Source organism: Hemitrygon akajei, chromosome 8, assembly GCF_048418815.1.
Source record: "Hemitrygon akajei chromosome 8, sHemAka1.3, whole genome shotgun sequence".
In the NCBI taxonomy this organism is placed as follows: domain Eukaryota; kingdom Metazoa; phylum Chordata; class Chondrichthyes; order Myliobatiformes; family Dasyatidae; genus Hemitrygon; species Hemitrygon akajei.
In genome coordinates this window covers 77,813,452-78,101,809 of record NC_133131.1, presented here as the reverse complement: position 1 = coordinate 78,101,809, position 288,358 = coordinate 77,813,452, and the positions used below count along the sequence as shown (strand labels likewise).

At 41.2% G+C, this 288,358-nt stretch overlaps 1 protein-coding gene across 2 annotated transcripts; it reads left to right on the top strand.

The window, feature by feature from the left end:
- The first annotated feature begins 83,183 nt into the window (after nucleotides 1-83,183).
- Nucleotides 83,184-282,388, top strand: trim33 (tripartite motif containing 33). Of its 2 annotated transcripts, XM_073054071.1 has the most exons (20): nucleotides 83,184-83,927; nucleotides 161,312-161,430; nucleotides 178,248-178,395; nucleotides 185,885-186,017; nucleotides 228,012-228,128; nucleotides 230,137-230,251; nucleotides 230,348-230,494; nucleotides 239,754-239,871; nucleotides 241,206-241,453; nucleotides 242,012-242,191; nucleotides 244,261-244,461; nucleotides 246,431-246,575; nucleotides 247,188-247,263; nucleotides 250,160-250,328; nucleotides 263,630-263,982; nucleotides 265,916-266,039; nucleotides 267,404-267,478; nucleotides 272,111-272,263; nucleotides 275,066-275,140; nucleotides 278,656-282,388. In XM_073054071.1, exons 1-20 carry the CDS (start codon nucleotides 83,201-83,203, stop codon nucleotides 278,869-278,871), a joined length of 3,639 nt encoding a protein of 1,212 aa, XP_072910172.1. In that variant the 5' UTR covers nucleotides 83,184-83,200; the 3' UTR covers nucleotides 278,872-282,388. The 2 variants fall into 2 exon arrangements, with proteins under 2 accessions (XP_072910172.1, XP_072910173.1); XM_073054072.1 differs by lacking the exon at nucleotides 275,066-275,140 and having other exon boundaries at nucleotides 83,185-83,927.
- The last annotated feature ends 5,970 nt before the right edge of the window (nucleotides 282,389-288,358 follow it).

The window sequence follows — 288,358 nt, the reverse complement described above, 5'->3', positions numbered from 1 at the left end:
ACCTCCACCTTAAATATACTCAATAACTTGTCCTGCACAGCTGTCTGTGGCAATGAATTTCACAGATTCACCACTATCTGGCTGAAGAAATTCCTCCTCATCTCTGTTCTAAATGGATGTCCCTCAATTCTGAGTTTGTACCCTCCGGTCCTAAGCTTCTCCACTATTGGAACCATCCTCTCCACATCCACTCTCTTGAGCCTTTCAATATTCGATAGGTTTCAATGAGATCCCTCTTCATTCTTCTAAATCCCAGTGAGTACAGGCCCGGAACAATTAAACGCTTCTCATATGTTAGCTGTTTAAATCCCAGGATCATTCTCCTTTGGGCCCTCTCCAATGCTAGCATATCTTTTCTCAGATACGGCCCCCAAAACTGCTCACAATACTCCAAGTGTGGTATGACCAATGCTTTATAAAGCCTGGTATGGAGAGGGGGGCACTGCACAGGATTGAATTAAACTGCAGAAGTTGTAAACTCAGTCAGCCCCGTCATGGGCACTAGACTCTCCAGCATTCATGGCATGTACAAGGACAGATGCCTCAAGAAGGTAGCATCCATCCTTAAGGACTTCCATCAGCCAGGCCATGCTCTCTCATTGCTGCCATCAGGGAGGAGGTACAGAAGCATGAAGACACACACTTAATGATTCAGGATCAGCTTCTTGCCCCCTGCCATCTGATTTCTGAATGGACATTGGGCCCATGAACACTACCTCACTAATTTTTTAGATGACTTTTTAAAAATGTAACATATATATATATATATATATATATATATATACTTCCTACTGTAATTCACGGGTTTTGTTATTATATATTGCATTGTACTGCTGCCAGTAAGTTAACAAATTTCCTGACCTATGCCAGTGATATTATTCTTCTCAGCGTTATATCCTTGCTTTTATTTTCTAGTCCTCTCAAAATGAATAATATCATTTGCCTTCCTTACCACCGATTCATCCTGCAAATTAGCCTTAAGGGAACCCTGCACAATGACTCCCAAGTCCCTTTGCACCTCTGATTTTTGAATTTTTTCCCCATCGAAAGAATAGTCTATGCCTTTTTCCAATGTGCATGAACAGGCACTTCCTTACACCCTATTCTATCTGCCACTTCTTTGCCCACTCTCTCAATCTATCGAAGTCCTACCAGGTATGATGTGCAGAGGGCTATATCAAGGGCAAAGAGACAATTCCAAGTGAGGTTGGAGGCAACATCAGATACATCTCAACTCAGGCAGGGTTTGCTTCCTACAAAGTGAAACCCAATAGCATGAATGGCAGTGATGTTTCACTACCAGATGAGCTCAATGCCTTCTGTGCCTGCTTTGAAAGGGAAAATACAACTACAGCTGTGAAGATTCCTGCTGTACCTGGTGACCCAGCAATCTCTGTCTTGGAGGCCGATGTTAGGCTGTCTATAAAGAGGGTGAACCCTTGCAAGACAGAAGGCCCCAACAGAGTACCTGGTAAGGCTCTGAAAACCTGTGCCAACCAGCTGGCGGGAGTATTCAAGGGTATCTTCAACCTCTCATTGCTATGGCTGGAAGTTCCCACCTGCTTCAAAAAGGCAACAATTATACCAGTGCCTAAGAAGAATAATGTGGGCTGCCTTAATAACTACCATCCAGTTCACCCACATCTCCGGTGATGAAATTATTTGAGAGGTTGGTCAGGACTAGACTGAATTCCTGCCTCAGCAAGGACCTGGACCCATTGCAATTTGCCTACTTCCACAAAATGTCAACAGCAGATGCAATCTCACTGTCTCTTCACGTGGCCATAGACCATCTGGACAATACAAACACCTACATCACGATTCTGTTCATTGACTAAAGCTCAGCATTTAACATAATCATTCCTACAATCCTGATTGATGTTACAGAACCTGCGCCTCTGCACCTTCCTCTGTAATTGGATCCTCGACTTCCTAACCAGAAGTCCACTATCTGTATGGATTGGTGATTATATATTCTCCTCGCTGACGATCAGCACTGGCACACCACAGGGGTGTGTGCTTAGCCCACTGCTCTACTCTCTCTATACCCATGACTGTGTGGCCAGGCATAGCTCAAATACCATCTGTAAATCTGCTGATGACACAACCATTGTTGGTAGAATCTCAGATGGTGATGAGAGGGCGTACAGGAGCAAGATATACCAGCTAGTTGTGTGGTGTCGCAGCAACAACCTTGCACTCAATGTCAGTAAGATGAAAGAGCTGATAGCAGATTTCAGGAAGGGCAAGATGAGGGAACACTAACCAATCTTTATAGAGGGATCAGAAGTGGAGAGAGTGACAGTTTCAAGTTCCTGGGTGTCAAGATCTCTGAGCATCTGACCTGGTCCCAACATATCGATGCAACTATAAAGAAGTTAAGGCAGCGGCTATATTTCAGTCGGAGTTTGAAGAGATTTAGTTTGTCAACTAAACCACTCAAAAACTTCTATAGTACCCCATCACCCAGAGCATGCCCTCTTCTCATTGTTACCATATCTGTATTTACTCTGTAGATGACCAATGTATCAGGTTGACCATGGTGAAATGACAAAAAAATGTATCGATTGACACATCCAATCCAAATAGACTCTTATCACTGACCAAAGCACTTCTTGTTTGCCTGTCTTCCACTCCACTCCTTTTGCGATGGTGTTGTTGAGCGAGGTAAGAACCCATGGTATTACAGGGGAGAATCTAGCATGGATAGAAGATTGGCTGACTGGCAAGAGCAAAGAGTAGGAGTAAAGGGAGCCTTTTCTGGTTGGCTGCTGGTGACTAGAGGTGTCCCGCAGGGATTAGTGAAGGAACTGCTTCTTTTTAATTTAAATGTCAATTATCTGAATGCTGGAATTGCTGGCTTTGTGGCCAAGTTGCTGATGATATGAAGATAGGTGGAGATGCTGAGGAAACAGCGAGGCTGCAGAAGGACTTAGGCAGATGAGGAAAATTGGCAAAGAAGTGGCAGAAAGAATATCGTGTAGAAAAGTACATGGTCATTCACTTTGGCAGAAGGAATATTTTCTAAACGGGGAGAAAAACCAGAAATGCGAAGGGAGCTGGGAGTCCTTGTGCAGGATTCCCTAAAGGTTAATTTGCAGGCTGAGTCGGTGGTGAGTGAGATAATTGCAATGTTAGCATTCATTTCGAGAGGATTGGAATATAACAAGGCAAGGTCTAATACTAAGGCTTTATAAGACATTGGTCAGAGTATTGTGAATAGCTTTGGGCTCCTTATCTAAGCAAGGGTGTGCTGGCATTGGAGAGGGTCCAAAGGAGGGTCACAAGGATTATTCTGGGAATGAAAGAGTTAATTTATGAGGAACAATTGATGGCTCTGAGCCTGTACTTGCTGAAGTTTGGAAGAATGAGGGGGGGGGAATCTCATTTAAACCTTTCAAATGTTGAAAGATAGATTGGATGTGGAGAGGACGTTTTCTATCATGGGGAGTCTAAGACCAGAGGGAACAGCTTTAGAGTACAAGGATGTCCCTTTGGAACAGAGATGAGGAGGAATATCTTTAGCCAGATGGTGGAGAATCTGTGGAATTCATTGCCACAGTCTGCTGTGGAGGCCAAGTCATTGGATATATTTTAAGTGGAGGTTGATAGATTTTTGATTAGACTGGGCATAAAGGGATACATGGAGAAGGCAGGAAAGTGGGGTTGAGAGGGATAATAAATCAGCCATGATGAAATGGCATAGTAGACTTGATGGGTTGAATGGCCTAAATCTGTTCTTCGTGTCTGAGAGTTGAGAGAACACGGAAGCCCAGCTCAAGTCCCAGGAAGAGCACAGCAGGTCATAAATTACCCTCATGTCCTGTGGGAGAAGGCAGTTCCCATGTTGGCTGCATCAGCTAACACAGAGCCCACAAAACCAAAGTGGAATCAAGTGAATAGGGAAATTCTGAACACCAAAGTGACAAAGTTCAATTCCTAGGTCCCAACCTCTTCGTTTGGGGTGATAAGTATCTGATTATATTTAATAACATTAAATTATTAAAAATAATAATCAGTCTCTAAATGACCACAGAATTGGCAACAGATCATCCTCTACCACAAGGAATTGCTGAAAAAGTAAAAGAAGAATTATCGAAAGGATAATTTTATTTTGGAGATTAAAAGTCCTTATAAACCAGGGACCATTCCACAGTCTCCAGTCACCAAGCTGCCAGTTTGCTGTTTGTGCAGAGAATGGAAGGCAGAACCAGTTTAATACATGTGCTGTCAACGAGTGACAGGCTGTAGGAGATACTATCAGTTCCTTTGTTTAAACCTTCAGTTTGGGTTGTATATTATGCAAGCTGCTGCCAGCAGGAAGAAGGTACAGGAGCCTCAGCACTCACACCACCAGGTTCAAGAAGAGTTATTACCCCTCAACCATCAGGCTCTTGAACCAAAGGGGATAACCTCTTTCAACTTCATAGGCTTCATCACTGAACTGTTCCCACACCTATGGACTCACTTTCAAGAACTTTTCATCCCATGTTCTCAACAGTTATTATTTATTATCATTATTTCTTTTTTTCTTCCTCTTTGTACTTACACAATTTGCACAATGTTGGCCCATTCCATTCATTGATTCTATTATGGTTATTGGATTTATTGAGTATGCCTATAAGAAGATGAAACTCAGGGTTGTATATGGTGACATATATGTACTTTGATAATACATGTGCTTTGAACTTGAATAATTAATAGATTGCCTAATGCCCCATTTCTGTTTGTTTTTGCCTGTACATAAATCAATGGAGCACGTTTTGATCTCAAATACAAGAGCCCTGTGATGCAGTCATCCACATCTGCAGAGCTAATGGGGCAGCAACTTGGCTTCCAACCATCAATGTAGTGAATGATTTCATGTAGTTCTGGATTAGCGAGTAACTATAGTCTTTTAAAAGTAAACAAACTGACCAGTTTTAGCTCCTAGGAGACTTAAATGGACCCTGGAAACTAGAAATAACATTAGTCAATCAGTGATTTCAATAAATCTTCCAGCCAGTGCACTTGCTACTGCTAGGTGTCCCTTGGAAAGATGCCAATAAACACTTGAATTTACACACGGTGGCCACTAAGTGAATGCTTGTGGTCTCCTGCGGCTCCACTTCACGGTTCAATGTGTTCGAAGATGCTCTTCTACACACCACTGTTGCAACACGTAGTCCACTTACCGTCAGCTTAAACCATTCTAGCCATTTACTTCTGACCGCTCTCATTAACAAGGTGTTTTCGCCCACAGAACTGCTGCTCACTGGACTTCTTTTTTGTTTTTCGGACCATTCTCTGTAAACTCCAGACTGTTGTGTGTGAAAATCCCACCAGGTCGGTGGTTTCTGAGATACTAAAACCACCCTGTCTGGCATCAAGAATCGTTCCATTGTCAAAGTTACTTAGATCATATTTCTTCTCCATTCTCATGCTTGGCCTGAACAACAACTAAATCTCTTGACCGTGTCTCAAAGCTTTTATCCATAGACTAGCTGCCACATGATTGGTTGATTAGATCTTTGCAGTAACAAGCAGGTGTACAGGTGTACCTAATAAAGTGGCCACTGAGTGTACACTCAAATATTGTCAGACAAAATTGTGAATCTGCTCCGTCGGTCAGAGTCGACCATGGATGTTGCATCTTAGCTATCTAGATACGCAAGCCAGGATAGTACGATATGGAGGGCAAGCTGTTGCCCATGTAGCAGGCTCCCCCTCTCCATGCATCTGATGAACCCAAAGGAATGGCAGAGACTGATATGATTTGACACCAGTAGTGTCTCAGGATGTGCCAGTCAGCGTTGAACTCAATGTAGAACTGCCTTAGGGACCCCAGCTCTGGACTTTTCCCTTGGGGTTTACTCCTGAAGCCTTCTTCATGAGTGGGTATAGCCACAAGGCAGAGGAGGTTTGAGATCAGAGTTTTCCTTCTCCTAGGTGAGCTGCCAACCATGACTGATGAGCCCCGTCTGTCCGAAGCCATTAAGAGAATATTAGGATAGATAAGTTAATGAGGCGGTTTAAATTTGCACGTTAAACAAGGCACGGGTGAGGATTTCAGTAGGAGATAACCCCGAGGAGGAGGTGGAGACAGGTGGTGTTACCGAGTTGGAAGTGGACAGTTTCAGTGATGCAACAGATATATGATATATGAGAGTCAAACTGGCTTTGTAGGCTTCCTCCCCTTCTAGAGGCAGTGACAAGTACCTTGGTGAGGGCTTCTGTAGAGACAGCCAGAAGCTGAGGGATTATATAACCCTGGGAGAGTAGGACTGATAACAGGTATTAGAGGGCTGGAACCTTTTGAGGGGAGATTGCACATCGAACGTGAGAAGGTTAATGCAGGGAAGAATAGAAAGAATAGATGAAAAAGACAAATAAAAGTAATATCCTTTAGATCAAGGCCTATTCAATGGATTGAGCACTGAGGTATGCAATTACATTAAGCTATTACTTCCAGTGGCTGTAATGAAACAACTGTTTTGGTACTTACAGATGAAAACAAACTATTGGTACTTGTGAACTTATACATTGATATACAGTATAATATATAAAAGTCACAGCAACGGAGCGTCATTCTCCAACTAACCATCAGATAATCAAGAGTGGCTGGTGAAATGCTTCGAAGTTCAAAGTTAAATTTATTTTCAAGGCATTTGTATGTTACCATATACCACCTTTCTTCCAAACATCTACAGCATATATGTCAAACTCAAGGCCCGCGGGCCAAATCCGGCCCGCGGTGGAATTATCTTTGGCCCGCGAGATAATATCTAATTACTATTAAAGCTGGCCCCAGTAATCGAAGCGCCTATGGCGTATGATATGGCTAATGCTGAGTTTATTCAGGTACCAGGTTTTCAGGGTTTTTAGTGTTTATTTGGCAGTCTTCTTCATAAGAAACGGAATTTGTAAAGTGAAACAGTTTGTAGTTATAGCAGAGACTGAGACACATGAGAGCAGGCTGAAAAAACGGAGGCAACGAAAGCTACGTTCGCACGCGTCCGACTGATCCGGCCCACATGAAGCTGCATTTTGCTCAATCCGGCCCGTGACATAAAATGAGTTTGACACCCCTGATCTACAGGAAAAAAGAAACCGAAGTGTTTGGAAATGATACGTAAACAAAGATGAACAAACAACCAATGTGCAAAATAGAACAAACTGTGTAAATAAAAATACTGAGAACATGAGCTGTAAAGAGTCCTTGAAAGTAAGTTTGTATCAGTAGGTCAGAGTAGCAGTGAATGAAGTTATCCGCAGGAGCCTTATGGTTGTAGAGTAACAACTGTTGCTGAACCTGGTGCTGTGGGACCTCCTGCCCATTGATAGTAGTGAGAAGAGAGCATGGCCTGAGTGGGGGGCAGGGGTCTTTACTGATAGATGCTGCTTTCTTTATGATGGTATTTCAAGTAAATGTACTCAATGGGGGGGATAGAGGTTTGCCAGAGATTTTGGTGACATGCAGGATCTATGCAAGCAGAGAGTCTGCCCTGTCTTCTTTGTGATGACACTTATGTGTTGGTCAGACATGTCAACGCCAAGGAATCTAAAGCTACTGAGGACTGGCTCATGGATGTATGGCTCCTTCCTCCTGTAGTTGATTTTGCTGATATTGAGAGAGATTGCCGTTGCGGCCCCATTCCGCAAGATCTTCAGTCTCCCTCCTAAATGCTGATTCATCACTGCCTTTGGTTCAGCCAAGAGCAGCTTGACAATTGTTTGCCAATTTCCTATTAATTCTCAATTACTTTTGCATATCAGTATTGTATAGGTTAAATGCTATAGATTGTAGACTAACACCTTAAGTGTCAAGGCTGATCAAAAGCTTCAGCAAAAAGCCACTCTTCAACAAACTCAGCAAAGATTAGGGATCAGATTTTTGCTAATCCTTGTATCTGGTCTAGGGCTAGTACTTTTATCTCTGGACCACCAAAGGAATGCTCCAAAAACTCATATTAATATCATGTGTAAGTTACCAAGCGGTAATTAAAATGGGAATAAAAGAATGTTAGTTACAGATGATATCTGAAAAGTAATGGGGAGAGGAGAGAGCACCAGGGTTGATCTATGAGTAAGGGGGAAATGAAGGATCAATTGGCTAATTCCTATCCCAAAATTTCTTCAAGAGGAGTCTGAGGATTTAGAGAAAGATTTAAAGGACAGTGGAGCCAAATTAACAAAGAGCTATTACAACACTAAACAGGAAGTCAAGTTTTCAAAAGAATGGTGTGAAAATACTGATCAAGAAGGCACAACCAGTTAGGAAAGATCAGTAGTCCCTTCATAAAGCCAGATCTCTCTGAGCTCATTTCGGTGGAAGTTGTGAAGCAGTGGGAGGTTGGTAACAGGAGGCCTTGGTGATAAATTGCTATTGAAATGAAAACGTCTGGACAAATTAGAGGTGCACAAGTTTGGTTGCAGCTATTAATTATACAAGTTCTAATTAATAAGAAAAAGGAGGTGTCGCCGAATAGAGACATCCACAGAGCCAGCAGATGTGTATTTTTCAGCTTGTAGGTTTGAAGAATGCTTAAGGCATGTGGGAGAGTCTGCAATGAAGAGAAGTAGTGTCTCACTAAGAAATATCTTGTTAGTTGAAGCTGTGGGATGCAGGAAATAAAAAACGTAATACAGTAAGTTGTATTTTCTGAAAGAATATCAGCAGGTTTTCTACATGTTTCCTATATTTTCTGTGCAAACAAGGCATCCCCAAGGTTACCATCAGCTAATCTTAGTGTTTTTCAAGAAAGCCTTCCAGCAGCAGAGTCTTTCAAAGAACTGTACTGCAGAGGAACAGGCACGTCAGCCCACAATAAACATGTCGAACATGAAGCTGAATGAAAATTTATCTCTTTTGCACATATGTATGGAGGGATATGTACTGTGTGTGTATATATATATCTCTCCCTCCCTTCCCTGCATGTTCATGTGACTGTCTAACAGCTATCGAACCTGTTTCCACACTCCATCGTCAGCCTGTTCTGGGCACCAGTAACTCGCTATGTAAAAAAATCTCGCCCCACATGCCTCCCGAAGATGCATTCCCCTCACCTTAAATGCCTGTCCTTTAGTCCTTAACATCCTTATCCTCAGGAAGAGACTTGGACCCTATTCTATCTCGTAATTTTATAAACTTTGATCAGGCATCCACTCAGCCTCAGAGGTTTGTCCAAATTCTCCTTTTAGCACATGTCCTCTAATCCAGGCAGCACCCTGGTAAGCCTCTTCTGCACTCTCTCCAATGCCTCGGCATCCTTCCTGTATTGGGGGGAGGGGGACCAGAACTTCATATCCTCCTCCAAGTGAAGTCTAACCGAAGATTTGTATAGCTACAGTATGACTTCCTCACTCTTAAACTCAAAGCCTGGACCAGTGAAGGCACTTTGAACTGTGAATAGAACCTACTAAGAGAACAGGTAGGCCACTTGGCTCATCCTGCTGTTCAATATGACCAGGACTTGTTTCTTCTGCACCAGTTTTCTGTCCTCCTTAGTTCCCAAATCTTTCAAAGCTCTAATTGAGATAGAGCTTGGAACAGGCCCTTCTGGCTCTTCGAGCTGCCCCACCCATCAATCCCCCAATTTAATCCTAGCCTGATGACAGGACAAATTACCATGACCAATTAACCTACCAACCGGTATGTCTTTGGATTGTGGGTGGGAAACCGACACACCCGGAGGAAATCCATGTGGTCATGGGGAGAACGTACAAACTCCCTACAGGTGGGAATTGCACCAAAATACTTCCTTCAGTCACTCGTTCACACTTTTCCAGGTTAGTTAATCCCAGTGATTCACCACTTTCTCCCAGAAATTGTACCTAGTTATCTCAGTTTTAAATGGCAGTCCTTCTTAATCTTGTAATCTTGTCCTATCATTTGAGATCCTCCCACAAGTTGAAAAGTGAAAAGCTTGAAAAACAGAACACAGAAGAGATTCAATGGCAAACGCATATAGATCGTTAAAATGCAACAGACCAGTACAGAAAATAATCCAAATGACTAACAACTCTGGCTATGAGATCAGAAGGGTTGCATAATGGAGCACAGAAGGGAAGCTATAGACGCCCAAAACCTAGATAGACCACACCTGGATTACTCTGATAGGCTCTGGGGAGATTTGAGTAAAGGATTTACACTCAGGAGAATTAACAAAGTCGGTAGTAGGAACAATTTGGAGAGACTTGAGTGAAAGTTTCACATGAAGGGAAATTAACAAGGTTGGTAGAGGGGACAAATTGGAGAGATTTGAGGGAAGGTTTTACAGTAAGCAAAATTAACAATGTTGGTAGTGGGAACAATTTCTACCAGTTGTTCTGCAGGACGAGGGAAGAGAGCCAGACCTCTCAGGTGGAGGAATAGAGAACACTCTGCACAACGTTTGGTGTGGGGGGAGTTTAGACTGACACAACACTTCTCCACACAATGGGTGGGTGGGGGAGTTTAGACTGACACAACACTTCTCCACACAATGGGTGTGTGGGGGGAGTTTAGACTGACACTACATTTCTCCACACGATGGGTAGGGTGGGGGAATTTAGACTATTAGAACATTTGGTCCTGAGGGGGACCATTATTCTTGCAGGTAATTTACTAAAGCTGTTGGGAGTGGTTTAAACTAATATGGGAGGGGGATGGGAACCAGTATGATGGAGCTGAGCATGAGCCAACAGGTTTACAAGTAGATGATGGGTGTAACATGAATGTAAGGAAGGACTTAGTAATAGCAATAGCTATTACTCAATGATTGAGTACAAATGCAGACAGAGCAAAGAGTTAAATTGCACCACAGAGGCAGAATTCAAAAGGGCACAGAATGCACGACTGAAGGTGCTGTATTTAAATGTGTGTAGCATTTAGAATAAAGTGGACCAACTCGTGGTGTAATTAGAGATTGGTCAGTATGACATTGTGGGCATCACTGAGTCGTGGCTGAAAGAAGGCCATAGCTGGGAGCTTAACATCAAAGGATTTACTTTGTATCGAAAGAACGGGCAGGAAGGCATAGGCGGTGGTGTGGCTCTGTTGGTAAGCGATGAAATTACATCTTTAGAAAGAGGTGACATAGAGTCAGAGAATGTTGAATCTTTGTGGGTGGAGTAAAGAAATTTCAAGGGTTAAAAAGACATTATGGGAATCATATATAGGCATCCAAATAGTAGCCAAGATGTGGGGTTAAGATTGCAAAGGGAGCTGGAAAAGGCATGTAATAGGGACAATTACACAATTATAATAGGGTCTTCAAAAATGCAAGGGGATTGGGAAAATCAGGTTGGTGTTGATACGCAAGAGAGGGAATTTATTGAATGCCTATAAAATGGCTTTTTAGAACAGCTTGTATTTGAACCTACCCAGGGAAAGGCTATCTTAGACTGGGTGTGATGTAATAACCCAGATCTTATTAGCAAGCTTAATGTAAAGGAACTCGTAGGAGGAAGTGATCATAATATGATTGAATTTAAAACGTAACTTAAGAGAGAGAAACATAACTCACATTGCAGTGGAATAAAGGGAATTACAGGGGCATGAGAGATGAGCTTTCCCAGGTGGATTGGAGTAGGATACTGGTGGGGATGATGGCAGAGCAGAGATGGCTGATGTTTCTGGGAATAGTTCATAAGGCGCAAGGTAGATATGTCCAACAGAGGAAGAAGTTCTCAAATAGCAGGGGTAGGAAACCATGGCTGACAAAGGAAGTTAAGGATTGCCTAAAAGCCAAGGAAAGAGCACATGAGGCAGCAAAAATGAGTGGGAAGTTGGATGATTGGGAAGTTTTTAAAATTCAACAAATGGCAACTAACAAAGCTATAAGAAGAGAAAAAATGAAATATGAGGGCAGACTGGCCAATAACATAAAGCAGGATACCAAATGTTTTTTACAGTTATATAAGAAGTAAAAGGAAGGTAAGAATTGATATTGGATCACTGGAAAATGATGCTGGTGAGGTAGTAATTGGGGACAAAGAAATGGCAGATGAACTGAATGTGTACTTTACATCTGTCTTCACTCTGGAAGGCACGAGCAGTATGCCTGATATCTGTGAGTGTCTGGGAGCAGGAGTGAGTGCCATTGCTATTACTAAGGAAACAGTGCTAGGGAAACTCAAAGGTCTTCAGGTGGATAAATCACCTGGACCAGATGTACGACATCCCAGAGCCCCGAGAAAGGTTGTTGCAGAGATAGCAAATGCATTGGTCATGATCTTTCAAGAATCACTTGATTCTGGTATGGTCCCAGAAGACTACAAGACTGCAAATGTCTCTCCACTCTTTAAGAAGGGAGGAAGGCAAAAGAAAGGAAATTATAGGTTGATTAACCTAACCTCAGTGGTCGGGAAAGTGTTGGAGTCTATCATTAAGGATGAGGTTTCAAGTTCCTTGGAGACTAATGATAAAATAAGTCAAAGTCAGTATGGTTTCTGTGAAGGGAAATCTTGCCTGAAATGTTAGTGTTCTCGGATTTTCAGAAGGCATTTGATAAGGTGCCGCACATGAGGCTGTTTAACAATGTAACATCCTGTGGTGTTACAGGAAAGATACTGGCATGATAGCAGAATGGTTGACAGGCAGGAGGCAGTGAGTGGGAATAAAAGGGGCCTTTTCTGATTGGCTGCCAGTGACTAGTGGTGTTCCTCAGGGGTCAGTATTGGGACTGCTACTTTTCACATTGTTTGTCATGATTTGGATAATGCAATTGATGGCTTTGTGGCAAAGTTTGCGGATGATACAAAGATAGGTGGAAGGGTAGGTAGTGCTGAGGAAGCAATGCAATTACAGCAGGACTTAGAGAAATTGGAAGAATGGGCAAAAAGGTGGCAGATGGAATACAGTGTTGGGAAATGTATGATAATGCATTTTGGTAAAAGGAACAATAGTGCAGACTATTATCTAAATGGGGAGAAGGTTCAAACCTCAGAGTTGCAGAGGGACTTAGGAGACTTTGTGCATGACTCCTAGAAGGTTCATTTACAGGTTGAGTCTGTGGTAAAGAAGGCACATGCATTGTTGGCATTTATTTCAAGGGGAATAGAATGTAAAACAAGGAGATAATGCTGAGCCTTTATAAGACACTAGTCAGGCTGCACTTGGAGTATTGTCTACAGTTTTGGGCCCCATATCTCAGAAAGGATGTGTTGTCATTGGAGAGCGTCCAGAGGAGGTTCATGAGGATAATCCTGGGAATGAATGGGTATTAACATATGAGAACGTTTGGCAGCTTTGGGCCAGTACTCACAGGAATTTGGAATCTCATTGAAACCTACCGAATATTGAAACGACTAGACAGGGTGGATGTGGAGAGGATGTTTCCCATGTTGCAGGTATCCAGAACCAATGAGCATAGCCTCAAAACTAAGGGGCAACCCTTTAGATCAGAGGTAAGGAGGAAATTTTTTTCGCCAGAGTAGTAAATCTGTAGAATCCTCTGTCACAGGCTGTGGTGGAGGCCAGGTCCATGGGTAAACTTAAGGCAGATCATTTCCTGATCGGTTAGGGCATCAAAGGATATGGTGAGAAGGTAGGTGTGTAGGGTTGAGTGGGATCCGGCATCAGCCATGATGGAATGGCACAGCAGAGTCGATGGGCTGAATGGACTAACTCTGTTCCTATTTTTTATCCTCTTATGGCCTTAACACTTCACACAATGGGTGTGTGGGGGGAGTTTAGACTGACACAACACTTCTCCACACAATGGGTGGGTGGGGGAGTTTAGACTGACACAACACTTCTCCACACAATGGGTGGGTGGGGGGAGTTTAGACTGACTCAACACTTCTCCACACAATAGGTGTGTGGGGGGAGTTTAGACTGACACAACACTTCTCCACACAATGGGTGGGTGGGGGAGTTTAGACTGACACAACACTTCTCCACACAATGGGTGGGTGGGGGAGTTTAGACTGACACAACACTTCTCCACACAATGGGTGGGTGGGGGAGTTTAGACTGACACAACACTTCTCCACACAATGGGTGTGTGGGGGGAGTTTAGACTGACTCAACACTTCTCCACACAATGGGTGTGTGGGGGGAGTTTAGACTGACACAACACTTCTCCACACAATGGGTGGGTGGGGGAGTTTAGACTGACTCAACACTTCTCCACACAATGGGTGTGTGGGGGGTGTTTAGACTGACTCAACACTTCTCCACACAATGGGTGTGTGGGGGGAGTTTAGACTGACACAACACTTCTCCACACAATGGGTGGGCGGGGGAGTTTAGACTGACTCTCAAAAAGGGCAATGACAATGGAACGTTAACCTTCCATATATGACTGATAGGTCTTTGTTAACCTAGAGATTGAGGAACATGGGAAGGAATGGGGGTGGAACAAGTTCATGGATGAACCTTGATCACATGGAATAGCAGAACAGGCTGGAGGGACTAAAATATCTTGCTCCTGTTCCTAGTTTCTGGAATTCATTCCATAACTTTTGACTTTACTCATAGAGGTGTAAAAAAGAAGAGCTTTCTCACTGCAATTTCCCAGCAGGAAATCCTCCAGTAAAGCATGCATGTTATGTGGGTGCAGGGGGTGTAGCTTACCTGCCGGATGAAAGCCACTTCCATTGATTAGCCAGTTTGAAGGATGTTGTGTGTTCCACAACATCAGTGTCCTGTTCCCGGCACCTCAGGGGTATAAGAGTAACACATGCGGGAGGCTTGGTCTCTTTCCTTTGTTCCTAGGGCACGCTTCATACTGAGATCGCGACCAGTGCTGAGGAACCGTTGGGAAAGAATGCTCCAGACTTAGAAGGCCCGTGTGCACTTTTCACCCAGTATCTGGTTGTTGAAATCATTAGTTTTGTAGTTGGTGTAACCTGGGCGGGAGGGGAGTGGGGGACTTTGATGCTTGGTTGAATCTTTTGCTGTTTTTAAATAAATGATGAATATGGTTATTCATAATCAGTGTCTTCTGTCCCGCTCACCAAACCCGTGATCTACTTCTACGTTACGCTGCGGTAGTTAAACTGGTGAGAATCAGCATCTGCATGCACCATCCAAATGAGTGTGAGGGACAGAGGTAAATTTTAACTCATTTACATTGGTTTAACTAAATGTTTGCAATTATTTTCAAGTTGATTGAATTGTCTTATTTTTAAAATGTTTTATAGATGAGATAACTTTCAATTATTTCTGAATTTCTGAATGTCACGGATATTCTTCTGCCCTGTCAGTGCCAAACTTTCTCCCTCCATTGTTAGCATCTCCATTTGACATACAGGAATTCAGATTCTATGATTTCTCCTGTTTCCTTGCAGCTTAATAACAAAAGATGATGTGTGTAGTCTCGCAGTGGAAGGGTATATTTTTTTTTCCGTGAACAATGTTTGATGCTCTGATATTAAACAATACAGTCACTTGTAACACTTGCAAATTTCTACAGATGTACCATGGCGAGCATTGTCGGGCTGCATCGCTGTCTGGTATGGTGGCGGGAGGCGGGGGGGGGGGGCACTTCACAAGATAAAAAATCATTGCAGGGAGTTGTAAACTCAGCCAGCTCCATCATGGGCACTAGCCTCCCCAGTGTGGAGGGCACCCGCAAGGAGCAATGCCTCATAAAAGTGCCATCCATCATTGAGGACCCCAATGCCCAGGACATGCCCTCTTCTCATTGCTACCATCAGGAAGGAGGTACAGAAGCCTGAAGGCACACAGTCAATGATTCAAGAACATTAAGAGGAATAGACAGAGTGGACAGCCAGAGCCTCTTCCCCAGGGCACCACTGCTCAGTACAAGAGGACATGGCTTTAAGGTAAGGGGAGGAAAGTTCAAGGGGGATATTAGAGGAAGGTTTTTCACTCAGAGAGTGGTTGGTGCGTGGAATGCACTGCCTGAGTCAGTGGTAAAGGCAGATACACTAGTGAAGTTTAAGAGATTACTAGACAGGTATATGGAGGAATTTAAGGTGGGGGGTTATTTGGAAGGCAGGCTTTGAGGGTCGGCACAACATTGTGGGCCGAAGGGCCTGTAATGTGCTGTACTATTCTATGTTCTATATCTTCTTCCCCTCCACCATCAGATTTCTGAATGGATAATGAACCCATGAACACTATCTCATCACTTTTTCCCCTCTTTTTTTGCACTACTTATTTAATTTTACATATATATTGATAATTTTTACTGTAATTTAGTTTTTATTAGTATGTATTGTAACGTACTGCTGCAACTAACAACAAATTTCACCACCTATGCCAGTGATATTAAACCTGCTTCTGATCCTGAAGTTAACTCTATGCTTCTCTTTTAGAGTAGGTACAACCCCTTAACAGAGAGAAGTGTTGGGGAGGGGTGGGTCGGTGGGTGGACCATGTGGGAGTGAAGTCCTGGAAGTGGGTGCGATGCAAATGCCCAAAAATTTGCATCTAGGCTTACAACTTTTATTGTTTTCAGTGTCATTTGGTATCAATAAGCAACAGGATAATTATCAGATGCTTCTATCCCAATATTAACTCATGTTAATAACACAGATGTGTCCTAAATCAGAAGAATAAATATCAGAACACGAACCCCAATATTAAACACATCTTTCATATAAAATATCCTTTTATAAAAATTTATTTCAATGAAACTCGAAGCCTCTACACAGAACTCCCTGGAATGGGACAAGAGGTCCAACAACTCAGGCAGAAGTTATAGCTGGAAACTCGCACCCCACCTTTGTCATGTCTGTCAAGCCTCTGGACCACAGTCCCACCTGAGATCGGGTGCCTCAGCACTGATTACAGATGCCAGTGAGAACTGGCCATTTCATGCTCCTGGTTGCTTACGTATTTCCAAGCAGCAGCATTGCTCTTTACTTAAATGCATTTTACGGGAGTTTCTAGGAGATGCGTCTAGAGGAAAAGTCAAAGGCCAAGTGGAGTGACTATCATACTGTATTGCCCAGGTACACTTATACACAGGGGCATTAAAAACATACATGCCGCAGCATCAGAGACACGTAGCATCAGATTCACAACACTCCCCAGAAAATATAAATTAAACTAAAATCGTACACAATTTTTACAAGAAAGAAAAACAACTGGAACAAAAAAAAGCAAAGAACATGCTGGGTTAAACAGAGGTGGCATTCTAAGGTTGTTCTGGACCCAAATAAATGCTAAGCCTCGACACAGAACTCCCTGGAATGGGCACAGGGGGTTCAACGGTTACTGCTGGAAACACGCACACCACCACAGTCCCACCTGAGATCGGCGCCCCCACACTGACAACCATTACTAGTGAGCATTTCCCATTCTGAGGGGCATGGTAACTCAGCCCACAGACCACAGAGTCATTAAGGCTGAGGAGAGAATTTCTTAAAAAATGCAGTATTATTAAAGGGCATAATTAGGGTAGGTAGCAAGAAGCTTTCTCCTTGGTAGAGGTGTCTATAGCCAGAGGGCACAGGTTAATGGTAAGACTAGGAACTTACACAGGTCCTGAGAAAGGATTTTCTACCTAGAGTGTGGTTGGAATCTGGAACGTATTGCCTGAGACAAGTATTTTCACATGTCTTAGGTATTTAGATGAACACTTGAAAAGCCATGGCATAATACCCTGTTTCGGTGTCGGACAGTTCAGTGATGCTCTGCCCCTCCATTAAAAATATTTAAAAAACCCAAAAAAACAGAAAACACTGGAACCACTTGTGAAGAGCGAAATAGTCAATAATAAGTTGTAAGTTACAGATAACCTGGGGAAAGTGAGGGGTGGGTAGAAGAAAAGGGAGGAAAGCAGTAAAGATTACCGTAAATGATGAAAACAATTAAGATGTTAGACATAAGGGAATGAAGTAGGAGAAAATAAAGGACTTTTAAGAAAAGTTGTTTGGGGGACAGAAAGGTCATGAATTAAGACACACCTTTTCAACCTTAGGGTTTCTCAAAGCATTTACAGATAATGAAGTGTTTATGAAGCATAGTCCTTGTTGGGCTGGATATGAAACAGCTGCATACAATGCTGTGTGAATAACATTAATCTGTGCACCCTCCATTGAATGACTGCAGTTGCTCCCAGCAATTTATCAGCCCAGTGAATTGACAGAACTTTGGAAAAAAAATATTTGATGAGAGGGATACCTGAACCTTTGCTTTTGAACCGATACAATTCCAGTGAGGATGAGTTAAAGAGAAGCATTTGCAACAACATTCAGCTCTGTTTGGGAGAAATAAATAATAAATGCCAATAGCTTCCATTATGGAGGCAACTTGTCCACACACACACACACACACACACACACACACACACACACACACACACACACACACACACACACACACACACACACACACACACACACACACACACACACACACACACACACACACACACACACACACACAATCCTGGAAATATTTAAAGCCAATGCCTACTGGAAATATGCAAAGTTTAAGTAAACCATGACATCAAACACCATGAATCCTGATTTAATACCAACACTGTGAAGTTTAATGACAACAGTACAATTAATGCACAGCATGGTAAAGTTAAGATTGCTGAACTTTTAGCCAGCAGCAAGATCAATCTATCCCACGCTGATATCATTATGTGCTCTGTTGTATGACATGGGCGATCATGGTCTCCTCATTACTATGATTGTTCTGACAAATTTTTCTACAGAAGTGGTTTGTCATTGCCTTCTTCTGGACAGTGTCTTTACAAAACAAGTGACTCCAGCCATCATCAATACTTTTCAGAGATTGTCTGCCTGGCGTCAGGGGTCGCATAACCAGGTGTTGTGGTATGTACCAGTTGCTCATACAACCATCCACCACCTGCTCCCATGGCTTCACATACCTTGATCCGGGGGCTAAGCAGGTACTACACTTTGCCCAAGGGTGACCTGCAGACTAGTGCAGGGAAGGAGCACCTTACACCCACTTTGGTAGAGATGATTCTCCATCCTGCCACCCAATCCCACACTGTACCAGTTCTATTTAAATACATCTTCAGCTACCTGGAGCTTAGTTGCTGATGGTTTTCTTTTGAGTAATGTTTTGGTTACATCAGCATTTAGCACATTTGAGTTCTATAGAAAGTGGTGCAGCTGGAGCTGGTGGAATTTGCTTTGAATTTAAGATTTTTATAATAACCAGGCTTTAGTAGTCACACATCTTGGATTGCAATGTGATGGGAGAATGATCAGAGGGTGTGTAAAGTGGGATAAACTGTATAAAGATGGAGGGGGAAGAGGGGAGAGCAACTTCACATAGTGATCAAAGAGAAGTGCCAAGTGCGTTTTATTCCACCTGAGCTCTAGTGAAGGACAACACACTATCTGTGCTTCTGAAGAGCATTGTCTGTGAGATCCATCCACTGATTCTTGAGAACTTGGATAAAGCAAGTTTTAATTTTGAAAAGAAAAAAATTTAAATGTTAAGAAATCTAAACTTATGTTTATAGAACAAGGTTTCAGCAATCAAGCAGTATTTCGGTGCAACCTCCTGATTTTGTAATTTTTTTCATAAAGTATGTGTTTTTCCTGTCATTAATTAGTTTTTGTCAATGCAGACACAATAAAAAGCTAATTATTCCTATTTATTTAGTCTTTTATAGATTTAGAGCTTTTACATCATTGTGTCTACACCATAGGTACACATATATGCTGTTAAATGTTGAATATACACTTTTCTGCATTTTTTACACTATTTCACATGTACTCCTTTAAAAACTCTTACATCATGCAACTTTTATCATTAGTATTAAATATACAAAATAACAATTTTGCACATGAAAAGAGACATTTTTAATTTTAAAGAGAATTACTTTAATAAATCAACTGTTTTGGAGGAATAGATAGTAAGCATATTATTTTAAAACAAAGAAATCTTCATCTGACGATGGTGGCTGAGGCCTGACGGTGGTGACTGAGACCTGACGGTGGTGGCTGAGGCCTGACGGTGGTGACTGAGGTCTGACGGTGGTGACTGACACCTGACATTGGTGGCAGTGGCCTAATTACAACAAACAATTCTAACCTTTTCACCACTCAAGTCAATGCTTCCCTGCTTAACAACTTTATTTAACTATTTGGTGCAACAATTAACAATTTGTCATGTACATTTTATCCTTCTGTAATCATTAACAACAATGGTAAATAGCAAAATAAAAACTACAGTACAACTGCAATGTTTAAGCATTAAAAAAATTCCATCCATTTCTGGGCTTGAAAATCTTTGAAAACGTTCAGTCAGCTTTAGCGGGAAGTAGACGATTAATATGCTCCTCCTCTATGAAGTCCATGACTTCAGCAGACAGGTGGTAGATCTCCCTTGTCCTGCTTGCACGGCCCGGTGATGATGGCTCCATCAGTCTGACCAGAATATCTTCAGCAGGTACGAAGCACATATCCTTTCCACCCGGTTTTGGATGGAAGCGTGTGTTGGGCCCATGAGGGTGGAAAAACTCCACTTGAACATCTTGATGAGCATCCACAGTGACAGCCTTTGCTGACCACCAATTTTGGTCATAAATGACTGCAAGCCAATCTCCACAATTAATGACACCAGCAGATATATCTGTCGTAGTCCAGTCAGAACCATGCTGGGGTTCCTGCTCCATTTCCTCCACCAGCATTGCCAAAGGCCCTCTGTTCTTTCCCATTGCGGTAGGGCCGTCATTCTCCTCAGCCTGTACCCTGGCACATGTATTTTCAGTCAGCTGAAATGTTGTTGGTCTGAAACACTGGCACACTTGTGGCTCCCTGCAGAAGCATGACAATGATCTGCAATGGATGCTCTTTCCGTAAGGTGTGACCCAATGGATTTTCCTCATTACTGGTACAGGTTTCAGTGGTTGAGAAAGGACTGCATCATATGTCTGCATGTCACCTTCAGCAATGTGATAGAACTGAGTACTGCAATGGCTTCTCCTAACCATCTCATGGAACATTTTGCTTCCCTGTAGCATCTGCTCTGGTTTTTTCTCTTGGTGATTCTTGTGTTTTTTAATTTCTAGTTTGCTCTCGTCGCCAACGCTTCTTCAGTTTGTTCCTATCTTTTATTATGCCAACGCTTCTTCAGTTTGTTCCTATCTTTTATTATTTCTTAAAGTTTATTTTTCAAAGCTTTCATCTCTCTCAAGAACCTTGCTCTTGTTTCCTGTCTTTCCCATTCCTCTGCTATAGACTGCCGACTGCGAGCTGGCTCCCGTATTGTCTGACCCAGTGGACTATCTGGGGGAGTTTCTGGGCCCTTTCTCTTACGCTCTCTTGACTCTTGCTGTCTACATTTCCACGCCTTTTGTGGTGAACTACATACACCTGTCTGGACACGCCCCCTGCTGACTGCTCCTGTGGCTCCTCCCACCGACCCCTGTATAAAGGCGATTGAGGTCTGAGCCCGGCCTCTCTGTCTCCAGGATGTAGTATGGTGGTCAACCACTGCTTGTTCCTTCTTCCAGTCAATAAAAGCCGATACCTCGTCTTTACGTCTCAGAGTGAGTTATTGATGGAGCATCACCTTTCTTTTCCCTTTCATTCAAATCACTGATAGTTTTTGTCTTCCCACCCTCTACTCCCTTCTTCCATCTTTGTTTTTCCTTTCTCGGGTATTCCTCCTTTAACTCCGGCTCACTACATATTTTCTCTCTCCACTTCTTTTGGTATCCCCCGTTTCTTCTCCTTTGCTCCTCCACTGATAGCTGCTGCCTAGCCAGAACTTCCTAAAATACATAAAAGGAAGGTCAGAATTTAATGGAATTACTATGAAATTGTGCAAAATTACTATGAATTTAATTATGTTTAATTTGGTGAAATTTTATAAAATAATTATGAAATGGTGCAACTAAATTCATTTATGGTTTTATTCATTGGGGATACATATAGTAAGGAAATATTGTAAGCCTGTGTGTGGAAGAAATAAAGGGGAAATTATGTATATTATGAATAAAGAGGTTAATGAAACATTACAAGCCATATTACTATTTATTGTGATCATAAATTATATTCAAGCTTCCACTGGGGACGATTTGGATGTTTTTTGTCAACACCATCAAACTATGTGTCACCACCGTCAGGACAGAAAACCTGACGGTGTTGACGTCTGACAGTGGTGACAAAAACACACCTCTTTACATGACATGCATGGGTTGTATGCAGGAGCTATCTTGTTTTCCCTCTGTTGCTAGCTGCCTCTGGCCTTTACTTAAAGTGAATAAATTTATGTCATAATTCAAAATAATTCTTTCTATACATAAGAGAAAGTGTTGACACGTCATCAATAAATTTGTAAAAATTATTGAAAAAATAGCAAACTTACAGGAGCCTTGTTTGACCTTGTTGCATTTAGCAGATGCAGAGGGTGGAAAGGGGGTCCTCGAGAATATAGTTGAACATGTGGTTGCCTGATTTTATTGCTTTTTTTAATAAATATCTGACGGTGTTGACAAGAAATTGGGACACATTTTGAAGAACCACAAAATAAGAGTAAACATTGTTGAAAATTCACAGCTTTTAGTTTTAAAGAGGTTTTTCACTCTACTTTCATCTGGCATATATATTATACATTTTAAATGATTTTTCCACACTTTTTTATCAAACTGAAATGATAATCTCTTGTCTGAGGACAACTGATTTTGTGGCTGTCATATAATTTATAAAATTAAAAACAAACATGTGAAAAAATGTTACATTTGTGCAAAAGACCGTCAGATGATCAACCCTGATTATTTTAAATAAGAAAATGTTATTTATTTTCAACGGAATTAGCACTTTCCTTAGTGGGACATGTTTTCACCGAAGTCTCAAGTGTCAGTGCATCACCTCCTGCATTCTCAGTGAAGTGCAAGCACTAGTTCTTTAGTATTCATGGTTCTTTTACACATTAAGCTCCTTCCAGGCTGGAGCTGGAAGTGTTTCCAATATACCCAAGTGCTTTTCCCAGATTTGCATGGAGGAGGATGTGTGTGTTTGGAAGGAGCTGAAGTTGCATCAGCTGCTTTGCATAGCATAGGCAAGATGAGCAAGCAGGGAATCACATCTTTGCTTGCGGTACTGAGTGCCATCTATTCCTTGCAGATTCCTTACAGCTCGGAAAACTGGTCCAAGTAGAGGAGCAGCATGGTAGCATAGCGGTTAGTGTAAGGGTTTATAGCGTCAGTGATCAGACGATTAGAGGTTCAATTCCTGCTGCTGTGAGAAAGGAGTTTGTACGTTCTCCCGTGTCCGTGTGGGTTTCTCCACATTGCACGGATGTACTTTAGAGTTCGGGTTAGTAAGTGGAGGGCATGCTATGTTGGTGCTGGAAGCGTGGTGACACTTGCAGACAGCCCCCAGCACGTCCTCAGACTGCATTAGACATTGACACAAATGATGCATTTCATTGTAAGTGACAAGTAAAGATAATCTTTACTCTCCCTTTGGATTTCCTTTCTCGGTGCCCAGCTGGCTGCAGATGTGATGCCTTCAACCTGTGGCAATCAGCTGTACCACTTATACTGGAGCCTTGGCAACAAGCAGATCGCTGAGCAATAAGAGCTGTCCATTAACAACGCAGCTCCTGGCGAAAATGAGGGCACCGCCACAGAAGGGCCACATGCACCCGAGCTATATATATGTGCCTAAGACTTCTGCGCAGTATTGTTCATAGGTTACATATCACAGGAAGAGTATCACCTTAAAAATTGTGGCATATAGCCATGATTTCTGCATATATACAACAGTGTTTAGGGAGAAGGAAAAATTCTACTTCTTTGTAAACTAGCTTCTTGCCTGTCAAGGTGTAGTTGTCTCACAAAAGGGAAGAAGTATGAGTTGTTTTGTTTGAGAAAGCAAGTATTAGTTTACATTTACAATGTTCCTCCAGCATCTCAAGACCAACACCACAGCAGATTATTTCCAATACAGATAATAATTTCAATGTCTGTGTCTCTTTGGAGGAGCTTTGCAGTATCTAAAAGAACGGTCTCGAAATTCTTGGTCATCCACCAAATACTGAACCACCTCACAATGTTGTGAGCTCACTAGAGCTACAAAGTGAGCAGATGTGGGGGAGGAGGATGAGAAGCTGGAAGGTCAGGAAGAGGATAAAAAACAGATGGCAGGAGAGGGAATTCTGGACAGTCTAGCTTTGCAGCTGCTCATCAGATCATACTTGGTGTTGGACAGCACGAGGAAAAAGCCGATAAGAGTTTGTTTCAACTTCACCGCTGTTCCAGTATCTAATTACTTCCAGGTGTAAGGACATTTAGTCAGCTAAGATTACACCATGAGCAGAGGCCACGTAGAGTAAGATAAGTTGTTGAAAGAGGGAAAAGGAAGACGGGAGCATAGTTTTCCGTGGTTGCTTAAGAGGAAAGGGAAGGGGGATTTCTTTTACCTGAACCTTAGTGAGGAACAACAAAAATGCATCTATGTTTCTGAAGAGCATATTGTGTGAGATAACTCCAGTTTCAGTGAAAAAAAATAATCAATCTGTTGGAGGAATACAGTGCTTTAAGCACCATCTGTGGGAGGAAAGAAATTGCCAACACCTTGAGTTCATTGGGTTTCTACCCAAAATGTTAACAATTCCATATGTCTCACAGATGCTGCTCAGCCCATTGAGCTCCACCAGTAGACTGGGTGCTGCTCCAGATTCCAGCATCTGCAGTCTCTTGAGTCTCATTCACCCACATTTAGTTTTTCACCTTCACTCTATTGCTGACCATCGCAATGACCTCTTGACCACAATGTTAAACTAAAAGTGATGCTGAAATTAACATTCAAAGCCAAGTCACAGCTTCCCACTGTTTTCTGTCTGTTAATCAACCCTCTGTCCATACCAGTGTATTATTCCCGACACTGTAAACTTTAATATTCGGCCTTCTTTTCTCCTAGTTATTATCTGCTTTGCCATCTTTTGCATGCCAGCTTCTTCCTCAGAAGGCTAAGGAAATTTGGCATGTTCCTGATGACTCTCACCAATCTTCACAGATGGCTCAGAGAGGGATAATAAGTCAGCCATGATGGAATGGCGGAGCATCTTGCCTGGATGTATCGCAGCTCAATATGGCAACTACTCTGCCCAGGACTGGAGAAAATTGCAGAGTTGTGAATGCAGCCTGGACAATCACACAAACCAGCTTTTCCCTTCATTGACTCTATCTGCACTCCTTGCTGCCATGGGGACTTCTCCTAACCCAGTCATTCTCTCTCCTGTCCCCTCCCAGTGGGCAGAGAGTACAACACATTCAGCACACCGTTATCAGAGTCTTGAACGGGCATCATTTGCTAGAGATGAACTCACCATGGCACTTACATATTATTTCTCTACCTGCACGGCACTTTCTCTGTAACTGAAACACTATATTTTGCATTTTGTTTTCCCTTTTTGTACTACCTCGATGAACCTATTTATGGTTGGCAGTCACCGTATCTCAGTACAAGTGACAATGCTAAAGCAGGTACCAGCTGTTCCATCAGGAAGAGGGAAACACGCAGGTGTGTAGACAACAATATGTTTGGTTGATGTATCTACACCTGCTGCAATTACAAATTACCTCCCCTTTAAGGGGTACAAGTTTGTAACATGGACCATGAAACAATTACTTCCCATTTCTCATAGGTGTCCCAGATCCTGTGTGGGCGTTTCTAGGGAAACTGGTGAGTTCCTTTTCCATTGTTTTCAACAGAACACTTTAAAGAACCTAAACAATGTCTGCTGCATTCACAATACGTTGGAGCTGACTTCCACTCATGACCCAGTACGTAATCAAATGATCAACGCAGTGTAAAGAGGCATGTTGTTTCAGTACAGCAGCTTGTACAAACTATAATCTTTGGCAGCATGGACGCAAAAGTTCCCGAGTTATCCTAATACTGTGGATTCCGGTTAATTGGGACACATCGGGAACAGTGCATTTTGGCCCAATTAAGTGGCTGTACCAATTAGCCCAAGTTTCACGGAAATGGTTAAAAAAGTACGCAAAAGCCAAACTAATGTTTAAATGAAATACAGAACAAATTAGAACACCACCAAAACTATTGCAGTACTATAAAACGGTGTTTCAATTCCTAATAATTATCGATGCACGCTGCCGTATTCTTTTGATTGACTGTGAATAAACAAAATTAGCGTAGACAGCTTATGCAATTAATGGACTGCCTTCAAACAATGATTTCAACGATTGCATCCTCCAACTCTTCATTTTCATTGTAACATTCAAGGTGATTGCTGATACCATCAGATTCTTCATAGTCCCTAACTTGTTAAACCAGTGAAATCACTTCACTTTCATCCCCAGCTGTTTCTGGCATCTCTAAGCCTGAATACTTGATACTGCGGTGAGCAAAACAGTTCTGAATTGTCTTATTACTCATTACTCGTCAACTATCAGTGACAAAAATCACAGCTTTTTAAACACACACATGCAACTGACACTATTTAAAACTGTTCACTCTGAGCATTCTTACACACACACAATCCAGTTGATGTGTGTTCTTACACGTACAGTCCAATTGATGTGGATTCTTACACACACACACACACACACACACACACACACACACACACACACACACACACACACACACACACACACACACACACACACACACACACACACACACACACACACACACACACACACACACACACACACACACTCCAGTACTCCAGTTTACTCTGGGTATGGTGCAGAATGTAATGGCCACATGCCGTGCACATGACTGATGCTAGTTAGAAATGTCAACTGTTTACTCTTTTCCACAGATGCTGCCTGGCCTGCTGAGTTCCTCCTGCATTTTGTTTGTGTTGTTTTGGATTTCCAGCATCTGCAGATTGTCTAGTGTTTGGTTAGAAACTGTTTAGTAACAGTCTCCTGTCCCAACTAAGTGGCATAGCGTCCCAAATAAACAAAAAGCGAATCCCAGCTTATTTTCTTGATTAGCTTTTGTTTTCTAAGAGTTGTCCCAAATAATTGGCTGCTCCATTAACAGATGGCCCAATTAACTGGAGTCCACTGTATTTGTATTTCTTGTCTCTTTGCACAAATCCTTCCTGATTTAAATTGAGTGCGGAGATCAATGGTTACTTTACACATTTATCATCTATATTCTCTTTGGTCCTTGTGCTGCACTGGCCTGATGATTAAACTGTCTATCCAGGGCTTGGTTCTCATCTCTATTTTATTTTATTATTATTATTTGGGGTGCACAGGGTGTCCTGGGAGGGGTAGCACCTCTGGTGAAGGGGCTTGTCTTGTCCATTCAGGGGCAGCTCACTCACCTTTGGTCTCACCTGTGGCAGCATGCGACAGCAGCCACACTCCGGTACACCGCTTCGACAGGTGAGCTAAACCAGGTGAGGGTAGCCAGTGGCTTCATACACTGATGAGATATGGACATGCCCGTCCTAGGATGTAAACTCAGCTCCAGCGGACTGGGCGGATGAGTTCTACAGTGAGATCCACGGGCCAGGAAGGCCGTTCTGCAACGCCCTGTGGAGAGCGAAGGGTGTGACAAGACACAGAAGACGTCATGGCCACCCACTGCAACCAAGGAAGACCCCAGTTTGAGACACTTGTTCGTATGGCTGGACCCGGACTGCCGAGATTGAGAGAGCGGAGCTGCCCCAGTGCAACAGTTTTTCCACATTAAAAACGCTCCTGTATAGATTTCCTGTCATCATCAGACACGATGGACAACCACCGTTATTATTTGGAGATACAGCACAGTAATAGGCCCTTCTGGCACAATGAGCTCAACTTCACCCATGTGACCAATTAACCTATAGCTGATGGATAGCTGTATCAGATTGTGTGCTTTTTCCCCTGATGTCTTGTTTTTCACAGAGTCTGTCTTCCCCGTGTGGTGTAATTTATATATAATTTATGTTCTGTGTGTTGTCTGAACCTATGCTCCTGCGATGCTGCTGCAAGCAAGCTTTACACTTCACCGTATTTCCACATATGACAAGAAACTTCATTTCAGTCACAGGGAGCTGTTCTACGGTTCTTCACCTCCATGTTAGTAAAGACGATTGTTCCTACGTGTTGCATATTACGATGTTGTGTAACTCGTAATACTGCGTTAAGAAATAGATGTTAAAAATGTTTATTGATTCATTTTTTCAGATAAATTTCTTAGGAACAAATCTTTATTCCTTATCCCAGATTTTTGTAGTGACCTGTGAGTTTTATTAGGGGATGTAGCTTTATCTGTTATTTGACCTGTCCTAATGCAGGGAATCCTAGTGTGCCTGATCCACTTTGTTCCTTTTTTTTTGTGCAGGAGGAAGGATTTGGGGGTCAATGTGCCTGATCCATTTTGCTCGGTTTTTGTGTGGGAGGAGGGATTTTGGGTGGGGGGGGGGGTCGATGTACCTGATCCATTTTACTCGGTTTTTGTGTGGGAGGAGGGATTTTGGGTGGGGAGGGTCAATGTGCCTGATCCATTTTGCTCAGTTTTTGTGTGGGAGGAGGGATTTGGGGTGTGGGGGGGGGGTGTCGATGTGCCTGATCCATTTTGCTCAGTTTTTGTGTGGGAGGAGGGATTTGGGGTGTGGGGGGGGGGTGTCAATGTGCCTGATCCATTTTGCTCAGTTTTTGTGCGGGAGGAGGGATTTGGGGTGGGGGGGGATCGATGTGCCCAATCCATTTTGCTCGGTTTTTGTGTGGGAGGAGGGATTTTGGTGGGGAGGGTCAATGTGCCTGATCCATTTTGCTCAGTTTTTGTGTGGGAGGAGGGATTTGGGGTGTGGGGGGGGGGGGTGTCGATGTGCCTGATCCATTTTGCTTGGTTTTTGTGCAGGAGGAGGGGTTTGGGGTGGCAGGGGGATCGATGTGCCTAATCCATTTTGCTGGATTTTTGTGTGGGAGGAGGGATTTGAGGTGGGGGGGGGGTTGATGTGCCTGATCCATTTTGCTTGTTTTTTTGTACTGGGGTAGGGAGGATGTGCCTGATCCATTTTTGTTTGTTTTGCTTTGCGAGGAGGTGCGATTTGGGGGGGTTGATGATCTTGCTGCCTTTTGTTTCTTTCTTGGGTTCATGGCTACCCAGTGAACTCAAAAATTTCAGAGCAGTTTAATAAATGAATCTTTGAACTCCCGTTTGTGTGTGCCATTGTGCACCAACAGTAGTGCCACCACTTCTCTTTATCCGACACTTTAATGTTAATGTTCACGAGTGCAGCTTGCCATAATGTATGCTCCTCAGGACAACGGCCCTACTGCTAATGCAGTAAGCTCATTAACAATTAGCACAGCATGACTGTTGATGTCATTATAAACAGGAGTTTAATATGAAAATTAATATATTACCTGCAGTGATTCAATTAGGCAGACAAATTCACTTTATTATTCAGAGATACAGCACGATAACAGACCCTTCCCGGCAATGAGCCCGCACTGCTCAATTACACACATGTGACTGATTAATCTTTTAACCCGCATTTGTTTGGAACTTGTGAGGAAACGAGAGCACGTGGGGGAAACTCACAAGGTCACGGGGAGAATGCACAAATTGCTGACAGACAGCAGCAGAACTTCACCCGGGTCACTGGTGCTGTAATAGTGTTACACTAGTTGCTACGCCACTTTACCACCCTTCAAATGATCATCCTGATTCAACTATATTTAATTTAGAGCAACACACACAAAATATTGGAGGAACTCTGGTGCCCTGTACCAAATGGATGGCAGAAACAACAGAAAAATAAGCTCCCCATCAAAAGGAGAACCTTCAACTTGTGGTAGCTCTCGAGTCAAGGTAGCCATCATTTAGCTAGTCCAGCATCAGCAAGGTAGATCACGAGCCATCGAACAGCCTCTTTGGAAATATAGTTTCTCTTCCCTGTGTGCTCACTTACTCACTGTATTTGAAAGAGAAAGTCTGCAGCTGCTGGAAATCCCAGCAACACAGAGTTGTTGGATATCAATCAGGATGTGAAGTTTAACACAGGGTTCCTGCAACATTTTGTGTGTGCTGCTCACCTTATTAGAGTTGTCACCGCTAGCGGAGCAGCTGCTCAGGATCCTTCTTCCCACCTTCAATCTCACATCGAGGTCAACAATAAATGCTGACCTTCTATTAAGAGGCATCATCCACGAGTGACTGTGACAAAAAGAAGCCTGAATATCCCCATCATGTCATCTCTCAGTTACTTATAAGCTTAGTGTGCTGTCCTTCCTAAATGGGGAAAACCCAGAATGAAGCAGAACAGCATAACGCAGCACAGACCCTTCTGCCAACAATGTTGTACCAGCCTTTTAACCTACTCCAAGGTCAATCCATCCCTCCCACATAGCTTACACAGTATATATATATAAAATTTACAGTCGTGTTTTTATGTATTGTACTGCACTGCTGCCACAAAACAACAAATTTCATGACATACTATATGCCAGCGATATGAAACTTGCTTTATCAGGTTTGTCCCTTTCCCCCGCCCCCTCAGAAAGGGCACGCTAAGTAGAATGCAGCAATCACGATATGAAGTTTGATTCGGAGTGCACCCCCGTGCATTTCCCAAAGCGGCGAAGGGAACCTAATCCAATCACAAACGAGAAAATCCACAGATGCTGCAAGTCCAAGCAACACACACAAGATGGGAATCTCTTTTCTCCAGTCCTGATGAAGGGTCTCGGCCCAGAATGTTGACTGTTTACTCTTTTCTATAGATGCTGCCTGACCTGCTGAGATTTCCCAGCATTTTACGTGTGTTGCTTAAAGGGAACGTAATCGCAAACTGAGCAGGCTAATCTGTTTCTCTCCCGTTAGGATCCTGGTGCTGCCAGGGTTTTCCTTGCTGCTCTGCTCACCTGGATGTGCTGGGGTTTGGACAGGAAGCAATGTCATGTGAAAGTGATTGGTTTGTGATTGCTTATCAAAACTCACACATTGGGGCAGTGTTACATAACTACTGCTGAGAAAACACTAGAAGATGTTGCTTTGTGAATGACCTACAATATACATGTAGCACTCACAGAAACCCTCCTGCCCATTCTCTAATCTGGGATCAGCAAGTGAATCGTATCTGCTAACTAGTCAGCTGGGATTCGACCAAGCTTTTCCAGATATACTCGGCTCACAATCTATCCTTCCTTTTTTGTATGAAGCAAATATTCAATATGTTTTTGAATAAAAATACTCACTTAGCATTCTTCTATCTCCTTCCCTTATTTAATCACCTATTTTCCTTTCTGAGGTGTCATCCATGGCCATTCAGTACAATTCTCTCCTCCAAAACAGCTGGAAGTTATTCAATAAATGAAACTTTCTGAATTATGAACGATAGACTTTCCGTGGGTATTATCGGTGTGTGTGTGTGTGTGTGTGTGTGTGTGTGTGTGTGTGTGTGTGTGTGTGTGTGTGTGTGTGTGTGTGTGTGTGTGTGTGTGTGTGTGTGTGTGTGTGTGTGTGTGTGTGTGTGTAATTGCCAGCAGCTGCTAAGACCTTTTGAAAATGATGTCTAATAGAACTGGTATGATATTACACCAGTGTCTTTTTTAACCTTACTGTGAAACATTACAATAATTTTAGAGCCTTTTTAAAAAACATATTAGGAGACATACAACACTGCTTTAACTTTTAAAAAATTGCAATGAAAGATTTCATAGACAAAGGGAGACAAGAAAGGGAGAGGGGAGAGAGGAGAGAAGGAGTGAGAGTGTAGGAGAGAAAGAGGGGGAGAGGGAGAGAGAAAGAGAGAGAGGCGGAGGAGAGAGAGGGGGGAGGGAGAGAGAAAAGCAAAAATAGAAAAATAAAGACGATCTCACAGGCTCTGTCAAAGTGCAAACTCCTCCTGATAAGTGGAGCCTATTACTAAGACAACTGGAGGGAGTTTCCAAATTGTCCAGCCAGTGGAAAGAAACCATTCAGGAAGGCAGATGAGTTAGTTTCCAAAGAATTGCTGATCCCAATGTGATGTCAGTTCCCTTTCACCTAACTTCGTCTGTGAGGGATAGTTTTGAAAGTCTTCACTTTACACTTCTTTATTTTAAGAGGATGGTTTTGTCAGGAGCAGGAGTTACACTTACAGATATGAACACCTAAGCACAGTGTGGACATATGCAGAGACACGCACTCACAAACTGGCATATAGACATAACGCATACACATAGATACCGGCTGCTGCTCTGCACCCTATGCAGACATGACTGTGTGGCTAAGTATAGCTCCAATGTCAAGAACAAATTCACTGACAAATCATTGGTGGTGATGAGTCAGCTCACTGGAACGAGATAGGACATCTGGCTGCATGGTGCCGCAATAACCACCTCTTGCTCAACATCAATAAATCTAAAGAACTGTTTATTGGATTCAGGAAGGGGAAGGAGAGTCTACTTTAGGGGATTGGCAGTGGAGAGAGTCACAACTTTAAATCCCTGGGTGTTAACATATTGGATGACCTGTCCTGGGCCCAGCACATAAATGCAATCACAAGGAAACCACACCAGCATCTTCACTTTCACAGAAGGTTAAAAAGGTTTACCTTGTCACTGACCCCTCTAATAAACTTCTGCAGGTGTACTGTTGAAAGGATCCTGACTGGTTGCATCAGGATCTGGTAGAGTAGTGCATTCAAGGGCACGTCTTTCCGTACTATTGACAGTATCTATATGAAACACTGCCTCAGGAAGGCAACTTCCATGCCCAAAGAGCCCCATCACCTGGGCTGTGCCATCTTCTTGCAGAAGGTATGGATCCTGAAGTCCCACACCATTAGCTTCAGGAACAATAACTTCCTCTCAACCATTTGGTACCTGAACCACCCTGCATAAACTTAATCACGACCCTGGTGTAGAATTCATTCATTTATTTATTTATATTGAGATTCAGCCTGGAATGGGGCCTTCCGGCCCTTCGAGCCACTCCATCAAGCAATCCTCTGGTTGATCCCAGCCTAACTATACCATGACCAACTAACCTACACATCTTTGGACTGTGGGAGGAAACCGAAGCACCCGGGGGAAACCCATGTAGTCACGGGGAGACCGTAGTAATTGCTTAGAGGCAGTGGTGGGAATTGAACCCAGGTCACTGGTACTGGAAAGCGTTGTGTGAACCACTACACTACTGTGCCACAATATTTTGTCTGCCTAGTTCACTTTCTGCTACAATGGACTTTATTTCTGCTCGAACTGTGTTTTTTTTCTTGAACATTTGTCTATGGTTATAAGTAACGTTTGTGAACGCAGCTTATCTGAACCAGGGCCTGAGACGCTGCTGCAAGTCATCTGTGCATACATGGACTTGTGAATATAATCAACTTTGCCACAAATATGCAAAAAGACACAGAATTGCGGTACAGAGTGCAGATACAAATTTCCTAAGGAGAAAACAGCCGGTAATAAATAGTTATCACTTTGCAGCTCAGACAAGACAATGGAATAGTCACACACAGGCTCACTGTACACAATACAATCAGACCATTAAGTTGGACACAGGTATGTTTAATGGCATCCATTGCACACATGGGAAAAGTGAATCTTGTTGCTTGAAGAAGCAATTATAAAAATGCCCATAGGTATGGTGGTAAATTTGCCTGTTGTTATAGATTTATTGTCTGTAGATTTATCCTAAAAACCACAACCATGTTCTAGTGATGAGGAACAAAACAATGCTGGAAGTACATACAGAAGGAAAATCGTTAAGTTGAAACCAAATGAATAAACTGGTGAAGTGTTCATATACACATATGTAGTCCAGTTGATGTGTGTTCACACACACACACACACACACACACACACACACACACACACACACACACACACACACACACACACACACACACACACACACACACACACACACACACACACACACACACACACACACACACACACACACACACACACACTCCAGCACTCCAGTTGATGTGTGTTCTTACTCAAACAGTCCAGTTGTGTGTTCATACAGACTCATACAAAATAAAAAGGAGATGACAGTGGATACGGGACCGCTACAAAATGAGGCAGGAGAAATAGTAATGGGAGACAAGGAAATGGCAGATGAACTAAGTGAGTATTTTGCGTTAGGCTTCACAGTGGAAGACACTAGCAGTGTGCCAGATGTTGAAGGGTGTGAGAGAAGAGAAATGAGTACAGTTACTATTACAGGGGAGAAGGTGCTTAAAAAGCTGAAAGACCCAAGAGTACATAAGTCACATGGACTAGAGGAACAGCACCCTAGTTTTGAAAAGAGAAAGCAGTAGAGATTGTGGAGGCATTAGAAACATAGAAAACCTACAGCACCATACAGGCCCTACAGCCCACAAAGCTATGACGAACATGTCCTTACTTGAGAAATTATGCAGGGTTACCCATAGCCCTCTATTTTTCTGAGCTCCATATACCTGTCCAGGAGTCTCTTCAAAGACCCTTTCATATCCACCTCCACCACTGTTGCTGGCAGCCCATTCCATGCACTCACCACTCTCTGCGTGAAAATCACCCCTGACAGCTCCTCTGTACCTACTTTCAAGCACCTTAAACCTGTGACCTCTCATGTTAGCCATTTCAGCCCTGGGAAAAAGCCTCTGACTATCCACACTATCAATGCCTCTCATCATCTTATACACCTCTATCAGGTCACCTCTCATCCTCCGTCGCTCCAAGGAGAAAAGGCCAAGTTCACTCAACCTATTCTCATAAGGCATGCTCCCCAATCCAGGCAACATCCTTGTAAATCTCCTCTGCACCCTTTCTATGGTTTCCACATCCTCCTGTAGTGAGGCGACCAGAATTGAGCACAGTAATCCAAGTGGGGTCTGACCAGGGTCCTATATAGCTGCAACATTACCTCTCGGCTCTTAAATTCAATCCTACAATTGATGAAGGCCAATACACCGTATGCCTCCTTAACCACAGATTCAACCTGTGCAGCAGCTTTGAGTGTCCTATGGACTCAGACTCCAAGATCCCTGTGACCCTCCACACTGCCAAGAGTCTTACCATTAATACTATATTCTGCCATCATATTTGACCTACCAAAATGAACAACCTCACACTTATCTGGGTTGAACTCCACCTGCCACTTCTCAGCCCAGTTTTGCATCCTATCAATGTCCCACTGTAACCTCTGACAGCCCTTCACACTATTCACAACACCCCCAACCTTTGTGTCATCAGCAAACTTACGAATCCATCCCTCCACTTCCTCATCCAGGTCATTTTTAAAAATCACGAAGAGTAGGGGTCACAGAACAGATTCCTGAGGCACACTACTGGTCACCGACCTCCATGCAGAATATGACCTGTCTACAACCACTCTTTTCCTTCTGTGGGCAAGCCAGTTTTGGATCCACAAAACAATGTCCCCTTGGATTCCATGCCTCCTTACTTTCTCAATAAGCCTTGCATGGGGTACCATATCAAATGCCTTGCTGAAATCCATATACGCTACATCTAAGTGTTTAGTCACATTCTCAAAAAATTCAATCAGGCTCGTAAGGCACGACCTGCCTTTGACAAAGCCATGCTGACTATTCCTAATCATATTATGCCTTTCCAAATGTTCATAAATCCCGCCTCTCAGGATCTTCTCCATCAACTTACCAACCACTGAAGTTAGACTCACTGGTCTGTAATTTCCTGGGCTATCTCTACTTCCTTTCTTGAATAAGGGAACAACATCTGCAAACCTCCAAACCTCCGGAACCTCTACCATCCTAACTGATGATGCAAAGATCATCACCAGAGGCTCAGCAATCTCCTCCCTCGCTTCCCACAGTAGCCTGGGGTACATCCCGTCTGGTCCTGGTGACTTATCCAACTTGATGCTTTCGAAAAGATCCAGCACACCAATTTCTACATTCTCAAGCTTTTCAGTCTGCTGCAAGTCATCCCTACAATCACCAGGATCCTTTTCCATAGTGAATACTGAGCAAAGTATTCATTAAGTACCTCTGCTGTCTCCTCTGGTTCTATACACACTTTTCCACTGTCACACTTGATTGGTCCCATTCTCTCACGTCTTATCCTCTTGCTCTTCACATACTTGTAGAATGCCTTGGGGGTTGTCCTTAATCCTGTCCACCAAGGCCTTCTCATGGCCCCTCCTGGCTCTCCTAATTTCATTCTTAAGCTCCTTCCTGCTACATTATCTAGTTTTTTGAACCTTTCTTAAGTTCTTCTTTTCTTCTTGACTAGATTTACAACAACCTTTGTACACCACGGTTCCTGTACCCTACCATGTTTTCCCTGTCTCATTGGAACGAATCTACTCAAAACCCCACACAAATATCCCCAGAACATTTGCCATATTTCTTCCGTATGTTTTCCTGAAAACATCTGTTTCCAATTTATGCTTCCAAGTTCCTGCCTGATAGCCTCATATTTCCCCTTACTCCAATTAAACATTTCCCTAACTAGTCTCTCCAATGCTATGGTAAAGGAGATAGAATTGTGATCACTATCTCCAAAATGCTCTCCAACTGAGATGCCTGATGCCTGACCAGGTTCATTTCCCAGAGCAAGTACAGCTTCTTCTCTTGTAGGCTTATCTACATATTGTGCCAAGAAATCTTCCTGAATACATCTAACAAATTCCACCCCATCTGAATCCCTCTTTCTAGGGAGATGCCAACCAATATTTAGGAAATTAAAATCTCCCACCCCAACAACCCTGTTATTATTACTCCTTTCCAGAATCTGTCTCCCTATCTGCTCCTCAATGTCCCTGTTCCTATTGGGTGGTCTATAAAAAACACCCAGTAGAGTTATTGACTCCTTCCTATTCCTAACTTCCACCTACAGAGTCAGTAGACTCCGTAGACAACCCCTCCATGACTGCCTCCTTTGCTGCAGACATGACACTATCTCTCATCAACAGTGCCACACCCCCAACTCTTTTGCCTCCCTCCCTGTCCTTTCTGAAACATTTAAAGCCTGGTACTTGAAGTAGCCATTCCTGTCCCTGCACCATGCAAATCTCTGTAATGACCACAACATCATAGCTCCAAGTGCTGATCCACGCTCTAAGCTCATATCATAGCTCACATCATATCTAGTAATGATCTTTAAAAAAATCATTGGACTCTGGCATGGTGCCAGAGCACTGGAAAATTGCAAATGTCACTCCACTCTTTAAGAAAGGAGGAAGGCAGCAGAAAGGAAATTATAGACCAGTTAGCCTGACCTCAAGGGTTGGGAAGATGTTGGAGTTAATTGTTAAGGATGAGGTAATGGAGTACTTGAATTGACTTTATTTTTTACATCCTTCATATACATGAGGAGTAAATGTCTTTACATTACATCGCCATCTAAATGTGCAAGGTTTAATCATAGTAATTTATAATAATTTATAATAAATAGACCAGTCATGCTCAATTCAGCATGAGTTAATCAGTCAGATGGCCTAGTGGAAGAAGCTGTCCTGGAGCCTGTTGGTGCTGGCTTTTATGCTGTGGTACCGTTTCCCAAATGGTAGCAGCTAGAATAGATTGTGGTTGGGGTGACTCAGGTTCCCAATGATTCTTTGGGCTCTTTTACACACCTGTCTTTGTAAATGTCCTGAATCTTGGGAAGTTCATAACTACAGATGTACTGGACAGTCCGCACCACTCTCTGCAGAATCCTGTGATTAAGGGAGATACTATTCCCATACCAGTCAGGATACTCTCAATTGTGCCGCTGTAAAAAGTTCTTAGGATTTGAGGGCCCATACCAAGCTTCCTCAACCGTCTGAGGTGAAAGAGGCACAGCTGTATGAGGTCCATGGTGATGTGGATGGCGAGGAACTTAAAGTTGTTTACCCTCTCAACCCCAGATCCATTGATGTCAATAGGGGTTAGCCTATCTCCATTCCTCCTGTAGTCCACAACCAGCTCCTTTGTTTTTGCAACATTGAAGGAGGGGTTGTTTTCTTGACTCCACTGTGTCAGAGAGATGACTTCTTCCCTGTAGGCCACCACGTTATTGTTTGACATTAGGCCAATCAATGGAGTGTTGTCAGCAAATTTAGTTAGCAGATTAGAGCTGTGGATGGCGGCACATTCATGGGTATACAGGGAGTAAAGGAGAGGACTCAGTATGCAGCCCTGAGGGGCTCCTGTGTTGAGAGTCAGAGGGGTGGAGGTGAGGGAGCCTACATTCACCACCTGCTGGCAGTCTGACAGGAAGTCCAGGATCCAGCTGCAGAAGGCAGGTTCAAGGCCAAGGTCTCTGAGCTTCCTGTTGAGCCTGGATGGAATTATGGTGTTGAATGCTGAACTGTAGTTGAAGACCAGCAATAAGATAGAACAAGTCAGCATGGTTTCCTTAAGGGAAAATCTTGCCTGACAAACCTGTTGGAATTCCTTGGGAAGATTACAAGTAAGATAGATAAAGGGGATGCAAAGGATGTTATATATTTGGACTTTTAGAAGGCCTTTGACAAGATGCCACACTGGTGTGGTTAGAGCATTGGCTGGTTGGTAGGAGGTAGCGAGTGGAAATAAAAGTATTCTTGTCTGGTTGGCAGCCAGTGACTAGTGGTGTTCTACAGGGCTCGGTGTTGGGGCCACTTTGTATTATGCTGTTGTTACATACCCATGACACGTGACAGTGGTGTACTTGTCACGTGACAGATGTTGAAGCTATACTGGACTTGAGGTAATGGTCTTGTGATGGTGGAATGACATCATTTTCCCGCCAGTAGAGGTCATGTGACAGGTTTTTTTTACAGGGTATAAAAGGAGGACCCCTCCCTGTGAGGAGGGGCAGTTCGTGGCTGGATTTGCCATGTTGACTTCATGCCACTGCGTGATTTAATGTTATGACGCAGTTTAGTTGAAAGATGGAGTTTTATCTAATGCCTAAAGTTTAAAAGGTCATTGCCAGCAGTTTCTTTATAATACTGCTAGTTGAGAATCAGTGGAGAGTGAAGATCGGAGTTCAGGAGTTAAAAGATCAAGGAGAATCAATTTCGACGGTGAAACGGGTTCGACCTTTTTTGATCCTCATTTGGAAGGAATTCGTTGACTGTCCCCGCAGAAAGGATTAGGAACAGTTTTGTAAAGGAAAGGTCAGTGCCTTTAAGCCGTTTCATTTTCCATCTCCATAACTTCTTCGTGGGAAAAGTGTGGTTCGACTGGGAACTGCAACAACATGACGTGAAAGAGAATTTAAATCATCTTAAAAAGTCTCTCCCTTAAATGGACTGTAAGCATTTTGAACTTTTGCAATACTACTTTGAAGAACTGTTTTTGCAACATCGCTTTAAGAACTGTTTAAGCTTCATTGCTTTAAGAACTGTTTAAGCTGCCGCACAGCAGCTGATTTCCGGTTACGTTAGTGATTTGTTTACTTTTGGGGGGGTTTGTTTTTCAGTGTTTACTAAATGTTTTGTTTGTTATAAAAACCCCTGCCTCACTCATATATTTATTGTTGCTTTAATCCATAACATAAATATGGGGGCTGCGTCCGAGATGGATCATTTGAGTTTAAATGCTTGTTAAATTTTGAATCGGTGTTTTGGAAATTGATTCTTTTGTTTGATTGGCTTGTGAGTGGTATTCGGCAACAATGAATATTGATGAGTTTCTGGCTTCGCCAGACGCGGAGCTGTTAGCGAAGTTGAAAAAAACTGAGGTGTCTGAGATAGCTAGTAGATTGCAACTTAAAGGTATTTTGAAGACTACATCAAAGGCTGTAATACAGAGAAAAATTGCATCACACTATGTGGATTCGGGTGATTTTGATGAATCGATTTTAGAGTCGTTTCCCATAAGTAATGTAGAGATGCAGTTGCAAATCGAACAAATGAAGTTGGAACAAAGTAAAGCAGAATTGGAGCATTGTAGGTTAGAAGCTGATAAGAAAAAAAGGGAATTTGAATATGCGATGATGGAATTAAGGTCTGGGAATCAGTCTTCTGGTTCTAGAAAACTGTTTGTTTCTAGTCAAGAAATTAAATTGGTCCCTCCATTTAGTGAAACAGAAGTGGAAAGATATTTCCAACATTTTGAAACGATTGCTCAGATTTCAGAGTGGCCGAAAGATAAATGGTCAGTGTTGTTACAAAGTGTAATTAAAGGTAAAGCACAACAAGTTTACACAGCTTTAACTGCTGTGCAAGCACTTGATTATGATATTGTGAAAAAGCATATTTTAAAAGCATATGAATTGGTCCCAGAAACGTATAGAGAAAGATTCAGAAGTTTGAAGAAGTCTGTGGAAAAAACTTATGTGGAATTTACCTATGAATAAGCTGTGTGTTTTGAGAGATGGGTTTCTTCAAAAAATGTAAATGGGGACTATGATACATTGAAAGAGCTGATTTTAATGGAGGAATTTAAAAGAAGCATCCCTGTTGAAGTAAGGACCTACTTAAATGAGAGGGATACTGATACATTGCAGGACTCTGCCAGATTAGCTGATGAGTATGTTTTAATCCATAAGAATAAATTTCCTCAAGGCAGAATTTTTAAGAGGAAAAATAACATGGAGACTCAAGGTAGATCAGAAATTAAATCAGAAGTTAATGAGAAAGGTAAGGAGGAAGGAAAACCTGTGAAGGAAAGACAGTTTGGTCTTATTTGTAACTATTGTAAGAAACTTGGCCATGTAATAGCTAACTGTTTCAGATTGAAAAAGAAAGAGAAGGAAGCAGCTCCAGATGCTTGTGTGCAACATACTGAAGCACCTGTAAAATTACAGGGTTTGATAAACACAAATGAAGTTTTGTTAGAGTCTGACCAAGTTAAAAAGGGATATGATCATTTTATAACTGAAGGGTTTGTATCCTTGAAAGAAGGATCTACTCTGGTGCCAATAAAAATCCTTAGGGATACTGGAGCTTATCAATCACTGATGTTAGACAGTGTATTGAAGTTTAATGAAGAGTCTGATACTGGTGAGGTAAGTTATATAAGAGGTGTTGGGAGTGATTTTATGCCTGTACATTTACATAAAGTAAATTTAAAGTCAGGGTTAGTTACAGGATTTGTTAAAGTAGGATTACAGCCTAGCTTACCTGTGAAGGATATTTCTTTATTGTTAGGTAATGACTTGGCAGGTGGACAAGTTTTTCCTGAAGTGCATTTGACAATGGAGTCAGAGGAACCAGAGATGAATTCTAACACAGATTCTTCCTGTGTTGTGACTAGAGCTATGGCTAAAAAGATTGATGCGCAGAATGAGGTTGTTACTCATGACTGTTCAACTCAGGATTCTAGTTTTGAGGATGTGTCAGAGACTTTCTTACCTTCGTTGTTTGAACAAGATTCTTGGAGTAAGTCTGACTATGAAGATTTATCTCTGTCTCAGAAGGAGATGATAGCAGAGCAGAATAGAGACCCTGAGATTATAAAATTAAGAGAACAAGCTCTACTAGATAGTGAAATTGAGAAGGTGCCAGTAGGATATTACTTGGAAAAAGGAGTGCTGATGAGGAAGTGGAGATCACCTACAATTCCTGCAAGTGAGGAATGGAATATTGTTTACCAGGTAGTTGTCCCTAAAGTTTATCGAAATGAGATTTTGACTTTAGCTCATAGTGTGCCTTTAGGTGGACATCAAGGAGTAAGAAAAACTGTGGACAAGATTTAAAAACATTTTTACTGGCCTGGTCTAAGAAAAGATGTGGCGATGTTTTGTAAAACGTGCCGTACTTGTCAAATTGTGGGTAAACCAAATCAAGTTACACCAGTGGCTCCATTACAACCTATTCCAGCATTTGGTGAACCGTTTTCTAAAGTTATTGTAGATTGTGTTGGTCCATTACCAAAGACAAAAACTGGTTATCAGTACTTGTTGACTATCATGTGTACTTCGTCTAGGTTTCCAGAGGCAGTACCCCGTAGGAATATAACAGCTGAAACTGTGACAAAGGCTCTTATAAAATTCTTTACTTATTTTGGATTACCTAAGGAAATACAAACTGATCAAGGCAGTAATTTTATGTCTGGATTGTTTCAACAGAGTGTTTATAAATTGGGAGCTAAACAAATCATTTCGTCTGCATACCATCCAGAATCACAAGATAGATAGATAGATAGATAGATAGATAGATACTTTATTCATCCCCATGGGGAAAAAAAGGTGCCTTGGAGAGGTTTCATTCTACCCTCAAGAATATGATTAGGACATATTGTGTGGAAAATGAAAGTGATTGGGATGAGGATATAAACTTGCTTTTATTTGCAGTAAGGGAATCGGTACAAGAATCTTTAGGTTTCAGTCCATTTGAACTTGTATTTGGGCATAGAGTTAGAGGACCTTTAGCTTTATTAAAAGAACAGTGGATTAGTAAGGAAATACACACTAATTTGTTGGACTATGTTTTGAAATTTAAGGACAAGTTACATAAAGCTTGTAGCTTAGCCAAGGAAAATTTAAAATTGGCTCAGGAGAAAATGAAAATTTGGTATGATAGAGAAGCTAAGATGAGGATGTTTAAGCCTGGAGATAAGGTGTTGGTTCTTTTCCCAGTGCAAACGGATCCTTTACAAGCTAGATTTCATGGTCCTTATGAAATTGTGTCTAAAATCAATGATGTGGATTACGTGATAAAAACTCCAGATCGTAGAAGGTCAACACAACTTTGCCATATAAGTATGATAAAACCATATTTTGAGAAACAATCTGATACTGTGACTGTTGTGGTTAGTGAGAATGAGTTTGATTTAACTAGGAACATGATAGATGATTCATCTGAATTTCATTCTAAATCCAACATTGTTTCTGTCAGGTTACCAAATTCAACCATTCTGGAAAATATTGATGAGAAATTAGCACATTTACAGCTAGAGCAGAAACAGCAGATGAAGGAATTAATTTTTAAATATAAGGATTTGTTTCCAGATGTTCTGAGAAGGACTACTATAGCTTTACATGATGTAGATGTTGGAGATGCCACACCTATTAAACAACACCCATATAAGATGAACATAGAAAAATGTGAACTTGCTGAGAAAGAAATTAAATATATGTTAGAGAATAATATTATTAGACCTTCTAACTCGAATTGGAGTTCACCCTGTGTTATGGTGCCAAAACCAGATGGTAGTATTAGGTTTTGTATGGACTATAGGAAGGTGAATGCTGTAACGAAAACAGATGCATATCCAATTGCTAGAGTAGATGATTGTGTAGATAAAGTTGGAAAAGCAAAGTTCCTTACAAAGATTGATTTATTGAAAGGGTATTGGTGTGTTCCATTAACGGACAGAGGTAGAGATATTTCTGCATTTGTAACTCCATCTAGGCTATATGAATATAATGTTCTTCCATTTGGGATGAAGAATGCCCCAGGTACTTTCCAGAGGATGATTAACTCTGTGATTCAGGGATTGAAAGATACTGATGCTTATATTGATGATTTAGTGACAGGAAATGATACTTGGGAAGCACACATTATTGCGGTGGAGAAATTGTTTGAAAGACTTTCAAAAGCTAACTTAACTATTAATTTAGCTAAGAGTGAATTTGGACATGCCATTGTGACTTACCTTGGTTATGTTGTGGGTCAAGGTAAGGTAGCTCCTGTTCAGGCAAAAGTTCGGGCAATTTTAGAGATTCCCACTCCAACGGGGAAAAAAACTCTCAGAAGATTCTTGGGAATGGTAGGATATTATCGGAAATTTTGTAAGAATTTTGCTAATGTTGCCCTTCCATTAACTAACCTTTTGCAGAAGAATGTGAAGTTTGTGTGGACAGTGCTTTGTCAAGAAGCATTTGAAAAATTGAAAACAATGATATGTCAACAACCTGTGCTCAAGGCACCTGACTTTGAAAAACCTTTTTCATTAGCTGTAGATGCTAGCGATGAGGCTGCAGGAGCAGTATTAATGCAAAGGAATGAGGGTGATGAGGTTGATCATCCAGTAGCTTACTTTTCTAAGAAATTTAATAAGCATCAAAGAAACTATTTGACAATAGAGAAGGAATTGTTATCTCTTGTTTTAGTTTTAGAATATTTGAGGTATATATTGGTACAACTCAAAACCACTTATTGTTTACACTGATCATAATCCGTTAGTTTTTCTGAGTAAGATGAAAAACAAAAACCGAAGGTTATTAAATTGGAGTTTGATGTTACAAGAGTACAATATTGTGATAACTCATATTAAAGGTAAAGATAATGTGGTTGCTGATTGTCTATCTCGATGTTGAATGTACAATGTAATTTCTTTTATGGAGTGGTTTTTTTACAATTGTAACACTCCTACTGTATTGTGAGTTGTAAGATGTTATATGATGGTACTGTATTGTATATTGTGTATGTTATAAAATTTATACATTTGTTTTTCTTGTAAATAATTGTTAAAATTTTTGTTCTTGACAGACCAAAAAATTTTTTTTTGGAGGGAGGTGTTACGTACCCGTGACACGTGACAGTGGTGTACTTGTCACGTGACAGGTGTTGAAGCTATACTGGATTTGAGGTAATGGTCTTGTGATGGTGGAATGACATCATTTTCCCGCCAGTAGAGGTCATGTGACAGGTTTTTTTACAGGGTATAAAAGGAGGACCCCTCCCTGTGAGGAGGGGCAGTTCGTGGCTGGATTTGCCATGTTGACTTCATGCCACTGCGTGATTTAATGTTATGACGCAGTTTAGTTGAAAGATGGAGTTTTATTTAATGCCTAAAGTTTAAAAGGTCATTGCCAGCAGTTTCTTTATAATACTGCTAGTTGAGAATCAGTGGAGAGTGAAGATCGGAGTTCGTGAGTTAAAAGATCGAGGAGAATCAATTTCGACGGTGAAACGGGTTCGACCTTGTTTGATCCTCATTTGGAAGGAATTCGTTGACTGTCCCCGTGTTAATCCCTGTGAATAGCAGAAAGGATTGGGAACAGTTTTGTAAAGGAAAGGTCAGTGCCTTTAAGCCGTTTCATTTTCCATCTCCGTAAATTCTTCGTGGGAAAAGTGTGGTTCGACTGGGAACTGCAACAACACGACGTGAAAGAGAATTTAAGTCATCTTAAAAAGTCTCTCCCTTAAGTGGACTGTAAGCATTTTGAACTTTTGCAATACTACTTTGAAGAACTGTTTTTGCAACATCGCTTTAAGAACTGTTTAAGCTTCATTGCTTTAAGAACTGTTTAAGCTGCCGCACAGCAGCTGATTTCCGGTTACGTTAGTGATTTGTTTACTTTTGGGGGGGTTTGTTTTTCAGTGTTTAATAAACGTTTTGGTTGTTATAAAAACCCCTGCCTTTACTCATGTATTTATTGTTGCTTGAATCCGTAACACTGTATATAAATGATTTAGATGGTGGAATAGATGGCTTTGTTGCTAAGTTTGCAGATTATACAAAGATTAGTGGAGGGGCAGGTAGTGTTGAGGAAACAGGTAAACTCCAGAAGTACTTAAACAGATTAGGAGAATGGACAAGAAAGTGGCAAATGGCAAGGAGATGGTGGTGGACTTTAGGAGATCTAGGCCTCATATGGAGCCAGTGATCATTAATGGAGAATGTGTGGAGCAGGTTAAGACCTACAAGTATCTGGGAGTACAGTTAGACGAGAAGCTAGACTGGACTGCCAACACAGATGCCTTGTGCAGGAAGGCACAGAGTCGACTGTACTTCCTAAGAAGGTTGGCGTCTGTAGTGAGATGCTGAAAATGTTCTATAGGTCAGTTGTGGAGAGCGCCCTCTTCTTTGTGGTGGCGTGTTGGGGAGGAAGCATTAAGAAGAGGGACGCCTCACGTCTTAATAAGCTGGTAAGGAAGGCGGGCTCTGTCGTGGGCAAAGTACTGGAGAGTTTAACATCGGTAGCTGAGCGAAGGGCGCTGAGTAGGCTACGGTCAATTATGGATAACTCTGAACATCCTCTACATAGCACCATCCAGAGACAGAGAAGCAGTTTCAGCGACAGGTTACTATCGATGCAATGCTCCTCAGACAGGATGAAGAGGTCAATACTCCCCAATGCCATTAGGCTTTACAATTCTACCGCCAGGACTTAAGAACTTTTTAAAAGCTATTATTAATGCTTTTTGAGATAGTGATTTAGATGTATATCATATTTTTTACTGAGTTAAGTATTGTATGTAATTAGTTTTGCTACAACAAGTGTATGGGACATTGGAAAAAAGTTGAATTTCCCCATGGGGATGAATAAAGTATCTATCTATCTATCTATCTATCTATCTAAATTAAATACAATGTTGGAAAATGCATAATCATGCACTTTGCTAGAAAAAAATAAAAGTGCAGACTATTTTCTAAATGGGGAGAAAATCCAAAAAAACCTGAGATACAAAGAGACTTGGGAGTCCTTGTGCAGAACCCCCTAAAGGTTAACTTGCACGATGAGTCAGTGGTGAGGAAGGTAAATGCAAAGTTCACATTCATTTCAAGAGGTTATGAATATAAGAGAAGAGATGAGATGTGGGGGCTTTATAAGGCACTGGTGAGGCCTCACCTTGAGTAGTGTGAACAGTTTTGGGCCTCTCATCTTAGAAAGGATGTGCTGGCATTGGAAAGGATTCAGAGGAGGTTCACAAGGATAATTCCAGGAATGAAATGGTTATCATATGAGGAATGTTTGATGGCTCTGGGTGTACTCACTGGATGTTAGAAGGATGAGGGGGGGATCTCATTGAAACATTTCAAATGTTGAAAGGCCTAGACAGGGTAGATGTGAATAGGATTCTTCCCATGGTGGGGGAGTCTAGGACAAGAGGTACAGATACTGCTTTACATTGATAGCAAGGTATAGGAGAGATCTTCTTGGTTACAGAAGGGCCAGTGGAGACAGCCATGAATTGAGAAGCAGACTAACAAACAGATTAACAAGCTGCTTAGGGGGAGATATTCAAAAATAAGTAGTCAGAGTCATATTTATCACTTCAACAGTGACTTAATAATTACACTAGTCAGCAATACTTGGGTGTATAAAGGGAGGACGGGAGGATGAATGCAGGGCCCTGGTGGAGGACTTTGTCAAATGGTGCAAGCTGAATCATCTGCAGCTCAACATCAGTAAGACAAAGGAAATGGTGATGGACTTTAGGAAGACTAAGCCTGCACTGCTCCCTGTTACTATTAATGGTGAGGATGTGGATGTGGTGAGGACCTACAAGCACCATGGTGTGTACCTAGATGGCAGACTTGAGTGGGGCACCAACACAGAGGCTGTGTACGAGAAGGGCTAGAGTCACCTCTACTTCCTGAGGAGACTGAAGTCCTTTGGAGTATGCAGGCTTCTCCTTCACATGTTCTACCGGTCTGTTGTCACCAGTACAATCTTCTATGCAGTGGTGTGCTGGGGCAATGGCAGCTTAACGGGTGATGCCAACAGGCTCAATAAACTGATTAGAAAGGCTGGCTCTGTTATTGGAGTTAAACTGGACACACTGGAGGATGTGGTAGATCAATGAACCCTATGGAAAACCCTGGCAATCTGGATGTTTCTCACCCTCTGCATGCCACCTTGGCTGAACAGAGGAGCACTTTTAGTAATAGACTAAGACAACTGCACTGCTCCAAAGAGTGCTATATGAGGTCATTCATACCCTTGGCAATTAGGATCTATAATGAGTCAACTTATAGCTGGGAAAGTGAGTACCCCCTCCTGTTAGATTTTTTAAGATAACATATTTATTCTTCTTACTTCTCTTCTAATATTTATATCTGTGAACCTGTAATGCTACTGTGACACTGTCAATTCCCTTTGGGATCTATAAAGTATCTATCTGTCTACCTATCTATCTAACCCTTGAAGACAAGTAGTTTAGAAGAGTTTGCAATCTGTTTGAACAAAATACGAGAGCTATCCTGGATTAGAGTGTGAATTGTTATTTTTGTAATTTGTTTCTTGTAGTTTAACTTTCCTATGTTTGCTTAAAAAGACCAACACTCAATGTGCAAGAACCCAATTAAAAAAAAGACCAACACTCAATGCGCAGAAGCCCAATTAAAAAAAGACCAACACTCAATGCACAGCGAAAGAGAAAAGAAACACAAATCATGTCAACAATAAAAGCAAGCAGCAGTTTTCAGAACCGAGTTGAGTCCATAGACTCAGAGGAGCTGGATTAGGCCCGTAGCCTCGGTCTCAGTTCACCACACAGCGGAGCAAGTCACTGTGAAGCTGACAGAAACAAAAATGTATGGCAGCCGGAGCAGTGTCACAGCCTCAGTGCCATGGAGAGAGGAGTAAATGTCATGGAAGAGCAAGCAGAATCATCCTGACCCTCACCTCTGTCCTACCACCTTGCCTTTTCAGTCTACCGCTGCAGCTATATGCTTTGGGCCTGGACTCTGCTGCCCAGTCTGAGGCTGCTCTCGATCTTTCCAAATTGGCTTGGCGCTTAGATAAATCCAACCTTACTCTCAGTTTAGTTTGACGGGCTCTGTAACTTTTCCACATCGACTCCATATTGATTTGCTCTGACTCCGACACCATCTCAACCATGCCTCAACCTCATTTCTCCTCGAACTTGCCATGCTTTGACCTTGCATCGCACCTGCATGGCTTGACCCCATAACTACCAGGTTTTATACCTCATTCTTGACTTCTGGAGAACCTCTGGATCACAATAGCAGCAGATCCATGGAAATTTTTGAACAATGGCGATGTCACTGCAGAGACTCACAAGAAAGCTGTGAAGTGAAATGTTCAGTTGGAGTCTGTATTAGGCAAAATTCTCTGCTGATACTAACACAAAATTTGGAATTGTGTGAATTTTGGGAATGAGAATATCTACAATATTCCTGCTGTTTACAGAATTACTGATTGGACTGAATCAAGTCCAGACTGAGAACACAACCTTCACAATCACCATCAACAATAGTATACCACAAGACTGCGTGCTTAGCCTCCATCTCTACTCAGTTTGAACTTAAGACAGTGAGGCTAAGTACAGCTCCAATGCCGTATTTAAGATTGCTGACAACACCACTGAGGTTGGCTGAATCAAAGGTGGTGATGAATCGGCATAGAGGAAGGAGATTATAAATCGGGTGTATGGTGCCATGACAGCAACCTGTCATTAGCAAAACCAAGGAGATGGTTATGGGCTACGGGAGGAAAGAACCAATGGTCCATGAGCCAGTCGTCATTAGGGGATCGGAGGTGGAGGGGGTCGATATCTTTAACTTGCTTGGTATTAGCGTCTGTCCTGGGACCGGCACATAAATGCCATTACAAAGAAAGCATGGTGGTGCTTCTACTTTCTTAGAAGTTCGCACGGATTTGGCTCGTCATCCAAAACTATGACAAACCTCTGCAGATGCACAGTGAGAGTATCCTGACTGGTTGCATCATGGCCTGGTACAGAAACACCAACGCTTAGGTCCATCACAGGAAAAGCCCTCCCCACCACTGAGCATTGGCACAAGAAAGCAGCATCCATCATCAAGGACCCCCACCATCCAGGCCATGCTCCCTTCTCACTGCTGAGGTACAGGAAGGAGGTACAGGGACTTTAGGTCCCACACCACCAGGTTCAGTAACAGTTATTACCCGTCAACCATCAATCTCCTGAACCAGAGGGGATAACTTCACTCACCCCAGCACTGAACTGATTCCACAATCTGTGGACTCACTTTCAAGGACCCTACAACTCATGTTCTCAGTCTTATTTATGTATATATCTGCACAGTTTGCCTTCTTTAACACATCAGTTGTTTGTCCATCTTTGTTTATGTGTATTTTTGATTCTTTGTTCTACTGTGAGTGCCTGCAAAATTGGGTCTCAGGGTAGTACATGGTTGCATATACATGCTTTGATGATAAATACACTTTGAACTTTTGAAGTTTGGGTTGGAGGCTTTAAAAGGGGACTGGATCGCAATATGGAGGCTGTTCAGATGCCCTTATGAGTCTCACAGCTAGTATGGACTTATAATGTCAGCCCAATATAGTGCACAGAAAGAATGACAAGGTAGATTGAGAACAGGCATTGTTGTGACTTTAAATGAAACACAGGGAAATTAGAACGGTAGATGTAATGCTCTCCATTTGGAACAACAAACAGATGCACAGAAGAATCTCCTGGGAGCACCTTTCAGAAGAATCTCCTTAAGTACGTTGAGAAGTTAAAATCTGTAAACATGGAGAAAACAGCAGTGATTAAAAACTGTTCCAATAGTTCCAATTATATAGTTTACGTCCATGTTATCAGTGTACATAAGTGGTTCCAGAGAATTCTATACTTACAACTGGAGTGCACCTCAAATGAAAAGATCACATGATCAATGCCCTCCCCGAACTTCCATCAGCCACTGAGACCAGTGAAGCTAGTTATCCAACATGTAGTTACCCCCACAGGTCCCCTCAGGACAGTGTGTCTGACCGGGGCCCAACAATTCAGCTCCTGCTTCTGGCCAGCCTTTTGTTCCCTCCTCCACACCTCGGTGAATTTGTCCTCTGGCTATCATCTGCAGACCAATGGTCAGTCAGGAAGAGACAATCAGCAAGTGGAGATTCTGTGATGCTTTGCGACACTTCCACTTGGAAAAAGTATCTGCTCTGGGTCAAAATGTCTCACAGGCTACACACCTCCTTTGCCACGGGTATGTCAGCCTTTAAGTACTTCATGGCTACCAACTCCTGTTGTTCCCACGGAAAAGCCAACAGTAGAGGTCCCATCCACCAGGGCCCTGGTTTGGCTCTGCTGAAATGCTTGTAGGAGGGCATGGAGAGCTGTCCTAGCTGCCAACCGTGCTTACCGCTGCCAGACCAACTGCCAGTGGTGCCCAGCCAGAGTACTCTGGCCTGGGAACCACATCTGGCTGTCCACCCTGAACACTGACTCCCTCAAGCTCTTGTCCCAGTTCATTGGACCCTTCAAGATAACCCACCACATCAATTCATCACTTGGGCTCACACTTAATTTCCACATATCCTGCCTTGAGCCTGCTGTCGACGGTCGGCTCACTACACCTGGCCCCGCGCCTCCTGAACCTAGGGTGGTGGAAGGTGGTCCAGTGTACACAGATTGCTGTTAGATGGATTCACGTTGTTGTGGACGGGGTGTGTAGAACCTGGTTGACTGGAAAGGGTACTGCCTGGTGGAGAGGTCTTGGGGTGCCGTCCAGTTACATCATGGATCCATCACTCATCGAGAAATTCCACCAAACCCATCCACACATCCTGGGCCATAGGCTGGGGGGAGTGGGGGGGGGGGGGCTTTCAGGCATGTACAAGCAGGCACCTGCCAGTCTCCACCCAGCTATGAGGAGTCACCTGCCACTCATTTCCAGCTCATCACATGCAGCCTATTTAAACCCAGTCTCATCTCGTCCACAGTCCTTGTTCACCCATTGAACCAGCCAGCCTCAGCTGATTGCTCCTAGCCTTCAGGTACCTTGTTGCCCAGTCTTGTTCAGTATCTGTTGTCTCTTGTTTGTGGCCCCTTGTGGCTTGGTATTCTGCAGTTTCTCACGGAAGTTATCATCCACCATTGAATTGTGTCTGCTACCTGGCGTTTGGGCCAAGCCTCCTCTACATTTGCTGACAAATACAGTGGGTGATGCAAAGATTGCATTGCAGCATCTTCTCCCTGGTCAATGTCTCCAGTAATAATGACCTTGAAGCCATTCAGTCAGACCCATTCACCAGGCTACTCCTCTCGCTGACTCTAACAGTACCTCCCAAACCTGTGACCATTCCCTTCAAGACAGACAAGAACAACTGATACCGGGGATGCCACCGTATGCAGTAAACTCCTCACTGTGTCGTACACCATTCTGACTCAAATATACAGTGTATTACTGCTCTTTCATTGTTGCTGGGTTGAAAGCATTGAGCTCCATGGACAGCAGTACAGAGGGAATAACTTCACAGAAAACAATGCCATGGTTCACAAATCACTATCTTCTCAATTATGGATGGAGAATTATTACTGGCCTTGACATGACATCCAGACCCCAAAAAATAATATAGATAAAAAACTAATGTACAAGATGCTGGATACCTGGAGCAACACACACAAAATACTGGAGGAACTCAGCAGGTTAAGGAATGTTATATTCACATTTACACACTTTGCTTTATTTTCCAAGGTGACTTTCTACTCCAAAAAGCTAACCTAGTTATTATACTTGAAAAAGGTGCTGGTGGTAGTGGTAGTGGTGGTGGTGGTGGTGGGGGGGAGGTGACGGTGTAAGTTTTTGTGACATGACCTTTTATTTGAAGTAACAATACTGTAAGCACTGTCACATTTATTCATATTGTACAGACTAGCAGGATGTGTGGATCAATGCTCACATAATTTTTTTTTCAGTTTGCCTCATCTCAAATAATAGAATTTTATATTGAAGAAGAAAATCATTTGATCTGTCTTGATGGTACTGGCATTTGGAAGAATTACTTAATTTATTCCACATCCTACCCATTTTCCCCCAAGGTCCTTAAAAATTAGTTCTCTTCAAAATCATATTCCCTTTCAAATCTGAAGTCACCTCCCTATCCGGGGGTTCAGTTCAGATCTCAATAGCCTTTGCATCTAATAATGTATTGTTCAAACGCTATCACTTCTGCCAGTTTTCTTAAATGAATGATTTCTGGTTAATTATCCAATTGCAAGAGAATAGACTTTCTTTCATCATTATTTTTTTTAATCCCTTGTTTCTTCAAAACACAATCCCAGCTTCCCCACTCTTTTCAGATATATTATCCTTCATTCCAAGTAAGATCCTGGTCGACCTCCTCTATATCCCTTCTAAAAAAAAAAACAACTTCTTCCTAGTTCGTCCTATCTAGAATATTATTGAATATTGTAGCTGCCTATTTTCGGTCAAGCATGATTTCCTTATTTTTGTCTTCATTGCCAACATTTACAAAACCAAACACTTTGTATCGAGTACTTATCATACCTGTCATATTAACATGCTGTGTAATCTTCAGAGACTTGTGACTGTGTATGCTCAAGTCCCTCAGATTTCACACCAATCAGAATAGCTCAATTTAAATGAAATGTTCATTTATGTATGTGGTTGCTCCTAACTAAATTGAATCTCTAATGTAAATTACCATTTCTTTAGTCCATTTACATCCACTTAAGGCCTGCTTCCTGCCTCTTTACTGGCTGAAATTATGCTCTTTAAGCTTAGGTGCAGATTACTTACAGTACTGTACTGAAGTCACATACTGTACCTATAGCGAGGGTGCCTAAGACTTTTGCATAGTACTGTATTAATTTTATGTAATGCACTGCACTGCTGCTGCTGCTGCTACAGCAAAAAAAAAACAAATTTCATGACGTACATGAGTGATGATAGACCTGCTTCTGATACGGGTCTCTATGTGGACTGAGAGTGGGAAGGGGGCAGGGAGAGGGGAATCATGGTTGGGAAAAGGAGAAGGGAGAGGGGAGGTACTGGAGAGACATTCTGTAATGATCAATAAACCAATTGTTTGGAATCAAATGACCTTGCCTGGTGTGTCAGGGCTGGGTTTGTCTGCACTCGCACTACCCCCTGACCTGGCACTCCTTCTCTGCCACCTGTCCCACACCCCTCCCTCCACGCTCCACCCTCGCCATTCTCAACATTCTATGCTCCTGCCAAATTTACAACCTTGCTCTCTGTGCCCCGTTGACAAATACAGTACTGTGGAAAAGTACTAGGCACCCTAGCCATATATATGTGGCTAAGACTTTTGCACAGTATTGTATATACCACAAGAAAAGCACCTTTTCTAACATGTGGGGACATTACTTCATACTTTCCTAAAGTCTGAAAAGCACTCTATTCACTACTTTTCTTTCTCCATTCCCTTTGTCAATTGTTTATTCAAATTATCATCACCTCTTTAATCACTTGATAGTGAGCTTGTTTCTGGAATCTCAGATATGTGACTGTTTTAGAGCTAGCTACAGCTTTAAACCCATTCAGGATCTCTGTTCTGTACTAAGTGCAACTTTCCACTTAGTGGTATCTTACCTGGCCCCCAATCTCTGTTGATTGATCTGATTTAAACAAAGGCATTGTAGATGCTGAGGATCAGAATCAAAAATTGAAAATACTGGAAAGGATCAGCAAGTCAGACGGCATCTGCGGAAAAAAACAATAACTCTGTTTGTCATTCAATAGAAAGCTTCTTGGAACTGCTGACAGCCTCCAGCATTCTCTGTTTTTGTTTCCGAACTTCTTCAGCTGCAGAGTTTTATTTTACATACGATAATAACCTTCTTTCCTGAAGGTGCGAATTTGACTGGGACTCCACTCAAAACAAAAACCGGGCTTAGCTAGGTAATTCCACAATTAAGTTGTTGAGAATATGCCAATGGTTGGAAATTTGCCTGAATCCGAACTCCAGATGTGAACACGCAATCCATTCTGAAATTCTAGCATGGTTTTGAAGAAATGCTGGTCTATTGGAGGTACCATCTGTTCAATTTCATGTTAAACCAGCTCCCTAAATAGGTCACAAAAATTATTTATAGAGGAGTCATTCATGACATCTTTGGCAATATCAAGAGTAATACACCTGGTTTAAGACCAGGCTTTTTTATTTTGGGTATTTTATACTCTGCAGATTTTCTCAAAATGCAATGTGTTCCTTTAATTACGTTATACAATTCAGTATTTCAGCTGATTGTTAAGTTAGGCTTGTTGAATTAACCAATAGGATTTGTCTTGTTGACATCTGGCCAATAAGATGCTAGGAGATATTTGATCAGGAGGGGGGTGGAGGGGAGGGAGGAGGTTCTAGGAAATGTTACGTCGAGGGATCGGCATTTGAACGAATCAGTTGGGAAATATTTTGTTCTAGTCCAGATCTCCAGTGGTGTGATTGAACTCACTTTGCCTGATGTGAGAGGAATACCTGGAGAGGAAGGACCATGATCAGTTCATGTGTTTAGAATTGCACAGAATAGGACTCCAGATGCTGCGGAGGGTGAAGATTTTCACTTCAAGTTGCTCTTTTCTAAGGAATGAAGGGAAAACTCTGACTGGTGTTAGAAATCTACTAAGTCCTTCAGCTCTAAATTCTGAGTTAGTTTCTGCTATTACATCACTGGTCAATAAATGCCAAAATGTCAAGCCCACACCCGGTGGAGGAGAAAAGTATGAAGCTTGGGCTGAGCATACATCTCATTTTCTAGATGAATGGCAGTGTTCAGACAAAATGAAGAAGCAGAAACTTGAAGAGAGTTTAATGGGTGCTGCTGCTGACGTAGAGAAGTTCCTAAAGGCAGGATACCCTTCAGCCACATCAGCTAACTATATGCAGGCTCTGGAAAATGCTTTTGGCACAACTGAAAGGTCAGCTGATCTCATGGTGAAGTTCAGGCAGACATTCCACAAGGAGGGAGAGAAGCTCTCTGCCTAAGTTTTCAGTTTAGAGAAACAGCTTTGTTTGTACCACCAAGGGGCATTCAACCGTCCGACAGAAATTGCTTAAGAGTGGAGCAAGTTGTGAAGGGTGCACTGTCATGAGATATATACTCGAATGACCAATGAGATGTGTGATCCCCCATCTTTTACTGAGTTACTCAGAGAAGTTAGAGAAGAGGAAAATATAATTGAGGAGTGAAATGTTTTCAAAAGCCAAGTAATGTCTTCAGTGGTAGCCTCTATTGCTAAAGTGACCCCTGATGCCACAGAAATAGAGTTTTTCAGAAATGAGGTGAAATACATTTGGGATGAGATGACTTGGTTGATGCCCATTAATACAGCAGCTTAGTGTGACATGTCCACTGGAAAACCCAACCCACCTGTGAAAACCACAAAGCAGAGGAATGCCATGGGGGGGGGGGGAGGAGGAGGAGGAGATGGAGATGGACAATAAACATGAGTGAAGAACATGGTGAAATTCTCACAGAAACCATTTGGAAGGAGAGATACTACTGTCGGAAAATCCTCATGTAGACAATGGTCTCACGGAGAATGTTCAGATGACTTTTAAATAGCTAGTTATCACATGACCTTGGAGAACATTCGACACCTTGTCCTTGGAATTGGCATGGATACCTATCTGTTCCACTTAGACTGTGTTTTCATGCAGAATTGTTTGATACCATGGGTAAATGAAGTGAAGCAAACCAAACTGATTATGCAACAATGGGCTCCAATGATTATGTGCACACTATAGGCTCATTAATATATGTGTAGTTGTCCTGTTTCTTTATTTTGTTTATCATAGCTTAAAATATTTTGTCAATACAATTTTAATTTAGCTTTATAGTCACCTGAGTTAAATTGTTGCTACCTGGCAAACAGTAAATTTGCATGGGTGTGTCAGTGTTCACACAATTAAAAGTCCTACTTTCTCTTAAAGGAACATTTCAATCTTTTATGTGTTTGTGTCTACCCGAATCATATTTACCTTAGACGTGCTTATTTACTGAAAATGGCTTTTCCATCATTATTTCCAATGCATTGTAGAGTTATGTTACTGTTAGTTTGCATTCACAGTCCAGTTAACTCATTAAGAGCCTACGGTGAGAGAGTTACATGAGATAATATTGAAATAATTCCGAGTGAAGGGCCTTGGCCCAAAACGTTTGACTGTTCATTTCAATTGATGCTGCCTGGCTATTGAGTTCTTCTACCTTTTTGTGTGTTTAATCAATATTAATCACTTTTGGTTTCCTGCCCTGTGTTGCCCAATGTACTCAACTCAGTTCCTGGTATCTTCAGAGGGTAGCATCACCTGATACACATCTGATGGAAAGGACCTGATAAAATTTTGGGAGTAATTCTATGCTGGAAATAGTTCTCATTGCATTAATTCTTGGACGTGTAGATCTCCAATGGACTGGAATAGAACTCACTGGTGCTACACAGCTGAATTTCTAGCCTTGTGTATCCAATTCCTGTGATATCCACCCCACCTTACATCAACCAACCCCATTCATCCCCTAACGTCCTGTTTCTTTCTCCTTCTCCACCTACTCTATCTTCCCATCACCTGCACGCTCCTCCCACTGTGTCTCCTCCCCCACTATTCACATCTGCTCAACATATCTCTCTGATCTGTTTCCACGCTCCACCTTCTTTTCCTCTCATATTCCATCATTAGGGACACTTTGTTGCTTCCACCTCTTTCTTCCCCGCCCTTGTCCCTGTTTCCACTCTTCCCTCCTCCATCTGCCTATATGCCCTCCTCACCTGGATCCACATATCACTTGCCAGCTCTTGCTCCACCCATTTCCCTCAACCTCTTTATAGAGGCCGTCTCCTCTGTTACTTTCAGTCCAAATGAAGGACCTTGATCAGAAACATATGTTCATTTCCTCCACAGATGCTGTCTGACCCCTTTGTTCCTCTAGTGCAGGGGGTCCCAAACTTTTTTATGCCATTATGCCTAATCATTAAATAAGGGGTCTGTGAACTCTAAGTTGGGAAGTGTTTGCTTATTTGTTTCTAGTTAATCACCTGGACATAATCCTGTCGGTGTATCTTACACCTTGTGCAGAAAATGACTATTGTCTTTGCTGTGATGTGAGGCTGCCTGTCTTTCGGAAGTATGTCACTGACTACAAAGCACTGGGATTTTTCTCTTTGAAAATGTCAGGCACTGACAACTGAAAGCATTCCTTTGTTATGTAGAGAAAGGAAAAAAAATCTGCTTCAGAAAAAGTTGGGAGAGCAAAAGGAGACGGTGAACTAAATCAAAGGGTCTCGGCCAGTTAATGCTACAGCAGGTGGAGGTGGAGGACCTACACCCAGAGGTGTCTGTGCTACTGACCAAAGATCATATGTTTTACTATTAATACGATTCAGACTCGTTCTTCTTATCTACACAGATGCAAAAGTACAAGTGACGAGGATGAAAATAGAAGATAGAGAGAGGGGGGAACCATATGATCAGCGAACATCAATTGGTGCTGTGTATCATAAACAAACCACAAATAAGTGTATTTATATGTCATCTTAAAGGCTTGAAATTCCCAGTTATTAATTTCACTGATGAGTCTAACACTTGAAGTTATTCAATCACATTACTAATAACAACAAATGTGATTGACTAGTAGTCTACATACATTTGGTGGCCATTTTATTAAGTAGCTTCTGTATGTTCATGTTCTACTGCTGCTGAAGTTTATCCACTTCAAGGTGTGATGTATTGTGCATTCAGAGATGCACTTCTGCACACCGCTGTTGTAACACGTGGTTACTTGAGTTACTGTTGCTTTCCTGTCAGCTTGAACAAGTCTGGCCATTCTCCTCTGACCTCTCTCATTAACAAGGCGTTTTCACCCACAGAACTACTGCTCGCTGGATATTTTCTGCTTTGGGCATTGTTCTCTGAAAACTCTGCAGACAATTGTACGTAAAATCCCCAGATCAGCAGTTTCTGAGATACTCAAACTACCTCACCTGTCACCAACAATCATTCCACAGTCAAAGCCACTTGGATTACATTTCTTCCCCATTCTAATGTCTGGTTTGAACAACAACTGGACTTCTTGACCACACCTGCATGTTTTCATGCATTAAGTTGCTGCCAAGTGATTGGCTAGTTAGATATTTACATTAATGAGCAGATGTACAGGTGTACCTAATAAAGTGGTCACAGACTGTACAACATCTACAACTAGTAAAAACAAAATGTATCTGTGATATTACATAAAATATTTCCCATGCACTTGAACAATTCCAGTGCAATTCAAGGTCACGAAAGGAAAAACACAAAGGTTGGTTAGGTTTGAAAGAATGTTTTAAAGAAGGAGTGGGAAGGATTTAATGGGGCTGAGATCTGAAGAAGGAATTCCAGGGCTTAGTTTCAATACAGTGACACAATGGGATTCTAGGACATAGAAGAAGTATTGAGATGTTGGGGAGTTATGGGTTGATGGAAATTGAATCTGGTGCGTTTGTCATTCTCGTGATGGTCCATGGTCTAGGTGAGAAAATGGACACAAATTAACGTACATGAGGATGAGATATGGGGCAAAGAGTGAAATGTAGAGTTCCCAGTCAGGCGGGCGGGCACCGCCTGCTAATCTCACACTCACGCTGAACCTCGGGGAAAAGATCAGGAAATGTTAACTCTGTGTAAGGCGGCCAACAAAATGTCAGCCAATGCCCTAACGCCCAATTATTCGAGACCTTAATAGATCAAGATGAGTTGATCATCATATGCACAAGTACTTGCTTGCAGCAGCATCACCGGCATAATATCTTATACGTAGCATTCACAAGAGGAGAAGTGTAATTTGATTTTTGTGCAAAGTGATCAAAGTGGACATAGCAATGTTTTGACAGCCGGTTCAAAAACCGAATGATTGAAGGGAAGTTCAAAGTTAAAGTGCAAAAGATCAAAGTAAATGTATTATGAAAGTGCATATATGCTACTGTATACAGCATTGAGATTCATTTCCTTGCAAGCATTCGTGAAAAACAAATGGGATTTTATGAAAAGCCTACATAAACAGGCCAAGACTGAGAAACACCAAATAAGAGAATAAAAATAAGAGAAATTATGCAAATAAAAATACGACTGAGAACATGAGTTGTAACGTGTGCTTGAAAGTGAGACTGTCGGTTATGGAATCAGTTCGGTGAAATTATCCATGCCGATTCCGGGGCCTGATGGGACCCACGTCTTCTGTAGCTCCTGCATACTTAATGAATTTTTGAGCCAACTGTCATGTGTTTGAGAGGCTGAGAAGTTTCTGGAACTTTCAGCACTGTGCTAGTTTTGCAGCACACACTTGAGTCAAGCATCAGTCATATCCTTGACCTTTGCCCTTGAACAGCTGGCTACATAAAAACTCTTTGTTGCAGCTCCCTCCCTTTGCACATATTGACTCAAGTGTCCATCACAATCAGACTCTGGACTCAAGCTACAGCTGTTTTGATGGGTTGGTAAGATCGTGCAGCTTCTAAAAGGAGGTACACTGAGTTGGTTGTCAGATACTGACATTATTGATTTAGGTACAACTTCATTTGTTCATACATGTACATTGAAACACACAGTGAAATGTATCATTTACATTAACAACCAACACAACCTGAGGATGTGCTGGGCCGCCACACATTCTGGTGTCAACACTGCACACGCCTGCAATGTTCAACAGAACAGTAGTGGATAGTTTCAAACTGTACCCAGATTATCTAAAGCAAACTATAGCAACAGTTCTTCTAAAGTTGTTGAATTCAGTGAGGCAAAGGCCTTAACATCACAATGTCTAGTTGACACTTTGGAAGTTGTCTGAATCTACTTGCCAGCTAGCACAGTGGCCCCCAACTTCACCATGTCTGTCCTCTTGCTTATTTAATGTACCCATGGCCAAAGCAGATGGGCAGCTGATTAGTTTTTATTTACATTTTATTCATTGGGGTACAGCGTGGAGTAGGCCGTTCCGGCCCTTTGAGCCGCACAACCCAGCAACCCCCGATTAAACCTAGCCTAATCACGGGACAACTTCCATTGACCAGTCTCTGGGCTGTGGGGGGAAACAATTACACTCGGAGTAAGCCCATGCGGTCACAGGGAGAGCTTACAAACTCCTCACAAGCAGCGGTGGGAACTGAACCTGGATCGTTGGTACTGTAAAACATTGTGCTAACCACTATGCCAATCTCCTTTCCTTTTCTCCACCCCTTTTCCGCTGGAAGGAAAACACAAATGGTGTAAAAGAATGCCTGTTCTGATCAAGTACTCCCAGACTTCCTCAGGAACCTGGGTACGCTTTCTGATTTGACCGCAAACCTCTACGGTAATAGATAAATCTATGGGAAGCATTCTGAAGAGTGGACAGAAGAGAAAGTCAACATAATCAGGCTGCCTGTTATTGACCCAAAGGGCTCCATGTTAATTCATCTCCATCGATGGCTTTTAAACTTATGAAATTTTTAAATAATAATAATCCTTTGCAGTCTGAATCCAGCCCGGAAGTCACTATATCCAAACTGTCAGACAGATAGAGACGGCTGTGATCAGAAACAGAGTTATGTGAATATAGCAGATATTCATTCAAACAAGAACCAGTCTTCAAGTTTTATTATAAATTGCAATCAGTAAATTGAAGTTGGAGGCACAGGCTGGTCCATAGAGTGACAGATTGCATATGCATCCACCAGATGTTAAGGGTTGTGTTAATTGCCTTGCATCAGCTGTGGGTTTAAGAACCTGCACCATTGTAAATGTAAATAAGTTCCCAGCCAAGGTATTTGAACATTCAGAGGTGTTTCACACAAAATGGAAAAGAGTAAACCGTTGATGTTGGTCTCAGCCCGAAACATCGACGGTTTACTCTTTTCCACAGACGCTGCCTGGCCTGCTGAGTTCCTCCAGCATTTCGTGTGTGTTGCTTTGGATTTCCATCATCCGCAGATTTTCTCTTGTTTGTGATTTAGAGGTGTTTCCCACTGTAGATATGTGTAAGGCAGCATTGTCAACCCAAGGTATTGAAGAAATTGTGTTGTATCAGCTACTGTTACCTTTGATCTTAAAAGTATAAAAATGTGATGTTTTTTGGATTTGTGAGTCTATCAAGTGTCTCCATGAGAATGCCTGCTTGTTGTGCTGAATAGACTTCTATATCACCAGCTTCAGTGTCTCTGTAGTGACTTTTGCACAGTCTTAACCTGCAATCCCCTTTCCCGTTCCTTCTCAATTTTTGAAAGGCTGATTTGCTGGCCCAAAGAATCCTAGGACTGAGTGACAAAGGCTCATGGCTCAAAGTCAGGGCATTGAGGGATTTAATCAGTAATAAACTCTGCCCACAAAACCCCTCTAGAAGCCAGTAATGAATGCCCTATCCCCCACTTTACTGAACTTCAAAGCAGTCAAAGGTTTTCAATTTTTTTAATGTCTCTGAACTCAAAAATATTTAAAAACAATTAAACCTTAAATAGCATTTTTTAACTTAAAAATGTATGAATAAACTAAAAACATCAAATATAATGCAATACACTATAAATAGCTTTAAAAGTAAATTTATTTTTAATCTTATTTTCTTCATGGCCTTACAATTCCCAGTCAGATGAATGGGCTCACAGACCCTGCATTGGGTCTCAGAAACTGATGTCCCAGCTCTAAAGGCCACTGCTCCTCTGCTACTTCCTCTGGTCTCAGAAATCACCTATGGAACTCAGCCATGGAGCTTTATGCCAAAAAAAATGTGTGGGAGTCATGAAACTTATCAGTACTTGAGCTAAGAATGCTAGTAGATCTTTGTGGAACTGTGGCTGGATTTCCGCACAAATTGAATAGAAGTAAAACACTCTTACATCTTTCCTCTGCATATTATAGTGCGGAGAAAAGGACTCTGATAAAGTTGACAAATGTCATCCATTGCAGACCAGGTCTTGCATTAATACATGTATTTCACTCAAGTTGTAGGGTTCATGTACATTGTGGTAAGGATTTTAGTTACTGCCAGGTACTTCATGATAATTATCTCAGGGGTTTCTGCTTACTGTGTTATGAATGCAGCAGCAATGAATATGAAACTGAGACAGGGTTTATAAACAAATCCTGAGATTTACTAATCTCTGCTCAAACCTTAGAAAAGTAAACTAACGGCTAATTTAACCAGAAGTTAACATTTGGACGGCAATATCTAACAGACAGTCAAACGTAGAAACTGTTCTTAACGAGTTCTCATCCAAGCACAAACTTAGAGTGATAAATTCAAAAGTCCATGTGATTTATACAGTCATTAAGGAGAAACTTCCCCGAAACGATTCCTTTGAAGTAACGACGAATCTGCCGATCCCACAGCCGAGAGATGCCTTGTTCGAAGAAATCACGAGGAAATAAAAGGAACTGACCTTTTGACTGGAGGCTGGTCACTGCACAAACCTTCCCCACCTTGCAGGGGTTTAATTCAAATGTGCATGCTGCAATTCCTGAACGAAGTCACAAATGTCTATCATTCCCCAAGACGCTGAACGACATTAACTTTATCCAATCCTTTCAACTCGGATAACTCCGGTAATCCGGAGTTACTCTCCGATACTGGACTGTAAGGGAAAAATAAACGTGCAACAAACAAAACCAGTGGAGCCTCCACACCTCCGATCGGCAACAACAACGTTGCACAAAAATAAAAATGAGAACTGCGTCACAGACCGTGGGCTTTGTTTAAATACCGTTTGGAACATGCCATCACGTGACATAACATCACACCATGGTTATGAGACAATTACATCATCCCACTCACAAGACTATTACATCATCCCACTGTCCCATGACCAAACTGTGAGCATGTAACACATCACCCAAAAAAGGGGAATTTTGGTCTATTATGAGCAAAATTTTAACTACCATTTACAAAAAATATACAAATGTATAAAACACACAAATTATACATATAATTATTATACAGCATCTCAAAAATTAATATACAGTAGGATTGTTACAAATATGAAAATTCCACTCCATAAAAAAATTTACATTGTAAATTCAACATCTGGACAGACAATCGCCAATCACATTACCTTTGCCTTTAATATGCGTTATTAAAATATCATATCACTATAAAATTAAGTTTTGTTCTAACGGTAAATTGGAGTTTAATTAACCATTTCCATTTTAACCAGTTGGAATGAAAACATCAGGAATTGCCTGCATTTTTTCCACATTAAATGGCGGAACCAATTTAACTCCCTGACTAGTAACGAATGGTTTCCTAAAACCAGAAGACTGTTTCTTGGACCTTAACTTCACTATTGCTAGCTCAAAATCGCTTTGTTTTTCTTGCAGCTTCTAATCGACTTCATTTCAAGTCAGCTTCTGCTCTAAGCTTTCCGAATGCTACCTGTTCCAGGTGCAATTGCATCACCTCCTTACTGACAGGGAACTTATCTAACACTGCTTCAGCAAATTCTCCCAAATTTCTACAACGTTCCGTGATTGTTCTCTGAATTACTGGCTTAGTTGTAATTGTCGGTATTCCTGTAAGCTTCAGATCTTTAGCAATTTCCCCCACCTCACCCGTTACTGCACACACTAATGGCGCAGGGGTTGGTGATGTCAGAAATTCGTCAATATTCATTGCTGCTGAATTCCACCCACACCAATCAAACAAAAGGAATCGAGTATCTCCCTTTTCCAAATTAGATCAATAATTAAACAAGCAATTAAGCTCAAAATGGGTTCAAATTTGGATGAGCCCCCACATTTGTTACGAATGTAGCAGCAATGAATATGAAACTGAGACAAGGTTTATAAGCAAATCCTGAGATTTATTAACCTCTGCTCAAACCTTAGAAAAGTAAACAAACGACTAACTTAACCAGAAGTTAACAGTTAGGCGGCAATATCTAACAAACAGTCAAATATAGAAACTGTTCTTAACGAGTTCTCATCCAAGCACAGACTTAAAGAGATAAATTCAAAAGTCCATGTGACTTATACAGTCATTAAGGAGAGATTTCCCCGACACAACGATTCCTTTGAAGTAACAACGAATCTGCCGATCCCACAGCCGAGAGATGCCTTGTTCGAAGAAATCACGAGGAAATAAAAGGAACTGACCTTTTGACTGGAGGCTGGTCACTGCACAAACCTTCCCCACCTTGCAGGGGTTTAATTCAAATGTGCATGCTGCAATTCCTGAACGAAGTCACAAATGTCTATCATTCCCCAAGACGCTGAACGACATTAACTTTATCCAATCCTTTCAACTTGGATAACTCCGGTAATGCCTTCACTCTCCGATACTGGACTGTAAGGGAAAAATAAACGTGCAACAAACAAAACCAGTGGAGCCTCCACACCTCCGATCGGCAACAACAACGTTGCACAAAAATAAAAATGAGAACTGCGTCACAGACCCTGGGCTTTGTTTAAATACCGTTTGGAACATGCCATCACGTGACATAACATCACACCATGGTTATGAGACAATTACATCATCCCACTCACAAGACCATTACATCATCCCACTGTCCTGTGACCAAACTGTGAGCATGTAACAACTGCCACTCTCTTCAATCTCTATAGCAGTGACTTTGCACCAAGAGCATAACGTCAATTTATTTATCTTGATAATGCTGGGTCAGCTATACTTGTGATTCTTTTGAGACAAATATAAGTTCTCAAAAAAGATCTGTACCTCTTAGAAGCTTTCTCCCAATTTGGCTATTTCAAAGGTTCAGTTATTATCAACGTACTTATGCAATATACAACGGTGAGATTCGTCTTCTCCAGATAGCCACGAAACACAGGAAACCATGGCAGTCAGTTCAGAGGAACAGAAAATTCATCCCCCCCGCACAAAAAAACCTAATAAAACAGAACAAGATTATTGACCCCCCCAAACCCCCCTCCCCTGCATTAAAAAACTAAGAAAACTGAACAAGAATATTGACCGCTCCCCCACCAAACCTCCCCAGCACAAAAATCTAACAAATGTAGCAAGAACATTGACACCCCCCAAATCCTCCTCCCCCTCACGACAAAAATTAACAAAATGGAACAAGAAAATCAACCCAAACTCCCCTCCCCCAGCAAACTAAAAACCGTGAAAGAACAGAATATAAAAACCATAAGATAGAAGAAGTCCATTGTTCATAGTCCAAATCCATAACCACAGAACCTCGGTAATATCCTGTGACATCATTGACAGAGAGACTCTGCTCAAACGCAGAGGCCTTACCCTAGGCACAGCAAGCCACCACACAGCGACAGGCTACACAGGTTCCTTCTTCTGCAGCAGAGATATCCCCTCAGGTGGTCGGCGCTGAGCCTTCTGCATTCGCCTTGATGTTTCAATCTTCCTTGATGCTTCAATCGGCGAGGGTTCGAGCTCGAGCCCACTTCCCGGAATCTCCTCGGAGACAGCAAAGTGCTGGATCGCTCAGACAATCTCCAAACCATAAATCCAAGGCTCTAGCAGTTCCAGAAACACATTTGAGATGAAAAACAGACGTAAAAGAAGTGAAATAAGCAGTTTTGTAGTAATTACTTCTGGAAAGTAGTGACAGGGTGAATGGAATTTGGCAGCACAGTGACCTACAGAAGCAACGTTCTTGCTCCTCATCAGTCACCTCAGGATCTGGTGCTCCCTCTGGCTGAGCTCGCTGCTTCCAAGTCTTCAATCCAACTTGCTGAGTCAGCACTACGGAGCTGTCTGTATAAACAAATATTTTATCCACTGCACTGAAAAAAGATTCTGACATATTTTAAGAGGACATAAGGGTAATAACTGATTCTTAATTCCCACTGAATTAAGCGACTTTTCACCAAAGAATAGGGTTAAGCCCAAGATATTTTGCTTACACATAATCTACCTTTCTCATAATGCTCTAGAAACTGAGACCTGCAGGCATGGAATTTGATCGACAGAAAATGCTGAAGGAACTAAGCACATCAGGCAATGCTTCCTACAAGATGGGAGAGCGCTCGGAAGCAGTGGCCTGTACAGAGCTGACCAAAGGTGTTATTGTCTTTTTAAAGTGTCCTTTTCACTATCACGAGCCACTGCTGGACATTCAGAACTTCAAGTACTGCAGACCTACCTCACCAGCAAGTTGTTCGTTGGCGGAGGAGCTGGACTTGATGCAGACCGTGTTGCTGCCCGCTACAGAGAGACACTGGAGTCGGTGTGCGCAGGCCGTGAGAGTTTTAAAGCGAGTGATTGCCTTGGTCATTCTTCTTGTGATTGCAAGATCCTGTTGGACATCGGTAATGTAGATACTGCAAGTTTGGTTCACTGGTTTGTTGGTGAGACTGGCGGCCGGGAGCTGTGTGGCCTCATTTGTAGCACGGACAAGGCCTCATGCTGCAGTGTCGCCTGTTTGCAGGAGAGGGGTGTCAGAGTCAGTGCCCAGAAGTGGTGTGGTAAAAGCATCGATGCTGGCCTCGGTGCTGCCCTCCAGTGTTCACTCTGTGGAAGACAAGCTAGATTGCGTTCATCTGCATTCTGCTGCGGGCTTGCTCTTGCCAACAACATTCATGGACTCAGGGACTTGAGCTATATTATATTTTTCGTGTGACTATATGTTTACTGCTATCTAGGATATGTGCCTTGCACTATGTATGACTATTGTTATTGTGTTTTGCACCTTGGCCCTGGAGGAATGCTATTTCGTTTGGCTGTGTTCATGGGTATTTATGTATGGTTGGACACCATTTTTTTCCATTGCTTATTCTGACCATATGAAGAAAGAAGAAAAAAATAAAATGGAAAAGTCACACAGTAGTCTGCTGAAATAAAGCTAGATCTCTGAAATAAGAACAAAAAAATTATTTTTATAAGTGTCCTTCCAAAGTAAAAATGCAGACTACCTAACGGAATATACTAGTCAATTTTGGTAGTAGCCTGCTTTGACCATTGGTCTTGGTTTAGGTTTTCAGACCGTTTGGCAAAAATGATAAAATTGGTACATCATTTAAATCACTACCCCTAAGCTAGCATATCTTACACCTTACCTCAGTGAAAAATTTCATCTGAAAACTCACCTGACAATGTAGTTTTACCCAGTAAAGCTGTGGAGTGCAAGTTTAGATCTGTTTTGGAGACGAAAATCATCTGGACTATAGAAGAAACAAAGAAAGGAAGCTTAGAGGAACACATACTAATTAAATCAGTAACATACGCAGGTTTGATTGTGGTAGAAGTAGAGGTAGAGGTGCTTAATAATGGGCATTTTTTTGTAATAATTTGTAACAGGTAAAACATTAAGCAGACACCATCCATAGTAGGAAAACACAAAAAAATCACTTCAGTGTTGATAACAGCGGATTCTCTCTAGCATATTAACTCAATAAGAAGAAAAGGAGAGAAAAATGAAGAGATTTGAAAATCTAAAAAACTGAAAATCTGACATAAAAAAACAGAAAGTGCTAGAAAAACCCAGCAGAGTCAGGTTAGTTGGACGGATCAGGTCAGCTGACCAGAGTTGTTCCAACTTTTTCTGTTTTTATAGGAATAGAGTGAACCGACATTTCCCAATTCAACAGTGCTAACTGTCTTTGCGTTTATAAAAAGCTGAAGGGCGGGAATGCACATAATTTTGTACTGAGCTTTCTGAAAGCAATGGGACAACTGCACGGAGTAAGAGGGGCTGCCTCAGTCGCAGTTGCACACTACCTGTGTGGAAGTGAGGAAAGCAGGCACGAAGGGGAAGGTGGTAACTGTACCGGCTGGAGGCAACCGTAACAGGAAGTGGTTAGCTGAAGTTGTTCCCCTAATAACTAGCGAAAGCACACACAGAACGATAGAGGAACTCAGCAAGACAGGCAGCATCAGTGGAAAAGAATAAACACACTGTTGGCGTTTCGAGCCGAGACCCTTCTCCAGGACGGGAAAGGAAGAGGGAAGATGCCAGAATAAAAAGGTGCGGAAGGAGGATAGCTGGAAAATGATAGGTGAAACAAGGTGAGTGGGAAAGGTCAAGGGCTGGGAAGGGAAGAATCTGATAGGGGAGGAGAGTGGATCATAGGAGAAAGGGAAGGAAGATGGGATATCCAGTGACAGGTAAGATGAGGTAAGAGGCCAGACTGGGGAATAGAAGAAGAGAGGAGGGGGAGGGAAAAACCTACTGGAAGGAGAAATGGATATTCACGCCATCAGGTTTGAGGATGCCCAGAATGAATGTAAGGTGTTGCTCCTCCACCCCGAGGGTGATCTCATCTTGGCACACATGGAGGCCATGAACCGACGTGTCAGAACAGGAATGGGAAAGGGAGTTAAAATGTCTGGCCAGCGGGAAGTTCCACTTTTGGCGGATGGAGCGGAGGTGCACGGTGAAGCTGTTGTCTACACCATAATGTAGAGGAGGTCGCAACGGGAGCACCAGACACAACAGACAATTCCAGCACTCAGCAGATTCACGGGTAAAGTGCTGTCTCACCCGGAAGGACTGTTTGGGGTCCTGAATGAAGGTGAGGGATGGCAGGTGTATCATGTAGGCTGTTTGCAGGGATTTCCTGGGACAGAGATTAGTGGGGAGGGACGAGAGGACAAGAGAATCATGGAGGAAGTGATTGCTGTGGAGAGCGGAGGGGGGGACAGGTAAAGGTATATTTAGTGGTAGGATCCCTTTGGATATTGCGGAAATTGCAGAGGATGGTGGGTTGGACGCGGAAGTGGTAGGTAAGGACAAGGCGAACTCTATCACTGTTAAGGCGGCAGGAAGACGGGGAGAGTGCGGATGTATGGGAAATGGAGGCGAGGGGGGGGTGAGGGTAGCAACAATAGTGGAGGGAGGGATACCCATTCTTTGAACACAAAATACTCTGCAGATGCTGGGGTCAAAGCAACACACACAGCACGCTGGAGGAACTCAGCTTGTCGGGCAGCATCCGTGGAAACGAACAGTCAATGTTTCAGGCCGAAACCCTTCATCAGGACTGAAGGGGCCCTATAAAGAAGGTGGGGGGAGGGTAGGAAGGAGAAGGCTGGTAGGTGCCAGGTGAAAAGCCAGTAAGGGGAAGACTGTCCACTGACATCTTCTGTAAACCCAGTGACTCTCATAACTACCTCGACTATACCTCTTCCCACATGCAAAAATGCTATTCCCTATTCCCAGTTCCTCTGTCTCCGCCACATCTGCTCCCAGGATGAGGCTTTCCATTCCAGAACATCTCAAATGTCCTCTTTCTTTAAGAATTGTGGTTTCCCTTCTGCCGTCATCAATGATGTCCTCACCCGCATCTCCTCCATTTCCTGCACTTCAGCCCTCACCCCATCCTCCCATCACCACGACAAGGACAGAGTTCCTCTTATCCTCACCTACTACCCCACCAGCCTCCGGATCCAGCATATTATCCTCCGCAACTTCCGCTACCTTCAACAGGGCCCCATCACTAAGCACATCTTTCCCTCTCTACCACTCTCCGCTTTCCACAGGGATCGTTGTCTCCGCAACTGCCTGGTCCATACATCCTTCCCCACAGATCCCCCACCTGGCACTTATCCTTGCAAGCGTAAGTGCTACACCTGTCCCTACACCTCCTCTCTTACCACCATTCAGGACCCCAAACAGTCCTTCCATGTGAGGCAACACTTCACTTGTGAGTCTGTTGGGGTCATCTATTGCATCCGGTGCTCCTGGTGTGGCCTCCTCTACATTGGCGAGACCCGACGCAGATTGGGGGACCGCTTCGTCGAGCACCTCCGCTCCATCTGCCACAACAGACAGGATCTCCCGGTTGCCACCCACTTCAACTCTGCTTCACATTCCCATTCGGATATGTCCATACATGCCTCCTCTACTGCCATGATGAGGTCAAACTTTGGATGGAGGAACAACACCTCATATACCATCTGGGTAAATCCAGCCCCTTGGCATGAACGTTGAATTCTCCAGCTTCCAGTAATTCCCTCCCTCTCCCTTCCCCCATCCCAGTTTCACTCAGCCTCCTCTTCCAGCTGCCAATCACCTCCCTCATGCTTCCGCCTCCTTCTGCTACCCACAGTGCTTTCCCCTTACATTCCCTCTTCACCTCTCCTGCCTATCCCCTCCCTGCTTCCCCGACCCACTCCTTGATCTTTCCCCTTACTGGTTTTCCAGTCTTCTCCTTCCCACCCTCCCCCCCCACCTTCTTTATAGGGCCCCTGCCCCCTCCCTCTTCAGTCCTGATGAAGGGACTCGGCCCAAACTGTTGACTGTTCGTTTCCACGGATGCTGCCTGACCTGCTGAGTTCCTGCAGCGTGTTGTACCCATTCTTTGAAGAAGGAGGACATTTCTGATGTGTTGAAAGGAAAGCCTCATCCTTGGAACAGATGTGATGGAGGTGAAGGAAGTGAGAAACAGGGAAAAGCACTTTTACAGGAGACAGGGTGGGAGGAGGTATAATCGAGATAACCATGTGAGTCGGTAGGTGTACAAAATGAGCCACAAAGGCCTGGTATTGAGTCAGGTTTGTAATATGTTAGCTCAGCTCAGCAGCTGGGATAAAAGGCAATGTTTTCATTTATATTATCTGTTTCTCAAGCCCAGCATGACACAGACTATTTAGGACAATAAACTCAACTTGAATGGTTCAATTTAATATCAGAGTATGTATAGAGTATACAACCCAAAATTCTTACTCTTCGCTGACATGCATGAAACAAGAAACACGAAATAATGAATGATAGCAACATCAGAACCCAGAGCCCCCTCCCCCTCCCACACACAAGCAGCAGAAACATCGACCCTCCCCCTCTCCACCACCCCCCCCCCCACTTGCACCAGAAGCATTTGCACTTATTCTCAATTCCTTTTTCATTAGAACCGTTTGATGTTTTGAAAGTCAGCACTTTCTTCAGTACTGCGCGCTGGAGTATCATCCTAAATCTGTGTTCAGGTCTCTAGAGTGAGAATTGAACCCATGACTTTCTGAACCAGGTGCAAGAGTGCTGGCAGAGATCACAGCTGCAAGAGGTTTAATGTCTCTGGGTTAAGGGAGAGCAAAGTACTTGCCGGCCACTCCTCCTCACATGATCCTGTTGAGGGAGAGTACGGTATCTCCTTCAAAGATAAAGAGATGAAGTTCGTCAGTTGTCAGAATTTTAGGCTGTCATAGATCACATGCTGCTGCTCAAATAAGAGGCGGAAGAATAGGTCATTCAGGCTGCTGGCCTCACTAGTACACACTGGTGCCACTAGCAATGCTCACATGAGCATCACACTGTTAGTGAGTATCACAAGGTAAAGTTCACCAAACTAGGGCTTTTTCTCTTTGGAATGGAGGAGGAAGAGAAGCGACTTGATAGAGGTGTACAAGATGATAAGAGGCATAGAGAATGGACAGCTACAGACTTTCTCCCAGGGCAGAAATGGCTAGTATTAGGTGATAGGTGGAAGTACAGAGGGGTGTCAGAGGTAAACACACAAAATGCTGGAGGAACCCAGCAGGCCAGGCAGCATCCGTGCAAAAGAGTACAGTCACCATTTCGGCAGGACTGGAAAAAAAAGCTGACGAGTAGACTTAAAAGGAAGGCGGAGGGGTGAGAGAATCACCAGGTGATAGGTGAAACGGAGGGGGAGGGAAGAAGTAAAGAGCTGGGAGGTTGATTAGTGAGAGACAGAAGACCATGGAAGAAAGAAAAAGGGGGGAGGAGCTACAGAAGGAGGCCATGGGCGGGCAAGGGGATAAGGTGTGGGAGGGAAAAGGGGATGGGAAATGGTGAAGTGGGGGGGGGGCCCTACCCTGAAGAAGTTTAAATCTCCCCTTAGATGGGAGTTCAGTGGACTCTCTCACGGGTCTCCCACTGTGATCCCTGCTGCTCTCCCAACTTACCCAGATCTGCTGCTACAGCCATATCTGGGGAGATTGCCAGCTTACACCATGTGGTTTCCAGATTCGTTCCCCCCTTCACCATTTCCCATCCCCTTTTTCCCTCCCTTGGTAAATCCATGCTGGCTCGGCCCAATCCTATCACTGCTATCTAGATATGCCACTATTTCATCCTTAATAATGGACTCTAGCATCTTTCCCACCACCGATGTCAGGCTGACAGGTCGATAGTTCTCTGTTTTCTCCCTCCCTCCTTTCTAAAAAGTGGGATAACATTAGCCATTCTCCAATCCTCAGGAACTGATCCTGAATCTAAGGAACATTGGAAAATGATTACCAATGCATCCGCAATTTCCAGGGCTACCTCCATTAGTACCCTAGGGTGCAGACCATCTGGACCTGGGGATTTGTCAGCCTTCAGTCCCATCAGTCTTCTCATCACTGTTTCCTTCCGAATGTCAATCTGTTTCATTTCCTCTGTTACCCTATGTCCTTGGCCCGTCCATACATCTGGGAGATTGCTTGTGTCTTCCTTAGTGAAAACAGATCTAAAGTACTCATTAAATTCTTCTGCCATTTCTCTGTTTCCCATAACAATTTCACCCAATTCATTCTTCAAGGGCCCAACATTGTTCTTAACTATCTTCTTTCTCTTCACATACCTAAAAAAGCTTTTGCTATCTTCCTTTATATTCCTGGCTAGCTTGCGTTCGTACCTCATTTTTTCTCCCCGTATTGTCTTCTTAGTTAAGTTCTGTTGTTCCTTAAAAATTTCCCAATCATCTGTCCTCCCACTCACCTTAGCTCTGTCATACTTCCTTTTTTTTAATGCTATGCAATCTCTGACTTCCTTTGGCAACCACTGAGGCCCCTTTCCCCCCTTTGAATTCTTCCTTCTCTGGGGGATGAACTGATTTTGCACCTTGTGCATTATTCCCAAGAATACCTGCCATTGCTGTTCCACTGTCTTTTCTGCTAGGCTATCCGTCCAGTCAACTTTGACCAGCTCCTCCCTCATGGCTCCATAGTTTCCCCTGTTCATCTGCAACACTGACACCTCCGAGCTGCCCTTATCCTTCTCAAATTGCAGATAAAAGCTTATCATATTGTGATCACTACCTCCTAATGGCTCCTTTACTGTGAGATCGCTTATCAAATCCTGTTCATTACATAACACTAAATCCAGAATAGTCTTGTCCCTGGTCGGCTCTCATAATGCAGGAATGCATCCCGTAGGCACTCTACAAACTCCCTATCCTGTGATCCAGCACCAACCTGATTCTCCCAGTTCACCTGCATGTTGAAATCCCCCATAACTACTGCGACATTACCTTTGCCACATGCCAATGTTAACTCCCTATTCAACTTGCACCCAATATCCATGCTACTGTTTGGTGGCCTGTAGACAACACCCATTTGGGTCCTTTTGCCCTTACTGTTCCTCAGTTCTATCCACACAGACTCTACTTCTCCTGATCCTATGTCTCCCCTTGCAAAGGACTGAATCTCATTCCTCACCAACAGGGCCACCCCACCCCCTCTGCCCACATTTCTGTCCCTACAATAGCACGTATACCCTTGTACATTCATTTCCCAGGTCTGATCTCCCTGCAGCCATGTCTCCGTTATCCCAACAACATCATAGTTACCCATTCACACCTGGGCTTCAAGCTCATCCGCCTTATTCCTGACACTTGGTGCATTCAGATATAGAATTTTTAACCCATTTCTCCTCTCTTTGTTTGAATCGCTGCCTATTGTGCTTAACCCAGCTCCCTGAACTCCCATCGGGCTATACGCCCCTAGAATTTTGTTGTCCTTCCTACATTTACTTATTCTTTCAACACATTTAACTACCAAGTGGACCAATCACAGTTGTTGCGGTATGCATTGCCGCGACACGTGAGTTACTTTTTTGGGGAGGTGTGTATCACCCTACGGCGTAGGGTATGCGGTATCTATGGCGTAGATGTGACACACAAGTATAAATCAGCTATAAGGCATTTTTCTTCCCCACATTTACTTAGACCCAGAATTTAAGTGACGGGTGAGAACGCACAAACTTCTTACAAGCAGTAGTGGGAACTGAATACTGGCCTCCTGTACTGTAAAGCATTGTTCTTTATGCATTATTTCTTGCAACTGAAATTATTTCACTAATTTGATGAAAAAAATATATAAAACCAACTATTAAAATCGGGCTGTTTCTCAGATACTAAAACTAAAAATCTGTCTTAGAATGATTTTGTTGCCTTCTAAATGTGTTCAGATATGAACCAAACATATTGCTGGGACAATGAATAGCTAATGAGCATTAACAATAAAGGAACAATGAGAATGACTTATCAAGCTAAATAGTGGATTCCAAACAGTAAGAAATCTAAAATATAATAAAGTTATAAATTAAATGATAGTTTTTGTTCCTCACAGAATTGTAGATTCAAAATATCATGGCACAAAGCAGGCCATTCGATTCTTTGTTAGTGTCATCTCTTCTCTGTAATCACTGGATAAGTGTGGTAAGTGTGACAATAAACCAATACAGTACCAATACCAATACCAATTCAATTGTTCTCCCTTTCTCCAAATCACTGCAAACCTCTCTTCTATATTTGTCAAATGACCCCTCCCTTGAATCTGAACATGTGGCATCAGAAATTGTAAGAGCTTTTTATATTCTGCAAGCACAAATTTGAAAGCCAAACACAGATCAAACTTAAAGTAAAGGATGTATAATTATGTCTAGACAGGAGGTAAGTCAGAAGATTGAGGTGGAGCGGAGTAATGATAGCACTAAACAGCGACTCCTTTGCTTGCATCTTCGGAAACAGCTCTATTTCCATCCTTAATATCTCTATTTTTCCCTTTCAGGGTTCTTTTGAAGACCCTGACCTGGAATTACACGCTGACTATGGATCTTTGCTGGAACGGGACCCGCTCTTGGGGTTCCTTAACTGGCCGTTGTTGTTTGGCACTTCAAGGGCTCAGCCTAAGAGTCCGGCTTGGATTTGGAAGCCTAGAATCTCGGGGCTCTGGAGACGGGCGGATCGAGGGTCGGTGTCATGGCAGGAGACCCGTGTGTCGTTGGGGGAGTCAGAATATCTATGGCTGTGTGCCCGGAAACCCGAGATCTTTGAGATCTTTGGGCAAAGAGCTCAAAAAAAGCAATGAAATGGACTTTTAACTTCATAGACCAGTGAGTTGTTTGTTATGACTCCCTGCTCGCTGGGAAAATGGAGAAAAGGAGTGTGGTGAACTAGATATACCTGTCTGACTGCCCCTGTGGCTCCTCCCACAGACCCCTGTATAAAGGCGACTGTGGCCTGCTGCTCTCCCTCATTTTCCCAGGATGTAGTGTTGTTCTTCAGTCAATAAAAGCCGATATCTCACTTCCTAAGTCTCAGCGTGAGTTATTGATGGTGCATCAAGGAGTGATTAGTGAGAGGGAGAGGGAGAGGGAGAGAGAGAGAGAGAGAGAGAGAGAGAGAGAGAGAGGAGAGAGAGAGAGAGAGAGAGAGAGAGAGAGAGGAGAGAGAGAGAGAGAGAGAGAGTGTGCCTGTGGTATGTTGTATACCGGTTGAAACGTGGAGTCTTTGGGGTAACTGCAAGTCTGTGTCTCTGCTATTGCTTCGCTCATGCCGATAGGGCTAGGGGGGGATTGTTGCTTGCTGCTGCTTACATGTGGGAGGGAGGGGAGCTGGGGGGGTAGACTTTGGGGTTCTAACATTTAACAGTTGCTCATTCTTTGGAGGCACTCCTCTGTTTTCGTGGATTGTTGTGAGAAAAAGCATTTCAGAATATATATTGAATACATTTCTCTGACATTAAATTGGACCTTTGAACCTTTTAAGAATAAAAAGTACAACAAAAATGAAAAAAGACTAAAGAATTTGTCCAGCACAAAGCTAACCAGAACCATGAAAATGCATAGTAAGATTTTGTATAGAAATTTTAAGAAGAAAGGGATCGTTGATTTTAAACAACATGAGTCTGGGAAATTAGCAATGGAAAGTAAGAAACTGGCACAGATAAATGAAACAAGTATTTTGCTCCTGTCTTCATTTTACAACGTAAAAGTAATATCCAAGAGTATCAGGAAATTGAAGGGATGGAAACACTTACACTCACAGGGGAAATGGGCAGAACAAGGGCATAGTGGTTAGCACAATGCTTTACAGTACAGGAGGCCAGAGTTCAGTTCCCACGAGTGCCTGTAAGGAGTTTGTACTTTCTCCCCGTGACTATGTGGGTTTCCTCTAGGTGCTCTGGTTTCCTCCCACAATCCAAAGACCTACAGGCTGGTAGGTTAATTGGTCAAAGTATATTGTTCTGTGATTAGGCTGGGGATTGCTAGACAGCATGGTTCAAAGGGCCGAAAGGCCTTCACACTGAATTTCAATAAATAAATAAATGATTCCAAACAAATTGTTGAAGTTACAGATTGATAAATTGAGGTTACAATCTGATCAGCCAAGATTTTATTGAATGTTTGAATAGGCTTCAGGAGCCATGTGGCTTCAAATTTATATTTTTGAATGTAAATGTTGTTTTCTGCACTCAGGCTGATCTTTCCTTGATCCTGTTATAGTCACTATTCCATAGATTTGCTGAGTCTGCCCCCAAGTAAATGAATCTCGGGACTGTATATGCTGACGTACAATATATATACTTCAATAATAAAGTTTACTTTGAACTTTGAAATCCTGTTTGATAAACAGTCAACAGTGGTAAGTCTCAAAATTACTCCTTATTTTCAGGCCTCTCACACACAAATGTACGGACTAGGCACACATAGGCTGAACTCTGGGGGCAGATACAAGATACCCATTGCATTGTTCTTAAAGAAGCAAATTCGTTCACTTCTGCCTTTCAGGGAAGGACATTTCCAGTCCTTAATTGTTTTTGCCTAATAGGTGACTCCAGACTCACTAATGGTGGGTCTCAGAAGAAGCACTGGTATATTATTCATTACAACACAGAGAAGGTCTTCCAGCTCATGTCAGCTCAGTCCCAATCCATGGCAACCCGTTTGCTCTCACATACCCAACAACAACTACTTCAGTGGGTTAATTTCTGCAACCCTATTAATCTACCAGCACACGTGAGAGGAAATTGGAGCAGCTGGTGGAATGGTCCATGGGGAGAAAGTGCAAAGTCATGGGGCCAGGACCAAAACGAGATCCCCGGGTCATTGCTGTGTCCTGACGAAAGATTTGCCTCACAATATTGTAAGGAAGTTAAATCCTGAATCTCACATCTTGTAAAATCATTGAAGGAATTTAAATTGGAACATGAAATATTGGCTAATGAATGTTTTCTACCGATGTCGACAAATGATAGTGCAGAGAGTACCAGAAGCAGAAATTCTGTCGCTGTTTAAGATACAGTTGGGTGCTGGTCCTGGGTGGTGTATGCAATTTATTTTTGTTATTGATTAGTGGGGCTGAATGGGTTTCCTCATCTATATCTAGTTGATTATTTGTGATCTTGCAAAGCAATGGCATCTCCTTGTGGTGACCATTGCAATGGTCAGATTTCTCAAAAACTCATGCTCAGGTTTTCAAGTAACAAAAGGAGACCGTGGCATGTCATATGCAAAAATATTAGCATTTTTTCCCTGCATTCTCTTTATTTCTTTAGAGCAGAGGTTCACTGCCTTCTTTTAATGTCGTGTACCAACACAATTAAGCAAGGGGGTCTGTGGACCCAGGATGGGAACCCTGCTTTAGAGTGAGACCTAGTCCACATTTTTGCAAAATGTCATTGCTATTCAGAAGAATGAAAACACATGACAGTTATCGGTAGGTTAGGGGGGAGGGGGTTTGTGGGGAAAAGATGGTTACATAAACCATTATGAATTGGTCTACACTGAATTTCATGTCAGCTTTTCTTTCAAAGAGTGCTCAAATACTATCTTTCAGTATTCACGTCCTTACAGCTGTCAGTCCTGCAGAATACAACAATGCTCAGCAGGAACTGGATCAAAATCAATGTAAGAGCTCTGGATTGCAGAACAGAAGAGCGACTTTCATTCAGGACCTCTGAGATTCAATGCTTTGACATTTCTAGTGCAATTTTGGTGAATATCTTCATTAAAATGTTCTCCCAGATTTTTTTTTTAATTTACTAGGACGTTGGTTGAAAATACATAAATTTGCAACATGTGTTGCTATTGGAAATGTGTTGGGAGTTGGGATGGGGAGACTTGCAGCATGAACTTCTTGGCTTGCACATGGAGTATAAAGGCAGTCTTCTCATTGTCACTGTATCAAAATCCCTCCACTGCCTACTTCACTGTGCAGAATGAGTACAGTACTGCACAAAAATCTTAGGCACATACATATAGCTAGGTGCATAAGACATTTGCACAGTACTGACATTATTTTATGTGTTGAACTGCACTGCTGTCACAAAAACAAAACAAATTTCATGACATATGCAAGCGATGATAAACCTTATTCTGATAGGGGGCTCAATTGTGGACTGAGAGTGGGAAAATGGCAGGGAGAGGGGAATCATGGTTGGGAAAAGTGGGAGGGAGTGGAAGAACCAGAGAGACATTCTGTAATGACTAATAAACCAATTGTTTGGAATCAAATGACCTTGCCTGACAACTCAGGGCTGGATGTGTCTGCACCCGCATCAACCTGCCCTGGTTCTGCTTCTCTGCCACCTGTCCCACATGTCCAGCGGAGCTCCATCCTTGCCATTCCCAACAGTCTTTACTCCCATCAGATATACAAACTTGCTCTCTGCACCATTTTGATAAATATGGTACTGTACAAAAGTCTTAGCGACTATGTGTGTGTGTGTGTGTGTGTGTGTGTGTATGTGTGTGTGTGTGTGTGTGTGTGTGTGTGTGTGTGTGTGTGTGTGTGTGCGCGCAGCGCGCGAACCTAAGACTTTCGCTCAGTACTATACTTTGCATGGGCTGCCAAGGTTCGAGAAAATTGCTCATAAGCACCTTCTTAAGGACAACAAAAGAAAGTGCTGGATGATGAGGTTTCAAAAATAAATAAAATAAAAAGCCCCCAAAACAGTAATGTGGAGATCACTGTCTAGGGATAACATTACATGAAGGCTGAAGTACTCCTGACTTGTTTGGAGGGCTCAAATCAAATTTGTATTCCAAAGCCACGTTATGTCCAGTATGAGATAAAGTAAATGGCAATGAATTTGTGAACTATTTCACCATTATTCTTAAAAAAAAAAGGAACAAGTATGGGAGGAAGTTTTAGATAAGCCCCTAGAATGTTTTGCACTTTCTAATCTTTCTAGTCCTTTGAAATAGATTAGAGAAACTTAGACTAACTTAGAGCTGATACGTATCCTACAATGGACATGCTACAAAAGATAGGAGCAATCTAGAATGTTGGAACTCTCTCAATCAAAAACAAGACACATGAAAATGACAAAAATCTGATTGATAGATGTCCATCACCTATCAATATTAAAGACCAGGTATCAGAGATGTTGGTACATGCCATCTGAGATCTAAATGAAGCTGAATGCACAGTCTTCTCCTGTTACTAAGTCATCTCTTGCCAACGTTGACTGAATTTTGACCATAGACATTCAGCTTGAAGGATGGCAAATATTGCTAGTTTTCAATTTCCATCATCAGCAGTTCCTTGGTTTTTTTTATTGCTAATTTCAGAAATGCTTTGAAGATGTTCTGGAAAGTCACCTATCCAAAGGGATACGTAAGGAGTTTATATAGCGTATGTATGTTTTTACAAAGTTGGATACACTCGGGAACACTTAGGTAGGATGAGTGCAGCTACTCTGAAGGCAGCAACTAGTGGAGTTGCTGCCTTAGCTACAGCAAGCAGGATTCAAACCTGAGCTCTGGTGCTGTGTATGTGTGGAGTTTGCATGTTCTCCCTGTGACCACGTGGGCTTCTTCTGTGGCCTTGTTGCTTCTGTTTCCTTCCACAACCCAGATAGCAGGTTGGTAGGATAATTGACCAAACTAAATTGCTCCTTAGGTGAAATAAACGTTTGTTCGTTATGCATCTTGTCATATGACATGGGCAATCATGGTTTTTCCATGACCATGATGGTTCTTGGCAAATATTTCCACAAAAGTGGTTTGCCATTGCCTTCTTCTGGGTGGTGTCTTTACAAGATGGGTGACCCCAGTCATTATTAGTACTTTTCATAGATCATCTGCCTGGTGCCAGTAGTCGCTTAAACAGGACCTGTGATATGCATCAGCTGCTCATACGATCATCCACCACCTGGTCTCATGGCCTCATCTGATCGGGATACCAAGTGGGTGCTACACCTTGCCTAAGGGTAACCTGCAGGCTGGCGGAGGGAAGGAGCTCCTTACAGCTCCTTTGGTGGAGATGTACCTCCACCCACCACTCGGTGAAGTGGTAGAATCTGGGAATGTGGGGAGAGTAAAATGGGATTAGTGTTAATATGTGTTTGATGTTCAGCATGTGCTTAGTGGGCTGAAGAGCTTCTTGCTGTGCCGTATAACCAAAAAAACTGATGGTTATATTTCCTCACTGTCTTGATTCAATCATGAAATTCCAAAATTCAACATGTCTCTGACTAGCCAACCGCACAACCTCATGAAGGCCTCTTACTCAATGCCCAGTTCTTTCTTTGTGAGTACCCTGGACAGTAGCAATACCAAAGCTATAATTTGAACGAATCTCATTGTTGTATAAAATACTTCGATAATATATATACCTTGAACTTAGGACTTTGACATTATTCTGAGCAACAATTCTCAGTCTTGTATTGACTTTAGGCTGGTTCAAAACATTTCTTTGAATTGCGCCAGACGGAATGACAAAACAGTTCTTGAATTTTGTTTTTCTATTCCTCAGGATATTCCATTATGGACTCTGTGTTTTACGAGTTCATTGCTTTTCATGGAGAGGTGTTAAAAAGGCAGAAGAACCTTTCTGTAAGCATCTGTGATGATTATAGACATCTTGGAATATATAAATAATAATGCAGGAAATGAAATCTGGAGTTTGTCGACCTTCATAAAGCAAAACAATCATAACATTTCCATGCGCCTTCTTTAGAAAAATTGGTTTTTGAACTGAATATCTGTATGATCTTTGTAGAAAAGTACCGGTAGCTCTACCACATTCTGACTGTGGTTATCCAGAATGTGTGTATGTATTTGTGCATGCATGTATTTACATAGTGTGTGTATGTATGTAGTTATGTTGTGTGTGTGTGTGTGTGTGTGTGTGTGTGTGTGTGTGTGTGTGTGTGTGTGTGTATATATTATGTGTTGGGGGTGGTCAAAAAAGAGAAGAATGTAAGAGGGTTTCTTCATCCCACTTTTAGTTCATTTTAAATCCATTAGCCTCAATTGCTCCCAATGGGAGGTGTGACTTTTTATCAACTGTCTACATCCTTCAAGATTTTAAACACCTCAGATCCCTAACAGCCTCCTTTGTTCCAAGGGGAATTACCCAGACCTCCAAGTCGTCCACATGACTAATATTCCTGGAATATTAACATCTCTTCTGCACTCTGGCTAAAATATTGACATTTTCCCAAAGTGTGGAGCACAAAACCTGATGCAAAATTACACGCACTTCAATAACATTTTCTTTTCCTATGTCTCCATAATGTGCAAATAAGACCATATGATATAGGAGCAGAATTAGGCCATTTAGCCCATTGAGTTTGCTCTGACATTTCACCATGGCTGATCCATTTCCCTCTCAGCTACAATCTCCTGCCTTCACCCCATATCCCTTCACGCCCAGACTAATCAATAAATCTATCAACCTCTGTCTAAATACCCAATCTCTTGGCCTCCACAGCTGCCTTGGCAATGAATTCCACAGGTTCACCGCTCTCTGGCTAAAAAAATTCCTCTTCATCTCTGTCCTTTTATTCTGAGGCTGTGACCTCAGGTCTTTGACTCACCCACCATATCACTCTACCAAGGCCTTTCAACATTCAAAAGGTTTCAATGAGATTTAAAAAAAAATTAAAAAATATATTTTCTCTGTGCCCCTGAATTTGGCTTAGAAAATGCATGACTCAATTTAATAAAATTCAATGTCTTCGCAGCAACCTATGGTCAAACAGCAGTAGCTTTGTCCAAGTAAATCAGTTAGTGATTTTTTTAAAAGAAGAAAAGCAATTTTGTTTGTTGAAAATCTGAAATGAAAACAGGAAATGCTGAAAACACTCAGCAGTTCAGGTAATGTTTGTTGAAAGAAAAATGGGCAACGTTACTGGTTGAAGACTTTGATTATCAGTTAAAGCACAAAAATCTAGGCTTGTTCTCCACCTTACCACACAAGCAGTTTTGAATTGCTAAAGCGTGACTCTTCCCTGTCCTCTAAAATGAAACAATTTACATTACTGTATTTTGAAGATCAATTATCCATAGTATCCTGTCCTGCTCAAATTTGTCCCATAAAGAAAATAACCCCGTCATCGTCACAATGTTGTATGCAGTAACATTTTGGGGAAATGAGAGGAAAATGGAATCTCTGAGGAAACCCATGTGTTCAGAAGAAGAAATGCAAGTTCCTCACATACAGTACTAGAGGCCATGATTGAATCCGTGTCTGAGGCAGCAACTTTAACTGTGCTACCCTCTATTGGTGAACTGTTGGCATGCAAGGTGATTTATGGCTTGAAAAATATACATTTTCTATCCACACGCAGAGAGGGCAATTGAAATTGGTCACAGGTATTCAAATAGAATGAAAAGCTTGTTTTGTATACTGTTGCATATTGGCCAATATTTATCACATAATTTGGTCAACAAAACCTAAGTCGAGTTACACATTTCATTGCATACAATATGCGCGTGCAATGAAAATAATATCATCACGATGCTGTTTGTATGTGGCAACAAACTAGACACAGCATTCCCCATGTTGCAAAACATCTTCCAAATACTAGATTTGGAGGAAAAAATACATAAATACGGGGCTTTACGTATACGATTGCCGATTACCTTCAGCAGACGTGTGAACTAGTGGATACATTGTGCATTCATGAGATTAATCGCAGTGGAATAAAGTGGCCCAGTGCCAATATTTTTAATGGCAGTAGGCGAAACATCCATCCACGTGATTCGAATCCCGCGCGTGACCGCCATTTGCAACCCATAGGAGCGTTAAACCCTGGAGTCAGCCAACCAATAGAAGGCGGCCTCGGCTTCCTGTGGCTTCGACGACCTTGTTCCTCCTGGTTCGAGCCTGCTTCCCGGTAGCCAATCGCCAGTAGGTTTAGATGAGACGCCGAGGCGGCGAGGCGCCTGGCCAATGGGCGCCGCTGTTTCATGCGGCCGCTGGGTCTCGGAGAGCCCGAGAGGGTTTTGAATGTGAGCGTGCGCTGTCCGAGGGAGAGAGGAAGGGGAAAGATGGCGGAAAACAAAGGTGGAACTAGTATCGAGGCAAACGGCGTCAGTGAGGAAAAGAGCGGCCTGCCCGACAAAGACGGGGAGGCCCGGGAGAAGCCGGAGCTGGAGGCGGGCGCGATGCTGGCGGCTGTGGTAACGGTAACGACATCAACGCCGACAGCAGCGGTGACGACACCGACGACGACGACACCATCGCCAACGGCCGCGCCGGTCACCGTCTTCGAGGTGCCGGGGCCTGGAGCCAGTCCGGTTCTCAGCCCGGGGGCGTGCCTCAGCTCGGTGCCGATTCAGGCACCGATCTCTGCTACATCCGCTCCCCCTCCAGGTCCGAGCCCAGGACCAGGACCAGGACCGAGCCCGGGTTCCGGACCGAGTCCGGCGCCAGGACCTAGTCCGGGAGTGGGCCCAGAAAAAGCAGCAGCAGCGGCCGCGGCGACCGCCTCCTTGGAGGTGAACCTGAACCTATTGGACGAGTGCGCCGTGTGCCGAGATACTCTACAGGGAAAGGAGCCCAAGCTGCTCCCATGCCTTCACTCTTTCTGCAAACGTTGCTTGCCGGAACCCGAGCGGCAGCTGAGTATTCCCATTCCCGCCGGGGGCAACAATACTGCAGGAAATAACGGGGAATCGCCAGCTATTCAGCAGGGTAAGTACCACTCAGCAGACTAACTGCAGGGGATCCACCCGTACACTGCGGACTTTACTTAAACTTTCATGTTGTGAACGTCTGCCCCGTTAACATAACCGTATAGTCGAGATTTTCTGAAGCTTTTTAGAAACTGATTTCACTGTGTGTAGCAAATATCGAGAAGTGTCCATAACAGCGCTGTTCAACCTGTTAAGGCAAACAAATTTGCATGAAATGGTAAAGGGTGCAGCCAAAACCATATGTCCTAACGAGTTGTTTTGAAGTTGAAAGATTTTCAGAGCAACTAGCCTTGAATTATTCTGAATTTTTTTACCCATTTGAAATTTAATGTTGATTGTTGGGAAAGCTCTTGTTTTAGTTTTGAAATAATCAGGATTTAACCTTGTTGTTAGGGGACATAATCGGACGTATTTAAAACAACTTTTTCCATTTCATTTTTTTTGGTGTTTAGTTCAAGTTTGTGTGTTTGAAAGAACTTGTGGTTTTGCCTGCCCTTTATACTGAAGAAATGGAAACCATTGCTTGAAATATTTGAATTATTGATTAGAATTTATATTTGTTCAAATTTAAATTCAAGCTCTACTGCCGTGGCTTGAACTGATTGAATATGGTAGAGCCACATTATCGTGACAAAGTTGAATGACCTAAGCCAGGAGTGAAAAGACATATCTTAAACATATAGTAATATGAAGTCCCATAGAAGTGCTGTTTAATCATTTTTAGAATCTTTACATGTTCTGACAATATCTTGGAAAATATATTTAAAGTTTTTAAAAATCTACAATGTTGTTGAAATTGTAATAATATCTGGTACTAATTTGTTACTTCCCTCTATTGAGGTTGAAATCAAGACTGGTTTATTTCAAAATCCACCGTGAAAAAATGGAATGCAATTAGTTGTTACTACCTTGTCAATGCGTTTCTCTCCCCCCTCCAAGAAAAAGAAACGTGCTTTTTCCAAAACTGCATTTTAATTGGTGCATATGCTGCTAGTTTCTTTTTTTATAAGCTGGCATTATGACTTCCTGTAATGCCCACCCCCTCCATTCCGCATTCCCATTTCCCTTTCTCACCCTTCCCTTTCTTCCATGACATTATGTGTTCTCCTATCAGATTTCCCCCTTCTCCAGCCGTTATCTCTTCCACCAGTCGACTTCCCAGCTTTTTAGTTCACCCTCTCCTGGGTTTCAACTATCACCTACCATCTAGTAGTTCTTCTCCTCCCCCTCTTCTTAATCTGACTTAATAGACAATAGACAGTAGGTGCAGGGGTAGGCTATTTGGGCCTTCTAGCCAGCACAGCCATTCACTGTGATCATGGCTGATCATACACAATCAGTACCCCATTCCTGCCCTCTCCCTATATCCCTTGACCCTGCTATCTATAAGAGCTCTATCTAACTCTCTCTTGAATGCATCCTGAGACTTGGCCTCCACTGCCTTCCGGGGCAGGGCATTCCACAAATCCACCACTCTGGGTGAAAAGGTTTTTCCGCATCTCTGTTCTAAATGGCCTACCCCTTATTCTTAAACTGTGGCTTCTAGTTCTGGACTCACCCATCAGAGGGAACATGCTTCCTGCCTCCAGCGTGTCCAATCCTTTAATAATCTTATACGTTTCAATCAAATCTCCTCTCATCCTTCTAAATTCCAGTGTATACAAGCCCAGTCGCTCCAATCTTTCAACATATGACAGTCCTGCCATTCCGGGCATTAACCTTGTGAACCTACGCTGCACTCCCTCAATAGCAAGAATGTCCTTCCTCAAATTTGGAGACCAAAACTGCACACAGTACTCCAGGTGGGGTCTCACCAGGGCCCTGTACAGCTGCAGAAGGACCTCTTTACTCGTATACTCAATTCCTCTTGTTATAAAGGCCAACATGCCATTAGCTTTCTTCACTGCCTGCTGTACCTCCATGCTTGCTTTCATTGACTGATGTACAAGAACACCTAGATCTCGTTGTACTTCCCCTTTTCCTAACTTGACTCCATTTAGATAGTAATCTGCCTTCCTGTTCTTGCCACCAAAGTGGATAACCTCACATTTAACCACATTAAACTGCATCTGCCATACATTTGCCCACTCACCCAACCTGTCCAAGTCACCCTGCATTCTCATAACATCCTCCTGACATTTCACACTGCCACCCAGCTTTGTGTCATTGGCAAATTTGCTAATGTTACTTTTAAACCCTTCATCTAAATCATTAATGTATATTGTAAACAGCTGCGGTCCCAGCACCAAATCTTGCAATACCCAACTTGTCACAGCCTGCCATTTCGAAAGGGACCCGTTAATCGCTACTTTGTTTCCTGTCAGCCAGCCAATTTTCAATCCATGTCAGTACTCTGCCCCCAATACCATGTGCCCTAATTTTGCCCACTAATCTCCTATGTGAGACTTTATCAAAAGCTTTCAGTAGTGGTCCAGGTACACTAGATCCACTGGCTCTCCCTTGTCCATTTTCATAGTTACATCCTCAAAACTCCAGAAGATTAGTCAAGCATGATTTTCCCTTCACAACTCCATGCTGACTCGGACTGATCCTTCTACTGCTATCCAAATGTGTCGTAATTTCCTCTTTTATAATTGACTCCAGCATCTTTCCCACCACTGACGTCAGGCTATAATTCCCTGTTTTTTCATCTTTTTTCTCCAGTTCTGATGAAGGGTCTCAGCCTGAAACAATAATTGTACTTTTTTCCATAGATGCTACCTGGCCTGCTTGGTTCCTCCAGCATTTTGTGTGTGCTGCTTGGATTTCCAGCATTTGCAGACTTACTCTAGTAGGTTTGAGAAGCATTTAGACTGTGTAGCTTGGTAATTGGAAAGAAAACAAGTAACTGGCATTTGATTCCTGTTATGAAGCCAAGTGAATTTCTTTAATGGCTGAATTGTGGGGTCACTCATTGCATTCTAATTTTTTCCAACTCCCCCTTCCTCTTTTTCCCCCCTGCCCCGTTTGCCCCCCCATGAATCACATGTCATTCCATGAGACAGGAGTGCCATTTGGCCCATTAAGTTTGCTTTACCATTAAATTATGGCTGATTTATTATCCCCCCCCCCAACTCCATTCTCCTGCCTTCTCACTGATACTTTTGACCCCCCTTATTAATCAAGAACCCATCAACCTCTGCTTTAAATATACACAAGGCCTTGGCCTCTACAACTGTAGCAATAAATTCCACAGATTCACCACTCACTGTCTAAAGAAATAACTTCTCATGGCTATTCTAAAGGGATGTGCTTCTTTTGAGGGTCTGTCCGCTGGTCCTAGACTCCCACTATTGGAAACATCCATTCCATGTCTACACTTACTAGGCCTTTTATTATGTGGTAGGTTTCAATGAGTTCTCCCCTCATTCTTCTAGACTCCAATAAATATGGGCTCAGTGCCATCTAATGCTCCTCTTATGTTAATCATTTCATTCCCTAATCAATCTCGTAAGCCTTTTCTGGAATAACATTTACAAAATTCTAGAGGAGCTCAGTCAGCAGTCAGGCAGCATCTGGAGAGGAATAAAGAGCTAATATTTCGGGCCGAAAACCTTCATCAGTACTCACCAGATGAAGGGTCTCGGCCTGAAACATCAGCTCTTTTATTCCTCTCCATAGATGCTGCTTGACGCGAGTTTCTCCAGAATTTTGAATGTTAATCTGGATTTGCACAATCTGCAGAATCTCTTGCAATTATAACCTTCTCTGGACACACTCTAATGTCAGCATATCCTTTCTTGGGTGTGGGGCCTGAGACTGCTTTCTATTCTCTAAATACAGTCTGACCAATTCCTTATAAAGCCTCAGCATTACATCCTTGCTTTTGTATTCTAGTCATCTAGAAATGAATGCTAACATTGTATTTGCCTTCCTTACTACCGACTCAGCCTGCAAGTTAATCTTTAGGGAATCTTGCACTGGGACTCCCAAGTCCCTTTGCATATCCAATTTCTGAAGCTTCTTCCCATTTTGAAAATAGTCTGTTTATTCCTTCTACAAAAGTGCATAACCATACTTTATTCCATCAGCATAATGTTTGACATAGTATTTTCTCAACAACAGTTCTGCCTAAAAGTATGATTAATAAAGGAGGGAGAATTTGATTTGGGAATGATATATTTCAAAGTTTGAAAAGGCTGCAATACCCAATAGTGATTATGAAGTAGAAAATTGTAAGTGGAATGCTTTATTAGCTGAGAACTAAATTTCTTATGATTTGAGTATTGGAACTGACAGAAACTGGTCTGGCAGAGGAAAAGAAATATTCGTAACTGTTTCTGACACAATGGGTACCACAAAATTCTCACTGTGGGGTTATATAGGTGGATTTAGTAGTATAGTAGTAAAATGGATTCAACAGTGGCTGGATGGGAGATGCCAGAGAGTATGGTGGATAACTGTTTGTCAGGTTGGAGGCCGGTGACTAGTGGTGTGCCCCAGGGATCTGTACTGGGTCCAATGTTGTTTGTCATATACATTAATGATCTGCATGATGGGGTGGTAAATTGGATTAGTAAGTATGCAGATGATACTAAGGTAGGATCTGCGTTGTGGATAATGAAGTAGGTTTTCAAAGCTTGCAGAGAGATTTAGGCCAGTTAGAAGAGTGGGCTGAACAATGGCAGATGGAGTTTACTGATAAGTGTGAGGTGCTACATTTTAGTAGGAATAATCCAAATAGGACATACATGGTAAATGGTAGGGCATTGAAGAATGCAGTAGAACAGAGTGATCTAGGAATAATGGTACATAGTTCCCTGAAGGTGGAATCTCATGTGGATAGGGTGGTGAAGAATGCTTTTGGTATGCTAGCCTTTATAAATCAGAGCATTGAGTATAGGAGTTAGGATGTAATGTTAAAATTTTACAAGGCATTGGTGAGGCCAAATTTGGAGCATTGTGTATAGTTCTGGTCACCGAATTATAGGAAAGATGTCAACAAAATAGAGAGAGTACAGAGAAAATTTACTAGAATGTTACCTGGATTTCAGCACCTAAGTTACAGGGAAACGTTGAACAAGTTAGGCCTTTATTCTTTGGAGTGTAGAAGGTTGAGGGGGAACTTGATAGAGGTATTTAAAATTATGAGGGGGATTGATCGAGTTGATGTGGATAGGCTTTTTCCATTGATAGTAGGGGAGATTCAAACAAGAGGACATGAGTTGAGAGTTGGGGGCAAAAGTTTAGGGGCAACACGAGGGGGAATTTCTTTACTCAGAGAGTGGTAGCTGTGTGGAACGAGCTTCCAGTAGAAGTGGTAGAGGCAGGTTCGATATTGTCATTTAAAGTAAAATTGGATAGGTACCGTAGATTCCGGACTACAGAGCGCACCTGATTAAAAGCCGCTGGCTCTAATTTTAGAAATAAAATCAATTTTTTAATTGTACAGGCCGCATCGGATTTTAGGCCGCACCGAATTTCCGGCGGACCGGATTTCCGGCGCACTGGATTTCCGGCGGACCGGATTTCCGGCGCACCGGATTTCCGGCGGACCGGATTTCCGGCGGACCGGATTTCCGGCGGACCGGATTTCCGGCCGCTTGTAATATGAGATATTTACACAGAAAGATATTACACGTGTTGGGCTTCAAATTCTGCCCTGTGTTCGTTTTGGAAGAGAGACAACCAACACCGGATTACAGTGCAGCGTGGCTTTATTGCAGAACGCGTTTTGCCTTCCCCTTACATTCTGCTCTTATTTATACTCCTTTTTCCCCCAAACCAAACCCTCGCTACACATATTTGGTAAGGCTAAACTTTGTTATACCTACCGGTATTTGGTAACATCGGACACTTGTGTCCTTATTGGCCCGATACCATTCACACACGAGTTTTACTGTTTTTTTGTTTACTGAATCGCTAGCAGTTTCGGTGCAGCGGAATCCTCAGTTTTGCTCCCTCCCTCCCTTGTACTGCTGTCTAATATCACGTGAGCCATTCCTGACCTGAAGCGGCAGTCCCAAATTAAATCTCCACCGTCTCACCATCGATTCATGTATGCCAAGATTACGCGCAGCAGCTCGATTTCCTTGTTCAACCGCCAGATTGATTGCCTTTAACTTAAAAGCTGCATCATATGCTTTTCTTCGAGTGTTTTCCATGTTGATGAGGGTGAGTACAAATGGCTGATTTACAATAATTTGTGAAGTGCGCTTGATTTATCGTACAATTTCATTGGACCTCTGTGAACTACTCATCAATTTTATTGGTCTACTGTTACGAGGCAAAATGTTTTGGCGGCATGGGAAAAAACCTTCTATTAGCCGCACCTTATTATAAGCCGCTATGTTCAATGCTGTTCAAAGCATGGGAAAAAAGTAGCGGCTTATAATCCGACATCTACGGTATATGGACAGGAAAGGGGTGGAGGGTTATGGGCTGACTGCAGGTCGGTGGGACTAAGTGAGAGTAAGCGTTCGGCACGTACTAGAAGGGCTGAGATGGCCTGTTTCCGTGCTGTAATGGTTATATGGCTATTTAGGTATATTTTGCACATCTTAATCAAGTTCTGTGCATTTTTGTAAGTTACGACTACAGTTCATCTATCAAACAAAAGGGGAAGGAGATCAAATCGATGTACAATACTTAGCCAACTGTTCTCAAACTGATGAATGACATTTGGGCCCTATTATAGGAAATTGTTACTGAAACTGTCAGCATACAAGTCATTAGTTGCATGTTGTGTTTTCAATTCTGTAAGGAATACTGAATATCACCTAACTGATAATTGAGGCAGAGGATGTTGGGACATTGAGACAAGGTAATAGGGTAAGAGTGGAAGGGAAAGTGAATAACAACAACACACACAAAATGCTGGTGGAACACAGCAGGTCAGGCAGCATCTATAAGGAGAAGCACTGTCAATGTTTCGGGCTGAGACCCTTCGTCAGGGAAAGTGAATAATAGCTTTATGGAGTTTTCCAAATATTTGCATTGTGATTTAACTTTGATTGGGGGGAAAAAAAGGTAATTTTGTGTATATATTTATTCAAGCTCATATGACTGGATGTTTCAATCCGTTGATAAGCAGAGCCTAACTCGGGTCATAGCATAGAGATCTTGAGTTGGGACTTGGTGGGTGGCAGATGCTTCCAGGGGTTATCAGGTGGGCACCCTCCTTCTTAGATGCTTCATCAATTTAAGCCCACTACATCAACTAGTGGCTGTTCTGCTTGGCTGCCCCGAGTTCTTTTGTAGCTTACCACTGTCTTTGGCCTCGGACTCTCAGTCCCTTCAGCAATCTAATCATGGAAGTAGCCACAAATTCTCTGTGGCCAACCTATACTGGGAAAATCGGCACCTTCCATCCACGGTGCTTAGCATCTGCGGCCAGCTCAGCGTAACTTAATGCTTCCACTCGTACGCCTTGCAGATTACATCTTCCCAGGGTTATAATCTCTGAGACTACTACAGTGTTCAGACTGCTGGACCACCTGACCAAGTCTGGTCTGAGGCTGCTAATGGCTATCTCCGGGGAAAATATTAGCATTTTGTCAAGGTAGACAGCCATGTTCCAGTCATGAGCAGACTCCAGTATGCTTGACACCAACCGTGTCACTGTGGTGGCACTGTCTGTCCTTGCTGGACAAAGGGGATGATGGTTCTTCCAGACATATGGGGCCTGGAGTTGTTATTCAGCCTTTGCTTCTCCACAGTGGATTTCAAACATCTGAGGACCTGGTTGTGCCTCCATGTATATCTTCCTTGAGTGAGGCTTACTCTGCAAGATGAGAGGATATACTTGAGGTTCACCCTTCTTTGACAGAATGGACAAGCTGGGTCTTCACTGAGCCACTGGTTCAGATTTTTGGGAGTTGGAAGAACATCATAAACTGCTCTTATAAGGAATCTAATCTTTCTTTCTTCCTTTTCCCATAAGTATTTCCGGCTGACTTTTCTTTTCTCAATGTTTTCCCACCTTTTCCACTGTCCCTGTTTTTCCTGAGACACTGCTTTTGCATGCCTCACCTGCTCCTTTTGCTGTATTTCCTCCACCACCATAGCTCGCCTTTGCTTTTGTGTTGTCACCTTTTGCCAAATGGGCTTATTTGAGCCTGTACCAAGACCTCCTCTTGCAGATTGCACCTGGCTCACCATGTCTGCAAATCTGAGTGCTGATTTTGCTTGTTTTACTGACTGCTGGATATCACTTTGTCCCTGTTAGGGTCCTGGGTGCAGTATCCTGGACAACACTGTCACGAGATTCAGAAAGAGTCATCTCAAGCCTCACCTTGGCATACTTGGAACTCCTGTGACAGGGAACTCCAGAGCTCCTTTGCTATACGGGTAGATGTTATTTGGCGATCTTGGTAGGCCCATCTACTTAATGAAGGAGCTAACTTGTTCTCTCCAGCTTTTCAACAGGAGTGATGGGGATTTGATACAGAGTCAGTGGCCACAACACACGAGGAAGCAGTCTAAACTGAAGACACCAGAGCTTGAGGTTTTCTGCCAGTAAGGTCTTATCGATGGCTTTAAGCCCTTTGGTTTCTTCTCTCAGTAATTTCATTTGATTTGTATTACTGAGGTTTACATCGTACCAACACCTCAAGCTTTTAACTGGCATTTTTGACACTGTGGGAATTACTTTTTCATCCACATGGGACTTGTAGTTGACCAGCCTTCCCTTGACCATAGAAATGCTCCTAGACTACTTTGTTTTAATTATCATTTGGGCCCATTTGATGTTTGAATGGAGCATTTCAAGCACTGTTTGTTCCACGGGATGGTAGTTGCCAGGATGGTTAAATCATTTGTAAATGTCCGATTGGTGGTAGGCATAGTCCTGACTTCAGTCGTTCTCCTCCTACTACCCATTTAGAAGCTCTAATCATACTTGCATTGCCATGGTAAAGGCCAGTGGAAAGATGGTGCAACTGCCATTATGCCTATCTCCACAGGCCACCAGGCTGTGTTGTACTCTGCGGTTATCAATGAGAAATGGAGATCTCAAAAGTAGGCTTTGACCAGGGCTGTAACACATTCTGATACACAGAAGAATTCAAATGAAGGAGGTTATTTGAGACCAACCCAAAGGCATTGGCTAGGTCCAAGAACAAGACATGGAGGTCTCTTCTTTCCCTTTTAGCAGTTTGTATTTGATGCCAAATTATACTTGTGTGTTTCAAGCGGCCAGAAGAAACCGGTATCCCTGCCTTCTGCACGTGTGTTGATGAAATTGTTTTTCTCCAAGTGAGTAGATAGCTGTTGTGCTACAACACTGAAAAATATTTAGATTTATTTGCAGAAACTGTCCAATTTCTGAGGAATCTTTTACTTTAGGAATTAGAATTTCTCCTGTTCGCCGACTTGCTTTAAAAATAAGCTTATACTTCCAGACCACCTTCACCTGTTTCCATAAGAGTTTCAGGACTCTTGGTGCATTTTTGTTGAGTTTGTACAGAACTCCATTTGGCTCTGGCACTGAAGCAGTCCTCGCCCGCTTTACTACTTTTATTATGACTGATGTCAAACTGCTGATGTGGAGGGTGGATGGGTGGTATATCTGAAGGTATTAAGGTATGTTCGGCTCTCAGGCTGTCTGAGTACAGGTGGCCTCCGTTTTCCGAATGTTCGCTTTACGACACTTCGCTGTTACGAAAGACCTACGTTAGTTACCTGTTTTCGTTAACAGAAGGTGATTTAACTGTTACGAAAAAAGGCAGCGTGTGCCCCGAGCAGCCACGCTCTTCCCCGGGAACTGCATTCTAGCCGCCATTGCTTAAACAAGTGCCTGTGAGCATCTGTGCTTTATGTCGATTTTTGTGCATCCGTTAGCAAGATGAGTTCTAAGGTATCGGAAAAGCCTAAAAGAGCTTGTAAGGGTGTTACACTTGGTGTAAAAATAGACGTAATTAAGCGTTTCGATTGTGGTGAATGAAGTAAGGACATTGTGCGTTGAACCATTTGTACTATCTACATGCAGAGACAAAGAATCTTTAAAGCTGCCGATATTACTTTTGGTTCTGCTTGTAGCAAAGTGGTCTCTCTTAGTCGGCATCCAATAATGGATAAAATAGAAAGTCTGTTGCTTGAGTGGATTGACGGGTGTACAAAGTGTGGTGTTCCGTTGTTATACTTAAGGAGAAATCAGTCAGTCTTTTTAATAAGCTGAAACAGAAAGCAATGGACAATGGTGATGAAAGTGGTGTGAAAGTGGAATTTAAAGGTGCTCATGGGTGGTTTGATCGGTTTCTGAGGCGGGCAGCTTCATAGCTTAAAGTTTACTGCAGAGAGTGCTTCGGCTGATACTGAAGCTGCCAAAAATTTCCCAGCAGAACTGAAGAAAATAATTACAGAAGGTGGTTATTTGTATAAGCAAGTGTTTAACTGTGACAAAAATGCAATTTATTGGAAAAAAATTGCTGAGCACCACAACCTCCAACTCGGCCTAACACACCATCATCAGTGTGCTCGCTGTCTTCCTGATTCCGGTAAGTGAAACTACACTGTACATAGATTATTTCTACTTTATATAGGCTGTGTATTTTTGTGTTATTTGGTCTGATTTGGCAGCTTCATAGCTTAAAGGTTACTGGAGAGACTGCTTCCGCTATGTAGTGAGATTATATGCTACGTGGCGAGATTATAAGCTACGCTAGACAGTGCTGCACTGATTGCAGAAAAGTATTTATACTTTTATATAGGCTGTGTTTTTATCATATCATTCTTTTACTATGTTACTGTTATTTTAGGTTTTATGTGTTATTTGGCATGATTTTATAGGTTATTTTTTGGGTCTGGGAATGTTCACAAATTTTTCCCATATAAATAAATGATAATTGCTTATTCACTTTATGACATTCCGGCTTACGAACCGTTTCATAGGAACGCTCTACCTTCGGATAGCGGGGGAAACCTGTATGTCAACTTAAGCTGATCTTCTAACTCTTCCTTTGACATCTTCAGAATCCCATTCTTCAGCTTTGTGAAAATGCTTTTCACGAACTTGTAGGGGTCCTTATAGAATTGTGTGTGTATATACAATGTACTGCAATGTACTTTGTGATGTATATAATCATCCCAAAGAATATTGCAGGACCATTTGCGATAATGCAGAAATGGGTATAGAAGATTCATTTAATATTTATCCTTTGACAGTGCTGTAGGTAAGAATTGTGTATTATGACATTATTTTCAGTTTTAAGTGAAGATTTGATGGAATCGTTTATTCATGGGAAAACTAAATGGGCATCAAGTTATCGAATTACATTATGCTGTTTAGATCTGGTGTGATTTTTATTGCTTTGAGCACAATGGTAATTTTGTCAACAATTTCTTTGGAAGGAGAATTGATGCCTTTGAAAAATATTCACCTGGTAGTTTGTAACCAGTTTAACTTTGTTTTTCAACGAAGATTGCTGTGTAGGACAGTGGTCCCCAAGCATGTGCTACTGGGCCGCGAGGAAACGATATGAGTCAGCTGCACCTTTCCTCATTCCCTGTCACGCCCACTGTTAAACTTGAACGCATGCGAGGTCGTTACGCACACGAAGTCATTACCCACGCGAGGTCATCAGTCGCCTAAATGCAGTGATACCCTAGTGCCAGGGATCACTGGTTGGTCTTGAGTAACTGACCGCCTTGTGCGGCCTGTGAGAGGTGCTATCGCTACTGGCCTGGAGCGTGGACAGATGGGCGTCGCCTCTAAACCAGTTCAGCACATTGAATGTTCGTGGGGAACCCGGTGCTAAAATATTCGCAGATGACTTAATTCGAGTTCAGGGTTTCGTAAGTAGCAGAGCAGCTACCTCGCTGCAATCTACTGAAAGTCATCCCTCGAGCCAAACTTTTATTGGCCGATAGATCCTACCTACAAGTGTTGTAAACTTCTTTCGATCTACCTGATGCAAAGACACCACGTACTACAGTGAAAGTAACTTTAACTCTTTATTAGTAAGTTACTTGAGAGAACCCTCGGAGGCTGCTTCGAGGGTCTCTGTCTCCTGAAGCAAATACAGTTCTTTTTATATCATGCAGTCACGTACACAGATACATGTGGGTCCCCCCGCCCCCCCCCCAGTTTCTGTACGGATGAGTATTGTTAACTTTATCAGTCATGAATTGTTTGTATAACAATTTTAATTGCTACTATGTATGGATGCAGACAGGCACAGGCTTACCATCCAAAGCCTCCTGCCCTTGGAAATAGCTGCTTTTTTATGCTCATCTTGCAGGTGCCATGAGGAATAGAAGGCACAGTATGTTTCTCACAGCAATAGACAGTAGGTGCAGGAGTACGCCTATCGGTCCTTCTAGCCAGCACCGCCATTCACTGTCATCATGGCTGATCATACACAATCAGTACCCCATATTGTTCCTGCCCTCTCCCCATATCCCTTGACCCCGCTATCTATAAGAGCTGTATCTAACTCTCTCTTGAATGCATCCAGAGACTTGGCCTCCACTGCCTTCCGGGGCAGGGCATTCCACATATCCACCACTCTGGGTGAAAAAGTTTTTCCGCATCTCTGTTCTAAATGGCCTACCCCTTATTCTTAAACTATGGCTTCTAGTTCTGGACTCGCCCATCAGAGGGAACATGCTTCCTGCCTCCAGCGTGTCCAATCCTTTAATAATCTTATATGTTTCAATCAAATCTCCTCTCATCCTTCTAAATTCCAGTGTATACAAGCCCAGTCGCTCCAATCTTTCAACATACGACAGTCCCGCCATTTCAGGAATTAACCTTGTGAACCTACGCTGCACTCCCTCAATAGCAAGAATGTCCTTCCTCAAATTTGGAGACCAAAACTGCACACAGTACTCCAGGTGGGGTCTCACCAGGGCCCTGTACAGCTGCAGAAGGACCTCTTTACTCGTATACTCAATTCCTCTTGTTATAAAGGCCAACATGCCATTAGCTTTCTTCACTGCCTGCTGTACCTCCATGCTTGCTTTCATTGACTGATGTACAAGAACACCTAGATCTCGTTGTACTTCCCCTTTTCCTAACTTGACTCCATTTAGATAGTAATCTGCCTTCCTGTTCTTGCCACCAAAGTGGATAACCTCACATTTAACCACATTAAACTGCATCTGCCATACATTTGCCCACTCACCCAACCTGTCCAAGTCACCCTGCATTCTCATAACATCCTCCTGACATTTCACACTGCCACCCAGCTTTGTGTCATTGGCAAATTTGCTAATGTTACTTTTAAACCCTTCATCTAAATCATTAATGTATATTGTAAACAGCTGCGGTCCCAGCACCAAATCTTGCAATACCCAACTTGTCACAGCCTGCCATTTCGAAAGGGACCCGTTAATCGCTACTCTTTGTTTCCTGTCAGCCATCCAATTTTCAATCCATGTCAGTACTCTGCCCCCAATACCATGTGCCCTAATTTTGCCCACTAATCTCCTATGTGGGACTTTATCAAAAGCTTTCAGTAGTGGTCCAGGTACACTACATCCACTGGCTCTCCCTTGTCCATTTTCATAGTTACATCCTCAAAAAACTCCAGAAGATTAGTCAAGCATGATTTTCCCTTCACAACTCCATGCTGACTCGGACTGATCCTTCTACTGCTATCCAAATGTGTCGTAATTTCCTCCTTTATAATTGACTCCAGCATCTTTCCCACCACTGACGTCAGGCTAACCGGTCTATAATTCCCTGCTTTCTCTCTCCCTCCTTTCTTGAAAAGTGGGACAACATTAGCCACCCTCCAATCAGCAGGAACTGTTCCTGAATCTATAGAACACTGGAAAATCATTACCATTAAATGATTACGATTTCTAGAGCCACCTCTTTTAAGTACCCTGGGATGCAGCCCATCAGGTCCCGGGGACTTATCAGCCTTCAGACTCAACAATCTATCCAACACCGTTTCTTGCCTAATATAAATTTCCTTTAGTTCATCCTTTACCCTAGTTCCTTTGGCCATTATTACATCTGGGAGATTGTTTGTGTCTTCCCTAGAGAAGACGGATTTAAAGTACCTGTTCAACTCATCTGCCATTTCCTTGTTCCCCATAATAAATTCACTCATTTCTGTCTTCAATGGCCCAACTGTTTTTTTGCTATTCACATACCTAAAGAAGCTTTTACTATCCTCCTTTATATTCTTGGCTAGTTTATCTTCGTACCTCATTTTTTCTTGGCGTATTGCCTTTTTTGTTATCTTCTGTTGCTCTTTAAAAGCTTCCCAGTCCTCCGGCTTCCCGCTCATCTTTGCTTTGTTATACTCTTTTATTTTTATACTGCCTTTTACTTTCCTCGTCAGCCACGACCGCCCCTTACTCCCCTTGGGATCTTTCTTCCTCTTTGGAATGAACCGATCCTGCACCTTCTGCATTATTCCCAGAAATACCTGCCATTGTTGTACCACTGTCTTCCCTGCTAGGGTATTGTTCCGTTTGAACTTTGACCAGCTCCTCCCTCATAGCTCCATAGTTCCCTTTGTTCAACTGTAATACAATAATACAAGTTACCCTAAGCAAAACTGAAGTTAAGCACAGATCGCATACCAAGGATGCTGTCACCAGCTCAGCTTATGGGAAAGCATTTGTGTGTCTATACTCTTTTTCGCAAGCTCATAGCTGCTATGACCCTTTTTAAAAAAATCGCCAGGGTCACAAGCAGCCTATGAGATGCTAACTTAATATTACACGCGCGTCTTGTCGCACTCCTCGATTGGTTGGTTGCTCTCTCCAGACTGCGACTGCCGCGGCCCCGGTACAGGGACCTCCAGCCCTTACCTTGTCCTCTCACTGGTGTGTTGCAATGATTTTATATGTTCATACGAGGAAAATAATGCGCTGTGTTTAAGATCCAAACATTACTTAAAATGTTATGATGCTACTTATTTATAAGTGAGTTATAATTGACTTATCACTATATTCATGCGAGGGAAAATAAGCACTGTGTTTAATATTAAATTTGTTAGATAAACCCTTTTAGAAACAAAATTGAGTGTATTAGCCAGTTATAAGTAACTTAAAGTTGACTTATCACCTATATTCTGGTCGTGATTAAACCCTCCCCCCCCCCCCCCCGTCGGCTGGTCCACAAGAATACTAAACTAGTCCGCGATGCAATAAAGGTTGGTGACCCCTGGTGTAGGAAATCCAACTTGGAATTGTGAGTAACTGATGAGAAAATAGTTACATTGAGGTACAAGTTTCTGTAATATTTGTAGTTGCTATCTTATTAATAGAATTTAATTTTAAATTGATAATGTGTAACTGCAAACAGTACTTTGGTCCAGGTAAAGAGGGGTTGCTGGGCAAACGGAGACAGCAACAGAGTTTGATAAGTGGAGACAGGGAAAAAGCTGTATCATCGTGGAATCTGAGACTGGAAGATGGTAGGGTACTGTACAACTGTGAGCATCAGGAGGGTGATAGGGGACCTACTGGTTGTGTAAGGAGATGGAACCACGTGGGAGAGGTAAAAGAACAGGGTAACCAGGGGCAGGGGTGGGTAGGGTTGACGGTTGTAAAAGAGGAGGCATGTCAGAAGAGGGAAAGTCTGGGATGTGGATTACTGTACAGTCAGCCCTCCTTATTCGCGTGGAATTGGTTCTGGGACCCCCCGTGGATACAAAAAACGTGGATGCTCAAGTCCCTTATTTAACCTGTCTCAGTGTGGTGGTCATTAGGACTCGGCGCAGCTCTGAATCTGCAGTGTTTCTGTTCACGATTGAAAATAAAGTGGAAGTAATAAAGAGATTGGAAAGAGGTGAAATGCCATCAGCAATTGGAAAAGCGTTAGGCTACAGTTGGTCAACAATCAGAAAAATTTTAACGGATAATATGAAAGGTCCTGCCCTGATGAAAGCTCAGTTATTACTAAGCAATGCAGTGGTTTGATTATTAAAATACATACGTTTCTTAAGTGTTTTATATGCATAGAAAGGTAAAATATATACTATATACTAAGACAAACGTTTGACTAACTGACGCTAAATAATGCTGGATATACCTGTTCCGACTTCAAATCCGTTTTAAAGACAGACTCGGGAACGGAACCCCTTCATAACCTGGGGACTGCCTGTACTTTTAAATCATCTCTAGATTACTTATAATACCTATTACAATGTAAATGTGATGTAAATAGTTGGTATACTGTATTGTTTAGGGAATAACTACAAGAAAAAACATGTACAGACTCGTTTGAGTCTGTACATGCTCAAACGAGTGCTGGAGAGAGAACTTCCAGGCTTTCCTGATCCATGGTTGGTTGAACCCGCGGATAAGGAGGGCTGACTGTGCTTGAAACTAGGTGATTTATTGTTCATATTATTATTTACTCTCTGGTAATCTGCATACCATTGCTCTTATTTGATTCATGCAGGTCCTCCTTTCCCTCCCCTCCCCCGACTAGTTCCATCTGCTAATCACTCAAACCTACGTGATTCTCTGACCTCTTTTTCCCTGCCCCATTCTATCTTTCACCATCTTTCCTTTGGTTGCACTGCCTTCCTGCCTTAACATGTTTTCTACAGCCCTGTTATCTCCACTTACCACCTTCCCCACTCTTTCAGTAACTTCACCATTCTGTCCCAAAACCTGGCTCCATTTGCCCGTCAGTCTTTATTTGGCTTCATCTACTGCATCCCAGCTACTTCCTTGCCCTCTCACCTTTAAACTGCCTACTCTGTCCTGTGCAGTACATCAACCCAAAATGTTGACCCTGTTTGTCTCCACTGTTGCTGCTTGTTGCACTGTTCTTCTAGCAGTTTGCAATAGGCTCTCTGCTGGGATAATTGACGCAAATCAGCTTCCGGACACAAATGTTATGAAGCTTCAGTTTGAGCTAGTGATGAATATTTTCATGAGGCACAAAGCAGGACTGTGCTGAAACAACATCAGGATTAATTTGGTAAAATACTTCAAACTGGTTCGTGGTGGTTATTGCATTAAAATTGGTGATTAAAGTAGTTTCTAAATATTCTGGTTTTGAGTAGGCATAATATTAAAGGTAAATTTAATGTAAGAGCATTGATTAAACATTTAGAAAATTGCATTAATCTTTACTACACTAGGTATATTTCCTATCAACAATTATGTTAATGTTTCAGGCATTAAGCCAAGCACCACACATGGCAGCTGTGTCTCATAAGTCCTACAACTTACGTTCCCCTTCCAATGGCACCAGGAAAATTGAATGCCTTTGACAGGATGTATATAGTGAGGTTATTGCTTTTGTATCTTGTAAGACAGTGGAGGTTGTATTACAAATAAAATGTAACTAGGCATTGACATGCAGAACTCTGAATTTTCCTGTGAAATATTGATGTCCTGCTCAGAATTTCTAGTGCTTTGCAATGTGGCTGTGTTAGGCCTCCTGCATAGCGTTAATCATGCTGGAGGAATGCAATTTTAGATTAACCTGATGCAGGTTCTTGATTCAGCAGTGATCTACAGAGAAAATACAACATTGGATTGTAATTGTTATTTGTCTGATTTAATTTTTTAAATTAAGATGTGTAGTAATTTGGGAGGTTTTAAAAATCCTGACTGTTTAGATGGTTACCGAAGCTGGTTGGTTGCAGGGCTTTGCGAGAGGTTAAATAATACATGAGTTCTCTTGGAGGAGTTTATTTGTCCATTGCTTGTCACTCCCTGCTGTTACTCAGCTGGAGGAGAGGGAGTGCTTCAAGTAAGCAGGATGGGGCTCCTAGATAGTATTTGTAAGAAAGTGAGTGATTGCAGGCCAGTGACATGAAATCAGGGTCATTATTCATCAAGTCTTTACAATGATTTTATCTAGCACCAACGCAATGAACTTTTCAACTTGGATTGGCTTTGGAAATGTGATGCTGTCACCACTTGCTTCCACCCCTGTTATTGCTTGTTCTGCGCAATATACTTGTTAGAACTTGAAGGATGGGTAGGTGGCTTGAGGCTGGTGGCAGCAGAAAGAATGTTTGCCATATTTTGAGTTGGTCTTGTACTGCTGTATGAAATGTAGAATTCTGTAAATGCGTTAACTGGTTGTTCTGTTATTCACAGCAAAGGACCCTTATAAGCCAAGTAGTGTTCTCAGATGATGGCTTTGTGCTCATTTGCAGAATCCATTGATACTTTCTATAAAATATGTTGAAGCATTGCTATGAAAAGTGTTTGTGTTAGAAGGGCTATAATTGGCTGCGGAGTCTATAGCTGCTTTGTTGATGTATGTTGAATATCGTCCACATCTGTAATTACAACAAAGTCAATAGAAAACTGATTCTTAGCTCTATAGCAATGATTTATTGCGGTAAAATTGCAAATGTTCAGAAATCCCAATGTCTGCACCACATGTTTGCCAAGCTCCTTTCCCACTCTGCTGGGCCCTGGTTTCTGTGAATTCTTTTCAAGCTTACCTTGTTTGCTGGTAAACTTGTTATAGGAATGTGTGCCATTTTAATATGAACTAAGTCTTTTGCAGTATTAATGACATCCAGATATCTACCAATTTGGCATGATAAAAATCCCAAATGTGCTGAGTGATCAGTTTTGTTGTATTGAAAGAATTTAAGTGACTTTGTGCATTTATGAGATTTTTCTAAATCCTAAAGCATGCCTAAAAACTTTTAATTTGTGCTCTTAGGGCAAACCATATCATTGTCGTGAAATCAATTAGTCTGTTCCATAAAACAGAGGTATTATTGAAAGCTTTGCTTGCAGAATTTAATTTTGGAGAGGTCTGTCCTTTGCAAAGTAAATACAACAACCAAGGAGTGTAGTTACTATTCATTGAAATTCATGTTTGTGGTTGCCTGTTTTGTTCTGACTTTTAGTCTGTCCATTAAGTTCTTGATCAGACTAACAGCTGCTATTTACTGTAGATTTCGCACTACAGAGCGCACCTGATTAAAAGCCGCTGGCTCTAATTTTAGAAAGAAAATCAATTTTGTACTTGTACAAGCCGCACCGGATTTTAGGCCGCACCGGATTTTCGGCTGCAGGTGTCCCACGTTGTAATATGAGATATTTACACAGAAAGATATTACACGTGAGGATTTTTTAACTTTTAATTAAATCCATATGGTAACATAAACAAATACATATTGCAAATGCTTTTTTTCGAACCGTGCCTGTAACGCGGCTACTTTTAAATATACATACGTATCGGTAACACACAAATTACGTTGCATATACTTTTTTACTGAACAACATTCCAATATCTCCTAACGACTGGTAAAAAATATATATACTGCAGCCTACCAGGAAAAGTTATTGATCGCCTTTAACTTAAAAGCAGCATTTTCGCTCGGGTAATGTGCTCGGCTAATGTGCTCCCCCCCACCTTCCCGTTTATCACAAACCGGTATTTCCCACAAGACGCGGCGAAACCGGGTGTGACGTCATAGCATCCCGGGATGTAGTACAGAAAACAAATATAGTTAAAACACTTCTAACTTTAACTAGAAAATGAATTACTAAGCGAAAATATTATAAACTAAATAACTGCCATAAAGGCAGCACAATGCTTTTCTTCGAGTGTTTTCCATGTTGATGAGGGTGAGTACAAATGACTGATTTACAATAATTTAATTGTGAAAGTGCGCTTGATTTATCGTACAATTTCATTGGACCTCTGTGAACTACTCATCAATTTTATTGGTCTACTGTTACGAGGCAAAATGTTTTTGGCGGCATGAAAAAAAACCATGCATTAGCCGCACCGTAGTAAAGGCCGCAGTGTTCAAAGCTGTTCAAAATGTGGGAAAAAAGTAACGGCTTATAATCCGACATCTACGGTAATTAAAATTGGAGTATTTGTTTTGTTTTCTAATAGTGATTTAAGTTTATTGATCCTAGTCTATAAACTGTTCTGGTGGAATAAACAGTTACCTTGAATTTTTAATAGATTGCTCCCTGTAAGGTTTCCATTCACTTGTCCCACAATTCATGCAATGTACATTTTAAAGTTTATGCAGCAAATTTTGTACTGAGAAGTGGATGGAGGTTATGTAAAATTTAACAAAGATTCCTGTTAGTGAGCTAATAAGCATTTTGAAAACTTACTTATTGAGTTACAGTGCAGAATAGGCCCTTGCAGACACACCACCCAGCAATTTGCTGATTTAATCCTAGCCTAATCATGGGACAGTTTGTAATGACAAATTAACCTACCATCTAGTATGTCTTGGAACTGTGGGAGGAAATCAGAGGACTTGGAGGAAACCCATGCAGTCACAGGGAGAATGTGCACACTCCTTGCAGGCAGTGGTGGGAATTCCAACCCTATGCTACTGTAATGAACCTGCATTGGGATCCCCCTCTTCCCCCCCCCCCCCCCCCCAGGTACATATATGGGCTGTCATAGGCTGAATCAAAGGTGATGATGAATCAGCATATAGGAGGGAGATTGAAAATCTGGCTGAGTGGTGCCATAACAATAACCTCTTACTCAATCTCAATAAGACCAACAAGTTGATTATTGACTTCAGGAGAAGAAAACCAGAGGTCCTTGAGCCAGTTCTAATCAGAGGGTCAGCAACTTTAAATTCCTAGGCGTTATGATTTCAGAAGACCTGTCCTGGGCCCAGCACATAAGTGCAATTACAAAGAAAGCTCAGCAGTACCTTTACTTTGGAGTTTGCGAAAATCTGGCATGACATTTAAAACTTTGACAAACCTGTATAGATGTGTAGTGGACAGTTTATTGACTTGACTTTATCACAGCCTGGTATGGAAAGACCAATGCCCTTGAATAGGAAATCTTACAAAAAGTAGTGGACACAGCCTGGGTAAAGTATTCCCTACCATTGAACACATCTGCACAAGGTATTCTTGCATCAATGCAGCATCTATCATCAGGGCCTCCCACCACAGAAGTCATCCTCTCTTGCTGCTGCCATCAGAAAGGAGTTACAGGAGCCTCAAGGACCTACATATAATCAGGTTTAGGAACAGTTATTACCCCTTAACAATCAAACTCTTGAACCAAAGATAACTTCACTCAACTTCATTTGCCCCTTTACTGAAATGTTCCCACAATCAATGGACTTGCTTTCAAGGACTATTCATCTCATGTTCTTGATATTTATTGTTTATTATTATTTCTTTTGTATTTGCATTTTATCTTTTGCACACAGATTGAATGGCCAAGTTGCTGCGACCTTTCATTGATTCTATTATGCTCATTATTTTATTATGGATTTATTGAATATCCCTGCAAGAAAATCTCGGTTGTAAATGGTGACAGCTATGTACTTTGGTAATAAACTTACTTTTGATCTTTATGGACTTAAGTTGTCAGATCAACAAAAAACCTGATGGGCATCTTGATATTTTAGAATTACAACTCTTGATGTTTGTAGGCAACTTTAGCGGAGCTCTTCATACTTTCTGCCATGCTAAAGTACCACAGTGGTTCTTAACCAAATCATAAATCCACAGAATTAGTTGAAGAGCAATGTGTTTTAGTTGAGGTGAATAAGAAAATCCTGTTAAGACAGGATGGTGTGACAAAGTGTTAGTATCGTTTTGGGGAGGGTATTAGTGGTTTTGCAATAGTGGTCATGAAGGTATTTGCCTTCATGTTTACTTTGCTTCTCAACTGGCATACTAGAATAACAATATTTGTGTTGAATGTACTTGTTCTTTTTATTCCTACTACCAATGCTTATAACCTTTCATAATTTTCTCTAACTACTGTTCTTGCTAATTTCCCCCATTGTCTTGTAGTTCTTACAGATCTTTGGAACCTTTCAACTTTTCAGTTCAGAGGGAGCAGATGCCTATAAAAACAGATGTCCATATGAACAATTAAATGATATTTTCAGGAAAGCAAGAGTTTATGCAAGGGTACTATGGAGAAAAGTGAGATTAATGTAGAAGTTAAACCATCTTATTGAAGAGACTTGCATTTGATCTTCATCTTTAATTCTGACCCCATCTCCTTTTATACAAAACTGGTAATTTGACTATCTGCTGTGGAATAGCTGTTATATCTTTTCCATGTCTAAACCTATTCATTGCTCTTCTGATTTGATTCTGTAGCATTCTCCTTTTTTCAGTGATTGGGACACATCAGGAACAGTATATTTTGGCCCAATTAAGTTGCTGCTCCAATTAGCTAAAGTTTCATGAAAACAGCTAAAATGGTATTTTAAAAAAGGCCAACTATTGTTTAACTGAGTAACAGATTGTGTGTTTAATGAAATATGGAACAAACGAGAACACTATCAATACTACTACAGTACTATAAAACTATTACTTCCTAATTGTTATCAACAAAGGAATTGATCTACTGCAAAAGAACAAAATCGGCACGGACACCTAATGTAGGTAATGGACTGCCTTCAGTGTTTTCAATGACTGCATCCTCTAAATCTTTTTAGTTGTAATGTTCAAGATGATTGTGGATGCCTTAATTGTAGTTCCTAACTTGCTGAAGTTGTGAAATGGTGTAGCGATGTGCTACACACAGCGCTGAAATAACGACACACAGTCGGTAAGTCGTTTCGAGACTAGTTTATTCAAACTTCGCGGCGCTGGCATTTAAATCCCTAGCGCCCGCCCTCTCCGGGCGGAAATAACGTCAGAGGTGCATTACCGAAGTCTCACCCCCCCCCCCCCCCCCCCCCCGCGCTGGCTATTTGTGAGCTGGTTCACCTGTGCAGAAAGTGGGTCGCCACAATGGTTTCATTTTCCCATTGTGTCTCGCATTACCAGGCCTGAATGCTTGAAACCTTAGTGAACAAAGCAGTTCTGAATTGTCTTACTGCTTATTTCTTATCAACTATAGTGACAAAAATGACTGTTTTTAATACAAACATGTGCAACTGGCACTATTTAAAATGTTTGCCCTAGCCACAGTGTAGTGTCATCACACAAGGGCATGTGTCTGATGCCAGTTAAAACTTTGGCAACAGTTTCCTGCCCCAATTAAGCGGTATGGTATCCCAAATAAGCAGAGGGAATCCGGGCTATTTTCTAGATTAGTTTTGTTCTTTAAGTTGTCCCAAATAAGCGGTTGTCCCAAATAAGCGGCTGTCCCATTTAACTGATTAACTAGAATCTGCTTGCTTATTTTCAGTGAAATACTTTAAATCATCTTGTTCTGCTATCACCATCTATATTGTCTACATGATTGGTAATAATTCAAACATAAATTTCAATTTTATTTAAATCTGTTTGCAGTCTTGCTGTTTCATACATATTTTTCCCAAAGCTGGATTGGTGGGATAATTTTGAACTCTCTTTCGAGCAGACTGCTGTAATGCCGTACTCTTCACCTGTATCCTCTTCCCACCTCCTACCACCACATCTCTTCTTCTGCAGAAAAGTTTGTGTCCTCTACGATAGTGCAATCCAGCATAACAAAGTTAAAATACGAGTAGCCAAGTTGCTTGAACCATCTGATACAATAATCATAGAATCTAGTCCAGTTAATTTTATTTTTGAGTTCGAGGAATAGATGACAATCCAAGCCATTTTAAAAAAAGGAGCTTGCATGATCTCATTTGTAGTCCTAAAGACTTGTGCTCCAGAATTGGCTTGATCCTTAAACTGTTTCAGAAGAATTCCAACACCAGAATATACTCCTGACCATACACAAAAATAAAGCTAATTATACTCATTAATCATCACAAAGTGTTGAAAGGTATTGGTGATGATTAATGAGGTAGTACCTGTATTAGCCAATGACCATCTCTAACTGGTCAGTTTTACCTTACCTCTGACATGGTCATTGAGAAGTACAGCACAGAAACAGGCTCTTCAGCCCATCTAGTTCATGCCACAAACTATTTAAACAGCCTACTCTCAATGACCTTCTCTGGGATCATGCCCTCCATATCCCTATTATATATGTACCTGTCCAAACTTGTCTTAAACGTTGAAATTGAGCTCGCGTGCACCACTTGTACTGACAGCTTATTCCACACTCTCACGACCCTCTGAGTGAAGGAGCTTCCCCTCATGTTCCCCTTAAACTTCTCACCTTTTCAGCCTTAACCCATGATTGCTGAACTCTGGTTGTAGTCCCACCCAACCTCAGTGGGAAAAGCCTGCTTGCATTTACCCTATTTATACCCCTCATAATTTTGTACACCTCAATCACATCTCTCAATCTTTAACATTCTAAAGAATACAGTCCTAACCTATTCAATCTTACTTTATAACTGAGATCCTTCAGACAGACAACTTCCTTGTAAATTTTCTCTGCACTCTTTCAACCTCGTTTACATCATTTCTTTAGGTAAGTGACCAAAACTGTACACAGTACTCCAATTTAGGTCTCACCAATATCTTAAAACTTAAACATAACATCCCATCTTCTGTACTCGGAACATAGATTTATGAAGGCTAATGTGCTAAAAGCTTTCTTTATAACACTATCTACCTGTGGTGCCATTTTTTAAAATGAATTATGTAAATTTATTCCCAGATCTTTGTTCTGCCACACCCCCCAGGATCCTACCGTTCACTGTGTAAGACCTATCCTGATTGGTCCTACTGAAGTGCAAAACCTTGTCTCTATTACATTCCATCTGCCATGCATCTAAGAATATTACAGCTGTTGTCTTCCCATCCATATCCATTAGCCTTTTTGCTGTCACTGTTGACACACAATTCAATTTGCCACAAATGTTTTGCTATGAAAATGAATCGGTGTCTAAATACTGAAACTGTACTAAGAAAAAGCTTATTGCAATGATCCAAAAAGGCATCTCGCCACCGAGTTATCTCATCGGGGTGTGAATTGCATGTCTTAGTTAAATTTTTAAAGTGTTCCATCATGGTTGGCTATTTAGATTAGTCTTTGACACTAGAAAGGCAAAATGATAATTTATAGGTACTTCTATAGGCCTGAGTGACCATCTCTTAATCAAGTAAATGTACTCTACAGTTGAATATACAAATGTTACTTGATAAAGTGAACCTCAGTAAGTGAAGCACAGTTGATTATGGTTGTTGATTTCTATTACTGTTTCATTTGTTACTGTTGCTAAAAAGCCATTAATTTGTTAAATAGGGATGTAGATGTTGCATTATTTGTATAACTGGGATCCCAGAGTTTTCTCTAGGCATTGACCAAATTTGCATGATTGTTTTGCTTGTTGTGGCCTGTTGGGTTATGTGCTACTAAGCAAATGTGACAATATACATGTTGGAGCATTTAATTTTTTAATTAGTGATATTAATACATTTTGTATTGATGGACATTAATCCAGATTTTATTGGAAATGAGCTTCTGGTTTGGAGCAAGATAAAGAACTCATTGATTAACTTGTCAGTGATTCATCACAACCTCATTCAGTTTTTCTACATCTGATGGGTTCTGGATACTTTGTCCTATTGAGGCAGGGAGGGATGGTAGGGTGGAGGATCCATGGTTGACAAGAGGAATACCTAGTCAAGAGGAAGACAGAAGATTTAGAAAACAAATGTCAGACAGGCCTCTAGAGTTGCAAGGTAGTCAGGGAGGAGCTGAAGAATAGACTTACGAGAGCTAGATGGGTGCATGAGAAGGCCTTAGTGAGTAGAATTATGGAAAGCCCCAATATATTCTACATGTATGTGAAGAATAGGATGATGAGTGAGGGTGGGAGAGAACAGGAAATGTGTCTGGAGTCAGGGGATGGGGGAGGTCCTTAATGAATACTTTGCTTCAGGATTCACCATTCAGAGAGAGCTTGACATTTGAGGACCATTTAAAGCAGGTTGATATGCTAGAATATGTCAATGTTTTAAAAAGAGGATGAGCTGGAACTTTTCAAAAGCATTAGGATAGATAAGTCCCTGGGACCAAACCCTAGATTGCCACTCTATGTGAGGGAAGTGATTATTATGCCTTTGGCAATTATCTTGCCATTCTCACTGGCCACAGGAGTTGTCCAGATGATTGGTAGGTGGCAAATGGTATTCCTTTGTTCAAGACAAGGGAATAAGGATGACCCTGCGAGTGATTGATCAGTGAGTTTTACTTCAGTGGCAGGCAGATTATTGGAAAATATTCTTGGAGGATTTATGAGCATTGGCGAAGCATGGTCTGATGAGGCATAATTAGCATGGCTTTGACTTGCAAGTCTGATTGAATTCTTTTAGGATGTGACAAACCACATTGATAAAGGTAGAGCTGTGGATGAGGTGTATATAGATTTTAGTGAGGTGTTTGATAAGTCTCCCTATGGTAGGCTCATTCAGAAAGTCAGGAGATATGGGATCCAGGGAAGTGTGGCTGTGTGGATACAGAATTGTTTTACCTATAAAAGGCAGAGCGTGGTTGTAGATGGAGCATAGTTTTTCTGGAGATTTGTGACAAGCAGTGTTCTGTAGGGATCTGTTCTGCGCACCTCTGATTTTTCAGAGTGGCTTGGATGAAGAACTGGAAGGGTGAGTTTGTAAGTTTGGAGATGACATGAAGGTTGGTAGAGTTTGGATTCTGAAGAAGATTGTCATAGGTTACAATGGGACATTGTTGTGCTATAGAGAAGTTGAAGAAGTTCAACCGGGTAAAATAAGTGATTCACTTTGGAAGGTTGAATTTCAAGGCAGAGTTGGAGTGTCGGCTTTCATTAGTCAGTGGATTTGTTGCTGATAACTGGACTCAGATTATACACACACTTATTCCTCAATCATACTTTATTGTACTTGAGTATAAGGCTCTTATCTTTTGATGCAAAATTAAAATTCAGTTATGGAGATTGATCATTTGGTAAACTATCTTTGGATTTTTTACTTCCAGGATCAATCAACATTCACAACAGTGGTGTTAAGTCAGTGGAGACGGCAAGCTGACAACCGATGATACTTTAAGTCAGTAAAATAATTGCCCCTTAGTTGTTGGGTGTGGTTTGTTTCTTCTCTTATATTCTTACCACATCTGTCTCTAGCACCCCCTACTGTAAAAAGAGGCTATGTTCAAATACTTTTCTAGATAAGGTCTCACTTCAGAGGCCCCACTTGTTTGGGGGGGGGGGGGGGGAGGGGGTAGACCACAACTAGTCGGCTCCTCTTACCTGGATGTTGTCTTTAACCCTTGCCTTACTGCAACTTCCACAGATTGAGTTCAAGACCGTGACGTAATGTTGCAGCTCTATAAAACTGTGGTTAACCCACACTTGACATATTGTGTAAGTTCCGATCACATTATAGGAAAGATGTGGAATCTATAGAGAAGTTGCAGAGGAGAATTACCAGGATGCAGCCTGGTTTAGAGATCATGTCCTCTGATTAGGTCTTAGGCAATCTAGTCCTTTTCTCTCTGGAACAAAGGAGGATGAGAAGCGAATTGATGGATTAAACAGGATGACAATTTGAGTAAATAGCCAGAGTCTTTCCTGGGATGGAAATGGCTAATATGAGGGTGTATAATTTTAAGTTAATTGGAGGGAAGTGTTGGTGGGGGTGCAGTCAGAGGTAAGTATTTTGGGCAGAGTGGCAAGTGTTTGGAATGTGCTGCTAGAGGTGATGGTAGAGGCAGATACATTAAGGGGATTAAGAAACTTTTAGACATAAGAATGATAGAAAAATGAAGGCCTGTATAGGAGGTAAGGGTTAGATTAATCTTAGAGTATGTTAAAAGTTTGGCAAAACATCAACTGAAGGGTCTGTGCTAGGCTGTAATGTTCTATGAAAATATAGGTATGTGTTAAATCTTAATGTCTTAATGTTTACCTCAAGTGCTCTATTCCAGCTATAGATCTACCATTACTTGGTTAGTTGAGACCTGTTCCAGAATAGTCAGTGTGGTTTTGTGCATTTGAGGTCATGTCTGACTAATCTTTTGGAGTTTTTAGAGTTAATTAAGGGTAGGAAAGTGGATGTTGACCATGTGGACCTTAGTAAGGCTTTTTTTTGTAATTTTTTTAAATTGAAGTTTATCATCAAACAAACATTTCCATAAGATGTATTTCAGATACTGTACATATGTATCATATAATCATATTTGTCACAAATCTCCACATAGTAATTATCTGAGGTATACACTTCTACAGAGGAGAGAAAGAACAATCGAAATTAAAAAAAAACTATGTACAAAGTAGGGAATGATATCTTTTACAACATTTATTATGAGAATAAAATCAGGCCAATGAGGTGTTACGTAGTTAAGCCATTTTTTCCCAGTATGAATCAAATTGTTCCAACTTATGTTTAACAGATGCTGTTATCTTCTTTTTTAAATGTCCATTGTAATTTCCATCCATTCATTTAAAGTTGGGCTCTCCTGTGATAACCATTTCCTGGTAAGGGCCCTTTTACCAGCCACCAGCAGTAACTAAATAATTATCTCTTTTCAACCACTCTTGCGCTATTACCCAAAATATATGCTCTTACTCTCTAAGGGTATTGCACATTTAAAGATGTCTTGTAGGGCATTATGTATCCCATTCCAATAGCCTTTGATAACATGGCATTCTCAGAAAGTATGATAATGGTTTACATTTTGATTTCCACAACTTGTCCAGCAAACAAGGATGTTACTATCATAACGGGATTTCTGAGAGGGTGTAATAAAATATCAAGTTTTTCCACCCAAACTCTCTCCATTTCTGTGAACTTGTACACTTCCATTTATACCCCCATATTGTCTATTCTTCCTCATATCCCTCCTTCCTTCTCCCATTTTGTTTTAATGTATGAAGTCAAATGTGTTTTAATATTTGACAAACCCTTATACACGCTTGAAATGATTCTACTACCATTGTCTGAATTATGCTTTTCTAAATAGCTTTATCAGACATGTACTTGCCTTGGTTACATTTTTAACCATCCTATTAACATACTGTTGCATCTGTAAATATCGATAAAAGTCTTGTTTTTCTCACAAGTGTTTCTCTGAGCATTTCAAAACTGAGCAGTGTTCCTTTCATTAGATTGCAAACAGCTGTTATTCCTTTAGTCCTTAAATCTAGCATCCAGTTTATTTAGCGTAAAATCGGAATCATATGCACACCATTTAAGAATTGCAATGTCTCTCTCTATTCTTTTATAATTTCCATATTTTAAGAGTCCATTTCACCCACGGGTTATCATTAGTATTTATGTAACTTTGTAGGTTACTATCAGCCAAAATTGCCTGTATGGTGATGGAAAGTATCTTCTCAATGTTTTTCCATTGAGTGTCATATGATGGGTTACAGCAGCATATCACAGCTCTCACAGGTTGATAGGATAGTTAAGAAGGCCTATGGGATGCTAGGTTTCATTAATAGGGGGATTGAGTTCAACAGTAACCATATAACCATATAACAATCACAGCACGGAAACAGGCCATTCCGGCCCTCCTAGTCCGTGCCGAACTCTTAATCTCACCTAGTCCCACCTACCCGCACTCAGCCCATAACCCTCCACTCCTTTCCTGTCCATATACCTATCCAATTTTACCTTAAATGACACAACTGAACTGGCCTCTGCTACTTCTACAGGAAGCTCATTCCACACAGCTATCACTCTCTGAGTAAAGAAATACCCCCTCGTGTTTCCCTTAAACTTTTGCCCCCTAACTCTCAAATCATGTCCTCTCGTTTGAATCTCCCCTACTCTCAATGGAAACAGCCTATTCACGTCAACTCTATCTATCCCTCTCAAAATTAAATACCTCGATCAAATCCCCCCTCAACCTTCTACGCTCCAATGAATAGAAAACCTTTCTCTGTAACTTAAGTGCTGAAACCCAGGTAACATCCTAGTAAATCGTCTTTGCACTCTCTCTAATTTATTGATATCTTTCCTATAATTCGGTGACCAGAACTGTACACAATATTCCAAATTTGGCCTTACCAATGCCTTATACAATTTTAACATTACATCCCAACTTCTGTACTCAATGCTCTGATTTATAAAGGCCAGCGTTCCAAAAGCCTTCTTCACCACCCTATCTACTTGAGACTTCACCTTCAGGGAACTATGCACTGTTATTCCTAGATCTCTCTGTTCCACTGCATTCCTCAATGCCCTACCATTTACCCTGTATGTTCTATTTGGATTATTCCTGCCAAAATGTAGAACCTCACATTTCTCAGCATTAAACTCCATTTGCCAACGTTCAGCCCATTTTTCTAACCGGTATAAATCTCCCTGCAAGCTTTGAAAACCCACCTCATTATCCACAACACCTCCTACCTTAGTATCATCGGCATACTTACTAATCCAATTTACCACCCCATCATCCAGATCATTTATGTATATTACAAACAAGATTGGGCCCAAAACAGATCCCTGAGGCACGTCGCTAGTCACCGGCCTCCATCCCGATAAAACAATTATCCACCACCACTCTCTGGCATCTCCCATCTAGCCACTGTTGAATCCATTTTATTACTCCAGCATTAATACCTAACGACTGAACCTTCTTAACTAACCTTCCATGTGGAACTTAGTCAAAGGCCTTGCTGAAGTCCATATAGACTACATCCACTGCCTTACCCTCGTCAACATTCCTCGTAACTTCTTCAAAAAATTCAATAAGGTTTGTCAAACATGACCTTCCACGCACAAATCCATGCTGGCTACTCCTAATCAGATCCTGTCTATCCAGATAATTATAAATACTATCTCTAAGAATACTTTCCATTAATTTACCCACCACTGATGTCAAACTGACAGGTCTATAATTGCCAGGCTTACTTCTAGAACCCTTTTTACCCTTGTAGAGAGTTCATGTTGCAACTCTCCAAATCTCTGATGAGAGCACACTTAGAGTATTGTGTTCAGTTCTGGTCACCTCATTATAGGAAGGATGTGGAAGCTATGGAGCGGGTGCAGAGCAGATTTACCGGGATGTTGCCTGGACTGGAAAACAGAGCTGTGACTTTTCTCTTTGGAGTGTAGAAGGATGAGAGGGGACTTGATGGAGGTATGCAGGATTATGAGAGGATTAGATAGGATGGATAGCCAGTACCTGTTTCCCAGGGCATGAATAGCAAATACCAGAGGGCATATGTATAAAGTTAAGGGAGGGAAGTTTAGGGGAGACATCAGGGTAGAAATTTTAGAGGTTGTGGGTTGTGGGTGCCTGGAATGACTTGCCAGGGATGGTGTGGAGGCTAAAACATTAGGGGTATTTAAGAGCCTCTTGGACAGGCACATGGATGAAAGAAAAATAGAGGGTTATGGGGTAGTGTGGGTTTAGTACTTTTTTAAAGGAATATATGGGTCAGCATAACATCGAGGGCTGAAGGGCCTGTACTGTGCTGTAGTGTTCTAGTGTTCAACTGTGCTGCAAAATAATAATCTCTAAGAGAAGGTGGGTCCCATCCCCCGCCCCCCCTTGGCTAATTGCAAAGCTTTAAGATGAACTTTAGGCCTTTTACCTTGCAATTTGTATCTTGATAGCATCTTGTTCCATTCATTAAATTGATTTTGGTGAATTTCTATTGGTAGGGTCTGAAAGAGATATAGTAGTCTGGGCAGTATATTCATTTTAATAGATTCAGTCCTTGAACTGAGACCAAGAAAAAGGAATTGGGTTCCATCTTGTTATATCTTCCTTAATTTTCTTATATATAGGCTGATAATTGCATTCTGATAATTTTGCCAAATCTTTTGGTATAATGATGCCCAAATATTTGACACTGTTTGCCATGCAAAGGGGTATCTACTTTCAATTTCTCTTGGTGGGCTATAGTTATATGAAAGTAGTTGGATTTTATCTATGTTGACCTTGATCCTGATAATTGGCCATATTGTTCAAAGGATTGCATCAATGTAGGTAAAGAGTATGTTGGTTGCCCTGGATAGATCAAAATGTCACCTGTGTTACAGGCCAATTTATGCTCTATCCCTATAATAGTAATTCCCCTGATATCTTCATTTTGTCTGATGTATTGAGCTAATGGTTCCAGATATAATGCAAAGAGTAGCGGTGACCATGCACAACCCTGTCTCGTGGGGTAAAAACTATTTCTGGGGTAAAACTATTAAATAAAAATCCATCGATTTTAATCCTAGCAGTAGGATTGTCATATAGTGCCTGTATAATTGTAATAATTGTCATGTAGACCAAATCTATATAAAACTCTAAAGAAAATTCCAATTAACCAAATCAAATGCCTTTTCAGCGTCCACGCTTATCACTATTGCTTCATAGTAAGGCTATTTTCAAGGTCCTGCATGGCAGTCAAGGTTAGGTTACACCACTTGGAACAAGAGAGATGGATTCAGAATTGGAAGCAGAGGGTGATGGTTGAAGGTTGATTTTCTGATTGGGCTGCCCCAGGAGTCAAGGTTGGAACCTTTGTTATTCGTTATACATGTAAATGATTTCAGTGTGAATCTTTTTGGCATGATTACTAAGTTTGCTGATAATGCTAAATTAGGGGTACTTGGTGATTGCAGAGCAGTTTTATAATGAATTTCAAAGAGATCCTGATCGGTTAAGGGCATGGGCTTGGAAATGGCAAATAGATTTCAACTTGGTTAAGTACGAGGTGATGCATTTGGACATTTGAACCAGGTTAGGATTTGTCATTACCCTGCCACTCACTGTGCATGTGTTGTGGAACAAAAGGATCTGGAAATGCAAGTGCACTCTTTGCTGAAATTGGCTGCACAAGACTGGGTGGTGGTGAAGGTATTTGGCATGCTGGCATTCAGACAATGCATTCCTTCAGGAATAAGGGCATTGTTACTGATATAGAAGTTGATGAGACTACATAGAAAATTGTGTGCTGTTTTGGTCACTATAGATACTGTTAAGCTGGACAGGGTGCAGAAGAGATTGGAGGATGCTGACTAAACTAGGTCTGAGTTGTAGGGAGAGAAAGGTGCTGGATCTTGTTTCCTTGGACCATAGAAGAATGAGAAATGACCTTAGTTAATAAGATCATGAAGGGTATGGATAAAGTGGAAAGACTTTTCCAAAACTAGAGGGAGAGATTTTAAAGACCTGAGGTAACTTTTTACACAATAGAATGAGCTGCCAGGGGGTTCTGGTGACGTCATCGTCGAGAATGACAGCTTTGGTCACTAGCTCCTCCGGAAAAACGCGTATTAAGCCCTGTTATCCCATCAAATATATTTTTCGAAAAATATTTGAACTGAAAAGAGGGGCAAGAATGGGGAAAAGGAATGGAAATTTAAAAAAAAAAGCGACACTGCGGAGCCTGCGTCTGAGAGGAGTGCAGCGAGCGGCTCTCCTACCCGACCGCGTGCTAGCGAGGCAGCTGCTGGGCCTCGTTCAGGCAAAGCGGCGAATATCTTCGAAATCCTGAAATAAATAATGGAGGTCCAGAAAGATATAAAGCAGCAGCTCCGTGATATTAAGTCAGAGCTTGCCGGCGTCAATCAAAAAAATAGTGGTGGCAGAGACTCGAATTGAGAAGGTGGAAGATCGCGTTCAAAACGTGGAAGGGATACTGAGTAAGATGATACAAATATTACATCACCAAGAAGGTATACTGATTGACCTGGAGAGAAGATCACGGTGGAAAAATATCAGAATCTACAAAATTCCCGAAGGAGCGGAGGGCTCGTCTATGACGGAGTTTGTCGGAAAGTTACTGCGGGACACGCTGGATCTTCCCCCGGCTATGAAGCTGGAAGTCGAAAGAGCCCACCGCAAGTTAGTCCCAAAACCTACCCAGGATAGAAAGCCACGCTCAATAATAATAATAAAATTCCTTCGGTACAGCACCGAGGCGGAGATTCTACGAAGGGCCTGGGGTAAGAAGAGAGTGTTTTTTGATGATAAATTAATATATCTCGACCAAGATTATCCCCCTGCAGTCCTCCAGAAACGCAAAGAATACTCTGAAGTAAAGTGAGTACTAAAGCAAAAAAAGATTAGATTTCAAACTCCGTACCCTGCTAAGCTTAGTGTTTTATGAAGACGGGACGCGGTTGTACCAGACAGTGGAAGAGGCGACTACAGACATGAAGGCCAGAGGGTTGCCCATCAGCATGACCAAAATGAGAGAAAGCCTGACTGAGGAATTATCCCGCTCCGCTTGGGAAATAGTGCGAGAATTGAGAAGGGAAACGGGAGGAGGCCGAGAGAAATATATCAGGAAGAGACCAGGAGTTTCCCAAAGACAGTCCTCACCCCCTTCAGAAGATCCATAAGGTTTGGCTAACTTTAAAAATGTTGAGAAGCTAAATGGAAGCAAAAGTACACGGTGATACCTATCTCGAGAAATACTTATTATAATGTGGATTTTATATAACTTGTTATTCTTTATTCACTCACTTACTCCTTTTTCCCCACCAAAATGAGAATATATATATGTATGTAATGTGTGTGTGTCTGTATGTATTTTATACACACACACACACACACACCACACACACCACACACACCACACACACCACACACACCACACACACCACACACACCACACACACCACACACACCACACACACCACACACACACACACACACACACACACACACACACACACACACACACACACACACACACACACACACACACACACACACACACACACACACACACACACACACACACACACACACAATCTTTTCTGTGTAATGGATTTGTTCACTGTCTTTTATGAATACTGCAGTGGGGGCCCTCAACTCACAAGTAGGAGGGGTTATCCCCCACAGCTAGACATTTCCTCTAGCTCAACGCGGGGTCATTTGCTAGAGACCTCAGCCTTGGAATTACCCGTTTGTTGCCATTTTTGTTATTATTTGGATTTCTTGATTCTTATTTGTTCAGGGAGTAGATCGATTAAGTTTTATTCTAATTTCAATGATACATTGACAGATAAATACAGATGGATAAGGGGAAGGTAAAATTCATTTCTTTTAATGTCAATGGGCTATTAAATCCAATCAAATGTAAGAGAATTTTATCCAATTTGGAACAATTTGATTCATATTGGGGAAAAATGGTTTAACTACATAATGCCTCATAGGCCTGATTTTATTCTCACAAATCGATGAATCTGTTCTTAAAAAAAAAATCATTCCCTACATGTACATAGTTCTTTCCTTTTGCTTGCTTTTTCTTTCCACTCTTTTCTATAAGTGTGTACCTCACTTTGTGGAGATTTGTGATATATATTGTTACAAACCCCGTAACTGGGTCACTTACCAGCAAAGATGGAGACGTCAGTTGAAGTCTGGTGATACTATTTTTAACAGTATTTATTAGTAAAAATACACAAAAATAATATCAATGCAAATATACAGATAATATACGTCGTCAATACTAAATCTAAAAGTGCGGGAATAATAATAATAAGAAATACGCTCTATCGTTGTCTAGGGGATAATGTATTGTCCGATGGAAATATAAAAGTCAGTCAGTTCATGCAGGCTGCAGCCTTTTGTTGGAGAGAGAGAGAGAGAGAGATTTTTGGGAGAAAAACTTGCCGGCTTTTCCTTTTATGATTTCGATCCATCGGGAGTCCCGTTGGTGTGGCCGTTCACTTGTGGCCTCTCCTTTAGCTAAAGCCGTTCTTCCGTGGTGAGGCCGCCAATCCCAGGCAAGGGAAGGACGCACACGAGCCCCCCCACCGGCTGTCGCTATTAAACGCTGTCACGGGATTTCTAGCGTTGCTCCTGGTGCGTCTAAAGGGGTTGTGCCCCAGACCCTCTTTTATCCTTACTCACGGGGTCTCAGATGTCAATCAGGTTGGGATGATGCAATCCCTCAACCAGCCCACTCTGGTCGTCCCCTGAGGGGGTCAATGAATAGTACAGTACTCAATACACAATTCCATCTCAAGAGACAATAGCCGTTATCAGGGGTTTTTGTTTCGCTGAGGCCAGGACGCATTCCAAACCTTGTGGATTCTCTCTCATTTCCTGGGTCCCAGACCCGAATTAATAGCGATCTTGCGATTCTCAAAAAGGAGGGGGTGACTTTGTACCCTTCGGCCCCTCAGAGTTGTGGCACATTCGTAACCATATGATATATAGGTACAATGTCTGAAATACATCTTATGGAAATGTTTGTTTGATGAACTTCAATAAAAAAAATTACAAAAAAAAAGAATGAGCTGCCAGAGGTTGTGCTCAGGGTGGGTGCATTGCAACATTGAAGTACATGGAGGGGAATGTTCTTGGTTACGGGTTGAATGTTGACAAGCTCGGGGATGCTGTGGTTTATGATGGACCATTTGGGCAGAAGGACTTGTCTCTGTGACTCCTCTATCAATGCCTTATTTTCAATATATGGGTTATGATCCACAATTGTGGGTTGAAGAGGAAGATAATAACTTAATGCTGGAGATGCTACAATTGATTAATTACAGGGTCAACCTTTTTGGCTGGAGTAAAGGACAATAACTGAATATACTTTTTGCTTTAGTCATGCTAGAAGAGAATATAATAGCAAGAAGGCTTTGTAGGACATGGTCAGACCACATTTGGAATATTGAGAGCAATTTTCTGCATGGTATTGAAGGAGGGATGTGACCCTCCTTAAGAGGGTCCAGAGAAGGTGCACAAGCGATCCCAGATTGAAAGGCTAAACCTGTGGGGAGTGTTTGATATCTATGGGCCTGGTTTTGGACTTCTGAAGAATCTCACTGAAACTTACTGGATACTGAAAGATTTGATAAGGTGGATGTGAACAGAATGTTTCAATTGGTCAAAGTACAGGATCTTGGGACACAGCTTCAGAATAAAGGGACATACCTTTAAAACCGAGATGAAGAATTTCTTTGGTAAATCAGTAAAATTCGTAGTCGTAGATGGCTGTGGAGACCAAATCATTCGGTGTATTTAAGGCAGTTAGTTTTTTTGATCGGTAAGATATTTAAGCTTTACTGCAAGAAAGCAGAGTATTGGGAGTTCAAACAAAAATCAGCCATTATTGATTAGCAGAGTTGTCTCTGGAGAAGGGAGATGTACAGTTAAATGCAGAAGTACTAAACTTAAGTAAACTTCAGCTACAAAGAACTATTTGTACTGCAACATATTTAAAATTTTTTTTAATTGAATAGGCTGGATCCTCTGCAATCTTTTTGAAGTTTTTCTGTATCCTTGGTTGTAAAAAGGTTGTGTACATTTGTCTTCGCTTCAACTTGATTATCTTCTAAGTATTCAAAGCTGTTGTATATTCTCAAATAATCAATTCCTTTGAAACTTGCAGGAAATTGCTTGCTTAATACATCTGTCATTCCTTCATTCTCAACAATTAAGTATTATCTTTCAGCTGTTACTACTCGTCTGCTTATTTCTAATCATGACTTCCTAATCACTATTCCCTCTGTTTTCCTATATTACTAATATTTGTCTACAAGTGCATTTATGGGCTTGTGTTATAGAATGTGTCCTGGGACCAGCATGTAATTGATATTACCAAGGAGGCATGGCAACACCTCTACTTTTTCAGATGTGATGTGTCACTGATGCCTGGGCCGTGGCACCGCTGAGGCCTGAGAAAAGGAATTCCAAAATGCGTGTGCAAGAAAGGTAGTGTGAAAGTCCCGTCCCAAACCTCTAAAGAACTCTGGTAGCATGTGTGTTTGTACGTTTATCAGACAGCTTTAAAGGTCTTGGCCCGAAACGTTGACTATACTCTCTTCCATAGATGCTGCCTGGTCTGCTGAGTTCCTCCAGCATTGTGTGTGTGTATGTTGCTTGGATTTCCAGCATCTGCTGATTTTCTCTTGTTTCCTATTAAGACTAAATGAGGTTGCTGTTAGCCGGTGCCATGTCATGGATGGGGTTTCCCAATAGCACTACAGGAGTCAGAGGAGTGCAGAATGGATGAGTCAGATGTTGATTTTAAATGGACCTTAATCTGATCTAGTAGGAGCCCTAAGAAAATGTTTCCCTCGCACAGTAGATTGGGGGGTGGGGGGGGGGGGAAATGCATAGTGATGTACAGAAGACAAGGACATTAGAACGCATGCAAAAGTGTTTTCATAGGTATTACAGATTAACTCTAGACGTGGGAAATCTTAGTGTAAATAAGTTGCAATTTATGTTAAAGGGAAAAAAAAATCTACTGTTAATTGTGAGAGATGGGAGAGTTAAGTAAAACTGCAAGTGTTTTACTGTATTGCCAAAAGCTGATTAAAGTTGTTAATGGGAATGAGGACAATATTTGTGTAAGACTTCCCAGGCTGCTTTATTATAACCTCTAGGCAATATTGTACATTGCTTTAAAAGTATTGTGTGATAGCTGTCCTAATGGATTTGTATGTTATTTTAACTTGCAGCTTTATTTTCTATTTTAACCAAATTGACAAGACCAAATTTTGGCTAATTGCTACCAGATGCTTCTGCTTATAATTTCACTGGCAACTTTGGTTTTAATATTACCTGCTTTATATGCATCAGTTTCTGCTCCCACCGCCACAAGCACCATAGACTATGGTTTAAATGATCTGTTCCCGAACTATACTTAAGAACTTGTTGATTTTAAATTCAGTCTGTTGTAAAATGCCACCTGATATAAACCTACATGTAATTTTTTTTTTGGTTTTCCTCCTGATCTGATGCTGGGTAACATTTTAGTGGATATGCAGTGTGTGCACGTCAAAGTAACAGCTGAGGTGCCACAACTACTTTTCCTTCTGTTTTGATCAAGCAACTGAACCTTTTTGTCTTGAAGCTTACATTGCAGCTGGTGCTTCTGTAAATATTTACACTGAATTTTGTTGTTCCTTCAGTAGTGCATGACAGTGGACAATTATGAAATCCATGTGTTTCAGTCCATAAAGGCTGGAATGACTATAGACTGAAACACATTAGCACATTTTATGCCACATGATGAAGGATGATGTGTATAATTGAAAATGAGAGATTGTCAACCATGAAAAGGCAGCAGTAATTGTATGATTTGCCAGGGACTTAATCCTGAGAGACATTGCCAGTATCTGCCACCTCTGGACCTTACCCCAAAATGTTTTTGTATACCTCCAAATGGCCTTCATGTAGTTACGTAACTGTTTGGATTGTGATTATGCTCTTGTTACTGTGTTTGTCTCCATGGGTAAAAACTTATCTAACTCAGATAATACATAACCTTGATTTTTTTATTATTAGAATTTATTGCTCGGTTTGAAATCCCCAATAAAATCTCAAGTGATAATATTCCTCACTTTATGGGTAAAATTGTTAAAAGTCTTGTAGTGCAAGCATAATTTCACCTGCCCTTACCATCTTCAATCAAGCTGAAAGAATGGGGCATTGAAATGCAGGTTAGCTAAACTGCATGTAGAGAGAGAGCTAAAGTGTCCAGAGGTACTTCCACTGCCCTCCCCCCCCCCCCCCCCCCCCGGACAGTGTGCTGCACTCCAAACTGCTTAAAAGGCCTATCTCCACATGAGGTAGTTTTGGGACGTTCCATTCACTTGCCAGTTGCCCTACTGGGAAGTAGGGCAATTATTTGCCTACGGTCAATTATGGAAAACTCTGAACATCCTCTACATAGCACCATCCAGAGACAGAGAAGCAGTTTCAGCGACAGGTTACTATCGATGCAATGCTCCTCAGACAGGATGAAGAGGTCAATACTCCCCAATGCCATTAGGCTTTACAATTCAACCGCCAGGACTTAAGAACTTTTTAAAAGCTATTATTAATGCTTTTTGAGATAGTGATTTAGATGCATATCATATTTTTTACTGAGTTAAGTATTGTATGTAATTAGTTTTGCTACAACAAGTGTATGGGACATGGGAAAAAAGTTGAATTTCCCCATGGGGATGAATAAAGTATCTATCTATCTATCTACTTTTTAAGTTAAACTGATGGAAATCTATTTTGAGTGAAATATTACATTATTGTATAGCACAAAATAAGGTCTTAAAGCTTTCCATGAACTGGTATTTAAAGCCAAGGAGATTGTGCTGGCTGCAGAGTGCCACACCTACTAGCCATGAAATTGGGTACTTGTGAGAGCCTACTGATGAAAGAATACCTGGAGATACTCTGAGAAGGTCCATTCCAAGGGTTGCTGACCACTCTTCTGGACCTTTTCTAGATATGTTCTTGATGGTGGGGGGAGGCTGGTGCTGATGATGCATTGGGCAGTTTTGACTACTCGTTGCACTGAGGCAAACAGACAAGCTCTGCAATTTCCGTACCAAGCAGTGAGGTGAAAGTATGGATGTGCAAAGTCCAGCTCTCTTCAGAAAGTAATGATGAGCTTTCTTGACTAGGATGTGTCCTGCACCATGAGGTGTGTGATGTGTTGTGCCACCATTGTAAATGGGGTTGTGAGAGGTGTGAGTTCTTGTGAAATTGATCACCATCTCCTTTATCTTGTTGACATTAAGGAAGAGGTCATTTGTCTGGTATCAGGCCTTGAGCTCTTTCACCTTCTCTCTCTCTGTAGGTTGTCTCATTGTTGGTGATGAGTCACACCACTGTTTTTGTCATTAGTGAACTTGAGGATGTAATTGTCACGTGTGAACAGAGTTTTGAGCAATGGACTGAGCGCACAGCCTTGGGAGGGGGACATCGATTTTTAAGGATGATGGGAAGGGAGGAGCAGTTACGTATCATGACTCTTGAGATCTGTTTGCTAGAAGTCCAACACCCATTTGCAAGTGGTGTAATTGGTGAGAGCCTGTACATTCAGAAGGTAGCTCACCAATGAATTTGTAACTCAAGGTTTGATCCTGTGTTTTACTTTGATATTGGAATTAGAACTGTAAAGGGAGTAAGGGACTGCACTTCCCATAGGAATGACTTGCCGTTGCAACTGTTTTGAGAGTTGGTATCATCCTACTTAGAATGATTGCAAAATCCCCCTGTGCCAAAACTGCTTCATGGGACTAGAGGCTAAGTATAGTTGCAAGAAAAGGTTTGTGAACCCTTTGCAATTGCCTAGTTTTCTGCATTAATTACATATAAAATGTGGTCTGATCTTCATCTAAGTCACAGTAACAGACACACAATCTGCTTAAACTAATAACACACAAACAATTGTACTTGTCAATACTGAGTACACCATTTAAACAGTCACAGGCAGGGTACAAAAATCTGTGTACCTCTGGGGTAACGCCTTCTCCAAAAGTTATTTGGAGCCAGCTGTTCTAATCAGTGAGATGAGTTTGGAGGTGAGTTGTAGAGGTGCCTTGCCCTATTTATAAAAAAAAAGAGACACACAAAGTCAGGTTACTGACAGAGCCTGCTCTTAAGAAAGGTCTTTTTATGTGCACCATGCCTCAATCAAAACTTGCAGAGACCTTAGAAAAAGAATTGTAGAGACGCATGAAGCTGGAAAAGGCTGCAAAAGCATTTTTAAAGACCCAAATGTCCATCAGTTCACAGTAAGAGAAATAGTCTACAAATGGAGGAAATTCAGTACTGTTGCTACTCTCCCTAGGAGTGGGTGCCCTGCAAAGATGACACTAAGAACACAACGTGCAATGCTGAAGGTGGTGAAAAAGAACCCAAGAGTACCAGCAAGACCTGCAGAAATCTTTAGAACCTCTTTAAATCTTTAGAACTTTCATGTGTCCTCTATAAGAAAAACAATGAACAAGAGTGGTGGTCATGGAAGGACACCACCGAGGAAACCACAGCTCTTCAAAAGAAGATAATCCATAATGCTTCTTGGACAATGTTCTCTGGAAAGATGAGACGAGTTGAACTTGGCAGTAGTACACACTGCTAATATAGAAGAAAAAGGGCACTTCACACTAACAGCAAAACCTCATCCCAACTGTGTAACATGGTGGACGGAGCATATGGATTGGGGCTGCTTTGATGCCTAAGTTGAGGAAATGATGAATTCAAAATTATATTATGACATTTTACTGGGGAATGTTAGGGTAGTGGTCTGTCACCTGAAGTTTAATAGAAGTCGGATGAGGTTACAAGACAATGATCTGAAACACGAGTAAATCAACAAAAATGGTTTAAAAATAAGAAAACTCGTGTTTTGGAATGGCTTTAATCCAACTGAAATGTGCTATGATCTGAAGAGAATTGTTGCCAGAAATATCAATGAACTGAAACAGTTCTGTATGGAGGTCTAAAATTCCTCCTTGCCGTTGTGCAAGTCTGATCAGAGTTCTCATACTTTTTTCCACCCTGGACTGTGAATGGTTTAACAATGTGTTCAATGAAGATATGAAATGTTATTAGTTTAGGCAGAGTGTCTACTGTTGTTACATGGGTGAAGATCAGTTCACATTTTTATGAACAATTAAAGAAAACCAGATGTTTTCAGAAGGTTCACAAACTTTTTCTTGCAACTGTATATTGCTTATACTTAATTGTTACAGACACAATTCTGGAACTTATCTAAGTACTGTACAAATACTTCACGAGGACTGTAGAGTTTGAAGGAGCAGAAGCAACGAAAGATGAATAAAATTTTTGCCATGTACACAGAGATCAGAAAAAAATAATTTGGAAAAAATTAAAGCAGTTGCCATTACAAACTCTTATGCAAACTGCACTGTTATTTGATTACAAGGTACATTCAAATTGACAGTTGCTGTTTCAAGCTGGGAAGAGATTATCTTTGAAAAAGGGTTATTATGAAGCTAATGAATTCTATGTGCAAATGTTATGAAGTTTGCTAAATATTATGACTAACAAAGATTTTGGTTTGTCATATGGTCAGCTAGACATCACCAGAATTTGGATCATATATCTTCAATAATGAATTAACAAATTATCTTACAATATTTGCTTATTTATGGACAAGAGAAATTCATTAATTACCTGCATGAAATGAATGGAACAATCAGTTTAGTATCACTAACATATATCATATTTGCTCTTCTGTAGCAGTACAGTAATACATAAAAATTACTCTGCAGAGTAAAAGTTAGAAATAAAAAGTTACAATGAGTTAATCATGAAGCAAACACCGCTACCTCTACCTATACCTAATACCTGATGCATCTGTCTGGTCCATGAGCTGGAAGATGAATCCCTTGTGTCTGGAATGCTGAGAGTGAACCAGATCTCTATGAAGCTAAGTACACAGCAGTTCCTGAGGGCTCTCTGGTACTACAATCTTGCTGAGGTTTCAATTTTATTTTTCAGAGACTACATTAGGCAGGAAGTGGGTAGGGAGCTCTGCATTTCAATTTGGCTTCACTTTGATAAAGGGGGAACTGCACTCAATACCAAAGTGATCTGCAGTCCAGAGTTTGCTGGTTTTGAAGATCACTATTTTTTTTAAACATCTTGAAATAATGCTATTTAATGAAGTACTTAAGACTATAACTAGATTTCAGCAGTTTTAATCCTAAATGGGAATAATTTAAGATTCCTTTGAGAAATACAAACTACTCTTCACTCTAGGGTGCCATCTTGTGAACAATAAGACAATTCAGTTAAATATCATTCTGCTCATTAAAGTAAATGCTGTGGGTGTATTGCTAGACTTGTTCACCTCAACTAACTATGAATATTTAAGAAAAACAAGTTAACTTGTGCTTTGAAGTATTTTTAATATAGTACCTCAAATGACTCTAAATTACTTGCTGCAAAAGGGTATAGCTCCAGAAGATTGATAAATATACTAAACAGTGAAGAAATACATGGAAGATTGCCTCTGCTCTTAGTATGATTTTGTAATACCCACAGGAATTTTAGATGTTATGGAACCACTTTAAACTCCTGTGATGCAGCAGCTCTGCTTCAAAAAGGCATGGACAACTGAAGAGGTAATCATAGAAAAGCACACAACGCTCCAGGCTTTGGAAACTAGGATAAGTTGCAACTAAAAAGATGACAAAGCTATAAGGAAATAAAAATTTCAAGATATCAAAAATCAAGGTAAATAGGTCAATTACAGTTAAGTTTTAATGAAGATGTACTGAGTTCCATTTAAAATAGCCAATGGTGAATTGTGTATGAAGTTAAGGCAACTGCAGCCATATTGTATGGTTATTTTGTATGATTTACAATGGAGGAAGGAAGGGGAGAATATCAGCCATGAGGATGGATTAACTCAAAGAAAATAAAAGTACAGGTGTTCTCCCCCCCCCCCCCCCCCCCACAAAGGTAGAGCGTTCCTGTGAAACCTTTCTTGAGCCGAAATGGCGTAAGACCCATTATACGGGAAAAATTTTCGTATGTTACGAATGTGACGCAACTCTGAGGGGCCGAAGGGTCCTTTTTGAGAATCGCAAGATCGCTATTAATTCGGGTCTGGGACCCAGGAAATGAGAGAGAGACGTCCAGAATGCACAAGGTTTGGAATGTGTCCTGACCTCAGCGAAACGGAACCACTGATAATGGCCATTGTCTCTTGGAGACGGAATTGTGTATTGAGTACTGTACTAGTCATTGAAACCTCTCGGGACAACCAGAGTGGGCTGGTTGAGGGATTGCATCATCCCAATCTGATTGACATCTGAGACCCCGTGAGTAAGGATAAAAGAGGGTCTAGGGAACAACCCCTTTAGACGCACCAGGAGAAACGCTAGAAATTCCGTACAGCGTTTAATAGTGACAGCCGGTGGGGGGCTCGTGTGCATCCTCCCTTGCCTGGGTTGGCGGGCTCACCACGGAAGAACAGTTTAGCTAAAGGAGAGGCCACGAATGAAAGGCCACGACAACGAGACTCCTGACGGATCGAAATCATAAGAGGAAAATCGGCAAGTTTTTCTCCCAAATCCCTCTCTCTTTCCAACCATTGCAACCCAGCAGTCCCCGAAGGCTGCAGCCTGCATGAACTGAGTGAACTTTATATTTCCATCAGACAATACATTGTCCCCTAGACAACGATAGAGCTTATTTCTTATTGATTATTATTATACCCGCACTTTTAGATTTAGTATTGACGACGTATATTATCTGTATATTTGCATTGATATTATTTTTGTGTATTTTTACTAATAAATACTTAAAAATAGTATCATCAGACTTCAACGGATGTCTCCATCTTTGCTGGTAAGTGACCCAGTTACGGGGTTCGTAACACGTAGAAGGGAAAATCCTCTTTGTAATGCGAAAGGAGGTTACTAATGTAGGTCTTTTGTAAAAGCGAAGTGGCGTATTGCAAACATTCGTAAAGCAGGGGACACCTGTAATGACAAAAATGTCATCCCAGATTCCAGTGGATGTGCTCAAGAACCAAGTTTGAGAATCTTGAAATTAGCTTTTAAAAGAAATCATAGTTTTCTGCCATCAAGAAAGCTGAGGAAAGAAATGCAGTAAATTTATAGACTACCTCGGTTTCCCAATTGTTTGGTCTTGGAGGGTTATTTCAGGGTCAGAGGATAGCAGGTCAAATTGTTTTGTCAGGAATCAAATTGGAGGCTATTGGCAGGGCATAGTCACATCAAACAGAGTATAATACCTATTTGTAAAAATTGTATCCCTAACACAAAACTGTTAAGATTGTTATGGGAGAATGGAAAAGGACTTGAGGCTAAGGTGGATTAGCTATGATCATATTGAAGAGCAGGGACAAGTACTATTTTCTTGTTACAGTCATGTACATTATGGCACAAATTAAAGTACCTAAATGATTGAGAGCTTCTCTGTTGCCACTATTTTTTGCAAGTACTTTCAATTGCCTGCTATTACTTATATTAATGGTTAGTTGTTTAATTTTCCAGTGCAAGTGGTTGAATATAGGACTGTAAAACTCCAATCATTTAGACCACTTAAGTCTATATTGCACCAAATTTAATGCTCGGCATGCAGGTGAGTGTCACTGCTTCACTGGTTGGTTGCTACTATTTCCAGCACTTCCTTCTGCACTCATTAAGCAAGAGTTGATCACTCAATTTTAATGACAGAATGAAAGCTCAGTGAGGCAACAAGATTGCAGCCTGTGGTGGTACATTGGATTGGGCCATTGGTTCATTGGGGCAGCCAATTATTTGGGGCAACTCTTAAAGTATAAAAACTAATTAAGAAAATTGTTGTGATTTCCTTCATTTATTTGAGACCCTATGCTGCTTAGTTCAGGAGACTGTTGCCAAACATTCTAGCTAGTGTCAGACGCATGCGTACACTTGTGTGGCTGTTAGACACTACGCTATGCTTTTTTAACAATTTTTTAAATGGCATCAGTTGCATGTGTTTGAATTCAAAAAGCAGTGATTTTTGTCGTTGATATTTGGCAAGAAATAAGCAGCAAAACAATTCTGAACTGTTTTGTTCAGTGTGGTTTCAAGCATTCAGGCTTGGAGATGCCAGAAATGGCTGAGAACGAAAATGAAACAATTTCACTACTTCAAGTCAGGAGCTATGATGAATTTGAAGGTAACTTTCAAGATGATTGATGCAATGAAAATGAAGATTTGGAGGATACGATTGTCAAAAGGGTTCCGTGAAGACAGTCAATTATCTGCACAGTCTGCGCTGGTTTCCTTCATTAACAGTCAATCAAAAGAACACAGCAACATATATTTATTGAACTTTCCCAACGATAACTATTAGGAACTGATGCAGTTTTATAGTACTGCTGTGGTTTCATTTGTTCTGTATTTCATTTAAATAATCTGTTACTTAGTTAAATGTTGGTTTGTGTTTTTTATACTTAAAAATTTTCATAAAACTTTGGTTAATTGGGGCAGTTGTATAATTTAGCCATAATGTTTTGGTCCTGAAGCATCCCAATTAACTGTAATCCACTGTATACATTAAATGCTAATGCTCCACAGCACCTCATGGATAACTAGTTGAGCTGCAAGATCTATTGTATTCTATCCTATTAAGTATAATTGTAGTGCCATATTATACTAAGTGCAGCAACTATTATGTTAGTGTGGGATACTGTCTCCGCAAGGTCTGCATAGTCAATCCTACAAATTCTGTCACCATTATGCTTGTACTGGATCAGCTATCCTATAAATAGCACTCTTGTTCTATTGTTCTTGCTACTCAACTACTTACATTTTTACTTTAGAAATGTGTATCTAATTTCTTTATAAAAGTTGCTGTTGAACCCAGTTTCCCTTACCATTTCAGTAAATTACAGGAGATAAATCTGCAGCACACAAATTCTCATTTTCCTCTGCATCTTTGACAAGATAATTCTCTGAATACTAAGTATAGGCTTCTTCCTATTTTGTCAAAACATTTCATACTTCTGAATATGTCTAATACATCTCCCATTAATCTCTTCCCAATCACTTGCTACTTCAATGACTTTTAAGTTCTATCCTTGTAGACTGCAATCAGTATTTGGTCAGATGAGAACTTCTACATCACTTGCCTCACAATAGAGGCCCAGATTTATGTGCAACAATTCAAATTTCTCCAGGTTGCTAATTTCCAACTACATTGCTCTATAATATAAAAAAGCAGTGAAGCCAAAGGATGGTGTGATGGACATGGAGTGGGGGGGAGAGAGAGAGAGGTGGAGTTATGTGATGGACAGTTCGATGTTTACATAAGCTCACAACGTGTTTGGATTTATACAAGGTGCACTTTCGTTCACAGTCAGAGTCGCAGCTGGAATCGACCACGGAAGGACACCAGTGACAGAAGAGTTGCTGGATAGAACTTTCGAGTGCCCACAATGGTGGGTTGAGGATCAATCAGGAGATATCACGGTGTGTAGAAGGGCTGACCCTGTGAAGGCTACCGGTGTGTTTGCCCTTGCCTGGGTGGTAGTTTTCCCTTGAAGACGGTACCCTTTGTGATGAGCTATGTTTGACTAACTCGAGGGTGGATTCGGAGTCCGATGACGGAAGACTAACGGCACCTGTTTTTGTTTTTCTATTGTGGATTTCACCTTGGCTTACAAATACCTCTCTCCCTCGCCAGCTCCGTGCATTGAACTGAACTTCCTTACAGTAAACCTTGCCACCTGAGTTTAAACAAGTTTGGGAATTATATTCACACACACATATATGCATAACACTGCTAACTTTTGATTTACCTGTTTTAAATTACTATATTAAGTAGTTACTAATAAATAGTGGTTTTAACATCAAAACCAGACTCCAGGCATGGTCTATGGCTACTGGTACATTTAAACTGTTGCGTGTACGTAACAATGGCGAATACTGATTATATGCTTACCCCACCATCCACAGATCCATGTGCTTGGAAGGTCAGTGGTATATTACAGGAAGTGTTGGTAAATACAGGAATGTTCTACATCTGGTGTATGTGGACTTAAGTAAGGCATTTGATAATTTTCCTTATGGTAATCTCATCCAAAAGATTTAAGTGCATAGGATCCATGATGACGTAGTCATTTGAATTCAAAACTGGCCTGTCCATAGAAGACAGGGTAGTCATTCGGATTTAATTTGACTAGGTCTGTGCCTAGTGGAATTCCATGGTGATTAGTACTGGGCTTCTGCCATTTGCTATATATTTGTGAATGGCTGAGATGAAAACATGGATGCATGGCTTAGTAAGTTTCCATACAATAAAAAGTATAGTGATGTTGTAGATACTGAAGAGTGCCAAAGAATACAGTTATCCCCCATCAGGAAGGCCTCAAAGCTCAACATTTCTTTCTGGACACCAAACCCAACTAGTTCCTCTCCACTACCATTCTTCTCCGTCTGGTGGAATTGGTCCTCACTCCTAATAATTTCTCCTTCAGCTCCTCCATTCCTTCAAACAAAAGGTGTAGCCATGGCACTTGCAGGGGTCCCAGTTATACTTGTTGGTGACATGGCCAAGCCTATGCTGGTATCACTCTTCAACTTTTCCTACGCTATATCGACTACATTGGTGCTGCTTCCTGCACCCGTGCGGAGCTCATCGACTTCATCAATTTTCCCTCCAACTCACCCTGCCCTCAGATTTACTTGGTCCATGTCCAGCACCTCCCTCCCATTTCTCAATCTCTCTATCTTTGGAGACAGATACTGATAAATTTACTAATGAATTTTATAAACCCACTGATTCTCATAGGTACCTGAATTATACCTCTTCCCACCTTGTTATTTGTAAAAATGCTGTCCCTTTCCTCAATTCCTCTGTCTCCACTGCATCTGTTTGCAGGATGAAACTTTTCATTCCAGAACTAAGGAGATGTCTTCCTTCAAAGAAAGGTGCTTCCCTTCCTCCATTAACACTGCCCTCAACCCATCAGGTATAAGGTTTCTCTTGTCCTTATCCACCACCCCATCAGCCTCTGTGCCCTGCACATAATTTTCTGTAACTTCTGCCATCTCCAACACACTCCCACCACCAAACATATCTTCCCTCCTCCCCACCCACTTTCTGCTTTCCTCGGGGATTGCTCCCTACGCGACTCCTTTGTCCATTTACTCTCTCCCACTGAAGAGCAGATTTAAAACGTGGGGGAAGAGGAGAGAGACCCTCCCCCCACTTTTTAAAATCTACTCAGCTTTTTATCCTCCTGTCCTCACAAATGGTGTTGACCTGAAATGTGGACTGTAATCTTTTCCTTAGATGCTGCCTGACCAGCTGAGTTCTTCCAGCAGATTGTGTGTTGCTTGGATTTCCAGCATCTGATTTTTCTCTTCTTTGTAACTGGATAGAGAAACTGCTGTTTTTCAGTTGGTATCACACAAACCTCTTCGGCATCAAGTGATATCTCATCAATAATCAAGTTATTGTACAGTTTGAAAGTGAAAACTTTGTAATTTCTCATACTGCATCCTGTCCTAGTGTTTTATATGCTGGTATCATTAGTTTCTCACCAACGGTCTTTTCCCTTCCTGGGTAATAAGTTCTGCTCAATAACTTCCTGAATCTTTTTACTAACTGTCTTTATTAACAAAAGCTTTATTTTGTTTTGAGATTACAATAGCCAATTAAAATGATCAGCGCTTTTATGTGTCATATTGCTGTTTTTTTTTTCAATTTTGCTGGAGCAATTGCTGCATTTGTAAGTTTGCCACAGTGGAATAGGACAACTTGGATCACCAGTCCATGGAAAACCCATTGATAAGTTATTTTCATTGTAAACCTGGATTTCCTTTTTTGTGTCCATTGTTACATAAGAACAGCATCACAAACTAACTAAATGAGGAAACCACTTACAAATACAAAATCTTCATAAATCTTCACTTCTAACCTACCAAATACACCTTTTGCAGCATTTACAACAATAGCAAAGTGGCAGTGCAACAGCTCCATCTTAGCACGTAAAAATTCCTCCTTTTAGAATGAAAATTTCCCTCCAATTTTCACTCCCATTAGTCAGCAGCATATAAGGGGGAGTTGGAGAAGATAATTTGGGGGAGAGGCTGAAGTTGGGCAAATCCATTCAATGTTTGGAAAACATACTTCATGCTCCCCATCAGCCTGCTGTCCTCCCACAGAGCAATGCAGCAGACCAGTTATCAACTGGCTCCCCCATCTCATGTTAAAAGCTTGGAATGGACTCAACCAAATAAATACGGTCCTACTGTGCACTGCTATACTGGGCCGAGAGACCTCCAGCAAGATTGCTAACGGGGCTGCTCGGTCACTGCCCATCAATGTGAGCTGTAGCATTGCATGTAACGTGAAGTTCAAAAAATGATGTTTAATTTTTAAATCATGACCTCTCGTGGAGCCCCAGTTGACAAACCCTGATCTATATCCCCAGTTCCCTGAAAGTGGTTGCACAGGTTGATAAGCTGTTAAAGGTGGCATAACACACACTTGCCTTTATTAACCCAGGCGCTGAGATCAAGAGACAGGAAGTTGCGTTGCAGCTTTATAAAACTGATTGAGTGACATCTGGAGGTATTGCATTCAGTCCAGGTTGGATGGATGCCTTTGGAGAGAGTGCACAAGAAGTTTACCGGGATGCTGTCTAGATTAAAGAGCATGTGCTATAAAGGAGAGATTAGACCCATTTGGGCTATTTAATTTAGTAACAAAGGCTGAGAGATCAAACTGAAGTTTAAAATATTGAGGGGCAAAGAGTAGAGAACTCGTGCATTTTTCAGCAGATTCAGAATGATTGATAGATAGATACTTTATTCATCCCCATGGGGAAATTCAACTTTTTTCCAATGTCCCATACACTTGTTGTAGCAAAACTAATTACATACAATACTTAACTCAGTAAAAAATATGATATGCATCTAAATCACTATCTCAAAAAGCATTAATAATAGCTTTTAAAAAGTTCTTAAGTCCTGGCGGTAGAATTGTAAAGCCTAATGGCATTGGGGAGTATTGACCTCTTCATCCTGTCTGAGGAGCATTGCATCGATAGTAACCTGTCGCTGAAACTGCTTCTCTGTCTCTGGATGGTGCTATGTAGAGGATGTTCAGAGTTTTCCATAATTGACCGTAGCTTACTCAGCGCCCTTCGCTCAGCTACCGATGTTAAACTCTCCAGTACTTTGCCCACGACAGAGCCCGCCTTCCTTACCAGCTTATTAAGACGTGAGGCGTCCCTCTTCTTAATGCTTCCTCCCCAACACGTCTAGTATTAGAGGACATGAACTTAGAGGAATAAGTTCAAAGGAGATGTGCTGAGCAGGAAATAAAGGGTGATGGGTGCCAGGAGTGGTAGTGGAGATAAATACAATAGAGGCAATTAAGAGGGTCTTGGATATTCACATGAATAAGCACAGAATGTAGGGATATAGGCGTTGTCAGGAGAAGGGATTAGTTTAATTAGACATTTAAATACTAGTGTAATTGTTTCGGCACAACATGAGCCAAATGACTGTCTCTGTGCTGTTCCATTATTCTAAAGCCCTCCCCTGTGGTGTCCGGGGAATCCTGTTTGTCATCAAATGCATTGTAATTTAATGCCTTGTGTACATTTGATATTCTGTACTGGCAAGGGGTGAAAAATCAATGTACCCAGAGACTGAGTCAGGATTGAAAACCGACATAGAAGTTGCTATATTTATGAAAGTGTTTACCACTCTGAGTCACTGCTACTTGATGGTATCTGAATTTTATTGCTGTCTGAAGTCTGTTCCCCTATCCTTGAATAACCAATGATTTGTACACTGGAAAAGGCACCAAACAACATCCCAAGTGCAATGGAGACCTGCAGTACAGAATTAACAGCTCCTGTGAGGTCCATTCTCAGAAAGGACAAATCTAATTGACCTACAACACACACAAAATGCTGGTGGAACACAGCAGGCCAGGCAGCATCTATAAGGAGAAGCACTGTCGACATCTCGGGTCGAGACCCTTCGTCAGGACTAAATGGTCTTGGCCCGAAAAGTCGACAGTGCTTCTCCGTATAGATGCTGCCTGGCCTGCTGTGTTCCAGTATTTTGTGTGTGTTGTTTGAATTTCCAGCATCTTCAGATTTCCTCGTGTTTGTAATCTAGTTGACCTGTCCACTCTCAATTAACCAGATGATGAAAGGAGGTGATAGTTACCCACCTATAACTACTCAGCTCCAGTCTTTACTTACAACTATAGTGCAAAAAGAAGCATGAACACAAACCAAGTTATGAATAAAGATGAACAAGTGTGACCTTGAGGCCAGAATCAGTGAAATGGGAATCAAAGAAGAACTAATTAAAAGCAGCAGTTATCCCATCCATGATCCATTATCTCAGCACTACATAACCACTTCAGGTGTATCTCAGAATTGCTATACGATAATATATTAGCCACTGCACTGACCTTGTCACAAGACTGAAAGAGGAAGCAGACTTCCAGTCAAGATGGCACCAGCGTGCAATGCTTCCTTGGTCAACATCTTCCAGATAGCACATGAAAATATCTTTTTTAAAAACTACTTTTATGTCTATTTTTCACCTTTAAGTATGTTTCTGGGACCATCAGAGCTTGTAATTTACAGATTGGCGATAGATTGAGGATCCAGCACTTTGCTGTCTCTGAGAAGATTCTGGGAAGTAAGCATGTAATCGGATGGCTGAGACAGGGTGTGAGCTGATGTTCGACTCCATTTTTGTTGATTAAAGTGTCCATTAATCGCTGATTTAAAGTGTTGAGCAAGATTAAGGCATCGAGGTGACTGGAAGGTGAGTGAGAGTTCAGCACTGACTGCTGCTAAGATGTAGTCTCTGAGCAGCCCATCACTTTGTGGTTTCCTGTGGCATGCAGAGAGGCCTACCTGCCTTGTGCTGTGTCCCGCTCTTTTGATGAGTGCCGGTGGTATTGTGGTTTTGCGTTTGTGGATAGGACTGTTGCATTTATAGACTGGACTTTTTCAGACATATGGTTTTTATTTTTTTTACTCACCCATTTCTTTTCCTTTTTGTTAGAGGTAGGGTGTTTAGGGGTAGTTCTGTTGTGCTCAGTTTTTGTGTAGGGAGTGGTTGATTTTGGGGGTTCAATGTTCCACTTTGTGCAGGGGAAGGGGGCTTTTGGGGATTGATGATCAGGTTACCATTCTTTTTGTGTGCAGGGGGGAGGGGGAGTGTGGGTTTGATGTTTCCCTTGTGACGAGATCCTGAGGTTTATTCATTATGGACTGTGCCTTTAAGAACAGTGTGTGTGCCACTGATTCAGAGAAAGCGCCGAGCAGCTTGCGTGGCTGTGGTGATGGAAGGGCAGAGCTATACAATGGACAACTGGAGTTCAGCATGTTTGATATATATATATATATATATATATATATATATATATATATATATATATATATATATATACACACACACACACATATATATATACATATACACACACACACACATATATATATACACACACACACACACACACACACACACACACACACACACACACACACACACACACACACACACACACACACACACACACACACACACACACATACAAGGTCAGCTGGTTTTCAGGCAGACACACGAGGCACACGGAAGACACACAGATACAGAAGAAACAGACACTAGATGAGTGCCCACGAAAGGTTGGGTTTTGCTTGCAGTGTGAGAAAAGGGTGACCAGTGGAAAGCTATCGGTGTGTTTAACCCTTGCCTGGGTTGATAGCTTTACCACGTGAAGACAGTACCCTTAGTGTGGTCACAGTCGGTGACTTTAAAAGGACTTTGGAGGACAACGGGAAGATCAACAGCATCAGCTTATTTGAATAACAAATCACCGCGCTTTCCCATCCCCCTCTCTCCTGCCATCGCTCCCCTCTCTCCCGAATTCTACTCAACTCAATATCACGAACTGAACTGACTTCGTTCCTATACCATCATAAGACCCTATCATTTACCACCTAAGCTTGAAGAAGTTTGGGGTTTTATATTTTTACACTTGTATATGCATAAACTCTGCTAATCTGTTTGATTTATCTGGTTTTGTATTACTATATTACGTGGACACTAATAAAATAGTGTTCTGTTAATAGCAAAACCAGACTCTGGCTGTGTTCATTTCTGCTGGTTCTTATAAACCGTTACGGAGTACGTAACACCCTGAATGCCTTCTGTCTTCGCCAGATAGCAAAGAACATGAATTTCAGAATTGTATATGGATACATGCTTTGATAATAAATGAATCTTTGAGCCTTATTTTGAGTGATAACTGTAATACTCCATTCCTTTCACAACATCATAAATAATGAAGCAGCCAGTGCTTGCATCCAGCCTGACCTGAACAACATTCCAACATGGGCTGGAAATGTAGCATATTTAAATGACAAATGTCAAACAAAAGCATCTTCAATTAAGTGCAGCTACCTGTAGCATTCAAAGCATCACTATTGTCAAGTCTCCTACCAATCAACATTTTGAAAGTTGTGTGTCAGAAACTCTATCACCTCAAATAACATTGTATAAAAATAAGTCAGAGGGCGTGGTGTTGTGCAGCAAGTAACCAACCAAGACTTTTCCACTACCCAAAGGCTACAAGTCTTGTACCTTGCCAGTTTCTCTTGAGAAACCTGTCACCACCCAAAATGAAGCATTTGACTAATGATACAACCACTACCTAGTCAAGAAGAAAAGAAAAGCTTACAAAAGGTTCAGAGAGCTAGGCAATGTTAGAGATCTAGAAGATTATAAGGCTAACAGGAATGAGCTTAAGAAGGAAGTTAGAAGAGCCAGAAAGGGCCATGAGAAGGCCTTGGTGGGCAGGATTAAGGAAAACCCCAAGGCATTCTACAAGTATGTGAAGAGCAGGAGGATAAGATGTGAAAGAATAGGACCTATCAATTGTGACAGTGGGAAAGTGTATGGAACCAGAGGAAATAGCAGAGGTACTTAATGAATACTTTGCTTCAGTATTCACTTGGAAAAGGATCTTTGTGATAGTAGTAATGACTTGCAGCAGTCTGAAAAGCTTGAGCATGTAGATATTAAGAAAGGATGTGCAGGAGCTTTTGGAAAGCATCAAGTTGGATAAGTCACCGGGACCATATGAGATGTACCCCAGTCTACTGTGGGAGGCAATGGAGGAGATTGCTGAGCCTCTGGTGATGATTTTTGTATCATCAATGTGGACGGGAGTGGTTCCAGAGGATTGGAGGGTTGCGAATGTTGTTCCTTTATTCAAGAAAGGGAGTAGAGATAGCCCAAGAAATTATAGGCCAGTGAGGCTTACCTCAGTGGTTAAGTTGATGGAGAAGATCCTGAGAGGCAGGATTGTGAACATTTGGAGAGGTATAATATGATTAGGAATAGTCAGCATGACTTTGTCAAGGGTAGATCGTGAATTTTTTGAGTATGTGACTAAACACATTGATGAAGGAAGAGCAGTAGATGTAGTGTATTGGATTTCAGCAAGGCATTTGTTAAGGTACCCCATACAAGGCTTATTGAGAAAGTAAGGAGGTATGGGATCCGGGGGGGGGGGGGGGGGGGACACATTGCTTTGTGGATCCAGAACTGGCTTGTCCACAGAAGGCAGAGTGGTTGTAGATGGGTCATATTCTGCATGGAGGTCAGTCACCAGTGGAGTGCCTCAGGGATCTGTTCTGGGACTCTTACTCTGTGATTTTTATAAATGACCTGGATGAGGAAGTGGAGGGATGGGTTCGTAAGTTTGCTGATGACACAAAGGTTGGACGTGTTGTGGATAGTGTGGAGGGCTGTCAGAGGTTACAGTGGGACATTGATAGGATGCAAACTGGGCTGAGAAATGGCAGATGGAGTTCAACCCAGGTAAGTGTGAGGTTGTTCATTTTGGTAGGTCAAATATGATGGCAGAATATAGTATTAATAGTAAGACTTGGCAGTATGGAGGATCAGAGGGGTATTGGGGTCTGAGTCCATAGGACGCTCAAAGCAGCTGTGCAGGTTGACTCTGTGGTTAAGAAGGTGTATGGTGTATTGGTATTCATCAATCTTGGAATTGAATTTAGGAGCCGAGAGGTAATGTTGCAGCTATGTAGGACCCTGGTCAGACCCCACTTGGAGTACTGTGCTCAGTTCTGGTCGCCTCACTACAGGAAGGATATGGAAGCCATTGAAAGGGTGCAGAGGAGATTTACAAGGATGTTGCCTGGATTGGGGAGCATGCCTTATGAGAATAGGTTGAGTGAACTCAGTCTTTTCTCCTTGGAGCGATGAAAGATGAGAGGTGACCTGATAGAGGTGTATAAGATGATGAGAGGCATTGATCGTGTGGATAGTCAGAGGCTTTTTCCCAGGGCTGAAATGGTTGCCACAGGAGGACACAGGTTTAAGGTGCTGGGGAGTAGGTACAGAGGAGATGTCGGGGGTAAGTTTTTTACTCAGAGAGTGGTGAATGCTTGAAATGGGCTGCTGGCGGTGGTGGAGGCTTTTGAGAGTCTTTTTGATAGGTACATGGAGCTTAGAAAAATAGAGGGCTATGGGTAAGCCTAGTAATTTTTAAGTGTAGCATCTGTGCCCACAATTTACCCCCATTCGCCCTGCCAATAGTGCAGTACTTCAGTGTAATGCCCCCCCCCCCCAGTACACACTCGCAACACAAATATCAGACAATACACCAAAGGGGAGTAAATAATTGCAACTTTATAGTTTTTTCTTAGTGATGGGTTAGTAGAAACAGATAACCTAAAGGTGCCAAATCAGTAAATGTATCAGTTTGTGCACATAATATTTTAATACTTTGGAACTCATGCCTCTGGTTCCATCCGCAACGGCCTTCCGAGCCTTCGGCCACCATCTGAACCGCTGATTTCCAGTATCCGCCGCCCTGGAACCGCTGTCCACTCCGCACATGTCCATCCTTTTCGCTCGCCTCCCGAGAAAGACAGTGAACTCCCGCTTAGCTCACAGATACAAGATAGCATAACAATTCTCCATTGATTAGTTCCACCCCTCCCCCCATCTAATCTACAGTTATAACCCAAACATTCCAGATACAGAAACCCATTACAGCATTAAGTAACATTACAGAAAAGCCATTTTGTTAGCCTGAACAGTTAACACAGTTACTGGTACTGAGAGCTATACATAAGGTAGGGACATGTTCGGCACAACTTTGTGGGCTGAAGGGCCTATATTGTGCTGCAGTTTTCTATTTTCTGTGTACTTTTTGGATTGGCACAAAAAAAGGCAGTAGCATGCTGTCATCACCGATACTAAAATAATTGGACCTAGAACACACTCAAAAAATGAGAATGTTATAATAGTATTTTGTGCATAAGGAGAACATCATGGCCCCTGACACCTGCACTATTCTGAAGTCTGAATAGAAAATAGAATTTTTATGCAGAATTAATTTATTAGTTATGGATATTGACCATTTAGTAAATTGAATGTTTTGAATTTCTAACTTGCAAGATCAATCACAATTCACAAAAGAGATATTAAAGTCAAGAGAAACAAGCTGATACTTTGAGATTAATAATGCAATTGTTTTTTAGTCGTTGAGTGCATTTTGCATCCTTTCGTCTGTCTTTGGCACATCCTGTGCAAAGATATGTTTTTCTGCATTGATTACGCAGAGCCAGTCATTCTCGCCTATCAGCAGTAAGCAAATTAGGCTCTGGTGGTCTCACTTCAAAACTTTCTCTAGTCTGGTTTGGACTACACACTGCTGCAGTTACTCTCGCCTTGATATTGTCTTTAACCCTTGGCTTGCTTCCACACTCCCTCCTTTTTGTTCCATAGAGGACCACATAAATCTTACTGAATTTCAATAGTGTGGAGTCTCTGAAACTCTGACAGTAGGCTGTTGGTATCGGGCATACATACTCACTGGCTAATGCACAAGTATCACCTCTCAGACAAAGTCTATCTCTGTAACACTAACGGTGTACCATTAGCCAATTTTTTCAGCAATGTTGCAGCCATGTTAATGCTTTCATGAGCCAGTGTGGCAGCTTCCCAGAAGAGGAACACTACAATCCAGAAACACGCAGTTTCCCTTGTCCTTCGATGGCAGCCCCATGTGGTAGGATGCAGAGAGAGTAGGCAAGTGGTACATCTATGGTACTGCATAGGCCAGATAACAGCCACCACTCCATGGCTTTGGTTCAGGCGAAAACCCCCATTTTTAGAACCCTACCCCTGGCAGCCAATGATAAGCCTGTCGGCCATATACCAAGTGAGTACTGATAACGGGATTTGGAGGGTCACCAGCAGGATAGGTATTGCGAACTTCTGGGGTGACGTCTTCTCCAAAAGCTATTTGGAGTCAGGTATTCCGACCAATGAGATTGCAGGTATGGCTTTAGAGGTGCCCTGCCCTATCTGTCTGTTCAAAACTGAACTGAAACTGTCTGAACCAAAACTTGCAGAGGACCTTGCAGGAAGAAGAATTGTAGAGATGCATGAAGCTGGAAAAGGCTACAAAAGCATTTCTAAAGACCTGTGTGTTCATCAGTCTACAATAAGAGAAATTGTCTACAAATGGGAAATTTAGTACTGTTGCTACTCTCCCGAAGAGTGGGTGTTCTGCAAAGGTCAGACCAAGACCTCAGTGTGCAATGCTGAAGGAGGTGGAAAAGAACTCGACCTACAGAAATCTCTAGAACTGAAGCCTCTCTTGTGTTCACTACAAGAAAAACTGAACAAGAATGCTGTTCATAGAAGGACACCATAAAGAAACCACTGCTCTTCAAAAAAAAATTATATCTCAAGTTTGCACAAGACCACCTGGATGTTCCAAAATACTTTTGAGATAATGTTCTGTGGACAGATGAGACAAAAGTTGAACTTTTTGGCAGAAATATACACTATATTTGGAGGAAAAAGAACATTGCACACCAACACCAAAACCTCATCCTAACTGTGAAGCATGGTGGAATGAGCATCATGCTTTGCTGCCTCAGGGCCTGGACAGTTTGCAATCATTGAGAGAACAATGAATTCAAAATTGTATCAAGACACTTTATAGGAGAATGTCAGGGTAGTGGTCTGTCACCTGAAGCTTAATAGAAGTTGGATGATGCAACAAGCCAATGATCACAAACACAAGAGTAAGTCAACGACAGAATGGTTTAAAAATAAGAAAGTTTATGTTTTGGAACAGCCAAGTCAGAGTCCAGACCTTAACTCGATTGAGATGCTATGGCATGACCTTAAGAGGGATGTTCATGCAAAGCATCCCAGAAATATTGAACTGAAACAGTTTTGTATGGGGGAGTGGTCTAAAATTCCCCCTTGCCATTGTGCAGATCTGATCAGAAGGTACAGGAAACATTTGGTGGTGATTATTATTGCTAAAGGACGTTCTAGCAGTTATTAAATACCAGGGCTCACATATTTTATCCAGCCTGGACTATGAATGGTCAAACAATGTGTCAATAAAGACATGGAAACTGTAGTTTCAGGTTGGAATAGTCCAGTTTGAAGGAACATGCTCCATTCATTGCACTCTCCATAATGGCACAGCCACTCTTGCTGTTTTCATCACCTCCATGTTAGCCCAGACATTCCCTCAGCTCCATGCCTGCATCATCTTGGGTGTTCCTTTGTGCCATCCTTTTGTTCTTGTCATGGAGGGCACAGGTTAGACAAGTTATATGGGAATGGCCTTGGCATGTTGTAGATGCTACAAAATTACAGATAATGTATCAAGGATATAAGGAATTAATGTTTATGCTGGTGGATGATGATGTAGTCAAGCAGATTGTTTAGTCCTAGGTGGTACTGGGCTTGAGAGTTGCTGGATTGTGACTCGTCACATTGACTTTCAGATGTTTGATAGGCATTGTGATTTCAGCAGGTTCAGAATTAGAATCAGGCTTATTCTCATTGGTGTTATCACTGGAAATTTGTTAACTTGGCAGCAGCAGTTCAATACAATACATAATCTCGAAGAGAATAATAAAAATATTTAAATCAATTACAGTATACGTGTACTGAATAGATTTTAAAAAAGAGCAAAAAAATGCTGTATATCAAAAAAAATAGGTGGGGTAGTGTCCAAGGATTCAATGTCCATTTAAGAATCAGATGGCAGTGGGGAAGAAGCTGTTCCTGAATCACTGAGTGTGTGCCTTTAGGCTTCTGTACCTCCTACCTGACAGTAACAGTGAGAAAAGGGCATGTCCTGGGTGCTGGAGGTCCATAATAATGGATGCTGCCTTTCAGAGACACTGCTCCCTGAAGATGTCCTGGGTACTTTGTAAGCTTGTATACAAGATGGAGCTAACTAGATTTACAACCCTCTGCAGCTTCTTTCAGTCCTGTGCAGTAGCCCCCCCCCCCCCCACCCCAACATTCCAGACAGTGATGCAGCCTGTCAGAATGCTCTCTATGGTACAACAATAGAAGTTTTCGAGTGTGTTTGTTGACACGCCAAATCTCTTCAAACTCTTAATGAAGTATAGCTGCTGTCTTGCCATTTTTATAATTACGTCGATATGTTGGGACCAGGTTAGATCCTCAGAGATCTTGATACCCAGGAATTTGAAGCTGCTCACTCTCTCCACTTCTGATTCCTCTGAGGATTGGTATGTATTCCTTTGTCTTAACCTTCCTGAAGTCCACAGTCAGCTCTTTTGTCTTACTGACATCGAGTGTCAGGTTGTTGCTGCAGCACCATTCCACTAGTTGGTATATCTTACTCCTGTTCACTCTCTTATCTCCATTTGAGATTCTACCAACAATGGTTGTATCTTCAGCAAGTTTATAATGGTATTTAAACTATGCCTAGCCACACAGTCACGTGTATATAGAGAGTAGAGCAGTGGGCTAAGCATATACCCCTGAGTTGCGCCAGTGTTGATCGTCAGCACGGAGGAGATGTTATCACCGATCCGGACAGATTGTGGTCTTCCGGTTAGGAAGTCAAGGATTCAATTGCAGAGGGAGGTACAGAGGCTCAGGTTCTGTAACTTCTCAATGAGGATTGTGGGAATGATGGTATTAAATGCTGAGCTGTAGTCAATGAATAGCATCCTGTATGGGTGTTTGTGTTGTCCAGGTGGTCTAAAGCCATGTGGAGAACCATTGAGATTGCATCTGCCATTGACCTATTGTGGTGATAGGCAAATTGCAACTGGTCCAGGTCCTTGCTGAGGCAGGAATTCGGTCTAGTCATGACCAACCTCTCAAAGCATTTCATCGCTGTAGATGTGAGTGCTACCGGGTGATAATGAGTAATGAGCCCACATTATTCTTCTTGGGCACTGGTATAATTGTTGCCTTTTTGAAGCAAGTGGGAACTTCTGCCTGTAGCAGTGAGAGGTTGAAAATGTCCTTGAATACTCCTGCTTGTTATTTGGCACATGTTTTCAGAGCCTTACCAGGTATTCCATCGCGACCTTCTGCCTTGCGAGTGTTTAAAGACAGCCTAACATTGGTCTCTTGAGACAGAGATCACAGGGTCATTAGGTGCAGCAGGGATCTTCACAGCTGTAGTTGTGTTCTCCTTTTCAAAGCAGGCATAGAAGGTGTTGTGTTCATCTGGTAGTGAAGCATTGCTGCCATTCATGCTTTTGGGTTTTGCTTTGTAGGGAGTAATGTCTTGTAGACCCTCCCAAAGTTGCAGGTTGGTTAGTCTGCAGGGTGAAAAAAAACACTGACTTGTTCAGGCTTTTGTTCACTCGTGATCTCCACTATGTTGATAGGGTGGGATTTGGCATTCATAACACGTATGCGTTTCATTAAGTAGGCTATTGGGTCTCTGCTTATACCTTTTTCATAATGGTGGTAATGATGCATTGTGGTGTACTGCTTTAGATATTTTGTAATTATTTTATTTGACTTGTGAAAAGAAAACTTGGGTCCAGAAGAAAATGGTCTGGTTCGATTATCCAGGGCATGTTAATAGTAACTCATGGAACTATAATTTAGCAAGTAAAAAGCAACGTGTATGGAAGATTCAATTTGATATACCTGATTATTAAAGTAGGACCAACTAATAAGTTTATGGTGCTGAAACAATAACTGGCCAAAATGTCCTGATTTGCCATTTAGATAAATCAGGACTATTTTGACTAATGAAATTCTGGCACAGAGGAATTTTATCATCATATTTTAGTTGTATTTTGATTGATCATGGGATGCCTTAATGAATGTCCACAACTCAAACTGCAGGTTCTCCATTAGACAGGCTTTGTATGTGTAAAACTTGTTCTTAAGTCAGTCTTACAAGTTCCTTTGTTGTGTAGACAGTGTCTATGAAAATCTTAATTTGCTAATGTATGAAAGTAATAATGAGACAAACGAGAAAAGCTGCAGATGCTGGAAATCTGAGCAGCACATACTTAATACTGAAGGAACTCAGCAGGCCAGGCAGCATCAATGGGGAAAAAGTACGGTTTTGGGTTGAAACCCTTCAGCAGGACTGGAGATAAAAGGCTGAGGAGTAGATTTGAAAAGTGAGAGAGGAGAGAGAAGTGCCAGATGATAGGTGAAATTTAGAGGGGGAGGATGAATCAAAGAACAATGAAGTTGATTGGTGAAAGAGACAGAAGGCCACGGAAGAAAGAAAAATAGGGGTGGGGGTGTGGAGAGCACCAGAGGGAGGCGATGGACGGGCGAGGAGATAATGTAAGAGAGGGATAAGGGGATGGGAAATGGTGAGGGAGGGTGGAGACATTATAGAAGTTTGAGAAATCTACGTTCATGCAGTCAGGTTGGAAGCTACCTAAATGGAATACAAGGCGGTGTTCCTTCAACCTAAGTGTGGCTTTATCCCAACAGTGGAGGAGGCCCTTGCCCTTCGCCCCCCCCGCCCCTCACCCCCCTCCACAATGTACAATGCAGGAAAATTGGTTAAGCAAAATTTACCATTAGCTACAGGGTTTAACAAGCTACATAATGTTGAGAGGGAACAGTGAGAGTGGATATCCCGTACTTGTATGGGGGTGTCCGGGTGGTTCTTAGTTGTATGGCAGTAGGCCTTGGATGCAGTTGAGGCTTTGGTGGGATGTTGTTTTCTGAGGTATTAGTGAGGGATGACTCTATGGAAGAATTTGAAAACATTGACTTAAATTGAACATTCATTCATTGTACAGTATGGGGGTATGTCGGTTTGAATATAGTTGTCATTTGTGGGATCAGTACTTAGCTTTAAGGGCCTTTGAATTCAATTCTTACAATGGGGTCCTGGAGCCACACACAAATTAGGATAGAATTGGTGTACTAATTGGTGTATGTCCGCCATTTCAATTAAATGGCTTAGTAAATAGAAATTGTGTTTATTGTTATTTAAATAAAATCAGTTTTCTATCAAACTGCCCTGCATCTATCAATCTATTCTGGCAAATGCTACTTAGTAGGAGATGGTTTCCCACTTGGTTTGCTTTAGTAGCATATAACTACAAATTTTTTCTGCTGACTGTTGTGAAATTGATGGCATTTAGCTGTAGTGTTTGCTCCAATGTGAAGCTGAATGGTTGAACCCGGGCAACAATTGTGGCTGATCTTTTTTATTCAGAGCCACTTGCCTTCACTAAACCCATCTACTTGTTATAGTACAGAAGATGATAATTCACATCTAGTCTGTTTCCATTCCCCTGCAGCTTAATCTTGCACCTGTTCATCTTCCTTTAATGCAGATGAAGATCACGGAATCAGTAATTGGTAAGTATAACCTAATAGTGCATCCGTGCTGGAAATCCACATCGTCATGTGATAAATGTATAGGTGGCACAAAGGCAACAAGTCAAGGTTTTCACTGAACTCGCATACCTGGATCTGAGGCTTCAACAGCAACTGCTGTGCAACATGCTGATCCATTAATATCTAATCTTTTTTTTTGTCTTGGGTATACTCAATGAGCTACTTGAGCTTTGTTAGGTAAAGATATCATACCCCAATGCATGATGAAATTACTGCTTTGTCCTGATCCTTAATGTTATTTTGAATTTTGGTTAAGAGGCAGAGATTGCTGGGGAATTTTGTCAAGGTTATTGTCATGGACAATTACAGATATGCTTGGGTATAATGGAACTTATTTGCAGCTGCATCATAGCAGGTGGCATCAGATGAGCAGTATTCAAAAGAAAAACAAAACAATGATAAACTTTTAAAGAAAACACAATTAGAATGAAAAAGTTAATTTTCATGCTGTGGTCACAGTTTTACTAAGATGTAGTTATTAAGGTTCTCTGGCTGGTTTAAGAATCAAATGGTTGAAGTGAAGTAGCTGTTTTTGAACCTGGTGGTGCAGGATTTCAAGCTTCTATGCCTCCTGCCTGATGGTAATTGTGAAAAGATGTCATGTTCTGAATGGTGGGGATGTTCATTGACATGTTTTGTAGATGCTGGAAATCCTGAGCAACACAGAAAACACAGGAGTTTGGCAAATCAAGCAGCACCTATGGATGGAGATGGAGGGGTGTGCCTATGATGTATAGGACAGAGTCCACTATTCTCTGCAGCTTCTTGCATTCCTGTGTTTCAAGTTAACACCCCCACCACCCCGTCCATCTGTAGAAATTGTTAGTGTTTGGTGACAAGCTGAAATACCTTAACCTCCTAATTGAATTATTGACTGAAGGCTGTTTAACCTAATGTAGACAATTCCAGATTCCCAGATGGATTGTTTTAATACTGTCACTTTAGGGTTTTAGATTTTCAAACAGATTCCTTGGGATTCTCTATAGGTAGCCAATTTCTTGAAAAAAGTAAGCATCAATATAAGTAATGTTGTTTTAGAAATCTGCAGCACATTACGGGCCCTTTGGCCCACCATGTTATACTGACCATGTAACCTATTCTAGAAACTGCCTAGAAGTTCTCTAGCGCATAGCCCTTTATTTCCCTAAGGTCCATGTATCTATCTAAGAAGCTCTTAAAAGATCCTGTTGTAACCGCTTCCACCACCGCCAGCAATGCATTTCACGCAACCACCACATTGTGTGGAAAATCTTACCCCTGGCATCCCCTTGGTACCTATTTCTAAGCACCTTAAAACTAAGTCCACTCGTGTTGATCATTTCAGCCCTGGGAAACAGCCTCTGTCTATCCACGCGATCAATGCCTCTCATCATCTTATACACCTCTATCAGGTTACCTCTCATCCTCTGTCATCCAAGGAGAAAAGGCCAAGAACACAACCTATTCTCAAATGTACACCTTCCAATCCAGGCAACATCCTTGTAAATCTCTGCACACTCTCTATAGTATCCACATCCTTCCTGTAGTGAGGTGACTAGAACTGAACACAGCACTCCAAATGGGGTCTGACCAAGGTCTTGTATAGCTGTAACATTACCTCAGAGCTCTTGAACTCAATATGATAATTAATTTCTTGGAAACATCTTAATGTTCTCTTAAAAACTGGACATTGGTATAGTGTCTTCATTATGTCAGAAACCTGCCTTTAAATCAAAAAATTTCTTAAAATTGCCTCACCTATTTTCCAAGTATTGCTATTTTGAAATAGCACAAATCCCCTTTCAAAGTAAATAATGTGCAATCTGGATGAAATTTGTCTTTTATTGACCATTTTATTTGCTCAAGCTTAGAGGAGCTGAATCTCATTCTTGAACCATGGTAGTCCTTAAGAAAGTTATGGGATTTAGACCCAGCAACAGTAAATGTTCTAGTGATTATATAGAAACAATTTGGATTGTGTGACTTGGAGGGGAACTTGTAAGATGGTGGTGTTACCCTGCATCTACTACCAAGGAAGTTGTGAGTTGCTGTCAGACTAGCCTGGGAGAGCAACTGCAGAACATACTGTGGGTGGTACACAGAATAATTGGTATGGTGGTGGTAAGAAAATAGATGATAAAGATTGTTGGGTTCCAGTCAACTGGGTTGTTCTGTCCTGGATAGTGTTGACCTTCAATAGTTATTGTCATTGCAATTGTCAAAGCAAATGGAAGGTATTTCATTACACCCTGTTTTGTGCCATGTAGATGGTGGAAAGGCCTTGGAATATCATAAAGGAAGGGATTGCTCTGGTAGTGGTCCATTGGAGTTCCTGATCATTGGTGACCCTTAGTGATTGAGTTTTGGCAATGACAAGATCATTAAATTTCAAAGGTGGAGTTATCGGAGGTAGTCATTGTCTGGCTGTCTGTGACATATGTTACTTGCCATTTATTATCCCGCGCCTGAATGTAGATCCACGTGCTGACATCAGTAGCTCCATTTGCCAAAATGTTGTGAATGGAGTTGAGTGCTGTGCAGTCATTAGTGAATACGCCCTCATAACCTTAATGCAAACAAAATCAGCAGTAGTTGAAGATGGTCAGACCTAGGATAGTGCCTTAAGGAGCTCTCCGCAGTGATTTTCTGGGGTTGGATGACCCCTTAGCAAAATAAACAAATTTGCTTCCTTTTTTTCTGGGGTACAACTCCCCACTGTAGTATTTTCCCTCCAACCAGTGACTTCAGTTTTAAGGCAGCACTCTCGCAAACTTATCCAAATGCTGTCTTAATATTGAGGGAATTTATTTGTCTTATCTCCAAAAAAATTTCTCTGGTCCATGCTTAAGCTAAGGTTGTGATGTCAAGTGGAGCAAAATTCTGGTAAACCTACATAGACGTTGGCAAGTAGGTTAATGCTAAGTACGTGCCTCTTATAACACTGCTGTCACAGCTTCCTGTCACTGGACAGTAGACTGGCTGATAACCAGCTTTTGAACAAGGCAAGATTTCCTCTTGTCAAGTAGAAGCTATTGCTACAATATTTTGGAAATTTTTGCCACAATTTAAACAACACTGACCAGTGTTTTGCTGAATGGTCCTCCATACTAGTTGCATTTTGTATCTCGCTTATATTCAAGCAATGCATTTTTTGAATGTCTTCATTATATAACTGGTTTAACCATCTGCTGGTCCTTCATCCTGTCAGAGAAAAAGTTACAGCACCCATTGACAGAATAGGTGCGATGGAAATACTTCTAGGGCCAAAATGGACTCAATTGACCAAATAGCCTTCAGTGCCATCAGAAATTATGAATAATTCAAAGTTGATCCAGAAATGCAAATATCAGCAGCTTGTACCCTTTGGATACTGTTGGGGAGGGAGAATCTCCCTATTATTGTGCAGACAGGTTGGTGGCACTCTGACCTGCTCTTGAGGCTTGGTGGGGAAGGGTAAAATTAGGCAGAGCAATAGTGATTATAGGCTTCATAGTTAAGCAGACAGACAGAAAATTCTGTGGATGCAAAAGATGCTGGGATGGTGTGTTGCCACCTGGATGTTAGGGTCAAGGATGTCTTGGAGCAGCTCCAGTACATTCTTCAGCGGAAGGGTGAACAGGAAAATGTTGTGGCACATATTGGCACCAGCGACAAGCATTAAAAATGTGACCGTACAGTGACCGTAGGGAATTGAAAAGAGACTGTACAGAGCAGGATCTTAAAGGTAGTAATTTCCTGCTTACTCCTAGTGCCATGTGGCAGGTAGTCTGGTCGGGTGTTGAAGTATGGAATAGAGCAATGTTTGGGGAGTTGGGGAGGGTTTCAGGTTCTTGGATCATTGGAACCTCTTCTGAGGCAATGGTGATGGGTACGAGAGGGACGAGTTGCACCTTAGCTGCAGGGGACCGTATTTCACTAGTGCGGTTTGGGAGCATTTTAACTAATTTGGCAGGGATGAGAACTAGAGCAGAGGTCAGAAAGTAGAGGGGTTACCAGGAAAATAGATTTCTAGTGTTTATTTTAAATGACAAGAATATTAAGCAAATGAGTTAATTAGGAACAGCTCATTTTTGGACCAGCCGCATCTGATGTGGAGGTTGTTTAGACCAACTGTACCAAATAGTTCCAATAAGGAAGGACAAGGATGGCAAGGTAAGGGGACCTTGGATTATGAGATAGATTTAATCAGAAAGATAAAAGAAGCACCTGTAAGGTGTAAGAAGCTAAAATCAAACTTGACCCTTAACAGTTATTTTTTTAAAAAAGCTAGAAAATAACTGAGTTGAGAGAGCCAGGAGTGGCCAAGAAAAGTAATTGGCAAATAGAATTAGATAACACCTAGCCTAATTCTATATAAATATTAAAGACTATACTATACTAAAGGGAAGAACTATTCAAGGATAAGGGGAACGTGCTTGGAGGCTGAGTATTTTTGGGAGACATCCTAAGTGAATGTTTTACATCTGTATTTACCAAGGAGAAGGACCTGAAGGATTGTGAAATCATTCTGGAGTGTGCTAATATGCTAGGACATTTTGAGACGAAGGTAGTTTTTAAGATCTCTTGAACAATTAAGGTGGGTGAGTCCCTAAGGTTGATGGGATGTACTCCAGATTGAGAAAGGTGAGAAATGATCAAGATCTTTAATTTTCTTTAGCCATGGGTGAGGTAGCCAGTGTTGTTCATGAGAGAAATGGGGCAATCCTGTAAATTATAGATTGGTGACCCTCATGTTAGTGATGAGGGATGCTATTGGAGATGATTCTTAGTTATATGATGCAAGATTATTTGGAATGATTGCGAATGAGCATATGGATGTGAAACTTCTGTACTGAGTGTACTGCGTATGTTAATCAAAATGGCTTCTTTGTTAAAAGTAATAATTGCTTTGTTATGCTAACTGGTGAGAGAGTGCTTCTTCTTGCAGAGCACTCTCAAAGCTTGTTTGGGTTATAGTTACTGATAACGGGAATTGTATTCATTTATTAACCAATTGGGATAGATGTTATTCTCTCGTGTGGGTCTGTGAGCTGTTATTGCGTGAACTTTTGGGGAGTCAGGAAGGAGACTGTGAGGAAGGCGAACGAGTGCTGGAGGCGCTGCTGGTCGATCACCGAGGGTGGTCCCAGGTGCGCGCATCGTGGAGGTAGAAGATCGAAGAGTGGAATGAAGTCTTGATGGTTGAGCTCCAACGATGTGCACTAATGGACTGAATCCTGATAAGTTCTGGCGCCTTTTTCTTTATTTTCTTTTCTTTCATATATATTGTGCCGTTATTAGTCACTTAGTTCTAGTAAGATTTATAAAGTGAATTCTATAAACGTACATGGTGTGCGCTTGATATTTTGTGTGCGAGTTTGTATTAGTGTGCATTTCACAGCATCCACGTATACAGGAGGCGCGGTTTGGCAGGTGGACGAATCTCCCCCTAGACATACACCAGCTGATCGCATAAACATTACACGTCGAATTGGAATAATATGTTAATGAAGGTTAATGGCACTGAAACAGTAATTCTAATTGAACGGAACCCAAACAAATACCTGATATATTTAGTTTTTTTCCCCCACCCCTTTTTTTCTCTCTGCTCATCACTCTGCCTGCTCTCCATCTCCCTCTGGTGCTCCCCTCTCCCTTTCTTTCTCCCTAGGCTTCCCGTCCCATGATCCTTGCCCTTCTCCAGCTCTGTATCCCTTTTGCCAATCACCTTTCCAGCTCTTAGCTTCACCCCACCCCCTCCTATCTTCTCCTGTCATTTCGCATTTCTCTCTCCCCCTCCTACTTTCAAATCTCTTACTATCTTTCCTTTCAGTTTATCCTGACGAAGGGTCTCGGTTCGAAACATCAACAGTGCTATAGATGCTGCCTGGCCTGCTGCGTTCCACCAGCATTTTGTGTGTGTTGCTTGAATTTCCAGCATCTGCAGATTTCCTCGTGTTTGCCAAGCAAAGCAAATTTGGCTCATGATGTCTCAAAGTTCAAGGAATGAGTGCGCTACTTTTCATTGGTGCTGAGGGCTTGTTTTAGGTCATAGCAAGCTGGTTTAGTTATAAAAACCTGATTTGAAATTTGTTCTGGGAGAAGATACTAATAATGATTTGCATTTCCTGCCAGTTTTGTGGACTATAATGGTATTTTTCCATTATTTTGAAATGGGAACAAAACGGAATAGAAAAATTTTCCATTCAGCTTCATTTGTTTAATGTAATTTCCTGTACACAAATGTAAGGAGAACAAAGTAATTGATGCTTTCCAGCTCATGCAGCACATAATAATAATAATAATAATAACAACAAAATGCCATATATATAAGATAGCTTAAATACATTGATTGTATGTTCATAAAGTGAAGCTAGGCTGGACATTAAGGTGACTGATAGAAAATAATAAAGTAGTGGTGGAGTTAGTGGGTGAAGATATTGATCAGCTTTGCTGGGTGAAAGTAACTTTTTTTGAGTCTGGTTGTCCTGGCCTAGATGCTACTTGGCCTCCTCCCTGATGGAAGTGGGGCAAACGCTTCATGAGCAGTGTGTGTGGGATCCTTTGTGATGTTACTGGCCCTTTTGTGGCACCTTTCTATATTCAGTTTAAGATGGTGCTGTTGAAGCACAGTGACTTTATTGCTGCAAAAATATCTATTAACTACTTTATTAATCACACTTTTTCTCGAACGATTAGCCTGTAAATTCCATTTTGGTGTCATGCTTTTGAACCACCTGTATGACCTGGCATTTTTGCAGTGTGAACTGAAGTCTCAAAGGTGCAGGATGGTTGCAACATGCAAGTATGGGCCTATTGAGGTGGCTGGCTCCAAGAGCGGGATGTGAGCCAATGTTTGGCTGCTGGAGCGGATTTGAAGTGGCAGAACTAAGGCAAGACAGTTGAAGCGGTGGGGCCCAGGCCTGAGAGCAAGGAACAAGCCAAGTTTTGATCGATTTAAGCGCTGGGCCAAATTGGGAATGTCGGGTTTGGGCCGAATCGAGGAGGCAGGTCCCAGGCCCGAGAACATATGAAAGTTTCAGGGCCTGGGTCTGAGAGCAATGAATAGCCTTCTGTTTGGCTGATAGATCTGGCCCAGCGCTTGAAAAAAGTCAGGGTGTTGAGGCCGTAGATGAGGGATGGGCAGTGTTCAGCTTGCTGCTCGGTGAGATTTACTTTTCTGTGCTTAAACTGAGGCTGTGGTCTGCACCTAACAGGCTTCCTGATCAGCTGTGACTGGATTCATGGCTGTGGGCTGCTTTCGTGATCTTCAGTTCCGAATGTTACTTTTTTTTATTGTTTGTACGATTTGTATTTCTTCTGCACATTGCGTATTTGGCTGTCTTTTTTAATGGGTTCTATTGGGCTCCTTTGTCTTGTGGCTGCCTTCAAGGAGATGAATCTCGAGGTGGTATATAGTATACATACTTTGATCTTTGATATGTCCTAGGCAGGTGTTGGTGATGCATTAGGCATCCTTCCTATCCACTGCAGTGCAATTCCCATACTAAGCAGTGATGCAGCTTGTTGGGATGCTTGCTACCACATTTCTGTAGAATGATGTGCATGGATGTGCAAAGTCCAGCTCTCTCCAGCCTCAGAAAGCAGAGATGTTGGTGAGCGTTCTTCGCTGAGCAGGATGTGCTTTGGGACCATGAGGGGTTGTATAATGTGCATTTCCAGGAGTTGGTTTGAAACTGCTTGTAGTTTCCTCTGCTGAGCCCCCAACTTAGAGGGGCTTAAGTTCTCCTGAAGTCGATACTATCTCCTTTGTCTTGTTGACATTAATGAAGAGGTTATTTACCTTGCAACAGGCCTCGAGCTCTTCCACTTCCTCTCTAGGCCGCCTTATCATTTTTGGTGATAGCACACGGTGGCAGTTGAAGGAGACTTAATGAAAGGTGTTTGAAAACTGTTTGAACCCTATTGTATTCGATTCTAGGATGTTGGTGTGAGCAGAAACTGAAATGGAATAATAGACCAGAGACTCCCTCAAACTCAGAAGTCCAAGCCCATTGGTACAAACAAATATCACAAAGTTGACCATGATGTCTTCTGTACCCTGGAGGGTTGCAGACCCACCTGTTGGATCTGTTGAGATGTTGGATCTCATCTGCCGAGTGTGCTGGAGCTGACTTCATATGCTAGGGCAGGCATGTCCCTATCTCAGTGAGGTATGAGGCTGCTGACTCCCCTCAACTGGTTTAGCCCACCTGTCAAAGTGTGGTGTACTGGGGTGTGTCCACTGCTGTATGCAAATAGTTGTTTAGAGCCACAGGTGAGAGCTGAGTATCTGGTGGGGACCAAAGGTGAGTGAGCTGCTCCAGAGTAGATATGACAAGCCCTTTCAGTGGAGGTGTTACCCTTCCCTGGGCATACATACACTCTTTTTGTTAGTATAGAATGGTGTATTTTGCAAGAAATGTAGCAGGTACTAGATACTTAATGGCAGAATTTAGATCAATCTTCCATCTTGACAGTAGTTTTAAATTTAAAATGAGCACCTATTCGGGTAAATATCTCAGACTTCAGCTGTCTTGTAGGTGATACCTTGATACACTGGGGACATGATTAAAGGAACCCAGGTGTTATCTCTAGGGAGTTGGGGTTTATGTAATCTGTGTTGCAATATTTCCCTCTGGGTTGGAAATGTAAAACACCACTGGAAGAACACGGGTTATGTAGATTCTGTGAAGCCAAATAGATGGCTGAAAATTCAGGTTGCAACCCTGGATCACAACTGAGTAAAGGAGAGAGAGTCATAGAATTGAAGGAGGGCTGAGATGGCGGCTGGTAGCTATAAGGTGATCCCGGGAAGAATGGAGATGTAGCGTTTAGAGACAGGTGATAAATGGGTAGACTGTACAACATGGAAATGGGGCATTTTTATCTGTCTTGGCCATGGTAACTGTTGTCATTGATCTCATGCCATCTGCCCATATTTGGCCATAGCTCTGTGGCTTCTATCCATTTACTTAGCGAGGTGGAATTGAAATGTTGCTAATGTGCCTGTCTCAACAAATTTTTGGCAGCTCATTTCAAATGCCCACTAGTGATAAGAGAAGAAGCAACCCCTAATTCCCTTTTTAAATCTCTTATCTGATTTTAAATCTGTGCCCTCTGGTTTCAGCACCCACTACCTTGGAGTGTTTTCACTTTGTCTATGCCAGTCATGATTTTGCATGCCTCTATCAAGTCATTTCTCAATCTCATGTTCTAGGGAATAAAGTCCTAGGACATGTAACCTCCAAACTCTTCTGTGCTCTTCTAGTTTTATAACTGCACACAATATTCCCAAATGTGGCCTCACCTATGTTTCAAAGGGGTGGATAGAACTAGATGGAAAGGGATAGAAGGGTGAGCCAAGGAAGGAGAAACTCAGTTAGATGGGTATATGCGTAGGTAGAACCAGGTGGAGAAAGTGATTTCTGTAATATGGTGAGGGGAGGACCACTTCTCCCACTTCTACAAAAAGGAGGGAGTAAAAGGCCTACCCTTTTACTCTTGCTCCACCTGTCTGACTTTTTTGTTTCCAATATCCTGTCTAGTATTCAACCATTACCAAACTGCTCCTCCCCAAATCCACAGTGTCCCTCACTCTACTTGCATCCAGCGTGTGTACCAGCCATAGTCTGCATCTTCATTTTTATATTGGCTATTGGTCTTGACGTAGGACTGATTTTCCCAATGCATTGACTATCCTTTTGCATCCACAGATTCTGCTTGACTGACTGAGTTGCTCCAGCATCTTCATCGTGAGTAAACCAGGCCACTCTGTCAGTTCCTCACTTTCCATAGAGATTTCATTAGCAATAGCTTTCCATCACCATAGGTGAGTTAATCTCCACATTCACAATCTTGAAATTTCCCAACACGTACAGTTTCTCTTGTTCTCTTGGCATTTTGAAGGGACGATTCCCTTCCTGAGCATTTCCATCCTAACCAACTACCCACATTGTAGCCAGCTTGTGACATAGGCCATCTGTCTGGGGATCTCCTGACTCTTTGGGACCTCCTTGTCCTATCTCTACTACTTCAGTTTCAGGCATCTGGGTCAACACAAGTAGAAGGTGGTTCTGATAGAGAATCTTGACAGGACCATTCCCATTCTCTGGTTTCATCCAGGAAACTGGTAAATTTGGCATCGGACTCTCCACTACAGAGGGCCTAGCTGCCCAGCGGTCAGCCAACTTGTGCTTCCCAGGTAGCCACAGATTCTTTGAGGACTCGGTCTCTGGGCATTAGTTGGGGGAACCTAACCTTTTGATCTTATGTCTTATTTCCTTGATTCTGCTTGGTAGCCGCGACCTCAGCTAGTTCATAAGTCTTTTGCAGCTGTCTTCTCATATCAGACACATACTTAAGATAATACTTCTGTTGTAGATCTTCCCTGCTTGTCTCAAAACAGAGCTTAATAGGCAACCTTGCTTTACGCCCAAACATCTGATAATATTGCAAGTATCTGGTAGATTCTGTGTACAGTTGTTATCGTGGACCAGATGTCCAATATGTTGACTCCACTTGTTGTTTTTACTGATCTCCAAGGTTCTGAGCATGTCTAGCAATGTCCAATTGAACCTTATGGGCTGGGTATCACCCTGTGGGTGATGAGGCATAGTCCTCTACTTCTGGACTGCAAGCATGCCCAGTAGCTTGTCCATGAGCACTATGTATCTGCCTGGGGAGGCTATAATAAATGAAGTACTTTTCTCATAACACTTCGCCACGGTGGACGCCCCCTGATCCTTGGTAGGAAAGACTTGTGGGTATCTGGTGTTGTGAGCCAGAATAACAAAGGTATTCGCCATGTTGCTGATGTCAGGCTCTATTGATAGGAAATCTATACACACTAGATCCAGGTGCAGGTGGGATAACGGAGTGGCCCTCAGAGGCAGCGTCTTCTGTATACATCGATTGCATGACCAACCTGCAGTACTCTTCGACCTCCAGCTTCATTCAGGGCTGGTAGAACTGATCTGAGTCTTGTCAGCCCCCAAATGACTGGAATCATACAGTGACTTCAACACAATTCTCTGATACTTCTCAGGCAGAACCATCTGGGAAGAGATAGAAGGCCTGTCTGGAGGCGACGTGACCTGGTATACAATCTGGTTCCTCATCTCCAATCTGGGCCACGTCCCCTTCCGCAACTGCTGACCAAATTGGGCCTTTGCATGGGTCACCTCACTGAGTAGCTGTCACTTCCCCAGGACTCCATTCCGACAACTGCTTTAACTTCAAAGCAGTCAGGTTGCAGGTAAGCCTGTGGAATGGCAACATCAGAAGCTCCCAAATGATCTTCTGCTTGATCTTGCCTTTGCCTTTCCTCTGCCTCACCCATAATCTCTAACTATAACCCAAACACTGCTTCTACAGAAAGGTTTCGCTGCTTCTATGTTAGCAGTGAAACCTTTCCCAGGGTGTTACACAGATGTAGCGGCAATTTACTGAGGCTTTTAATCTAGTATATTGTGTTTAGTGCTCACAATGTACAACCCTCTAAATCTTAGGGGTGTAGTGGGGAAGTCACCCCCAGTTTAGGTGACTTCGTTGCGCTCCCCACTATTGAGTACATCTACGAAGAGCGCTGTTGCAGGAAAGCATCCATCTTCAAGGATCCCCACCTTGCATGACATATTCTCTTTTCACTACTGCTGTCATCGAGGAGTTAGTGGAGTCTCAGGCCCCACAAAAGCAGGTTCAGGAACAGTTATTACCCATCAAGCATCAGGCTTTTGAACTAGTGAGGATAATTTGCTGAATTTCACTCACCCTAGCACTAACTAATTCCACAAGCTATGGACTCACTTTCAAGGATTCTACAACTCAGGTTCTTGATACTTATTGCTTATTTATTATTTGTTTTTTCTTTCTTGTATTTGCACAGTTTGTTTTCTTGTGCACATTGATTGTTTCTCCATCTGTGTTTTTATTGATTCTATTGTTTCTTTGTATTTACTATGAATGACTGCAAGAAAATGAATCTCAAGGTACTATATGGTGGCATAAATGAACTTCGATAATAAATTTACTCTGAAATTTGAGTACTTAAAGTCTGCAAAAGCAAGTCAGAGCTTCCTGTGTCCTGCCACTTTTATTTTTCACTCCACTCCCATATTGACTTTATTTATCTCTGATCTCTCCCACCATTCTAGTGAAGCTCGCCATAAGCATGAGCAGCAGCACATTGTAGCCCTCAAACCTCAAGGAGTTTAAAATTGGAGTTTTTATCAGAACTGGCTTCAGAGTTAATGATTATGATCCAAATATGGCCCTGGTCCCCAACTACCAGGCCGCAAAGCATGTGCTACTGGGCCACGAGGAAACAATATGCTTTGGCGATATGAAATGATATGAGTCAGCTGCACCTTTCCTCATTCCCTGTCACGCCCACTGTTGAACTTGAACGCACGCGAGGTCATTACGCACATGAAGTCATTACCCACATGAGGTCATCAGTCACCTAAACGCAGTGATACCCTCACACCAGGGATCACTGGTTGGCCTCCGGTAACCACCGCGTTGCACGGCCGGCAAGAAGTGCCATTGGTACTGGCCTGGAGCATGGACAGATGGACAGATGAACCAGATTAAGTTCAGCACACCTAATGTTCTTGGGGAACCCGGATGCTAAAATATTCGCAGACAACCTAATTCGGGCTCAGGGATTTGTAAGTAGCAGAGCAGCTACCTCGCTGCAATCTACTGAAAGTCATCCCTTGAGCCACACTTTTGTTGGCCGATAGATCCTACCTACCTACGAGGGGGGCAGGTGCGCGCCCTGTCACACTCCTCGCTCGGTTGGTCGCTCTCTCCGGTACGGAGACCTCCAGCCCTTACTTTGTCCTCTCACTGGTGTGTTGCAATGATTTTATATGTTCGTACGAGGAAAATATGCGCTGTGTGTTTACTATCCAAACGTTACTTAAAATGTTATGATGCTATTAACCATATAACCATATAACAATCACAGCATGGAAACAGGCCATTCCGGCCCTCCTAGTCCGTGCCGAACTCTTAATCTCACCTAGTCCCACCTACCCGCACTCAGCCCATAACCCTCCACTCCTTTCCTATCCATATACCTATCCAATTTTACCTTAAATGACACAACTGAACTGGCCTCTACTACTTCTACAGGAAGCTCATTCCTGTAGAATGAGCTCATAAGCTATTGACTTATAAGTGAATTATAGTTGACTTATCACTATATTCATGCAATGAAAATATGCGCAGTGCATTTAATATTAAATTCGTTAGATAAACCCTTTTAGAAATGAAATTGACTGTATTAGCCACTTATAAGTGACTTATAGTCATCACCTATATTCCGGTCATTATTAACACCCCCGTTGGCCGGTCCACAGGAATATTATCAATATTAAATTGGTCTGCAGTGCAGAAGAGGTTGATGACCCGTGAAATATGGCATGCTCCCAGGCCCTGATATCTGATCCTTACTTTTCTCAATCGTCTAGAAAACTAGATCTTCGACAACCGTTGTAGGAACTGCATTATTTTAAATGAAGTATTAACTAATCCTTTGAATCTGCAATGTATTCCAGTCTTTGATTATTTGGTGTCAGCTTTACTAGATTACCTACATATTATTAGCTAGAGAAAGAAAATATGTGCTTGTCAAACTGGTCTTGCTTTGTACTGGAGGTGTAATTTACATCTTCTATAGATGATATTTGTTGCTGACATGTCATACTTCCAGTGAAATGTTCTTAAATTGGAAGAAAATTCTGCGATGCTGAGAAACTGTCCTTTTAAATTACAAGTGAAGTATAACTACATTTTTAATTTTAGTAGAGACTAAAAGAGAAGAGGTTGAAATTAATATTTTTTTGTGCTCTCTTTCAGTGGGTGTTATCCGCTGCCCAGTGTGTCGACAAGAATGTAGACAGATAGACTTGGTCGATAACTACTTTGTGAAGGATTCCACAGAAGGCGTAAACAATTCTGATGTAAAGTCATGTCAGGTAGGAATGACTAGATTCTGAAGGATTTAAAATTGGGTTAAAATCTCAAATCTCCTCATAGAGTGAATTAATTTGTTTCTTGTAGTTTGCTCTTGTATAAAGCAAGTAATGAAATAGTGTTTGTGGGTTTAATGTCCAATGTCCATTCAGAAATCGGATGGCAGAGGGGAAGAAGCTATGTCTGAATTGTGTATGTACCTTTAGGTTCTTGTATCACCTCCCTGATGGTAGCAATGAGAACAGAACATGACCTGGGTGATGGGAGTCTACATTCTTGTAATTACAAACCTCAAATTACAAGATGTTACACAAGAGTTTGTAGGCTTTGCACTTTGCTTGTAATTATCATGTCCTGAATATCACTTTAAACAACTGTACATCCCATATTACAACCCGTTGAAATGGGCCAGAATTTAATTTCATTATCATGTTTTGGAAACTTGTCAGCTTTATTTTTTAAAATCAAACTTCTGAGGAATAGAGCAACTATTACGAATTGCCCTCTGTTTTTGAAATCATCTTTTTCCTCATCCTTCCAGGGAATATATTGTACCGGGCTTTTAAATTCAAACTTTGGGGTGAAATGGTGAACATTGCAACAAAACAATATTCAGTTTTTTAAGAAACAGAATTGTGGCTTGTTTTCTAAACTGAGAAGTGTTACGAATGAGGAGCAACTCTGATGGGCAGAAGGGTGCAAAGTCCTCCCCCCCCTTTTGAGAATCGCAAAATCGCTACTATTTCGGGTCTGATACCAAGGAACTGAGAGAGAGACAACGCAGAGATACACAAAAGTGGAATGTCTCCTCCTAACAAAAGCGGAACGGAACCATTGATTACCGCTATTGTCTCTTGGAGAAGGATTGTGTATTGAGTACTGTTCTATTCATTGAAACCCCTCGGGGCAACCAGAGTGGTCTGGTGGATGGGTTGCATCATCCCAACCTGATTGACACCTGAGTCCCCGTGAGTGGGGATAAAAGTAAGGTCTGGGGAACACCCGTCAGATGCACCAGGAGAGACGCTACGAGACCAGTGGGGGCTTGTGTGTGTGTCCACCCTTGCCTGGGTGACGAGTCTGCCACGGAAGAATGGTCTAGCTAAAGGACGGAGGGGTCATACGTGAATGGCCACAACAGCAACGCATCGACGGATCAAGATTGTAAAGGAAAGTCGGCAAGTCAATAGCTGTTACACTCTCTCTCTCTCTCTCTCTCTCTCTCTCTCTCTCCCTCCAACAATTGCAACACAGTGATCAACAACTACCACAGCCTGCATGAACTGAACTGAACTTTATATTTCCATCGGACAATTCATTATCCCCTAGACAACGATGGAGCTTATTTCTTATTGATTATTATTATACCCGCACTTTTAGGTTTAGTATTGATGATGTATATTATCTGTATATTTGCATTGATATTATTTTTGTGTATTTTTACTAATAAATATTGTTAAAAATAGTATCATCAAACTCCAACGGATACTCCTATCTTTGCTGGTAAGATACCCAGTTACGGGGTTCGTAACAATTTGGGGCCTCGTCTTGTGATTTGATACCAAATTGGAGGGGCAGTGAATCGGGCTTTTAAGTCCAGACTTTGGTCTGGTTGCGCGGGTAACCAGACGGGAAACCAGCAAAGATGGACGTAGACGAATTTACACAAAACCCGACTTTGAAGGCGCTAGAGGAGGCCTCAAAGACGGACTTGGTAAATATTGCGAAAGGACTAAATCTCGCAGAGGTGAGGTCGTCAGTGAAAAAGTGGGAGATGCGGAGGGCCATAACTTAGTATTATATTGAGAAGAATGTGTTTTCGGCTGAGGTATTGGAACAGATCCCTGAAAAGGTACCAGCTATTGAGATGGCTCAGTTAGAGTTGGAAAAATTGAGACTGGACGCGGAACAGGTGAAAAGGGAGAAGGAAAGAGCTGAAAAGCAGAGGGAGCATGAAATTAGGTTAAAACAGCTGGAAGCAGCTGAAAAGGAGAAGGAAAGAGCTGAAAACCAGAGGGAGCATGAACATAGGTTACAACAGCTGGAAGCAGATGAAAAGGAGAAGGAGAAACAGAGGCAGCATGAGCTAGACATGGAGAAGTTAAAGCAAGAGAGAAGGGTCCAAGGGGCGGACCGAGAGGAGTGGTTTAATGTTAGTAGGGAGTTTAGGTTAGTACCTCCGTTTGAGGAGATGGATGTTGATAGTTATTTCTTGCATTTTGAAAAGGTGGCAGTGAATCAGAAGTGGCCCAGAGATCAGTGGGTGGCGTTGTTACAAAGTGTGTTAAAAGGGAAGGCACAATGGGCATATACGGCATTGTCTGTGGAGGAGGAGGAGTATGAGAATTACGAGGAAGTAAAACAGGCCATTCTTCGGGCCTACGAATTGGTACCTGAGGCATATAGACAAAAGTTCAGAGATTTAAAGAAAGTGTGGAATCAGACGTATGCAGAGTTTGCCTATGAGAAGGGTGTGCTCTTGGATCGCTGGTGTGCGGCAGAAAGAGTGGAAGAGGATTTTCGGCGTTTCAGAGAGTTAATTCTGATTGAGGAATTTAAAGGTTGTTTTTCGGATGATATCCGGATGTATTTGAACGAGAAGCAGAATAAGTCCATATCAGAATTTGCCAGGTTCGCAGATGAATATGCCCTAACCCACAAGACAAAGTTTTCCTCGAATAAGAGTTACCAGAAAGACCGTAGGAACGGTAGAGAAAGCCCGCCGGCTGAGGCAGAAATTCAGCCGGGAGCTAGTGGTAAAAGTAAGGAGGAAGAAATGCAAGCTGGCAGGAGGGTTCCTGTCTTGACCTGTTTTAATTGTGGAAAGGTTGGTCATATTGCATCTAAGTGCTTTGCTCCGAGGAAGGAGACAGGAAAAGGGAACGCAGCAGTCCCTACAGGGTGTATTGTGTTGATCAGCAAATCGACGAGAAAGCCCCAGGTAGATAAAATACGAGAGGGGCGAGAGAAATTTATTTCAGAAGGGACCGTGTCTGTGAAAGAGGGAGCAACACCAGTTCCAGTGCGGATCTGGAGAGATACTGAAGCTGAGCAGTCATTGATTCTCGGTAAGGTACTAGATTTTGGTCCTGAGACTGGAGAGGTAGTTTTGAGAGGCATAGGAAAAGGGACAGAAGCTGTATCTTTGCATGGGATCATTATAAGTTGTGATCTGGTAACTGGACCAGTTGAAATAGGGGTACGGTCAGAATTACCGAGAGACGGCATGGACGTCCTTCTTGATAACAATTTAGCAGGTGGTGAAGTGTGTTCAGCAAGGAAGCTGACGAGCAAGCCTGTGAAGGCTGAGGACCCGCCCCTAGGTTCCAAGATCTATCCCGCATGCGCTATCACTCGCAGCATGTCAAGAAAGGCAGCTGAGAAAGAGACCAGTTTAAATGAGTCTTGTGTTGATTTGGCTGAGACGTTTTTACCGACCCTGTACCAAGAGGGGTTAGGGGGTGGTAAAACAGAGAATAGGGAAGTGAAAGAGAATAAAGGAGAGGAGGTAGACCTACCCTTAGCCAAGAGGGAATTTATAGAGGCACGGAGTAAAAATGAGAAATAGATAAGGCTGTTAGAAGGTCCAGGGTTGGACATGGATGATCTGTCTGGCTTGACAGAACTGTTTGAAGAAGTTGAAGAATTTAAATGTGTTCCCGATAATGAAATAAGGGTAGTCCTAGATGAAAAGGATGCCGTTACCTTGAAGGAGTCTGCTGGGTTAGCAAATGAAATTGTTTTAACCCGCAGGGTTGAGTTTACTCTGGAAGGGAGTTGCCCAGAGAGTAACTGGGAGGATCAGGGGAACTTAGAATTTGAAAAGGGGACGGGTATTGAAAGCCTGGAAGAGGCAGATGTCCCGTCTGAGTGTGTTCAAGATGTGGATGCACATGGTACTGAACCTAGTAATGAAACTCAGGAAAAGTCTGAGGTATCTGATTTGGTTGAAAAGGAACGCAGTCCTTTTGGGTCAGATGGACTTGGTTCAGTGAAGAAAGGGTTAACCTTGGTACTAGTGGGAAGTGAGAATTACCAGTTGTTTGTGTTAGAAGGTGTATTAAAAGTTAGTGAGGAGATAAAAGGTGGTGATGTCGATATTATTATTGAAGGAGAAGGGAAAAGTGTAGTTCCTAAATTGAATGAAGAAAATTTAAAGTCTGGATTGGTGTCAGAAGCAGTAACCAGGCTGAAGGAACAATGGCTTGTTTTCAAGGTGCCTGTGAATCAATTACAGGTTGATTTGGAATGTAAAGGTACCCCACTCGCTAATGTTATTCAAGGATGTGCTGTGAAGAGGCAGAATTTGAAATGTTGTTTGGACAAAGAGGGATCACTTGCAGATATTAAACTGAAAACTAATAGAATGAAGGGTCCTGAAGATAAAATTAATGACTTGCTTAAAAATAAAGAATTGTGTGGAAGTTCAGAAGATGGGCTAAGTTTGGAAAACATTGTTGATAAAATAACTCCTATCAAAGGAGTATGCGAAAGCCTATTCCACACTGGTAACCAGCTAGCCATGTGAGAGTTACGTGGAAAAGAGGCGAAGGTTGAAAAAATGCCACTTTAAATAACAGGATCTGGTTTTAAGGGATTTCGACAAAGCATGTAAATAATAAAGACAACACCATGGAAGATTGACTGTTAAGTTTAAAAGTAAAATAAAGATTAGTATTTGCATAAACTTTTGTAATGTACTACAGAATAATCACACATGTATTGGTTCACATTTTGTAATTATACTTCAGATCACAACTCTTTAGTTTTGTTTTTGCCGAAGAAAAGAAATAAAAATAGGTGGTTATTAAATTGGAGTCTGATGCTACAGGAATTTATTAAGGTACAAGATATTAAGATATTAAAGGAAGTGACAATGTAATTGCTAACTGTTTAGATGCTAAATTGAATGTATAACTGTATTACTCTGTAGTGAAAACTCTTTTGTATTGTGTTAGATTCTGAAATTCTGTAAGACTCTGTATTAGTTAATTTTCCCCTTTTGGGTGAAAATTCTTAGAAGGATGGGGGTGTTACGAATGAGGAGCAACTCTGATGGGCAGAAGGGTGCAAAGTCCCCCCCCCCCCTTTTTGAGAATCGCAAAATCGCTACTATTTCGGGTCTGATACCAAGGAAATGAGAGAGAGACAACGCAGAGATACACAAAAGTGGAATGTCTCCTAACAAAAGTGGAATGGAACCACTGATTACCGCTATTGTCTCTTGGAGAAGGATTGTGTATTGAGTACTGTTCTATTCATTGAAACCCCTCAGGGGGCAACCAGAGTGGTCTGGTTGATGGGTTGCATCATCCCAACCTGATTGACATCTGAGACCCCGTGAGTGGGGATAAAAGTAAGGTCTGGGGAACACCCCGCAAACGCACCAGGAGAGATGCTACGAGACGGTGGGGGCTTGTGTGTGTGTCCACCCTTGCCTGGGTGACGAGTCCGCCATGGAAGAACGGTCTAGCTAAAAGACAGGGGTCATATGTGAATGGCCACAACAACAACGCATCGACGGATCAAGATCGTAAAGGAAAGTCGGCAAGTCAGTAGCTGTTACTCTCTCTCTTTCTCTCTCTCCCTCCAACAATTGCAACACAGTGATCAACAACTACTGCAGCCTGCATGAACTGAACTGAACTTAATATTTCCATCGGACAATTCATTATCCCCTAGACAACGATAGAGCTTATTTCTTATTGATTATTATTATACCCGCACTTTTAGGTTTAGTATTGATGACGTATATTATCTGTATATTTGCATTGATATTATTTTTGTGTATTTTTACTAATAAATACTGTTAAAAATAGTATCATCAAACTCCAATGGATACTCCTATCTTTGCTGGTAAGATACCCAGTTACGGGGTTCGTAACAGAAGCAAAAATCAGTATTTTTGCGATTATCAAAGATCAGTAGGAATACCTGATAAATCATCTGTATTTTCTAAAATTAGTATTTTTGAGAGTTTCCACTATGGTATAACATCTCAAAATTGATATCTAGATATCTACATGTTAGGATTTATCAAAGTTTTTAAATTTAAAAAGCAGAAGATTGACAGGTCAGGTATTTGAGGAAACATTTTCCTGAATTCCATGGAGCAAGACTTGCGTGCCCAAAGAATATGCTGTGATCCAAGGATGAAGTGGGCAGGGAATGATAGTTGGGCCAGATGCATGGAAGAAATGATCAGAATGCAAGTAACATTCCAGGTGTTCTCTGCTTTGTGTAAAGAGATTTTAGGATAGATAGAATTTTGGGTTGATTTGAGGGTATTTTCAAAGTGGAAGGTGAACTGGATTTGTGGAGGAGATCCTAAGTTGAACTTATAATTGATGATGTGGTATTTGTTTCTAGAGAGAGATGGACATTGTCATAATGTGTTACATATTTTGTTTTGAAGTGGTAGCTCTCACCACACCCTTGCATTTGACATCATCTATACCCTCTTTGGCTTTGTCATGGGTAGCTAATTAGTTACATCACTGTATATTTATTTGTGACTTGTCTGGATGAACATTATTTAATTTAACATTTTAACACTAACACCAGTTTTTGTCCCTACCTTAACTAAGGTTCTACTAAAAAGCCAACCTCTCTTGATTGCATTTTGACCTAGAGGGAAACTTACTTGTATTTTGTTATTAAATTTGTCTTATTAGTCACTCTGGCTACTGCACCTGTTACTGTGTAATTGTTCTAGACTGCCTTTTGCTGCCCTTCGTTGCCAAGTTATCAACTATATTGTGTTTATAATGTTGCTCATTTATGAGAGATGGGCAAATGTAAACTTTTAAAAACTTGCAGAAGGCTGTTGTTCCTATTTTGGAGCTCAATACCGTTTTATGTTAATTTTGATTGAAAAAATCAATATCTTCATGATCCTCCACATCCCGACGACCCTGTGATTTCAGTCTCCGAGGTTGGCATGAGAGCATCCTTCAAGAAGGTGAACCCATGGAAAGCATTTGGCTCAGATGGTGTACCTGGCTGAGTACTGAAGCCCCGTGGTAATCAGCTGGCTGGAGTATTCATTGATACGTGTCACCTCTTGCTTCAGCAGTCTGAGGTACCCACCTACAATTACACTGGTGCCAAAGAAGAAAGTGATAACCTACCACAGTGACTGTTGTCCAATAGCACTTACATCCACAGTGATGAAGTGTTTTTGGAGGTTGGTATTGGAATATATCAACTTCTGTCTGAGGAGTGACCTGGCCCTGCTCTAATTTGCCAGTCGTCACAACAGGTCCACAGCAGATGCCATTTCATTGGCTCTTCACTCAACTCTGGAAGATATGGAGAGTGAAGTTGCATACACCAGGATGCTCTTCATTGATTGCAGCTCAGTGTTCAACACTATCACCCCCCCTCAAAGTTAATCAATAAGCCGAAGACCCTGTGCAACTGGAGCCTCTATTTCCTCACTTGCAGACCCTAGTCAGTTCAGATTGACAACATCTCCTTCACAATCTCCATCAGCACAGGTGCATCACAAGGCCATGTGCTTAGCCCCTTGATCTACTCACTTTATACTTGTGACTGTGAGGCTAAGCTGTCATTGGCTGAATCGAAACTTGTGACAGATCAGCATTTAGCAGGGAGATTTGAAATCTGGCTGAACGATACCACAACAGTCACCTCTCATTCAATTTCAGCAGAACCAAAGAGTTGATTATTTACGACAGGAGGTCTATGAGCCAGTTCTAATTAAGGAATCAGAAATGGAGAGGGTCAACAACTTTAAAACCCTTTGACGTTATCATATCAGAGAATCAGTCCTGGGCCAGCACATGAGTGCCATTACGAAGAAAGCATGGTAGCAACTGTAGTTTCTTAGAAGTTTGTGAACATTTAACATGTTAAACTATAGATGCATCTGATAATCAATACCTATAAAAAGTATTCACACCCTTCAGAAGTTTTCATGTTATATTCTCTTCCAACATTAAATCACAGTGGATTTATGTTGGCTTTTTTGACACTGATCAACAGAAAACTCTTTCATGTCAAATTGAAAACAAATTTCTACAAATTGGTCTAATTTTATTACAACTATTAAACTCAATAATTGATTGCATAATTACTCACCCCCCTTAAGTCAGTATTAAGTAGATGCATCTTTGGCAGAAATTACAGCCTTGAGTCTGTGGATAAGTCTCCATCAGCTTTGCACACTTGGACACTGCAATTTTTCCCCATTCTTCTTTACAAAACTGCTCAATCTCTGTCAGATTGCATGGGCATTGTGAGTGAACAGCCCTTTTCAAGTTCAGCCACAACTTCTCGATTGGATAGAGATCTGGACTCTGATTTTGCCACCCCAGGACATTAGCTTTGTTGTTTTTAAGCCATTCCTGTGTAGCTTTGGCTTTATGCTTGGTATCATTGTTTTGCTGGAAAATTGATCTCCCAAGTCGCAGTTTTCTTGCAGACTACATCAGATTTTCCTCCAGGATTTTTCTGTATCTTGCTGTATTCATTTTAACGTTTACTTTCACAAACCTTGCATGGGCTCACCACCATGTTTCATGGTGGGGTGGTGTGTGTTTTTGATGATGTGCAGTGTTTGGCTTACAACAAAAATAACGTTTAGTTGGTTGGCTAAAAAGCTCAATTTTGGTTTCATAGAACCTCTTTCCAGCTGACTTCTGACAAACTCTGGCTGAGATTTCATGTGAGTTTTTTTTCAACAGTTCTCCTTGCCACTCTCCCATAAAGCTGTGACTGGTGAAGCACCTGAGCAACTGTTGTACGTGCAGTCTCTCCCATCTCAGCCACTGAAGCTTTTAATTCCTCCAGAGTTGTCATGGGTCTCTTGGTGGCTGCCTTCACTAGTCCCCTCCTTGCATGGTCAATCAGTTTTTGAGGACAGCCTGCTCTTGTCAGATTTACAGCTGTGCCATATACTTCCCATTTTTTGATGCTTGACTTAACTGTACTCAAAGTGATATTCATTGATTTCAAAATGTTCCTGTATCTGCCTTCTGATAATTGTGCTTTTCAATAACCTTTGGTGGAGTTGCCTGGAATGTTCTTTTTTGTCTTCATGGTGTAGTTTTTGCCAGGATATCGAGTCACCAGCAGTTGGGCCTTCCATTAATTGAAACACCTTGAATGCACACAGTTGATCTCCATTTACCTAATTGTGACTTCTAAAACCAATTTGCTGCACTAGTGATGATTTAGTGTTTCAAATTAAAGAGGATGAATACTTATGCGATCAATTATATTGTTTTATATTTGTAATTAATTTAGATCTTTGCAGAGATCTATTATCATTTTGAGACAAAAAAGCCCTTTTCTGTTAATTAGTGTCATAAAAGCCAAACTAAGTTCACTGTGATTCAATGTTGTAAAACAATAAAACATGAAAACTCCCAGGGCAGGGTTGGTGAACACTTTTTATAGGTACTGTAGATGCCAGTATACTGACTGGCTGCATCATGGCTTGGTATGAAAACACCAATACTCTTGAATAGAAAAAAACTACAAAAAATAGTGGATACAGCCCAGTCCAGAACAGGTAAAGCCCTCCTCACCATTGAGTACATCTACATGAAGCATTGTCACAGGAAAAACAGGATCCATCATCAAAGACCTTACTATCAAAGCCATGCTTTCTTCTCACTGCTGCCGTCAGGAAGGAGTTTCAGAACAATCGGGTCCCACATCACCAGGTTCAGTAACAGTTATTACCCTTGAACCAGAGTGGATAACTTCACTCATTGAACTGATTCCACAACCTACGGACTCACTTTGAAGAACCCTACAACTCACATTCTGAATATTTATTACTTATTTTTTATAATTTTGCTCTTTTTTTGTATTTATACATTGTCTTTGCTGTGTTATTTTCCATTGATTCTAATGTTTCTTTGTATTTGCTGTGAATAATGATCATCTTGTGTGTGTCTGTCCCCTCTCCGGGTTCCAACCAGTGATACAGTTGTTTGTCCTTCTGGTCTTTCTTTACAATCACTGGATACTCCTGGATATACAGAACACCAAATACTGAAGCTCTACCACACTAGTGAGTTGCTTCATAGTGATAGAGCTGATTTGTTCCTTGCCATGTTGTTGTCTGGACTTGTTTATCATTGTGCGAAGGCAGTGTGTAGTCCAGCAAATGTGCAAATGAGTGTCTTGGCCATTTTGTTGTTATCGGAGGGTCCCATTGAACATTGGTAAAGTGGAATACTGCTCATTGGTTCACTGCTTCATTGGTGAGACTGGTGGGGGGGGGAGCTGCATTACCTCAGTTGTCACACAGACCAGGAAGTCATGCCATGGTGTTTCCCAGGGGAGGAGGCGACGTGGGAGAGAGCAAGGCCTCTGTGAGCATGCTGAAATCTCTGCTGGGTGGGGGCTGGCTCCTTCCATCGGTGCTGCTCTCCAGTGTTTGCTCCAGAGTTGGAAGACAAACTGGATTGCATTCATCTGCAGCTGCATTAGCGCATGATGAGGAACTGCTCAGTTTTTGTTCTTGAAATAGCGTGGCCTTGGCTACATCTCATGTACCATCAGTCTACAAGACATGCCACACGGGGGCTTGAGATTTAATTTTTCTTTGAGACTGTTGGTATTGTTCTGCACCTTGGCCCTGGAGGAATGCTGTTTCTTTTCACTTATTCATGTGTATTTTATACATTCTCTGATAGCAGATGGAACTATTGAACTATTGACAATTAAACTTAAACTTGAACTTATTTACAAGCTACTGTTTGAGATTTGATGTCTACCAAAATGTGCAGCTAAAGTGATGCACTGTTTTTCGCATAACAGCTGAATGGATATGAACACTAATTGGGAAATGTTAGTAGTATATAATTTGGTTTTTGCAGTACATGGGAGTATAGCATTATAGATGTGACTGAGGATGCACAGAGGAATGGGAGTCCCATTTCTGATTAGGGAGAACATCTCACAGTAATTGGAACATTGTGTGTAGCAGAGAAATTAAGAATATCAAGGACCAGAGCGTGGCCGGTGAAAGAGTGGTTAAAAGACCAAAGGGGTAATATGGGTGGAGTTGGGGATGTGGCTGAGGTACTTAATGAGTACTTGCCTATACTCACCAGGGAGGTTGGGAAAGATGGCTAATATAGGGAAAGGTACATTAAAAGTCCGTATTTAAAAGATGAGAGACTTTAGATGCTGGAAATCTAGACCAGCACAATGCTGGGGGGACTCAACAGGCCAAGAGGCATTTATGGAGGGAAATAAACAGTTATCATCTCAGGTCACTCTTGTAAGGATTGAAGAGGAGATAATCTTAAAAAGGTAGGAAAGGAGTGGAGTGAGAGGTGGTAGTGGTAGTGATCCAGGTGAGGGGGGTGATAACCAGAAGTGTGAGGCTAGGAATGATGTAAGAACTTGGGAGGTGATAGCTGGAAATGGGAAAGGGCTAAAGAAGATGGAATCTGATTGGAGAGGACAGTGCACCTTGGAACAAAGGGAAGGAGATAAGGGAGGAACAAGTGAGGTGATGGCCAGATTGAGGGTGGGGGAGTAGAAAGAAGGGTGTACTGTGAGAAGTGGTGGAGTAAAGGAGGACAGAGGGGAGTGGCTACTGGAAGCTAGAGAAATTAATGCTAATGATGTCAAGCTGGAAACTCCAAAGGTGGAAGAAACTGTACCGTTCCTCAAATTTGCATCTAGCTTCAGCTGAGTAGTGGTGGTGGCCTTGGGCAGATGTTGGTGTGGGAATATGAAGTGCAATTAAAATGGCTGGCCACTGTGAGATCCTGTCTGTTGCGATGAGGGGTGGTACATAAGGACAGGAACTCTAGTGTGCCAGGGTGAAGGCCAGACTACGATTTTGCAGGAATATGACTTGTACCTCAACTCTCAGTGGTTATAATAGTGCTGTGTGTTCACCTGATCTGTCAAGGGCTATTCCTCCATTTTGGGTATTTTGCAGAGAAACATCACTGATCATATTGACAATATCTTAATTGCAGACTCGATGTACAAAAATGCTCTGCTCAGCATTAGACATGTTTATGCTTTGGGGGGAAATAATTTTAGACCATAAGACACAGGAGCAGAATTAGGCCATTGATTCTGCTCCACCATTGAATCATGGCGGATCCTTTTTTTTCCTCCTCCTCAACCCCATTTTCCGGCCTTCTCCCTGGATGCCATGTCCATTCAAGAACCGATCAATCTCTGTCTTAAATACATTCAACAACCTGACCTGCACAGCTGCATGTGACAACAAAAATTACACAGATTTACGACCCTCTGGCTAAAGAAATGTCTTCACATCTGTTTAGAATGGACGCACGTCTATCCTGAGTCTGTGTGCCCTCTTGTTCTAGACTCTCCCACCATGGGAAACCTTTCCACATCTACGCTGTCTTGGCCTTTCAACATTCGAAAGGTTTCAATGGAATTCCCCCTCATCCTTCTAAATTCCTGTGAGTACAGAGCCAGAGCTGTCAAACGTTCCTCGTATGATTACCCTTTCATTCCTGGATTCATCTTTGAGAGCCTCCTTTGGACTCTACATTGCTAGCACATCTCTTCTAACATGAGGAGCCCAAAACTGTATACATACCTCTCTCTTCACCCCCCCCCCCCCCCCGGGTCCCCCTGCCTGACAGCAAATACTTAGTTCTTGATTATGTTCACTTCAAAATCGATGAAAGCCTGATTCAGGAGTTATTTGCAAGGGGACTAGAAGCAGATAAGAAGGGCCATCCAGTATTTCAGGTTTTTGAGCAATTTTTCAGAGGGCATTCAGCTCACAAAAGTTCTTGCTTATGCAAAAGATGGGGCCCCAGGACACCACAAATTATTAGATACTGTTATCACAGTGATAAATAAAATCAAGTCCTTTGCTCTCCATTCTTGACTATTTCGAGAGCTTTGTATTGAGTATGAATAAGTTTGAACACTTGCTGTTGCACATGTCAAATGGCTCTCAAAAGAAAACTGCCATAGATGCTACAATGCAGATTTTGAAACTGATATAAAATTATTTGAAGACTTGAATGCTTCATTCAGTAAGCAACTCTTACAATAGCAAGAAAATGATGTGAATCTTATTGAAGTCCAATCAGTCATCTCCACATTTCTGTCCAAATTATTCCTATATCAGTGCAGCATTAACGTGTTTCAATTTCTGACACTGAGTTGGAAGAGAAAGAAAGAATACCAAATGATACTGTGTCCACCTGGCTGAGCTGCATAAAGACATGTCAAAGATTCCAGGATTTTCTCTGATCCAAATTTCCAGATTGGTTAATAAATCCATTCCTGAACACTTGTAATGAGAATTAACAGGAAGGATGGAGGAAGAACTGACCTCGCTACAAAATAACTTTGAGCTGAAGCCAAGGTTACAAAAATTATCAAAATTTTTGGTTGCAGGAAGAAATCTCTGAACACTATTCTGCACTGTGGGGGGGGGGAACAAGATGCTCTTTATTGCCTTTGCAACATCATATTTATTGAAGTGTGGTTTCAGTGCAGTCACCCAACATCTTTCAAAGCAACAAAACACACTGCAAATTACTGAAGTGAGGAACTGAGACTCCTGAATGGCATGATGTTGAGAAGCTGATGTTACTGCACCAAGCCCATCCATCTCAATGAAAGGTGAAAAAGCAATGAAGTACTGAATAGTTGGACTTCTAATGTACACTCTAAAATTGAAAATTGTTTTTTACAGCATTTAAATAAATAACTTTTATTTGTAGCTTTAACTAGATTTAAATAATTCTTGCAATTATTTGCCACGGCTTTGAATTTGTGGTCCCTGTTTTCTTTCTCTGTGCATTGCACTTCAAAATTTAATTTTTATGTAATAACTGGAAAGAGGGGGTGCTGGGGAATGTGGTCTGGAGCTGGTATCCCCAAAAAGATTTTGGGACTACTGGTGTAATGAATCACTGATTTGATTATTTTTTCCCTTAGTCCAAGGCGATCATCCCTAGAGCAGGATAAGATATTTTTCTGCTGCTTCCTAACAATTCAGTTGCATCTCATTAGTAGCCTTAGTAGAAAGCAGGCCTTATCGGTGCCCCTCAGTCAGGTATTATGGTCTGTACATCTTTCTACACCCATGAATGATTTGAAAAGTAGCAGTTAATACAGCTTTGCAGAACATCCTCTCCTCTATTTGAGGTTTTAGGCAACAAGGTTATTTCTGGGTGATTGATGGGGTCTGTCTAGTCCTTTGATATAAATAAAACAACCTGGAACAATAGTTTGTTGCCTGAGTTGTACTTTGAAAATTGATTTAGTCCAGACCTGCTGGGAATATAGAGTGCATTCAAGGTGGAAGCATGTCAGAGTCCATGGGGAAGAAGGACATCATTACTCTTCTCTACAAGCAGAAAAAAGAGAGTAGAAATTGCTGACCGACCCCTCTGATTAATGTGGATAATTAGATTCTGTCTGTCAGTACTATTCAAGTCAACTGTGCTCTGATGTTGGTGATTCATCTGTTACATTAATGCTGTTACAGCAGAAAGATTTTTTGACAGCCAGGTACTAAAGTATTTTCATATGGGGGGAGGGGTTAGTGGGTGAGGGATGCTGACAGTTCGTCAAATTAAATGGGGATTGAGGAAGGAATCTGCAGTTATTCATGGTTACTCTTGTGTGGTGATTAGACATTATCCTATTTAATGGCTGGGAGAAGTAAAGCGTCTCAATCAGTTATGGAGTTGGAAATGCTAGCCATCTTCTCTTGATAATGTGTGAGTTGATTCTTTTGCGGAGTCCATCGGATGGTTGTGGGAATAAGTAAATATACCAAGCAATGAAGGTGTTGAGGTTAAAACCTCCTTGTATACAGACTATTTGCTAAAATCCACTATCATTCCACGGATTGATCTTTAGCAACTGCAACAACTGATTAACAGGTCTGATTGTGTGCTGGGAATGGGATTCAGAGGAGCTGGATTTGCAACAAGAACTGGTATATAGCCACAGTGAAGCAGCAAATAAAATTGTTTTAGAAACGTTCTCTTAAATGCAGAAAATAATCTGGCCATCAACTGCAGATTCTTGGTATTGTATGTGGTGTGGCCTATACCAGCTCCTAAAGTGTCTGGAGATTGTGTATCTCTGAACAGTCTTTCAATCTTTGGATCCAAATGAAGTGAAAAATGGACCCAATGTGTGCCAGAATCCTGGTGGTTATCTTAGTATGAGACTGCATAGTCTGTGCTGTGGTCTGTTGGGCAATGCTGTGAAAAAGGAGCCAAATTTTGTTACCATGAAATGCTTTGCTCTCAGTTGGACTGTATTGAATGACCTTGCTCTTCTAGAAAATTGTGTCGAGCACTTTTTGACAACATCTCAATCAACCTGTCTGATCTCAAGGTCCTGCTTGAAAGAGAAATTGTGGAACTTGTTAGATTGTTGTCAGAGTAGATTATCAAAGTCTCTTGGCGCTGGTGCTGAAATAATCTGCCACGATCAAAATTAGGTGCATTATCGTTGATGCACTTGATTCTTATTATGTGAAATCTTTGTTTTGTAGCAGTACAGTGTGCAAGGACATAAAACCACTATAAATTACAACACAAAATAGTGCAAAGTAATAATGATTCATGACTCATTTAGAGTGTGGATCTTCGGGCCCCTGTGTCATCTCTGTGATGATAGTAGTGAAAAGAAGTTATGCTGTTGTTGAAAATGGTGTACTATGAATGATGACTTGAATGTACTTTTTTATGTATTTGCAAATATGAATAAATCACACTTGTATTATTTCAACTTTGCTGTGGAATGTTTAGCTAGATAGTAGGAGGGTATTTTCAAAGTTAGAAGTACACTGACTCAGTGTTTAATTCCATGCTTTCCTTTGAAGTTGTTGAAACATTTGTGTTGAAACATTTGCATTGAAACAATTGCTATTGTTTTTAGTTACCTATGATTTTGTCTGCATTTTTTAATAAAATTAATCAGAAGTTGGGTGGCAGGGTGGAGATACGTCTCTACCAAAGGAGTGTAAGGCGCTTCTTCCCTCCACTAGCCTGCAGGTCACCCTTGGGCACAGTATTGCACCTTCTTATCCCTCTGATCAGGATCATACGAAGTTATGGGAGTATGTTGTAGATGGTCATATGAGTAGCTGGTGCATATCACAAGTCCAGATCATGTAATCACTGATGCCAGGCAGACAGTCTCTGAAGAGTATTGATAATGGTTGGGGCCACCCGTCTTGTAAATAATCTGCCCAGAAGGCAATGGCAAACCAGTTCTGTAGCAAACTTTGCCAACAAATTTCATAGTCATGGAAAGGCCATGATCGCTCATGTCATATGACATGGCACATAATGAATGAATCAAAAATAGAAGTGAGAATTTTTTCTTTAGGAGAATGAAGTATGCAGGCTAATTTGTCTTGGACACCAGAAACATTTTGATTCAGTTTTTTTTCAGATCTGCATTTTTTAAAAATATCAAAATGCTTGGAGATACTGAAATTTGAAGTAGGTTTGATTATTAAATGAAATCACTTGGACTGATTTGACATTCAGTCATATATTTAAAGGTAATTTACACTTTTAATTGAGCTCCATATGCCGTTTGGATTTTTAACATTTGGGTGAGGTACCAAGTTTGAACTGCTTTCTGAAAATATATAAATATTTACTTTTCTTTAATACAAGTTCTAAATTCTGAAATGCTTTTTATAAAATAAAATATCAACTAAAACTGTATATATTTCCCATCATTATGGTCAATGTCAATTTATGGAGTCACTAAGCTAGCACTGATTTAAGGGTTTTTAAAAATGTCCTTGATTTTTAGTGTACCTACAGATTTATTTTTTGGTCCACAGGTATGCACAAGCTGTGAAGATAATGCAGAGGCTAGTGGATTTTGTGTGGAATGTCTTGAATGGCTCTGTAAAACATGTGTAGAAGCCCACCAGAGAGTGAAATTCACAAAGGATCATACAATAAGAAGAAAGGAAGATGTTTCACCAGGTTGGGGAATAATTTGCCAAATGCAGTTCTAATATTGCAAATTTGATATGAACTTTCTACATGTAAATTGTTTTACCGGAGTCATGTAAAAGAATAAACCTGGAGGTGGTGAAGTTTAGCAAAGCATTAGACATAAAATTGTGATGAGCATCAAATGTGTATTTCTGATTTGGGGGTTTATCAGGTTGTCTTAGATTATGCTTCAAAGTCATGGATCGGAGATAATAACAAGAGGAATAAAGAACTTACAACATCTGGAAGGTGTCAAAAATTTTAAGGTGACCATTATATTTAATCATGAGAGGTACACATGGACAGCAGTAAATGTGTCATAGAACACAGGACATTTAGTTAGTTCCAACGACAGTCATGAGCATGCATCTGGGGTCAGAGTTTGCAATAAGCTCACCATTAGGAAAAAAAAATGCAGTCTCTTTATCCACCCCATCTCCCTGTCATATTTACACACAGCCAGTTTTACCTGATACAGTATGTACCAGTATGTACAAGATATCATAGGAAAGGCTTGACAAAATCTAGCAAGTAGATATTTATGCAATTTAGTAAGGTCTCAAATTAGTGTTTGCCTAATCCCCCCCCTTCAGATATTTTAGAATATTTTTGGAATTAGTCACATGGAGGTTTTTAATAATCCCATATCTGACCAAATTATTCGTTTGTTCATAATTTAATAACATTTCCTCTAAAGCTGTCATGTTTCTTCAGAACTATGCCTGTGTTAGAATAACCTTCTTTTGGAAACTATGGCTTTGCACTTTGGTCTTCTGGCTTTATAAGATCCTAAAACATAGGAGCAGAATTAAGCAATTTAACCCATTTAGTCTGCTCCCTCCACCATTCAATCATGGCTGATAAATTATCCCTCTCAACCCCATTTTCCAGTAGCCCTCCCCAATAAGCACAAGGCATACGAGCAGAATTAGACTGCTCGACTCAAGACTGCTTCGCCAATCATGGCTGATTTATTTTTCATCTCAATCCCATTCTTCTGCTTTCTCCCTATAACCATTGACGCCTTTACTAATCAATAAGCTATCAACCTCCTCTTTAAATATGCCCAGTAACTTGGCCTCCGCAGCCTTCTGTGGCAATGAATTTCAAAGATTCACCACCCCTAGATAAAGGAGAACCCTCCTCATCTGTGTTCTAAAGGGCATACTTCTATTTTGAGGCTAGTCCAAGGGTCTCACTCTGTTGGAATCATTTTCTCCAATTCCACACTGCTTTCAATATTCAATAGGTTTTAATGAGAATTCCCCCCCCACCCCATTTTTCTAAACTCAGGTAATACAATCCCAGAGCCCTTATTAATTTCCAAGATCATTCTCATAAACCACCTCTGGACCATCTCTGATGCAAGCGCCTCCTTTCTTTCAGAAAAGGAATCCACAATTGATCACAAAACTACAAAAGTGGCCTGACCAGTGCCTTGTAAGGCATCAACATTACATCCTTGCTTTGTTTCTGCATAGGTCCATCTTTGACAGCATGTTCCAGATATTAAGTACTGGATGAAAAATTTACTCCATGGATGCCCTTTACACTTCGTCTCTCTCATTTTAAACCTAGGCCTACTCATTTTAAGAAACCTCTATCAATGTAAACAGACATTGGCGCTCTAGCCTTTGCTCTTACTAATCAAAAACCTTTCAACATCCACTTAAAATACACACAGTGACTTGATCTCCACAGCTGTCTGTGGCAACAAATTCCAGATTCATTAATCTCATTTATGTTCTAAAGTGATTGTCTTAGACTCCCGCTATTGGAAACATCCTCTTCACATCCATTCAATTTAGTCCTTTCATTGTTTAGTAGATTTCAGTGAGATACCCCCTGCCCTCCCATCCCCATTCTTCAAAACTCCAGTGAGTACAGGCCTCATCTATGCATGCTAGTTCCTTCTGAAAATCCAAATCAATATCCACTAACTCTCCTTTGTCTTTCCTGACTGGTATTCCCTGAAAGTATTCCAAAAGATTTATCTGGCAAGATTTTTCCCTTAAACTATGTTGACTTTAGCCTATTTTATCATATGACTCCAAGTACCCTGAAACATCATTCTTAACATCTTGCTAAACACGGAATAATCTAATGAGTCTTGACAGATCACTACTAATGCCCCCACAATCTTAACGCTATCTCTTTCAGAACCCGGGCTGTAGTCCATCTGGTCCACATGATTTATCTACCTTTTGATATTTCATCTACCGAAGCATCTTCTCCTTAGTACTAGCAACTACACTCACTTCTACCTCTTGACGCTCTCGAATTTCTTGCATGCTGCTAGTGTCTTCCATGGAGAATAATGCAAAATGCTTGTTCAGTTTGTCTATTTCTTTGTTCCCCGTTTGTATCTCTCCAACATCATTTTCCAGAAATGTAATAGCAACTCTCGCTCATTCTTTTACTTTGTATATCTGGAATTTTTGAGTTTTTCTTTTTTAATATTATTGACTAGCTTGCTTCCATATTTTCTTTTCTTTTCTTATTGATTTTTAGTTACCTTCTCTTAGTTTTAAAAACTTTCCAAACCTCTAGCTCCCCACTAATTCTTGCTATTTTGTATACCCTCTCTTTTGCTTTTATGCTCCCTTTGACTTATCAACTATGGTTGCCTTATCCCTTTAGACTGTTTTTCCTTTGGGTTGAACTGATCCTGTAACTAACAAATGGCTTTCAGAAACTCCAGCCAGTATTGCTGTGCAGTCATCCCAACTATTGTCCCCTTCGAATTGACGTTAGACAGCTTCTCGCTCGTGCTTCTGTAGTTACCCTTACTTGAGTGTACTGCCAGTAAATGTGATTTTCGCTTCTCCCTTTCAAACTGCAGGATGAATTCTACCATATCACGGTCACTGTCTCTGAAGGGTTCCTTTATTTTTTGATTGAAGATAGTACTGGTAGAACATAGCGATGCCTTACTGGCAGCAACCAAAACTACTAACTGCTTTATTAAACAAATATTTTCTTGAAAATTATCACTGCAGTTGTTGGCTTGTAACTTCCCTTTTGGAGCATTTGAACCACCTGTCTGACCTGCCATTTTTGTGGTGTGTACTAAAGTATTGAAGGTGCAGGATGGTTGCGGCGTGGCGTGTATGGCTTGAATCGAGGTGTTGAAGGCCCATGCCTGAGAGTGAAGAACAAGCCAATGTTTGGCCAGTTTAAATGCTGGGCCAGATTGAAAAGGTCAGGGTGTCAGGACCAGAGGCAAGGGATGGGCCAGTGTTTAGCTCATTGCTTGGCAAGGTTTCCTTGTCTCTGCACTGAACTGAGGCAACTAATCAGCTCCTGGATTAGCTGCAGTGAAGACTGGTCTTGTGGCCATGAACTGACTTTTGTAAACTTCAGTGTGTACTTTTTATGCTTGCATGATGTTGTGCACATTGGTGTTTGATGGCCTTTCTTAATAGATTCTGTTGGCTTTCTTTGTGGTGCCCTGAATGGAGACAAACCTCATAGTTGTATATAGTATACATTAGTATTGTACTTTGAACTATGAACTTTGATCTTAAGCTCCCTAATCAAATTTTTGGTTCATTGCACAGAACCCAATCCACAATTGCCTTTTGCCTGGTGTGCTCAGCCACAAGCTGCTCTAAAGACTACAAATACCTTCTTTGGGATCCAGCGCCTGCCTAGTATTTACATTTTGATAACTCCCTTGAGCAATGTTTAAAAACATTGCTGTTTTAAAATTTTCTATCTCTCACTGTAATTTATTCCCCCACATTCTGGCTACTGTTGAAGGCATGTATATAACTCCCATCAGGGTCTTTTTACTTTTGCAGGTTCTCATTTCTATTTTCTGATCTGTTGATCCTGTATCGTTTTCTACAAATTTAACTTCACTTTTTACCAAAACCATCCACCCCCAGCCGGTCCTTCTGATAGAATGTGTACCTGTAAATGTTAAGCTCTCAATTGTGATTGTCTTTCAATCATGATTTTTTTGATATCCATAACATCATACATGCCAGTTTTTATCTTTACCTCAAATTGCCTTCCTTGCGTATACTGTATTCATTCGGATATAACACCTTCAGTCCTGTATTCACTGCCTTCTCCGTGTTGCCTGGAGTTAATTTCATATCCCTTTCTAAACTTGCTCTTTATTCTGGAGACTTTTGCAACCTCTCCCGCACTCTTTTTCGCATTTACTTTGTCCGTACTTTTCCAAGCTGTTGAGCACATCATCCTCTCTTTCACCTGCATGGTCCAAGCATGGCTCAGGTGGAGCCTCTCCTATTGGAACAGCTCCCTGCTTTCCCAATACTGGTGCCAGTGTCCCACAAATTCAAACTCACTTCTCCCACACCAATCTTTGAGCTGTGCATTTAATTCTTTGACCTTATCTGCAAATTCACCTGTTGCTCTGGCAGCAGTCCAGGCATCATTACCTCTGTTTCTGTATTTTAGTTTAGTCCCTAGCTGCTCAGATTCCTGCAGCAGAACCTTTTTCCCCCACATGGACCATGACAATTGGATTTTTCCCCTCCCACTTCAAATTCCCCTGCAGGTCAGATGAGATGTCCTGAATCCAGTCACCAGGCAGAAAACACAGCCACGGGGATACTTGAACCTTACTGTTTCCTGACTATTATCCCCAATAACAACTATATTTCCCCAATTACAACTATATTTCTCTTCTCCTCTGCCCCCCCCCCCCCACCCATTAACTGGCTCCCTGAACCACAGTGCCAATGTTCAGCTGCTCATCCTTTCTACATCCGCCACTTTCTGTCCTCACATGGAGCAGCAATCTCTGATCTAGTGGGAGCTTGGGCTGAGGCTTTAGTACTATCTCTTGTATCGCCTTGGCTGCCTCACTCTAAGTCTTATCCCTGGCCGTAGACTGACGTTGAAGTAATTAACCTTATTGATGTGACTCCCCACTGAAATAGTGCCCAGGTAACTCTCCCCATTCCTGATGATCACAGTATCTTAAACTCGTATTCCAGGTCATTAGCTTTGAGCCTGAGTTCCATGAGCCACAGTTCCTGCAGATATGGTAATCAGAAACCACAATGGGGTCTACCAGCTCCCACCTCACATGACCTTGCTTCCCTTCTTTATTTTAATTGTAATTTGACATATTTTAGTTAACTATTTAAAAAAAAAACACAACTTGTCTGGTTCTGCTCTCAGGATGAGGCTTTTCATTCCAGGATGAAGGAGGTGCCTTCCTTTTTTAAACAGAGGGGCTTCCCTTCCTCCACCATCAACTCTGCTCTCAAAGGCATCTCTCCCATTTCACGCACATCTGCTCTCACCCCATCTGCCCGCCGCCCCATTCGGGATAGAGTTCCACTTGTACTCACCTACCACCCCACTGGCCTCCAGATCCAACATATATTTCTCCGTAACTTCCGCCACCTCCAATGGGATCCCACTACCAAGCACATCTTCACCCCCCCCCACTGCTTTCCGCAGGGATTGCTCCCTATGCGACTCCCTTGTCCGTTTGTCCCCCCCCCCCCATCCCTTCCCATCGATCTCCCTCCTGGCGCTTATCCTTATAAGTGGAATAAGTGCTACAGCTGCCTGTACACTTCCTCCCTCACCACCATTCAGGGCCCCAGACAGTCCTTCCAGGTGAGGTGACACTTCCCCTATGAGTCGGCTGGTGTGGTACACTGTGTTCAGTGCTCCCGGTGCGGCTTTTTATATATTGGTGCGACACGGTGCAGACTGGGAGATCATTTCGCTGAACACCTACGCTCTGTCCGCTAGAGAAAGCAGGATCTCCCAGTGGCCACACATTTTAATTCCACGTCCCATTCGCATTCTGATATGTCTATCCATGGCCTCCTCTACTGTCAAGATGAAGCCACACTCAGGTTGGAGGAACAACACCTTATTCCCTCTGGGTAGCATCCAACCTGATGGCATGAACATTGATTTCTCTATCTTCCGTTAATGCCCCTCCTCCCCTTCTTACCCCATCCCTGATTTATTTATTTTCCCTTTCCCTTTTTTTCTCTCTCTCTGCCCCCCATCACAATCACTCTTTGCCTGTTTTCCATCTCCCTCTGGTGCTCCCCCTCCTCTTCTTTCTCCCTAGGCCTCATGATCCTTTCCCTTCTCCAGCTCTGTATCCCTTTTGCCAATCACTTTTCCAGCTCTTAGCTTCACCCCTCCCGCTCTTGTCTTCTATCATTTCGGAATTCCCCTTTGCCTCCTACTTTCAAATCTCTTATTATCTTTTTGTTCAGTTAGTCCTGACGAAGGGTCTCGGCCTGAAATGTCGACTGTGCTTCTTCCTGTAGATGCTGCCTGGCCTGCTGCGTTTCACCAGCATTTTATGTGTGTTGCTTGAATTTCCAGCATCTGCAGATTTCCTCGTGTTTGTGTTGTCTGGTTCTTGCCAGCTTTTCTGCCTCTTTGCTGTAGCCTATTGAGCCAGAGGCTCAGACCCACTCATGAATTGATGAATCCGTAATGGCCCCCAAGACCTTGGTCTGTGTTTCTTCTCGTTGAAGCCTTTTGAGCCAAAGTCTCAGTTCTCTTCCAACTCTGTCCCACCCGCATAGTGGCCATTCTGCTTAAACCTCACTTTTTATTAGCTGAAGTGGAACTTGCCGCAATCAGACTTTCACTAGTCAATAGTTCCAGCACTCACAAAGGATCTTGGTCTGGTAAATCCGAAGTGAATCTGTTAAAATGTTATCTTTTATCTACAAGTTAAACATGTCTTCATTGCTAGCTCACCGTAAAACATAGCATGAAAACTGTGTGCCAACTTGAAAAGTCTGCATATTTCCCCCATGTGCATCTCATTTTTCAAAAACCCTATTTTTGAATTTGTCTGATAGCTACAGCTAATAAGACCTTGCATCTTTTAAAAATAATAATGCTCACTCATGTGTCCCCTGCCCCAGACTAACTATAAAGGATTAAAAGAGGTGTGGTGAATTAAAATCTTTTTTTCAAAAGATACCTTATTTAGTGCAGTCCAAAATGTCAAGAGTTGCAGGGTGATTTTAAATTAGATTGTTGGCTTTAAAAACTTAAAATATAGAATTATGAATTCCAATAAATAGTTTTTTCTTCATGGTAAAACATTTATACCCCATTCAAGCTAAAGTAAAATGTTGAAATAGGATTGAATCAGTCTTCATTGTTCGGGATGTCCAAGAAAATAATCATTTACTTGAAGTATTGGGATTTTTTGGGTTTACAACATGGTGTATAGTCTGAATATGTGACAACTTTGGCCTTGGATGTTGAAATAAATTTTGTTTTATGTTACTGATTTTTGACATGGGAATCCAGTATTTTCTGTGCTCAGTGCTTTCAAATTTGGTGGAGAAAACAAAAATTTCTTATAAATCCTGCACTTAGGACAACATTCTTTCTGCAAAAGAATGCTTTAAGTTGGTTGGGGTGGGGATTGTTCAGTTCTGTTAAGAGCTGCATTCAGTAGTTTAAAATGTTCATTTAAAATATTTCCTTTGAATTGCAGAGGCTGTGGGAGCACCTAGCCAGCGCCCTGTATTTTGTCCCATCCACAAGCAAGAGCAGCTGAAACTTTTCTGTGAAACGTGTGATAAACTGACCTGTAGAGACTGTCAGTTATTGGAGCACAAGGAGCATAGGTAGGTTAAAATCTGCAAATCTTCCAAAAATGTCTTTTCAAAAAGTTTTATACAGTTGTATGTTCCAGATTTGAATTGCTCGTATCTGTAATGACTTTATGTAAAAAGTAACTATTGTTGATGATCAGAGGCATGATGGCAATAGGTTATTTTGATTAGAATGGAATTTAGATGTAAAGAATTGATTTCTTTAATCCACAATTATATTAATCATCTTTTTGTATTTAAAATTGGGAAAACAAGTGTATATATGTGGGTAGTGTATATGGAGGTTTGTAAATAGCAAGTTGTGCTTTTTATTTCTCTTCCTTGTGAGAACACAAATCCTCAGTGAAAATAAAGATGGTAGTGTCTATCACTTGTCAGCAGGACGCTGTGGTACAGCAGTGAGACTTGAACAACAACGCTAAGCAGGTGAAGGCTTAACACCTTCCACTTAATTTGCTTTCCCAGCATCTTGGGCATCTGCTGGAGAGACGAGAGCACCCAATGTTGTTGTTCTCTCTTGTGCAAGTCTTGTCTGTTCAGGCAACGTAGGCTGCACTGGCTTGGCCGTGTCCGCTATTGCAGGATGGTTACATCCCAAAAGACAACCTTTACAGTGAGCTGACTTCAGGCAAGAGAACCGTTAGCTGCCTACAACTGTGCTACAAGGATGTCTGCAAACAGGATATGAAGATGCTGGATATCACTTTTGAGTCCTGCAAAGAACTGCAGCCAACCACATCAGATGGAGAGGCACCCTGAAACAATACCTTGAACCAGGCGAGGAAGATTATCTGAAAGCAGCAGAAGGTAAACAGGCCAATAGAAAAGACCACCATACTGGATCTCTAGCAGAACTGAGAGCACTTAGATGTAACTTTTGCAACAGAGACTGCCCTCTCACAGTGGTCTCATCAGCCACAGGCAGTGCTGCACCAATAGGGTAAATAGCTAGGACACAACATCCATGGTCGATCTCAGCCAGTGGAGGGCCATACTCAGTGGTTCCTCGTAGGAACAAGATGCACGCTGTTAGGTTAAAAATAATACAATTTGGACTAAAATTCTGAGTTTAGTTATTGCTCCTGTCAGAAAAGTTCGGTTTACAATTGGTTTTATTGAATGACAGATGCATCTTCAATTACCATTGCATGAACTCGGGATGCATTGCTCATCCCTTACTCTACCCGCCCCCAGCTGCATACATAAATTTTGAATTTAACACTCCCTCTGGGAAGAAGAATGATTGCTCATTGAAGAAAGAAATTTGTGGAGGGCCATTTCCTATTTCCTGTTTTCGCTCATCTGTATCCAGAAGCACTGTACCATTCCACGTCACGGAGATGATGGAATACTTCCACTTGTGGGGGGGGGGGGGGGGATCATAATGCATTAGTGCCCATTATTGGACAAAACCAGTGAGAATTTGAAAGAAAGCTGAACTGTGAAAGATATTGTTAACATGCCAGCAGATATCAGTGAGTTGATGAAATCTGATAGAGAATTATGAAGTAGATAGATAGATAGATACTTTATTCATCCCCATGGGGAAATTCAACTTTTTTTCCAATGTCCCATACACTTGTTGTAGCAAAACTAATTACATACAATACTTAACTCAGTAAAAAATATGATATGCATCTAAATCACTGTCTCAAAAAGCATTAATAATAGCTTTTAAAAAGTTCTTAAGTCCTGGCGGTAGAATTGTAAAGCCTAATGGCATTGGGGAGTATTGACCTCTTCATCCTGTCTGAGGAGCATTGCATCGATAGTAACCTGTCGCTGAAACTGCTTCTCTGTCTCTGGATGGTGCTATGTAGAGGATGTTCAGAGTTATCCATAATTGACCGTAGCCTACTCAGCGCCCTTCGCTCAGCTACCGATGTTAAACTCTCCAGTACTTTGCCCACGACAGAGCCCGCCTTCCTTACCAGCTTATTAAGACGTGAGGCGTCCCTCTTCTTAATGCTTCCTCCCCAACACGCCACCACAAAGAAGAGGGCGCTCTCCACAACTGACCTATAGAACATCTTCAGCATCTCACTACAGACGCCAACCTTCTTAGGAAGTACAGTCGACTCTGTGCCTTCCTGCACAAGGCATCTGTGTTGGCAGTCCAGTCTAGCTTCTCGTCTAACTGTACTCCCAGATACTTGTAGGTCTTAACCTGCTCCACACATTCTCCATTAATGATCACTGGCTCCATATGAAGCCTAGATCTCCTAAAGTCCACCACCATCTCCTTGGTCTTGGTGATATTGAGACGCAGGTAGTTTGAGTTGCACCATATCACAAAGTCCTGTATCAGTTTCCTATACTCCTCCTCCTGTCCATTCCTGACACACCCCACTATGGCCGTGTCATCAGCGAACTTCTGCACATGGCAGGACTCCGAGTTATATTGGAAGTCTGATGTGTACAGGGTGAACAGGACCGGAGAGAGTACGGTTCCCTGCGGCGCCCCTGTGCTGCTGACCACCGTGTCAGACCTACAGTCTCCCAACCGCATATACTGAGGTCTATCTGTCAAGTAGACAACTATCCAATCCACCATGTGAGAGTCTACTCCCATCTCCGTTAGTTTGTGCCTTAAGATCTTGGGCTGGATGGTGTTAAAGGCACTAGAGAAGTCAAGGAATGTAATCCTCACAGCACAACTGACCCCCTCTAGGTGAGAGAGTGATTTGTGCAGCAAATACGTGATAGCATCCTCCACTCCCACCTTCTCCTTATACGCAAACTGAAGAGGATCCTGGGCGTGCCTGGTTTGTGGCCTCAGATTCTGTATTATCAGCCGCTCCATGGTCTTCATCACGTGCGACGTCAAGGCAACAGGTCTGAAGTCATTCAACTCCTTTGGTTGTGGTTTCTTCGGTACCGGGACAATACAGGATGTTTTCCACTGTCTGGGTACTCTTCTCTGCTTCAGGCTCATGTTGAAGATGCGCTGTAGTGGTTCTCCCAGCTCAGTCGCACAGGCCCTCAGTAATCGTGGGGAAACTCCATCCGGTCCAGCCGCCTTGCTGGTATAGATCTTCCTCAGTTAACCTTCCACCTGTGCAGCCGTAATCCTGGGCGTGGGCAAGGTCTCCTGTGAGTGGCTATTTTCCTGTGAGGGAAGTAAGCCTGGTGTGGATTTCTGCGGTGAGGATGAGATTGAGCTGTCGAACGTGTTGAAGAAGTTGTTCAGCTGGTTCGCTATCTCCACTTATGTTCGCCCCCCGCTTTGCACCGCATCCGGTGATGATCTTCATCCCATCCCACACCTCTTTCATGCTTTTTTTCTGCAGCTTTTGTTCTAGCTTCCTCCTATACTGCTCCTTTGCCCCCCTTATCTGTACTCTGAGTTCCTTCTGAACTCTTTTAAGCTCCAACCGATCACCATCTTTAAAGGCCCTCTTCTTCTGGTTTAGGAGGCCTTTGATGTGACTAGTGATCCAGGGCTTATTATTGGGATAGCAGCGAACAGTTCTAACAGGGACAACTGCATCCACACAAAAGTTAATATAGTCCGTTGTGCATTCAGTGACCTCCTCAACGCCCCCACAGAGCCCCCCTTGCAGTACATCCCAGTTAGTAGTACCGAAGCAGTCTCTCAGGGCCTGTTCAGCTTCAGGAGTCCACTTCCTAAAAGAGCGTGTGGTAGTGGGATGCCTCATCACAATTGATTTATATCTGGGCTGTAACAAAACCAGGTTGTGATCAGCTTTCCCCAATGAAGGCAGTGGGGATGCACTATATGCCTCCTCTACGTTTGCATACAGTAGGTCAATAGTCCTATTACCCCTGGTGTAGCAATCCACATACTGGGAGAAAGCAGGTAGTGTCTTGTCCAAAGTCACATGGTTGAAGTCCCCTGTAATTATCACCAGTGCCTCAGGGTGCTGTGTCTGAAGCCTAGCAACAGCGGAGCTGATGACGTCACACGCTACAGTTGCGTCGGCACGCGGCGGGACATACACATTCACCACAATGACACTTGCAAAGTAGTACATTGTGGTAGAGATAATGACATTACCTAAGTGGACACAGTTGAAAAAGGGGGCTAAAATGAAAGATTCCTGGTATGAATGTTTGTAGACCTTTGAAAGTACTCTGGAGATATTCAGAGAGTGGCAGTTGAAGCATATGCATTCATAAAGGTATCTGATATACAGACTGAACATGCTTCTTCTCTAAGTTGCTGTACTTGGAGTATTACATCCACTTTGGTCACCTGACCATCAGAAGGTTACGTGAGGTCCTGCTAATAGTGTAGAAATATTTTAGTAGAATGGTTTTAGCGATGAGTGTTCTCGGCTGTGATTTACACTGAAAAGCTCAAATGATTATTCCTGGAGCAAAGGTTTGGCAAAGGAGATTTGACTCAGCTGTACATTCAACCATATGTATACTGTCAAACATGTATACTTAGCTTAAGGTGCATTTATGACACAAGCTTAAAAAGTAAACAGTATAACACTACTGGCGCTTCATGCATGATGAGAACTGGACAGGACTTCAGTAGTCCTAACAGTTCTTGTCCTAATACAGGGGTCACCAACCTTTTTAATATTGACAGTATTCTTGCGGACTGACTGATGGGGGGGGTGGGGGTGTTAATCATGACTGGAATATAGGTGATAAGTCAACTGTAAGTCACCTACAAGTGTCTAATACACTCAATTTCATTTCTAAAAGGGTTTATCTAACGGATTTAATATTAAACACACAGCGCATATTTTCCTTGCATGAATATAGTGATAAGTCAATTAAAAGTCACTTATAAGTCAATAGCATCATAACATTTTAAGTAATGTTTGGATATTAAACACACAGCGCATATTTTCCTTGTATGAACATATAAAATCATTGCAACACACCAGTGAGAGGACAAGGTAAGGGCCGGAGGTCCCTCTACCGAGGTCGCAGCGGTCACAGTCCGCGGAGAGCGGCCGACAAAAGTTTGGCTCGAGGGATGACTTTCAGTAGATTGCAGTGATGTAGCTGCTCTGCTCCTTATGAAACCATGAGCCCAAATTAGGTCGTCTGTGAATATTTTGGCACAGGGTTCCCCACGACCATTTGGTGTGCTAAACAGGTTTAGAGGTGGCGCCCATCTGTCTGCACTCCAGGCCAGTAGCAACGGTACTTCTTGCAGCTGGTTACCCGAGGCCAACCAGTGATCCCTAGCGCTAGGGTATCACTGCGTTTAGGCGACTGATGACCTCGCGTGGGTAATGACTTCGCATGCATAATGACCTCGAGTGCGTTCAAGTTCAACAGTGAGCATGACAGGGAATGAGGAAAGGTGCAGCTGGCTCATATCGTTTCCTCGCGGCCTGGTAGCACATGCTTTGCGGTCCGGTACCGTTCCATGGCCTGGTGGTTGGGGATCACTGTCTAAATAGTATAGTACCTCCTGCCTGATGATGGTGGGGGTGGGAGGAGGTCAAAGAAGTTGTGGGAAGGACAGGAGGGGTCCTTGACAAGCTAAGGGTCCTGTGTGCGTAGCTCTCCTGATAAGTATCTGGGTGGAAGGAAGACTCCTATGATCTTCTCAGCAGTCTTTGGATTCCTTTGTATGGTCTTCTGGCCAGATGACTTGCAATTCCCATACTAGACAGTGCTGCAAGTGGTCAGGATACTCTCAATAATGTTCCTGTAAAAATTGTTTAGAATGGTTGTGTGGAGTAGGGTGTTGGTGGTTGGGGAAACCTTGCTCACCTCAATCTCCTTAGGAAATGGAAATGCTGATGTGCTTTTTTGACTAAGGAAGTGGTTTGATGGATCAAATACGATAATCCATAATGTGCTCTCCCAGAAACTTGGGGTTCACAACGCTCTCCACAGAAGAGCCATTATATGCAGTGATGAGTGGGTAGTTGCACTTATCTGAAGTCTTAAGTTTTTGAAGCTTGATTTTTCTGATCTGAATTGGTCAGTAATGCTTTGAGTTTGACCTAGTTCTCATTGTAAATATAGTCATTTGCATTCCTAGCTCCATTAAAAGGCAAATTTAGTAACCTAGACTGAAATGGCAAAATAACGTTTAAAAACAGTTATATTAAAAGCAAGAGGATAGTGAGGGATAAAATTGGTCCCTTAGAGAATCAGGGTGGTCAGCTATGTGTGGAGCCGAGGGAGATGGGAGAGATTTTGAACGATTTCTTCTCTTCGGTATTCACTAAGGAGAAGGATATTGAATGGTGTAAGGTGTGGGAAACAAGTAAGGAAGTTATGGAACCTATGAAAATTAAAGAGGTGGAAGTACTGGCGCTTTTAAGAAATTTAAAAGTGGATAAATCTCCGGGTCCTGACCGGATATTCCCCAGGACCTTGAGGGAAGTTTGTGTAGAGATAGCAGGAGCTCTGACGGAGATCTTTCAGATGTCATTAGAAACAGGGATTGTGCCGGAGGATTGGCGTATTGCTCATGTGGTTCCATTGTTTAAAAAGGGTTCTAGAAGTAAGCCTGGCAATTATAGACCTGTCAGTTTGACATCAGTGGTGGGTAAATTAATGGAAAGTATTCTTAGAGATAGTATTTATAATTATCTGGATAGACAGGATCTGATTAGGAGTAGCCAGCATGGATTTGTGCGTGGAAGGTCATGTTTGACAAACCTTATTGAATTTTTTGAAGTAGTTACGAGGAATGTTGATGAGGGTAAGGCAGTGGATGTAGTCTATATGGACTTCAGCAAGGCCTTTGACAAAGTTCCACATGGAAGGTTAGTTAAGAAGGTTCAGTCGTTAGGTATTAATGCTGGAGTAATAAAATGGATTCAACAGTGGCTAGATGGGAGATGCCAGAGAGTAGTGGTGGATAATTGTTTATCGGGATGGAGGCTGGTGACTAGCGGGGTGCCTCAGGGATCTGTTTTGGGCCCAATGTTGTTTGTAATATACATAAATGATCTGGATGATGGGGTGGTAAATTGGATTAGTAAGTATACTGATGATACTAAGGTAGGAGGTGTTGTGGATAATGAGGTGGGTTTTCAAAGCTTGCAGGGAGATTTATGCCGGTTAGAAGAATGGGCTGAACGTTGGCAGATGGAGTTTAATGCTGAGAAGTGTGAGGTTCTACATTTTGGCAGGAATAATCCAAATAGAACATACAGGGTAAATGGTAGGGCATTGAGGAATGCAGTGGAACAGAGAGATCTAGGAATAACAGTGCATAGTTCCCTGAAGGTGGAGTCTCAAGTAGATAGGGTGGTGAAGAAGGCTTTTGGAACGCTGGCCTTTATAAATCAGAGCATTGAGTACAGAAGTTGGGATGTAATGTTAAAATTGTACAAGGCATTGGTAAGGCCAAATTTGGAATATTGTGTACAGTTCTGGTCACCGAATTATAGGAAAGATATCAATAAATTAGAGAGAGTGCAGAGACGATTTACTAGGATGTTACCTGGGTTTCAGCACTTAAGTTACAGAGAAAGGTTGAACAAGTTAGGTCTCTATTCATTGGAGCGTAGAAGGTTGAGGGGGGATTTGATCGAGGTATTTAAAATGTTGAGAGGGATAGATAGAGTTGACGTGAATAGGCTGTTTCCATTGAGAGTAGGGGAGATTCAAACGAGAGGACATGATTTGAGAGTTAGGGGGCAAAAGTTTAAGGGAAACACGAGGGGGTATTTCTTTACTCAGAGAGTGATAGCTGTGTGGAATGAGCTTCCTGTAGAAGTAGTAGAGGCCAGTTCAGTTGTGTCATTTAAGGTAAAATTGGATAGGTATATGGATAGGAAAGGAGTGGAGGGTTATGGGCTGAGTGCGGGTAGGTGGGACTAGGTGAGATTAAGAGTTCGGCACGGACTAGGAGGGCCGGAATGGCCTGTTTCCGTGCTGTGATTGTTATATGGTTATATGGTTAAACATTAATTCTCCTTTCAAGGCGTCAGATCTCTCAGTGGGAGAGCACTTTGGAGATAGTGATCACAATTCTATCTCCTTTACTATAGCATTGGAGAGAGCTAGGAATAGACAAGTTAGGAAAGCATTTAATTGGAGTAAGGGGAAATATCAGGCAGGAACTTTGAAGCATAAATTGGAAGCAGATGTTCTCAGGGAAATGTATGGAAGAAGTGTGGCAAATGTTCAGGGGATGTTTGCATGGGTTCTGCATAGATACGTTCCAATGAGATGGAAAGGATGGTAGGGTACAGGAACCTAGGCTGAAGTACAAAGGCTGTTCTAAATCTAGTCAAGAAGAAAAGAAAAGCTTACATAAGGTTTAGAGAACTAGGTAATGCTAGAGACCTAGAAGATTATAAGGCTACTAGGAAGAAACTTAAGAAAGAAATTAGAGCCAGAAGGGGCCATGAGAAGGCTTGGTGGGCAGAATTAAGGAAATCCCCAAGGCGTTCTACAAGTATGTGAAGAGCAAGAGGATAAGATGTGAGAGAATAGGACCAAACAAGTGTGACAGTGGAAAAGTGTGTATGGAACTGGAGGAGATAGCAGAGGTACTCAGTGAATACTTTGCTTCAGTATTCACTACGGAAAAGGATCTTGGTGATTATAGGGGTGACTTATAGTGGACTGAAAAGCTTGAGCATGTAGATATTAAGGAAGAGGATATGCTGGAGCTTTTGGAAAGTGTCGTGGTTTCTCGTGCCCCACAAACGACCAGGAGACACAGAAGATTCTTCAAGAAGGGTTAAACTTTATTTGCAAATCAAAGCTGAGACAGTCATTGAGCAAGTCGCTGATTGCCCACCGATCCTTGTACATAGCATTTTTTATAGCAATCTCCTGGTTTAGTTGAATTAGCATATCCAATCGGTCTGTAGTTGCGTATCACAAGTACATCCGCCACTATTGTTTCTACCCATTAACTTAATCATGTTCTAATCTACATCTCTTAGCTACCTCTCATTAACACACCATTGTCTTCTACATTCTTAAGATTTGATTCTCCTACTAAATTGGATACATGCATAGCAAATAGCAAGTTCAAAGCTGACTACATAGTTTTGGTTACACAGCAAACAATGCAACTTTTATACTCCAATAAAAGCAGCAAGTTGGGTAAGTTACTGGGACCGAACGAGATGTACCCCAGGCTACTGTGGGAAGCAAGGGAGGAGACTGCTGAGCCTCTGGCGATGATCTTTACATCATCAATGGGGAAGGAAGAGGTTCTGGAGGATTGGAGGGTTGCGGATGTTGTTCCCATATTCAAGAAAGGGAGTAGAGATAGCCCAGAAAATTATAGATCAGTGAGTCTTATTTCAGTGGTTGGTAAGTTGGAGAAGATCCTGAGAGACAGGATTTATGAACATGTGGAGAGGCATAATATGATTAGGAATAGTCAGCATGGCTTTGTCAAAGGCAGGTCATGCCTTATGAGCCTGATTGAGTTTTTTGAGGATGTGACTAAACACATTGAAGGTAGAGCAGTAGATGTAGTGTATATGGATTTCAACAAGGCATTTGACAAGGTACCCCATGCAAGGCTTATTGAGAAAGTAAGGAGGCATGGGATCCAAGGGGACATTGCCTTCTCGATCCACAAAGCAAAGAGTGGTTGCAGACGGGTCATTTTCTGCATGGAGTTCAGTGACCAGTGGTGTGCCTCAGAGATCTGTTGTGGAACCCCTACTCTTTGTGATTTTTTAAATAAATGACCTGGATAAGGAAGTGGAGGTGTCCACGGTGATCAACTCAATGTAATGAAACAAGTACCACAGTTGATTCTTTTCCACCTTTATTAGTAGCAAGCTATGAGAGAGAACATTCCATCTGCACTCAGAGAGACAGACACTTGGAAGTCTCTCTAAGGACAGAGATAAGAGTTTTTTATACCATCTTTGTCATGAATTCCATCAACAGTGATAGTCCAAGACAAAGGCCACTTAATCACCTAAAACAGAGGTAAACGTACTTGACAAAAAACACCTAATCAAATCAGGCAGAGGTAATCAGAAAACAAAGTATAGTCAGCCCTCCTTATGCGTGGATTCAACCAACCGCGGATTGGGAAAACCCGGAAGTTCTCTCTCCAGCACTCGTTGTTTGAGCATGTACAGACTTTTTTTCTTGTCATTATTCCCTAAACAATACAGTATAACAACTATTTACATAGCATTTACATTGTATTAGGTATTATAAATAATCTAGAAATGACGGGTACATGCAGTCCCCGGGTTATGAATGAGTTCCATTCCTGAGTCCATCTTTAAGTCGGATTTGAAGTCGGAACAGGTGCATCCGGTATTACTTAGCGTCGGTTAGTCAAACGTTTTTCTTAGTATATAGTACATATTTTACCTTTCTATGCATATAAAACACATAAACATACGTATTTCAATAATTAAACCACTGCGTTGTTTAGTAATAATTGTAGCTTTCATCAGGGCAGGGCCTTTCACATGCTCCATTAAAATTGTTCGGATCGTTGACCGCCTGTAGCCTAACGCTTTTCCAATGACCGATGGCGTTTTACCTCTTTCCAATCGCTTTATTACTTCCACCTTATTTTCAGTCGTGATCGTGATTATTTTTGTGAACAGAAACATTGTGGATTCAGAGCTGCACCACCAGGTCCTAATGCCCACCGCACTGAGCATGTTAAATAAAGTCCGGGGTTCCGCTGGGTCCTAAAGACCACCGTACTGAGACAGGTTAAATAGGGGACTTGAGCATCCGCGTTTTTTGGTATCCATGGGGGTCTCAGAATCAATCCCCAGCGGATAAGGAGATTGTTACATATAGATTGTTACATCCTGCAAGTGAGACAAGGAGTCAGCAGGACAAATTGATCCTTTAACATCTCCATACAAAAGAACAGTCAGATCTTTAGACATTCCGGCTACTCAAATAGAGCAGAGCTTAATAATTTAGATACAAGACTTCACCAAAATTAAGAAAGAAATGTAAAGAATGACCTGCCTTATCTCCACCTTTTGTCGAAAACAAAAGGTGTGAAAAGTTAGGAGACATCCTCTTGTAGTTTTTGTAAGTTTATCATCCTTATTTTCACTCAAAGAAGCAGCTGTGAGACATTATTCAAACATACTGCAGTACAGACATAGTCGGTACTTAACCCAAAGTTGAAATTTAAACATGAAATCAAAAGGTGTGAAAGGTCAGGAGACAACAGCTGCTCAAACTGCAGCCATTTTCAAACCAGAATACACAGGCTCAACCTTAACCATTATTTACAGGAATCTGAGACTCCCCAATTCCCTTAAAACTTTATCAGAGGGATGGGTTAGTAAGTTTGCTGATGACACAAAGGTTCGGGGTGTTGTGGATAGTGTGGAGGTCTATTAGAGGTTACAGAGGGACATTGATAGGATGCAAAACTGGGCTGAGAAGTGGCAGATGGAGTTCAAATCAGATAAGTGTGAAGTGGTTCATTTTGGTAGGTCAAATATGATGGCAGAATATAGTATTAATGGTATGACTCTTGGCAGTGTGGAGGATCAGAGGGATCTTGGGGTCCGAGGCCATAGGACATTCAAAGCTGTTGTGCAGGTTGATTCTGTGGTTAAGAAAACATATGGTGCATTGGTCTTCATCAGTCATGGCATTGAGTTTAGGAGCTGAGAGGTAATGTTGCAGCTATAATAGGACCCTGGTCAGACCCCCACTTGGAGTAATGTGCTCAGTTCTGGTTGCCTCACTACAGGAAGGATGTGGAAACCATAGAAAGGGTGCAGAGGAGATTTACAAGGATGTTGCCTGGATTGGGGAGCATGCCTTATGAGAGTTGGTTGAGTGAACTTGGCCTTTTCTCTTTAGAGCGATGAAGGATGAGAGGTGACCTGATCGAGGCATACAAGATGAGGAGAGGCATTGATCATGTGTATAGTCAGAGGCTCTTTGCCAGGGCTGTAATGGCCAGCACGAGAGGACATAGTTGTAAGGTGCTTGGAAGTAGGTACAGAGCAGATGTCAGGGGTAAGATTTTTTTAACGAAGTGAGTGGTGAGTCTGAGTAATGGGCTGCTGGCGACGGTGGTGGAGGTGGATGCAATGAGGTCTTTTAAGATGCTCCTGGATAGGTACATGGAGCTTAGAAAAATAGAGGGCTATGGATAACCCTTAGTAATTTCTAAGGTAAGGACATGTTCGGCACAGCTTTGTGGGCCAAAGGGCCTGTATTGTAGGTTTTCTATGTTTCTGTTTTTGCAAAGCATAAATTTGAAGTGTTCAGTTTTATTACTGTGCCTTAAAAAAGTATTCGCCCTAACCCTTTCACATAAACGAGTATTACAACATGGGAATTTGATCAATTTAACTGAGAATTTATATTTGTCAATCTCGTGCTTTTTTTCACAGTAGAGTCCAAAAAAAGGGGGAAACTGTAAAGCGTGAAAAACTAAAAAATCAGAAACTGGAATGTCAGCTCAAATGTATTCATCCTTCTTTGCTCAGTACTTGATTGTACCACCTCTCACAGCTATTACAGCCAGTTGTCTTTTTGGATAAGTCCCTGTAAGCTGTATTCAATATGATGGAGCAAGATTTGCCCACTCCTCCATGCAAAATCGCTCAAGCTATGTCAGGTTAGTTGGAGAGTGGTGGTGAACAGCAGTCTTGTGGTCTTGCCTGAGATGTTCATTCGGGTTAAGGTCAGGACTCTGACTGGGCCATTCAAGGACATCGATTGTCTTCATTGGTTCAGTGGCTCAGAAGAGAAGAGAGGTGAAGGGGACTGCAGTACTGATAGGAGATTCCATTGTTAGAGGAATAGATATGAATTTCTGTGGATACGATTAGAGACACCCAGCTGGTATGTTGCCTGCCAGGTGCCAGGGTCAGGGATGTCTTGTATTGGGTCCACGGCATTCTAAAGGGAGGAGGGTGAGCAGCCAGAAGTCTTGGTACATATGGCACCAATGACATGGGTAGGAAAGTTGCAGAGGTCTTGAAGTGAGATTTTAGGGAACAAGGTAGAAAGCTGAAAAGCAGACCCTCCAGGGCAGTAATCTCTGACTTGTTGTCTGTTCCAATCATAAGAGAGGATAAGAATAGGATGACTTGGCAGATGAATATGTGTCTGAGGAACTGGTGTATAGGGGCAGGGGTTCAGATTTCTGGATCATTGGAATCTCTTCTGAGGAAGGTACAAGCTATAAAAAATGGACCTGGACCTGAACCTAAGGGGATCTAATATCCTTGTCGGCAGGTTTGCTAGAGCCGTTTGGGAGGGTTTAAACTAATTTGGAAGGGCAATGGGAACCGGTGTGATTGGGCTGAGGATGGGGTTGTTGGTTAATAGACAGGCAGTGTGTGGTGAGACTGCTAGCAAGGGGAGACTGATGGCAGGGCAAAATTGCAGTCAACAGGACAAGTTGCAATGTAAAAAGGATGGTGAATACGGGACTGGTGATATGTTGATGCACGCAGTATACGGAATAAGGTAGATGGACTTGTAGCACAGTTACAGATTGGCATGTAAAGGAGAAGCAGTTAGACAGGTGGGTTGGGGTGACTTGGGAATCCTCATGCAGGAGTCCCTAGAGGTTAATTTGCAGGTTGAGTCAGTGAGGAAGACAAATGTAATGTTAGCACTCGTTTTGAGAGGACTAGTATTTAAAAGCAAGGATGTAATGTTGAGGCTTCACTTGGAATATTGTGAGTAGTTTTGGACCCTTATCTAAGAAAAATGTGCTGACATTGGAAAGGGTTCAAAGGATTGGTGTTGGGATTGAAAAGCTGATCATATGAGGAGCGTTTGATAGCTCTGGGCTCGTACTCACTAGACTTCTGAAAAATGAGGTGAGATCTCATTGAAACCTATTGGATGTTAGATTTCCTTTGGCCTTGATAGAGTGGACGTGGAGAGGATGTCTCCTTTGGTTGGAGAGTACAAGACCAGAGGACATAGCCTTACATTAGAGAAATGTCCATTTTGACTGGAGATGAGGGATTTCTTTAGCCACAGAATGGTGAATCTGTGGAATTTGTTGCCACAGGTGGCTACGGAGGCCAAATCTAGATCTTTATTTAAGACAGGTTAATAGATTCTTGATCGGGCTTGACGGGATATGGGGAGAAGGCTAGAGATTGAAACTGAGAGGGAAATGGATCAGCCATGAAGGAATGGTGGAGTAGTCTTGATGTCCCAAATAGCCCAGTTCTGCTCCTATATCTTGCTGTCCTGTCTTATCTGTAGCCACTCCATGGTTGCCCTGAGAGTGTGCTTTGAATTGTTGTCCTGCTGAAAGACTAACTTCCTCTCCAGTTTAAGCTTTCTGGCAGATGTTAGCAGATTTTTATCAAGGGTCTGTCTTTAGCAGCATTCATACTCACATCAATGTTGGCCAGATTTCCAGCCCTTTTACTGCTGAAAAACTATCCCTATAGCACGATGCTACCTCCATTATACTTTGCAGTAGGAATGATGTGATTGGCTGATGCTTCTCTCCATGTCATAAGGAAATCAGCAGATCTACTTGTTCGTTGGTACTTTATTACAGGCTTCTGATCATCCATTAGTTTATTAATTTGTTGTTTTGCTTTTAATTGATTTGTAAGTATGCTTGCTCTATTTATCGCTAACTAACTGAAATAATTTATCCATTTTCAAGTCGATTAAGCAGTTAGAATTTATTAAGTTATTAATTTACTACCTGCTACTTAATGTGAGTATGTTTCCTAACGACTTTTTTGATGGTAGAATCGCATAATAAACTTCAGTTGAATGTGTTTGTTCAGTATTATTTGAAGCCTCATCATGCGTTCTTATATGAATATTGATATTTCCAAATACACCACGAGTTCCATCAAATATTGGGCATAAGTAAGTACTATTGACTTATGACAGGTTTTGTTTTGTACCATTAGTACCCTAATGCCTTCAGTTTTGTAGGCATGAATATTGACCACAGTTTTAATGTCTTATCAAATTCTTTATTCAGTGTGAAGACAGTCATGTAACATGCTTTATATTATTTGAACAAAACTAAATATGAATTTAAAAAGCTTTCTTCAAGTAAAATTATGTTATTGGGAATTAAACTGAGATTCGTAATGCCAGTGCTGCCTGCTTTTTTTTCTTGTTCCCTTTAGTGACAAGCTGAAAACAATGTTCTGAAATGCTCATTTCTAAGCTAAGTTGAGGGAATAATGTCTACATTACTTCATACTGTACTCCTTTATAATTTAACTGCTCGGTGTAAAGCTGCTTCCGTTTATATAAATTTATTAAAAGCTACTTTCCATCCAGGAAACAGTATAATTTGTTTAAAAACACTAACTTAGAATGTTTATTGAAAAGTAGTTTGTACAAATGATTAAGACTATCAGATATAGGAGCAGAATTAAACCATCCGGCCCATCATGTCTGCACTGCCATTTCATCATGGCTGATCCATTTCCCCTCAACCCCAATCTCCTGCCTTCTTCCCATATCCCTTCATGCCCTGACTAATCAAGAATCTATCAACCTCTGCCTTAAATATACCCAATGATTTGTTTCCACAGATTTACCACTCTGGCTGAGGAATTTCCTGCTTATTTCCTCTCTAAATGGACATCCCTCTATTCTGAGGCTGTATTCTCTAGCCTTTGACACCCTGACCATAGGAAACACCCTTAACACATCCACTCTGTCGAGGCCTTTCAACATTCGATAGGTTTCAATGCGATTTCCCCTCCCCCGCATTTCTTCTAAATTCCAGTGAGTAACAGGCCCAGTATCATCAAATGCTGTTCATATGATGAGCCTCAATTCCAGAATCATTTTTGTGAACCACCTTTGAACCCTATCCAATGTCATCACATCCCTTCTTAGATAAGGGACGCAAAACTATTCAGAATGCTCCAAGTGAGGCCTCACCAGTGCCTTATAAAGCCTCAAGATTACATCTTTGCTTTAATATTCTAGTCCTTTCAAAATGAATGTTAATATTGCATTTGCTTCCCTCACCACTGACTCAACCTGCAAATTAACCTTTGGAGAATCTTGCATAAGGAATCCCAAGTCCCTTTGCACCTCGGATTTTTGAATTTTCTCACCATTTAGAAAAGTTCATGCTTTTATTTCTCTAAAGTGCATGGCGGAACTGTTTCTACTGATAGGAGAAGGGGCGAAGACAGGTACTGGCGCCTTCAAACCAGTGCTTCGAGTAGATGGAGCTCGTCAGCCTGGAAAGGCAGACCATCTAAGAGAGGGAAAACTCTGATTTCAAACCTCTGCTGCCGTGCGGCCATATCCACTTATGGGAAAGGCTTTGGGAGTAAACCCTGAGGACAAATCCGGAGCTGGAGTCCCTAAGGCAGTTCAACATGGCCTTCAACCTCATTCTGGCAACTCCTGTGACGACACTGGTGCCAAGCTATATCGGCCCTTGCCCTTCCCCTTCCCTTGGACAACATCGGTGACGTGGAGAGGGGAGACTCGCTGCATGGGCAACTTCCAGTCTTCCATACAACCTTGCCCAGGCCTGCGTCCTGGAGAGGGCACAGATCCATGGTCTTGTGAGACTAACGGTTGCCACACACACACAAAGTGCATGACCATACACTTCCTGATGCTGTATTCCATCTGCCACTTTTCTGTCCATTCTTCTAATTTGTCTGTCCTTCTGTCACCTTTCTGCTTCCTTTCTTAAATCATAGTGACAGATATTTTTCATTGTAATATGATACTCCAACTACTCTCAGTTGAACAAAATAATGGTTATGCTCTATGTGTGTGCAGATCCAGCTGCCACATTATTGGAAGGATGTGATTAAACTTGAGGGGGCACAGGAAAGAATCATAAGGACATTGCCTGGATTGGAGGCCTTGAAGAAACATTGCATAGGTTATAACTTTTTTCTGTGAAGCAAAGGAGGCTGATGGCTGTCATGATAAAATTCTGAGATGCACAGGCAGGATAGATGCTCAATGTCTTTTTGCCCGAATAGAGGTTTCTTACAATTAGAAGGCAAGTTTAAGGTTCACCTAAGGGGTAAAAGTTTCAGGCATTACTTGGTATCTGGAGTTATCTGTTAAAGGTGGGTCATCTGCAGAAGGACTTGACAAATTAGGAATATGGAGATAAAACGAGGCAGATGAATACAGTGAGGGGATGTATATGGTCATTCAGTTTGGTAGAAGGAATAAAGACGTAGGAGCAGAGTTAGGCTGTTTGGCCCATCAAGTCTGCTTCGCCATTCAATCATGGCTGATCCTTCTCCTCCTCCCCCCCCCAAAAAAACCCCATTCCTGGTCTTCTCCCTGTGACCTTTAATTCCGTGTTCAGTCAAGAAACTGACAAGCTCCGTCTTAAACACACACAATAACCTCAGCTCAGCTGTTAGTGGTAACAACTTCACCGGTCTCTAGCTAAAAAAATTTCTCCACATCTGTTTTAATGGATGCCTCTCTATCCTGAGGCTGTGTCCGCCACCATGGGAAAAATCCTTTCCACATCTTCTCTGTGTAGGCCTTTCAAAATTCGAAAGGTTTCATTGAGATTCCTCCTCATACTTCTGAATTCCAATGAGTACAGACCAGAGCCATCAAACTTTCCTCGGATGATAACCCTTTCATTCACGGAATCATCCTTGTGAACCTCCTCTGGAACCTCTCCTATGCCAGCACATTCCTTCTTGGATAAAGAGACCAAAACTGTTCACTATACTCAAGGTGAGGCCTCACCAGTGCCTTAGAAAGCATCACATCCCTGCTCTTGTATTCAAGACCTCTTGAAATGAACGCTAACATTGTATTTGCCTTCCTTACCACTGACTCAACCTGCAAGTTAACCTTTAGGGTGTTCTGCACAAGGACTCCCAAGTCCCTTTACAGCTCAAATTTTGTAGATATTCTCCCCATTTAGAAAATACTCTGCATATTTATTTCTGCTTCCAAAGTGTATGATCGTGCATTTTCAATATTGTATTTCATTTGCCACTTTCTTGCCCATTCTCCTAATCTAAGTCCTTCTGCAGCCTGCCTGTTTCATCACCACTACCTGCCCTTCCACCAGTCTTCGCTCCATGCCAGAATCCAATAATTTTTGAGAGGTAGAATATTTTCTAACAGGAAGTGAATTCAGAAATTGGAGCTGCAAAGGGGCTTGTTGAGTCCCGGTGTAGGATTCCATAAAGATTATCTGCTGGCTAAGTCAGCAGTTAGAAAGGCAAATGCAATGTTAGCATTCATTTGCAGAGGACTAGAATGTAAAAGCAAAGATGTAATGCTGAGGCTTTATAAGGCATTGGTCACACCACATTTGGAGAATAGTGAATGATTTTGGGCTTCATTTCTAAAAAAGGATGTGCCTGCATCGGATGGTGTCTAGAGGAGATTTAAGAATGATCTTGGGACTGAAAGGGTTACTGTAAGGAGGGTTTGATGGCCCTGGGCCTGATTATTGCTAAAGTTTAGAAAAATGAGAGTGGGGGTCTTTTTGAAACCTATTGAATATTGAAAGATCTGCATAGAATGGACTTGGAGAGGATGATTCCAACAGTGAGTCTAGGACCAGAGGGCACAGCCTCAGAATAGAACGATGTAACTTTAGAACAGCGATGAGGAGGTACTTTAGCTAGATGCTGATGAAACTGGAGTTCATTGCCACAGATTGCTTTGGGGGCCAAGTCATTGGGTATATTTAAACTGGGGGTTGATTCATTCTTGATTAGTAAGGGTGCTGAAGGTTATGGGTAGACGGCAGGAGAATGGGGTTGAAAGGGATAATAAATCAGCCAATGTCAGATTGAATGACAGAGCAGACTCAATGGGCTAAATGGCCTAATTTTGCTCATATGTCTTATGGTAATCTTTACAAGATTACTTTACAAGTAATCTTGGATGAACTAGGTGTGGATGTGGAATTAATGTGGGTAGGTGGAATGAGTATAAAAGGGTATAATGCTCAGCATAGACATAGGCCAAAAGGTCTGTTTTCTCTGCTTTACAATAGACTCTCACGTATTCCTTGATTTTGTTGTACGGAAATGTTCCAATTTGTTTTCTCAGAACCAGTCAAAAATACTTCAGGATTTTGAAGGTGCTTTCCAAATTTTGCAAGTGTTGCTCCAATCTACCGTATCTTTTTTTTGTTCTATTTTGTTGGGTTTTCATGAAACAAGAGTGGGTCCAATCCCTCCCCACGCCTGCTCTGCCACTTAGACTCTTTTGTACTTGGTTAGCTTTTTACAAATTTGCACTGCAGAGCTATTTTGGCTACCAAATTATTTTGTGGTGGAATATTCAAAGTCCCTATTGTGTGAATATATGCTGTGGTAATTTCTACCATGCAGGTTAAGCATTAATATTTACTAGCAAATTAATAATCTGCTTAATTTTTGCAAGAGTGTTCCTTCAGAAATACATTGCTTATGTTTCTGAACCAGCTTATTAAATTAAGAGTTCAGATTTCACCAAAGGCAGTTTAATGACTTTTTACTGAAAATAAATCTTGTGGCACTTGAAAGAAAACAGCTCTAGATTGACAGCTGTGCATGGTTCACCTCTGGTGTTGTAGCAGGTTATGAAATGAAAATCTACTTTCACCAATCTGGGATTGAACAGTATTCTTGTTAGCTTTGTTCCCGCTCAGAAGATAAAAATAATTGTTAACATACGCAAATCTAACTTTTGAGTTGGCAAATTTTAAAATTAATCCACTGGGAGTAAATATAGATGATCATATCTTTGGGTTTTAGACCTTGTTTAAGGGTTTCAGAAGCATAAGGTCCTATGGCGGTTTTCAAATATTGTCCCTGTACAGTATGACTGTATCTTTTGTGCCAGGGTTGCTACCAGTTTTGCATTACTAGTGGATTACTGTATGTAGCTGAGTCCTTTATTAACCTAATGCAAAGATCTTCCAAAGAGTAACTTTGACTTGTGCCTTTCTTTTCATTGATTTCCTTTTGTTGACCTATTCTTTCATTTTGCTACACTGTTGTGTAAAGGATTCAACAGTTAAAATTCACCAGCTTTTAAGATGTGGAAGAGTTGAAACTTCAAAATTGTTAATTCCTGGTAGCAGTCTGTGCTTGCTGTGGTTTGAAGCAGAGACTGAAAGGAAACTGCCAAGTATAATTGGGAGACCTATCTGACTGACAATTATAAACACCTTTCCCAAAAAAATCATGAGGACCAATAAAAGAGTTGGGGGGAAATTCCAGATTGTTCTGAACACTCTGCAGTGCAGTGTTCGTTGCAAACAGAATTGTTTGCAGAAATGCTGTCCATTGGTAATCATCTTTGAATATTGCTACTTGTAGCACATTTTAGGAGTATATTAATTGGCATGTGCCTCAGCTGTATTTACAGAGCTTTGATAGTTCAAAGATGAAATTTACTCAAAAATAAGTGAGTAATAAGTGAAAAATAAGGATTTCATTAGAAGTTTTACATTTCAATAAATTGAGGATTGTGTGCATTAAAATTGTTCCTTTTCTGTTTTGTATATTTTACGCTAAATTGTTGAATGAAAATAATAAAACATGTTAGCATTTCTCACTGCTTTTTTGGTAAAGTGACTTGTTCCACTTACCAGTGTGTATTTACTTTTATTGTTTGGATTTAGTGACATTCAAACTGCATATTTGCACATAAAATGTGAAAAGTTTGGTGCTGCCATCTAGAGACTTCTCAGCCATATACTTGACCTAAGAACTGAATGTAATGAGCAGTGATAATTGACACCCTCATGTCTGCAGTTTTCTTCTCCTGTACCTCTGGATTATTTTATTGGAATTTACACCGGCTGAAGTATGTATTTATTTATTTGAGATAGTGCCTGGAATAGGCTCTTCTGGACTTTCAAGCCACACTGCCCAGGAACCCCTGATTTAACCCAAGCCTAATCACACAGATAATCAACCAGTACATCTTTGAAACATGGAATGAAACCGAAGCACCCGGAGGAAATCCACATGGTCATAGGGATAACGCACAAACTCCTTATAGGCAGTGATGAAAGTTGAACCTGTGTCCCCTGTATTGTTAAGTGTTGTGTCGTCCTATGGAAATTTCTACTATGCGGGTTAAGGATTAATGTTTACTTGCAAGTTACTAATTTTCTTAATTATTGCTTATGATTTTTTGGGGAATTGTTAGTATATGCTGATTTGTAATACCTTTACTGCCTCAGTTGATGAGTCTATCCAATCTCTTAATAACTGAGACCATAGACAGAGGAGCAGAGCTGGGCCATTTGGCGCATCAAGTCTGCTCCACCATTTGATGATGGCTGATTTATTTATCTTCTCAAACCATTCTCCTGTTTTCTCCCCATTATAACCTTTAACATCCTTACTAATCAAGAATCTATAAACCATTGCTTTAAATATACCCAATGACTTGGCATGCAGAGCCATTTGTGACAATGGATTTTATAGATTCACCACCCTCCGTCTAAAGAAATTCCTCATGTTCTAAAGGTACATTATTCTTTTGAGGGTGTACCCTCTGGTGCTAGATTCTCCAACTATTGAAAACATCTGCTCAGTCTAGGCCTTTCAGTGTGTTTCCTTATCAATGTCTTGATTTTTTTCTTTTGAATTGAAAATTTCTGAAGCTTACTACTCTAGCACACCCTATCCTCGTTATATGCGTCTTCAGACTATGCGGATTCAGTTATGTGAGGAACCTATTTCTACCAACCTCCTTATATGCGTCCAAAACACAGTTATGCAAGGAGCACTGCTTTCCCGCCAATACAAATCATGTGCGCATGCCTCACAGTCTCACTCCCACCAGTTTCACATTTGTTCTGGCAAGGTGTGGATGTGCGACCTTCTGCTCTTAAACTTGATTTTGTGCTTGAAATATTTAACTATACCTCCTAAGCGTCCAATGTCATGTCCTGGGCCATCAGCCAAGTGGCAGAGAACCGCTTTAACACTTGGAAAAAAAGTTGGAAATTATAAACAGTGCAGCATCAGGTGAAGGTAACACAGCTCTGGGGCGCTACTGCTGAGAACAGAATCTTGCCTTTAAAGTTCTTTTGTTGCTTGACAATGCGCCAGCCCATCCTAAACACTTGGACAACATTCATCCTAACATAACAGTGTGTTTCCTGCCGCCTAACACAACATTGCTGATTCAGCCACTTGACCAAGGTGTGATCCACATTCAAGGCGTGTTTTTTTTTACGGCCAACTATCTCTCAGATGCTGCAAGCAACAGATGATTTTGAAAATCCCGGGAGTTTACCAATGGTGAGGGAATGGTGGACGAAGGACATGGACCCAAGTTTAGACGGAGTCAGCATTTCAGTGGTTCCCTGTCATCAGCCCTTCTTCCCTACAAGCAAATTTATGCTGAAAAACAAAATGCTGCCAAGCAAACAACCCTCACCACTTTATTCAAACCGTTGTCATTTCTGCTGGCAGCAATTCTAAGAGTTCTGTGAGTCTTCCTTCACCCCTTGCTCTGCTTGATATGATCCCGACACCACAACAACCACTCATCTCCCGGAGCGAACACACCTGTCAGTGTTAGTGAGTACTATACACCCTAGTATGTTAACTTTCTATGAATTATTACATTGAATATTACCTTAAATTGATGAAATATAATATGAATGTTGCCTTGTGGTACTGCTTTTGTGTTGTATTGGTATGAAAATGTGAATAAATTACAGATAAAACGTATTTAGGAAGCCCTCTGGAATGCATCCCTATTTTCTCCATTTTAAATAATCATTCACGTTATGTGTTTTCACCTTGTGTCGACTGCGAGGAATGTATCCCCCACATATAACAAGGATAGGGTGTATCTGGATCATGGATGTCAGCCGATAATGATCGATGGCTCCTGTAATGTGCAAAGTGACCTACTGGCATTGTTGTGGATCTCGTTGATAGTTTTGTTTCTAGAGTGGAACAATGATAGTTAAACAGATTGTTCCACTCCAGCACAAAGCTTGTTCTGGGTAAAATATTGCAGGAGGAACATTAAGGATGCAGCTATGTTACATTCATTATGACGTATCTGATCATGTTATTGAGTACTGCATGTATAATAGATCTGAAGATAGAAAAATATTGCTGAGGATTGACTTCCACATCTAGGAAGCATCCTTTTGTACAGTGGAAGCTATAAAATTTATATTATGTGAATATATTCCAGAAAAGACTAATTGAATTGTTTTCCATTACTTGGTGAAGCAAATTGCACTTTCTTCGGGTAGCACTGAGATTTGATTTTTCACTCATTTTCTTTAAAAATGTTGTTTACCTTTATAATTATTTCTAGAATTGCATATGCAATAGTTCTATTCAAGTTATCTCGTCAAATGTGATAAGATGGAGAGAATTAAGTGAGTCTCGATTGTACTGTTCATAAGAAAATAGAAGCAGGGGTAGTCTAATCAGACCTCATACCTGCTTTGTTAATCAGTAAAATCTTTCTTGTACTCTCATATCCCTTGATGTCTTCAATGCCAATAAACTTGTCAGACTGTCTTGCATTTACTCAGTGCCTGAGTGCTCTTGAGTAATGATTTCCTCTCCTTCCCTTTTTGCTTGGTGGAAAATCATTTTCTATCAGTTGTGAATGCCAATTGTCTAGATGCTTCGAAATGAGAAGCATGATCATTGTGCCTAATTTATCAACCTCAACAATTTGGTTTAAACCAATCATCGACCATCAGGTTCTCTGCAGAGAGTGGTGCAGACAGCTCAGCGCACCTGTAGTTGTGAACTAACCATGATTCAGGACATTTTCAAGAACAGGTGTGTAAAACATCTCGTAAGATCATTGGGGACCTGAGTCACCCCAACAACAATCTATTCCAGCTGCTACCATTGGGGAAATGATACAGCAGCATAAAAGCCAGGACCAACAGGCCCCAGGACAGCTGCTTCCACCAGGCCATGAGACTGTAAACTCACGCTGATTTGAATGTACTCTATATTACATTGACTGTTCTATTTATTATAAAATATTATAAATTATTAAGATTGCCCATTTGATGGAGACTTAAGGTTGATTTATACTTCTGCGTAGAAGCCTACGCCGTAGCCTTCGTAAGTGGCCTGCGCCGTTGTGAGCATTTATACCTGTGCGTTGGTGTGTCTGTGTCACTCTGCAGTTCACCGCCACTAGTTGGCGGTGGGGTTTCTACGCCACTGTGTAGAATTTCTTCGTGTACTTCGAACAATAGCGACTGAAACTAAGCGTGTCATGTTGGAGTTGAAGCTAATAAATGTTGAACAAGGGTTACTTTTATTGAAATTACTTCAACGCAGAAAAGAGAGAAGACGTCGGAGGAGATGGTATGTACAACCATTGAACGGATTGAGGCAGAAGGAGGGTGAATTTGCTGTGCTTGTCCAGCCACTTAGAGACGTGGATGAGGAAATGCATTTCAAATATTTTTGGATGTCGGCAGGTAGATTTGATGATTTGGTTCATCATCTCCAACCATTTATTTTGCATCAGTGTACAGTATACCTATAGACAGGAGGAAATGCGATGCTACCAAGCGGACCAATCACAGTTGTTGCGGTCTGCGTCACCACGACGCACAGTTACATTTTTGGAGAGGTGCATGTCAGGCATAGAGGGTAGAGCGTAGGGTACAGTATAGGTTATGCGGCTACGCCGTAGGTATGGCGTTCATTTGATGCAGAAGTATAAATCAGCCTTTAACGTAAAGATTTTTACTCATTTATGTGAAGGATGTAAGAAATAAAAGTCAATTCAATTCAGTGGGAATAATTTCGTTAAACTTGTCCTATCACTGAACTGTTCCAACAACCTATGGGCTCGCTTTTAAGGACTCTTCATCTCATGTTCTTGATGTTTATTGTTTACTTATTATCGTACCTTTGTATTTGCACAGTTGTCTTTTGCACTTTGGTTGTTTTGTTTCCCCTGTTGGTTGCAGTCTTTCACTGATTCTATCATGGTTCTGGATATGTCCACAAGAAAATGAATCTCAGTGTTTTATTTGGTGACATGTACTTTTCAAAGCTCAAAGTAAATTTAATATAAATGAGTTCACCTCTGGTGGTTCAGTAGGCATATGTCATGCTTGTCTTCAGATGCCAAGTAGGATATTTAAAGGGAGTCCAGTAGCTGGTAACTTGAATGAGCAGCCAGAGGTGACGGTGAAAACAGAGACAGTTCAATATTTAAGAGGCATTTGGGTAAGTTCTTCTATGAGCAAGGATGAATATGGAATTAACACAGATGAATGAGGATTAGCATAGATTAGGGTGTCTCAATTGGGGTTCCATGAGAAGTTGCTAGGGGTTCCACGAGATTGTGATTTAAAAAAAACACTGCTTTTTGAACTTAGCACAATGAGTGATGCTATTGCTCACAGTGGTGGCCAGTGACTGAGCAGCCCCGTTAACAATCTCGTTTGAGGTCTCTTAGCTCAGTAGGGCAGTGTTTATTTGGGGTGAATCCATTTTCGGCTTTTGATCCAAGATGGGGGAGGCAGTTGATAATTGGTCTGCTGTATTGCACAAAGGAGAGGGTGGTAAGCTGATGAGCAGCCTGAAGTGCGTTTTCTGAGCATTGAATGGATTCGCCCAACTTGGGTTGTGACATCAGCCAACTGTTTTGGAGGAATTGTGTTGGCATCTATACTGATGGTGTCCCAACAATGGTTGGTTCCATGAGAGGTTTTGTTTCTCTTCTTTAAAAGGAAGAAAATCCTGATGTTGTCACAACACACTGCTTTCTTCAGAGATGCTGATGTTCAAAGGAGGGAAAGATGTGCTTGGTAGTGGGATCCCGTTGGAGGTGGCGGAAGTTACGGAGAATTATACGTTGGATCCGGAGGCTGGTGGGGTGGTAGGTAAGGATAAGGGGGACCCTTTCCTGAGTGGGGTGGTGGGCGGATGGTGTGAGGGCAGATGTGCGGGAAATGATAGAGATGCGTTTGAGAGCAGAGTTGATAGTGGAAGAAGGAAAGGCTCTTTGTTTAAAAAAAGAAGACATCTCCTTCGTCCTGGAATGAAAAGCCTCATCCTGAGAGCAGGTGCGGCGGAGACGGAGGAATTGTGAGAAGGGGATAGCATTTTTGCAAGAGACAGGGTGGGAAGAAGAATAATCCAGGTAGCTGTGAGAGTCTGTAGGCTTATAGTAGATAGGCCGTCTCCAGAGATGGAGACAGAAAGATCAAGAAAGTTCTCCCCCCCCCCCCCACTTTCTTTTCTTTCTCTCTCTGCCCATCACTCTGCCTGTTCTCCATCTCCCTCTGGTGTTCCCCTCCTCCTTTCTTTCTCCCTAGGCCTCCCGTCCCATGATCCTTTCCCTTCTCCAGCTCTGTATCCCTTTTGCCAATCACTTGTCTGGCTCTCAGCTTCACCCCACCCCCTCCGGTCTTCTCCTATCATTTCGCATTTCCCCCTCCCCCTCCTACTTTCAAATATTTTACTATCTTTCCTTTCAGTTAGTCCTGACGAAGGGTCGACAGCGCTTCTCCCTATAGATGCTGCCTTGGCCTGCTGCGTTCCACCAGCATTTTGAGGATGTTTGAGCTGACAGATGAATTGCAAAAGTATTTTCAAGAAAATAGGCCAGATTTTGGTGAGTACTTTGAAGATGAAGAATGGCTGCAGAAACTAGCACACTTAGCAGACATTTTTCAACATATGAACCATTTGAATAATTCTCTGCAAGGCCCTGGAGAAAATGTTTTGACTTCAAGTGACAAGATTCTTAGATTTTAAAGGAAACTGAATCTTTAGAAAAATCGTGTTGCAAAGGAAATCTTGAAATGCTTACACTACTTCCTGGGCTTGAGTGAGGAAGGATATCACAGTCTCGAGTCTTATTGAAAACCACTTGGAAGAACTGCAGAATGAAATTGAACAATACTTTTCCTCCTTTCAACATAAGTGTATGACTGAATGAGGGACCCTTCCTCTGAATCTTCTGCTCAGCCTGAGAACTTGACTTTGAGAGAAGAGGAAGAACTTAGAGCGGCAGTCTGATCGTGCACTCAAGATGAGATTTACTGACCAACCCTTGGACAGAATCTGGATTTCTGTGAAAGAAGAGTATCCTGCCATTCATAGAAAACAATGAACATTTTGCAGCAGTTTTCAACTTGAATGCATGAGCAAGCTTTATCTTGTTTAACAAGCAACAAGAGCAAAGATAGAAATTGTCTCCTTTCAGTTGAAGGTGAAATCTGTGTGCGCTTACCTCAGCCCAGATTTGAGTATTTGTGCAGCAAAAAACAAGCACAGGTTTCATGTGCTAGGCCTATATTTCACCGTGATCATGTCACTTAGTAAGAAATGCCTTTTCAAAGTCTTGCATAAGATTGTTTTAGGCTATATTTTTATTCGTATCGCTTTGGCTTATGGTTTTTAGTAACATTACTATTCAAATTGTCAATAAATTTTCATGTTGTAAATAGCATTAATTAAAATCAATTTACTATCTTCATTTAAATTAAATCTGCCAAGCCTACTTTAAGAAAAATTAAATCCCATTTTGATTTAGGCCAGTTATTTAACAGTTTATTATGTTTGACTTGTGAGTTTTAAAAAATTTATGAAAGGAAAATAAAGATTAATTTAATGAAAGGTCATCTAAGCTTAACTATCTTGTTTTCTGTTTCATTTTACCTAACTTTGTTAAAAAAACTGAAATATATTGCATGTTTTGTGGTTACTTTGTAGTTTCCTGAAGATTTTTTTAGTTCTGTTCATCTATTTGTATTTATCATCTAAATTCACCTATTTATGAATGCTGTTCCCATATCAGATGGTCTTCAGTTTTATTATTTTCCTCTTTTACCCTGTTTTTAACATGGTTACTGAACTGGAAGTGTTCTCTTTGTGGACTGTTCCTTCATCGACCTTAGTACCCTGCTGTACTCATTACATTACCCACCCCTATATCATTAATATTCATCTTTACCTACAACTTTAGTTAAAGGCAGTGCAGATGGAATTACTGAGGTTCCTGCTACTCCATTTTACCTTCAGATTTATAACCATATTTTGTTACATCTTCTATCTTCCACCCCCATGACTCAGTAGTTCCACAAAAATAATCGATTAATCTCAGAAACATTGGCTGTCTTCTCCCTAGTGCATATGTTAATACCAGAGCCTGCAGCTCATCAATTCTGAGGTGAAATTTCTTGTACTGCAGATTTATCGTATGTGAAGTTACCATGAATCCAAGTAGTTTCTGTCAACTGCCACATTACTTTCCCTTCCCTGCCTGTTCTTCAATTTATTTCCCTCCACCACCACTTTGACCTGCTTGACTTCCATTTACATAATTCCAGTTAACTATCTCTGATTTGTAATTCTTCGATTTCATATTTCTGCAACTTGGTAATCACAAGGTTGAGAATATAAGTGTAAAACTAATAATGCTTCAAAAATGAAAAAAGTACACTATATTCTACAGATGCTGTGCTTTTTTTCTTAGGAGTCTGGCATTGGCTTTAACTATTGTCAAATGCATATCTTTTATTAAAAGCCATTGATTGGAAGAATGCAAGGGTTACCTTGTGTTCCTCTTACCCTTTGGTAATGAAGCCAGTTGCAATGCCTTGAGGTTAAAGTAATCCAAATTGATGCTATACTGACCAGGGTTCACTGAGGAAATCATGAAGGCCCTCAGTACAACTCTTTAAGATTTTGATATTTAAAACTGTTCTTTGGACTATAGTAGAGACACAATTCAGAAAATTGATAGGATCTTTGGAGTTTTCTTCAAATTAATGGGGATTTCCAATAAATTTTCCCGGTATTTTGTGTGTTTTGAGAACTGCAAGATGATGCTTAGTGGTTGATGCTGAAGGGATTTTTTTTTCTTCACTGGTTCTCTATGTCAGCAAGCGAATCAGATACTGGCACTAGTAAGTATCTGTCTGATTGATGTTAAACACTCTCTAGATGACACAAGTTGTAATGCAATAGATTCAATATAGAGTGAACATTGCACATGTGATCTGTTTTTCAACTTTTTTGAAAGTGCATAAAAATTGGAACATAAAAGATGTTGACCCTTTTTCTGCCTGCACAGATTTTTCTTGCTCTTGATTATTTTCCTTCAAAAATGAATCCCTCCCTATCCTGTTGCATTGTTTAATTGGAATGAAAATTTGGGCAAAATTTAAATGCTACTTTGGCCAAAATTTTTAAAAAGAACAGGTCTGTGATTTTTACCCAGGAACCATCCAGTTGTTCACTGGATAAATTTTGAAATTATTTGTTATTACATCATTAGCTTGTGACGTTTTTGTGCTAGTGACCATGTTTCAAAGTGTAAAATATATTTTTACGTATATACTTGGATTTACTCCTGTTACTCAGTAGTTCACCAACTCGGTGCTATTTCTGAAATTCTGTTTAGGTAATTGACAAGAACAAAGAAGGATTTTTGAAGTCAAGAAGTGTAATCCTATTTGTATATGAAATATTCTCAAAATTAGTCCATACAGTAAAGTGCGCAAAGATCAAAATACTGCTTTACGTAACTAATCCCTCATCAAGGATTTCATTTAAGGCTGGAATTAAATGGGTGGGTAATGCTATAATTTTTTTGAGATCTAGCACAGTATCAGGCCTATCCAGCACAATTGCACCATGAGACCAATTAACATACCGTAGATTCCGGATTTTAAGCCGCTACTTTTTTCCCACATTTTGAACAGCTTTGAACTTTGCGGCCTATAATCCAGAGCGGCTAATACATGATTTTTTTTCATGCCGCCTCGTAAACATTTTGCCTCATAACAGTAGACCAATAAAATTGATGAGTAGTTCACAGAGGTCCAATGAAATTGTACGATAAATCAAGCGCACTTTCACAATTAAATTATTGTAAATCAGTCATTTGTACTCACCCTCATCAACATGGAAAACACTCGAAGCATTGTGCTGCCTTATGGCAGTTACTTAGTTTATAATATTTTCGCTTAGTAATTCATTTTCTAGTTAAAGTTAGAAGAGTTTTAACTATATTTGTTTTCTGTACTACATCGCGGGATGCTATGACGTCACACCCGGTTTCGCGGTGTCTTGTGGGAAAATGCCGGTTTGCGATGAAACGGGACGGAGGGAGGGAGCGCATTACGCGAGCGGCTTTGGATCTGAGCGAACGCTGCTTTTAAGTTAAAGGTGATCAATAACTTTTCATGGTAGGCTGCAATATATATATTTTTTACCAGTCGTTAGGAGATATTGGAATGTTGTTCAGTAAAGAAGTATACGCAACGTATATTTAAAAGTAGCCGCGTACGGGCACGGTTCGAAAAAAAGCATTTGCAATATGTATTTGTTTTTGTTACCATATGGATTTAATTAAAAGTTAAAAAAATCCTCACGTGTAATATCTTTCTGTGTAAATATCTCATATTACAACGTGGGACACCTGCGGCCGAAAATCCGGTGCGGCCTAAAATCCGGTGTGGCCTTTACAATTAAAAAATTGATTTTATTTCTAAAATTAGAGCCAGCGGCTTTTAATCAGGTGCGCTCTGTAGTCCGGAATCTACGGTACTAACTTGGCCGTATTTGGAATGTAGGAGGAAACCAAAGCATCCGAAGGAAATCCTGGGGAGTGAACAGACTCTACAGGCAGTGTTGGAATTGAACCTGGGTCGTTGACACTGTAATAGTGTTATGCTAACTGCTAGTTCTGTGTTTCCCCTGTTGGATTATGAATTGAGCAAAGAAAGCCCCTTGGAAACTACCAGCAAGAAACTCTAAGGACTTTTGAAGAAGGTGCAGATCTGTGTAATTACTCAATCTCTTGCCTCCACTACCATCCTTTCTGAGTTGCTGAATGTATGTCAGAATGGCTTCTGTCATTTAGAGGAGGGATGGGGTGAAGAAGTCATAAAACAATGTAAACAAAAAGTCCTTGTAGTTAATTGCCTTTTAGGCAAACTTAATTTTTTTCATGAAAATCTCCAGTTCATTAAACATAAAATATTGAAGCAGAGTTAGTTCGGTACATTGAATGAGGTCTGCCATTCAATCATGGCTGGTTCCCCCCCCCCCCACCAAAACCCCGTTCTTAAGCCTTCTGCTGTATCCAGTAGGTTTCAGTGAGACTCCCATCATCCTTCTGAACTCCAAATGGATGACCAGAACAATCAAGTACTCTTCGACATCACTCTTGTGATAATTCTTTTGAACCTCCTCTGGATGCTCTCCATGGTCAGTAACTTTCCTTAGATTTGATGCATGCTGGCCTTTGAAGTTTAAGATACCAGCTTTCATAAGTGGGATGTAGCCTGAGCAATGCACAGACATTTTCTTCTTTTCCCAGTCAACAACATCGTGCCACATGATCTTCAACCGAAAGAGCTGAATTTGTTCATGGTGTTAAGGTTTTAGTCCCAATTACTTGACAGACTAGATATTCAGCTACAGTTAGCCATTTTCATCATTAGTAATATGTTAAAATATTGTTTTCTGTCTTACAGATGGACAAAGACTTTGCCTTTCATTTATTTTACATATTTGTTTTATAGTGTAGATTTGAATCATATTACTTGGTAAACAAAGGTTTCAATAGACTTAAGCTATTTTACTTGGCAAAGTTACAGAGATGCAAGATTGTTTCAATCACATTTAAGTTTGGACTCCTGTAAATGTGAGAGTTCTACAAATTCAGAGACAGGAAAATCAATATATGGTGTGCTAATGGCCATTCTAATCTTGTGATTACTGCTTAAATTCAGAATTACTGAGAATCTGGGTGTCTGAATTGGCTGTGACATGAAGCATGATCTTGCAATCTTACACCAGTGCAGAACATGCAGAGGAAAAAGTCCCCAAGGGAGGCCAGAGTTAGGACTGAGGTGGTATTGAGAGTGATATTAATGCTGAAGAAAGATTGAATGTTTGCTATTGTAAAAGGCTGAGCTTGAGATTTATGGGCTGGGGTAGAATGTTGGGTCAGGATATTGGTGTATGGAATGGAATTTGGTTGACCGATGGCCTCGAGGGTAAGGGCTTTGGAGATGTATGAGTAGTAACAAGATGGCATTTTTGTCTAACAAAATGGAATCTGTATTGTACCAGGTTGCTTTGCTAATAGTGTTCATGCAACATTATGTTGATGGACCTTGAGTAAATAGCAAATTACAGAAAGACAAGTGAATTCAGTTACTGGAAGCATACCAAATACACTGACTAGGCAGATTAACAATGCACTCTGTCCTCGAACTGGCATGGGGTAGTTAACATTTGTGTAGAAAAAGTGACTGTGCCATTCGTTTTTTTTAAGCTTGTGTGATTATAGTCTTCTCTTGCAGCATGTAAAATAAATACACATGATTGATCCACTCTGAGGTGTAATTTATTAAAAGACGTTGCAAAAAGGTTATGAACAGGCCAGTTGCATGAGACTCGTAGGTTTGGATGATGGAAGTTGAGTGGTGCCAGTAACGAGCATTTGATTAGAGAATGCTCCTTTTGTTGGGCTTGGACCTGTTCAAAAATGGATTACCTCTTTCTTATTACATTTCCTACAGTGTGATTTATTAACCAGCCTCTCCTGCCCACACACATACTCATTAATAAGCAGAACAATGAGGAATTAAGCAATGGGCAAGGTTTTTGCATCCTCAGTTATGCTGTGTTTCAGGCCTGCTATCTACATCATCATTAAGATTATTTATACCTACTAAATGTCTTTTCTACCTGAGTTGTTATTTGGCTTTACAAACACTAGTGGTACAATCCTCATTTGTACCATAGATCCATGCACCAAGTCCATGGAACCTATTCTCTGTGTATAACATAACAGAAAATGTTGGTGTGTCTCTACTAGCCACTTATTTCTTGTTATTTAGAGATAGTACTGGAATAGGCCCTTCCAACCCTTCAAGCCATGTTACACCAGCAACCCCTGATAACCTTGATTTCACCCTAACCTAGTCATAGGACAATTTACAATGACCATTTAACCTATTCATTAAGTGTCTGGACTGCGGGAGGAATCTAGATCACCTGGGGAAAACCCATACATTACATGAGGAGGACATACAGAGACACCGGAATTCAACTCCACCTCAAGCTGTAATAACATGGTGCTAACTGCTATGCTACTGCGGCACCCATACTTATGTTTTGTAACTCCAAACCGTAAAACTAAATAAAGGAAAAAAAGTAGCCTGAAAGATGTGTGTAAACTTTGATTTTACTTTTAGTAAGGCATACACATGACATGGTGTGATGATGAGTGCCATTTATGTACTTTTACATATAAACTGTAATGAATTCTTTAAACAGAATGCTTAAACAGTATATTTACTGAAATATTAAGTATGCAAGACTTCCTACTTGGCTATAAACTCGATACAGAATGCATCTGATCTAAATACAATATACTATAGAATACAACTACGACGCAGACATCCACAGCTTAGTTTTTAATTGATACATTCAGATCTAAAGATTTTATCACTGTAGAGGATTTCTTACTCTTCTGGCCTAATGTCTTTCCTGACAAGGGCCAGGGGATCATTGCTTGACGGGTGAGGCTTGTGGCTGTGAAACAATCTCAGGTTCTGGGGCCGCCTCTGGTGGTTATAGGAGTTGACTTTGGTGCTGAAGGAAGTGTTTCTGACAGCTCCAGACACTTTACTTCTGGCATCCCAAGCTGCTCGATCTGCTGATCTATACCAGGCCACCAGACAAAGCTTCAATCCCAGACTTTCATTCTGACCATGCCAAGATGACCTGATGTAGCTTCTCCAACACCTCAGGTCTTAACTTGGATGGTACAGCTCAATCTCTGCATAGCGCAAACTCGGGCAAGTTCATCCCAGTGCTATTAAAAAGGGGAGAACTGGAGTTTCTTCTGCAAATTCCTGCCATTTGGAGTCGCCATATACACTTGAAATGATGTGGGATCTTTTGATTTCCCTTTGGATTATCTCTGCCATAATAGAGCAACTTTCAATTTGCATTGGGGAGAATATGTCAACAGGAGTGTCCTCTTGTAAGTTTTTCAGGTATTTCCTTTTCCAAGGGTAAATGGGGCACTCCACCATTTCCATAATCGTCTATCCTCTTGAGTTCAATCCTGTAATTGTGTCATCCAAGAAATAGAGCCTATTTCTGCATTCATGCTGCTGATTTTGATGGCACATCCTTCAGTGGGTTGAAAATGAACAGTAACGGTTGATGATCGGAACAAGGATACCATATAAGTATCCCAAGTCTCCCATATAAGTACTGGTTGAAATGTTTTACACCCTAAAGCAGAATCAAGGCATCTGTTTGAGCATAGGTTTTCTCTGCACCGATAAGGGAACCTGATGCAAAGCCTGTGGGGCATTCATTTCCATCAGTGATAACATGTGACATAACTGCACCTATTACCATAAGGTGAGGTGTCACAGGCAAGCTTCACTGGATGATGTGGATCATGAATGTATGAGTACAGTGTCTGACGTCATCATTTCCTTTTCCTTTTAGAAAGCTACTTCGCACTGCTTTGCCAATTGCCATTTCTTCCTGATCTGTAATAATGAGTTCAAGGGATAGATCACAGTAGCCAGGTTTGGAAGAAACCTGTAAGAATAATTGACAAATCCTCAAGAGGACCACAACTATGACATGTCTTTTGGTCTTGGATCGTCTGCCAGTGCTTAAATTTTCTCAGCGCACTTATGTGTCAATGGTGTGACCACAGTAAATGAAGCTTTGTTTAAAGAATTCACACTTGGTGTTTCATGCTCTGAGCCCATAATCTTCTAATCTTTTTAAGTGTCTTGAGATTTTGGAATTGTTCCTTGTCATCCTCATTGGTAACACAAGCCTGGACAGCCTTGCAGCAGCACTGGTCCATATCCTTCTGCCAGAATGGGAATGCTCCTCCAAAATAAAGCCTATATAGCGATAAAGCCCTTTGTGAGTGTTTATAATGAGAAACACTTTGGACTCTCCTTCCGTCTCCATCTGTAGGTAGGCTTCAGCTAAGTACTTTCCTCCAGAAAGGTTTGCAAACATATGCTGTGCAGAGGATATTGATCTACTTTCAGTGCTGGGTGGATGATGATCTTCAAATCACCACCACCCTTGGCTACTAGGACCACTGGCATTGCCCTTGGGCTCCACACAGCCTTAGAAAGAATTGTTTCAGCCTTCATGCGATCTAGCTCACTGACTACTTAATCACGAATGGAATAAGGAACTGGACATGCTTTGTAAATCTTGGTTTACTATTTTACCCATGATAAGTTTGAGTTTTCCAGTGCCATCCTTGAACACTGCTGTGGCATCATCCAGTACCTTCCATAATTCACTTTCAGGCTACGTCCACACTACACAGAATAAATCTGTGACCAAAGCCTTTTCTCTTCGTTTTGACCCTCTGTCCACACTGAAGCAGCGTTTTCCTCCCCCAAAAATGGAGCTTTTCTAAAATGCCCTCCAGAGTGTGTAAATTTGAAAACGCCAATTGGCCGGAGCAGTGTGGACAGGGTAACCGGAGATTTCTAGAAACACTGTCATGACGTGCCAGAACAGATGGCGGCATTTCATTGTTTTTTTGAACACAACCCCAACACAATCTTAACAATTTCAGAACAGATGGCAACGAGACAAGCCAGAAGAGTTAGAAGTGTACTCACCAAATACTTTGACCCATAACTTACTGAATAAATAAGTATACTCACATTGCCATTTTCTGTCCTTGCTCGTATGAAAGCGGTTTACCTATTTATGCAAGTACTTCTCTGACAATAGAGGTGTAACAGCCTAATGTAACGTTGTATGGAAGTACAAGATAACACTGATGCAGACATATTTTATACATTTAACAAGGCGCTTTATTAATGCAACAGTTAGTTTTTCAATGTTTGTCGTCAGCCGGGTCATACTGTCTGTGAACTCCCCGTCGGTTGCCTCTGTACGCTCTAGTATTTGTTTTTTTTTAGTTTTAAGTCCTCCTACACGAGAGCCAACAGCTGTCCATTGTTTGGCAATTTTGTTTTAAGATTTTCTAGTCTGTAACTGCTCAAACGTGACTTTCAATGTGAGATTTGACCCAAAACATGTAGTTTGTTTTCTGTAGATGTGTCCTCCGCATGCCCAGATTCGCCTAAATTCCTGTTTTAATGTGGACAGAGATATTTTCAAAAACGCTTGGTGTGGACGCCTATTGTTTTTACATGAAACCGGCGTTTTTCAAAATTATCCGGTCTAGTGTGGACATTGTCTCAGTTGACTCTTGCAGGAGATGTGGTATGCAAATGGTGGATAGATCTCCCAAGTTGTAGTTGTCCCAACCAATCTGAACCCCACAATGCTAGCCCTCCTGATTTACTGCATACAAGCCCAATGTGGCTTGTTGGTTGTTATATTTCACTGTTAATGTCATTCCCACAGGAGTTATCTTTTCTCTAGTGTAAGTTTTTAGTTGGATGTCTGCAGGCTTCAGTTTAGTATCTTTGAAATGCTGCTGATCACAAACTGATTTTGTGGAATGACTGAAGCAAGTCGAGCCAGTTTTCAATTCCATTTTAATGAAATTGCCAATGACTTCTTGTGTAAGCCATATTGCAATGGTCCCCAACCACCGGGCTGCAAAGTATGTGCTACTGGGTCACAAGGAGATGATATGATTTGGCGATGTGAAACAATATGAGTCAGCTGCACCTTTCCTCATTCCTTGTCACGCCCACTGTTGAATTTGAACTCATGCGAGGTCGTCAGTCGCCTAAACGCAGTGATACCCTCGCGCCAGGGATCACTGGTTGGCCTCGGGTAACCGGCCACTTTGCGCAGCTGGTGAGAAGTGCCGTTGCTACTGGCCTGGAGCACAGACAGATGGGTGCCACCTTTAAACCTGTTTAGCACACCGAATGTTCGTGGGGAACCCAGTGCTAAAATATTTGCAGACGACCTAATTCGGGCTCAAGGTTTCATAAGTAGCAGAGCAGCTACCTCGCTGCGATCTACTGAAAGTCATCCCTCAAGCCAAACTTTTGTTGGCTGATAGATCCTATCTACCTACAAGGGTGCGCGCCCTGTCACACTCCTTGCTCGGTTGGTCGCTCTCTCCGGACTGCGACCACCGCGGCCCCGGCATGGGGACCTCCGGCCGTTACCTTGTCCTCTCACCCCACCCATGACGAGCTGTACCTGGCCAAGGTGTCTGGTGGTGGGTGGGTGGAGGCTGGAGTTTGGGCCCGGAGACTGTCTAATGAGGCAATGAAGCCCTCAAAACTGCTTCGGCACCTTGAGTCCAAGCACCCTGCACTTAAAGACAAACCAGTTGAGTTTTTTGAGCGTAAAAAGACGTGAGCAAGCGGGACAGAAGCAAGTGCTGAGAGCCACGAAAGCTAAATTGCGGAACAGACTGGACATAAGGAATCCCCTTCGAGTATCACTGTCTTCTATCACCCCTCAATGGGACCGTCTTGTTGCAGGCTCCCACTGATTCAGCGATATTAGTGTGTTGCAATGATTTTATATGTTCACACGAGGAAAATATGCGTTGTGTGTTTAATACCCAAATGTTACTTAAAACATTATGATGCTATTGACTTATAAATGAGTTATAATTGACTTATCACTATATTCATGTGAGGAAAATGTGCGTTGTGTTTAATATTAAATTTGTTAGATAAACCCTTTTAGAAACAAAATTGAGTGTATTAGCCACTTATAAGTGACTTAAAGTTGACTTATTACCTATATTCCGGTCATGATAAACACCCCCCCCCCCCGTCGGCCGGTCCGCAAGAATATTGTCAATATTAAAACGGTCCGCAATGCAAAAAAGGTTGGTGACCCCTGCCATATTGCATGCCTGTTTGTAAGTCTTAAAGCTACCCAGTCCTGTGTCACTCTCATCATTATTAGAAGTTTTCATCAACGGCATGCAAATTAGTCCTCTTGAAACTGCAGCATGCTTTTTTTTAATCGTTTTCACCTCTCCATGCAGTCATTTATTTTTGTCTGCCTGACAATGCTGTTTGCATGTGTCTACTTTGTTGCATTTTCTGAACATTTCACCTTTAAATTTGCATTGACCTAGAGTAGTGGTCGCCAACCCATCGATCACAACCGACTAGTCGATCTTTGAGACTTTCCCAGTTGATCCCGAAAAAATAAATAAATAAATACACAAATACTGTTGAGAGATTGTTTCCGGGTTGCGAGGTTTTAGTTCTGTTCTTTCTGTCCAGTGCGCATGCGTATAGCTCTCCCGCACTACACAGTGTAATTCACTGGTCCCCAATCACCGGGTTGCGAGGAAACACTATGAGTCAGCTGCACTTTTCCTCATTCCCTGTCAGCCCACTGTTGAACTTGAACCCACGCTGTCATCAGGCGACTAAATGCAGTGATACCCTCGCGCCAGGGATCACCGGTTGTCCTCGGACAGCCGGCGGGAAGTGCTGTCGCTACTGGCCTGGATCACTGCCTCTGAACCTGTTTAGCACACCGAACGTTTGTGGGGAACCCGGTGCTAAAATATTTGCAGACGACCTGATTCGGACTCGGCGTTTCGTAAGTATCAGAGCAGCTACTACGCTGCGATCTACTGAAACAAACTTTTGTCAGCCGATAGATCCTACAAGGGGGGTGGGCGGGCGGGCGCTCAGTCGCACTCCCCTGGTACGGGGACCTCCGGCCCTGACCTTGTCCTCTCACCCCACCCACAACCAGCCGCACCTGGCCAAGGCATCTGGCAGCGGGTGGGCGGGAGGCTGAGTTCGGGCCTGGAGGCTGTCTAATGAGACAATGTCTCAAAACTGCTTCAGTACCCTGAGTCCAAGCACCCAGCACTTAAAGACGAACCCGCTGAGTTTTCTCAGCGGAAAAAACGTGAGCAAGCGGGACAGAAGCCGAGAGCCGCGAAAACTAGAATAGACTGGACATAAGGAACCTGCTTCGAGTATCGCTGTATTCCGGTTGTGTTTAACACCCCCCCGCGCCCCCGTTGGCCGGTCCACGGTGCAAAAAAAGGGTGGGTACCCCCGGTGTTCATATATTATTTCTACTTCTGAGTTGCGGGGTTTTACTTCCGGTCTTTTCTCCCTGGTGCGCATGCGTGTAACTGATTGATGTGAGGTCGATCTTACCTTTTACTAAGGCCGAAGTAGGGGATCTTGGGCTTAAAAAGGTTGATGACCACTAATGTAGAGTATGTGAGGCCCTGCCACACATTTTGTTTGGCCAGATTTTGTGTTGATGTTGCAATTTTGTTCACTGTCACTTTCATTCCTGACTGCAACACAATTGCATCTCTGCTATTTCCATTGATACAGTGATTTCAGTTGCTCTTTTAAATGTTAGTTGTGCTTTCTTGTAAGATTCCATAAACTAAATGATCTCTGTGCATTATTAAGCTGATCACTGAACTGACAATGCCTCGTCTCTTCAATTCAGTCACTTAGACTGAAATGGACTCCCCTTCCTTTTGATTCCACTTATGAAAGCTGAAACATTTTGCAGTGAAGGATGGTTTTGGTTCTAAATGTTCCTGCATTATTTTCATGGTATCAGCAAAGCTTATTTTGGCTAGTTTGGTTAAATCAGTTAAATTTCTCATCAAATTGTATGCTCTCCACCTAATACATTCAGCAAAACTAACACTTGTTCTCATTGGCTATTTCATTTGCTTTAAAATATTGTTCATTTGTTCAGTATACATCAGGTAGTTATCTTTTGCACAATTGTACCCATGTCTTTCCAATGATTATCACCTAGATCAGGGGTGTCAAACTCATTTTAGGTCACGGGCCGGATTGAGCAAAATGCAGTTTCATGCGGGCCGGATCAGTCGGACGCGTGCGAACGCAGCTTTCGTTGCCTCCGTTTTTTCAGCCTGTTCTCATGTGTCTCAGTCTCTGCTATAACTACAAAGTGTTTCACTTTACAAATTCCGTTTCTTATGAAGAAGACTGCCGAATAAACACTAAAAACCCTGAAAACCTGGTACCTGAATAAACTCAGCATTAGCCATATCATACGCCATAGGCGCTTCGATTACTGGGGCCAGCTTTAATAGTAATTAGATATTATCTCGCGGGCCAAAGATAATTCCACCGCGGGCCTTGAGTTTGACATATATGACCTAGATTATCATTGTTTATGAACCCATGAATTCATCAGTTTTCTGCCTTTTTAAAAAAAACCCTCAACCACCTTTCTCCTTTTGCGAAGAAGAAACATGTGCTGCACACTTTTTAAAATCATTTCTTGCTGCATTTTTTTTAACTTAAATGTCTCGCTGTGCTTCAACAGGTTGGTAGTCAGCTTGGGTTCATTTAAAACTTCCTCATTACAATTATGTTTTGTAACCCCAACATTCAAAACTAATGAAAGAAAAACAAGGGAGCTGGAGAGATGCATGTAAACTTAGTTTTTAACTTTTAGTGAGGTATGCACATATGACGTGATGGTGTAATGATGTATGCCATTCACTTTTACATGTAACCCGTAATGAATTGTGTAATCAACAAATGTTTAGTCAAAAGAAGATATATACTATTACTGTAATATTAAATACACATCAATACTCCCCTGTTTATTGATGTCTTCAATCTGTGAGGCCACAAGCTCTGGAATTCTGTCAAATCTCTTTAGGGTCCCATTTCCTCCTCTTAAAATAATCCTTGAAACCCATCTGTTTTCAAGGTTTTATCTGTTTAATCTAGTTCTCCTTGGCTTGATGTCATTTTTATTTGCTTGATAGTGCTACTGTGAAGCTCCCTCGTGTGGTCTTGCTTCATAAGACTTTGAACAATGTATTGTTCTTTTTATCTTTCTCTATTACATTACTAATATTTTATCAACTTCAAAACAGCGCCCCAAATGATGGAAGCAAGTATGCCACATGTACTTTCATCACCTCGTCTACTTGTGTTCTCAGTTTCAGGGCCTTGTGTATGTCCTTGCCAAGTTTAGCTTCTCAAAATGCACCACTTATGAGTTAAATTCAATCTGCCATTCCCTTGCACACTTTCTCAGTCGATTTTAATCCTTTTGTAACTTTAGACAGTCTTCACTGTACCACCAATTTTGGTGTCATCTGCAGACTTGGTAATCTTGCCAACTACATTCTCTTCCAAATCCTTAAAATGTATGATAAACAGGAAAGGGTTTAACACCAATACTTGCGGCACACACTGGTTAGCATATGGATGTTAAAGACAGAGCTGACATATTTACAACCATGTTCAGCCAGAAACACCAACTGGAGGAGTCATCTTGGATCTATCTAGCAGACCCAACACGTCAGTTTTAAGCCTATTCAAATCACTCCACATTGTGTTAGGATAAGGCTTAGAACCAGGGATTAGACTAGATGTCACCCTGGCTGCAGCACAGAAGGCTATTCATGTCTCCAGCCAGAATATTCCAGTATAGTTGCAACACTGGTATGTACTCAACAATGTGCAGTTTGGTCCAGGTTTGCCCACTTCATGAAAAGCTTGACAAGTCCAGCAGTAAGTAAACATTAAAAGATAGATGATGGAATTTCTGAAATTAAAATGAAAAATGCTAAAGCAGTCAGCATATCAGGTAACATTTGTGGAAGCAGCGGTCGTTAATGTTTCAGTTCATAGGCTCTTCATCAGATCTGGGTAAGAGAAGAACATTGCTTTTCAGCAGCAGAGACGGTGAGAGAGATAGATAGAAGAACTGAAACATCTCTGATAAGGCCAAGAGGAGACAACTGAGTACAACGAAGGAACGTATCATCCTGACTTGTACCAAGTGTATTCTTGTACTTTGTGCTGGTGTACCATTTTCTGGGTGAGATGAGGAACCATATATATGCTTTAAGGTGGATGTTAAATGCTGCTTTGCAATAATTGAGTATACTGGCCAACATTTGCTATTCTACCAGCACACTAAAATTGATTCCCCGAAAATTATTTTTCTTGCATTCTAACTAATTGTCAAACTTAATTCATTAGATTAAAGATACTTGGTGCCAAAAAGGTCATGAGATTATAAAATTGTAGTGTGAACATTGGTAACCTTTCAAACAATTGCTTTTGGTCGATATTGTCTTATTCCTTTGGCAAGGATATAATAATTCAAAGCAGTTTTACTGATCTTCATTTCTCTCCTGAAATCAGTTTGAAGTATTTCATCTCCCTACAGTGATTTTGATAAATTTATCCTTTTTTATTTACAGATATCAATTTTTAGAAGAAGCATTTCAAAACCAAAAAATTATTATTGAAACTTTAATGGCCAAACTTCAAGAAAAGAAGAATTATGTGCAGTATGCAGCTAGCCAAGTTCAGAACAGGTATGTTCAGCTTATCAAATACTGCAGTCATGATTGTGCCCGATAAATTATTGCTTTATTTATTTTAATGAAGTCTTCTTGAGCTTGATGCTTTTGGGATAACTTTTAGTAGTTCAGAATGAACCATATAGCTTCATCGTAGTCTCTGTAACTTTTCATGCTCAAATACAAGGTCTGTTTCTTTTAATATAAATAGTGCAAGACTTGTGCCCAAAATCCGTCAGTATTGTACAGCCCTGCTTTTTGTGTTCGGACACCATTATCTGAGTTCTATTAATTCATTGCTTGTGAGCATGCTATGCTGTCTGTGCCTTGGCGATAACATTTCAAACAATTAAAATATTACATGAACTCATACATTTCATTGTATGTTTTCCTTGCCTAAGAAAGGATATGCTGGCATTGGAGACGTTCCAGGAAAAGTTCAAGAATAATCTCAGAAGTGAAAAAGTTAACAGTGTTTGAATGCTCTAAGCCTGTACTCGCTGAGTTTAGAAGAATGAGGGAGAAATCTCATTGTAACCTATTGAATATTGAAAGGCCCAGATAGACTGGACATGCAGATGTTTTCTGTAGTGGGGGAGTCTAGGAATAGAGAACACTGCCTCAAAATAGAAGGATGTCCCTTTAGAACATAGATTGAGAAGAAATCCTTTAGTCAAATGGTGGTGAATCTGTGGAATTCATTGCCACAGATAGCTGTGGAGGCCAAGTCATCGGGTATATTTAAAGTGGAGATTCATAGGCTTCTGATTAGTCAGGGTGCCAAGGGTTATGGAGAGAAGGCAGGAGAATGGGGTTGAGGGAGATAATAGATCAGCCATGATGGTATGGTGCGACAGACTTGATGGGCTCAACGGCCTAGTTCTACTCCTGTGTCTTATGGTCTTGTACTTGGGGTCAGTATAACGTAGTTTCATTAAATTGATTCCAGGAATAGCGATTTTATTTTAAGACTGAGTAAGATTGACCTATTGAACTCATGTTTGTAGAAACGAGGTGATTTCATTGAGAGGTTTTGAAGGGAATCACATAAATGGTGAGGCTTTTTCCTACATAAAGAATAATGCGCATGAAGATTCATTTAGGACTGAAGTGACAATTATTTTGTGAGGTTATAAAACTCTGGAATTTTCCAAATCAAAGCATTGTGGATCAATTAATAATGTTTGAAACTAAGACTAGTAGACCTTTGGGATTAATGGATCAGTGTCTTTGGTGATTATACAAGAAAGTAAAGCTAAGTGGTGATTATAGATTATCAGCTCATTTTGTACCTTGTACAATTTTCTTGGAAAGAAATTTTAGTTAAGGGTAAAAAATATTTGCTTAGTGATATTGGTGCTGTCAAATTAATGTTGAAGGTATATTGGAAGGAGAGGACTATTGAGTCATTTTGCAGGAAAGTGGAATTAATATAAATGCTATAGAACAAATGCAAGTTAAATGACTTGAAACATTTAGATAAGCCGTGAATCCTTTCTACATATCTTAATGAAGGACGGAATGAAGCAATATAAAAAATTTTTTCATAAATATGAGTGCTTCACAAGTAATGTTAACCAGTCTCCAGTTAGAATGTACCTTCAACCTTTAATGATAGGAACCAATTATTGGTTCCCATCATTGGGTCAATTTTGAATCCACCTCACTAGCTGCCCCTGAATCCCATTTGACCTAACATTCCACATCAACCTGCAGGCAGGGCTTTGTCAAAGGTCTTAACGGTCTTCATTAAAAGTCCATACTGATGATATCCTCTGTCCTTTTTGTTATCTCTTTGGAAAAGCTCCAGAAGATTGTCAGACATAGTCAAGTTTGCAGTTGTTGTTAGATCTTCCTAGAATTAAATAATTAGCTTTCAACTTCAAATTATTGCTAGTTTTTTTTGTACCTAATGAATAGTTCTATCAGTAAGCTCAATTGTTTAAACTATTCTAGGGTAAAACAGAATCTTAGATTACTTTTAAATTGATGTTTTGAAAATTAACTTGGTCCATATTTTTAGGTTAAATGAAGTCAATGATACGAATAAGAAAGTTGAGCATGATATTAAAGTTGCTATCTTCACTCTCATTAATGAGATAAACAAGAAGGGCAAGAACCTGCTGCAGCAATTAGAGGTAAGATGCAAGTATTTGAGTATTGTGGTGATCTTTGTATTGTGATTATAACCCATTGCTCACTTTGACTGGTTTTCACTGCTCACTTTTCTACAGAATGTAACAAAGGAAAGACAGATAAAGTTACTGCAGCAGCAGCAAGATGTTACCAGTCTTGCTAGGCAGGTGGAGCATGTAATGAATTTTGCAAAGTGGGCTATCTCCAGTGGAAGCAGTACAGCACTACTTTACAGCAAGCGTCTGGTAAGGCAGTTGAAATCATATAATATTGCATATCGGCCCAAAGGACTTAATGTTATTGCAATGGAAAGACCAAATTTCAATTTTGATAAAAGTAAATGCTGGTTTAGACCAATTGTAGGGGTCTCATTCATTTGTTCTATAAAATTCTGTGCAATCCTGGGACCAGAGTAAAATTAAGGTTTCTCATGAAGTAAATTATTTCAAGTAAGAAACTTCATGTTCATGTTTTCAATTGTCATAAATTGAATTGAATAATACTTGATCCTTTAAGAGAATTCCTGATATGATCAAGAAATATCTTACCACACTATACTCATTCTTATAAGAGGTTGTTTCTCACCTCTTATAAGGTTTACTGTCTTGGGCGTAGGTTTTGATGCCTCATCTTGCTGAAGAACATTAAGGTTGGAAATTAAGATTCGTATTCTGTGTGGGTCACGATTGCATGTCTGAATAATAGATGTACTGGAAATTGCAATCAGGTTAGAGGAAAAATATTAGGCCCATCAGCAATATTTTGTCCAGAAGGCTTAGCACAGTAGCATAGTGGTTAGCACAATGCTTTACAGTTCCAGCGACTTGGATTCCATTTCCTGCTGCTCTCTGTAAGGAGTTTGTACATTCTCCCTGTGACTGTATGGGTTTCTTCTGGTTGCTTGAGTGCTTCCCACAGTCCAAAGACGTATAATTTTTTAGGTTAATTGGTCATTGTAAATTGGTCTTGTGATTGTGATAGGGTTAAATCATGGGTTGCTGGGTGGTGTGGCTGAAAGGGCCTATTCTGTGCTGTATCTCAATAGATAAAATGAAACAAAACTTAAAGCTAATATGAAAACCGATTTTGATTTTCTATTAAAGTCTGTTTCCATCCCAGTTTAAAAGACCATATTACACAGGTGCTTGGGTCCATGGCCTTGGGCTCCAAAGATAAAGGCAGGGTTTCTTCATTGTTACAAAGAAGCTGTTTGTTTTTTAACTCTTGTTTCATAACATTCCAAAACTCACTACTTGCATTGAGATATTACCTGCTCTAGATGAACCTGGCTGGGGTTTGATACTGTGAGCAGTTTCCCCTGTTTCCCAGAATAGCTTTTTGAGATAGTGTGTTCTTGCCATTGGTCATCTTATGAGGCACCTTTTTGTACATTCCTTTGTGTACCTCCTAGGCATTGCTTTGAATTTACAACCAATTGCATAGCTAAGAGTTAATTTCTTTTTTCACAAGTGTGTGTTTCTTGAATTTCTTCAAATTCCTGCTAGCATCATTCCATAAACACTTCCACCAAGTGTGTAATTTTCAGGATGTCTCTTTGTATATATCATTCTTGTCTTTATTTTACTATATTCAGGGATAGGAGAATGTAAAACCATCTCAGCTGAAAAGCTGTCTCACTTTGTTCACGCTGACGTTAACCAGATGTTGTGTGTGATCTTCCCTCACATTGTCTCATTTCATACTGACCAGTTCTGTTTCTGGTCCTTCTGCTTAGAATTTGTGGCTGAAAAGATTGAAGAATGGGCAGAACAAAGGGAATATCTGTGGTTGAGACCATCTTTCATCTGACATGTTGTAGCCTTACAGAATTAATGTACGTAACTTGCTCTTTCTGTTTGTCAGAACTAGCGACTTCTGCCACTGCTTTTCACCTCTAATATAGTTTCACCAGCTAGGCGTGTCCCATAGCCCTTTTATTAGCAATATGACACAGACAAAGTATAATCAATCTGTTGGCTGCAATAATTTATTTGGCTTTGTCCAGTCAAAGATATTCCCTTTGTTATCCTATCCCTTCTCTTGGGGACCTCAAACATTGTGCTTTGCCTGACTGAAAAAAGCTGCTGTGGCCTTTTGAATTGCTAGCAGGCACACACAAATAAGGAATTATCAAGAAAAAGTGGCATTGATTTAAACACTGTTTTCCATCCCCATAATTCCTTTAACTTGGCATCATAAAGCACATTTATCAAGCATCTTCTCCCTTTGCATTTGAGCTTATTTTTACGTTCTGCATGGAGGCCAGAGACCAGTGGAGTGCCTCAGAGATCTGTTCTGGGACCCCTACTCTTTGTGATTTTTATAAATGACCTGGATAAGGAAGTGAAGGAATGGGTTAGTAAATTTGCTGATGACACATTGGTTGGGGGTGTAGTGGATAGTGTGGAGGGCTGTCAGAGGTTATAGCAGGCCATTGAAAGGATGCAAAACTGAGCTGAGAAGTGGCAGATGGAGTTCAACCCAGATAAGTGTGAAGTGGTTCATTTTGGTAGATCAAATATGGCAGAATATAGCATTAATGGTAAGACTCTTGGCAGTTTTGAGAATCAGAGGGATCTTGGGGTCTGAGTCTATAGACACTCAAATCTGCAGCACAGGATGACTGTGTGGTTAAGAAGGCATACGGTGCATTGGCCTTCATCAATTGTGGGATTGAGTTTAAGAGCCGGGAGGTAATGTTGCGGCTATATAGGACCCTGGTCAGACCCCACCTTGAGTACTGTGCTCAATTCTGGTCGCCTCACTATAGGAAGGATGTGGAAACCATAGAAAGGGTGCAGAGGAGACTTACAAGGATGTTGCCTGGATTGGGGAGCATGCCGTTCGAGAATAGGTTAAGAAAACTTGGCCTTTTCTCCTTGGAGCGACAGAGGATGAGAGGCGACCTGATAGAGGTGTACAAATTCATGAAAGGCATTGATTGTGTGGCTAGTCAGAGGCTTTTCCCCAGGGCTGAAATGGCTAACACAAGAGGACATAGTTTTAAGGTGCTTAGAAGTAGATACAGAGGAGATGTCGGGGTAAGTTTTTTACGCAGAGAGTGGTAAGTGCGTGGAATGGGCTGCCAGCGGCAGTGGTGGAGGCAGAAATAATAGGGTCTTTTAAGAGACTCCTGGATGGCTGAATGGAGCTTAGAAAAATAGAGGGCTATGGGTACAGCCTAGGTAGTTCTAAGGTAAGGACATGTTTGGCACAGCTTTGTGGGCCGAAGAGCCTGTATTGTGCTGTAGGTTTTCTGTGTTTCTATGTAACACTTAAAGCACTATTTCTGTTGAATTGTTTACCTGCAGACATTGAATGCTTCACATTTTGCACAAAATTTTGGTGCTGGTTTTATATTCTGTGGTTCAAGTAATTATGCCAACCTGATGATTATGCAATGAATATCTGAATGAGCAGAACAGCTAAATGCTAACTTTTAACAAGGGATGAGTAGCAGATTATGCATACAGCTCTGCAGATACTAAGCAAATACTACCTTTTGAAAGAGTAAACTCCCACAGTATTTTTTTATTAATCATTGGTGTTCACAGTGGGAGCTTTCCTTTTACAAATCTATTATTATGTCATTACCTAATTTCACATAATGAAATGCAGTCAAGTTAGTGCGTTTCCATATGTAGTTTAGAATTTGGTAAAAATGGGGGTTGATGAAAACTAGATTGCTTTACCATATCAATAAGAGGAAATGCATACTTTTCAAAATAAGATTGAGTCCTATTGATATAGCAATTAATTGATTGGTCTATGAAGCATTCTGTCAACTCTCAATTTACCACCATTAAATCATGAATGTTTTAAACATCTTTCACTGCGAGATGTTCTATACAGGTAATACAATACTTTTGAAGTACCGCTGTGTGTCATATTATGGAAAATTGATTCAGCTGTGGTATTTCTGAACATTTTTCAGCAGACAGGATGCCTTGTTTGACACTTCAGGTCTTGTGTTATTGCCTGAGAAAATAGATCAGCCTGAAGAACTTAGTGAACAGTTAATTTCTGCTTCCTGCTGAATCTCATTGAAGCCAAAATTAAGTTAATTTTATTCACTGTACATACTTCTTTAAAAAAAAAACTGGCAGTGAGCAATTATAGTATAGTGTGGACATTGGGACCAGGCAGTAAGCTGGCTGCAATGCTGAAGACTTGCAATCCAAAATTAGCCAAACTGTCAAAGTACAATTACAAGATTGGCATCTACCCAACAGTGTGGAACATTGCCCAGATACGGCTTCTGTAGGAAGCAGGACAAACTCAATTAACTTCCTTATGCTCCATTAGTCTATTAAATCATCAACTAAGTGTGAATCTGCTGGGGTCATTTATTGTGTCTGGTGCTCCCGATGCGGCCTTCTGTACATTGCTGAGACTCATCATAGATTGGGGTACAACTTCATCGTGCACCTCTGCTCCATCCGCCTTAAGTAGAACTTCCCAGTGGCCAAACATTTTAATCCAGATTCCCATTGCGGTATATCGATCCATGGTCTCTTGTGCCAAGATGAGGCCACCTTCGAGGTGGAGGAGCAACACCTTGTTTTCCATCTAGACAGTCTCCATGAATATTGATTACTCCTTCCGGTTAAAAAAAAATCTCGCTTCCACCACCCTTCCCCCCCATTTCCCCACTCTGTGTGACCTTTTACCTTTTCTCACTTGGCTATCGCTTTCCCTGGGTTCCGCCCTTCTTCCCTTTCTCCCACGGGCCATTCTCGTCTTCTATCAGATTCTTCCTTCTCCAGCCCTTGACCTTTCTCACCCACCTGGCTTTACCCATCACTTTCCAGGCAGCCGCCTCCTCCTTCCTCTATCTTTTTATTATGACATCTTCCCCCTTCCTTCTCAGTCCTGAAGAAGGGTATCTGCCCTTCAACACCATAGATGCTGCCTGATTTACAAAGTTCCTCCAGCATTTTGCTGCTCTGGATTTCCAGCATCTTGTGCTTGTGGTGGTGAAGTTGTTTACAACTTTCTCAAGCAACAGAGGTACAAATAACCTGACATAGTCATGGTACAAATGTGGACAAAAGCTTGATATCCAGAGATGATTTGAAAGCGACTGCCCTTATGATCGTACTTGACTTGAGTGTGGCATTGAGGAACTTCGGTAAAGTTGAGTTTAGTGTTAATTGAGGGAGATAAACCCATTTACAGGAATCTTGACTCATAAAGAAGTGCTTATAGTTGTAGGACAAGCATTTCTATTCCCAGATATGGTTGCAGGTGCACCCAGAGGGGTTTTGCTTGTTTCATTCATTGAGGTCAGAAGTGGAGATTATTAATTGTGGTGTTACAAATTTCTCAAATGAAACAGTCCATTCCAGCATGTAGCAAAAATTACACTACAATCAGATATGGGTATGGACTGATGATAACTCAATGCCAGCAGTAAATTTAAAACACTTTCCCTTTGCTTAGCGCATGTTTTGGGTCACCCAGACTAGAAAAGTTGAAAAGCTGGAGACCAGTAGAAATCAGAGGGTGAGCAGTGAGAGGAAGTTTCGCAAAACTCTCGTCAAAGAGAGCTTAAAATATCACCATCATATGAAGGTTGTCCTCCAAATCTCTCACCACCCAGACCTAGAACCATATTACATTTCCTTTGCTGCTAGATTTAATTCCTGGGAATCACTGGCTAGTCATTAGGCGAGTACTTTAACAAGATGATCCATAACAGTTCCAAGAAGATATCTCAGTGTCACCACCTACAGGACAGGGATTGAAAATGATTGACAGTCCATCTTGTACCATAAATCAGCTTTAAAGTCTTACTGACATTCTCATTCAATTTCTTTACAGTGGCCATATGTAAAGACTGAATGCTAACATGGAATTATTAGCAGGTGGGGTAAATAAAAATGTTTCATCAGAAATATTTTAGATGAATTTCATTTTTTGGAAGTAATTGTTGCATAAGGGTATCTTGATTATTCAGAACACCCACACCGTGCTTTTTTTTCCACCAGTGGAGTGATGGTTGTGCAACAGCAATTCAATGAATCAGTTGAATCCTATCTCCCTTTCTCCTGCACCTGTTTGACATCATTTTAGAATTTGGCCTTTATTTGGGATTGTAGTTTGTTTTTTCAGTAGTTGGACCATTAGCCTAACGTTAAACTATTGCACCCAACATAATTTTTATTGATTCTCATGGGCTGTTTATAAAGTTCACTTAATATGCATATAATTGCTCATATTCTAAACATGAAGTTCTTTTTCTTCATTGAAATCTCTTTGCTCACGTACGTTTTGGCTTTTATCATTTACAGTGTACTGTTAGTGGGATTTGCAGTCAAGTAGAATAATCCTGGGACTGAAATTTTGTGTTCATAATCAGTGCTCTAATTGTGAATAGCATTTCTCATAGACTGAGTTTGATGGTCTGCACTTATTTTCAGTGGCGCCATATACCAAAGTAAATAATTTTAAAGGTTGCTAATTTTGAATGCATATAGCACAATATCTTGCACTAATGAAGACAAAAAGAGTTGGTTCATGGTCATTGTACAGTTTTATAACTGCATTCAACTCTTAATTGGAAGATGATTTCAATCTGTTCTTGAGTGTTAGTCTATTTTCTTGGAGCACACAACGCCATTTACTGATGTATACTGGCTGAGGATTCACCAAGTATGTACTATAGTGAAAATCCTTCCTTTTTGTAAAAAAATCAGCTGATGGTGGAAATCTAAAGCACAAACAAAATGCTGGAAGTACTCAGCAGGTCATTGTACCTGCTTTAGAGCACATGTCTTACAAGGAAAGATTGAGTTAGCTAGGGTTTTTCTCATTGGAGGAAAGGAGGATGAGAGGTGACTCAGTGGAGTTGTATAAGATGAGAAGCATTGATAAAGTGGGCAGCTAGCACCTTTCACCCCAGGGCTTTATCTTCTGATGAAAGATCTCTAACCTGAAACAGTAACTTAGTTTCTCTTCCCATAGATGCAGCCCAACTTGCTGAGTATTTCTAGCATTTTCTGTTTGTTTTCTGTGTGCAGTTGTGCATGAAGGAAAGCAATAAATTCCTGCTACATTTGCTGTTAACCTTGCTCTCAAATGCCTCCTTGTGCAATGAGATCATTCATTTACTCACCTGCAGAGCCCAGTCAGTTTGGATTAGCAAAAACATCTCTACGATCTCCATCAGCACAGTTGCACTACAAAGATGTGTGCTTAGCCCCCTCCTCTGCTCACTTTACACTTATGACTGTGGCTAAACACCGCTCCAATGCCATATTTAAGTCTACTGATGACACCACTGTCATAGGCTGAATTGAAGGTGGTGATGAATCAGCATATAGGAGGGAGATTGAAAATCTGGCTGAGTGGTGCCATAACAATAACCCCTTAATCTGATTATTGACCTCAGGAGAAGAAAACCAAAAGTCCGTGAGGCAGTTATAATCAGAGGTGGAGAGGGTCAGCAACTTTAAATTCCTCTGTGTTATTTCGAAGGACTTGTCCTGGGCCCAACTCTTAAGTGTAATTATGAAGAAAGTACTGAAGCACCTCTACTTCCTTGGGAGTTTGCTGAGATTTGGAATGACTTTTAAAACTGACAAAAGTTCAATAGATATGTACTGGAGAGTATATTGAATGGCTGCATCGCAGCCAGATATGGAAACACCAATGCACTTGAACAGAACATCCTACAAAAAGTAATGGATACAGCCCTGTCTGTATGAAATGCTGACACAGGAATGCAGCATCCATCATCAGGGGAACCCCACCACCCAGGAAATGCTGTCTTCTCTTTGTTGTCATCAGGAAGAAGGTACAGGAGTCTTAGGACATACATCACTAGGTTCAGGAGTAGTTACTACCCTTCAATCATCAGGCTCTTGAATCAAAGGGGATAACTTTACTTCCCCTTGAAATTTCCCCACAACCAATGGAGTCACTTTCAAGGACTCTTCATTTCATGTTCTTGATATTTATGCTCATTTCTTTCTTTTTGTATTTGCAAATTTTTTTCTTCTGCACTCTAGTTGAACGCTCAAGTTGGTCAGTCTTTTATTGATTCTGTTATGATTATTATTCTTTAGGTTTAATGAGTATTCCCACAAGAAAATGAATTTCAGGGTTGTAAATAGTTTACATAAATGTACTTTGATAATAAATTTACTTTGAACTTTGAGAAAATTATATGAATTTTTTGTGCAACCTTGAGAAATATTGTTGTGATTGTAAGTTGAGACCTTGATTTTAGGGTAGAACTGGTGGCGAAGATGATATGCTGAATCTCACTGCAAGTGCATATGATCTTCTGGTCACTGAAACTGCATTTCTGATCACTGGCTTTTAATTTCTCAACTTAAAGTAAACACAAAGTGCACTTCAGATGCTGTGGTCAAATCAAGACATACAAAAAAGCTGGATGAACTCAGCGGGTTGGGCAGCATCCGTTGAAAGAAGCAGTCAGCGTTTCGGGTCGAAACCCTTCGTCAGGACTAAAGAAGGAGGGGGCAGGGGCCCTATAAAGAAGGTGGGGGGAGGGTGGAAAACCAATCAGAGGAAAGATCAAGGGGTGGGGGAGTGGAAGCAGGGAGGTGATAGGCAGGAGAGGTGAAGAAGGAATCTAAGGGGAAAGCACTATGGGTAGTAGAAGAAGGCAGAGTCATGAGAGGAGATAGGCAGCTAGAAGAGGAGGCAGAGTGAAACTGGGATGGGGGAAGGGAAAGGGAGGGAATTACCGGAAGTTGGAGAACTCAATGTTCATACCAAGGGGCTGGAGACCACCCAGACGGTATATGAGATGTTGTTCCTCCAACCAAAGTTTGGCCTCATCATGTTGGAGTAATCTATTGCATCCGGTGCTCCCGGTGCGGCCTTCTGTACATCGGTGAGACCCGATGCAGATTGGGGAACCGCTCCGTCCACCACAACAGACAGGATTTCCCGGTTGCCACTCACTTCAACTCTCCCTCTCATTCCCATTCCGATATGTCCATACGTGGCCTCCTCTACTGCCATGATGAGGCCAAACTTCGGTTGGATGAATGTAGAGGCATCAAAGGATTTGAAAACAAATGTTGGAATTTTAAAATCAAGCTTTGTAGGTCAGCAAGCAGGGAGGTAATAGGTGAGGAGGATTTTAATGAGTTTGTGGGAAAATGTGGGCAGCAGGATTTCACATGCTCTGTAGCTCATCAAGAGTGAGATGACGGTAATAAAGCCCCAGGACTTCATTGATGCAGTAAAATCTAACATTAACCGAAACATAAGGGGAAAAATTCTAGAAATGGCTTAATCCTTAAAGCAAGCAGAATAGATGACAAATGTGATTTCTGAGTAAGCCATATAGATCACCTAGTCACTTGGACCAACCTAAAAAAATCTCACTTGAAATATTTAAAATTTCACATTTTATAAGCAGAATTTCAGTTTTGCTTGACTGTTAAGAAAGACTGAATTTGCTGAGTAAGGTGAACCAAACCAGAAGAAATGAAAATAGTAAATTGTTACTATTTTGTTTTTAAGATTACTTTTCAGTTGCGCCATATTCTTCGAGCACGTTGTGACCCGGTTCCAGCTGCTAATGGTGGCATGCGCTTTCACTGTGATCCTACATTCTGGGCAAAAAATGTGGTGAATCTAGGTAATGTATGTACTGTTGGCTTTGAGAGTGTTGATCACTTTTCTTTGACTCCTTTTTCCTTCAAAATGTGCATGTCAGCTTGTGTAACATGTAATCCTTTTCAGAGATTAGTGTGTACAGGTAGTCCCCTAGTTACAAACATCCGAATTAGGGACAACTCGTACTTATGAACCAAGGAAGGAGAACGCCATCCGCCATTTTAAGTCGGATCGCGACGCTGTCTGCCATTTTAAGTTGTTGCTGTTGACACTGTGTTGAGTGTTTAACTTTGTATTTGGCTTAAATTTTTCTTAGTAAGATTCACCCTGACCCCACTCTCCCCCCCCCGTTCCAGTCGGCTGGTGGCGCAGTGAGATCAGCGCCGGGCTGGAGAATGGAATTTCCCAAATTGGGTCCAGTGATAGACTGTTCCCATGCCGGGTTGATGTCGATCCACTGGCTCCGTACCATCCGTTCTGGGTTGATGTCGAGTTCGCTACTCGACCTCGTAAAAAAAAAACACTGCCACCTCCAGTTTAAATTCCCACACGGAATATTGTGGATGATCAAATACCCAAACCCAGCTCAGCCCCCACTTGTCCCATTTAGCCTGTCTCAATGCAGTGGTCCTTAAGACCCAGCGGACCTCGAGAGCCACTGCCCACAGCGCTTCTGTTCCATTGACGAGAAGCGATCACGATTGAAAATAAAGTGGAAATAAAGCGTTTGGAAAGAGGTGAAATGCCATCGGTCATTGGAAAGGCGTTAGGCTACAGTCGGTCAACAATCGGAACAATTTTAAAGGATAGCAGATAAAGTGAGAATAATGGAGCATTTGAAAGGCGCTGCCCCGATGAAAGCTACAATTATTACTAAGCAACACAGTGGTTTAATTATTGGAATACATATGTTTCCTAAGTGTTTTATATGCATAGAAAGGTAAAATATATACTATATACTAAGACAAACGTTTGACTAACTGACGCTAAATAATACTGGATGTACTTGTTCTGACTTCCGTACAAATCCGACTTAAAGACGGACTCAGGAACGGAACTCGTACGTAACCCGGGGACAGCCTGTAAATCTTTTAAAATGAGTCTAAAAGCTTAAATCTCTAACACTAAAGGGTTTTAATAAAACAACCTGTCATCACTTCTGTTTTCCTGAGTAGTAGCCCATTGAAAAGGCTACACTCCCAGTTTTAAAATCAACTTTTGTTATGGTTGTTGCACCACAATGCAAAATATGTTTGAAGAGTCTTGGTAAATCACTGCATTATAATTTTAATAATCCACTGCTATCAACTGCAAATACAATTTAACACAAGGGTTTATTTTTATTTTCTAAACTAGGTAATCTTGTGATTGAAAACAAGCCAAACCCTCCAGGTTATACTCCCAATGTAGTTATTGGACACAGTTCCCAAGCTCAAGGACCAGCTGGGGGAAAACCTCAGGGTCAGATTAACCTTGCACAGCTACGCCTCCAACATATGCAGCAACAATTTGCACAGAAGCAACAACAGATGCAACAGATGAGAATGAACCACCCAGTAGGACAACATCCCAGGACAACAGGACCACAGATGGTGCAACAGCAGGTATACTATTATATGACTGAAAACCAACTTCCCTCATAAAAGAGAGAAGGTAAACTTTTGAACGTTGAAGGTTGCAACAAAAGATCTAAATTATTGCAGTTTGGTGCTGTACAAGATGGCCATTGTTGGTGTATCCACCATGATGTAATCATAGAATAGTCATCTGATTGACCAGTGTTGTGAAACAAAATTCTGCTGAGGGAGAAATGGCTATTGGATATTCATTGAATACAGAAAATAAAGATCATAATGTTAATACTATATGGACATAATGTACCTTGAATTTATACTTTTGGCCTCTTCCTATTTTTGGATTCCATTAAACCCACAGCAGCAAAATATAAATAATGCAAGCCCAGTAAAGTACCAGGTAATTATATTTCAGGCATAAAAGTGTATTACAGTTTTTGTTTCATTTCCCAATCTCACACACTTACTTAACATCAAAGCTGATCTTTACTACTAATTCAGGTCAAAGGAATTACCTATGGAAGATCAAAATAAGAGATTTGCACACGTTTTAAATCCCGAGTAGACTGATCTGCACTATCCTTTCAGCCTCCACGTTTGATTAGCATGCAGACCATGCAGAGGGGAAATTTGAATGGTGCAGCGCTTCAAGCCCACCAGGCTCATCAAGCCCATCAGATGAGAATGGCACAAAATGCTGCTCGCATGGCTGGGATGTCTCGACACAATGGTCATCAGTACCAAATGATGCCTCAGATATCACGCCAGGTATAATGATTCAGAGGTTAAAACTTTGTTTATTTCAATATGTTACAATATACCTTTATTTGTTAATGACTGAATTATTCCTTGTGATTTTTGTTTTAGTTATTTTTGTGATAGTTATTAGCATGCTATCACTGTTAAATGAAAGCTATAGTTTTAAAATGTGTTGCTCAAATAAAAATGCAAGTTTTGTCAGAGTAGTTATTGTGAGAGCCACCGTTATAAAAGATTAGCAGCTGAAGATGTACTTAAATTAATCCCATTTTCTAGGTTTTCAGGTATTTCGGTATCAAGCCCCATTTTAAACTAAAAACATAATTGGAGCTGACAGTTCTCTGTGGTATTAAGGAAGTAGAGTTGGACATGCTATTTCTCAGCTGAGGTTTTAATGAGACTCAATTTACTCTCTTGGATAAATTTCCCCTTCTTGGAGACTCTCCTACTTGAGGGAGCAATTCTATGCTGTCATACTCTCCTTCAGATTTTCTGTTTCAAAAATATTAATGATATCTAACAGTATTCTCCCTTGACTCCTATCTGCAAGTAGGGAATCCAAGTTCAGACATCTTCAGCAAGATCTGGATATTTACTTTATCCATGCAAGCCCAGTAATTCAGTTTGAAGGGCATTTCATCTGTTCAAAACTGTCCATGTTATCAATAATTTTCCCAAAATATTCAGTGGGTTGAAATCTTACTCCTGGTGAGGGTGCTAACTTTCTAGGCCACTTCTGACATCTTTAAGTTACCCATTTTGGAAAGCAAGCCCAAATCAATTGAAAGGATTATTCCCGCTTTATGATTAACTGAATAAAAGGTCTTAAGTTACATAATGTTAATTTGGTTCAATGTGTCAAAGTTAAATAATTTTCTGTTGTTCATATTGCTATGAATAGGAATAAAGACAAATGGGATGCAAAGAAATAAGACAATATACATTTATCCAAGAGAGTAAATTGAGTCTCACTAAAACCTCAGCTGAGAAATAGCATGTCCAACTCTACTTCGCAACCATCTTTAGAAATTTCTTTGTGGGGGATGGTAAATTTCTGGAACTCTATCCTCTAGGATTATGCAGGCTAGATTGCTGAAGATAATTAAATTGGAGTTTGTACAGTTTTGAAAAATCAGCCTATTGAAGGCTACGAGAAACTGGCACAGAAAGGACAAATAAGTCACGGCCATTTTGAATGGTGGGGCAGGCTTTGAGGGGCAGGTGACGTACTCCTATTTTGTGTATACTAGCTCAATGTTTCTACTCTGAGTGTCCATGCTGTTTATTGCTTTGGAAAATAATACAAAAAATTCAATTTTTAAACCTTATTTTAAATTTCACTTTTCATTACATCAGTGACAGTTTTAGTAGAAGTCAAAGCAATGCTGTTGTGTGGTTCAAAGACAGTGACTGCACTGCCTGTTTGTAACCAGTCAAAATTCAGACCTTGCTCTGAACTGGAGAACATTGAGGGTGGTAGGGTGATGGCATCTATATTAGATTTTTACAGCCAATCAAATGAGAATGTGTTTGCCTTTAAGTTGCCCAGCTAATGTTTGGCATGGTAGATCCAGGACAGTACAGTCCTTTCCATTAAACTGTAACAGATCAGAGAGCTTTGTCATTGAATAATTCTGATTACTTTTGAATGGCATGCTTGCATTCCTTTTGTATTCACTATTTCAAGTTATTTTATTGCCTAGGAGCTCAAACCATCTGCAGTTTAATAATATTGGTCATATTGGCAAAATCAGCACATTTTCCAGTGTTTTTGAAGTCGTATTTGGAAATCAATTGATAGCTGAACAACTAAAGCATGCATAGCGATTCAAAGCTATGTACTCTTAGAGTGCATGTTTTGAATAATATTCAAAAAATTAATTGAAATATCTAAGACAGTGTAAACATCATAAGATTCTATTGTACAGATATTCAAGTGTAAGTTGTGCATGTTTATTTTGATTTTCTATCTTACTGCCATTCCCTACTGGTGATTAACATGCTAGCAATTTTAGCCCACCGAAGTGAATGATAACAGCGAATATTTGTAACTTAATTGGTAATTAATTTTTTGCCAGCATACGAATCCTGGCCAGACGGGGCAGTTTTCTGCATCTTCTGTGCACAACAGCATTCCAAATCCAAACAGTCCAACAACAGCTACTCTGGCTGGTGCAAATCGTGGGCCCACCAGTCCCACTGTTGCCACAATAGAGCTGATTCCTTCAGTCACAAACCCGGAGAATCTTCCATCACTTCCAGATATTCCACCCATTCAGGTCAGTATTATGAGGTTCTTTAAAATTGATGGATTTTCTGTTCCTTCAGTTATCATTTGAAATGTTGTGATCAGTAATTATTGTTTAGTAAGTTAGGGTTAGTTTTGCTGATGACACAAAGGTTGATGGAGTTGTGGATAGTGAGGAGAGTTGTTGTAGATTCCAATAGGGCATTTGTCAGGATGCAGAGCTGGGCTGGAAAGTGTGAAGTAATTTTCTTTGGAAGGTCGAGTTTGAAGACAATGCAGAATTCTTAGCATTATGGAGGAATGGAGGGATCTTGGGGCCTATGACATAGATCCCTCAAAGTTGCTAACCAGTTGATAGGATTGTGATGAAGGTGTATGATGTATTGGCCTTCATTTAGTTAGGTGATTGTGTTCAAGAGCCACGGGGTAATGTTGCAGCTCTATAAATCCCTGGTTAGACCATACTTGGAATATTGCAGTCATTTCTGGTTGCCTCATCATAGGAGGGATATGGAATCTTTAGAGAGGGTGCAAAGTAAGTTTACCAGGAAGTTGCCTGGATTCGAGAGCATGTGTTGAGTGAGCTTAGGTTTTTTTCTCTTGGGAGCAATGAGAGGTGACTTAATAGAGTTGTACCAGATAAGAGACAGGGATTGAGTGGATAGCCAGAAACTTCTTTCCCCAGGGAAGAGGCATAATTTTAAGGTGATTGGAGGAATGTTTCGGAGGGAGGGGTAGTAGATGTCAGAAGTAGGATTTTTACTGAGTGATAGTGTGTGAAACACCCTTGGCAGGCAGATACAATAAGGACATTTAGGAAACTATTAGATAGGCATATGGATGATAGAAAAATGGAGGGAAGGGTTAGATTGATCTTGGAGTAGGTTCAAAGGTCAGCACAATATGGACCAGAGGGCCTGTCCCTTGCTGTAAAATTCTGTGTTCTGTGTTTGTATACTACCGATCAAATACACATAACCTTTTGTTGTCATTTTTCTCTTCTATTTTCCACCGCTGCCCAACTTCGTACCAAGGCTTTCCTCCATTAGAATACATATAATTTTGGCTTTAACCTATCAAAGCTGTAAAACTGGGAAAACTAACAATTTTGCTCAACCTGTAATTAAATTCTATTTAGCCATTTTGCTGTTTTTGTTTGTATTTAAGAGAAAGTCACTGACGGGATGAGGGCTAAGGACAGATAGAAGCAGTTTCAATTGTAGTAGTTGCAGATCCATTTGACACCTGATTTGAACCTATAATGCTAGGCTGCTGTATGTGAAGAGTGGTGGTATGTTGAGGTTTGGTTTGAGAATGTTATGGAGTCTTCAGTTAAGACGTGAGTTTTATTAGATTATCTAGAATTCAGATTTATTCTTGATGAACTTTCCCAGTTGACATATGATCTTATGATTCCTTTACATGAAATGTTTCTGAAATTAGGTGATATCCCTGAAGTTTGAGATTTATTTTCATTCATGATGTCATGTAATAATTGTTCCACTGTTCTAAGCTTAATTTAATTTTTGCTTGTTATAGATTAGAAGATCAAGATAAATTTGTTAATTAAAGTGAAGCAATCCACTTTAAGCTAGTGTGGAAAGAATGGTTCCTAGAACAGCTTATAGTATTCTGAATTTGGTCTACTGTGGTTTTAAATAACAGCATAATTCCACCCTTTTTCCAGTTAAGTATAAATAGGGCTATTCTAGTAGTTTGGATTTATTCACTCATCCCTGATGTTTATTAATCTCTAAATACTTTGGTTACAACTTTGATCATCTAATCTATTAACAAGGTTATAGAATCTAATCATCCATTGTTGTCAGTAGAAATCCTAATGTTACTTGAAATGTTTAATTCCATCTCAATAAAAAGACTGGCTGATGTATGCACACTTTTTAATACAACACCTGTAGCTAGGCCGCTTGATTTATGTTCTATTTGTATTGCAAATAATGTTTCTCCTTTGTTTATTTCATTCATAATTCTGTTCACAGCTGGATGATGCAGGCTCTAGTACCTTGGATAATCTTTTGAGCAGATTTATCTCAGAGAGTCACCACCATCCTCCACTACCACCTCCATCTTCCTCCAGTTCAAATCCATCACCTGGGCCCTCAGCACCATCTCCGGGACCAGCAAGTAAGTTAAAATAAAGCTTGAAATGGCCACCTAAATGTTCTGATAGCAAAAAGAAATAATCATTTTTGTACTTTTATAATTGACTGCAACTTAATATTTTGGATATATTGAAAGGAGTACTTATTTAATACTTGTTATCAAATTTGCATATGTACAGTCTCCCTTGGTATCCACGGAGGATTGGTTCCAGGACCCCCCGCGGATACCAAAATCCATGGATGCTCAAGTCCCTTATATAAAATGTCGTAGTATTTGCATATAACCTACGCACATCCTCTCGTATACTTTAAATCATCTCTAGATTACTTATAATACCTAATACAGTGTAAATACTATATAAGAGGTTGTTATACTGTATTGTTTAGGGAATAATGGCAAGATAAAGAAGTCTACATGTTCAGTACAGACGCAACCATTGTAGCTCTTCTGGGAATGCTGATGCTGCCTCTTTTATTGCAGCTCTGCCATTCAGATTGAAATCAAAATGGCAAAGTGATCTCAAGGCCTTCATTTGTACTTTTGTGTAGAATGCATGCCGCCTTGATTCTTGATTAGCAATATTTGCAACTCACTAAGTTCTGTTAATAATTAAAGTGTTTAATTTTTTTTCAGTTGCAGCCTTAGCGATGGCTAACTCCCATACTCCAGTCAGACCTTCGAGTACCTCTAGTACTGGTAGCAGAGGCAGGTAATTGCTTTAAAGGTTTCAAACTTGTCAATGCTGTATTAGGGCTTGAATTGGGTTAACTTTTCCAGTCTGCTAGAATGTTTCAAATGACTACTGGTATAAAAAATGTCAGTAAAAATGAGTTAATGCAACATTTTATCATTGCCTCATGCGTTTTGAAATTAACTGAAGTGCTTTTTAGCCCTCTAGAGCAATCTTCGTTACAAGTAAAGGCAATGAAGGATTAGCTTGAGACACGGCAGTATTGCTGCCTGTTTTAATTTGGATCAGATTAAGGCAGAGAAAAATTCAAAATCCAAGGTGCTTGGTACCAATTTAGCTCAAGAAATTAGAAACAGATGTGATCTTTTATGCCCTTTTGACTTGGTTCATAGCTTGGCAGATTGTGAATGTTATGGAGTCTTCAGTTAAGACATGTGAGTTTAATTAGATTATCTAGAATTCAGATTTATTCTTGATGAACTTTTCCAGTTGACTGCGATATTCACGAACTCATCAAAAGACAAAAATTGTAATTATAATTAATAATTATTTAGTTTCAAACTTACACATGTGAATTTTGTTTTTTAACTTTTACTCATGAATGTTCAGTTTACTCATGAATTTTAAGACAATAGCCCTAGACAGTGGAGTCAGTGGGTGAGGTTAATCGATGAAATATGACTATAAATAAGCATTAGGTCAATATCAATGGTGACAGAAGCAAATTATCTTTTTTGGTCAATAACCAAAGGATTTGTCATTGTACTGTATAAATTAGATTACAGAATTATTTTAGCTGTAGGGCTAATAATTTGGAGACTGAAGTAGAGTAAAAGTTCAGTAGTAGACTAAAATATTTTTTGGTTAGAATTGCCAAAGAAAGATTTCAGCTTTATTAAAATCAGCATTTAATGTAAATACCAGAAGATTTGACAAGTTTGTGTAATTTCTTTATAATGGGATGTTTCGCTTTATGTTGTGGAATTTACTCAGCATTCCCTCCAAGGGCAGTATATCATTCCAAGGTGTGATCAAATATAGACATTGTTATAATGAGGCAGTATATTTACACTGTTATATTCTACTTTTATAGCACACTATTATGTTAGCCTGTCAATTATTCTGCATATCCACCTGTCAATTGAATGCATATGCAAGGACTTCTAAGTTTCTTTGGTCCTAGCTTTTCATCATATATAATATACTTTGTTGCATCTTTATGGGTCCCAAATTGATGATGTGTTTGTTCAAACTGAAATCCATTCTCTGCTATTAACTCTTGGCAAATTTATTTCCCTCTATCCTGTTTGCAGTACTTTAGTTTTTGTCAAAGGCAGACTTGGAATTTGTTTGATTTAAGTGTTTAAAAGATCTGTGTTGGGGTATTGATTTCCTCTTACTGCAGAGAAGTGCTCATTGGTAGTTGCAATATTACAGACCATAGTTTATTAATATCAAAGTATGCATCCTGTATAGTGCCTTCGAAATGTATTCAGCCGCCACAACTAATTTCACATTTTACTGTGTCATTTCCTAAAATTGAAACATATTGAAGTAGGATTTTTTGAGCTAATCTACAAAACATTGTGGATCATGTCAAATCAAAAGAAAAATTCCAAATCCTGTCAGCAATTTACTAAACATTAAAGAACAAAATTGTGATGATGAAAAAGTATTCATCCTCTTTGTAATTGCTACTTTGTAATAATAGAGAAGTTGGGGAAGGGGATGAGACCATCTCAAAGGCAGTTGAACATACCTTGGAGCTCAATGCAGTTCACCATGGGAGAAAAAGTAGAAAAAATATGAAACCACAGCCATACTGTCTATTTCAGGCCACCCCTCGAAACTTAATCACCAGAAACACTGTAGTGACACTTGTAAGAGAGGCTACTGTGACACCAACAGTCGCTTTCAGTGAATTGTAGAAGTCATTGGCTGCAACTGGAGTTGAAGTTCATGGGTCCGCAATCTCAAAGGCCTTGCACTGAAAGGATATTTATGAAAGAGTGGCAAGGAAGAAGCCCTGGCTTTAAAAAAAACACATATCCTTTGCAAAGCATCACTTAGAAAGATACTGTAAAGATGTGGAAGGAGGTCTTGTGGTTGGATGAGACTAAAGTGGAACTTTTTGGCCTCAACACTAAACAGTACGGATGGAGTAAATTTAATACTATGCATCAACCAGCTAACACGATCTAATCTGTGAAGTATGATGGAATGCTATGGGAATGCTTTTCAGTAGCAGGGATTGGAAATCTGGTCATGATTGATGGGTAGATGAATCCTGCTAAATAGAGATCCTGGATAAAAATCTGCTAGTAAGCTTAAACTGGTTCATCTTTCAGCAGTACTTCAGCCCAAAGCATACTGCCAGAGAAATCATGGAAGTAAGAAGATTGATGTCCTTGAGTGGCTCAGTCAAAGCCCTGACTTTAACCCAATCGAATGTTTCTAGCAAGACCTTAAGATTGCTGTCTACCACTGCTTCTCAACTAACTTGGCACAGTTTGAGCAATTTTGCAAAGAGGAATGGGCAAATCTTGCTCCATCACGTTGTGCAAAACTATTAGAGACTTATCCAAAAGACTGCTGGCTGTAATAGTTGTCAGGTGGTTCAGTTAAGTACTGAGCAAAGGAGATGAATACTTTTTTGAACTGCTGGCATTTCAGTTTTTGAATGTTTTATTTAATGCTTAGCAATTTTCCTTGTTTTTTTGGGCTTTACACTGGATAAATGAAGCATGTGATTCGCAAATAAAAATTCTCAGTTAAATTGATCAAAATTTTTGGTTGTAATGCTCATTTATGTGAACAGCTGGTTAGGGGCTGAATACTTTACAATGCACTGTAGATCTGTCAATTTATGTTACTTTGAGGTTAATATTTATTTCTGATTCTTAATACATCACAGTTGCAGCTCCTCTGGTAGAGCTCACGGAACAGAGAAAGGGATCTCAGTCTTTCGAACAGATCAGGTCAAAGTGAAACAAGAGCCAGGTACTGAGGATGATGTGTGTAGTTTCACTGGTGCTTCTGTAAAACATGAGCATTTGGAAGATGGACGGAGAAGTGCTTGCATGGTAAACATTAAATAATTATGATATAATCAAGATCTTGTCTTTTTATAGTGAAAAGAACTTGCTTGATAATTAGGGTTAAGGCAGCATCATTAAATAAGTTGGCAATGTTGAGAAATGATTAACTTTGAGAATTTGACTTTAAAAAATTATAATAAAAAAGTTCTGGTTTGCTGTTGGCTTTCCAGAGTACCAAAACTATTTTTGTACTTTCATATAGTTAGAGGTTCATTTTTAATTGCACCTCTGTGTGGCAACTTGAAATACAGGGAATGGCCATCAGTTGTGCTCGACTGCTTTCTATTTCATGAAAGCTTTGACTCCATTGGGAGGGATTGTGGACTATCCTCAAATTTGGCCGCCCACACAGCTTTGTTTTCAGCTTGTGGCAGCCATTGTGCTAACCAATAGTGTTCTGCAGAACCAGACTCTGTAAAGATCAATGTCATTGTCCCCAATCCTCTCAATCTTTCTCACCATCTTAGTCATGGTCATACAGCAGAGAAGTGAGCCCTCTTTGCCTGTTGGTATTGATTCTTCTTGCTTCATTACGATCATATTCTTCTATGCCTTGCTGATTTTTAAGTTTCTAAGTGCACCAGATTCAACTACCATCTCTTGCAATGCATTCCAGATATTAAATAAAAGCTTCACCTCTCAAATCCCCTTTAAAAATTTCCATCTCACACCTTAAATTTGTGCCCCCTTTTTGTTAACCCTTCCATGGGGAAAAGATTTTTACTGTCTTTCTCTGCCTCAATAATATGCCTGAGCCTCATTTTGAGAAAATTAGCCCAAGCTATCAAACCTCTACCAATAACCAAAGATCTCTTATTCAGACAGTACCCTGGTGAATCTCTTCTGTGCTCTCCCCAATGCCATCACATCCTTCTATTGTGAGGTGACCTGAAGTCCGCATGATACTCCCAAGTGTGGCCGAACCAGAGTTAGAATATAGCGTCCTATCTGTTATCTGTATGAAGCCACTGTTGCCATTACCATCCTATCAGCTTGGTTGCCACTTTAGAGAACAATGGATTTGGACTCTATTTAGTATATTATAATTTACAGTATTTGTCCTACCCCAAGTGGAATTATCAAAATAGATGTATCTTCAAAGTGGAATTATCAAAATAGATGCACCTTCCTTGGGGAAGTGGAGCTAACCTTCAGAATTAGTGACAGGCTATGGCAGGGGTGGGCAAACTTTTTGACTTGTGGGCCACAAAGGGTTCTAAAATTTGACAGGGGGGCCGGATCAGGAGCAGATGGACAGAGTGTTTTGGTAATACACCTTATAAGAGAAAATAAAATATCATGGGATATGTAGAAAACATGTGCTTTAATTTCAATTGAAAATGAACAAATGCATTACAACAAAATATCTGTCTTTGAAGTCCCATGGTATTTAGCTATTTATTGAAATGACTTTTAAAACACTGAAAATTAAATGAATAAAATACAGCTTTTTTTAATAGTAACAGTTATTATTTTAAAGCACTGAAAATTCTGTTATCCTTCCAAGATATTATCATCATCACTCTCCTCCTGACTGTCTTTATTTCAAAAACGGTAGGAGATGCAGGTCTACTTGTCCTGCTCCTTCTTATTCAATTGTCCCCTGTGCCAAAACTCAACAACGACCAGCACAAGGACAGAACAGTGACAGCGCGCCAGTATGCGGAGTGCGTTATTTGATCTGGAGCGCATTTTTTATTTTGAGAACGTACGTGCACCTGCGCACTACTCATGTCCATCACTTAACAGAAATGACATGTAACATGTAAGGCTTATTGAAAAAAAATTTTCAAATGCATTTTTTACATAACACAACGAAGAAACTTATTTTTAATTTCAGTGGGAACAGTGTTGTTGGTCTCCCTTTTTAGCCAGCGCATCAAAGTCTGGATTTAGTTTTGTTGTGGCGATTCTCAGGATGGATCTGAGGTGTTGGTCAGTTAACTTGGATCTGTGGCTGGCTTTGTTGATGTTCATGACGCTGAACGCCTGTTCACACAAATCGGTCGAGCCGAACAACGCCAGCATCTTCTGTGCCGTCCTCCGGAGGTTTGGAAACACCTCTTTACCAAGTGAAGCATAAAAGTCATTCAGTTTAAGAGAGTTGAACTTCTCTTTTAAGACGGGGACAGACTGAAGGTCGATCAGTTCCAGCTGTAGCTCCTCTGGTGCTGTTTCAGGATCTTGTGACAGGGGACAGGCCACCAACTGAAGTGACTTGTCAATTTTTTCAAAATCAGAAAAGCGATGGCAGAATTCTCTGTGCAGCGCATCCAATGACTCGCTGTATTTTTTCACATTTGCGCCGGCCTCTTCCAGCGTGGCTAGTGTGGGAAAATGAATGAATAACTTATTCAAAATTTGCCTGGAGAAAAAAGCCAGCTTGGATTTAAAGGCTTTCACGTTTGTGTACATGTCATGCACAAACTGATCCTTCCCCTGTAGCTTCACGTTCAGTTCATTCATGTGTGAAAATATATCCACAGCAAACGCAAAGTCACAAAGCCAGCTCTTGTTGCTCAGCTCAGGAAATTCGCCGGCCTTCCTCAGTAACTCCAAAAATGCACCGATTTCCTCTTTGAGCTCCCATACTCGTTGAAACACTTTGCCCAAACTTAACCAGCGGACACGGGAGTGATAAAGTAGGTCCTGGTGATCCGCATCAGTTTCCTCCAGGAATGTGATGAACTGACGGTGCTGAAGTCCCCTTGCACGTATAAAGTTGACAAGTTTTACGACAGGATTCACAACATGATTCAGCTGTAATACCGATTTACATAGAGATTCCTGGTGGATGATGCAGTGAAGGAAAATAACATCCTGGTCAGGATTTTCATCTTTCACTTTATTCTGTATTCTCCTCAGCAGGCCGACATTTTTCCCTGTCAAATTAGGAGATCCATCTGTGGTGACGTTGATAAGTTTACTCCAAGGGAGCTTCATATTTTCGATGACAGCAGACACCCAGTCATACAAGTCCTCTCCCCGTGTTTTTCCTTTCGGAGACTCCATTGTCAAAAACTCCTCCGTTATTTCAAAAGTATTGTTAATTCCTCGGATAAAAATGAGGAGCTGAGCAGTGTCTTTTACATCGTTGCTTTCATCCAGTGCTAATGAATATAACGTGAACGACTCTGCCTTTTTATTTAAGTCGCTGGTTATATCTTCATCTATCAGTTCCACATGGCAAGTCACTGTCCTGCGTGATAAACTGATGTTTTCAAATTTGTCTTTGCTCTCCGGACACAATACACCTGCTGTCTCCACCATACATTCTTTTAAAAACTCGCCTTCAGACAGAGGCTTGCTGGCCTTTGCTAATTTGAATGACAGCATAAAACTCGCCCTGGTACTTGACTCATGAATGGCAGTTTGACGGTGAAAAAAATTTTGTTGAGCCTGTAAATTAGCTGCCAACCTCTAGCATTAGCTTCCCGTTCTTTCGTTGACTGGTTGCTAGCATAGTTGGCATGTTTTGTGGCAAAGTGACGGCTGATATTATATTCTTTAAAAACCGCCACAGTCTCTTGGCATATCAGGCATACAGCAGTTGATTGGTGTTCGGTAAAAAGATATTTAGTTGTCCACTCCTTATTAAAACACCCGACATTCTCTATCCACCTTTCTTTTCTTAGCTCTACTCATCTTTACAGAAGGGGTGAGAGGTCAAAGAGTAAAGCGCAAATGTGGAATAATACGCTGCACCTCAACAAAGGTCAATGTATATAGAGTGCGTCATCTATTGGGAAAACGCCAGAATTGCGGGGAAAAAACGTTAACAAGGTTTATTAATATAATTTCATCAAGTTCTGCGGGCCGGATTAAAAAGCTTAACGGGCCGCATATGGCCCCCGGGCCGTAGTTTGCCCATGCCTGGGCTATGGCAATTACACTCCAGAAGCAGTCACTAAACCTCAGTGGTCAGTACCCTTATGCAGATGATGCTTGAATTTGTGCACACTTAGAGGTTGAGCTCTAAGGTATAATTGACTTAAAGCATACAAGAAGTTGTATGCCTTAGCCCTACTGACCTGCCTTCACTGCAGTACGCTTGCTTCCAATAATGATTCTTAAATAATGCCTTGGGAAATGGGGATCACATTTCATACCTTGAGGTGTATTTTAGCAATAGTAGATGTAATGAAATTTGGCACCATATTCAGTGCACCAGCACAACTTTTGTTTAATTGAGGAGAAAAAAAGGGTATTTGAAAATCAAGACCTCAAATATGTCACAAAACTCATAGTCCATTAGGCAGCAATGATTCCCTGCCCTCTGATGTGCTGCTGAGATGTGGGCCATCTCAAGGCATTGGAAAAAATGCCAGTTTACTGGAAGGAAATAAAATTCAGTGTCCTCTCCAGGCATTCAGTCGCCAGTTACTCTTGATCTGTTAAATTGGTCCTGTTCTTCACTGCCCAACAACAGATCTCTCAAAACAGCTGATTTGTTTTGAGCTGGTTTGTGGGGGGAGATTAGCAGATATACAGAGAAAAATATTCAATGTGCAACATCCCCACTTTCCCACTGATTCAGAACCTCTGGCCTATGACAGGTGAAAGAGGGAGATCGTTGAGAATCTTGAGGTCATGCATTGGGGATACACTGAAGTCTTATGTAGGCAGCAGATCTCTAACCTTGAGCCTGTCCTGTCAGCTACCTCCCTGTATCTTCTGTGGAAGCGTATGGTCTTGCATTGGTTTCATTACCCACGAAAAAAAGAATGGAAGCCAGTTGTTGTCAGTTTTGAAAGACTGTCCATGAGAAGTAAGAAGCAACTGGAAATTGATATAAAGGGTTAAGTTACTCAGGGAAGAGGGTAATTTTTGTGTTTGATAGTCTACTGCATAGAATTTTGCTGGAAATTTTACTTCTCTGTAGAAGAGTTATTGAGTGCCTGGAAGCTTTTTCAGGCAGCTGGATGTATTCTGATATATACTGTTACGTTCCCAGTAACCGGGTGACTTAACAGCAAAGATAGAGAGGTCCGCTGGAGTCTGATGGTACTATTTTCAAATGTTTTATTTATAAAGGGGCACAAACGTATGGTTAATACAAAACATTCAGATCATATACATTGTCAAAACTCAATCTAAAGCACAGGTATAGTAATAATCAATCAAAAATAAGCACTATCGTTGTCTAGGGGATACTGAGTCCAATGGAATATAAGAGTCACTCAAAGTCTGCAGGCTTCCCCGTTTTGGGAACCGCTGGCATTTCACGTGTTGGAGAGAGAGAGAGAGAGAAGGAACACTTGCCCGTCGTCTTTGCGAAGCAAATCCCTGTTGTTAGTTAAAACGGTTTTTCCTTTGGTTTCAGCCACAGACTCCCGATCCGGAATCTAACGCACGTGGCTTCCTTCAGAATGGCTTCCTACTCCGACGGGAAGCACTATCGTGTCTTCTTCGTGTGTCTCCTTGGTGCGTCTGAGGCCCCGCCTTGGCAGCCCACCTTTTATCTGGACTGGCAGGGTTGTAGATGTCAATCAGGGTGGGGGTGAGGCAATCTTTCCCCCATCACCCAGCCCACGTTGCCCTGAGGGTTTGCACGTAGTCCAGTCCCTTATTCCACAAAGGTGTCTCCCAAGACAATGGCTATGTCCATGACTTTTGTCTGGCTGAGAGGCCAGCCCACATTCCAAACTGTAAGGCTGCTCTCTCTCTCTCTCTCTCTCTCTCTCTCTCGCGATTCTCACAAAGGAGGGGGCTGGGGTCCTAACACCTCCCCTCTTAAAAGTTTTTTACCAGCGGTTAAAAACAAGTTGGTGTAGGATTTTTGGAATCTAACATACTACACAAGCTTTTCTCTTCACAGAGTACTACCGTTATACATTCTAGTCAGTATCTAAACAGGTAACAATTACAGTGCCCCTTTCTTTAATATCTTAAAATCACGTACCGTACTAAAGTCTGGTAGCATCAAACTTCAGCTCAATAACCACCTATTTTTATTTATTTTCTTCAGCAACACAACTAAGGAGGTGTGATCTTAGCTTAGGTGCATCTACAAAAGTTTATACAAATACTAATCGTTTCGGTCATGTTATTTCACCGGCAGGTCTCCAAAGGGTTTGTCTTTATTAGTCACCGGCTTGGGCGCAAACCCGTACAACCGGCGTCGCTGTTTAAAAATGACAATTTCTATTAACCATCGCCTCTTTCCCGGGGAGTCCCCCCGTGGGGAACTTGAGTAATTTGGCGAGGTACTCTCCCGCCTTTCCTTTCCACGAGGGTTATTCTCTTAACTCCGTGTCCCCAACCTAGTCCATCATGGGAATTTCCACCCAATTCTTTAATGCTACACAGGTAGTTAACCCTTTTGTCAAGACCATGCAGGCTGATGTGTTTCAGTTCGAACCTTTTTCTCCTGCCGCATTTAAATTTCGGCTTCCTCACAGCGCTTTCTTGAATAACAATAGCATGTGAGGCCCCTTTACATTCCAAATCAACCTGTAATCGATGCGCAGGCATCAATCTAGACTAACTTTTTTCCATTCGATTTGGGAACTACAGATTTACCGTTCTCCTCCACAACAACAGTTATCTCCCCATTCGTAAACTCCACATTAACTCTGAACACCCCCTTCAGCACAGACACCTTCTTCCCCGAACCAAGTCTATCTGATCCAAAAGGACGGCCGTCTCGTCCAGCCAGGTCAAATACCTCAGAATTTTTCTGAGCTCCGTGACTAGGTTTAGGACCATGGGCCTCCCCATCTTGGACACACTCAAACTGGGCATTGGCCTCTTCCAGGCTTTCAATACCCATACCCTTTTCAAATTCTAAATTCCCCTGATCCTCCCAGTTACTCTCTGGGCAATTCACTTCCAGAGTAAACTCAACCCCTTGGGCTGAAACAACCTCATCGGCCAACCCAGCAGACTTCTTCAAGGTAATGGCATCCTTTTCATCGAGGACTGCCCTCATTTTATTATCGGGAACACCTTTAGACTCATCCATGTCCAACCCTGGACCTTTTAACAGCTTTATCTGTTTCTCATCTTTATTTCCTACCTCTAGGACCTTTTTCTTCGCTAAGGGAGGATCTACCTTCTCTCCCTTACCCCCTTTTACATTACTATTCCTCGTTTTACCACCCTCGAAACCCTCGTGGCACAGGGTTGGTAAAGACGTCTGGGCCAATTTTAAACTGCTCGCTTTCTCAGCTGCCGCTCTCGACAGGCTGCGAGTGTCCGCGCATGTGGGATAGCTCGGGGACTCTATGGGCGGGGCCTCAACTTTCACGGGCTGGGTTGTCAGCTTCACGGCGGCTCCCATCTTCCCACCCGCTAGGTCGTTACCCAGAAGGTCGTCCACGCCTTCCCCCGGCAACTCCGGCAGGACCCCCAGTTCCACTGGTCCCGACACCAACTCACAATCTAGAAGGACCCTATGCAAAGGCACTACCTCAATCCGGTTTCCTATGCCTTTCAGGGCTACCTCGCCCGTCGGAGGTCCGAATGGTAATACGTTACGGCTAATTAATGATAGCTCTGTCCCTGTGTCTCTCCAAATCCATACGGGGATTGGCAGGTCCCCCTTCCTCACAGACACGGTTCTGGGTGACAGATAAATCTCCGACCCCTCGCGCTCTCTGCTCCCCTGGGACCCTCTTGCCGATTTTCTGATTACCACTGCACGCCCGATAGGGATCGCTGCTCTCTCTCTCTCTGGCTCCTTTCTCGGAGCAAAGCATTTAGATGCAATATGACCCACCTTTCCACAATTAAAACAGGTCAAGCCAGGACCTCTCCTGCCGTCTTGCCTCTCCTCAATTTTAACACTAGCTCCCAGCGGGATCTCCGCCTCAGCCGGCGGGCTTTCCCTACCATTCCAACAGTCTCTTGGGTAACTTTTTGGCGAGGAAAACTTTGTCTTGTGGGTTAGGGCATATTCATCTGCGAACCTAGCAATTTCTGAGATGGACTGATTCGTCCTCTCATTTAAATACATCCGGATCTCTTCCGGAACACAACCTTTAAATTCCTCAATCAAAAATAACTCCCTGAGACGCCCATAGTTCTCGGCCACCTTTTCCGCGGTGCACCAACGGTCCAAGAGCACACCCTTCTCATGGGCTAGCTCGGTATACGTTTGATTCCACCCTTTCCTTAAATTTCGGAACCTTTGTCTATACGCCTCAGGTACTAGCTCGTAACCTCGGAGAATGGCCTCCTTTACTTGGTCATAATTCCCTTCCCCTTCCGGGGGCAACGCTGCATATGCCCGCTGTGCTTTCCCTCGTAACACACTTTGTAACAACGCCACCCACTGCTCTCTGGCCCACTTCTGATTCACTGCCACCTTTTCAAAAAGCAAGAAATAACTATCGACATCCGTCTCCTCGAACGGGGGGACCAACCTCAACGCCCGACTAACATCAAACCCCTCCTCTCTCTCCCCTTGAGCTCTTCGCTCTTGCCTTCGCCTGTCCAGCTCCAATTCATGGCTCCTTTGTTTCTCTTTCTCTTCTGCTTCCAGGTGCTTTAGCTGGAGCTCATGACCCCGTTTCTTTTCCTCCTCAGCTGCTTCTAGCTGCTTTACTTTAAGTTCATGTTTCAACCTTGCTTTCTCCAACTCTAACTGAACTGTCCCACTCGCTAATCTCTTTTCGGGGATATTTTCCAAATCCTCAGCTGCAAACACCTTCTTCCCAATGTAATACTGATTTATGACCCTTCGCACTTCCTGCTTTTTCATTGATGACCTCACCTCGGCGAGGTCTAACCCCTTTGCCAGATTTACCAAGTCTAATTTGGTAGCCGCCCCTAGCGCCTCTATAGTCGGGTTTCTCATAAATTCATCCACATCCATCTTTGCTGGTTTCCTGTCTGGCTACCTGCGTAACCAGATTTAAGTTTGGACTTACAGCCCGATTCACTGACCCTCCCCTTTGGTTTCAAATCCCGGGACGAGGCCCCACTTGTTATGTTCCCAGTAACCGGGTGACTTACCAGCAAAGATAGAGAGGTCCGCTGGAGTCTGATGGTACTATTTTCAAACGTTTTATTTATAAAGGGGCACAAACGTATGGTTAATACAAAACATTCAGATCATATACATCGTCAAAACTCAATCTAAAGCACAGGTATAGTAATAATCAATCAAAAATAAGCTCTATCGTTGTCTAGGGGATACTGAGTCCAATGGAATATAAGAGTCACTCAAAGTCTGCAGGCTTCCCCGTTTTGGGAACCGCTGGCATTTCACATGTTGGAGAGAGAGAGAGAGAAGGAACACTTGCCCGTCGTCTTTGCGAAGCAAATCCCTGTTGTTAGTTAAAACGGTTTTTCCTTTGGTTTCAGCCACAGACTCCCGATCCGGAATCTAACGCACGTGGCTTCCCGCTCCAACGGGAAGCGCTATCGTGTCTTCTTCGTGTGTCTCCGTGGTGCGTCTGAGGCCCCGCCTCGGCAGCCCAACCTTTTATCTGGACTGGCAGGGTTGTAGATGTCAATCAGGGTGGGGGTGAGGCAATCTTTCCCCCATCACCCAGCCCACATTGCCCTGAGGGTTTGCACGTAGTCCAGTCCCTTATTCCACAAAGGTGTCTCCCAAGACAATGGCTATGTCCATGGCTTTTGTCTGGCTGAGAGGCCAGCCCACATTCCAAACTGTAAGGCTGCTCTCTCTCTCGCGATTCTCACAAAGGAGGGGGCTGGGGTCATAACAATACGAACAAACTTACTGCCTCACTTGCACTGCATAAACATGTACACAATGCTTGAATATTACTGGGATTCCTTTTGTCACAAGTGTAACCCCCTGGGTTGCCTCAGGCTCGCTCAGCTTGTTCTCGTCTAGGGGGGAGCAGCCTTCGGCCCCGCCAAACTGGGCAATCAGCTGGTGTGGATGCTGTGTGATGTCCCTGCCTCACCCAAAAAAACAGACAGTACACCATATGCGACCAAATGAGTACAATTTATAAAGGTTACTATAACTAAGTGATTAATAACGATACAGTATATATGAAGAAAAAAATAAAGAAAAGGCGCCAAACTTATCAAAGTCCAAACCACTTCGTGCAAAACCGTTGGAACTCAGTTACTGAAGTCTTCTGGCCACCATTCGATCCCCTCCGAACTCCTCGACTCGCAGCTTAGGACCATCTGAAGTGGTCAACCGAGCACATCTAGCTTCATCTCTCCTCGGAGTATCTCCTGGCCTCGGACCCCCGCTTGGGGTCCGTTCCTCGCCCAGCTTACAACATCGCGTCCTCTCTCTCTCAACCCCTCGCGCCGATCTCTCCAAAAGCCCACCAACAATAGCTTACAGACTCAGAAGAAAGAACAACATTAATCCCAATTGGTTTACAAAGGAATACAATTCTCGTTATCAGTAAATTTTAACCCAAACAAGCTTCCAGCACTCTCTCGCAACAAAGAAGCATTCCTGCTTTTAACAAAACAAAGAAGCCATTTTGATTACATACACAGTAACAAAGTAAAAAGAAACCCCCTTTACACTCTCCCCCCACCAAATAAAAGTCATGTCCTCATGACTATTAAATAACTCGCCACCTTTCCTGCCAACACACTGTAACCCAAGCACAAACAGTGACATCTCCTCCCCACACAGTGAACCTCACGCCCTGTTCCTCAGGCGCTACATAGGCCAACTATCTGGGAGTTCCCTAACCCTTCTGAGACCTCCGTACCCCCTCACCTAAACCCTTCAGGCTCAGACACAACTGGGGATACCTCGGGCCCGCTACCAACTCCTCTCTCAACCTCTCACTCATGCCCCACACTGCACACAGCTAACCCTCCCTACTACACCTGACTCAGTGGGAGAAGGGCCAAAGGTCTCTTCCTCAATCAAGGGAAAGTCAGCAAAAGGCAGCATGTACCACACATCCAGCACATTATCCATCGAATCTGTATTCTTCTTCATTTCTGCAATCGGTAGCTGCTGTTTGATCTTCTCCAACCGGAAACAAGCTTCCAGCACTCTCTCGCAACAAAGAAGCATTCCTGCTTTTAACAAAACAAAGAAGCCATTTTGATTATATACACAGTAACAAAGAAAAAAGAAGAAACCCCCTTTACACTAGTCTTCCTGATCTAATTTTGGTGAAAAATAGACAACCAACAAATTGACTACTTAAGGTTTTTGAATAGGACCTGTTCCTTTTTAAAAAAAAACCACAGAAGTATATGAATATAAGATAGTAATCTAATCAGGTTTGGGTATGTGCAACATTTTTGGGCATTTATTCTATCATTTAAAGTACTTTGTAATGAATTCAACAGCTTGGGTACGTGATGCAGAACTGTATTTATTCATTTTCAGTTTGACAACCCTCTACCAAAACTATTTTAATTTTCCAAGCAAAACGATGTTTCGTAGGTTTCCCATCTGTGTGAAAGATATAAATTTCCACTGAAACAGATGGTTTTAAAGTGAAAAATAGAAGAATTGTGGCCTTGAATGGTGACTTTAAACTATGAATTATACTTTGCACTTGTTCTTTCTTTTCAGGGACAGTTTAAAGCTATTTTTAGTAAACTGTTGAGTGTGTTTCAGATGATACTTCAAATAGAAGTATTTTAAGAATCTAAGTAGTTTTGTTTTGAAGAAACCCAGCAGAAGTTTAACTTTTGCAAATAAACCAAAAGACATCATACTTGCCGCTAGCCAACAGTTCTGTAGATAAAACTGAACAAAGAATTGAAAAAAGTGGTAGCAGCTTATCTCTGATTTATATTCGAGTGTGGAATGCAGGCATTGGATATGAGTTGGATGTTAGATGCCAGCACATCTGACCTTTGTACTACTGTTGAGACCTGAACATTGCAAAATGGGTTCAGTTACCCATGGTACAACAAGCTGTCAAAAAGGCCATTGGGAGATGCTAAGGTAGCATCTAATTATATGTCTCTGGAGAGGCCTGGTCACTGCACACAACCTGCTCTGCTTTGCTGTGATTCTTGAATATGGTCAGTTTAGCTGTATATTCAAATTTAGTCTTATTTACATTGCAGGTGTTTATACACTTTAGTGCTATATTTGTGACTATCTTAAAGATAGTAAATTATTTTCAGAAACCTTGGGTATAACTGTTTATCAAATCTTGTCAATTTTTTTAAATTTAAGGAAGATTACTTGTTAATTTTCCCATCATAAACTTTTGACCAAAGAGACCAAGTGCTTCTCTCAAAGAAGGGGATTCAGAAGCATTAGATAGATACTTTATAGATCCCAAAGGAAATTACAGTGTCATAGTAGCATTACAAGTGCACAGATATACAAATATTAGAAGAGAAGTAAGAAAGAATAAAAAATCAATTACCTCAAACAGTCTAACAGGAGGGGGGGTCATCACTTCCCCAGGTAGAAGTTGACTCATTATAGAACCTAATGGCCAAGGGTAAGAATGACCACATTATAGTGGCTCTTTGGAACAGCGATGTTGTCTTTGTCTATTACTATAAGTACTCTGTTCAGCCAAGGTGCCATACAGGAGAGTGAGAAACATTGTACAAAATTGCTGGGATTTTCCATAGGGCCCCATTGTTCTACCACAGCCTTGAGGGTGTCCAGTTTGACTTCTATAACAGAGCCAGCGTTTCTAATCAGTTTATTGAGCCTGTTGGCATCACCTGTGATGATACCACACCACTGCATAGAAGATTGAACTGGCAACAACAGACTGGTAGAACATGTGAAGAAGAGGCTTGCATACTCCATAGGACATCAGTCTCCTTAGGAAGTAGAAGTGACTGACCCTTCTTGTACACAGCCGCTGGTGCTCCACTAAAGTCTCATCCAGGTGCACCTTTTAGGTACTTGTATGTCCTCGCCATCAACAGTAACAGGGAGCAGTGCAGGCTTAGTCTTCCTAAAGTCCATCACCATCTCCTTTGTCTTACTAATGTTGAGCTGCAGATGATTCAGCTTGCATCATTTGACAAAGTCCTCCACCAGGGACCTGGGTTTATCCTCCTGTCCTCCCTTTATACACCCAACTATTGCTGAGTGGTTAGAGAATTTCTGCAGATGACGTGTCTGAGGTATACGGGGTAAACAAGAAGGGAGCCAATACAGTCCGCTGTGGGGCCTTAGTGCTGCTTCTCACCATGCCTGACACAGTCAGAGTTGGGCCTTCTCAAGAATGGCGAATGAAGTCCTGGAATCGGGTTCATTTCCTTCATTCTCGTGGAATGTGTGTAGCCTTTATACCTCAGCTTGGGCATGAGATATAGAATATATTTCGACATAAAGGTTGTTTTATAGCATTTGATTAAAGACTAATCCATGTACAAACTTCATTCAAATTTAGATGAGCAGTCCTGAAAGCAGTTTGACACCACCTCTTTCCAACAACCTGCATTCCGAAAGTGAGACTGATATAGAAGGGCTTCGAAACATTGAAAACCATGTTAAGGTAGAGGCTTCAGACAGGACTGGAAGCTGCAGACAACTGGGTAATACCTTTAATGGAAAGTCTCCAATCCGCAACTTTACACATCGTTCACCACGTGTTGGTGGTGACAACAACAACAATAAAGAGGAAGACCCCAATGAAGATTGGTGTGCAGTGTGTCAGAATGGAGGAGATTTGTTGTGTTGTGATAAGTGTCCAAAGGTCTTCCATCTAGCTTGTCATGTACCTACGCTTCTCAACTTCCCCAGGTGAGTCTGAATCAATCAATTCTTCCTATTATAGCAAACAGTTGTTAAAGGTTGATTTTTTTTTCAGATTGTACAATTGAATATCCTTAAATAATGTATATATCAAATTTTCAAAGTATATTGTAGGCAGTTGACCTGTTTATTTTGCAGTTGCATTGAAGATTTTATACGTGCCTTGTCAGTGTGCCGTGGCGGTATTTATGAGCATAGGCAGGCTTGGCTCAATCCTTAATGAATTCATGCCACTGATAATTCTCATGACAAATATGTGCCGTTTGAACACGCTGTGAAGCTGGAGATCAACATTCTATGGGAGCGTAGAAGATGCAAATGTTGCTATCATAGGAGATTCACCAAATGTGGAAGCAGGATCTGAATCAGATCGACCTTATTGCTAGATTCCCCTGAACCCGAGAAACAGATCACTTATGACAGGAAACAACAGATTATCGCATGGAAGTTGGATGGTTTATTGTTACTTTTTCTTTTCCAATGCACCTTTTTTTAAAAACTTCTAGGATGTTCTAAGATAAACTAGTGTTGGTATAGTGGATATTAGTGAATTATAAATGTTTTGAAGTCTCGGGCAGAAGATACATTAAGAAATTCTGTGTCAGCAGAAAAATTGTATTTGTTTCATGCTAGGTGCAAACATCCCAAATTAATGTGGTATTTGATCCACAGAGCTGGATGTTTGAAAGTCACATTGATGGCTGAAAATTGCAGTTCTTTGGTGTTTATGCAAACCCAGTTTTATTCCATGCAATCTTTTTCACACCTTGGAAGCCATTCAGATAGTAACCTGTCTGAAGTTAAATGAGCACCAGATGAAGTACACTGATTGCAAAGCACATTTAATGCGCACCTGTTTCTCTCTGATTCAAGCATCATTAACTGTGAATAACTTCCTATCAAACTTCATAAATATACACTCTTTGCCATTGCTCATGACATTTGCTAATTTATTTCAGGAAAACATGCACTTACTCTCAAAGTCTTAAAATACTTAAGCTAGTGTTCAAAATGTTTCTCCATTTTTATACAGACTCTGCTAATTGTTGAACTGGTAGATAACTGACCCTAGACCAGGAGTTCCCAGCCTTTTTTAAAAATGCCATACACCCTTACAATTAACTGAGGGGCCTGTGAACCTCGGATAGAGAACCCCTGCTCTAGACCAATATGAGCATTGGTTTACTTGCCTACGTTTTTTTTTGTAGGCATAAGGGTACTGTGCATGCTATATGTTTCCAGTGCTTTTGCAAACTGCAGAATTTATGTATTTAAATACAGGGGTAGGGCATGATAAAACAGCAAATAGATTTGCTACTCCTTATCTCCACTGACCTGAGTTCACCCCCACCTTCAGTGCTGTGTGTATGGAGTGTGCATTTTCTTTCTGTGACCATGTTTCCTTGCATGTCCCTGAAAGATGTGGATTGATGGGTTAATTGGCTTCTGTAAATTGGTCCTAGTGTGGAGGTTGAACGGTAGAATCAAGTGGGGGAAGAGGTAGTTGCTGGGAATGTAGGAAATAGAATTACACTGTTGATATACATGATGTGCAAAAGTGGTATCTTTCTACAGTGTAAGGAAATTTAGGTGGAAATATGAAAATTTAGCAAAATTTGGGTTAAAAAAGCAAAGTAAAATCAGACTTCAACTTTTTTCTTTTATACAGCAAACAAAATGGAAAGCATGCAGGATATGCCTTCATGAAAACAAACTAAAAACAGAGTGCTTTAAAACCAGAGAAAAATAAAAGTAATTTTACTGAATGATGTGGCAGCTTTATGATCAAAGGCTCCTAATTTTGATCCTATTGACAAGTTAGGCTGTTTAGTGAGATAGAAAATACTGTATTAATATCTGTTGTAATTACCAATAAATTGATCTTGCTAATTGATGATGCCATTTTTTTTCCTGTATTAAGTGGGGAGTGGATCTGCACATTTTGTCGTGACCTGTCCAAACCTGAAGTAGAGTATGATTGTGACAATTTGCATCACATTAAGAAGGGAAAATCTGGCCCAAGCTTGTCCCCAGTTGACCAAAGGGTGAGCTCCAATTAATTATGAAGTCTTTCTGTTTCTTCTGCTTCTACCTTTCTGTACCCAGGGCTTGTTGCAGCAAAATTGCGATGAATGGACAGGAATTACTGGAGGTGGGATTAACTTTGATCGTTAAGTGTTTTTTTCCTCAAGGAATCTGATATCATGTGATTGGTAACTAACTGAAGACCACCAGGATCATGAGTAGACGATTAGGCAGATAACAGTTGCCTTTGGGGAAGAGAGGGCACTTAAGGTACAATATCACAGAAGTGGCATGACAATCGGGGCTATTTAGGGAATGCACTGTAGATGGAACTTGAACCTCATTGTTTATAATTTATATAAAATTATATCATATGGAAAGCAATAGACAATAGACAGTAGGTGCAGGAGTATGCCATTTGGCCCTTCTAGCCAGCACCGCCATTCACTGTGATCATGGCTGATTGTACACAATCAGTACCCCATATTGTTCCTGCCCTCTCCCCATATCCCTTGACCCTTCTATCTATAAGAGCTCTATCTAACTCTGTCTTGAATGCATCCAGAGACTTGGCCTCCACTGCCTTCTGGGGCAGAGCATTCCACATATCCACCACTCTCTGAGTGAAAAAGTTTTTCCGCATCTCTGTTCTAAATGGCCTACCCCTTATTCTTAAAGCAAGTCTTAGTGGTTTTATAGTTCATATTCTGGAAGACAAGCAAATTGATTTGGAAATTTTGTTCCACCCAGGTCTCCACCCCATGTTATCTCAGTCTGTTAAGTGGGGTTTTAAGGACACTAATAGATACAGAGAAAGAATGGGACAAGTGGAATTGTGAGAAAAGGATACAGTTGTACAGCAAGTAAAAGCACTGCCTCATAGTACTAGTAATTTGGGTTCAGTTCTCACATTCAGTGCTGTATGTGTGGAATTTGCACATTCTCCCTTTTACCCCCTGGGCGCTCCAGTTTATTACCATATCCCAAGGTATGTGGGTTGCTAGATTGTTTTACCATTAAGTTGCCCCTTAGTGTGTAGATGAGTGGGGAGAGTTCATGAAACTCAGGGAGGATGAGATTAATGTAGGATTGGGATTACTGTGGTTGATGGTCAACGCAGACTTGATGGGAATGTTGTACCTCTGACTCTATTACTCATGATCTCACTGGCAGAACATGCTCGGGGAACCTAGCATATGAAACTTGTGTTTCAGTTTGTTTCTCAAATTTACTATTGAAATAGGCAATAACAACTAGTAATATTTAGTAAATTCAATTGCAGTCTAAGTCTGCAATTACTGTAATATGGTATTGCATGATGCACAAGACCAATACAGAACCCAGATTTTTATTGCTTCAATACTGCTTTCCTCTTGTATTTTAGAAATCAGAACGTCTCTTATTATATCTGTACTGTCATGAAATGAGCATTGCATTCCAAGAACCTGTTCCTTCATCTGTAAGTATATATGTTTTGGAGCTTTATTCAGTTTCTGAAGTGTTTACACATTTCAGGGCTCTTATGTTAAATATCACTTAGTCATCATTGTGCCACATCTGCGTTCGAGATAAAAGCACAAGAAATAAAGCAACAGAATATTTTGGAAACAACTTTAAAGTTAGGGAGCATATGGGGAGAGTAGAAGAGATTCTAAATGATTTCTTGTTAGAATCTACATTATTTGGAATAAATGTAAGAACTACAATACTGTGCAGAAGTCTTTATATATAATTAGATATGGATATATAGATAGCTAGGGTGTCAAACTTTTGCACAGTAATGTAGTTATTTCATGTATTGAGCTGTACTGTGGCTGTACCTCTGAGTGATAAACCTGATTCTGATATGGCTCTTTATTTGCAGACTGAGAGTAGGAATGGGGCAAGGAGGGGAATCGTGGTTGGGAAAGGGGATGGAGTGGGAAGCACCAGCGCTACATTCTGTAATGATCTTATAAACCAATCATTTGGAATCAAATGTTTTTGCCAGGTATCTTGGGGTTGTGTGCCTGAACCTGTACCACCAGCTGTTCCTGGCACTCAATCTCTGCCATCTGTCCCACACCCCTCCTGTGGTGCTCCATTCTTCCCAATTCCAACATTCTTTGCTCCTGCTAGATTTATAAACTTGCTCTCCACTCCACGTTGACAAATACAGTACTGTGCAAAAGTATTGTGCACCCTAGCTTATATACAGTGCTTATAAAAGGTATTCAACCCCCCCCCCCCCCAGATATCATGTTTTATTGTTTTACAATATTGAATCACAGTGGATTTAATTTGGCTTTTTTTTTTTGACACATCAACAGGAAAAAACTCATGTCAAAGTGAAAACAAACGTCTACAAATAGATCTAAATTAGTTACAAATATAAAACATCTGATTGCATAACTGTTCACCCCCTTTCAAGTTAGTATTTAGTAGATGCATCTTTAGTGGCAATTACAGCCTTGAGTCGGTGTGAATGGGCTCTTACCAGCTTGCACATCTGGACAGTGCAATTTTTCCCCATTCTTTACAGAACTGCTCAAACTGTCAGAATGCATGGAGATCATGAGTGAACAGCCTTTTTCAAGTCCAGCCACAAATTCTCAATTGGATTGAGGTCTGGACTCTGACTTAGTTGCTCCAGGGCATTAAATTTGTTGTTTTCAAGCCATTCCTGTGTCACTTTGGCTTTATGCTTGGGGTCAGCGTCTTGCTGAAAAATAAATCTCCCAAGTAGTAGTTCTCTTGCAGACTGGATTAGATTTTCCTCCAGGATTTCCTTGTATTTTGCTGCATTCATTTTACCCTCTACTCTCACAAGCCTTCCGGGGACTGCTGCAGTGAAACATCCCCACAGCTTGATGCAGCCACGACCATGCTTCATGGTAGGGATTGTGCATTTTTGATGTGCAATGTTTGGCTTATAGCATTTAGTCTGAACCAAAAGCTCAATTTTGGTTTCATCAGCCCATGAAACCTTCTTCCAACTGACCTCAGAGTCTTCCACATGCCTTCTGGCAAACTCTAGTCAAGATTTCATGTGAGTTTTTTTTCAACAGTGGCTTTCTCTTTGCCACTCTCCTATAAAGCTGCGACTGGTGAAGCACCCGGGCAACAGTTGTTATATGCGCAGTCTCCCCCATCTCCACCACTGAAGCTTGTAGCTCCTCCAGAGTTGTCATAGGTCTCTTGGTGGCCTCCCTCACTAGTCCTCTTCTTGCATGGTCACTCAGTTTTTGAGGACAGCCTGCTGTAGGCAAATTTACAGCTGTGCCATATTCTTTCCATTTCTTGATGACTGACTTAACTGTACTCCAAGGAATATTCAGTGACTTGGAAAATTACTTGTATCCATCTCTTGACGTGCTTTTCAATAACCTTTTTGCAAAGCTACTTGGGGTGTTCTTTTGTCTTCATGGTACAGTATATTGTTGACTCACCAGCAGTTGGACCTTCCAGATACAGATGTATTTTTACTACAGTCAATTGAAACACATTGACTGCACACCAGTCTCCAAAAACAGATCCCCATTTAACTAATTATGTGACATCTAAAACCAATTGGCTGCACCACTGTTTAATATTAAAGGAGTGAATAGTGTTCAATTATTTGTAATTAATTTAGATCACTTTGAGATCTGCTTTCACTTTGGAAAAATTCTTTTTCTATTGATCAATGCCAAAACAAAAGCCAAATTAAATTCATTGTGATCCATTGTTATAAAACATGAAAACTTATGGGGGGTGGTGGTGGTGGTGAATAATACTTATAGGCACTGTAATAGGCACTGTATATGTGCCTAGGACTTTTGCACAGTACTGTACATTTCCTGTCAAATTTCTCCTTGTAAGCATGTAGAAAATGGCCACTGGAGGGTGAAGTAACTTTACCAACAATTGTCAAATGCATGCTGGCATGCTGCCTACTACAGGGAGCAGGATCATCACTGAAAGTAATAATGAATTGCAGCTACAGCACTCTGTGGCTGCCTTGACACTATTCACATTCTCTCTCAGTTGAGATGTCTGAATTGAGTCTTGACCTTCATATGACTAAATTTGGAGGTCAACTTGCAGTCCCATAGTCAGATCTGTGGGTTTATAGATTATGTTTTACTTCCAAATTTGGTGCCCATTTTCTGACACTTAATTAAATATTTATCCTTAATGTGAGAATACTGAGATGTGTACTCACTGCAGTAGCTACTGTATGTTGTACTAAAATATTAACGGGACAGTGTGTGCACTGTAAATCTTGTAGTTGACAATTTAGTCAACTTCAATGCACTTTTAGCGATGACCCTACTACCCTGTAGTAGGAAGCATGCACTACTCGTTGGTACACGTCACTTCACCCTCAAGTGGCCATTTTCCTCATGCCTACAAGGGGAAATTCGACAGGTTGCATTGCCAGTTGTATCAATCCTACCCAACAATTTGTACTTTCAAGCCAGGTCATTAAGATGAAGAGATGCCTTCTGACTTTTTTTTTAATAAAAGCTTTTATATATTTAAAGGTAACGGTAGGTAAATACTTGATAAGAAAATTTGTGAAAAATTATTTGGAAGATGAAAATATTGGAGTTGAAATTTTAATTGAATCTGCTATGATTTTCTTTAATGGGAAAAGTAGACCAGAGGCTGAGTAGCCTACAGCTATTTAATCATTTGTATATTTGCTCTTCCTTCACCTTGGATGCTTTTTTCCCTCAAAACATTGACTACTTTGCAACCTAATCAGAATCCTCTGCCATCATATTTGCCCTTCGACAAACCCAGTATATTTAGATTTCAGAGTTTTGTTGCACAACTGGTGCATATATTACCTCTTAAAGCCTCCACGTCCCCCATATGGTGGAAAACTAAATTGTACTCATTAACTCTAGAAACCTAGAAAGGAAAGGAACTGAAGAATCCCCACTATCTGCAACTCCCCCCCGCCCCCCCCCCCCCCCCACCCCCCCCACCAGATCTCAGCTTTTTAAGTCCATTACCAGCCTTGGTGTTAAATGTTCTGCAATGCCAAGAATAAATGATGAATAGGGTGAGAAACTAGCAATTTACTGCTTGTACCATTGTTTTTTTTAATCTTCTCATGTTCTCCTTCTGAGCTTGTGGCATCCATGATGTTTGCTACTCCCCATTATCCCACTTTCCAGTAAATTATGACCACATGACTTATTCCCTCTCCCTCCCTCTGCCTCCACACTGGCTGAAGTTGTTCAGGTACTATTTTAAAACAGCAGCAGCATCATATCCCCTTAAACATCCACCTTTGCAAACTATCACACCACATTCAACCTCCTTGTTCTTGAGTCTTTGGGTGTTATTTTGGAAGTAACAACAGTTCTCCCACAGTTCATTACGTTTCCCATGCAACACTACAGTATCCACTTATAAAAATTGCATTTTTTTTATGCTTCATGCTTACCTCCTTTTAATTGACCGCACATCTTCCATTGTCAACTCAGTACAACTGCCTTCACTAAGATCCACTTGTATCTGTTGGATTATACAGAAGCATTTAGATCACAGCCTTCTAGCATTTGAATTTTTGCCCAAGATTTCCTTAGGACTTTAATTGTTATTCATACAGTGACAATATTTCCAGATGTGGAGCTCAGTATCCCTTCGTTTTATCACCTATGATGCAGTCATTTCCAATGTTCCTAAAAACCAACTTGTTTTGGGATGAACAGTTATCTTCTCTAGCTGAACTGTGGAAGATGGATGTCATTGACTCCAACCAAAGTTGATTGAAGACAGAGCCCTGAAATTTTCCCCTTATCCTACATCTGGTTATCACCACCTTCTCCATGATCCCTTTTAAGCTTCACTATTTATTTAAATCAAGCTTTGTTCTTGTTTCTGAAATCAGCTTTGCTTCAGCATCATCGATGTTCTGAAATGCACTGTTTTTGTTTATTAAAAATTAGAGATACAATGCCGTGAAGTAATTATTTTAAAGAATCGATGCAAATGAAAAGCACTTTTTTATATCAGTGAGTCTATCGTAGAACTACATTTTATTCCATTTTGTCAAAATGTTATTTAGGCTTTGAATGTGCGTTGAAGAGAAATCAATCTTCCTTTGTCTCTCTAGGTTCCTGATTACTACAGAATTATTAAAAATCCAATGGATTTATCCAGAGTGAAAACAAAATTGCAGAAAAAACACTCTCAGCATTACCAAACACCAGAAACCTTTGTGGCTGATGTAAGGCTCATTTTCAAAAACTGTGAAAAATTCAATGAAGTAAGTATTACTTGTGAATTTGCACATGTAAGTTCTTGAAGCACACCAACATTTCCGAGTTCCGTTGCTATGATAAACTGTGTAAAAACAAATTGCATTTGGAAACAAAACATGTAAAACATTAGTATAATTTGATGCATTTTCAACATTATTGAAGTGTTTAGCAAAAATAATGGTATTTGAAGGTAATGGTATTTGCATGTGCAAAAGTTCTGTAATGACATTCATCGGTAATTTCATGACTACATTCAAAGCAAACAGCAGTAATGTAACAAAAAAGGAAATTGGCAAAGTTGCTAGACTTAATAAGGGTACAATTTAGTTTTTAAAAATGGAGGCCTTCTAAAATGTGGGAAAATTAGTGTATTAATTCACATATTAAGGATTCTGCTGGCAAAGTTAGCATTTATTGTTCATCCCTAATTTCACTTGAGAAACATGGGAGTGTGGTGAAAAATGTTTAACTGCTAACTTTGTAGTTTATCTGGTGAACACAGTTCCATAGTGCTTTTAGATGCAGAATTTCAAGATTTAAACACAGAATTAAAGGATGAATTGTCCTTACAAGTCATATGATATATAACTTGAAAGATTACTTGCAGATTATAGTGGTCCTTGTGCCTGTTGCCTTTGTCCTCTTTAGAGGCAGAAATCATGTGCCTTGGTGTTTATACACTGCAGTCAAAGGATTTAAACAGGAGTAGAAATCCTGTAATTTGCAAAATAGAACTGGGTTTGGACTGCAATTCATGCACTTGGGTGTCCATAATACAAAAAAATAGAAGCACTGGAAGATTCAACAGTTTTCAAGAATGCTAACTAAATTGAGAGGGTACTATTAGCAGTAATATATACTTTGATATATTTATCATTCATTGAAGTTGAAAAGAGTATATTTGAATTAATTAATTAACAAAAATGCCAAAGCTCTCAGGGGTACACCCCACTACATGCTACGTAACAGTAGCTTATTACACCTGTATTTTGGTAAAGCTGGATTATTACTGAAGTTGAAAGGAATTAAAGGATGTTAGATATGTGGAGGAGATATTGAGTGTTATGTTGGTGTATAGTTATTGAGTTTAGTGACTATTTTACAAGTAATTTTGTGTGAATGAACTTTCAGCTTCAAAACAAACTTGTATCCTGTGTCCTGACAGAAAATATTTCAGCAAACTTTGTTTTATCATCCTTTTATGGTTGTTCTTTCAATTTGGCTAAGTAGTTAACAATTTTCAGCTGACCTTAGAAATAATAACTTTTCATAAGGTGCATTATTTATCTAAAGTAAGACAAATAGCAGAAACCAAGCTTTTCAAGTGATAAAAAGTTCAAAATAAGTTGAATGAATAAGTTGAATAAGTATAATGACATTTTAAAATTGGCATTGTACGATCAATGCCAAGATATGTTTTTGGCAAAATACATTTAAATTCCTTCCCACAATCTGGAATGCCTCAGTGCTGCATTAACTGCTTAAATTATTGCTTAACTGGAATTATTCCAGAAGTGGTTTTAAAGTTAGATTTGCTGGTTATTTGCTTTGTGTGGTAAATTTGACCACATCAGGTCTTGTGTTTGCAGCAGAAGTGATATACACCTGTGGTTTAAGTTATCTTGATTAGATGTGATTCGATAGAGGCCTCACCAAATTTATTTGAGCTTGGGTATTTATTTATTTATTTATTTAAGACCACAGTGTGATTATTTTGACAGATCAAAGCTCAGGGTCTCTTTGCTTATGCACATGCAACTCTCAGTGTAATATTTTAAAAAGAATATATATATTCTTTTAAAAATATTATATAAGAATCTGTGTATCTCACCGATGCCCTATATATTTTAACTTTTCCCACAAGTATTGAAAACATTGTTAGGTTTCCTAATTCCTTCTGGTACCTGCAGTATGAGCATTGTGGATATCATCCAGATAATTCTGTTCAAGTTCTGCATTTAGTTATCATTCAGATAAATACTTTTTCTGTCAAAGTGGGCTTTGTTATTTCTGCAATATACTCCATTCATCAGATCTTTATGACTCATTTTCTTGGATACCTTGATCCAGCAAACTTAGCACTAAATCTTTGCCCTTTTCTCAGTTACTATATAAATTAAGAGTTGCAAAATACCGATTCCCATAGTATCCTATTCATTGCATCTTGTCAGTAATTAATGCCTACTCAATTGTACTCTTGGATAGGCAGTCGTTTATTCATGTCACTGTTATGGCCATGTGCACATGTATTCTTTGATAGTTTATACTGATTTTGTTCTTTCTTAGCAACCTACAGCCATGGAAACAAGATTAGTCATTTGCAGGGGATGTTTGTCATTGTGATGGGTAGCCTAATTAATATCCATGGGTAGATTTTCTGGTGGTTTGGTATAGTGCCATATATGATCTACAAAGATTTCTGTAGAATATTGCAAATATGGATACCAGTTTTACAGATCCAATAAGCTGTGAAGATCTTTTTTTCCCCTTGCCCAGCATTTTTCTTTCCTACCATCCCCTCACCCACAAAATCACCACTGCCACTACCATTCTCTACAGATAATTTTCTCCCCCCCTCCCCTTTGTACATGTTACAGGTACTCTGATTTTGGTTGCTTGCAAAGCTAAGTGCTTTATATTCTTAACTTTTTGGTCCTTTGAAAAAAGATGCATTTTCTCTGTGGTGCAGATACAGTATGCACTGAACAGGGTAAATGGTACAGATATTAAGGAAGCTTTTTTGATGTTTATCTATATCCATGCAACATAAAACAAATTTATGTTATGAATTTTGTTGTCTCATAAAGGTTACCCTATTACCTGGGGTTCAAAATGGTCCTCAAGTCTTCATGGGGACCAAAGAAAGGGAAATGAGAACCAAGGTAAAACATAACCCCTGCTTTTGACCAACCTGTTCCTTTCTCTTCAGCCTGTAATCAGTTGAATCTTGTTGTTGATTTAGAATATTACATATGATGATGAGAAATAGTACTTCACTAAGGCATGGCCAAAAATCTAGCAATAGCCACTGCACTTGAATTGGATCAAATTCACTGTGGTGTGATATTAGGCTTTCGCTTTGGGTCAAATTCAAGGAGCACGAGTAAGACTAATGAGTAAAGGTTTGTGTCTTTGCACCTTACACCTATGGATTTGTACTATTTTTTGCATTAATTGGCATTCTCATTGGAATGGCATGAAAAACTGAACGTCATAATGATACAGTATTGGCTTGTTCATTCATCTTAAGTATATTTGGGGAGTTAAGCGAGCTTCAGCGTACACGTATATTTTTGCATGATCAGGATTTTTTTTTGTTGGGTGTCTTCAAAGGAAAACATTCAGTTTAACTGAAACAAATATTAAATCACTTTATACCCTCGCCTTGAATTTGGAGTAATTGGTTTTAACATTTCTGTTTTCCCTTGGAGAGATTTCTTTTATATGATGGAATAGGGAAGAAACACTTTCCAATTTTTAATTCTTATCATTGATCGGAAGATCCCCTGTTAGAGTTGCTTAGCATTCAGCAGAAAGTTAATGCTTTGTGTTCTTTGAATATTTCAACATTTAATTCCTAGACTTGGGGAAAATAAATTACCTGCCAGCTGTTCTAAAGATTTTACTGAACTCAGTTTCTTATTAGCAATCCATTCATTCTAATATCCTTTTCCCTGCCCTATCACTGTTCACATCTGTGCACCATTCTTCACGTATCACCTCCTAGTGTCTGTTGCTAACCCCACCCTCCAATCACCACTCCATCTGTATCCATGAATCAATTGCCAGCTCTTGCCCCACTTCTCGCCCTTACCTGTGTACTGGCTAGATTCAAGTTTATTTTGCCATTTGCATTTACAACCAACGCATTCAAGTGTGTACTGGGGGCAGCCGCAATTGTTACCCGCACATTCCGGCACCAATATAACATGCCCAGAGAGCTCAGCAGAACAACACAGAACAAAACAAGCAACAAAGCCAACAGCAAAACAAGCCTTATTCTTTCCTCCTATCTCCATACCTACATAGTCTTCTAAAACCAGGACACTAATTATTCTTCTGCCTCCAGTAGACTGTGATTTGGATGCAGACAGTGGGCCTTCAACTACTCCAGCAAATTCAGAGATTTGTAGACCCAGGACTTCAGATTCGACTCTCGATATTGACCACAGGACAAGCGGATCACCGTTCAGCTGGCATTAAACTCTAGACTCCCCGATAATGGGATCTTGAACACTGGGCCTCGAGCTCTGGTCTCATTGATTCATGAACCCAGGAGTTCATTAGACCTCATTCCTCCTGCCCACATGGAACTTCAATTCCAGAGCCCACTGGCAACTCGCTGACCCTTGGAACTACCAGTCTTTGTCAGCACTGGTTTGTCAGCTGGATATTCCGCCTACTCAGCAGATGTCCCACATCAGCATCGCTGTACTTTGAATGCAGAGCAGAAATGGAGACTCATTCCTCCACGTTCCTGCCCCTAACATCATAACCTGACCCCTTGCTCCCCTCTCTGTTCTGAAAAACATCCGCACAAACCCTAAAACACTTTAAAAAAAATCTGAAACTGAGCCACAATGTCAATGAAGGTTGTAGCTTGGCACCATCTTGACCAAATCTTCCCTCTACTTTTTCAGTCCAGGTGAAAGGTCTCAATCTGAATTATTGGTAGTCCACTTCCCTCCATGGAGGTATCCTGACCATATTCATTGCTTGATACAAACTCCTAACTGTAATAGTTGTAATGTTGCTGCCATTGAGAGTATTATTTCCCTGGTTAAAAGCGTTTGGGAAAAGAAATATGCATCTGTATCTGTATTGTTATGTATTTATATATAAAATTTAACAATTTAATGTGATTTTGGGCCCGGTAGTAACTACATCTAAAGTTATGGATTCAAGTCAGCTCCAAAGACTGATCATGTTGTCTGTGGTGACAATGCAGTGGTTGTGTGCTAAGTTAATTTTCAGTACTGGGTCCTTGTTTCAATAGACCCCCAAGATCTTATGACAGTAATTGGGTAGTTATAAAGCCATTCAGTATAGAAATGGGGCCAACTGAGTTCACGTTTTATTTTCCCTTAATTCCTTTTATTTTTCTGTCATTCTCATCAACTCCCAGAATCTGACACTCAGCTGCACATTAAGGGGCTATTTACAGTTGCCAATTAGTTTACCAACCAGCACACCTTTGGGATGTGGGAGAAATCCAAAGCACGGGGAGGAAACCCATGCAATCACGGGGAATATTCAGACTACACACAGCACCCAAGATTAGGGTTGAATCTAGGTTATTGTTGTGAGACAGCAGTTCTACTAGTTATTATTTCTAAATATGAATTCATAACTATTCAATAAAGAAGCACTGTCCTGAATAACATTTATCCCAAAATCAATTTCACAACATGATCTGGGAATTCATCTCCTGGTTTATAGAATCTCATGTACATGTTGACTCCATTTACTTGCAATGCCGTCATGTCAATAGTTGGATAGGAAGCATTGATATGCACTTGTATGAAAGACCATTTAAGTGTAATTTGTTTTTGAGATGCGGTTTATATCCTAGATACGTTTCTGACTTGTACTATGGTCTTAATGTAAATAATGCAGAACTTGCCTCTTAAAATGTTTTGCCTAATTTGTACAACTTTGTAAGTGTTTAGTGACCATGTGACAAGTGTTAATATTTTATGTCAGTGTGTTAGTACAGGAAGTGGACTTGCCGCATTAACAAATATGTTTATGGGAGCTCTCTTATAAGAGGATAATGATGAAAATCTTTCCTTAATTTTGAGATTTCTAAGATCTATAGATATTCCTTAACATGGGGTATGGCTGTTGTCTCCAGATACAAATTATGTAACAACAAAAGTTTAAATCCGGGTGCACTTTATTTTGAAGATTTTATACACCAAACATATTTTCAGAGCTAATTAAAATGTGGGCTCATTTTGTATGCCTGTTCTAAGCTTCAGAAAATTCATACCAGGATGTACTCCTTACTTGGAGCTGCTGATTTGCCTGTGTCATCTAATGAGGGCTAATGGCTCTCTGCTCCCTTAAAGTGGAAAATTTTGATTGTAGGCATTGAGTTCTTGTAGGTGAACTTAAAAGCATGGAGGGCTTCACAGGTGATCCTATCCTTGCTGAAGTCCACAGAAGGAAAGTTGCCAGCAGTTACCATTTGATTTCTCGCTTACTCAGACACAAAGAGTCTGAAGCATAATTAAGATTTTAATCCCTCTCCCAAATGAGAAAAGTATTCTTAGACCATATTGAGAATGTGTTTGCAGACCGATCTATCTTCTAATGAACCCAGACTTTAAGCAAAGCCTTATGGAGAAACTGTTGTATTACTAAGATTAACTCATTTGGCTGTTTCACTTTCTAGGCAGACTCCGAAGTGGCTCAAGCTGGAAAGGCTCTTGAAAGTTATTTTGAAGCAAAGCTACAGGAAGTTTATCCAGACAGAACCTTTACACCTCTAATGGAATCGGATTCTGATCATGAAGAAGAAACTCGTATAAGTGAGGATTCAGATGATGACTTTGTTCAACCTAGGCGAAAGCGGCTAAAGTCAGATGACAGACCAGTGCACATTAAATAATTTTCTCCTTCTTGCGGGGAAGATGAACTTGTTAGATCTTTTTTGCCCTTCTCGCTTGAAGTGAGCCGATACACCTGTGGCTATCTGCTTGTTGATTGTAAAAGCTGATACCCACCAAACAGTATTTATTAGAGTTTTAAAATGTTTTTGTACAGATAAATAAGACTTTGTTGCATTTGTTCATTTCCTGAATACCAGGAGTTTTTCCAGACTCTGCTTTTTAAAAAAAAAAAATCCTTGCCTTTACTGATGTAATTATGATTCTTTGTGGTAAATGTTGTAGAAGGCTTGTATTTTATTGGCATGCACAACAGAATATTTATTAACTCTACACACCTTTAATTTGCATATTTAGAATTAAAAGTTTTATTTGTATAAAATGAAACCAGCCCAATTATCACTTTGGATACATATACTTGATCTTGCCTTTCAAGTGGCTGTCGCGATTAGTTATCTTGTTTCAGTAATTGAGCCTTCAGAACAGATTAAATATTCTGTGCTATCCATATCAGTGTTCTTGATTCCAATGTGGTGTACATGTGCACTATAATAGTTGCTACTACACCATAAACTGTTTAAGGATTACAGTTGACATACCTTTGTATCTTAAAAAAACAAAACTTATTTATTTGTTTCCAATCAATTATACTTAGTGAATTTTATATGTGTTTAGACAGAAACAAAGGACAGACAAATGTGAACAATATCATGGTCTATGATACAGTTCCAACATGTTTCAGCAATCTATCTTACTACTTCTACTCTGTACTATCTGGATGATGTTCCAGTACTTTCCCCCTTGGGCTTTTGTTTCCATGTTTTCAAAGTTATCGCAGAATTCAAGGCAATGGCAGAGTACTTAAATGCTTGTTGATCTCATTCTTTGAACTCCCGAGTCTTCATAATTTGGTACCACATAAACTGAGAACAGAATCTTGAGTTGCTTTCTTAATTGAAAGGTGTATATACTTGATTATTAATCAACTGGAATTTATTTTTCTAGCTCATTAACCGTTAAGTGGATTTGACAAGTCGTTGATTTAGTGGGTGTATCATATCTCTTGTCCTTTGGAATCTTTCCATAAATTTGGCAGGAGCTACTGATACTTCTCCATGCTGGTTGAGATGGTGCAAAGTGAAATTAATTTAACTAGTCTCAACTCAGGGCTCAGTCCAAAAAAAAACACAAATATATCCATAATGCCCAGAATTTGATACCAACATTTTGATGTCTGTCCTAAGAGTGGTTGGAAATGAGTCACAATAGTGCATCTAGCACAACATGATATTTCAAAATTTTATGTTTAGTGCCTTTTTTGAATATGTTGAATATCAGAATGTGATCAGCAACAACAGATAAACTGTATTTAGTCATGGAGTTTGCTGCTGGGTAAAGATTTGAAATTTATACTTAAGGATACTAACAGATTTGTCAGCTTTCCTGTGGTTTCATTTCTAATTCAGGAGCTGATATATCAACTGCATTTGAGTTTTTATTTACAATGGAGGATTACTCACGATGAGACATTGCAAACTGTGGTCTACATCATACTGCTCTTCTTCACTTTGGAACTTTGTGCCATTCATGCTGAGAGCTAAAAGTGGATATGTGAACAGTTAAGAATGGAACCACAGGAGTTTACTCTGCTAACAATGAGCTATTCACTTACAATTTGAAACTAGTTGTAACAGATACATTTGGAATTGGTATAGCTACTTAATTTTATAACATGAAATCTCAACAGGATTTATAAGAAATTAGTGCAAATTATTTAAAATGTGCAAGCAGAAAGCTGAAAATATTTAAACAATTTAATGCCATCTAAATGATTTTTCTGTCAGTAATATTGTACAAAAAATATGAAGTTTATGAATGGAATAGCCACTGAGACCAAGGCATCTGAAACCTGTCGGATAATGGAATATGCACTGAGTGATTACTGTATGACTTGTACAATCTGAGTCTGGACAAAGGTGAGTATGGTATCATGGCACCCACAACCTATGCCTTACAGCACAAATTGAACATTAGTAAGTACTTTGAACCATGAATTATGAAGTGTCAAAATTCCTGGAGGATTAGAATTATGGGCATTAATCAAATCCTCATGTTTTAATGTGCAAGAATCCCCATGCAATCCATTTAATTTATGCAATGCTAAATTTTATGAAGGTAGTTGAGATATTTTTTCCTGGTACTGCTGTGCAACTGGTTGATTTCTATGTCTTGCTCTCCTTATAATTGATGTGCTGCATATGGTATTTTACAGTGAAGGTTTTAAATGGCATATAGCTGGAGTTCATATAGCCCTTCAACTAAATTTTCATAATGCTAGTTGCTGCTGATGGTAAGATTTTCTTTAGAAATCTACATGAATCCAATTAATCTTTCAACTAATTTCTGGACCTTGTCTCATGTATTGATCAATCTTAGTTCAATTTGTGTATTTTTTTTCTGCTTCTGTTCTGATATTCCTTTGAACTTGGATTTGAGAAAAAATGACACATTAGCTGGTGATTAACAAATTTGTAATAGGTAATGATGATGGTACTCATTGATAAAGTTGCAAATCAACTTCTCAACTCCAAAGAGCAAATACAATGTTTGGGTAGGGTTTTTTGAACCCAGAATTTATGCTTTTCATGTATTTCAGTAGACCATATTATAATCTGATCATTGTGAATTTAGAACAAAGTTGCATTAATTCTAAACAATTGATTCTTACTGTAATTCTGTCAAGCACCAGAAAATACTGGTGCTGGTATTCAGTTGAAAAGATGGAGTGGACCATTCATATATGCAATGTCTTGCAATCAACAGAACCAATGTAAGATGAATTGTGAAGTTGCAATAATAGCATACTTATTAGTTGTGCTTTACTACATTGTGATTTGTGGATTACCTGAAATTTAAATTGATTGTATGACATGATATTGATGTTATGAATTGGAGCAGGTTGAAGGAACTTGGACTTGATCATACAGCAAACATTACTTTGTATTCACAAGCTGTTTGTGTATGCCATCAAAGTATACAGCCTTATTAGCTACTGATCATAAACTTGAGTCAATCGTCCTATGGATGAATTTTAAACGACTTAAGCTGTCTTTTTTTAATGATTGCCAGTTATGACTGTTGCACCCGCTGTGTTTTTGCTAGTTTTGTAACTTAAAGTTTACAGTATTTTTGTCAAAATGAGTTATTTAAAAGCCTGTCAACAGTTTGTAAATATTAATTGTTTAAAATATTATGGAATGTTGTGTTGTAGATGATAAAAATTGTTGCATTAGAACAGAAGAAAAGCTTTAATTGGAAATATTCTCCCTGGTCATTTCTATTAAATTGTACAGTGGCAAGGGCCATGTAGTGAGGAGTGTTTTCCTTGTGCTTAAAAGCAGATGTGGCCTTCAATTCAGCGCAGGCTTCACTCAAATAAAACTCAAGGTGTTATTTCTGTTGAGATGATTATTGTTTGTTCTATTAATAAAAGATACTAGATTTTTAAGCCATCTAAAAGGTTTCAACTAAATCAATTTAAGCCCATTAATTTAGCAGCAATTTTTACAAAGTGGCTGAAAACCTTTAATTCTGCCCATTTTGAAACAACGTTGGACCAGCAAAATCTGATGGTTTTAACTGGTATTCTGCTGCATGTTGTCATTTATCCAGTTAAAGGTCACTATTAACCTTGGACACTATAGTAGCATAGCGGTTAGTGTGGCACTATTAAAGCTTGTCGCGTTCAGGAGTTAGAGTTCAAATTCGACATTGTATGTGCTCCTTCTGAGTGCTTAGGCTTCCGGGTGCCCCAGTTTCATTCCACAGAGCAAGAATGTACAGGTTAGTAGGTTAACTGATCATTGTAAATTGTCATCGGTAAGCCAGTGTGAAATATAGGGGTTGCTGGACGGTGTGGCTCGTTGGACCAGAAGGGCTTTCTCTGCGCTGTGTTTCTAAATAAATGAAGTTGATTGATATTAAAATTTAATGATTGATCGGGAAAGCAATTGGATTGTAATAACATTACAAATAGTCTTACCAGATGTGACTTTAGTGATCGCAGACTCATGGCAATTAGGTTGCCTTAAATAGCTTGACAAACCACCTCGTTTTCAATCAAAAACATTAAAACTAGACATGCAACTTGACATCGAACAAGATGCCAAATTTAAACGTGCCTAAGTTGCATCCAGCCGATCTGCAAAGTCCACGTGAATAAAAGGTCTGGTGTCCAAAGTGAGAACACAGTGACCATGGTTGTATATGCCTCACCAAGTTAGCAGACTCATTCACAGCCTTTGGGGAGCATCTATCCAATATCAGGCCCAGAGAGGTGATGGCCTGTATTGACTCTAAAAATTAAAATGTACATCTGTCATATAAGCAAACTTGATTATCACTAATTCTTCCTCAGTAACGATTTGTTGACGCCATATTGAATTAGTGGGGAAGAGAAAGAGGGACCAATACATAGACTGGCTTGTTGCCTTAACGTACAACATCCAAATCCCACAAAATAGAACCCACATTTGCATACAGCAATTTACACTGGACAACAAAGATTCTGCTTCTTGAATACTTTTGTGTGTGTCTGATGGATTTTGGTCTGCTGATCATGAAAATCACAATGAAATTTCCCTATTAGGCACTATTGTTTTGAAAACTATATTTACTATTTCAAATCATAATTTCTGGTCAATTTAAAATGTTGCCCACAATGTAAGCTGTAAAGTTTTCTATATTGTCCATGCATGCATAGGCAGGGCAGGACAGGTTTCGGAAAGACTATGACAGCACCACGTGCACATCATATGCATATCGTTTATCTGTATATTGTTTTACAATCACATTGATGTGCATGCTCTATGCCTATAGCAAATTGTGCTCACAAATGAATTGTATTTTTTGTAAAATTTTTGCAAAATGTCTCGCCAATATTGCAATCGCTGCAATACTGTCTGTTATATTTGTGGCTCGTATACACTTAAATCTCTTGACTCTTGATAAGAAGGCCTATGAGCTCTACTTTGGGTGTAAAATTAACGATGCAAGCCAAAGCCTTGGCTCCTCACATTAATTGTGCAATACATGCTGTCAATCTTAAAACTTGGCTTAGAGGTACTTAGCCATTCGCTGACCCAATGATATGGCGAGAGCTGTTTGGTTTAGTTATAATTTCTAGGTGGTATAATTTTGTTTGCAGTCAGTGGGTTTAACCCTTTGAGTTTCTGCTAAACTAAACCATGACTCCGAATAATTAGTGTCAATAGGCATGCATTTAGTTTGAACTCAGTTTATCCAAGCTTGAGATTTAGAAACTAAAATAGTTGGTTTTAAAATATTTCATAATATAGAAATAGCTATTTGAAGAATTGCGATCACCCATGTTGCATTTTGGGCGATATAGTTTGTTTAGCAGTGTTGCATTTCTTCAGTGCATTTAAAATTTCAAAGCTTATTGTCCTTGGTATTTTGGGGTGGAAATAGTTTTTGAATATGCAACTTGTGGCAGAAAGTTGTATCATTGCCAGCAAAGTTATTTAACAGTACTCTGTGTTTATGAAAATTAGCTGCATTAGTTTGTGCATTAGCATCATTACTTTAAATCTTGGCGTGGTCAGTCTGCTGCTGTTCACACTGCTGACTCACGACTGCACTGCTAGATCCAGCTCAAACTGCATCTTAAAATTCACTGCCTAGACTACAGTAGCTGGCCTCATCACCAACAATAATGAGTGCAGAGAGGAGGTAAAGAGGCTTCTCAAATGGTCCGAGAACAACAACCTGAGTCTCAATGAGGGTAGACAAGACAAAAGAGATGATTATTGTCTTATGGTAGGTAAAGGTTGACCACTCCTTGGCCCGTCAATGGCTGACATGGAGAGACCTGAAGAAGAGAAAGTTCCTTTCTGTGCACATAATGGACAATGTAGCCTGGACTCACAACACCTCTTCACTCATCAAGAAGGCACAGCAGTATCTACACTTCAAGGAGATTGCGGCTTGCAAGGCTCCCCGACCCCATTCTAACAACCTTCTGCAGAAGCACTATCAAGAGTTCCCTGTCTGGCTGCATCACTGCGTGGTACAGAAGCTGCAAGGCATCAGACTGCAAGACTCTACTCAGGATAGTAAAAACTGCTGAGGCAATTATTGGTCTCCCACCCCCCGCTATTTGTGACATTATCTGGGAGCATTGTGGACAAAGGGCCTAAATCGTCGTTGAGAATCCCTACAACACATTCCAAGATTCACTACTGACAGGAAAGAGACAAAGAACCATCAGGACAAGGACAGCCAGACTATGTAACAACTTCCCTCAGGCTATGAACCGAATTAGTACCCTACCACCACCAAGGACTTGACACAAAGACAGCAAGCTGTTCACAGTTTACCTGCGGTGTACTTTATTACATGCATTTTGAGTTGAATCAAAATGAACCTGGTCAGGTATCAGATCTCTCAGTGGGAGAGCATTTTGGAGATAGTGATCATAATTCTATCTCCTTTTATAATAGCATTGGAGAGAGAGAGGAACAGAAGTTAGAAAACCGTTCAATTGGAGTAAGGGAAATTATGAGGCTATCAGGCAGGAAATTGGAGGCTTAAATTGGAAACATGTTCTCAGGGAAAAGTATGGAATAAATGTGGCAAATATTCAGGGGATATTTGTGTAGAGCTCTGTATAGGTACGTTCCAATGAGACAGGGAAGTTAGGGTAAGGTACAGGAACCATGGTGTACAAAGACTAATACATCTAGTCAAGAAGAAAAGAAAAGGTTCAGAGAGCTAGGTAATGCTAGATATCTAGAAGATTATAAGGCTACTAGGAAGGAGCTTAAGAAGGAAATTAGGAGAGCCAGAAGGGGCCATGAGAAGGCCTTGGCGGGTAGAATTAAGGAAACCCCCAAGGCATTCTACAAGTATGTGAAAAGCAAGAGAATAAGACGTGAACGAATAGGACCTATCAAGTGGGAAAGTGTGTATGGAACCAGAGGAAATAGCAGAGGTACTTAATGAATAGTTTACTTCAGTATTCGCTATGGAAAAGGATCTTACTGATTGTAGTGCTGACTTGCAGCAAACTGAAAATCTTGAGCATGTAGATATTAAGAAAGAGGATGTGCTGGAACTTTTGGAAAGCATCAAGTTATGAGCCTGATTGAATTTTTTGAGGATGTGACTAAACACATTGATGAAGGAAGAGCAGTAGATGTAGTGAATATGGATTTCAGCAAGGCATTGGATAAGGTACCCCATGCAAGGCTTATTGAGAATGTAAGGAGACACGGGATCCAAGGGGACATTGCTTTGTGGATCCAGAACTGGCTTGCCCACAGAAGGCAAAGAGTGGTTGTAGATGGGTTATATTCTGCATGGAGGTCGGTGACCAATAGTGTGCCTCAAGGGCCTGTTCTGGGACCCCTACTTTTTGTGATTTTTAAAAATAACCTGGATGAGGAAATGGAGGGATGGGTTAGTAAGCATGCTGATGACACAAATGTTGGAGGTGGTGTGGATAGTGTGGAGGGCTGTCAGAGGTTACAGTGGGACATTGATAGGATGCAAACTGGGTTGAGAAGTGGCAGATGGAGTTCAACCCAGATAAGTGTGAGGTGGTTCATTTTGGTAGGTCAAATATGGTGGCAGAATATAGTATTAATAGTAAGACTTGGCAGTATGGAGGATCAGAGTGGTATTGGGGTCCGAGTCCATAGGACGCTGAAAGCAGCTGCATAGGTTGACTCTGGTTAAGAAGGCGTATTGGCCTTCATCAATCGTGGAATTAAATTTAGGAGCTGAGAGGTAATGTTGCAGTTATATAGGACCTTGGTCAGACCCCACTTGGAGTACTGTGTTCAGCTTTTTTGATACTTTATTTACAATTTTCAGTTTTACAAAGACAAAACATATAGAAGACATACAAAACAATACAGAGGAGATGCAGTTCCAGGTGGAGCATAGACAAAACAAATCAAAAACAAAACCAAAAAGGCTGCCAGACAATTTACAAGATTACATAAATAGACTTTCAAAAAAAAAGTTGACACAATAGTGGTATCACGGAAACAATGTAAAATAAAATGAATAAAGGAATCTGGTTAGGCACCGCACCCACTCATGAGACTAGGCAGGTCAAGATCACTATGTATGTGAGGTAATATGTCACTGAGCCAAGAAAGGTCCTCATATTCTCTCAAATATATTCTGTGTATTGGGTTTGTGCAGACGCAGTCTTTCCATTTGTATAATAGACAACATCTCCTTGAGCCAGTGTGCAAAGGTAGGTTGAGTAGTAGACTTCCAGGTCAGAAGAATAAGTTTCTTAGCCACCACCATTCCTAGATGCAGGGCAATCTGCATGTCATGCGGCAACTTAAGAGTCACTGCAGAAAGTCCAAAGATGGCGAGGTCGTGATTGGGCTGAATGTCTCTAGAATAGGCTTTTGAGTGCCACTCCAAAATTGCAGTCCAAAAGTTGTATAATGTAGGGCAAAACCAGAAAAGATGTGCTCGTGAGCCCTCAGCAGAGCGGCACTTGTCACAATCAGGAGACACAGATGGGAAGATGTGATTCAGTTTTGTTTTTGAATAATGCAGTCTATGCATCACCTTGTACTGGATTAACCTGTAGCATGAATTAATAGAACAACAGTGAACGCAAGAGGCATTCAAGAAAGGGATAAGTGGTGGAAATAGGCTCGAAATGTGGGCACTTTTCCTTAACATAGTGTCTAACTTGGAGATAGCGAAAAAAATGTGAATTTGGAAGGTTAAACTTAGTGCTTAATTTGTGTGAATGATGCAGATTGGCCATCGATATACAGATCTAAAAGTTTTGATACCCGTCTCACTCCAGACTGCAAACACCCCATCTAATTGTCCAGGCTTAAATGAGTGATTTTGACAAATGGGAGCATGTATGAAGACACTGGGAATTTTGTTGAGCCACTTTTATCTGATTTAATATTCGTAAAGAACTCTTTAAGGTAAAGTTTTGTTGGATTGGCTTGTCTGTTGAGGCATAAGTGGAAAACAGAAGAGCAAGAAGTGAAGAATGTTTAACAACAGAGGCTTCCAGTTGTAGCCATGAAGGTTTTTCTTCAGTCTCAGCACCTCCACGTTTCCAGTGTGTAAGAGCTATTATTAGCTGTCCAATAATAATGTTTGAAAATTGGCAAACCAAGACTGCCCTTCTTAAGAGGTTTGTGTAGGTGAGCCTTAGATATCCTGTGTGATTTATAGCCCCACACAAAGGGTGATATGATAGAGTCAAGTTTCTTAAAAAAGGATGCATTTAAATATATAGGCAGGTTTTGAAAAAGATATAGAAACCTGGGTAGGGTCACCATTTTGATCGCATTTACCCATCCAATCATGGATAAGGGCAATATCCTCCAGGACTCGATATTTGTTCTGAGTTTTTCTAAGGATTCTGTAAAGTTAAATTTAAAAAGATGCTTTGGGTTCTTAGTCAGTTTAATC

Coding starts and splice junctions, on each gene's coding strand:
- trim33 (XM_073054071.1), top strand. CDS start 83,201: ATGCGGCCGCTGGGTCTCGGAGAGCCCGAGAGGGTTTTGAATGTGAGC. Junction 83,928..161,311: donor ATCGCCAGCTATTCAGCAGG/GTAAGTACCACT, acceptor GCTCTCTTTCAG/TGGGTGTTATCCGCTGCCCA. Junction 275,141..278,655: donor AAAGGGAAATGAGAACCAAG/GTAAAACATAAC, acceptor TTCACTTTCTAG/GCAGACTCCGAAGTGGCTCA.